Genomic DNA, 233,076 nt, shown 5'->3' with positions numbered 1-233,076 from the left:
CCCCTCTGCAAAACATGACTTAGTACTTGGTGGCAAAACCCTTGTTGGCAATCACAGAGGTCAGACGTTTCTTGTAGTTGGCCACCAGGTTTACACACATCTCAGGAGGGATTTTGTCCCACTCCTCTTTGCAGATCTTCTCCAAGTCATTAAGGTTTCGAGGCTGACATTTGGCAACTCGAATCTTCAGCTCCCTCCACAGATTTTCTATGGGATTAAGGTCTGGAGACTGGCTAGGCCACTCCAGGACCTTAATGTGCTTCTTCTTGAGCCACTCCTTTGTTGCCTTGGCCGTGTGTTTTGGGTCATTGTCATGCTGTAATACCCATCCACGACCCATTTTCAATGCCCTGGCTGAGGGAAGGAGGTTCTCACCCAAGATTTGACGTTACATGGCCCCGTCCATCGTCCCTTTGATGCGGTGAAGTTGTCCTGTCCCCTTAGCAGAAAAACACCCCCAAAGCATAATGTTTCCACCTCCATGTTTGACATTGGGGATGGTGTTCTTGGGGTCATAGGAAGCATTCCTCCTCCTCCAAACACGGCGAGTTGAGTTGATGCCAAAGAGCTCCATTTTGGTCTCATCTGACCACAACACTTTCACCCAGTTCTCCTCTGAATCATTCAGATGTTCATTGGCAAACTTCAAACGGGCATGTATATGTGCTTTCTTGAGCAGGGGGACCTTGCGGGCGCTGCAGGATTTCAGTCCTTCACGGCGTAGTGTGTTTTCAATTGTTTTCTTGGTGACTATGGTCCCAGCTGCCTTGAGATCATTGACAAGATCCTCCGTGTAGTTCTGGGCTGATTCCACGCCGTTCTCATGATCATTGCAACTTCACGAGGTGAGATCTTGCATGGAGCCCCAGGCCGAGGGAGATTGACAGTTATTTTGTGTTTCTTCCATTTGCGAATAATCGCACCAACTGTTGTCACCTTCTCACCAAGCTGCTTGGCGATGGTCTTGTAGCCCATTCCAGCCTTGTGTAGGTCTACAATCTTGTCGCTGACATCCTTGGAGAGCTCTTTGGTCTTGGCCATGGTGGAGAGTTTGGAATCTGATTGATTGATTGCTTCTGTGGACAGGTGTCTTTTATACAGGTAACAAGCTGAGATTAGGAGCACTCCCTTTAATCTCAGCTCGTTACCTGTATAAAAGACACCTGGGAGCCAGAAGTCTTTCTGATTGAGAGGGGGTCAAATACTTATTTCCCTCATTAAAATGCAAATCAATTTATAACATTTTTGACATGTGTTTTTCTGGATTTCTTTGTTGTTAATCTGTCTCTCACTGTTCAAATAAACCTACCATTACAATTATAGACTGATCATTTCTTTGTCAGTGGGCAAACGTACAAAATCAGCAGGGGATCAAATACTTTTTTCCCCTCACTGTATATGCTATGTACAGTATATATACACACTGAGATCATGTGACACTTAGATTGCACACAGGTGGACTTTATTTAACTAATTATGTGACTTCTGAAGGTAATTGGTTGCACCAGATCTTATTTAGGGGCTTCATAGCAAAGGGGGTGAATACATATGCATGCACAACTTTTCAGTTATTTATTTGTTATAATTTTTTGAAACAAGTAATTGTTTTCATTTCACTTCACCAATTTGGACTATTTTGTGTATGTCCATTACATGAAATCCAAATAAAAATCCATTTAAATGACAGGTTGTAATGCAACAAAATAGGAAAAACACCAAGGGGGATTAATACTTTTGCAAGGTACTGTAAATACCATTACATAGCTAGCTATCTAGCTAAATTGAAACTGCTAGGGGAAAGCTAATTAGCTAACTCCCACCATCATCAATTAAGTGTAGCTAATGTTAGCTAGGTTTCTAGAAAATAAAAACTATTTGCTAGCTGTATTTTAAAGACTTATTACTGACTATTGAATACTTGTCAAACTACTTCATTCACTGCCTGTTTATTGATTAATTGGTGACTGAAAAATGTGGCAAGAGAAATGCCCCTCCCAATTTCACCACAAATAGACTAGTAGGCTGTATTGGTTAGGTATCATTTGGCTGATGTGCACATTTATATGAGTGTTTAATTAGCCTAGTTAGCTAAGTTACTGACTGACTAGGCTTATTGTTATTCATGTTTTTGTTGTTATTACATTTCAGGTGGAGAGGGAGTAAGATCACTAGAAAGCAGCATGCTGCCAGACCACCACAGGACCCTAGAGGTATTACAGTCAATGCTTATGAACTGGATAGTGTATGTGAATTGCCCATTTATATCAATGACACTAACAAAATGGTTGGATTACTCAGCAACATGTGCAGTAAATGTTAACACGGCTTTGATGATGAAAAGCGCACAATGTATTTATTGTCATCTCCCTATCAGGCTGTAGTGCGGCCTAGTCCCCGAAGTGACTCTTCTTATCAACTGTATGCAAGGGTTGTCTTAGGAATGCCTAATTATCTTGCCAACCCCCATTGTCACATCTCTGAGAAGCAGTTCTGTTGTGATTACATCATGTAGGTCTGATATCTGATTGGAGGTTAACTTTACAGTAATACTATTGGTCAACAACTCAGATTTAGAATCCAAACAACTCAGATGCTTAAAAAAATGGTCTTAGACTCATTGTTCTTTCTCTTATGTTCCTGACTTGCTGTGGTGAGATACCTACACTCTTTCTTTCAAACCATGGTTTCTTTGTCTCACTCTCTCTCTGACCATGCTTGGAATAATGCCTTGTAATGCTTGTTAATGCTTTGTAACTTAAGCTTTATGCCTTCTATGTGAATACATTCATTTTACAAAGTAATTAAATACACTTGTATTTGGAATTCCATTCTCAGACATTTCTTCATCGTTTATTACTGTAACTCAACTATGATGTTCTTGCATATTGCTATTTATCTTATGGAGTCAGATAATCATTTTAATAGGCTAGTTGCATACTCTTATTACGAGTCACGTGACGTGTATATATAACAATATACATTTCAAATATTACTCCACTACAAGGCAACTGCATGCTGTGACAAGGGCCTGGATGGTTACACACATCTGCTTCAAGCTGCCTGACTAAATACTGGGGCCTTCAGTGGTACCTTCCCTTTGATTACAGCAAGACTCTCCTTATCTCGGTCTCATAGCCAATTAACATGTACTGTGTGTAACCACGCAACTTCATACACACTGCTACGAACACAAGAACTGACTTACAGTGGATTCGGAAAGTATTCAGACCCCTTGAATTTTTCCACTTTGTTACGTTACAGCTTTATTATAAAGTGGATTAAAATGTTTTTTCCCCCCACAATCTACACAAAATACCCCATAATGACAAAGCAAAAACAGGTTTTTAGAATTTTTTATATAAAAAAAAAAAGGAAATATCACATTTTCACAAGTATTCAGACCCTTTACTCAGTACTTTGTTGAAGCACCTTTGGCAGCAATTACAGCCTTGAGTCTTCTTGGGTATGACGCTACAAGCTTGGCACACCTGTATTTGGGGAGTTTCTACTATTCTTCTCTGCAGATCCTCTCAAGCTCTGTCAGGTTGGATGGGGAGCGTTGCTGCACTGCTATTTTCAGGTCTCTCCAGAGATGTTCCATCGGGTTCAAGTCTGGGCTCTGGCTGGGCCACTCAAGGACATTCAGAGACTTGTCCCGAAGCCACTCCTGCTTTGTCTTGGCTGTGTGCTTAGGGTTGTTGTCCTGTTGGAAGGTGAACCTTAGCCACAGTCTGAGGTCCTAAGCGCTCTGGAACAGGTTTTCATCAAGGATCTCTCTGTACTTTGCTCCGTTCATCTTTCCTTCGATCCTGACTAGTCTCCCAGTCCCAGCCGCTGAAAAACATCCACACAGCATGATGCTACCACCACCATGCTTAACCGTAGGGATTGTGCCAGGTTTCCTCCAGACGCGACGCTTGGCATTCAAGCCAAAGAGTTCAATCTTGGTTTTATCAGACCAGAGAATCTTGTTTCTCATGGTCTGAGCTCAATTGAGTCTCATAGCAAAGGTCTGAATACTTACAGTGAAGGAAAAAAGTATTTGATCCCCTGCTGATTTTGTACCTTTGCCCACTGACAAAGAAATGATCAGTCTATAATTTTAATGGTAGGTTTATTTGAACAGTGAGAGACAGAATAACAACAACAAAATCCAGAAAAACGCATGTCAAAAATGTTATAAATTGATTTGCATTTTAATGAGGGAAATAAGTATTTGACCCCCTCTCAATCAGAAATATGTCTGGCTCCCAGGTGTCTTTTATACAGGTAACGAGCTGAGATTAGGAGCACACTCTTAAAGGGAGTGCTCCTAATCTCAGTTTGTTACGTGTATAAAAGACACCTGTCCACAGAAGCAATCAATCAATCAGATTCCAAACTCTCCACCATGGCCAAGACCAAAGAGCTCTCCAAGGATGTCAGGGACAAGATTGTAGAATTACACAAGGCTGGAATGGGCTACAAGACCATCGCCAAGCAGCTTGGTGAGAAGGTGACAACAGTTGGTGTGATTATTCGCAAATGGAAGAAACACAAAATAACTGTCAATCTCCCTCGGCCTGGGGCTCCATGCAAGATCTCACCTCGTGGAGTTGCAATGATCATGAGAACGGTGAGGAATCAGCCCAGAACTACACGGGAGGATCTTGTCAATGATCTCAAGGCAGCTGGGACCATAGTCACCAAGAAAACAATTGGTAACACACTACGCCGTGAAGGACTGAAATCCTGCAGCGCCCGCAAGGTCCCCCTTTTCAAGAAAGCACATATACATGCCCGTCTGAAGTTTGCCAATGAACATCTGAATGATTCAGAGGAGAACTGGGTGAAAGTGTTGTGGTCAGATGAGACCAAAATCGAGCTCTTTGGCATCAACTCAACTCGCCGTGTTTGGAGGAGGAGGAAGGCTGCCTATGACTCCAAGAACACCATCCCCACCGTCAAACATGGAGGTGGAAACATTATGCTTTGGGGGTGTTTTTCTGCTAAGGGGACAGGACAACTTCACCGCATCAAAGGGACATTGTAATGTCAAATCTTGGGTGAGAACCTCCTTCCCTCAGCCAGGGCATTGAAAATGGGTCGTGGATGGGTATTCCAGCATGACAATGACCCAAAACACACGGCCAAGGCAACAAAGGAGTGGCTCAAGAAGAAGCACATTAAGGTCTTGGAGTGGCCTAGTCAGTCTCCAGACCTTAATCCCATAGAAAATCTGTGGAGGGAGCTGAATGTTCGAGTTGCCAAACGTCAGCCTCAAAACCTTAATGACTTGGAGAAGATCTGCAAAGAGGAGTGGGACAAAATCCCTCCTGAGTTGTGTGCAAACCTGGTGGCCAACTACAAGAAACGTCTGACCTCTGTGATTGCCAACAAGGGTTTTGCCACCAAGTACTAAGTCATGTTTTGCAGAGGGGTAAAATACTTATTTCCCTCATTAAAATGCAAATCAATTTAAAAACATTTTTGACATGCGTTTTTCTGGATTCTTTTATTGTTATTCTGTCTATCACTGTTCAAATAAACCTACCATTAAAATTATAGACTGATCATTTCTTTGTCAGTGGGCAAACGTACAAAATCAGCAGGGGATCAAATACTTTTTTCCCCTCACTGTATGTACAGTGGGGGAAAAAAGTATTTAGTCAGCCACCAATTGTGCAAGTTCTCCCACTTAGAAAGATGAGAGAGGCCTGTAATTTTCATCATAGGTACACGTCAACTATGACAGACAAATTGAGAAAAAAAATCCAGAAAATCACATTGTAGGATTTTTTATGATTTTATTTGCAAATTATGGTGGAAAATAAGTATTTGGTCACCTACAAACAAGCAAGATTTCTGGCTCTCACAGACCTGTAACTTCTTCTTTAAGAGGCTCCTCTGTCCTCCACTCGTTACCTGTATTAATGGCACCTGTTTGAACTTGTTATCAGTATAAAAGACACCTGTCCACAACCTCAAACAGTCACACTCCAAACTCCACTATGGCCAAGACCAAAGAGCTGTCAAAGGACACCAGAAACAAAATTGTAGACCTGCACCAGGCTGGGAAGACTGAATCTGCAATAGGTAAGCAGCTTGGTTTGAAGAAATCAACTGTGGGAGCAATTATTAGGAAATGGAAGACATACAAGACCACTGATAATCTCCCTCGATCTGGGGCTCCACGCAAGATCTCACCCCGTGGGGTCAAAATGATCACAAGAACGCTGAGCAAAAATCCCAGAACCACACGGGGGGACCTAGTGAATTACCTGCAGAGAGCTGGGACCAAAGTAACAAAGCCTACCATCAGTAACACACTACGCCGCCAGGGACTCAAATCCTGCAGTGCCAGACGTGTCCCCCTGCTTAAGCCAGTACATGTCCAGGCCCGTCTGAAGTTTGCTAGAGTGCATTTGAATGATCCAGAAGAGGATTGGGAGAATGTCATATGGTCAGATGAAACCAAAATATAACTTTTTGGTAAAAACTCAACTCGTCGTGTTTGGAGGAAAAGAATGCTGAGTTGCATCGAAAGAACACCATACCTATTGTGAAGCATGGGGGTGGAAACATCATGCTTTGGGGCTGTTTTTCTGCAAAGGGACCAGGACGACTGATCCGTGTAAAGGAAAGAATGAATGGGGCCATGTATCGTGAGATTTTGAGTGAAAACCGCCTTCCATCAGCAAGGGCATTGAAGATGAAACGTGGCTGGGTCTTTCAGCATGACAATGATCCCAAACACACCGCCCGGGCAACGAAGGAGTGGCTTCGTAAGAAGCATTTCAAGGTCCTGGAGTGGGCTAGCCAGTCTCCAGATCTCAACCCCATAGAAAATCTTTGGAGGGAGTTGAAAGTCCGTGTTGCCCAGCGACAGCCCCAAAACATCACTGCTCTAGAGGAGATCTGCATGGAGGAATGGGCCAAAATACCAGCAACAGTGTGTGAAAACCTTGTGAAGACTTACAGAAAACGTTTGACCTGTGTCATTGCCAACAAAGGGTAAATAACAAAGTATTGAGAAACTTTTGTTATTGACCAAATACTTATTTTCCACCATAATTTGCAAATAAAATCATTAAAAATCCTACAATGTGATTTTCTGGATTTTCTTTTCTCATTTTGTCTGTCATAGTTGACATGTACCTATGATGAAAATTACAGGCCTCTCATCTTTTTAAGTGGGAGAACTTGGACAATTGGTGGCTGACTAAATACTTTTTTTCCCCACTGTAAATAAGGTATTTCAGTTTTTTATTTTTAATACATTTGCAAAAATGTATGAAAACCTGTTTTCGCTTTGTCATTATGCAGTATTGTGCAGATTGATTATTAATTATTATTTTTTACATACATTTTAGAATAAGGCTGTAACATAACAAAATGTGAAAAAGGTCAAGAGGTCTGAATACTCTGGCTGCGTTTAGACAGGCAGCCCAATTCTGATATTTTTTTCCACTAATTGGTATTTTGAACAATCACAATCTTTTCATATCAGATCTTTTTCAGAGGTGATCTGATTGGTCAAAAGACCAATTAGTAAAAGAAAGATCAGACCTGGGCTGCCTGTCAAAACGCTGCCTATTTGTCCGATTCTTCAGTCTTGTCTTGGATATCTATTTTAGTTGGCACACCTGTGTGTCTTATATACATGAATAAAAATGTATTCACCCTGGATATTAGACTTGCATTGATTTGAGACCTTTTTGAATCATAATCTGTAAGTGTTGTCAGATGTTTAAGTTGCCATAGTAGTTAGTAAAATGAGAAGAACAGCCTAAGAAAAAGTTATTGTTTTGTAACCTATTACAAAATTGACATGAGTAGTTTATACAAAACTTTATTGCATTGGGTGGTCATCCCCCAAATCTGACAATTTAAAGCCTTGATAGTTACATCCTTCCTCAGGGTACTGTCTGCTGATAGATGCTCTAGATTTCCATGATCCAGCAGACTCACCTTGGAATAGGGGGATAGACTTTTATTTTAAAAAACTAACGTGTCTAAGACTTTTAGAGGGTGGAGAGCGCATGAGTTGGAGTGAGTACAGTAATTCCAATCCAATCAGTGGCCCAGGATAATATGCTACACTACATGACCAAAAGTATGTGGACACCTGCTCGTCGAACATCTCATTCCATAATCATGGGCATTAATATGGAGTTGCTTCCCCCTTTGCTGCTATAACAACCTCCACTCTTCTTGGAAGGCTTTCCACTAGATGTTGGAACATTGCTGCTTGCAGTCGGTGTTCCAATTCATCCCAAAGGTCAATAAAACTCATAAATGCAACGGTTTATGTCAAATTATGTTATGTTCTACTTGTAGCCCTGGTTGTCCTGAAAAGAAAATGGTAAAACACTTAATTGTAAGGCTAAATATAAAGGGCTGGACATGCAGAAAAATGATGAATGAAAAGTAGTCTCTGGACTGATATGGTTAACTCTACAGTGCAGGAGAATGCTTTAAAATTAACATAGAATGTACATTGTACACTATTACATTTACATTGACATTTTAGTCATTTAGCAGACGCTCTTATCCAGAGCGACTTACAGGAGCAATTAGGGTTAAGTGCCTTGCTCAAGGGCACATTAACGTCATTTAGCAGACGCTCTTAGCCAGAGCGACTCACAAATTGGTGCGTTCACCCTATAGCCAGTGGGATAACCACTTTACAATTGGGGGGGGGTAGAAGGATTCCTTTATCCTATCCCAGGTATTCCTTAAAGAGGTGGGGTTTCAAATGTCTCCGGAAGGTGGTGAGTGACTCCGCTGTCCTGGCGTCGTGAGGGAGCTTGTTCCACCATTGGGGTGCCAGAGCAGCGAACAGTTTTGACTGGGCTGAGCGGGAACTATGCTTCCGCAGAGGAAGGGGAGCCAGCAGGCCAGAGGTGGATGAGCGCAATGCCCTCGTTTGGGTGTAGGGACTGATCAGAGCCTGAAGGTACAGAGGTGCCGTTCCCCTCACTGCTCCATAGGCAAGCACCATGGTCTTGTAGCGGATGCGAGCTTCAACTGGAAGCCAGTGGAGTGTGCGGAGGAGGGGGGTGACGTGAGAGAACTTGGGAAGGTTGAACACCAGACGGGCTGCGGCATTCTGGATGAGTTGTAGGGGTTTAATGGCACAGGCAGGGAGGCCAGCCAACAGCGAGTTGCAGTAGTCCAGACGGGAGATGACAAGTGCCTGGATTAGGACCTGTGCCGCTTCCTGTGTAAGGCAGGGTCGTACTCTCCGAATGTTGTAGAGCATGAACCTGCAGGAGCGGGTCACCGCCTTGATGTTGGCGGAGAACGACAGGGTGTTGTCCAGGGTCACGCCTAGGCTCTTCGCACTCTGGGAGGAGGACACAGCGGAGTTGTCAACCGTGATGGCGAGATCATGGAACGGGCAGTCCTTCCCCGGGAGGAAGAGCAGCTCCGTCTTGCCAGGGTTCAGCTTGAGGTGGTGATCCGTCATCCATACTGATATGTCTGCCAGACATGCAGAGATGCGATTCGCCACCTGGTTATCAGAAGGGGGAAAGGAGAAGATTAGTTGTGTATCGTCAGCGTAGCAATGATAGGAGAGACCATGTGAGGATATGACAGAGCCAAGTGACTTGGTGTATAGGGAGAAAAGGAGAGGGCCTAGAACTGAGCCTTGGGGGACACCAGTGGTGAGAGCACGTGGTGCGGAGACAGCTTCTCGCCACGCCACTTGGTAGGAGCGACCGGTCAGGTAGGACGCAATCCAGGAGTGAGCCGCGCCGGAGATGCCCAGCTCGGAGAGGGTGGAGAGGAGGATCTGATGGTTCACAGTATCAAAGGCAGCAGACAGGTCTAGAAGGACAAGAGCAGAGGAGAGAGAGTTAGCTTTAGCAGTGCGGAGAGTCTCCGTGACACAGAGAAGAGCAGTCTCAGTTGAATGACCAGTCCTGAAACCTGATTGGTTTGGATCAAGAAGGTCATTCTGAGAGAGATAGCAAGAGAGTTGGCTAAAGACGGCACGCTCAATAGTTTTGGAAAGAAAAGAAAGAAGGGATACTGGTCTGTAGTTGTTGACATCAGTGGGGTCGAGTGTTGGTTTTTTGAGAAGGGGAGCAACTCTCGCTCTCTTGAAGACGGAAGGGACATGGCCAGCGGTCAAGGATGAGTTGATCAGCGAGGTGAGGTAGGGGAGAAGGTCACCGGAGATGGTCTGGAGAAGGGAGGAGGGGATGGGGTCAAGCGGGCAGGTTGTTGGGCGGCCTGCAGTCACAAGTCGCAGGATTTTATCTGGAGAGAGAGGGGAGAAAGAATAACACAAATTATATGACTTTACCCGTCTTTGACAAGTTTTTCATGCTTTTGAAATTTACAATGTATAAATTACAATGAATAAGTGTGATATCAGGGAAAGTTGTATTCGCTAGCTAACGTTTCCAAAAGCTAACCAAACAAAACCATCATTACTTTCACGATACGTGTTTGTGCCATCATGTGCATTAGTAGCACAATTTCTAATGTATTTACATTCATGTTTACTTACACTTGTATGTTGACTTCTCCATATTGATGTTGGTTTAAAGTTTTGGCAGACTTTTCTTAGCGAATGTACAATCATCGCAAATTGAATTATGGGGCATTTCAGGCCCCAGAGTGAACAGAATTGTACACTCGCAAACCCGCTCACAAACGAGGGCCGACGGGCTTTAGTTGCCAACTTCCTTGGTTGGCTAATCGTTTGGACCGACGGCAAAGATGGCCGCGGGGATTCCCTCAAGGGCATAAGGCGAGGGTAAGTGGAGGGGGGTGTCTTTTGTGAGTTTGAAATGCAGCCTTTGTCTTGTGGAGTGAATGTAGGAATGAGTGGGTCAATTGGCTGCTCGAGTTGGATCCAGGCCCAGCACACCTGACTAGCATTGATTGGACTAACGAGCTGCCACCTGGATAAAGGCAGCTCTCAGTCACAGATCATGTTCATCTGCTCAGACAGTGGATTGCATCAACTAAAGTGCGAATTCCTGACGGTTCAAGCTGGGTTCATAGCCATAAAAAGTGTCCCAGCTGTCCCAAACAATTTTGCGGCCCACCGAAGTGGAGTCGCCGCCTGCGTCAGCAAAATGGCCGCAAATTGCGCATTATTGTAGTAGCTCTCCTATGCCTTGGTCACCCAACAAAGCTTGCGGCAAAGCAGCAATTTTTAATCAAATCCTGAAATATGTTATGATGAGAACATGAGCCTAGCTGCATACTTGTAAATTAATGCATCAAACCAGTTTTGAGAGGATTTGGTGGATGAGGAAGAAGATTCTGGATTGAGGAAATGTCGGTATGAAAGTGGTTTGAATAAGTTCACTTTCTTAGGGCAGTTGTTGGAGAGTTCAACTGGTGTTTTAAGAATGCTAACAGGTATTACAATGTTCATGTGTGAATGATTTTAACATTTTATTTTTCCTATGGTATTTTCAAATTATATTTCCGCCATGTAAAGTGTAATTGTCTGTTATACTGATTTTGTTTTTTACTTGGCATATTAAGTCTATTTACTATTATGCAGCCTTAACAATGCATAAGTTAATTTAATAAGATAAAATCATGCTAAGGAATGTATAGGGACATTTCACTGTATACAACCTGTAAATCAATCATCATAGTCTCATTTGCTCAGGCTCTTACTCCGGTAGAGGTGATGTGAATTGAAACACATATAATGGGTTCTTTTTTGGTGTTTTCCAATTATGATCTGATTTGTTACTGCTAGTGACTTTGACCCTGGAAAGGATATCCAGAGAGAATGTGTATCCACGCCTGTCTTGTTGTGAGCTTAGCTGTCTCACAAGTTTTGGCTGGGGTAAGTAAAGGAAACTTTAAAAACATGATTAGGCTTACACTCATTTATCTCTGTAGCTCAATATGTTAAAAGAACAATGTTTAATTTGATAGAACATAATTTGTATTGTGAGAAAATAATCATGTACAGTGGGGGAAAAAAGTATTTAGTCAGCCACCAATTGTGCAAGTTCTCCCACTTAAAAATATGAGAGAGGCCTGTAATTTTCATCATAGGTACACGTCAACTATGACAGACAAATTGTGAAAAAAAATCCAGTAAATCACATTGTAGGATTTTTAATGAATTTATTTGCAAATTATGGTGGGAAATAAGTATTTGGTCACCTACAAACAAGCAAGATTTCTGGCTCTCACAGACCTGTAATTTCTTCTTTAAGAGGCTCCTCTGTCCTCCACTCGTTACCTGTATTAATGGCACCTGTTTGAACTTGTTATCAGTATAAAAGACACCTGTCCACAACCTCAAACAGTCACACTTCAAACTCCACTATTGCCAAGACCAAAGAGCTGTCAAAGGACACCAGAAACAAAATTGTAGACCTGCACCAGGCTGGGAAGACTGAATCTGCAATAGGTAAGCAGCTTGGTTTGAAGAAATCAACTGTGGGAGCAATTATTAGGAAATGGAAGACATACAAGACCACTGATAATCTCCCTCGATCTGGGGCTCCACACAAGATCTCACCCCGTGGGGTCAAAATGATCACAAGAACGGTGAGCAAAAATCCCAGATCCACACGGGGGGACCTAGTGAATGACCTGCAGAGAGCTGGGACCAAAGTAACAAAGCCACTCAAATCCTGCAGTGCCAGACGTGTCCCCCTGCTTAAGCCAGTGCATGTCCAGGCCCATCTGAAGTTTGCTAGAGTGCATTTGGATGATCCAGAAGAGGATTGGGAGAATGTCATATGGTCAGATGAAACCAAAATAGAACTTTTTGGTAAAAACTCAACTCGTCGTGTTTGGAGGACAAAGAATGCTGAGTTGCATCCAAAGAACACCATACCTACTGTGAAGCATGGGAGTGGAAACCTCATGCTTTGGGGCTGTTTTTCTGCAAAGGGACCAGGACGACTGATCTGTGTAAAGGAAAGAATGAATGGGGCCATGTATCGTGAGATTTTGAGTGAAAACCTCCTTCCATCAGCAAGGGCATTGAAGATGAAACGTGGCTGGGTCTTTCAGCATGACAATGATCCCAAACACACCGCCCGGGCAACAAAGGAGTGGCTTCGTAAGAAGCATTTCAAGGTCCTGGAGTGGCCTAGCCAGTCTCCAGATCTCAACCCCATAGAAAATCTTTGGAGGGAGTTGAAAGTCCGTGTTGCCCAGCGACAGCCCCAAAACATCACTGCTCTAGAGGAGATCTGCATGGAGGAATGGGCCAAAATACCAGCAACAGTGTGTGAAAACTTTGTGAAGACTTACAGAAAACGTTTGACCTGTGTCATTGCCAACAAAGGGTATATAACAAAGTATTGAGAAACTTTTGTTATTGACCAAATACTTATTTTCCACCATATTTGCTAATAAATTCATTAAAAATCCTACAATGTGATTTTCTTGATATTTTTTTTCTCATTTCGTCTGTCATAGTTGACGTGTACCTATGATGAAAATTACAGGCCTCTCTCATCTTTTTAAGTGGGAGAACTTGCACAATTGGTGGCTGACTAAATACTTTTTTTCCCCACTGTAAGTTATGCGAAACAGAAAATCAAAAGAAGACATTTTTAGAATTACGTTTTTGATAATTTCTTATCTTAAAATATATTATCTCTCATTCTCCTCAGGCTGTTCCCAAGGCCACAGGTAGGTCTGGATATTCTAAATGAAAATAAAATGAACTGGCTACAGTATATGGACCTGAGTTTTATTGATTTATTTTTAGATGTGAACATACTTATGCTGTAGCAGGTGTTTATGTATATGGTTGCTTACCATTAATATTGTTGACTTGATTTATTTTTCCTTTTCAAGACATCGAAGATGAGTTGGGCATTGACAAAATAAACAAAGGTCAAGCTTACATAAACATATGTAAAGTGTTAATTACACAATACATATTGCATGAATAATACACATTTGTCAGTTGTGTTGTAAAAAATACAGATTTATAGAAAGTCACTTAATATTTTATTTACATATTACTTATTAACCCATATCGGTTATTTTCAGACTTACATTTACGTGAAGGTGACATAATGGAGGTGGGTACAGCAATGGTTTAAATTATATGTTTTACATTAACCCTATCTGAGGTATATGGGTTAACCAAACTGTAATGTTCCAGAACTTTCAGAGGAATGGCATTCTGGGGGGAAACAAACGCTGGCAGTCTCCAGTTCCCTATGTTTTACACTCTAGTCTTGGTGAGTAAAGATGTGGAATCCTGATTTTCATCTTGTAAGAAATATCAAACCACTATAGCATTTATGCTATAAGCAGAGCGTCACGTGTTCAAGTCCAGTTCCCAGCTGTATGATATTTATTTTGTATCACATTACTGATCTTTCTAATGTTGTCACTGTATTTTCCATTTGCACAGATATGAATACTAAAGGCATCATTCTGCGAGCCTTTGACCAGTTCAGGCTGAGAACATGCATGGACTTCAAGCCCAGACACTCTGAGATATACTACCTAACAATTGAGAAACATACAGGGTAAGACATGTACTGGTGGAACATTTGGTAGATATTTTTCAAAATCAACAATTAATTACATTGTATGTGTTTTGTGTTAACATGTCTATCCCCGGTAGGTGCTCCTCCTATGTAGGGAGAACTTTTGCAAATGGACAGGTTGTTAACATTGGAGAGTACTGTGGTATTGTCGCCATTGTGGAACATGAGCTTCTACATGCTCTGGGCTTCTATCATGAGCAGTCCAGATATGACAGAGATGACTATGTGACCATTGTCTATGAAAACATCCTAGAAGGTTTGACTCATTGTTTTTCCCAATCATACAAACATTATTTAATAATTGTTCTAGTTCTCACATTATAACATTACTTTGGGATTGTTCATGTATCTACAAGCTTTAGATCAAAATGTGTGCTGTGTGGGCAGTATGAATAGACATATTAAAGGAGAGAGGGGCATTTTGTAACAAACAGTTCGAATTAATCCACTACCACCACCTCTGAATTCAATGTTTCAATTGTTGGGGCATTTAAAGCAGGCCTAAAAACCAATGTGTATATAAATCCAGGATTGCTGATGCTATGTATTGGCCATTGAGAGACTTTGAAGCCACCGGTCGGCCATATTGGCCCTCCCCATTGGAGCAATCCTCTATAGGAATGAATGGAATGCTACAGTATTTGAATTAAATGTTTCAAGGACAAAATTACACTTATACCTTCTTTTTTTTGCAGTGGGTACTAACATTGGTAATAAATAAATAAAATACTAAGAGAAATGTTTTTATATTTTTTTCAATGTTTTGGTCACAATATAATTTCAAAGTATGCAATAAGGTGTCTGTAATATAATAAATGTGGCAAAAACGAATGTAGACATTAATAATTGCATTTCTATAGCTTCCAAAATATTTTTTACAATGTGAGGGAGTGCCAAGATGGAGGCACGGTGGTTTCAACACACTGCCCCTATCAGTCATCCTGTGTATGTATATCTTTATCTATATCATTGCTTAAAACATCTCTACCAGCTGGCCTACCCTTCCTCCTAGACTTTGATTGCTATTGTCATGATATGGTTATACATTTTAAGATTCCTTTGTTAAATTATTTTATTTTGTGCACTGAGAACATACAAATGTAATGCATGTAATATTTTTTGCATTCAGGAACACAAGAAAACTTTAAGAACTACAGTGAGAATGAAATCACCACCCTGGGTACGCAGTATGATTACACCTCGTTGATGTACTACGGCAAAGATGACTTCGGGAAAGTTCCCGGACTCATCACTATCATCACTAAGTAACCAGAGTTCCAGGATGTGATTGGCCAAAGGCTGGAAATGAGCTCAAACGATGTCTTGAAGCTAAACCGAATGTACAGTTGCAGTAAGTGTTGGATAGCTGGCACATTCGTTGAGTAAAGGATTGGACCAAGGTGCAGTGTGGTATGCGTACATGTTTAATTAAGAAGTAAACACACGACAAAACAACAAAAGTAACGAGAAGTTCTAATGGGCTACACATAAACAAGCCAAACCAGAAACAAGATCCCACAACAAAGGTAGGCAACATGGCTGCCTAAGTATGATCCCCAATCAGAGACAACAATCGACAGCTGCCTCTGATTGGGAACCACACCCGGCCAACATAGATCTACACATAGATATTCACACCCTGACCAAACCAACTAGAGATCTCTATGTCAGGGCTTGACAATAGCACTGTTGGAATGTCTGTTGATAATACCAACACTTTACAATAAGAGTATGGTGTTTAGATTTCCTACCTCTAACCCTAACCTCAAACAACAGTAAACATGTCGTCCTCCACAAATGATGCAGCGCCCACCTTGGGCCAATCAGTGCCAGTGGAGTCTGCGATATTGTGTGGGTTAGCTATACTTAAATCACTGAGCATGTGTCAAATTTAATCAGTCAAACAGATCAAGAGATATCACTAGCACATTTTTATAGTGCCACGTGAGGTCTCTATGAATGTTGTTGCATATGTTGAGTCTTGAGTGTTTGCAATGTGTACCAAATTTTGTTACAATACGAATATCCTTGACTGATTTCATATGCATTTGTGACAATGTTTTAGGTACTAGTCTAAAATGTTGCATTGAGACCTTTGTCCATAGATGCCATATGAAGTTTTGTGCAGATCGATCATTCAGTGCCAAAAAAGTAGTGTTGTGTTTTTCACAAATTCAAAATGGCGGAAAATCCATAATGGCGGACCTTATGGGTCCCTGAGGCGAATGCGTTCCTTGTGAGAAGAGGGACCTATGTGCCAAACGGGGTGAGGGGCGTGACCTTTGAAAGTTTGCATTTTCAATCGCTTTTTATAGCGCCACCATCTGGCCATCAGTGTAATTTTTGTAAATGCCGGGTCTCTATGGCAAGACTCATCATTCACCCAAGTTTTGCTAAAATTGGGCCTGTGCCATCATATCGCGTGTGACTAATGGACAGATACAGATCCACAGTACCCTCTCTGATTTCATCGTGGGGGACAGCAAAATGTATGAACAATAACCATGGGACATTTTCAAGTGTAGTGTATTACGCGTTTGAGGACATACAAAGCATAAACCTTATGGTATTCCAAAACACAGATCTTGTTGCATCATTTACCTAATTGACTGAGTATACATGGACTTTGTCAAATCCCTTGTCAAACCACTTCAGAGTAATTTCTAAGGTCATACCTCTGCACATACAGTATGATCATCACATTGTTCAGGGCTTAAATGGACATTGACCACAGATGGTTAAACTTGCATTTTTGTTTTCACCTTGTAGATGCATCTGTTGCATTTAAGGAATATTGCAGCTTTTCCGATAAAGATGTGTGTGGGATGAGTCGCTGCTCTCGGAGTGTGGAGAATAGCTCGGAAAATGGCTGGGGGAGAGTGACACAGGCTGCTGGGGGTCCCTACACCGACCACACCAACATGGGCTCTGATAGTAAGATTGGTGGCACATTTCATTATTAATTCAACCGACTGGAAGTGAGAGATCAGGCATGTCGTTGTCGTACTTGCAAACAGTTGATCGTGTGTTTTTATTATCCTTCTATAGGTATGGTACTTTAGTACTATAGTAAAGGCACATTTCATACAAAATGCAACAGAATGAACTGCATTATTTAATTAGGTCATAACACAACATGCACGTCTTGTTTCAGAATACAGAAGCCCACACCCTTGTAACTGGTCTATATTAAATCTATAGATACAGTGGGGGAAAAAAGTATTTAGTCAGCCACCAATTGTGCAAGTTCTCCCACATAAAAAGATGAGAGAGGCCTGTAATTTTCATCATAGGTACACGTCAACTATGACAGACAAAATGAGGGGAAAAAAATCACATTGTAGGATTTTTAATGAATTTATTTGCAAATTATGGTGGAAAATAAGTATTTGGTCAATAACAAAAGTTTCTCTATACTTTGTTATATACCCTTTGTTGGCAATGACAAACGTTTTCTGTAAGTCTTCACAAGGTTTTCACACACTGTTGCTGGTATTTTGGCCCATTCCTCCATGCAGATCTCCTCTAGAGCAGTGATGTTTTGGGGCTGTCGCTGGGCAACACGGACTTTCAACTCCCTCCAAAGATTTTCTATGGGGTTGAGATCTGGAGACTGGCTAGGCCACTCCAGGACCTTGAAATGCTTCTTACGAAGCCACTCCTTCGTTGCCCGGGCGGTGTGTTTGGGATCATTGTCATGCTGAAAGACCCAGCCACGTTTAATCTTCAATCCCCTTGCTGATGGAAGGAGGTTGTCACTCAAAATCTCACGATACATGGCCCCATTCATTCTTTCCTTTACATGGATCAGTCGTCCTGGTCCCTTTGCAGAAAAACAGCCCCAAAGCATGATGTTTCCACCCCCATGCTTCACAGTAGGTATGGTGTTCTTTGGATGCAACTCAGCATTCTTTGTCCTCCAAACACGACGAGTTGAGTTTTTACCAAAAAGTTATATTTTGGTTTCATCTGACCATATGACATTCTCCCAATCCTCTTCTGGATCATCCAAATGCACTCTAGCAAACTTCAGACGGGCCTGGACATGTACTGGCTTAAGCAGGGGGACACGTCTCGCACTGCAGGATTTGAGTCCCTGGCGGCGTAGTGTGTTACTGATGGTAGGCTTTGTTACTTTGGTCCCAGCTCTCTGCAGGTCATTCACTAGGTCCCCCCGTGTGGTTCTGGGATTTTTGCTCACCGTTCTTGTGATCATTTTGACCCCACGGGGTGAGATCTTGTGTGGAGCCCCAGATCGAGGGAGATTATCAGTGGTCTTGTATGTCTTCCATTTCCTAATAATTGCTCCCACAGTTGATTTCTTCAAACCAAGCTGCTTACCTATTGCAGATTCAGTCTTCCCAGCCTGGTGCAGGTCTACAATTTTGTTTCTGGTGTCCTTTGACAGCTCTTTGGTCTTGGCCATAGTGGAGTTTGGAGTGTGACTGTTTGAGGTTGTGGACAGGTGTCTTTTACACTGATAACAAGTTCAAACAGGTGCCATTAATACAGGTAACGAGTGGAGTACAGAGGAGCCTCTTAAAGAAGAAGTTACAGGTCTGTGAGAGCCAGAAATCTTACTTGTTTGTAGGTGACCAAATACTTATTTTCCACCATAATTTGCAAATAAATTCATAAAAAATCCTACAATGTGATTTTCTGGAGAAAAAAATTCTCAATTTGTCTGTCATAGTTGATGTGTACCTATGATGTACCTCTCTCATCTTTTTAAGTGGGAGAACTTGCACAATTGGTGGCTGACTAAATACTTTTTTTCCCCACTGTATACTCACTACTGTAAGTTACTGGATAAGAGCGTCTGCTAAATGACTAAACATGTAAAATTACATGTTTGGAACGTTAAACAACTAAACTTAACTCCACAACCGAAAAACACTTCAGTGAGTAAAACAAAAAAACTCAAAACCACTTTGTTTAACTCAGTAAAACATGGTTGGACTGGGCAGTTTTTTTCTAGAGAGAACGTCTTCCACATTAAGAATGTGCTGACTTCACTGAATCATTCTAGCTTCTGTGTTATCTGAGAACATTTGCATATTACTTTCACCTGTTACTTTTGTCCCTACTCTCCCCTAGTTACTGCCATGAGTGTGTTTACATGGTTTTACAGAAAATGGTGCAAAGTATTGGGACAACCCTCGCAAAACTGGAACCTTTTACAAACAAGAGGGCACTGAGTCAATCTACTCGACCAAGGTAGATGGCTACGAAAATTGTATTTCTTTGAAGGACATCAAGGACAAAGGCTTCCTCAAGGGTGGAGCCATCTACTTCCTCACCACCATGCAAGGTCAGCTATTATTCAAATCAGATCATATTTAGTTTAGGGGGGTTATTAATACAATTTTATCTTAGAAGGTAAACAATTATTTTGACTCAAACTAATAATATAATCCTTTTATTTTAACGTTGGATCAATACTTGCCTCAGAAATAATCCCAGAATGCTTTCCTTAATATTTATTTTCGTCCCCAGATATCTCCAGTCTGCAGTATGCCGGTAACAACAAACTCCCCTGTCCCAGTCCACCACCACAGGACTTCACCCAGTTGCCCAGCATTCAGGAGGACAAGGGCCCATGTTCACCAAGGTAAGATCTTTCTGGATTTGAGCATGCACAAACGTGTAAGAATCTAATTAATAAATGTGGATTTGAGCATGCACAAACGTTTAAGAATTTGTAAGCATTGATAATCATTTAAAGCATTTATAGTGACTTAAATTATATCCCCTTCCAGGATTTCTGACTCCTCTGGACTGGTGTCTACCCCGGCGATCATCGTTATGGCTTTTATGTTGTGGTTGATTCACTGAACAACATTAAAACCTACAAATATTGCCAGCAACATCTTAAATTATATTCTGTAATATCATTATGGTAAATCTTCTTGCCCTGCATATTGTCAATCCAAATGTCATCCCAGTGGTGTGTGTGTGTGTGTGTGTGTGTGTGTGTACTGTTTGATGGTAAGCCTTACAGTCAGGACCAAACTTTGTCATACACTGCTTCAATATACAATTGATGTAATGATAACCTCTCTTATACATAATCATAACAAATAACTAGTGATTGCAATATTTCCCCCAGTCTGTACTTCCAATGGGATTCTGAAAGCTCTGAATCTGAATTTTATCTTGTACTTGTATGACAAAAACACTGTAGTGAACTATTACTATATGTTTGTATATTATATTTAAATAGTCACTGAGGTGTTTTGTTGTATTATAGGACATTTTCTCCACTGAGTTTCTCCCTGTTATCGTCCATGTTACACTGGTAAAGGATATGTATTCTGTTGCTATGCAATGCTGCCTCCTTCACTCAAGCAGTTGGTTGGTGTATGCAAATTTGTCTGACTCAGCAATGGTGATTAGTGCATTTTCTGCAGAGTTTACACCATAGGCCTATTCTTAAATTCTGTCATGTTTTAGTTTCAAATAAAGACTGTAAAAATACATTTTAAGACATTTTGAATTCGGGCTGTATCACAACAAAATATGGAATAAGTCAAGGGGTATAAATACTTTCTGAAGGCACTGTAAATACTTTTTACTCATGTATTTGTAGTCTGTTCTTGAGACAATTGGTAATATAAAATGTATAATGAACAAATATAAATGCAACATTTAAAGAGTTGGTCTCATGTTTCATGAGCTGAATTAGAAGATTCCAGAAGTTTTCCATATGCACAAAAAGCTTATTTCTCTCAAGTTGGGCACAAATGTTTACATCCCTGTTAGTGAGTTTCTCCTTTGCCAAGATAATCCATCCACCTGACAGGTGTGGCATATCAAGAAGCTGATTAAACAGCATGATCATTACACAGTTGCACCTTGTACTGGGGACAATAAAAGGTCACTCTAAAATGTGCAGTTTTGTCACAACAGTGCCACAAATGTCAAGTTTTGAGAGTGTACAATTGGCATGCAGGAATGTCCACCAAGGCTGTTGCCAGAGAATTTAATGTTCATTTCTCTACCATAAGCCACCTCTGTTTTACAGAATTCGTTAGTATGTACAACCGGCCTCACAACCGCAGACCACGTGTAACCACGCCAGCCCAGGACCTCCACATCCGGTTTCTTCAGCTGCGGGATTGTCTGAGACCAGCCACCTGGACAGCTGATGAAACAGGAGTATTTCTGTCTCTAATAAAGTTTTTTTGTGGGGAAAAACTCATTCTGATTGGCTTGGTGGGCCTATGCCCTCCCAGACCAACCCATGGCTATGTCCCTGCCCAGTAGTGAAATCCACAAATTAGGGCTTAATGTATTTATTTATGCTTTGTATGAGGGCTAGAGATGGAGTACAATAATTAGAATTAGAATAATTTGGATTATCACTGATTGATGCTACCAGTTGATAATAATGATGTTAGTAATACTGATGATGCATTAGCTGTTCCATCCAGGTCAGACGGATTACCAGGACGCATACTCAAAGCATGTGCTGACCAGCTGGCAAGTGTCTTCACTGACATTTTCAACGTCTCCCTGACCCAGTCTGTAATACCTACATGTTTCAAGCAGACCACCATAGTCCCTGTGCCCAAGAACGCCAAGGTAATCTGTCTAAATGACTATCTCCCCGCAGCAGTCACATCTGTAGCAATGAAAGGCGGGTCATGGCTCACATCAACACCATCTTCCTGGACCCAGTCCAATTCGCATACCGCCCCAAAATATTTGGCACGGGCCCTCAGATCCTTAAAAAGTTATACAGCTGCACCATTGAGATCTTGACTGGCTGCATCACCACTTGATATGGCAACTGCTTGGCATCTGACCGCAAGGCGCTACAAAGGGTAGTGCATATGTCCCAGTACATCTCTGGGGCCGAGCTCCCTGCCATCCAGGACCTCTATACCAGGCAGTGTCAGAAGAAGGCCCTAAAAATTGTCAAAGATTCCAGCCACTGTTCTCTGCTACCGCATGGCAAGCGGTACCAGAGCACCAAGTCAAGGACCAAAAGGCTATTGAACAGCTTCCACCCCCAAGCCATAAGACTGCTGAGCAGTTGATCAAATGGCAAGACTATTTTGTTTTGCACTGACTCTCTTCCACTGGCTCTATGCACACTCACTGGACTCAAAGCCCCCCCTCTTAGAGACTTACTTAGAAAGACTCACAGCTGTAATCGCTGCCAAAGGTGCTTAAACAAAGTATTGACTCAGGGGTGTGAATACTTATGTAGATGGGTAAGAAAAATAATGTATTTAATCCATTTTGAATTCAGGCTGTAACACAACAAAATGTGGAATAAGTCAAGGAGTATTCATATTTTTTGAAGGCACTGTACATGTACATATTACCTCAACTACCTCGTACCCCTGCACATTGACTTGGTACCGGTACTCCATGTATATAGCCTCGTTATTGGTATTTTATTGTGTTACTATTTCCTTTTTTACTTATTTGCTAATTTTCCATACTTTTTAACTCTGCATTGTTGGGAAAGTGCTCGTAAGTAAGCATTTCACGGTAAAGTGGTGTCTGCTGTGTCCCTTTTCCCTCCCATATACAGTGGGGAGAACAAGTATTTGATACACTGCCGATTTTGCAGGTTTTCCTACTTACAAAGCATGTAGAGGTCTGTAATTTTTATCATAGGTACACTACAACTGTGAGAGACGGAATCTAAAACAAAAATCCAGAAAATCACATTGTATGATTTTTTAATAATTAATTTGCATTTTATTGCATGACATAAGTATTTGATACATCAGAAAAGCAGAACTTAATATTTGGTACAGAAACCTTTGTTTGCAATTACAGATATCATACGTTTCCTGTAGGTCTTGACCAGGTTTGCACACACTGCAGCAGGGATTTTGGCCCACTCCTCCATACAGACCTTCTCCAGATCCTTCAGGTTTCGGGGCTGTCGCTGGGCAATACGGACTTTCAGCTCCCTCCAAAGATTTTCTATTGGGTTCAGGTCTGGAGACTGGCTTGGCCACTCCAGGACCTTGAGATGCTTCTTACGGAGCCACTCCTTAGTTGCCCTGGCTGTGTGTTTCGGGTCGTTGTCATGCTGGAAGACCCAGCCACGACCCATCTTCATTCCTCTTACTGAGGGAAGGAGGTTGTTGGCCAAGATCTCGCGATACATGGCCCCATCCATCCTCCCCTCAATACGGTGCAGTCGTCCTGTCCCCTTTCAGAAAAGCATCCCCAAAGAATGATGTTTCCACCTCCATGCTTCATGGTTGGGATGGTGTTCTTGGGGTTGTACTCATCCTTCTTCTTCCTCCAAACACGGCGAGTGGAGTTTAGACCAAAAAGCTCTATTTTTGTCTCATCAGACCACATGACCTTCTCCCATTCCTCCTCTGAATCATCCAGATGGTCACTGGCAAACTTAACATGGGTCTGGACATGCGCTGGCTTGAGCAGGGGGACCTTGCGTGCGCTGCAGGATTTTAATCCATGACGGCGTAGTGTGTTACTAATGGTTTTCTTTGAGACTGTGGTCCCAGCTCTCTTCAGGTCATTGACCAGGTCCTGCCGTGTAGTTCTGGGCTGATCCCTCACCTTCCTCATGATCATTGATGCCCCACGAGGTGAGATCTTGCATGGAGCCCCAGACCGAGGGTGATTGACCGTCATCTTGAACTTCTTCCATTTTCTAATAATTGCACCAACAGTTGTTGCCTTCTCACCAAGCTGCTTGCCTATTGTCCTGTAGCCCATCCCAGCCTTGTGTAGGTATACCATTTTATCCCTGATTTCCTTACACAGCTCTCTGGTCTTGGCCATTGTGGAGAGGTTGGAGTCTGTTTGATTGAGTGTGTGGACAGGTGTCTTTTATACAGGTAATGAGTTCAAACAGGTGCAGTTAATACAGGTAATGAGTGGAGAACAGGAGGGCTTCTTAAAGAAAACCTAACAGGTCTGTGAGAGCCAGAATTCTTACTGGTTGGTAGGTGATCAAATACTTATGTCATGCAATAAAATGCAAATTAATTATTTAAAAATCATACAATGTGATTTTCTGGATTTTTGTTTTAGATTCCGTCTCTCACAGTTGAAGTGTACCTATGATAAAAATTACAAACCTCTACATGCTTTGTAAGTAGGAAAACCTGCAAAATCGGCAGTGTATCAAATACTTGTTCTCCCCACTGTATGTGACCCTTCTCTAGATGCGGTTCGTTGTCAACGGATGCGGTTGTCTGTCCCATGCACTACATTAGACCCAAGTTCATCACAGAGGAAGTTGATCAACCCATCTACAAACTGAGGTAAATATAAATTCAGTCATTCTGTCTGTAGGGGTTTCATCTGCATGCATCATGATTGCATCTGTTTCAATATAGTCTATAAGAATATGTAATTTTATATGTCCGTTTGTACCATTTAAAGATGTGTCAATAAGTACACTTTGAGTGGGTTAATCATCATGAAAAGGTATTAGACTGCGCTGTGAATTATTTTAAATTGTAACTTTTTCCCTGTCAATCTGTAGTCAGACATACAGATGTATGATCTTAATTTGACCTATATTGTCAAAGCAAAATAATCCTGCAGCAACAGGATTTGAACGTTTAGTCCATAATGTTGCTTGATCGGTGGTTAGGCTATTAGCTGGCCAAAAGTAGGCAACATGAAAAGTGCAATACTCTTAATATAACCATGTGTTAATGTGGGTTTGCAGTGAATTTATGTAAATCATGAAGCTGATCTGCATTTCCTGCGGTGCAGGAAAATTCTCAGCAACAAAAGACTGATCAAATTAAGATCCTACATCTGTAATGTATTCAGGGAAGGTCCGAGGTCCACTGGACGGTATAAGTTTTGCAGTATACTGTTGGTATTTTGTTGTCAGTGTTGCGGCTTTAATCTCTTCATTTCTCCTCACATCTCTTTAACATTGGCCTATCATGTAAGTGTGAATACTACCTATTTATTTTATCGCTCTAATATCTTGATGTCCTTCCTTCTTCAAATCTTTTATATTCACAAGGAGTTGGATGTTTCATTCAAACACTATTCATTTAATATCCATTCATATACAGGATTAGAATGACTTTGAATGGGAATTACACTTTTTTCTTCTGTCTTTTTTTTTACTGTTATAGTGTGAATTGTCAGTTGGCAAGAACCAGCACCGAGAATGACTTTGTATGCATTTCTCCTGCTGAGTGTGGTTAGCCAGCACACTTTGACTATGGTAAGATACATTACGTCACATCACTGTGTATAGCTTGCCCAATAGTGTTTTAATTGAAATATCACAATTATAATAACCAAATATGATGTATTTAAAAGGTAACCATAGTAGTCAGACTAGAGATGAGTTCATGTGTTTCTGTTTCTGTTTCTGCGTGTGTCCACAGCCAACTTCAACAATAGGAGGTATAGCAGGTACTTTATCCAAAAATATAACCAACAGTCACTTATGGGGCAGGCACATAACAGGGTGCTAAACCTCAGAATATACTGTGTCATTTGAAATTGAAACCTGAGTGAATTATCTTTAATGGTTTTGGTAATGAGGACATAATGATTACTGATGAGAAACATTCCAACACATAACATTTCAACAATGATTTCATCATATTCACGGTGAGCAATCATATAATTGTTGGACTAATTACTTGTTTTCAGAGCTAGATCCTGTAACACTACAATAACGTGTCCCTACTCACATTCACAACAGTATCATCAGGTTCTATAATTATAGCAGACATTGCACTCTGACTTTAACAGGTGCTGGTGAAAAAGAAGAAGGATACCCAGACATCACAGAGATAAACAAAGGTAAAAAGCCAGACTTTACAGATAACTGTAACTCTGTCATACAGTAGATGGCCCTCTCCACACACTCTCTCTATATATATTTTAGATCTGGATCTCCATGAGGGAGACATCATGTTGCCATCTGTAAGTACACAGTGTTGTATTCATGTGTACATTTTATATTTGTATCCATTTGAAAATGATCACTTTCATAATTATAACAATTATTATGAAATGGCTGTATGGTGCCTATTTCCATAGGGAAGAGCGAGAAACACCATCCTAGGTGACCAGTACAGATGGGAAATCCCTGTCCCATATGTTTTGGATGAGAGTCTTGGTAAGACATTTGACCACAGTGAAACATGCTTGGCCATTCAGTAATTGGAAAAATATGTGTAATCATGTAAATTTACATAATATAGCCTATAGTTCAAGCAATCTGGTTAATCTATTACAGATATGAATGCCAAAGGGATCATTCTTAGGTCAATGGAGCAGATTCGCCTGAAAACCTGTGTGGACTTCAAACCTCGGGAAGCAGAGCCAAACTACCTCTTAATCATAGGGGATGAAGGGTAATATAATACCTTAATATTAGAAAAATCTAAATTCTTAATGGTTAGAAGAACCACTGAAGTAAAATCTCTCATTTAGAATTTTATTTCATTTCTTTCATTCTGTTTTGCTTCCTTATTTCTTTCTCTTTAGATGTTATTCATATGTTGGGAATCAACGCTGGGGCAACCAAAGCCTCTCCATTGGACTTGGCTGTGGTCATATCGCCATCATAGAGCATGAGTTTCTACACGCTCTGGGCTTCTGGCATGAGCAGTCCAGATATGACAGGGATGACCATGTAACCATTGTCTGGGAAAACATTGAAGAAGGTTATTTGTTCTGCTTTGCTGTCCTAAAATAATGAGTGCAAAGTTGCAAAAATGTAATCAAAACTATATTAAGTGTTTGACTACAATCGACACAGCAATACAAGTACCATGTCAAGTAAAGGCATAATTCTACTTATTATTTTTGTATTCAGGAAAGGAGCACAATTTTGAAAAACGCAGCGCAAGTCAAACCAGCACCCTAGGTACCCCGTATGACTACACCTCGGTGATGCACTACGGAAAGGACGACTTCACCAATGGCAACGGATCCACCATCATCACTAAGCAACCAGAATACCAGGATGTAATAGGCCAACGGCTGGACATGAGCTCCAATGACGCCTTAAAACTAAACACGCTGTATAACTGCAGTAAGTAAGCTATAGAACTTTGCTCAGTGAAAGAATGAAACAGAACCGTGAGCTAATAATGTATTTCATTAGCAGCATGTCAATAGCCTTTATTGTATTGGTCATTGATGGGAATGTCGTAAAGCAGTTTAAGAGGTGTTACGTCATAGGTTCAGTGTTTCATTCAAAGTCAATATATTTGAAGCTAATGGGTTCTCAGAACAGTGCATAGTGTGCATAGTCCAATGATATTTGGAGGTTATACAACATAGTGCAGAATGTGCCTTTAGCCAGTGCCTTAAGCACTATAAGTAATCCATTTGTGTTTGCCCAGCATCACTACTTGTCTACCATGCAAATACTTCCCTTGTATCTCTATGTTCCAATTATGCAGCATCTGCGGTCACATTCCTAGAGACATGCAGCTTTGAGGACAACCAGGAGTGTGGTATGACCCTCTGTGCCAGTGGCAGTGCCAGCTGGGAGAGAGTGGGCAGTGTCCAACAGGGGCCAACCTTAGACCACACCAAGCTGGGTCCTTTAAGGGGTAAGCCTCCATGTTACAATCGTTAGGGCTCATTTCAATCAAACATGAAAACTTAACATTTAATTTTTCATTTTAATTTGACACATGATATAAGGAGTTAAACATTGATACGTTAGGTGCTGGCAGACTGGCAGTTATCTGTGTTTCTATGGTTAGAAGTCTGGCCAACACTCATCCCTGAAAACAATTATTCTCTCTCCAATGGCAAGTACAGTACATCTTATGTTTTACAGGCTCAAAACTCACCAAACCATGTTGCATGATTAAAGCCTCATGGCTGATGCTGCTGATCAGATTCAGAATCACATACAATAGGCCAGAACCTAATTTCCCCCTGATGTCATTGATATTACGAAGTTGACACCAGTGTTCATGGGTCCCTCTCATACATAGATTTTTATTTCTGACAGATACTGATCCAGTGTCTGTGGATAACAGTACCACGTTTCAAAATGGTATGTATACTGACCATATACAAATTGTATGGGGTTTTATTTACAACATACATATTTTGCTCAATATATTATTCATTTGTTATTTTTACAGAGACTGCCCCTACTTCTGCTACTAACATGTCAACCACTGAGAGGGGTGAGTTACCGTACTCAGTCAAGGACAGATAAGCTTTAGCATTGCAGAGATACTATAACAGAAATCAGAAGATGTACTTGTAGAAGTTTATTATCAACTTATATTACCTTTATAAACCATTTATTAAAGCGGCAATCAGCAGTTGAAACAATAACAAAGCGTTCTCCACACCCCTGTTTCGGTAAAAAGCTGAGGGATGGGGCTGGAGAAATGTGCCCACTCTCAAATTCATAGACAGAGCTATGGATGCAAGGACTGACCATCCATGATGTCAAAATAATTGTCTTGACCATGTTTTGAGGCTATTTAATGTTTGTTTACATCTAGGTGAATGGACCAATTTGTAAGTCGCTCTGGATAAGAGCGTCTGCTAAATTACGTAAATGTAAATGTACTTTGTTTGCAAACATTGGAGTATAACACGCTTATATTTTGGGTCCTGATGAGGTACGACAGTTGAACTAAGCTCATGAGGCATTTATAAGTTATATTCTTCAAGAATCAATGGGTACATATCATTAATTTATAAGTCCAAAAATGGATGTAGCAACTATGGATTGCCCCTTTAAATAATATGTATATATACATTTTCATGGAAGTATTTACACAGAGGGAGGAAGGTAGTGTATCTTTACAGTCATCCTCCATGTATACTATTTTACAGATGGTGGCTTCTTCATGCACTACAGTACAGCTACTGGTAAAGAGGGAGACGGGGCCACAATGGAGAGCGTGAGGAAGACACCACGGAGGCAGTTTCAATGCCTGCAGTTCTTTTACTACTACAGTGGGGGCGACCAGGACCTACTCAACATCTGGATCAAAGAGTATGATGATGACGACAACCTCAAAGGAACTCCCCGACTCATGGGCCAGATAACAGGTGATGATGTCATCTAGTCCCTGAACATATGATCTCATCGTAAAATATATGGTTTTTTTACATAGGGAGATGTAGTATATATAGCTGTGTCCAATTGTAAGATACTGGCTCAATGTTACAGAGAGAAACATTATTGCAAGCGATCCTCCTAAGAAATTAGAGAATGGAAAAATATGGGCATTGATTTGATGTGTCCAAATGAATTTACAAGACGCCACGTCAATATTGGGTAATCCTTCACCCTGTCTGGTGTGAAATCATAAAGTATTGCTCTTCTTCGCAGGCCTAGCAGCATCTTACTGGCAGCTCCACCACGTGCCTCTGAATGCCACCAAAACCTTCCAGGTGGAGTTTGAGGTGCGTAAAGGAGCAGGACAGTCTACAGGTGGGTTTTCCATCGATGACATCAATCTGTCAGAGACAGAATGCCCCCATCACACCTGGCAGATTAGAGACTTTGAGAATGTTGCAAAAAACACCTGGCTATTCAGTCCAAGACACTACTCAAGAGACGGTTATGCCTATCAGCTGTTGGTTGTTCTGCGATCAAGTTATATTGGAGTCTATGCGCGCCTCTTGTCTGGTAAATATGATGACCAGCTCCAGTGGCCCTGCCCATGGAGACAGATAACGTTTCTGCTGATGGATCAGAACCCAAACATCCAGCTACGTTTGTCCAAGCAGAATAGCATCTCAACTGATCCTGAACAGATTGACTATAGTGAGTCAAACAGCTTTACATTATTTGAAGGAAATTGTATTCCCATGAGATATTTTCTGTGCAGTTACAAATGAACATATTATATCATCATAAACAACCTTAAGTATTTCCTTTTTGCATTCATTATGTGTGTTTACATGATTTTACAGAAAATGGTGAAAAGTATTTCTTTTGGGACAACCCTCGCAAAAATGGAACCTTTTACAAACAAGAGGGCAATGAATCAATCTACGCGACCAACGGATGGGGCTACGGCTATTTTATGTCCTTTAAGGACATCAAGGACAAAGGCTTCCTTAAGGGTGGAGCCATCTTCCTCCTCACCTCCATGCAAGGTCAGCTATTAAAATCAGATTATACTTACAGTTTATGTGGGGTTATTCATAAAATGTTGTGTTAAAATCAAAACCAGCTAAATGATAAATAAAACAATTAAAGGAAAAAGGATTTATAAAACATTTACATAACATTAAGAATCATTGTTCTAACATAAATAATAACTTTTTCTTTCAAAGAGTGGTCATGGTGATGGGATAAATAAAGTAAATCTTCAGCAGTTATTTTGGATTTATGTTTTGCACCAACTCTCAGAAAAGAAATCCCAGAATCTTTGTTTCTTATGTAATTTATCATTTGTTTCATTTACAATTTCAAAATTACCAGAACAAAACAAATACACTATGATCATTTGTTGTTTTGTCTCCAGATATCTCCAGTCTGCAGTATGCTGGTAACAACAAACTCCCCTGTCCCACTCCACCACCACAGGACTTCACCCTGTTGCCCAGCAAGCAGGAGGAGGGTCCATATTCAGCCAGGTACAATCTTTCTAATCGCAGACTCAAATGAGCCTTATACGTGTAATAATTGTTGTATTTTTAACACAACAGTATTCTCTGGATGTTGCATAAATTGCAGACCACATCCGACAGTATGCCTTGAACTATTTATTGAGGTCTGGGTTTATCAACCCTTCAACATAATAATGTGTGCTTTTTGTTTTTCTGTGTTCTCTTATTTTTCATGATCATAGATGAAGCATAAGTCAACTATAAGTGGTGTACATACATAAATGAGGATTCCAGCATGTACAATCTTTGAAAAGCATTATAATAATTGATCATCATTTAAAGGGGCAATCTGCAGTTGCTACATCCATATTTGGACTTAATGATATATACCCATTGATTCAGTAACCCTTTACACTCGTACCCGAATACGGGTTGAAAATGGCAGATTTGGGCACTGATATGCGGCTAAATTGGAACGTAGTAACATGCTATACATGACGTCAGAGCTCTGGCTCTGCGCTTCACAGCACTATATGGGTTTTCACTGACAGCTGTTCTGAATTTGAGCACTGTGCGCAACAAGAAGTTGCCCCCATCCCTCCCCGTAATTGGGCAAATTTTGCAAATGTTTTGTTGTCTGAGTGAGGGAAATGCTGTAAATTAAGATGACTCAATGTATTTTGAAAGATGGGGATTATAATAAATACTGCTTTGATGTCATAGAAGGAAGTCAAACACCCATAAGGTCCTAATGTGTAATTCACATTTCCAAATCATAAAACTCATGTCATATACAGTGTCAAAGTTTATGATCACCATGTTTGATGTACAGTTGCAAGGTGGCATGGCATCATACCCTGGGTTGTTCTTAACAGAATGAGCCGATGTTTGTTTATTGTGAAGAAAATTCACAGCAGCACACACACCTGAATGGAGTCATAACTCCTTTCTATGCGCACCATCTGTTTCTGTGAATTGCCTTGTGAAAGCCTATCACTTTAAGATAGTATTTTATAACTTAGCTAGTCATGTTGGCAATGGAACAAGCTTCCAAAATCATGCCCACCTGACCCAGATTGCGATTTATAATGGACCGTTTGGGATTAATCTGTGGGATTATTTAAAATACTGTAGGCTTTGAAGAGGTAGGGTTTCAGATGTTTTCGGAAGATGGGCAGGGACTCTTCTGTCGTAGCTTCAGGGGGAAGCTGGTTCCACTATTGGGGTGCCAGGACAGAGAATAACTTGGACCTGGCTGAGTGGGAGCTGGCAGCTCCCGTAGGGGTGGGAGGGCCAAGAGACCAGAGGTGACAGAACGGAATGCTCGGGTTGGGGTGTAGGGTTTGAGTATAGCTTGAAGGTAGGGAGGGGCAGTTCATCTTGCTGCTCCGTAGGCAAGTATCATGGTCTTGTAGAGGATGCGAGCTTCGACTGGAAGCCAGTGGAATGTGCGGAGGAGCGGGGTGACTTGGGAAGGTTGAACACCAGGCAGGCTTCAGCATTCTGGATAAGTTGCAGGGGTTTGATGGCACAAGCAGGGAGCCCAGCCAACAGTGAGTTGCAGTAGTCCAAACAAGTGCCTGGATTCAGACCTGCACGCTTTCTGTATGAGGTAGGGTCGCACTCTCGCACACGGTTGTTGTAGAGCATGAACCTGCAGTTGTTTGCAGAGAACGACAGGGTGTTGTCCAGGGTCATGCCAAGGTTCTTTGCACTCTGGGAGGGGGACACCATGGAGTTGTCAACCGTGATGGAGAGGTCTTGGAGTGGGCAGGCCTTCCCTGGGAGGAAGAGCAGCTTTTGTCTTTTCGAAGTTGAGCTTGAGGTGGTGGCCCGACATCCAAGTTGAGATATCTGCCAGGCACGCAGAGATGCGTGTCGCCACCTGGGTGTCAGAAGGGCTGAAGTAGAAAAGTATTTGAGTGTCATCCGCATTGCAATTATAGGAGTGGCCATGTGAGGATATGATGGAGCCGAGTGATTTGGTGTATAGAGAGAAGAGGAGAGGGTCTAGAACCGAATCCTGGGGGACACCAGTAGTGAGACTACGTGGTTCAGACACAGATCCTCTCCACGTCACCTGGTAGGAGCGGCCTACCAGGTAGGATGCAATCCAACAGTGTGCAGAGCCTGAGACGCCCAGCCCTGAGAGGGTGGAGAGGAGGATCTGATGGTTCATGGTTTCGAAGGCAGTGGATAGATCTAGGAGGATGAGAACAGAGGAGAGAGAGTCAGCTTTGGCAGTGCAGAGCCTCCGTGACACAGAGAAGAGCAGTCTCGTTTGAGTGACCAGTCTTGAAGCCTGACTGGTTAGAGTCAAGAAGATCATTCTGAGAGAGATAGCGAGAGAGTTGGTCAGAGACAGCATGCTCAAGTGTTTTGGAAAGGAAAAAAAGAAGGGATACCGGTCTGTAGTTTTGAGTGTTGGTTTCAAGTGTTGGTTTCAAGTGTTGGTGTTGGTTTCTTGAGGAGGGGTGCGACTCGGGACATTTTGAAGTCAGAGGGGACGCAGCCAGTGGTCAGGGTTAAGTTGATGAGGGAAGTGAGGAATGGGAAAAGGTCTCCAGAGATGGTCTGGAGAATGGAATGGGGTCAAGCGGGCAGGTTGTCGGGCGGCCGGACCTCACTAGTCGCAGGATTTTATCTTGAGAGAGAGGGGAGAAAGAGGTCATGGCGTAGGGTAGTTCTGTGTGAGTGGGACCAGTGGACTTAATAGGCTGAGTGAATGAGGAGTGAATGTCATCAACCTTCTTTTCAAAGTGGTTGACAAAGTTGTCTGCATAGATGGAGGAGGAGGGGGTGGAGGATTAAGGAGGGAGGAGAAGGTGGAAAGAGTTTCTTAGGGTTAGAGGCAGAAGCTTTAAATTTAGAGTGATAGAAAGTGACTTTAGTAGTGGATACAGGGGAAGAGAAGGTAGAGAGGAGGGAGTGAAAGGATGATAGGTCCTCCAGAAGTTTTAGTTTTACTCAATTTTCGCTCAGCTGCCCGCATCCCTGTCCTGTAAGCTCGCAATGAGTCACTCATTCACAGAGCAGGAGGGGAGGGCCGAGCCGGCTGGAAAGAAATGGGACAGTGCGAGTCATAGGATGCGGAAAGGGAGGAGAGTAGGGTCGAAGAGGCAGGATCAGGAGACAGGAAGGAGAAGGATTTAGCAGAAGGGAGAGATGATAGGATAGAAGAGGAGAGAGTAGTGGGAGACAGAGAGCGAAGATTGAGACAGCGTATGGCCATCTGGGTAGGGGCTGAGTGGCTAGGGTTGGAGGAAAGGGAGACAAAAGGAAACAAAGTAGTGATCAGAGACCTAGAAGGGGGTTGCAGTGAGATTAGTAGGTGAGCAACCTCTAGTAAAGATGAGGTCAAGCATATTGCCTGCCTTGTGAGTGGGAGGGGATTGAGAAAGCTTAAAAGATGCAAGGAGGGGAAAGAGAGAGTTGGAAAGAAATGAATCCAAGGCTGAAGTCGCGAAGTACGAACAGCGATGAGCCATCGTCAGGAAATGAGCTTATCAAGGTGTCAAGCTCATTGAGGAACTCTCTAAGGACACCTGGTGGGCGATAGATGACAACGATGTTAAGCTTGAGTGGAAAAGTGACAGTGACAGCATGGAATTCAAATGAGGAGATGGACAGGTGAGAGGGAGAAAAGAGAAATGAGTAGCCCTGTGGCACCACCGCGACGACCAGCTACTCTCGCACTATGAGAGAAAACGTAGTCAGATGAAGAGCAGCATGGCCAGCAGCACACCACCCTGCATCCCACTGCTGGCTTGCCTCTGAAGCTAAGCAGGGTTGGTCCTGCATGGGAGACCAGATGCTGCTGGAGGTGGTGTTGGAGGGCCAGTAGGAGGCACTAAAGAAATGTGTATATCCCAATACCTCAGGGCAGTGATTGGGGACATTACCCTGTGTAGGGTGCCGTCATTCGGATGGGACGTTAAACGGGTGTCCTGACTCTCTGTGGTCACTAAAGATCCAATGGCACTTATCGTAAGAGTAGGGATGTTAACCTCGGAGTCCTGGCTAAATTCCCAATCTGGCCCTCATACCATCATGGCCATCTAATCATCCCTAGCTTCCAATTGGCTCATTCATCCCTCCTCCTCTCCCCTGTAACTATTCCCCAGGTCATTGCTGTGAATGAGAACGTGTTCTCAGTCAACTTACCTGGTAAAATAAGAAAATAAAAAGAAGAGAGTAGCTGGAGTTGCAGTGTTCTCTGGGGGGAATCCATGTTTCCGTCAGGGCCAGAAAGTCAAGGGACTGAAGGGCAGAATAGGCTGAGATGAACTCAGCGTTCTTGACCTTAGATCGGCAGTTCCAAACGCTGCCAGAGACCAGGAATTCCACATGAGGGTGCACGCAGGGTACACTAAATTAGAAGGGTTGCAGCCAAGGGGTGGGGAGCGTCTGTAAAGCCTACAGGGAGAGCAGCGAACAGGTATAGAAAACACACACATAGTTGCCAAAGCTGCAAAACGAGATCATCTGAAAATAACTAGGTAAGATACTAGAGAGTGGTGTGGATTCTTCCTCGAACAACTCGGCAGATGCGCTTTTGTTTTGGCGACAGTCTTAGTTTAGCGACGAGACCGCCGCTGAGAAAACAGGGGACTGAAGTACTAATTACCTTGCAAAGGTGAAGAGGACACCTCTCGGTACTCATTGCTGATTGCCTAGAAGAGGAGAAACCACTCCCCCTCCAATACATCCACTGATTTCGAAAAACAACAACAGTCACAAATTGCCCTGCCTGTTAATTAATCCTGGTTGATGTGCACTTAAAGTAGATGGCCCTAGGTAGCAAAAAGACAGTACTAGACAACAACAGATAAAGACAAAAATGGTACTGTACTTATCACTCCTGGAGATATTAAGGCCTCCTGTAGCTCAGTTGGTAGAGCATGGCGCTTGCAACGCCAGGGTTGTGGGTTTGACTCCCACGGGGGGCCAGTATGAAAAAATTGATGCACTCACTAACTGTAAGTCGCTCTGGATAAGAGCGTCTGCTAAATGACTAACAATGTTTAAAAAAAAATAACCCCCAACAACAACTGCTCCCCAGGCGCCGATGACATGGACATTGATTAAGGCAGTCCCCACACCTCTCTGATTCAGATGGGTTGGGTTAAATGCGAAAGACATTTCGGTTGAATGCATTCAGTTGTGCAACCGACCCTTTTCCCTATCCTTATAGGCCAATTCCTATGAGTGTAAAGGGTTAAAGTGGCAGTCAGTAATAGAGACAATAACAAAGCATAGTCCCCCCTTGTTTAGGTCAAAAGCTGAGGGATGGGGGCTGGAGAAATGTAACACTCAAATTCATAGACAGAGCTATGGATGCAAGGACTGACCATACATGGTGGGAATCGAACCCACAACCCTGGCGTTGCAAGCGCCATGCTCTTTAAGAATATAACTTAAATGCCTCATGAGTTTAGTTCAACTGTCATATCCCACCAGAAACCTACATTGTTTGTAAACACTGTGTAGCTTCAAAGCATGGTTAAAACTATAATTTTGATATCATGTATGGTCAGTCCTTGCATCCATAGCTATGTCTATGAATTTGAGAGTGGGCACATTTCTCCAGCCCCATCCCTCAGCATTTTACCAAAACCAGTGGCGGGGTGTCTAATTTGTTATTGTTTGAAATGCAGATTGCCCCTTTAAAAGCATTTATAATGACTCATTGATTTAGTGAAAGGTTGATATTTCTGTCCTTTTTCTTCCAGCCTTTTTAACTTCTCCTCTGGACAGGTGTCTTCCTCGGCGATCATCGCTATGGCTCTTATGTTGTGGTTGATTCACTGAACGACATTAGAACCTAAACATATAGCTAACAACAGTCTATGAAGCCTGATGACCTACAATGATTTACCAGAGAGAGAGAGGTCTCTATGAAGCTTTATGACCTACGATGATTTACCAGAGAGATGATATTAATGTATGGTAAATGTCTGTGCCTTGTATATTACCAACCATAATGTCATCCTGATGGAAATTACAATAGCTTTGCTAAAGAAATGTACTCATGAGATAATCCTATTTTAGATTTACTTTGAAACGGTAGTGTTAGTTTGATGGTAAGCATTATAGTCAGGGCCAAACTTTGTCATACTGATTTAATTAACAAATGATGTAATGGAATTATAACAAATAATCAACAACTCACAACCAATGATTCCAATATAGTAAGTAATTCCTATGGGATTGCAAAAGCTAGGAATTAGGTGATTTGTATATTTTACATATGACATAAAATAAAATGTAGTGAACAATTTACAACAAAATGTTTTAACTTTTGTATATTACATGTAAATATTTAACTAAAATGTACTTTTTGCATCACACAAATCAGGTCATATTTGGATTGTCCTTGAAAAGTTATGGGGCCGTTCACTGAGTTTCTCCCTCTATATTTTCCATGTCACACTGGTAAAGGATATGTACTCTGTTGCTCTTATCCAGAGTGACTTACAGTTAGTGCATTCATCTTAAGATAGCTGGTGGGACAACCACATATCAGTCATAGTAAGTACCTTTTCCCTCAATAAAGTAGCTATCAGCAAAGTCAGAGCTAGTAAGGGGGAAAAAGTGAAGTGTGAGTTCATGAAAAGTCAAAACAATTATTTATACAGTATACACATGCTGTGTATATACACTGAGCGTACAAAACATTAGGAACACCTTCCTAATATTGCAAGGTTCTTAAGTGCAATTACTTATTGTTTTTCAGTAATTAAAGCTATTATAATTACTACAGTTATTACCTGGCCATTGATTCCCACACTTGACCTCTTTCTTACTTCCACACATCATACACCTAGATGATTTGCTATGAGCAATGAAGAAGATGTCATGTTTGTTCAAGGTACACAATCTTTACCTTGTGCAAATAAATGTTATTTAACAGTATGATAATTGTGTTTGTGATGAATAGTTGTTTGCAATTCTAACTCACAGGCCTGCAAGGAAAAACTATGTTAATAAAGAGAGGGTAAAAGTTCCAAGTTTTGAGTCACTTCACTTCAAGTCTTGATCCTGTGCAATACCTGGACATACACTAGTATAAAGACACAGAGAAAGGAAGAAATACAAGATTTGACATTTGTCTTATGATTTACAACTTTATTTTCACATGACAAGATTTGGTTTGGTGTTTGTGTTATTGCATAGTATTTCGAATTGTAGGTAACTTGACCATAGCAAGGACATATGTTTCCTATCCATAGGAGAATGTGTATTTATATTTTCCTAGTGGTGGTCTTCATACCATTGTCTCAGGTAAGAGATTGAACTGTGAATACCAATTTTATATTGATACAAACATGTTATTACATTTTCAAATTACAAAGACATGATCAGAAATATTTACATGGTTAAGTTATTTATTTACCCGGAATTGCTACAAAATAATATTTTGTTCTTCATCCTAAGTCTCAAGCAATTTTCAGAGGTGAGTTTGTATACTCTATCCATACATAATTTTTATTAATATAATAACCAGGGAAAATAAATAAATGCACTATGGAGTTTGAGTAGTCCATACCAAAGGTTTTGTATTGGCCTATACAGGATTGACACCATTTGTTTTAGATGTACACTTTTGGAAAACTGTGTTGCTTTTAATCTACATTAAAATACAAATTGTTTTATATAATATCCTTTATTTTACGATGGATACTAACAATTACTAATAATTTTGTATTTCAAATGTAATTGTCTATTTTGTTAATTTTCAAGATATTGAGGATTTCGACTTGGACATCAACAGAATAAACATGGGTAGGTTGAGCTGAGTTATGCGACTTAGGTTGATTGTTGTCAGTATGTACTGAAATATTATTTTAGACTTTGTTTACCTTGATTCCATAGTGAATAATAATTTACTGCATTTATTTTCCAGACTTAGACTTACGCGAGGGTGATATAATCGAGGTATGTACACCCTTTAAAAGATTACTAATTTTGATGAACGTTCTGCTGGCTTTAGATGTACTCTTTCACTGTCATTAACTATTTCTGGTGTATTCAAATCATGTAGCCTCCGCATAAACAAAGGGTTCCCAGGAATGCCGTTTTGAATAAGGACAAACTATGGGACCTTCCTGTCCCCTATGTGCTAGAAGAAAGCCTTGGTGAGTAAAAATCTTATTCAGGTCTCCATTTAAAAGTCCATATATGGACAGACATCCCCAAGTAACATCACACCTTAGATTATACCTGTCACTTGAGGGATGTCCTCAGGTGGGATGTCATATGCCTATATACAGAACGTTGGCTTGTTCTTTGTAAATGGAGAGCTAATGAAAACCTAAGTGGCCAAAACATTGTCTCCAATAAACCACATGGGAGCATTGATTGCAGTCTCTTTTGACTATTTACTGAACATTTTATTCTGCATCCAGCATCTGCTCAGAAACAGTGGTTGTGCGCATGTAATCTGTTCCTATACTGAGTGAAGTCCTTCCCACCAGGTTGATAATTAAAGGTTGGATAAGTGATGGATCCTTCCCCCAAATTTGCCATCACTTCACCATGTGTTTGCTATATGAACTCAGATTTGAATGCAAAAGGGATCATTCTGCGGGCCTTTGAGCAGTTCAGGCTAAAATCATGCGTCGAATTCAAGCCCAGAGGCTCTGAGTATCACTTCATTTCAGTCCAGAAGAACAGAGGGTAAGATCATTTTTGCCTTGCCTGACCATACAGTGTCCCTTTTTACTGAAGATATCTGACTTGCTTGATATTGATACAGGTTCATTTTTGTGTCTCCTTGCTTTCTTTTAATGTAGGTGTTCCTCCCACGTAGGGAGATCTTCCAAGTATGGACAGCCTCTTTCCATTGGAAATTACTGTGATCATATTGCCATTGTGGAGCATGAGTTTCTACACGCTCTGGGAATCTGGCATGAACAGTCCAGATATGACAGTGATGACTATGTGACCATTGTTTGGAAAAATATAAGACGTGGTTTGTTCACATTTTCTTCAGCGTTTTTTCAGTTATAAATTGTAACAATAAGGTGTACGTATTATGTATTTTTTGTTATTAAATTCACTTTATATACATTATGTTGTCTTCACGATGTTAGCAAAATGTTGTACGTGAAAGTAAATTATAGTTATTTATTATCATGAGTGTAATAGGCTGTTTTTCAAGACTTTCATTTCAAGAAATTTGAGGTTGTAAACTAAAGCAGTAATTAAGTGTCATGAATCCACCCCTTGTCTACAGGTCATGAGAAGAACTTTGTGAAAGTTTCTCCCCATTATTCGACCACCCTGGGTTTCCCGTATGACTACACCTCGGTGCTACATTACAGTGAGAGATCCTTCAGCAATGGAGAGGGACCTACCATCATAACTAAGCAACCTGAGTACCAAAAAATTATTGGACAACGAGCCCACAAGATGCCTTGATGCTGAACAAGCTATATGGATGCAGTAAGCGTGTGTCATGAAACCAAGCAGGTCTACTGTACTGCATGTCCAAGTTGAAGAACATGTATATTCTTCTCCTCCTTTCTGTTTTCCTCCTGTAGAAAAATCTATTTCATTTATGGAACATTGCAACTTCGACAACCAGAGATTGTGTGGGATGAGTCGCTGCACCAAGAGTTTGGTAGGTGGATGGAAAAGAAGGAAGACTGTCATTGGGGGGCCCTATTCTGATTTCACCAACCTGGGGAAGACAGACGGTGAGATTTAATGCTGTAGTACAGCTCACACTTTCCCAACAGTTGACTCCTTCATGAAAATGCTGTTAATACAGACAGTAAACTGAACTTGTGCTGTAGGACCATTAGATACAAATATCAAAGTCATCAGACAATTGTTTAAAATGCTCACCCTACTTTACCCAGGTACTGGTTTCTTCATGCATGCCAGCACAGTGTCAGGCCAGGAGGGGGACACAGCCTGGTTGGAGAGCAGGGAGATGACTCCCAGCAGGAAGTGCAGTGTCCAGTGTCTGCAGTTCTACTACTACCACAGTGGTAACGAGTCAGACCAGCTCAACATCTGGATCAGAGAATACCGTGATGAGAGAGACTCTAAAGGAACTCTCCGCCTCATGGGACAGATCACAGGTTAGGATGATGAGAAGGTGAATAAACCACTTGGAAAATTAATTGCTAGAATTATTTGTTTCATCTCTAGTGTCTCTCTCTCTGAAGGTTCCCCAGGATCTCACTGGATGCCCTACCACGTGCCCCTGAATGGCACCAAAACCTTCCAGTTTGAGTTTGAGGTGCGTAAAGGAGCAGGACAGTCTACAGGCGGGTTTTCCATCGATGACATCAACCTGTCAGAAACCGAATGCCCCCATCACACCTGGCAGATTAAAGACTTTGAGAATCTTTTAACCACCAGTGACTTTAACACCGTTGTGTACAGCCCCAGATACTACTCCCCAGAAGGCTATGCCTACCAGATTGCCATTTATCTTTGTGAAATGTTGTTTGGAGTCAATGTGCGCTTAGTCTCAGGAAAGTATGATGACCAACTCCAGTGGCCTTGCCCCCATCGACAAGTGACGATTCAACTGCTGGACCAGAATCCCCACATCCAGCAACGCATGTCCAAGCAAATCAGCATTACCACTGAACCCTCACTTCAAGACGGTGAGAGAAATTCAAACATTCAATACGAGTGTGTACAAAACACAATCGATTATAGTAAGGCACAGCTCATTTCCAATATATTTTTCTTGCAATACCCAGCCTAATTTTGATCACATTTACAAACAAACCATTCAGAGACAATGGCAAACATAAATGGCCATGCTTATGAATCATATGACTGAATGCAAATTATTCTATATTATGAGTCAGCCCCCATCTCCTTGCATGTGTATGATGCTAGGTATTCCTCCATTTTGCAGACCATGATTTCTGGAACAATCCCCGTAAAGTCGGAACGCTAGAAAACAGGGGTGATGAGTCCTTCTACGTAAACCCTGCCATTGGCTACTTAAAGTTCCTAACCTTGACGCACCTGAAGCATAGGGAATTCCTCAAGGGAGGCAACATTTTCTTCCTCATCACCATTCAAGGTGAGCCATCAAATCCAGATGCAATTTATTTGTATGTTTATCAATGGCCAACATTCGATAACGTTTAATTTCATAAAGTTGAATCAGAGAAATTATTTACGTTTTTGTTCATAGTTTTTTCCTACACACCACTTATAATGCTGATCATATTTATTTTCTCCAGATATCTCCAGTCTGCGTTTTACCAACTCCCTGCCCTGTCCCAAATGGTTGCCACAGAACTTCACTTCAAACCCAAACAACCGTGATGAAGGCCCATGTGCCACAGAGTAAGAAAGATCAGATCTAGGCCTGATTAGCATAGATTTGATCAATTCCAATATGGTAAATATTGTATTTATTTTATTTTTTATTTAATCAGTATGCCCATGGTCATTATGTTATATAGATTCATTTAATTGTATTATGTTCTGTATTTATGGTAAACATCTTGCCCACATATTGTCAACCTAAATGCCATCCTGGGACAGATTGTAGTCTATTAACTATGATATGCCAGTATTGATAGCACAGTCCTCTTATCCTGCTTCAGTATGTGATAACATATCCAATGTTTATTGATAATCATAACTAACTGATTGAATTACTGATTGTAATTCTGTCCTAAAACACACACTCTGCATAATACTGGTTGTATGTTTTATGAGATTGAAAAAGCTACAAATTGGGTGATTTGTGTATTTCCCATGTGAAACTGATTTAAAAAATGTTATATATAAATTATATCCTAATATTTCTGGAATGTATCATGCTTCAAATAAAACCTATTTCTTAGCAACTCCCACCATTCTTGTACTAACGTGCGTCATTTATTACTAGTATTGATTTAGCTGTTGTTATTTTTTTTATTACGTTTTACTTGCAATGAGTGTGATATGTTGTTGCCTTACCTACCTTCATTAGTTGAATGGTCTGTGCTATGCAGAATCCTTGGGACGTCCCTACCCATTGAAGTTTAAATGTAAAATGGTTAAGCTGAGGGTTATGGTTAGGTAGGTGTTAAAGGCCGAACTCGGCTAGCCGAACCGAGTGTGCTCGCATTCTCCCTTAAAATACCTTCGCTTAAAAAACTACACAAAAGCGGCAATAGTACTGTTTTTCCATTTTGAGACGCCGTAGCCAGTTACACTTCCTCAAAATAGTTAGAATTAATCTAACATAACTCAAGAAATCTGTCATTAATTTTGACATTTTAACCGAAGAGATCTTAGTCGCGCAATTTTACACCTAAATAAGATGTTCGGTTCAGTATTTTTCAATGAAAAAATGTGCATGAAAACGAGTCGTCTCTAGTTGAATAACAACAAAGACTACATTGAAGAATAACTACTGTTGACCAATCACCGACGAAGGGGCGTAGACTTCGGCTCCGAACTTCGGCTTGCCTCCAGAAAAAATGTCGTGTGCCCGAACAGCCGAAAAAACCCTCACCGAAGTCCAAAACTAACAAGAACTTCTCAAAATGTCGTCATAATATATGCACGAACTCTACCGAACTGTTTCGCCTGGGTAGCAAGCGGTTTAGGGTTTACCTTAGTGAAGTTCCAAGGAATCTAGATAGCACTGACCAATTTGAGTTCGAAACAGGACACGCTGATTGGATAGTTCATGTACCTGCGCAGCCAGACTAAGGAAGAGTTCCATTAGTTACCACAGCCACAAAGTCAAAATTGGCTATATAAATGCATTAAAATAAAAATGAGCTTTTTAAGGTTAGGCATACGGTTAACAGGTTAAAATCACATTTTAAGATGATAAATTGTATAAATGGGCGGGGTTTATGACTTTGTGGCTGTGGTAACTAGTGACGACCCCTTAGGAAAACGAAAGAGACAACCAGCTAAAGGCGAGCGCGCGGCCATGTTGAATTGTCATTTTTTTAAAAGAAGAGACAAAAGAGAGACAAGTCGGTGGGTTTCACGAAACACAAACAGTATCATAATATATGGAAAATTTGCTTTAATTAAGTTAACGAGAGAAGACGTCCGATGAACATTAAGGTAAAATGTTGTATTTGTGTGAAGTAGCCGATAGTGCATGGGCGCTACTCGGCTGCCTAGGCTAGTACGTTATGTTTGAAGAAGGAGAGTCGACCAGTCAGCCTACGCGTAGTTAATGTAGCTAGCTAACCAAACGTGCTAGCTAGTTTATTTTTTTACTTTCTAGAATCTGTCGACTGTCTATCTAAATCGTCAGCCTCAACTCTAACTTGTGTCGTGAAGTAACTGTTAGCCTCAAAGTTGTCAGTCAAACTAACTCAGCCAAAATAACTTCGATTAACACGTCGTTGTCACAGCTAACAGTTAGCTAGCTAACGTTAGTTGACTAGCTAACTAACGTCACATCCCTAACTAGCTACGGTAGCTTAGCTAACCTGCTTTACCGGGCATTTAATGCCACTAGGTACTAGTTAGTTAGCCACGTAAAGTTTGCCTACCGTTAGTGTGGTCACACAACCAATCATCAGTTAGGTAGCTAACTAACGTTTGCTGGTAAACCCAAGTGTGGGTCTATGTTGGCTGCTGAAATTAATTGTCTCATGAGTACACTGATCACTTAGAACTAACGTAACGTTAACTAAACTATTTTGTTGAGCGCAGTCCTAACTAGCTAGCTAACGTAGTGTTTTGCTCGTAATTTATTATGTTTTTGATCTTGTTAAAATAGTTATCCTGCTTTGCTTTTTGCCCCAGATCACTGCACTTGGCAACTACCTAACTACACTTATTATTTAGACCATTTTTACCACGTAAACTAGCTAACTAAACACCTTGCTAATCTGTCCGGTTAGCTAGTTACACGTTAAAACCCAAATGCTCAAGTTTAACGTTAACGTGAACTAATCCAGAGTCTATCTGGAAATAAACATGTTCTACCTTTTTCAAGGACAGTCCTATTTAGTGGTTTCATTAATTTAGACTTAATCTCAATTTCCTTTAGTATTAGCTACAGTCAATAGTGGCACAGACACACGTTTTCATTTATGTGGTGCATTTGTCCTTATGATGTATTGTTGTTTTCAGGCAGGTAACCTGGAGTTGAATGCGAATGCGACTGAGGAGTGTATCAGCTCCACATCTACCACAGCAAAAGAGAACAACTGAAAGAGCACAACAGCAGAACACACATTTACATTGTGACTGTCCAAGTGAACAGCACAACGGGTTTGAACTATTTCCCTCAGTGTTTTGTATAAGTCATTTTTTGTTGTTGCCAAGAGCACATTTTTTGCTTCATACCAGACCAAGTTGAAAGACTCATAGGAATACTCCATGTGAATCAGAGGACCGTACAGGTCTGTTTGAATGTAAGACTAAAAGCACTTGAGAGACTCTAACAAAGAAACATACGACAAAGAAACATACGACCACTTCAGTCCGGGAAAACAGCTTAAAAGATCTTTCAACAGAGAAACAATATTAGAAACTTAACAGGTTGTTGAATACAGAGGGAAAAAAAGAGACTTCAGCTATTTTCACCAGGAATAAGACTACTTCAGGATAATTTACTTTAGATGTTTGAACTCTGTTGAATTCTGAAACACGTTCACATAGGTTTATGTTTTGAGCGGATATATGATCTATTTATTCATATAAATGCAAATTTCTCCCTTTTTGGGGAGCGTCGTCTTGTAAATATACAATTTTCATACGCCAGACTCTTCTTTTCAAGAGGTCTGTACGTATTAGTGTATACATAAATTCTTTAAATTAGAAATCCTGAAAACAAGGTTTTAGTTTATTTTTTGTGTGAACTAATTAACACGAGGACATTAGTTCCAAGAGTGGGAAAACAAGATCTAAGAAAACATTGAAGAAAGGAAAAAGAGTTTAGCTATACACTGTGAGTGACTAAGGAATTGGCAGACTGTGAAGGAAAAGCTCTCTAAGCCATGTCTACAGCACGAACGGAGAACCCAACATCCATCATGGGACTGAACAAGCCCAACGGGCAGTTTAGAGGACCGCTCAAGCCAGTTGGACTAACGTCAGGATCCCTGGCAACTGCCCCACAACCAGGTGTCCCCCAGAAGGGTGGTAACATTCCCCAGGGCAGTGGGGGCATCCGGTTTGGCGATGACTGGAAGAAGTGCCTGCAGCTTCCACAGAAAGACTGCCGATTTAGAACATCAGTAAGTCCTAGTGCCACATTCACAGTTTAATAAAGCAGACTCATTTAAGTCCACCAATCAATAATGACCCTAGCTTCAACCTTGACCGTCTACTCTTTCCCCAGGATGTGACATCGACCAAGGGGAATGAGTTTGAGGACTACTGCCTGAAGCGGGAGCTACTGATGGGGATCTTTGAGATGGGCTGGGAGAAACCGTCTCCTGTTCAGGTAACTTCCCTCTGCTTCTCTGTCCATGACTATCTTGGAACTTTGTTGATTGTTTGTGTTTGCTCATGTTTGTGGGACTGTGTCTATGTCTCACCATCCTGTGTGTCTGTCCCCAGGAGGAGAGCATCCCCATTGCTCTGTCAGGCAGGGACATCCTGGCCCGGGCTAAGAACGGCACCGGGAAAAGCGGAGCCTACCTCATTCCTCTCCTGGAGAGGATAGACCTGAAGAAGGACCACATACAGGGTGAGATCTGCACCAGCTGCTACTCAATGCCCTTTCACCACCATTCCATGTAGTCTCATTTGCTTGTTTTAATCAATTTTGGTACAAAGTCCATCTATGAAATCTATGCTTAATGTTTTATGATTAATTTGGCTTATTGTGACATAATCACTGGTGAATACCCCTATGTAGTTGCCTGAACAATTCACTAGATTGATGCACAAGTAAACACACATTCAGTGTATGGAGAGGACAGTACTACAGCCCAGTGCGCATGGTGGGACACGTAATCTCTGACATATGGACCGACCCACTATCACACACCTAACGCCCACACACACTGTGCTGTAATGGAGCTGGACCACAAGGGAACAGCATGCCACAGATTCATAATCTGTCTAGGCCACTTGAGTTGGATAAATTACATTCAGTTAAGCCAGTGCCTGAGCTCATCACCTGTCAGTGAAATTGAGATTTTTAATTTTCTCTAGTTATTGGTTATTTATTCCAAATGATTTGTGGATATTTTATTTTCTGTTGTCCCTCTTTCCCCAAACCCCTTTTTCTCTGCTCTATCCTTAATTTCTCTCTCCCCTTCCTCTCCTCTCTCCCTCTCTGCAGCCATGGTGATGGTTCCTACACGAGAGTTGGCCCTGCAGGTGAGCCAGATCAGCATCCAGGTGAGCAAGCACATGGGCGGGGTCAAGGTCATGGCCACCACGGGAGGCACCAACCTGAGGGATGACATCATGCGTCTGGACGAGACCGGTAACTACTACTACCACTCAGCCACGGGGGACGGGCAGTTGAAAGGGTTATAGTGGCTGTAGTGTAGTGGCATAACCAATGTGTGAAGAATTGCAGCTGATCGATCATAGCTCTACAGACATTATGGATATTGTTTGCTTGCGTGACTGACACTGAACTTTGTTACTTTAACTTTAAATCCAGTTTGGCTATCGATCAAGAGACTTGCCCGTGTGTTACACAACAGCACATTGTGTAATTCCTCATTATGTACCTTTTATGTACTGTACTTACTAGGGCTGTAATGATCGGTCCCCGATTCAAATGTTTAAGATACAATACATGACCAAAAGTATGTGGACACCTGCTCGTCAAACATCTAATTCCAAAATCATGGGCATTAATATGGAGTTGGACCCCCTTGGGGCAGTTAGCGTTCTCCTGGCATCCGCCAAACCCAGATTTGTCCGTCGGACTGCCAGATGGTGAAGCTTGTTTCATCACTCCAGAGAACGCGCTTCCACTGCTCCAGAGTCCAATGGCGGCGAGCTTTACACCACTCCAGCCGGCGCTTGGCATTGCGCATGGTGATCGTTAGCTTGTATGCGGCTGCTCGGCCATGGAAACCCATTTCATTAAGTTCCCGACGAACAGGTCTTGTGCTGACGTTGCTTCAAGGCAGATTGGAACTCCATAATGAGTGTTGCAACCGAGGATAGACGATTATTATGCGCTTCAGCACTCGGCGGTCCTGTTCTGTGAGCTTGTGTGGCCTACCACTTCGTGGCTGAGCCATTGTTGCTCCTAGATGTTTCCACTTCACAATAACAGCACTTACAGTTGACCGGGGCAGCTCTAGCAAAGCAGAAATTTGACGAACTGACTTGTTGGAAAGGTGGCATCCTATGACGGTGCCACATTGCAAGTCACTGAGCTCTTCAGTAAGGCCATTCTACTGTCAATATTTGTCTATGGAGATTGCAAGGCGGTGTGCTCAATTTTATACACCGGTCAGCAACGGCTGTGGCTGAAATAGCTGAATCCACTCATTTGAAGTGGTGTCTACATACTTTTGTATATATATGGTGTATGAGTTCTTTGGTCCGCTGTAACGATCGGTCCCTGATTCAAAAGTTTAAGATATGAGTGCATTGATCCGTGGGACCCCGATCCAAATGTAGCATGCATCGTCAGAAAATCGATTCAAACGTTACGAATCGCCGAATCACTTTTTTTGTTGTTGCTCAAATTACTTTCTACATTCCGAAAATACCTCATCTTTATTGACAATTGCGTCCTCTCCTTCAGTGTTGAGCTAAGCATGTAATTATGTTGACAGTCATTGATCTAGACGTCATTTTGCATGCCAAGCAACCCCAGTCAATATCAGTAGCCTAGTCACACTGCGCCCTGTGCGCAGCTTTGCACGCTGACCAACGATGGGTAGGTCTATTCCAGATCAGGCATATCTGCGCGTCACCTTCAGCATTCAAATGTTAGTAAAATGGCTTGTGCAATATTAGCCTTTTATTAGTTGAGTGACAACCAATGTAGTTTGCTAGGTTATTTTTATCAAAAGCTGATCGTGGCGTACATTAGATTTTATTTCTATTGTTCAGGTTTACTATCAGCAATAGTTTTGGTAGTCATTTTTAGATATAGGGTAAAGTTGATAATTTCATAACGAGGACCGAAATCACTTTTGCTAGCTGTACTACATGGTCAAAGCTAGAGAAGAAGACGAGCTCATTCCGAGTCCGTCAACTTCCAAACGGTCTAACCAGGGGTATTCAACTCTTACCCTACGAGGTCCAGAGCCTGCTGGTTTTCTGTTCTACCTGATCATTAATTGCACACACCTGGTATCGCAGGTCTAAATCAGTCCCTGATTAGAAGGAATAATGAAAAAATGCAGTGGAATTAAGTTTGAGGGGTCTAAACCATCCGATTTATGAGACGGGGGAGAAATCCAAAGTTGTGCTATATATTCATTGGCTATGTCATAGCAGATTTTTTAAAGTTAAATATTTATACATTACTAGCTCTAACACTTAATCTGCAAAAATGACATTAATTAGTGGGTGATGGTGATGTCCCTTATGCCCAGTTTTCCTTATGGCTCAAATCAGGTGCCTACATACACTGTAGACCTATACATAATTTACACACAGAAGTCCGCTCCAACAGATCCAGCTCAGAGAAGCCCAGCTCATGAGCTCCAGCTGCAGCAGATTTTAATTTAGAATGGAAAATGAATGTGTAATGCAACAAATGTTAGTGCATCGCATCGTTCCTCGAATCGCACTGACTCGTTTCAAACTAAAACGCATCGGAAACCATTTATCTAGATGCGTAACAAATAGTCTTAAAAGGGAAAGATGCACATTTTCACTCTTTTCTCCACCCCCCCTCTCAGTGCATGTGGTGATAGCCACACCAGGCAGGATCCTGGACCTGATAAAGAAGGGCGTGGCCAAAGTGGATAAAGTCCAGATGATGGTGATGGATGAGGTGAGCGTCGCTGGTTGTTTTATTAAAGCAGCATATGTTATGAAATATGCAAAGTATCCTTTTTGTGAAAGACTACGTAGTTGCTCATTTTGTTTTGCTACTGGAGTAATGGTGTAATAAGCCAAGTGAAAGTAGCCCCTCTTTGCCACTTGCTCTGTTTGAACATATCAGTTCATGTACTGAGGCTCTACTCAATTGGGTCATCAACGAATGTGTCCTGACACTCTCTCCCTCTCCAGGCAGACAAGCTGCTGTCTCAGGACTTTGTGGTCCTGATCGAAGACATCATCAGCTTCCTGGCTAAGGGTCGTCAGATCCTACTCTACTCTGCCACCTTCCCCATCAGTGTGCAGAAGTTCATGGTGAGAGGACTTGCCTTAGTGGTGGCTAGAGAGTGTGAGAACAGGGGGAGACCAAGGGGGTGGTTGGAGAGACAAAGTGGGAGATGTGCATGGAGGTTCAATGAGAGAAAGGAGTCTGAATAACATGTTGATGACAGAATTGTCTTTACTCTCTTCAATTGCTATCCGTTTCCCACTGTCCCTCTCTCCAGGCGAAGCACCTTTCAAAGCCGTATGAGATCAACCTGATGGATGAACTGACACTGAAGGGCATCACCCAGTACTATGCCTATGTCACTGAGAGGCAGAAAGTCCACTGCCTCAACACCCTCTTCTCCAGGGTGAGTCTGTCTCTAGAGCTGTGGAGGTAGTTTGTTGGGCTACATACAGTGCATTCGGAAAGTATTCAGACCCCTTTACCTTTTCCACATTTTGTTACCTTACAGCCTTATTCTAAAATTGATTTTTTTTTATCCTCATCAATCTACACACAATACCCCATAATGACAAAGTGAAAACTGGTTTTTAGATTTTTTTGCACAAAAAAAAACGTATTTACCTACGTATTCAGACCCTTTGCCATGAGACTCGAAATTGGGCTCAAGTGCATCCTGTTTCCATTGATCATCCTTGAGATGTTTCTACAACTTGATTGGCGTCCACCTGTGGTAAATTCAATTGATTGGACATTAATTGGAAAGACACACACACACCTGTCTATATAAGGTCCCACAGTTGACAGTGCCTGTCAGAGCAAAAACCAAGCCATGAGGTCGAAGGAATTGTCAGTCGAGCTCCGAGACAGGATTGTGTCAAGACACAGATCTGGGGAAGGGTACCAAAAAAGTTCTGCAGCATTGAAGGTCAAGAACAGTGGCCTCAATCATTCTTAAATGGAGAAGATTGAAACCACCAAGACTCTTCCTAGAGCTGGCCGCCCTGCCAAACTGAGCAATCGGGGGAGAAGGGCCTTGGTCAGGGAGGTGACCAAGAACCCGATGGTCACTCTGACAGAGCTCCAGAATTCCTCTGGAGATGGAGTTTGCCAAAAGGCACCTAAAGACTCTGGTCTGATGAAACCAAGATTGAACTATTTGGCCAGAATGCCAAGTGTCACGTCTGGAGGAAACCTGGCACCATCCCTACAGTGAAGTATGGTGGTGGCAGCATCATGCTGTGGGGATGTTTTTCAGCGGCAGGGACTGGGAGACTAGTCACGATCGGGGGAAAGATGAACGGAGCAAAGTACAGAGATCCTTGATGAAAACCTGCTCCAGAGTACTCAGGATTGCAGACTGGGTCGACGGTTCACCTTCCAACAGGACAACGACCCTGAGAACACAGCCAAGACAATGCAGGAGTGGCTTTGGGACAAGTCTCTGAATGTCCTTGAGTGGCCCAGCCAGACCCCGAACTTGAACCCGATCTAACATCTTTGGAGTGACCTGAAAATAGCTGTGCAGTGACGCTCCCCGTCCAACCTGACAGAGCTTCAGAGGATCTGCAGAGAAATGGGAGAAACTCCCCAAATACAGGTGTGCCAAGCTTGTAGCGTCATACCCAAGAAAACTTGAGGTTGTAATCGCTGCCAAAGGTGCTTCAACAAAGTACTAAGTAAAGGGTCTGAATACTTATATAAATGTGGTATGTCTTTTTATTTAATTTTTTACATATCAATTTGCTAACATTTCTAAAAACCCTGTTTTTGCTTTGTCATTATGGGGTATTGTGTGTAGATTGAGGGGGGGGGGGGGACAATTTAATACATTTTAGAATAAGGCTGTAACATAACAATGTGGAAAAAGTCAAGTGGTCTGAATACTTTCCAAATGCACTGTACCTGTTTGATGAGTAACCTTGAAGGAGCCTTGAAGACTTGTTAGCTCCCAGAGATATCACCTCATGTTTTGCTAGATGGACTAACTCTTGAGGTGGGTTGGCAACCTGTGTTCCATAACTGGTCCATTACCTACGCAGTCAGAAAAGCTAAACCTCTTTCAGTCGTAGAGATATTGGCTAATGGGAGAGCAGGAAGCCATGTTTCCTTCATCTGGGTCATCCATTCATTCATAATGAGTACGTTGTCTCATCGATGTGTCTTTTGTTCTCCAACAGCTCCAGATCAACCAGTCCATCATCTTCTGTAACTCAACCCAGAGGGTTGAGCTGCTGGCCAAGAAGATCACCCAGCTGGGCTACTCCTGCTTCTACATCCACGCCAAGATGATGCAGGTCAGCTCAGCCACTTTAGATTTAGACAGCATGGAATACCTTCTCATTAGACATTGTGTAGATCTCACTGTAGTCATGTTTTGCTAACCCTTGCACTGGTTTTGCCTTTGAAACAGGAGTACAGAAACCGTGTGTTCCATGACTTCAGAAACGGACTCTGCAGGAACTTGGTCTGCACAGGTAACATATTTTACTCTTGAGTTGGTCCTCTGTAGCTCAGCTGGTAGAGCACAGCGCTTGTAACGCCAGGGTAGTGGGTTCGATCCCCGGGACCACCCATACACAAAAAAATTTTATGCACGCATGACTTTAAGTCGCTTTGGATAAAAGCGTCTGTTAAATGGCATATTATATTATATTGAATGATTGCTTGGTTGATTGTTAATTATAACCGATACACTGATTTGTTAAATTATTCTCTTGCCTCTCTGCTTAGATCTGTTCACCAGGGGAATTGACATCCAAGCGGTGAACGTAGTGATCAACTTTGACTTCCCCAAGAACGCTGAGACGTACCTGCATCGCATCGGCAGATCAGGTGAGACCATTCACTTTATTTTCATCATGCTGTCCAATCAGATCTACTCAAGCATCATGTCCTTCTCCAGCTGCCATCTGCTTTTCTCCTGGTTAAATAAAGTGTTGAAAATACAAGCCTGTTGCCTATTTTAACACCTCTCCTTCTCCAGGGCGGTTTGGTCACCTGGGTCTGGCCATCAACCTGATCACCTCTGAGGACCGCTTCAACCTGAAGTCCATCGAGGACCAGCTGGTGACCGACATTAAGCCCATCCCCGGCAGCATCGACAAGGGCCTGTACGTGGCAGAGTTCCACTCTGCCGACCCAGACGCCGAAGACGAGATCAGAGGCAAGGACGGCGAGTTAAGCGCAGCATAAACGGTGAGGTTTTGACCACGTATGCAGAGATGGGGTCTCCCACTACTCATCGAAAGGACTGGATAGTTATTTCACTTTTGTTTATTTCACCAGTTGAGTCCTTTTGACTCCTTGCTGGTCAGTGGTCATAAAACAAAGGAATTTGGGGCATTAGGGCCTGAACTGAGAAACTGTTCGCTCATGTTCAGCCTAGCTCTTGATAAAAGGTCCTTGGTGGATAGGATTGTTGAATAGGCTTTGCTGCTGATTTTGCAATTTGATTACATTGGTTCTTAACTGGAGCCTTCTCTTTTCCAGGAGAACAAGAGGCGTCTGGCATTCGTCACACCATCCCCTGCTGCTCACAGACATTCAGATTAGTTTCTGACTGAATATTTTTAAAAATCTACAGGATGCATCTCAGTTTTTTTATTTTGTTTTATTTGGGGGGAAACGTTTACAGCAGTGGTCAGTTTGTTTGGCACAGTTTACAGCCATTTTTAACCAACATGATATGTACCCAACCTGCCAACAATTTTCTGTACTGTCAGTGTATCACTGTAGTGGCTTCTTATACGGTCACATTTAATCATTCCCTGTTGAAAAGGCCCTCGCTTGTCAGGTTCACTTCCTGTAGACTTATTTCTGAGCAGATGACTGTCGAGGAAACCAAACCAAAGCTGAACATGTTGATAGGAGAATATGGATTTACTCAAAAAACCAAAAGAACCCTCTCTGCTTTGACAGCTGTCTGGGGAAAGCTATCCTGGTGCTATACGGTGGGGCCTAGAATGAAATACTAGTGTTCGTGCTAATGTGACTTTACAGTCATACATGAAAGGCACTTCTATTAATAATTTGTTTTGTCGCAGACGCACACAGATGAGTCCAATGATGAGTGTTGATTAGTTTACTTGTTGTTTATTTGTTTAGTATTTTACAGCCTCCTTAGTCGGCTATAGCACCAGACAGACCCATAACTCTTTGGGCAACATATCCCTTAGACAAGGAGATGATGGCAATAGAACCTGACATGGAGAAGAGCCTGTATCAACAGGGCATACATTTTATTTAGATACGCTGACTTACCGACCCCCTCTAAACAAATTAGACATGCTGAAGCCAGTCATCTTATTCTATCGCTCTGACTCTTCTGTTGATCTCTCACACTCTTCCTCTCGTTAACTCAGTTGTGTGCCTTAATCTAAACTCCGCTCACGGCTCATACTGTAGATCTGAAAGGATCTGTCTGTGTGAACCAGAGCTCCAGAAAGTAAGTTGTAAGTTCTGTTCCGAAAAGAACTTATCTGGTAATGTGTTCTTTAGCTCTCACCTCAAGTCGGTGCTTGTTTTGTCTCAACTTCCCAAAAGTCCTCTCAGTGATCTAAGGTCAATTTTGCATCCCTTCTCCTAGTGGTTAATATTAGGATTTGGGGATGGAAACCTGACCCTAGATCAATCCGTAGCTTTCCAGAGAGACCAGGGAGCAGGAATGGTCACACAGGGTGGGGGACCCTAATCTCTGTAACACAGGAAGTGACAATACTGGCAATTGTCGTTGAGGAATCACCGCATTTCATGGTCATATTTTCTCAGTTGTTATGCAATGTATTTTTCCTCTTTCTTACAGCTATATTGGGTAGTCTGACAGAGGAATGGTTTTGTGTTGAGGGAAGATTGTAGCAGTACTCTCATTGGTCAAAGTACAGGGTTCTACTTTAAAATGATAAAATATTGCCAAATACAATCTTGTCTTATAGCGACAACCCTAACAGATCCTACAATCTTCAACATTTCAGAGATGTAGCAGATGGCTGGCCTCCGCATTGAGTCTAGCACCAGCAGAACACAACAGAGACCATTGTAATGCATGTACGCCCTTATTTAAACAGCCTACAATACTGAGCACTGTTTGTTTCCCCACGTCTGGCTCTGGAGTATCCCTGTAAATGCTGGAGTTTATTTATAACTGATTCCATTGTCAATTATCCTCAATTGAGGCACTTGAACACTGAAATGGGACTTTTGATTTGAGCATTGTCAAGTGTTTGTGTTAAACGTTATTAATGGGTTAATCTCGCACACCAGCCGTCCACAGCTTGGGACAAGGCTATAAAATGGGAAAGTGAAGCAGCATTTGCCAGGGGTACTCCAGTGCCGATATAAGAAGACTATGGTAAACTTGTTTTTGACTTTTTATTTCTATCCAACTCGTTTGAGTAATGCTCCTTTTGTAGTTGTCTTGTGTTGGCAGAGGTCACCTACTGAGCTGAGCTGTAAAGTGGTAGGAGGATGGCTAAGCAAAGTTTATTCTCGTGCCAATTGTGTCAATGCCAGCACCTCTGAAGGAATGAAATAAAGTCCTGCTGATTCTCCATCCCTGTGTCTTAGTAAGTTTTCGTGTGTGTATTGGTTCATCACACGTTGTGCATTTTTATGTGCATGTATTAGTGACGAGTTACAAATTATATCAGTGGTCAGCTAACATTGTGGGAGGTATGCATAACCTGCTATAACCTATTTGCCATAGGCCTGTCTTGAAACTAGGTATATGTATACATTTCATTTGCTAGGTCAGAGGTGTGGTGTTAATGATCAATCGGGAAAACGTTCAAGATACCATAATATACGTTCTACATATAGGAAGACGAGCACTGTGTGCATAGAAAGATTACCCTTGGAATGTCTTTCCTCGTTGGAATGAATTAAGGAACCGATTGGAAGGCGCAAAATAAGCCTATTAATGTGACATTCAGGTGCTAGTCGGAAGTAGAAAACTCGGAAATGTTGGACTTGCTAACTGGTTGTAGTTATACACGTGTCAGATTCAACCCATAACTCAGTGGTCAAACTAGATAGCAGCTCGGTAATTTATGAATTCCGACTAGCACATGAACCCGGCACAACACGCAATATTTAGGGAGTTCGTAATAGTTGGATGTGCTGGCCAATGGTAGTGGAGTTTGTAGGTACAGTACCCAATCCACGGGTTTATAGGGGACGGTGGGCGGGTCTAAACGTGCACCGGAAGGTTGTCGTTGAACTTTGCCGGTGTGTAGCTAGAATTAACGCCGGACACGCACTAACAGTTAACGTGAGTAGCTCGCTAACACATTTTAATGATAGTTGCATGAAACGGACAACTGTAAAAACGATGTCTTTATTACATGGAGCTGATGATGTTACAGTTTTGTCTGCATGTACAGCGCAGCAATTGTGATCGCTAGCATCATTAGCAAACTAACGGTTAGCGCAGTCAGTGACCGTCAGTCAAGTCAACCAGGTCTCAGAGCATTTCGTTTTATTCTGTTCGTAAATCCGAGACACTCCGTTAAGTATGATACAGTATCTAACTGTTTGGTATGGTTACATAAGACAGATGGTTACTTAAAGCCAAAACGAAAGGTGATTGTGGTTGGTATGGGTGGATGGGTGGGCATATGCTATCTAGCTACATGTGTAGCTTAAATACCCTTTGGCCTTTACCTAGCTGTGCTACTCTTTGACCCAGTTAATGCATAGAGTTGGATAACTAGCCACTAGCTAGTAACTATTTACATAACATAAGGAGGCTTTCCTTTCGTTGTGTCTCAAGTATCTCACCCCTTCTCTTTTTCTGTCTCTCTCTCTCTCATCCTTTTTCAGCATGGGCAGTGTGTTGGCTGCCAGCTCCCCCCCTCCGCCCCCTGCCCCAGGCAGTGTTAGTGTCCAGGGGGCCCCTGGGTTGGTGTCAGTCCCCCCAGGGTTCTCCATGCCCTCCGTCTCTCCCGTTCCTGCCCCCGGTCAGCCAGCAGGTGAGACAGGGAGCCCCATCCCCAACCCTGGTACCTATGAAGAGTGTCATCGCAAGTGCAAAGGTAAGGATCATACACAGTCATGTCATGATGAGTTATGCGGTACATCATCAGAGTTGTACAGGTGCATCCTTCCTGTTCGAATATGCTGGGCAGTGACAGGGCAGATTTGATGCGCTATTATTTATTTGAGAGGTGTGTTTTTCCTCAGTATTTTTTTCTGGCCCATATTTTAGATTGGGTTAAAAGTAGATGATGTTTGCATTGAACAGTTTCTGTTCTAACTATAGACTTGGACAACTTTAGTGCCCAAAAGCCAGTTTTAGCATGGGCAGCACCATTGAGGACTTTCACCATTTTGAAACAGTCAACTGGGTGGGACTTGCTATGGGTTAAGGAAGGATCACGTAATTCCTTCCAGGTCATCAGGAGGGATCAGCCAATGAATTATACTTGTGAGCAAACATTCCATTACTGCAGGTGTCAGTAAATCGCCAACCTTGCCTTTATACCTGTTCAAACAACTCACTCCATGTGGCAGATTGCACCCTTTCAGTTTGTTTACCAACTCAGAATTGGGCGGCAGGTAGCTTAGTGGGTAAGAGCGTTGTGCCAGTAACCGAAAGGTCGCTGGTTCTAATCCCAGAGCCGACTAGGTGAAAAATCTGTCGATGTGCCCTTGAGCAAGGCACTTAACCCTAATTGCTCCTGTAAGTCGCTCTGGATAAGAGCGTCTGCTAAATGACTAAAAATGTAAAAAAAATGTAAAGAATTAGTAGAAGATGAAAATTCACTACAACAAAATGGAGATGGCCTCAATGGTGCCGCCCTTGCTCTCATAGACGCCAAAGTGGGACAGATATAAAGTTGTGTCCTCTAACTATCTATGATTCTAACGCCATTTCAGAGGTGTTCCCCATCCAGATGGAAGGAGTGCGACTGGTGGTCAACAAGGGCCTGAGCAATCACTTCCAGGTCAGTTGTGGAGCTAGAGGAATATATTTTAGATGCAGCCACAGGCAGTAAGTTAAAGCCAGCGTTATAGTCTGCATTCTGTGCGAGCTATTATACAATGAAAAGGAACTATCTGACCCTCAAGGCTGTAAAGCTCAAGGTGGTGATTGTCCTATTTCATATGGATCAGAATACTATATTGTTTTCCACTTTATTGGATGTCTGCTGTATCTGTTCTACAGGTCAGTCATACAGTCACTCTCAGCACCTTGGCTGAATCTGGCTACCGGTTCGGTGCCACCTACGTGGGCACTCAACAGACAGGACCTGCTGAGGTAAGTTAACTATCACTTGTCTGGTCTGGAAAACATCCCTCAGCCACTTTATCCTAATATTATTATACTCTAATAATATTGTTGTATGTGTTGAAACCCTCCCCAGTCCTTCCCAGTCATGGTGGGAGACATGGACAACACTGGTAGTCTGAATGCCCAGGTTATCCACCAGCTCACCAGCGCTGTGCGCTCCAAAATAGCCATCCAGGTACGTCACCGTGAAGAGCGGGGAAGGCCACACCAGGATCAGAAAGTTTATGTATATTGACTTACTGTTTATTAATCTGTGTGTTATTTCAACAGACTCAGCAGCACAAGTTTGTGAACTGGCAGTGTGACATGGAGTACCGTGGCGACAACTTCACCTCTGCTGTTACCCTGGGCAACCCAGACGTCCTCCTCGGCTCTGGTAGGATTGTTTTCTCATCAAAGACTTCACTGGTGGTCCATGATGCTGCAAAACGACCCATCTCTCCTACAAGCACATTTGGGTGGAAGCTTCATCACTTACAGCAATAATGCTCTCGTTACCCAGGCATTTTGATCACACGTTATGATGGCCTCTGTAAACAGTGAACAGGCTGGTTATTATTTAGACATTAGTCATTTTATTCTTGTGCTCTACTGTAACATCTATGATGGTGATGAAGATGTTGCTGTCCCTCAGGTATTATTGTGGCTCACTATCTCCAGTCGATCAGTCCAGCCCTGGCGTTGGGAGGAGAGCTGGTCTACCACCGGAGGCCTGGGGAGGAGGGAGCAGTCACCTCCCTAATGGGCAGATACACAGGTGAGACCCACTCTGGCCCACACCGCCTCAACCTCACCCTCTGTTAGAGCCAGGAGTTTTTTACTGGTCAGGTCACAGATTAATATTCTTGTTTTTCCTCCAGGCAATAATTATGTTGCCACGTTGACTCTAGGAGGCGCTGGTGCTCATGCAACGTACTACCACAGAGCCAATGACCAGGTACCCAAACAAAGCCATCCTATCACCTCTACCTTGCCCCCAGTCTAGACCACAAAACTCCTCTAGCTTTAATGTGGATCACTGTGCAAAATAGTTTGGGAATCCACTGGTAGCCTACCATCTCTAGAGCAGACCATAACTATAGGCACAGTACCATCTCTCTCCAATGAGTTGAGCGCTTAGTGGAATATCTGGGACCATGCTAATGGACCACTCCTTTTCTGACAGGGAGGTGTTAGCCCACTGAAATACTTGAGGCGATGTAGCACCACAGTGCTAGGTCTGTTTTTGTGAGACCATCTTGTTGTCCTTCTACCAACTCAGCTGCAGCTGGGGGTGGAGTTTGAGGGCAGCATGCGGACGCAGGAGACCGCAGTATCGTTTGGTTACCAGCTGGACCTCCCTAAAGCCAACCTGCTTTTTAAAGGTAAGCCACTGTCGGTTCCTCTACAACACAGCTATTCATTCAGCCCTCAAGGGTTAATTGAGTAAATTGATCCATTGTCATTGATTGGCAAGAGTTCATCCACCTGTTGTCCCAGGTCTGAATCATTTCCTGATCAGTCCCTCCCGTTTCCCCTCCTCTGTCTGTCCAGGTTCAGTAGACAGTAACTGGGTGGTGGGGGCGGTCCTGGAGAAGAAGCTGCTGCCCCTGCCCCTCTCCCTGGCCCTGGGAGCCTTCCTCAACCAAAAGAAGAACAAGTTCCAGTGTGGCTTCAGCGTCACCGTTGGCTAGACCGCCACATACCACCTCCAACACACTGGGCCACGCTTGGACCAGCAGACACACACATGGACCTGGGCTTGTCATGTATGTATCTACTGGATTCAGAGACTCTCCTATACTGTGAATTGTGGGGCAAAGAGTGAGCGAGGGGGCTACTCTATACCAAGGAGCCAGGCCTACATATTGTAGTACATGTCTTTCCTTATGGTATATATGTGATACCCAAAGAATAGAGAGCATCATGTGATGCAGTCCAACGTATCGTCGCTGTCTGATGAACCTCATCTCAATTTTTGCCAGTGTAAAAAAAAATGAAGTAAACTTTTCAGGAAATGAAAGCGAAAAAACTGCTGTATTTTACCATTAAAGAACATACAATTACCAAACTTCAGAAGCATTTTGAATACATTTTCTTGGTCCTAGAGTCATGAAATGTTCAGAGTACATTGAGTGGAGTTACTGCTTTCAATACATGTAACAAAAATGAAATTGGCAGAAATGGAGTTGGGGTTTTCACCAGACCGTGACAATATGATTATGAAATGTATTTAGAATCAGAAATAAACAACTTTTGTATCTTTGGCTTTTGACGTTGTTAAAGACCATTAAGGAAAAATTGTGCATGTGTCCGTGTGGTGCTATGCATGAGAAGAAATAGCAGTGCATTGGAAAATAACTTTATGTAGAAAAATATTATTCAAAGTAAACAACAAAGTTAACTTGAAAAATAATCATGAATTTCAAGTAAGGTGGTAACATTCAAGACCTGGTGGAGCTCCAGTTTCGAAACAGCTCATCACACACGGTGACAACAGTTCTGAATGAAGTCTATTTAGGAAACTGCAATAACATTCATTCTTCCAGTGTAGGTTTCATTGCATTAGTCTCTTTACAAATCCATGTGCAGTCAGATGACAAATGCATCCAGCTGAGAGCTAGAGGTACATAATCATACTGGCATAGGCTCTATAGTCCAATAGTAGTAAACAAACAACTGTTCCTTCTTGTTTCAAGCTCAAGTCCTTCTACTCACCAAACAGTGGTGGAACCTAACTCAGCAGGGACACTGAAAGCGCACCTCTTTGTCAACTGTTACCTCTGCCCACGCTGCTTCTGACGCTCATGATGGAGACATCTGGTCGCTGGAGGGCCAGGATTGGCCAGGGGTTATTTGGGAGGCGGGAGAGACAGTGGCTGGGTGAGGGATGTTGGTGTGGAGCAGGATAAAGGGAGGCTCTGGATAAAGATGTCTCTGGACTCCAGGGGAGTAGTAGGCTAGTAAAGGTCCTATTTGAGCATCAGTGATGGGGGACTGGTGGTGAATTACTGGAGGGTAGCTGTGGGTCAGTGAGTAGCTCCTTCTCTGGGCCAGGCTGATGTCCACTGCAGTCATCCTGTTGGAGCCAAGCTGCTCGCTCTCCTGGATCTTCAGTGGAGACTGGCGGCCTGACAGGCTCTCTGCTGATTGGCTGTGGGGAGAGGGGGTGGGAGGCGCCCTGGGGGAATGGGACACGCTGCGGTGAAGAGGCGAAGCTGTGGGAGTGGCCAATGGTGAAAGGCTGGGAGATGGGGAACCTGGGGACAGAGAAGGGGTGTGATGAGTTTACTGTGTGCCCAAATGCACATACATGTATAAGTGCGTGCTCGTCTCACCATTACCTCTGTTCTGTGAGTGGGGTGTGCTCCTGTGTGGTGAGGCTGGTACACACTGCTGAGCTTTGGGCTGCTGGTTTCTGGAGCCCTTCCCTCGTAGTACATCGGTTACCTGAGGAGAGAGATCAAAATGGTTCGGTTACCTGAGAGGACACATTAACAGTGCTGCAATGACAACTAGTGAGTTCACGGCATCTCTGTGGCCTGCTACTGAGTGATAGCATTCCTTTGATTATTTGTGTGTTTTATTGTTGGTACAGTTTGTCATTGTCAGTTTGTTGTTGCTTTGCTGCCGTTGTGAGGTATTAGGTACAGCCACTAGAGGGAAGCACCCACAAGGATTAGTTCAGTCCTATGTCCACACTATTGTTCATTTAACCCACTAACTTCAGTTTTTATTTTCCTACACATCTCTGTAAAGCTATTGATTGGCGTGAAACGGAGAGGGGAAAAAATGACCATTCCTCTTACATAGATTCAGTATATTAGTTCTCTCCTCCCTCACCTCCTTGTTCTTGGCCACCATCGTGGGGGTGTCATTGTGGTAGTTCTTCACACTGTTGTCGGCTCTGTTCTTCAGTAGCAGCCTGACTGTGTCCACCTGGCCTCGCCCACAGGCACTGTGCAGGGCCGTGTTCCCACTGTACGACTGGCCATTCACATTACAGTCATTCTGATGAGGAGGAGAGAGGACAGAGAGAAGCGGGAGATTGATGAGAAGAAATAAATAACATGGTCAGGCTTTAATGGCGATGTGTAACAAAACAGAATCACCTTTATTTCTTGTATATAATCTTCCCTGAAAGGAAAGAGAAACCTACAGGGGAGGAGCTACAGACCATTTAAATATAGACGAGGTGACTTCAGTAGAACAGCTGAGTCACATACAACACACACGTAGCCTTACCTCTATGAGGAAGTGCACCATGTCCATATTGTGATTCTCTACTGCGTGTATGAGAGGACTGCGGCCACTCTTGATGTCCTTAGAGAGAGGAGCATGGGGACACAGTAAAGTGGACCTGTATTTAATGTCATGAGTATTACCTGGTATTGAGTAATTGGATGATACAGTAGGTTCAGTATGCCAGAATAACTCGAAGCCCATTTGAAATGCCCCAGCATTAAGGGGAGAGGTGGAGGGTTAGAGGTGGTGGAAGAAGGTGACTGACCATTGCGTTGATGTCCGCCCCAGCATCCAGCAGCATTCTGGCCAGCTCCTTGTGTCCACCCTGTACAGCTAGGTGGAGAGGGGTGAGGCCTGGAGAGAGTGGGGGAAACGATAAGCAGTTAGGGAGAGAATCACATGCACACGCTCCAGAGCCCATGTGTATTCTAGGGGGCTTTCTGCTGTTTTGAGTACAAGGCAAACCATGCTGTGCCCAGACTTGTCACACTGACACACAGACCACCACAGCAGGAAATGCCCTCTTCCCCTCTTCCCCTCTCTGCCTCACACACCCACCACCATGGGACCCATTGCATAAGTCAAACGGGGGATATGTGATAGTAATAACAGTGGATTAAGCTCTAATCATGTCAAATGGGTAGGTCACTTTCAGTGCAATTCTTCTCAATTTACACAATTTAAGTTAGTCAAGCGACAATTTGTAATGTGTGCCACATATAACGTTAGTATCAGTCGCAACTCACAAATATTCCCACATCAATATGGGAATTTCCATATATTAGGCGTGAATGTTGTAAACATTGTGTGGGGTTTACTGGCTTTATTTGGGGTAGTAGTATACATCCTAGATCTGTTACTGTTTTAGCCAAGTCATTTTCATGTCTGGCATGACTACCACAAAGGAGCTGGCTATAGCAGAAACAGACTGTCAATTATGCCACATTGATATGAATTTAAACTAATCCCCTGAATTGTCTCAAATGAAATGGAATTGAGCCCAAAGTAGTAGTAGCAGTAGTAACTTACCCTCATAGTTCCTGACCTCCAGGCAAGTCAAGATGGAGGGGTGGGAAAGGACCACAGAGAGGCAGGCCTGCTGACTGTGTTCACAGCAGAGGTGGACCGCTGTCTGACCGTTACGGTCCAGAGCCCCCGGGTCAGCACCTGCACTTAGCAACGCCCCCACCAGTTGGGCCTGATGGGTAATCACAGCCAGATGAAGAGGGGTCTGAGATAAAGAGGGTGATAGAAAATGAATCTATAGACAATCTCATTAAACAATAACATTTTAAAACCATACATAGGCATATTTCCCGTTATAGACCCGTCCTGAAACTGCGCGTGTGAAAGAACATTAAAACTCCGCCTGGAAAACACCCATCATTCTCCTTTTATGGTGACAATAACGCCCTTATTTGCTGTATACTTTGAAAGTATTCGAATTAGGCGAGGCCGTTTTCTAAAGGAAATAGCAATAGCGAACTTGATCAAATGTCTTTGGAGGTGATGGCATAATGACACTTTTTCAGTGACATTTGCTGTAGGCCTAGGCTATCTGGAAGACAGTTTATGTAAGACAACAATTGCAAATTGCTGTGGACCTGTAAACATATCGTTTGAATTTAATAGGGCCTAATGTTTAGCATTTACTTTTTCTCAAACCTATGCTGCACTGCCCGAATTCTGTAACATTGTCTACTTAGTGGTAGCCATACACACTTCAATGCAAAATATTAACTGTCTGTTCACCTGTTAAATTCTACTGCATGTTATAAACCATGCTTACTTTTATGCAAATAGCAAAATACTTGACATAATAGCGTATCTAATCGGCCCAATTAAATTAGAGATGTGCGTGGTAATTTATTGTAGGTTATGGCTACTTAGGGAATATGAACCCATCATGGCCAGAAAAGTTGAAGAATGTATTCTGCAATGGTTATGAAAATATGTATTGTGTATAAATGCAATATTGTCTACTCGAGAAATGTGAAATTGCAGTATTCAGACGTAAGCTACAGAAGTAACCTACAACCGTCTGTTCCATCATTAATAAACTGAGATTCGGATCGGGTGGCATAGAGCAAAATACTTGAAATAGCTTGTCTATTTACTATTGTGAAGTGGGTCCAAACAACAAATGGGACAAATGATATCCTTGTTGTAGGCCTATATGCTACCTCGTGAGTATGAACCATCACAGAAAAGGTGAGGAATTTATTATGCAATGATCATGGAAATTAAATAAATAATAGCCCAGAAAATAGATGCCTATTTAAAAAAAAAAAAATTTAATGCAAAGATTCTCTCCTCACTAACGGCAAATGATTGCATGTTGTTATTAACCTGTTTGTTTTGAATAAGCGTGTCCATCATATCCCCCATTTGCACAAAATACTATTCTACTTGCCACTAGAAAATGTGTGTACGCATGGTCTAAAGTTTGCGGGAAGGTGAGCACATTTTTACGTCAAGTTCAGTTTTTATAAATGCCAACTTTTGCACGCATGTTTTGGGGTATATTTTGTACATATGCATGGTTTACAAATGAGGCCTCAGATCAACATCTAAACCGATACCCTTTTTTTTTACCAAGAGCGGGGAGGAGGAAGAATAGTGTATTATTCCTGTTAATGGAATCGCATCATTTCATCGCCATGGTGTTCTGCAGGGTGAACGTCACAGGAGCAGATAAACGATTGGCTAGATAAGGTTGGGCCGACGCCCCCAAACAAACCAGAGCCGCCCAGTCAGGGCACAGCGGGCTTTCTGGCTTTATCAACATTAGACATCGGCAGACAAATAATAATAATATAATATGCCATTTAGCAGACGCTTTTATCCAAAGCGACTTACAGTCATGTGTGCATACATTTTTACATATGGGTGGTCCCGGGGATCGAACCCACTACCCTGGCGTTACAAGCGCCATGCTCTACCAATTGAGCTACAGCGGACCATATGATGGTAAACACACCATCAAAGTCCAAAATACAAAAAATGGCATCCACCAAGGTCAGTGTGAAGATACAACCCCAAAAGTTTTTTTTCTTGTTTAAAAATTAGGTGCACCTAAAGTATTTGAAAGAGAAGGAATGCTATTTCCAGCCAGGTCTGATGTGATCAATGTTTTGGTCTCAGGTGACCAGGACAGCCCATGTTGTGTTGGAAAGCCTGGGACCCGGCCCAGGTGATTCCAGAGACATACCACTATGCAGGGGATTGCCGATTCAAATTTACTCAAAGCACTTGAGCAATCCAGTATCTTCCAGAGACGATGGCGAATGATTAATTGATTCGTAAAACCTGATTGATAACCATGTTAACTTTGTCAGTGGTCCAATGTCCAGAGACATGTAGAAAGGGTTTAGGGAAGTCACTTGATCTGTAATCTATCATACTGAACAATCTCAGTGGTCAGGATGATGTTAATTTAGTTTCACTTTTGATTCAGGAAAAGCACCTAACTACAGTGTGTGTGTGAGGCTATGTTCCAGTAAAGAACAGGAGTAAAACACAGAAGCAGTGGCGGGAGAAAACACACTGGTGAAATTCCTCCAATGTCTCAATGCCAGTGGCCCTCACTTCCTGAGAAAACACTCCTATTTCCCTGAATCCTCAGTAACTCATGACTGATCACACACACACTAGTGTTTGACCTCCCATGAACTACCAACACAGTCTGACTCAGTCTTCTTGTACATCCTAAAATGTCGCTGAACATAAAGCCGTAAAGGACGTAACCATCAACATGTCACAATACGTCAAAGGCACAGGTCAAATCAAGGCTTTTATGATGGTCCAAAAACACTCCAAAGTTCACTGAGTTTACTACTAGCTTCCTGTAAGCCATTCCAGAATGACAAACAAAAACAGCACAGATAAGGGGGGGGCAGAGAATGGGGAGGGACAGAAGGCGGAGCATAGGGTAGGAAAGCCAGGGAGAGGAATAGCCGGAAGCGGTAGACAGGAGGCAAGGGGAAAGACAGGATAAGAGGGGGAAAATCCCTTCCCTCTCCCCTGCTGGCTGTGTCCACAGAGTTGCATTCCAATGAAATGAGCTGATAAACCAGAAGAACAGAGGAGTGGAGGGAACAGGTGATTGTGTGCCAGACAAAGATAAGGATATAAAGAAAAAGGGGGAGGAGGTAAAAACAGTAAGAGAAACTAAAGGTGTGCATAGGGTGTACCTCCTGGTATGACCTGTTCATATTCTAGTTGTGAAACTTCCCAGGAAAGACTAACAAAGGCCCATACCATGGAAGAGCTCATATTACAAGTTATTTAGAAAAATAATTGTGAGGTGTCATTTGTATAATTTATGCAGTTATAGGAGGGGTCAACTCACCATGTACTGAGATAAGATCACAGAGAGACAGAGAGATAGAGACTAGCGCAGAAAGGGAAAGTCCCTGATTCTACCCTCTAAACCTCAGCAACAACATATGTTGAGAAACAGCACAGAGCAGGGGGGGTGTCATGTGACTTCTCGGAATGAGGATACTAAGTGAACATACATATGCACTGTAGAAGCCTCACACAATACACTGCATGCCACAAGCATACACACAAAGCATAATGTACAAAGTGGCAACAGTAGCATCAAGGATATGGTCATTCATTTGCAATATCTGAACAGTTTCCAGGGAATTTGCATAACCTAATATGGGAGTAGCATTGGCCAGAGAGAATTGGGAAGTGCACCAGCTAGTAGATGTCAGTGTTTGGTTAGTAGTAGTGACAGTGTGGGAGTATCAAACAGCTGTTTCATAGCACCAGTGCTGCAGCCGATCTGGTAGTCGCACAATGTGCACATGCAACTCTCAGTACTGATATTAACTCTGTCAACCCGTTTAATTAAAGTGACCACTGAAGTATTGTTTGGACTGCATAACAAATTGAATTGCTAGAGAAAGTTCTGCATGGACCAAAAGTCCTGTTTTGTATGATCATCTGGCATTGTCAAAAGAGCTTTGCAGGCTTTATGTAAAAGTATTGTGCAGTGTTTAAGATTTTTATTTTGGGTTACAGACTATCCTATATAGTCCTTTACTTGTGATTATCACTGACAAATCTAATAAACAATTCGAAAATTGGTTCTCAGGCTTGGCAATAGGTCTGTGCTAGATAACAAAAGTACCCTATCTGGTAGTCACATTGTGGCGAGCATCATAAATATGCCATTTAGCAGACGCTTTTATCCAAAGCGACTTACAGTCATGCGTGCATACATTTTTGTGTATGGGTGGTCCCGGGGATCGAACCCACTACCTTGGCGTTACAAGCGCCGTGCTCTACCAGCTGAGCTACAGAGGACCACATGTCTCTCAGCCTGGACTGAAATCTCCACCTGGCTCCTCACATGGCACGATTGTATGCAGCTTGTCTGTTAGACTATACACTACAGACAGGATATCACTGTAAATGCCTCAGTCTCACCTCAACGGTGAGAACACACAACAAAAGGTACCGACGTTATTTCTGGTAAGTGAGCGATGTGTTGTCTGAAACCCCAGCTCTGTGTGTCAAGGGTTCAGGGTGATTAAAAGGGCTGCAGAGGATGTGGCATTGACAGGACATGGTGGCACGCTGGAGGAGGGAAGAGGGCTCATTTGAAAGTGATGGGAAAAGGTCATGGGGCATTGATTGACTGAGATAGGCGAAGAAGATAGAATCCAACAGACAGAAAAGAGAACAGAGCCAAAAACAACTAATATCACTTCAGAACACACAGCCCTGAACAAAGGATACCAATCATAGCACATCCTTCCAAGCAATAGTTTTGTGCGTGTGGCTTTGGCCTGCGGTAAGCACAGGTAACCAGAAACTTTACATTTCTTCTGATAACCGTCAGCCGAGATGGGTGTCTGTCTGTGTACGGTAAAGAGTGGCTGGGCGAGGAGGAAATCAAGGACTTCCTCTTTCACACATTTCCTTGTTATTGTGCTCTGAAGTCTGCAGTGAGTGGCAGGTGTGTGTGTGTGTGTTTTCCTACATTTTCAGGACCCCAATGTCCTAACATTTCACCTTAATGTCCTGAAAAGGTAGGAGAATAACTTTTTTCTTTTTTCAGGTCCTGAGTTTTTTTCAAATGCTATTTAAAGCTTTAGGGGTTAGGGAAAATAGGATTTTTACACTCCAAAAAGACCTGACATTTCTGAAAACACAGCTGTGTGTGCTCATGCGTGTATCTCACCTGTCTCAGGTTGTTGTAGATGTCCAGGTCTGTGTGAACCAGTCCCAGGAGAAGGATCATTCTTTGGACCTGAGCTTCCTGACCCTGCACAACTGCTATGTGAAGAGCCCTTTAACACACACACACACACCCCCGAGTCAGAAAATTACACACAAAAATAAAACAGGTACACATACACATTCTTCCACACACAAATTCAGATATTTAAACCAATAAATGCACAATATAAATGTAATGACACACAAACATCTTCCAACATGATTGTAAAGTGGCTGCTGATCTGTCCTGACACAGAAACCCACTGACACCCTGACTAACCTTTAAGCCAGCTAACTAACACTGGGCCAGGATAGGAACTGATTGACTGACCTGAGAAATCCTATGGCCTACAAACTGTCGGACTGACACATTAACTGGCATGTGATGGCTGGCTGGCGTGTGTAAAACCTTTACACAACTGCGGTGTAAAGTTTACACAAGCCTACAATATGTTTTGACAAATTCAGGCTAACCCATAACCTATATATTACTGAATGACTGAGCACTGGCCAACTTCACTTGACCTATGACCTGATTCTCCACAACTGACAGTTAGGCGGAGAGGAGAGCGGTGTGGTACGTGACTCATTAAAAGGCAGTTGAAAACTGATCAAGGTGACTGGGAAACTGATATTTATATAGTATGTAAAGTGAAAGAACAGAGGCAAACATGGAAACAAGGAAGAAAAAGACAGGAGTTATTGATAAAAAAACAAACATTTTTTATCAGAAGCTAATTCCAGTAACCACTCGTTTGGTTTTATGTAATTTCCTGTTGAGTGACAATGGCACAGCCCTCTCTGTATTGGGAAAGATAATCACCATTAGAACTATTGTCTCTATTAGGGGCTTTCTGTTTTTTTTTTTTCTGTGTCTTTCAGCTTCCTCCAATGAATATCAATCGTAAATACAGAACAAGAGAAAAAAGGTTACGACAGGAAATTGGGTAGGGACATTTTGAGAGAATCATTTAAAAGTACCTTCACAGAGAATTTGGGGTTAGCACAAATATACGGTAATGTAATTTTTTTTTACTACTTCCTGATCTGTTGTCCATTAAACAGAGTTACAACAGACTAAATATATTGATGTTTGGCATATCTACCAACTGCACATACAACTAAAGACAGTCTGAGGAGATGAGTAACAACATATTTGCATACTGCAAAGAGGAAATGGAAGATAGAGAAAATACATAGGCCTACACACAGAGAGACCATCTTTCATGCATTGCTCAAAGACAACTATGACAGCTCTTATACAAAACAAACATAGCGGAAAACCTTTCATCTCCAGCATCCTCCTTGTTTGCTTTCTAACACTGGTCAGAAATGGTACGTGCTGCAGGCCTACACAATACAAATGGTATGTCCTGAGACAGAAACATTTGTCATTCTCTTTTAGAGAGTTGTGAGTTGATATGTTATACATTCCTCCACATAACTACACTGAACAAAAATATAAACATAATATGTAAAGTGTTGGTCCCATATTTCATGAGCTGAAATAAAAGATCCCAGAAATGTTCCAAAAACTTTTCACAAATTTGTTTACATCCCTGTTAGTGAGCATTTCTCCTTTGCCAAGATAATCCATCCACGTGACAGATGTGGCATATCAAGAAGCTGATTAAACAGCATGATCATTACACAAGTGCACCTTGTTCTGGGGACAATAAAAGGCCACTAAAATGTGCAGTTTTGTCACAACACAATGCCACAGGTGTCTCAAGTTGAGGGAGCGTGCAATTGGATGTTCATTTCTCTACCATAAGCCGCCTCCAACGTCATTTTAGAGAATTTGGCAGTACGTTCAAACGACCTCACAACCACAGACAACGTGTATGGCGTTGTGTTGGTGAGTGGTTTGCTGATGTCAACTTTGTAAATAGAGTGACCAATGGTGGCGGTGGGGTTATGGTATGGGCAGGCATAAGCTATGGACAATGAACACAATTAAATTTGATCAATGGCAATTTGAATGCACAGAGTTACCGTGACACGATCCTGAGGCCCATTGCTGTGCTATTCATCCGCTGCCATCACCTCATGTTTCAGCATGATTATGCACTGCCCCATGTCGCAAGGATCTGTACACAATTCCTGGAAGCTGAAAATGTCTCAGTTCTTCCATGACCTGCATACTCACCAGACATGTCACCCATTGACCATGTTTGGGATGCTCTGGATCGATGTGTACAACGGCGTGTCCCAGTTCTCGCCAATATCCAGCAACTGGAAGAGGAGTGGGACAACATTCCACAATCAACAGCCTGATCAACTCTGTGAAGGAGATGTGTTGCGCTGCATCAGGCAAATTGTGGTCACACCAGATACTGACTGGTTTTCTGATCCACGCCCCTACCTTTAAGGAATCTGTGATCAACAAATGCATATCTGTATTCCCAGTCATGTGAAATCCATAGATTAGGGCCTAATACATTTATTTCAATTGACTGATTTGCTTATATGAACTGTAACTCAGTAAAATCTTTGAAATTGTTGCATGTTGCATTTATATTTTTGTTCAGTAGAAATTTTAGTACTAGTCCATAGCTTGAGCCAACAATGTCCTTAGCATCGTCACAAAGTGAACAGAGGTTGAATAAAAAAAATAATCTCTCATATATATATATATCTCACAACTAATATTAGAGGGCTCGTGTGTGAGATAGGGAGAAGTCAGTCATACAGCTTAGTTCTGTTTTGCCAGGCAGAGAGAGACAGACTTGACAGCTAAAGTAATTTTTGGCTGCCAAGCCGAAACATTGAAATTCTTTCTGATCTTGATTAAGGCAAGTCCTAACGGAACACTTATCAGCATATGGCCTTGGGTGGATCTCATAATTGCCTCTCTTGAAGACAGGTGCGTGCCTAACTGCACTTATGAGCAATTAAACCTAACATTATGCATTAGGAGTATATTGTGTTATACAGGGCAGTATGTTACTAATACAGACCGATCATTGAGACATTGTTCATCCCTGATCAACCTGTGTCACGGTAGGCCTTCATATTCACACACACTTAGTGGCTGGATGGATGCATCTTTCACAAAACAATCACAATACAACACGTACAATGCATAGCACAGGTGTTGAGATATGTGGTAACATTATACAGAGCCAGAGGGTTGGAAGTGGGTGTTTGACTGACATCAATGCAGATGGCAGGTCTAACCAATCACAACCAGCCATCTCATCCCTGTAGCTAGTGTAACAGACCAAAACATGTCAACAAACCATAGCCAATACAACCTTGTTTTCCTAATTTCTTGATCAACTTGAGCAAACACAAATCAATCTTTCACATAGAGAAAGACAACAGGGATGCCAGTTTGTCTTTGTAATTTAAACTCATCTCCATACAAGTGTAGTTCTGACCGGCACTGTGCTGACTGGTGCAAACTGAAGATGACCACGAGACAGAGTCTCATAACAGTAAAACATGTGTGACAGTTAATCCCCCCCTCTATCGCAATCTGACCTGACTGTAACGGCCATACAGCACAGTGACGCCACTCAGCCATCTGATCAGTGTGAAAAGCAGAACTTGTGTTTGGCTGTGTGTGTGTCGGTTCTTTCCTCAAAGCTCCCCTTTCCGATAAGTGAGAACCACCCATCACCACACACCGTACAAATACCCCTCACCACGTTCACAAGTGTATCTGTTGTAGGGCTGACCCCATTTAGTCGACTGCTTAGTCGAGCAGTCTAAAATATATATATATATATATATATATATATATATATATATATATATATACACACACATACATACTACCGTTCAAAAGTTTGGGGTCACTTAGAAATGTCCTTGTTTTCGAAAGAAAAGCAATTTGTCCATTAAAAGAACATCAAATTGATCAGAAATACAGTGTAGACATTGTTAATGTTGTAAATGGGTATTGTAGCTGGAAACGGCTGATTTTTAATGGATTATCTACATAGGCGTACAGAGGCCCATTATCAGCAACCATCAGTCCTGTGTTCCAATGGCACGTTGTGTTTGCTAATCCAAGTTGATCATTTTAAAAGGCTAATTGATCATTAGAAAACCCTTTTGCAAGTATGTTAGCACAGCTGAAAACTAGAAGCAATAAAACTGGCCTTCTTGAGACTAGTTGAGTATCTGGAGCATCAGCAATTGTGGGTTCGATTACAGGATCAAAATGGCCAGAAACAAAGAACTTTCTTCTGAAACTCATCAGTCTGTTCTTGTTCTGAGAAATGAAGGCTATTCCATGCGAGAAATTGCCAAGAAACTGAAGATCTCATACAACGCTGTGTACTACTCCCTTCCAGTGGCGGCTCCTGAAAAAATTCTCAGGAGGGGCAATTTTTCTGATGATTTAGGTGACCTACACACATTTAAAAAAAGATATGTCCAGCAACAACATGAAGACAGGGGCAGCATATAAGTCAATACCAGAAGCATTTATTGACTGATCTCAAAAGTGTTGGCTTACCAGGGTTGGTGGAGCCCTCAGTTTCATCTTTGCCTCGCAAAGCTAACTCAAACACTCCGCAAAACTTCACACACTGGATTAGCCGGCTGAGGATGTGGCGGTTCTTGCTAATGTCGTAGTAAATATATTTGTTATAGTGAATATGGAATATGATATGTTGAGTAAAATGTTGTGCTAAGATCTATTTAGGTCAGGAGCTGGTTATAAGTTCTGTTCCTATCCAATAACAATGGACAAAAGGGTCCTATCTTGTCAGCCTTGTCAGCAGGTGGCCAAGGACAACACCCACGCCATAGGCCTCTCAGTTCTTCCAACTCACGAGTTCTTGCTCTGAGGACACACACACACACAAACACACACACACACACACATCATCACTGTTAAACACACACACACACATCATCACTGTTAAACACACACACACACACACACACACAAAAATCCCCTCTCTTAGGCTGAACATTTGAAGACAGAGAACCCGACTCAGAGCCAATGCAACAGTGACAGTAGCCTGCAGGGGACCTCGCCCAACTCATCAGGACCAATCAGAAGATCAGAACTACTAGATTGAACCTACTTCATTTATTGCATAAAATGTCTGCACACAATGTTTCGGGGCTCTCTTCAGATAATAATAATAATAATAATAATAATAATAATAATAATATGCCATTTAGCAGACGCTTTTATCCAAAGCGACTTACAGTCATGCGTGCATACATTTTTGTGTATGGGTGGTCCCGGGGATCGAACCCACTACCTTGGCATTACAAGCACCATGCTCTACCAGCTGAGCTACAGAAAGTGGATACTCATGGATGCGCATTGCAATTGTAAAATGTCAACACAATTGGAGACACCACGTCATTTTTGGAGACATGTTATTGACAGTAAACTATTGTAGATGCGACTGCTAACTAACTAAAACATTTTAGCTGGCTAGCTAATCATCTTAGCTAAATGTGGGGCAAACAATTCAGTTATTTACCGTTAATTTGAGGGATTGGGGTGAAAGAAATCGAGTTACATAGTGATACTTTACGATATACTGTATTGACAATATCGCAATATTTTAGCGCTAGTTGGCTGTACCTGCACCAAAACACCATTATTGTTCCTTCATAGCTTGTTCTCAATCTTTTCACATTGGGAGCCAATTTGTTTTCAGCACTTTTATTTCCATGACTGATCAAAACTCGTTCTCATGGCTTTCTGATCCCTCTGCAACAGACATATGGTGCGCAATAAAATCACAGTATCGAATCGCAATACGTATAGAATCATGAGACTCGCAATGCTGATGCATATATCTTATCGTGAGGTTCCTGGCAATTCCCAGCCCAAGTTCATTTTTAAGAGTTTGACGAACGGGTCCGTGAACGCGATTCCAGATATATTTACCTCTGAATAAACTGCCTTTATTACACCATATCCACATCCAGTAAACTTGTGATTATCAACACTAACCTCATCGTTGTGGCGGCGGACAGCTAGCCTGTATCCCTCGTCATCCAGTTGAGTGAGTGGCAATGTCTTTTTTCGTTCGTACCAATTTTTGGAAAATCCTCGGGTGTAGGACTTTCCGCCTTTAGTAGAAACCTGTTGAATTATTAAATTTGGTCTGGGAGGTCCTAATTGTTTCGTTGCCAATTTATCTTCATTTGTTCGCCGACAAAAAGGAAATTCTTTCAAAGACACAACCGAGTTGCACTGAAGCCTAGCCATGTTGATAGTAGTAGTGAATTGATTGACGCTGCTACCCTCTCTTTTCTTAGTTACGTTCATGTGACGAAAGCGCGTAAGTGCAAGCCCACAGACACCCATTGAGATTGTATTGAAGGCTCTGAAATTTGAAAAAAATAGATTTTACATGGGAGTCTATGACAGAAGTTCTGGGCGATTTTCAATCTGACTGAAATCGCCCCAAAAGGGGGTGGAGCCATTTGAAGCACGACTTTAGCCTGATTCGACATTTAGTGGCAGTGTGGCACTGTGGCAGATCAGACGTATAGATTACAACACTGATAACTACTGTTGCCGTGATATAATTGATTAGAAAAAAAATCCCTTCCTTTTCCCGTTTGGCAGTGCGTCGCCCATATCGCCCTATTGAACAGGCCGTCCCTGCTCCCTTCACAGAACAGCGCAAACTGGCTCTAACCAGAATAGAAAGAGGAGTGGGAGGCCCCGGTGCACAACTGAGCAAGAGGACAAATACATTAGTGTCTAGTTTGAGAAACAGACACCTCACAGGTCCTCAACTGGCAGCTTCATTAAATAGTACCCGCAAAACACCTGTATCAACGTCAACAGTGAAGCGGCGACTCCGGGATGCTGACCTTCTAGGCAGAATTGCAAAGAAAAAGCCATATCTCAGACTGGCCAATAAAAATAAAAGATTAAGATGGGCAGTCTGAGATATGGCTCCCTTGCGCAAATAGCCTAGACCTATGTCTGTCAGGAGCTCACTGTAGCGGTGTTGACCAAATCAGTGCACTTCACTACCATCTTCATTTGCCTAAAAACTCCCACCATATCAACATTAGCACTCAAGTGATCACAGTGATAATAGGTAATCCATCAAAAATCACTGCAGGAAGCAGAATGAATGAATATGCAGCAGAGTATTTTCTTCACATAGTAAACATGTATTTGTGGAGTATGTGAGTAGACTACAAACGGGCATTCTTGCAGCACAATAAGGATGGCATCAGTTCTGATTCAATAGAGTCCCCAGATGAGTATCTGCGAAGTGCCTCTCCCAACATTCCTCAAAAAGCTATCAACACCTAACTGACCTAGTAACAGGTGTCTGAGATTATCACACACTTTAACATGGTTCCTCTCTCTCTCTTTCTCTTTCTCTCAAGATGAAACTGCGCTCTCTCCTGTTCCTGGAAGTGGGGCAGACCACAGCCCCAGATAACACAAAGCACACTGACACAGGAGTGCTGGGCCGCTCACACACACACACTGAGCGACAGAGACTGGCAGTGGCGTACATGTGGTATCCTGTTTGGGGGGAGAAGAGGGAAGGTGGGTTGCTGTGGCCAGCAGACCTGCTGAGAGAGAGATGACTTTAAGACAGGCATATTAAACAAAAGGGAACCAGAAACACACCACAGTCCAACTTAGAATACATCTATTTTTATTTTTATTTTATTTTTACATTTTAGTCATTTAGCAGATGCTCTTATCCAGAGAAACGTAACAGTAGTGAGTGCATACATTTCTTACTTTTTGCAAACTCATCCCCCGTGGGAATTGAACCCACAACTCTGATGTTGCAAGCGCCAAGCTCTACCAACTGAGCCACTTGGGACACCCTGAGACTGGAGCCTGACATAGCCTTCATGGTTGCCTGTTAGTTTTTGCAATGGCAGCACTATAGCTACTTCCTCCAGTTTATTGACCCCTCCCCTACCTACATGTTTGCATGGGTTGGAAGCATATCCCTGGCCAAGCATAGCAGTGAGCCAAAGTTGTTGGGTACTATACATGTGGTTTGCAAGGAACTGCTGCACAAACTTCATCCCCACCTGTATTCTATAAGCATGACTATACTCATCACAAATACATTATGCACTGTCCCCATGTTCCTGCACTAACTGACTACACACCTGTCTCGCATTCAAGCAGCTAGATGGACAATGAACAGGGGAGTGTGTCACAGAGGGGTGAGAGATGAACATGGGAGCGTGTCACAGAGGGGTGAGAGAATGTGAGCGAGAGATAAGGAGTGAGAGAGATCGATGAGGGAGAGAGAGAGAAAGCGGTAAATGAGGAAGTGAGGAGCGGATGTTTGGGTTTTTGAGCTCATTCATATAAAAACAGAGAGAAAATAAAAGAGAAAGATACAGAAAGACCTGAGAAAACCGCAGTCACACATTGAGAGGCGCACGCTCAGAGGTTTTCCCGAAACTGAGGGGCTCAGAGGCGCTGAGAACTGAGGATCAACACCCCATTGACGTAAGCACGCACGCATGCACACAGGGATAGTGGGGGGCTGAGAAGCGGAGCTGTCTTTCGGCTGAAATCTAACTTTTCGTCAGACAGACCACAATACAAGTAGGTACCAGCCAGGGAAGTTTACTTCTTTACAGTCTACCACTTCATCAAGTAGTTTTACTTCATAAGAACAGCGCCCAAACATGAGAACAGCACCCAAAAGCCCCAGCGCAACCGCCTAGGTACTGTTTGATTTAAAAAATGTACATTTAAAAAAGCCACAAAAAAACAAGCACTGAAATGCAAATGCACTTTTATACTGATACATTTCCTTAAACATCTTGTGATCAGATGGCAAGGTGTTTTTTCATCATGATTGATTTCAGTGCTGGTCCCTGGGCTCTACATCACATGAAATCATCCCAAGCGGAACTGCTGTCTCTCGAAACCCACCGCCAGGTCTCCACTTTCTCGATCATGTGTTTGTTGCGATGGCATGCAAATGAGTGACACAGAGCACTTCAACTACAGTAAAATGACTTTGCAATGCCATTCCTGGATGGACTTATGATTTCAGTCACATGAGTGTCTTTGTGTCGTCCTCTCAGTTCTGTCAGTGAACGGGTGAGTGCTTAGGTGTTGAAGGTCGGAGAGGGCATCGGTGCGTGAGGTTGGTATTAACATGTGATTGAATGTACCCCACCCACTCCTTAACCTCTAACATAAGGTGACCAGACGTCCCCGATTTCTGGGGACAGTCCCCGATTTTGGTGGCCTGTCCCCGGCTAACACTGGAAATGTCCCCGATTATCCCCCAGAAAGAAAAGCAACTCTGAAGTTAAATTGAGGCTGATATTTCAGTAATCAAAAGCTGTATTAATTCGGATTTCAATGTAAAATTAGTCTCACCACCTGTATCAAACTTGCTTTCTCCCTTCTATGAGAACATTTGGTCAGTGATACATTGTAACAACTGCATTAACAACCATGCCCATTGCCAGAAAACCTTTCCAATAGCATAGGCTACCAAACTGGGGTGATTAAAAAATTACCAAGATAGGCTAAAATTAAGAAAAATGTGGAGGGTTAAATCATGTCTGTGTTATAAATAAAGTATTTGAAAGGACTGTAGCAGAAATGTATAGTTAAATATAGTTCCATGGGATATTTTCATCTTCCTTCTTTGCACGTTATATTTTAAATCTGGTCACCTTACTCTAACAGTCATCCCAGCCTCCCAGAGACAAGCCTGTGTCTCCTTATGAATACTCACACAAACAATGCAAACAGACACAGAAGAGGACACACACAGTACAGATCACAGAGGTCAAATTCAATCCCAGAATCCCCCTCACCCAGTGACACTTTCCCTGTGCAGCAGAGCAGAGAATAACGACTCCATTAATCATCAAGAATGTGGTGGGGGTGTTGTGGGGTAAGGGTACACACAGCACACTCCTCTCTCACCACTCCACCACCAACACAGCCAGGTGAATCATAGACCATAACAAACCAACACAGCCAGGTGAATCATAGACCATAACAAACCAACACAGCCAGGTGAATCATAGACCATAACAAACCAACACAGCCAGGTGAATCATAGACCATAACAAACCAACACAGCCAGGTGAATCATAGACCATAACAAACCAACACAGCCAGGTGAATCATAGACCATAACAAACCAACACAGACTGTGTGACATCTCCTCTCCCTCCAACACATACCTAAATGATCAGGGTCATATGTAAAATGTTTTGAAATGGAAAACAGAAAATGACCTACTGAACTCGACCCAGTCCATAGCTCCTAGCAGGAAGTAAGGGTTAGTAAGGAACCCTCAGAGGGCAACAGTACTACTGTAGGCCCTATCTGCTTCATGAGACTTAAACTGAAGTTCAATGCATGTAGGGTTTTCAAAAGCAAACATACGTGTCGCCGTCGTCGTCTTGGCGCTTCGCCAGGGCAACATCTGCCAGCAGGTGTTCGTTGTGTCCGGTCGGGTAAAGAGAAGACTGGAGGTGAGAGACGGGCACGTTTACAACCAGCGGTGATCTACTGTGCAATGAGTAGAATGGGTAGGGATCTGGGAGACCGAGGGGGGATAGAGAGAGATGTTTGGTACAATGCTGTGAAATAAGGAAACTACAGGTGACACATTGACATGTTTTTAATCAGTTCAATCATTTATCACTGGAAGGGCTGGCGAAACAGCTTCTCAATGACTGGGGTTCCAAAGCAGGACTAACCATCACTGCACAATGACACATTCTATGAAGGAACATTCCACTGAAAAAAAATCGTTTGACAAAGGCAAATGACCACTAACTGGTTCAGCAGTACATTCTCTTTCAAACCAATAACTTTGATTGTGGTCAAATTAACACAGTTATTAGATGACTGTCTGATATGATTACACATTTTGTTCTGCTCTATTAGGAAAAAAAACTGTAGCCTAATGAAAATGTGATGGAATAATCTGTGAATAATAATGTAATGGGCTGTACACTTTCATTTAAATATTTTTTCACTTGTCTTTTGCAAGGGCGACTAACTTACAGTAAGGGCGGAGTGCTTGCATTGAACGAACCGGATCGATGCTTTGGTGTCCATTATCAAAACCGCTGGCGGCGGACAATTGTCTGTGTGGGACCGATGCCAAGGAACCGTCGTCTCTCTTTAATAAAATATTTGGAGGAGTCGGTCTGCAGCACAACTCTGTGTTTTTGTAGGGGGGTAAACGCTCATCTCTCCCGGGTGGCGTATGTGACTGTTCCGGCGTCTCCCATTCGGTAGGAAATGGACGTTTCCTAAAAGGAAGCCTCGAGGAAGATCTGTCCTGTGTTTGTCTGTCTGTTGTGCTGTTCTCACCAGGGTTCGGAGTGAATGGCGTGTGAGAAGTTGCAGCTCGGGAATGTTTTTTCTCCAGAACTGCCGGGTTTTCTGTGTTCACAGGAGCTTTTGTCAACGATGATCCACAATGATACTCCAGCGGATCCACAGTGTGGCTGGGATTTCCGTTTGGCCAGTCATCCTCCGTGAGGGAGGTAGCGGGATACTGCTCTCTCCTCCAGACGGGGACTCCGCTGTCCGTGGAGCGACCTTTGCTGGTGTGAGTCCTTTCGGCGCCGCTCCCACGCTCCCTCGTTGTGGTGCGCAGATCCAGCGGCGCTGTGGTTTGATTCTTGTGATCGTTCATAGTCATAGTCCTCCGCATGAACACGAAGCAAGTATCCTGGAATCAGCCTCAGGTGTTTGAAGTGTCAAAACATAGCAGTGACTCAAATGTCAATTAAATTGATGTTTTCTATAGCCTAGGCACAGTCCCCTTCTCCACGAAAGTATCAAAATGTTGTTTTGCATTGGGAGTTTAATCATGTAATTTGCCATGCCAACACAAGAATGGCTCGAGGCTATTATCCAAATCCATAAATGTTCATATTGAGAAAATTAGTGTCAACTGATACTAATTTAAGCTTCTTAAATTAAATCACACAGACTTGTAGTAAATGTACAGAATATGATCAATAACAGACTTTTGAATAAACTAACTGACGGTAACACACCTGCAATATAACTGCAGTGAAGAAAATCAGTAGGCTATTCCTTCTATTATTGCACCGAATCAAATAATCCGTCTCTCTCTCTCATTCACACAACCAAATCCGCGAATCTGGGGGTTTTCCCTTTCGGCATGACGATTAACTCTTTACCTTCCTGTTTGCAAACTGAAACAGTGCGCTCTGACAGTCTTTTTGTTTTGTTTTGTTTTTATCAACACCTTTAAGATATGAAAGGTTTATTGTAGCCTATGTAACTGAAATGTTCAAGGCTAATTTCACATATTTGATTGATTTAATTCACTTGAAATGTTAGAATTTGTGTTTTACCCCGGTTTAGGCTATGGATTAGCCTAGTATGTCAACGATGCCAAATGCTTTTTCGGATTTTAATTTAGGACTAGCATAAACGCTGCTAGAGACAGCAAAATTGCACGCAATGCTCGTATTCAGCATAGAGCGCATTTGGCACCAGGAAATTGTGAGAAAAAAGGGTTTGCATGTGATCTAATCCAGGGGTGTCAACTCATTCCATGGAGGGTCTAGTGCCCTCAAACTCAACTCTGGACCTCGAAGCCAGTTTTTTTCATTGTTGCTCTTTAATCAGGGACTGATTTAGACCTGGGACACCTCCCTCGTTGTGCATGCAATTCATTATCAGGTAGAACAGAAACCAGCAGGCTCCGGACCTCGTAGGGTAAGAGTTGAGTACCCCTGGTAGTGTCTGCAGGTTTTTCCTTTCAATTAAGCAATAGACAACCAGAGAGTGGGGAGTTCCTGACTAATTAGTGACCTTGCTTCATCAATCAAGTACAATGGAGGAGCGAAAACCCGCAGCCACTCGGCCCTCCGTGGAATGAGTTTGACACCTGTGATCTAATCGGTCAATCGTATGGTGACTGTCTTTGGCAGTTGTCAGTGTCATTCCACTGTAGTTTCGACTGTAGTTTCCCGGGGTTTACCAATTCAGCGGGATCTCCCCACAGTTGATAGGCCAATTGGGGATAAACTCATATCCTGTAGCAGTAACTGGATGGAGCATTGACTGGATGACTCTGTCTGACCATCTGACCTCTGTCATGTCATTGAAGCAAGTAACCTTCTGGGCGGTGGGTAGCCTGGTGGTTAGAGAGGCAAGCCAGCAACTGGAGGGTTGCCAGTTCAAATCCCGGGTCTGACGGGGGAAAATCTGATGGGCAAGGCATTGTGCCCTTGAGCAAGGCACTTAACCCCACACAACTCCTCCTCCATGGGTGCCCAATGTGGCAGCCCCCCTCCTCCAACCTGTATATGTATGTGTCTTTTGGAGGGGTTGAAATAAAGCAGAGGTCAAATTTCAGTTGGACCTTGTGTACAATTGACAAAATGATCTTAATCTTAAATAACCTTCTGATCTGGGCCTCTGTGTCATTGCACATCTCACTCCATCAAACACCACACCTCCTCGCAATACACACACAAACACACTTCTCACCCAACCCTGTCGGTGCCTGCCCCCAGTCGATTCTTTAGTTACCAGGGTCAATTTGGGACTTTCCTCAGATGTATCGAAGTGTGGAACCGCCAACGGAAAATCAAGCTTTGTGTCTAAAGTCCCTAAAACACCCTGCTGAATCTGTGCTGACACGTTGTGCAGCTGCTGGATACAGTAGATAGTCAAGGTGCCTGTGTGTGGGACGTGGTGGGATGCTCATTACCATGAACTGTGGGAGGCAGGTAGCCTAGCGGTTAGAGAGGCGAACCAGCAACCAGAGGGTTGCCAGTTGGAATCCCGGGTCCGATGGGAAAAATCTGATGGGAAGTGAGCTGAAACCAGAGGGTTGCTGGTATCAAATCCTAGATTCCATTATCTGCCGTTGTGCACTTGAGCAAGGCACAACAACAGCTCCCCGGGCGCCCAGTGTGGCAACCCCTAGTACCTCTCCAAAAAAACCTGTGTGTGTATGTGTGTCTTTCGGATGGGTTGGGTTAAAAGCGGAAGTCAAATTTCGGTTGGACCTTGTGTGCAATTGACCAATAAAGTGATCCTAATCTTAATCTGTTAGAGCTGCCCTGGCCAACCGTACACTCATACAGCACCCACCTCTTCATGACTGTATGAGTGACTTCGGCCCTTATTTGATGTCTTTACACTAAGCTTGGCAGAATGCAGAAAAATGCAGCATTGCGTTAAGAACAGGGCCTTTTGTGGTGGTGTAGGGGTGAATGGACAGACAAGATGGAACACCCTGAGACAGTGAAAGGAGGTAGGACTGCATGATATAGGCCAAACATCCAATAGCGATTATTATTATTTTAAACAAAATATTGCGATTTAACTTGCGATATAGATCAAAACACTTGGATGAACTGTTGGAAGCATTTTAAATAGAATTGCCTAGTTAAATAAATAAATAAAATAATGATTTATATTAAGAAGCATGTAAACTTCTAGTGAATCTAACAGCGAGGAGCAGCCACAAGGAGAGGTAGAGAGACGACAAACACGCGGCTTATTGGTGTTTCAAAATATTGCATGCGATATGGATCTCTTGCTATATGGATATTGCACATGTCAACACTGCGATTTCGATGTGAATTTGATTAATTGTGCAGCCCTAAAAGAGGACCACGGCCACTTAGTGTCATTAGATATACACTCAGTGGCCAGTTTATTAAGTACACCCATCTAGTACCGGGTCGGACCCCTCTGTAGTGGTGGTCAGCAACAATGTTCAGAAACGCTGTGTCGTTCAAACGTTGCTCAATTGGTATCAAGGGAACTAACGTGTGCCAGGAAAACATTCCCCACACCATTACACCACCACCACCAGCCTGTACCATTGACACCAGGCAGGATGGGGCTATGGACTCATGCTGCTTACACCAAATCCTGACTCTGCCATCAGCATGATGCAACAGGAACCAGGATTCGTCGGACTCGGACCAGGCAATGTTTTTCCACTCCTCAATTGTCCAGTGTTGGTGATCACGTGCCCACTGGAGCCGCTTCTTCTTGTTTTTAGCTGATAGGAGTGGAACCCGGTGTGGTCGTCTGCTGCAATAGTCCATCCGTGACAAGGACCGACGGATTGTGCGTTCCGAGAAGCCGTTCTGCACACCACTGTTGTACTGCGCTGTTATTTGCCTGTGTGTGGCCTGCCTGTTAGCTTGCACGATTCTTGCCATTCTCCTTTGACCTCTCTCATCAACAAGCTGTTTTTGCCCACAAGACTGCCGCTGACTGTCGTGCATGAAAATCCCAGGAGGCCGGCTGTTTCTGAGATACTGGAAATAGCACGCCTGGTACCGACAATCATACCATGCTCAAAGTCTCTTAGGTCACTTGTTTTGCCCATTCTAACGTTCAATCGAACAGTAACTGAATGCCTCAATGCCTGTCTGCCTGCTTTATATAGCAAGCCACGGCCACGTGACTCACCAGGAGCCAATAATTTTTGTGAACGAGGTGGTGTACCTAATAGACTGGCCACTGAATGCAAATTGACAACAAACTGAATGTCACAGGCACTGGAGAATGATGCAGTGGAGACCTCAAATCTCCTGAAACATTGCAACATACACTTGGAAATCTCTTTGGTGCAGTGAGCAGCCTCACGCTCAGACTGTGAACTTGTTGCCAGTGGCTCCATCATGTGGATGTTGTAAGTATAGCCTGGTTATAAAGACTTCTACCAGGCTAATGCAGTTCCAGTCTCTGCCACTTGGAAGCAGTAGAGACCTAATCATACAGGAAAGGTGCATAGAAGAGGTTTTCTCCATTTGGCAAACTGTTGACTTGGCTTCATCATTATCAAGCATTTTATCTTAACACATCCCATCTCCTTCCAATGTGCTACTGCTTAATGATGTCTCTACACTAAACCTAACACCCAGGCCTAAAAGCAGCCAAGATAATTATTGCCTTACGATGGCAAGCCTCACACACTCTACAATGGATTTCCTTATTCATGAACTTATTTATGAGCTCAACTTGAACTGTCATTGTTTCGACATTGTGCAAAATCAGACAATATTAAAATATGGACTACAACACTTGACAGTGTGTATTTGTGTAATGTCTGTTGGGTTGTGTTTTTTGTCCTGTCAACCAAAATATAATAAAAACTTGATTAAAAAAAGAATAAAAAAGATGCATACATGAGTCTGTGGCGGTTTTTAGACACCTCCAACTTTATCCCATTGGGATGGCATTTACCATTCTCTCTAGATAGTTTCCCTTTACAAATGTAACAACAGAGAAGAATATGGTGGTAACAGTTAAATGCCAATTTGTCATTGAATGCCTTTGTATTTTCTGCTTGGTCCCACGGTCTCACAAAGGGAAGACAGCAGTTGGGGGCTGCTTTAAACATTAAACATCGCTGGGCCTTGACCTGCAGTGCAGTGACTTCACATACATCCTGTAGCACAGTGCTGTTTATCTATCTGACATCTAATCACTATAAGTTTCCACAACTCACTCTCTCTCTCTCTCTCTCTCTCTCTCTCTCTCTCTCTCTCTCTCTCTCTCTCTCTCTCTCTCTCTCTCTCTCTCTTTCTATACTCTCTTTTTCTCTTCTGTCTACTCTCTCGCTTTCTTTCTACTCTCTACACTACACACTCTCATTGTGGGCATCCCCTGTTTCCTCTTCCCCCCTCCTTTCTAAGTAATCGGTTACCTCTAAACCCACAGCTATCTCAGCCTCACTCCACACACAAAGACTACAAACCTGTTTGTCTGGCTGCAACCCCGGAAGCGCATCAAAGAAAGAGAGAGAGAGCATGAAAAAGTGACACAAAAGAAAAAAAGAGAGAGAGAGAGAGGGGCCAGCCAGAGTCAAAAAAGTTTCCGTTGTGCTGCAATTGTCCTCTCTGAGTTGTATAGGGAGCCTGGGGTCTGTATCTGAGACACCATTTGTATGTTATAGATGAATTGAGAGAGAGTTACGCCACACGGGGGAGAGATAGTGCCTGGGAATGAGAGCGTAAAATGTTGAGTAAGAAGGGGTGGAGAGAATAGGGGAGGAGAGGGGTTGAGATTGTTAAGGAAGGGCAAGTGGTTATTTGTTCTGCCCTCCCCTGCACTCTCTCTCTTTCAGTGTTTTCTCTTTACACTTTATTTTTACAGAAAGAGACTGTTTCCCAAAAGAAATTCAGACTTTTGGAGAACTGACCAAAGAAATTGAGGATTTATGATTTGAGGACTTTATGAATGCAGGCTTGAAAAACAACAACTTTTGAGAGATTGTTTGTAAACAGTTTTGAGATATTGTTTGTTTGCGCTTTTCTGGACAAGACGTTTCACCTCCACTCTTTCTAAACCACAGCAGTTGTCTCGTTCCTGTTGGACTATGGTATATTCTGGCGCTCTGCCCCTATCTGGATTACCTGATTTCATTGGATTATATTTGGATTACTGAGGAACACTGGTGAAGGTATATTGGATGAAGTGTGCTCTTTTCAACTAAAGCTGTCAACCATAAAGATACAATGATAACATTTACTAAGCCGTCCATGACAGACATCTAGACCACTCCCTCATTCAACTGTCACAGACAGGGCTGCCAGACACAAACCGTCAGGCTGCACTGAACAGATCCCACTCGGACTAACACACCACAACCAGGAATCCCTCCTCAGGACAATGGCCATGGGAGGGAACGGGCTAGGATCTGACCAGAGCCTGAAATCCACCTCCCAGCCACCCAGTGCCTCTGACCGGCGGCAAGTGGACAAGGCCCTGAAGAGGCTGGAGAAGCTGCACCGGCTATGTACCAACCCCAGGCTGGGCCTGAGGAACAGCCCCCCGTACCTCCCCGAGGTGGTCTCAAAGACAGCCACACTGCTCACCCAGGTGTGGGAGCCGTACAGGGGGCCTGGGGAAGGGGGGCAGGCCCCCCGGGGGGACGAGGGGGAGTACCTGATGATCCATGCCAGACACCTGCTGGATAAGACGGACCGGGCCGTGCTGCTGTTTAAAGAGGGGCGCGATAAGATGTTCGAGGAGATGTCCAGCTACAGGTGAGAGAGAACAACAAGGGCCGGAACATAACTTGATATATGGGGTCGTAAACTATTTCTTTGTAAAAACAAAAACGGCTATGTGAAAACTCAGAAAGTTACCTGCATGTATCTCCAGTTAGGATTTGGCACTTAATCCAATTATCATACACATTGTCAGTGTTGGGGAAGCTACTCTAAAAATATAGTTTACCAAGCTACCAATTACTTGGTAAACTATATTTACCAAGTTACTCTACATTAAAGCTACCCTTTATATAGTTTACTTAACCAAAGTTTATTTGAAAAAGTACAGAGTGTACAAAACACTAGGAACACCCTCCTAATATTGAGTTGCACCCCTTTTTGCCCTCAGAACAGCCTAAATTCTTCGGGGCATGGACTCTACAGGGTATCGAAAGCGTTCCACAGGGATGCTGGCCCATATTGTCTCCAATGCTTCCCACAGTTGTGTCAAGTTGGCTGGATGTCCTTTGGGTGGTGGACCATTTTTGATACACACGGGAAACTGTTGAGCGTGAAAAACCGAGCAGCGTTGCAGTTCTTGACACACTCAAACCGGTGCACCTGGCACCTACTACCATACCCTCTGAATGGCACACATACAGAATCGAAGTGGATTGAAGTGGATTTAACAGGTGACATCAAAAAGGGATCATAGCTTTCACCTGGATTCACCTGGTCAGTCCATGTCATGGAAATAGCTAAATGTTTTGTACACTCAGTGTAGTTCACTACATCCAAAATGTCATAGACTACAAATTGCAAGAACAGATCACTTTGGGGTCATATGTTAACAGAATGTGTAATTAAGCCTATTAAACACAAAACTATGTTTCAGGTGAGAATACGGCAGGTCTGATGCCGAAAAAGAAAGGAAATGATTGTCTTCTTCACCCATATTTTATTTTTCCAAATAAAAAGTAGTGTCTAGTCCCAATAGTTAGCTACATCACAACATTACAAAAAAAGTTATTCACTACTAAAACACCACCAATATTTGAATTTAGTTCAACTACCACCAAGCTACTGCTAAATGTAGTTGAATTACTAGTTGAACTACATGTAGTTCATTACTCCCCAACAATGCACATTGTTTACATGGTTTTTGCTCTCCTCATTCACTTTTAATCTAGCATGAATAAACATTAATGCTTTTTTATATCCACAGAGGTGAAACAATTACTACTGAAAAAACATTATGCATCTGTAGGCTACAAGACTATTATACCGTACCAGAAATTGAACCCTGAGGATATCATTGGTTTAGAGTACATTTTAGAATGTTGACCTTTTCACCCGAAATAATTCCATTCTGGGCTGACCTTTACTAAGACAAATAAAGCAGCTGTGGGGTCAAGGGCAGGGGACATGTCCCAGATATCTGACTCCACCAGCACCATGACACAGACTTCCCGCCAATATTCTCTATGGCCAATATTCAAATAAATTCTCAAGTAACTAAGGCCAACTAGGAAAATTAAAATGCATGGTATTAGATTGGCATATTCATAAGGACTTGGTTGGCATTAGACTTGATACGTACAGTAAGTGAATTTTGGAGCACAGCCAAAGACAGAGCAGAACCACAATAGATACAAATAGACCTGAGCATCCATTAACATCCATTTATAGTACCAGCGAGACAAAAATGAACATTCCCAGTTCCCACAAGTCGGCTGTCTTAAAACATAAACACAAAATCAATATGGCATTTTGGGGTCGGGCTATAACAGCTACATTTAGTTATTTAGTAGTTGTGCAGTAGTTGTGCAGTTAAGTTAAGGTGGGTATTTTGGGAAGAAATGTATCTGAGTGACTCAATGTTTGGAACCAAACCTCTGTTCCGTTGAGACTACTAATGTCTCAGAGGGACAATGGAGTGGACCTGAGGCTTTATCATGCTAATGGTAACTGGATGAAACTGGGTGATCGCAACAACTCTCTGGGATATATGGACCATGGAGAAAGGAAGTATGGGTCGCTGAGACATTTCAGGGTGGTGAAACACGGTTCTTTTTTTTGTTTTAAAGACAATCATGAACAACATGATGTAAATATTGTTTCTTCTTTAAAAATTTGGAAAATTTGGACATGTCCTATAATAACATTGTTTCTTACATTTGTTACTTACTCAAAGTACAAAATTAAACACATATTTCACAATTATATACAGTGAGGGAAAAAAGTATTTGATCCTCTGCTGATTTTGTACGTTTTCCCACTGACAAAGACATGATCAGTCTATAATTTTAATGGCAGGTTTATTTGAACAGTGAGAGACAGAATAACAACAACAAAATCCAGAAAAACCCATGTCAAAATTTTTATTAATTGATTTGCATTTTAATGAGGGAAATAAGTATTTGACCCCTCTGCAAAACATGACTTAGTACTTGGTGGCAAAACCCTTGTTGGCAATCACAGAGGTCAGACGTTTCTTGTAGTTGGCCACCAGGTTTGCACACATCTCAGGAGGGATTTTGTCCCACTCCTCTTTGCAGATCTTCTCCAAGTCATTAAGTTTTCGAGGCTGACGTTTGGCAACTCGAACCTTCAGCTCCCTCCACAGATTTTCTATGGGATTAAGGTCTGGAGACTGGCTAGGCCACTCCAGGACCTTAATGTGCTTCTTCTTGAGCCACTCCTTTGTTGCGTTGGCCGTGTGTTTTGGGTCATTGTCATGCTGGAATACCCATCCATGACACATTTTCAATGCCCTGGCTGAGGGAAGGAGGTTCTCAACCAAGATTTGACAGTACATGGTGCCGTCCATCGTCCCTTTGATGCGGTAAAGTTGTCCTGTCCCCTTAGCAGAAAAACACCCCCAAAGCATAATATTTCCACCTCCATGTTTGATGGTGAGGATGGTGTTCTTGGGGTCATAGGCAGCAATCCTCCTCCTCCAAACACGGCGAGTTGAGTTGATGCCAAAGAGCTCGATTTTGGTCTCATCTGACCACAACACTTTCACCCAGTTCTCCTCTGAATCATTCAGATGTTCATTGGCAAACTTCAGACGGGCCTGTATATGTGCTTTCTTGAGCAGGGGGACCTTGCGGGCGCTGCAGGATTTCAGTCCTTCACGGCGTAGTGTGTTACCAATTGTTTTCTTGGTGACTATGGTCCCAGCTGCCTTGAGATCATTGACAAGATCCTCCCGTGTAGTTCTGGGCTGATTCCTCACCATTCTCATGATCATTGCAACTCCACGAGGTGAGATCTTACATGGAGCCCCAGGCTGAGGGAGATTGACAGTTCTTTTGTGTTTCTTCCATTTGCGAATAATCGCACCAACTGTTGTCACTTTCTCACGAAGCTGCTTGGCGATGGTCTTGTAGCTCATTCCAGCCTTGTGTAGGTCTACAATCTTGTCCCTGACATCCTTGGAGAGCTCTTTGGTCTTGGCCATGGTGGAGAGTTTGGAATCTGATTGATTGATTGCTTCTGTGGACAGGTGTCTTTTATACAGGTAACAAACTGAGATTAGGAGCACTCCCTTTAAGAGTGTGCTCCTAATCTCAGCTCGTTACCTGTATAAAAGACACCTGGGAGCCAGAAATCTTTCTGATTGAGAGGGGGTCAAATACTTATTTCCCTCATTAAAATGCAAATCAATTTATAACATTTTTGACATGCGTTTTTCTGGATTTTGTTGTTGTTATTCTGTCTCTCACTGTTCAAATAAACCTACCATTAAAATTATAGACTGATCATTTCTTTGTCAGTGGGCAAACGTACAAAATCAGCAGGGGATCAAATACTTTTTTCCCTCACTGTATATACCGCTAAACACACAACATTTTTACAATAATACAAAAAAGTCTGTATTATCTGTGAAGTCAAGAAAAGCTATGAGCTATGTGTAATTTTTCTAAAACTGCTGAATCTCACTGATGGTAAGAAGAACGGGGCTTGGCTAAGGATGCATGTTCAGTGCAATGCAGTACAGCAGGACTGGCAATTCTTAACATAACTGTTATTCCCTTCGCTCCTTGTCGTCCATATTTTGCTCTCTGAATCTACATAATCTGTGTATCATGAAATCACATTAATTTGGGTCATGCCTTGTCATAACAACAATTTATATTAACAACTGAGAGAGCCAGATTATTGTTAGTTTATATTAATAACACACACATACAATTACACAAATATTCACACCTCTCCCACACTCTCCTTCAAACACCTCTCTGTTCATGGTAAGCAACACACAAACAAAACAAAATGTTTCTCTGTTCTTATATGTTTTCACACACCGCCCACGCCTGGGTAAAATGCTGTGGTTTGCTATAAAGCTAAATTCAATGCCAGGGAAATTGCCATTGAGTCAATGTGGTGTTGCTTTTGTGTTGACAAGCAGTGACAAGTCCCTGCAGGTGCAATTTTAATTAACCACGGTTGTTGCAACAATAAGTAACAGCTACCAGGTAGATATTGTCTAATACATTAGTGCTAATAGTCTATTGCAAAAAACGGTAACTATGCCACATGCACTGTCGCCTTCTTGGTCTGCAGTGAGATGCAGGCATATAGTACTGTCACGCGTACTGTAGGTACATTATCACTGTAGGTACATTATCACTGTAGGTACATTATCACTGTAGATACAGTCTCACTGTAGGTACATTATCACTGTAGGTACAGTATCACTGTAGGTACATTATCACTGTAGGTACAGTATCACTGTAGGTACATTATCACTGCCATGTGAGCTCTTTCTTTCCAATAAGAAGTTGCTATGCTTTACCCACACCATTGAGCTCCACTGTAGACAGGATGCAGTGAATGAGTGTGGTGGAAAGTAAGAAATGAACACGGTCAACCAGGTTAGAACTTCAGTCCTGCTCTCAACTGCCCGTACAGCCAGAGAGATGAGAGAATGGTTGAGACGGTGAGTGGAACATACAGTAAGAGGTTTGCGGCCGGATCGTTACTGTCCCTGGCAGGCTGATAATAGACACACACTCAAGGGCAGAACCACACAGTAACCTTTGAGTGTCTTCTTGGTTGGTCAAGTTGCTAACGGAAAATTCAGTCTCTGAGGCACAAAACGAACAAGGACAGGAAGAGCAAGACTGTGACATCCTGTTTGTACAAGCACAAGTGTACCTGTGTGTGTATGTGTGACAGAGCGAGAGAGAGAGAGATACATTAATGTTTGTTAGAGGGTACAAAACCCATTATGTCTATGAGATCTAAAGTTTACTTTCATTCTAGCTGCCACTGTTGCCTTTCAAGTTATGGACCAGAAAGCCTACCCTATCACCCTAGTTGATACATTGTAAAAAGCTCAGAATAGCTTAATGTTATTTTCTGTTATTCACAGGAGAAACTTGACCAAGCTGTCCCTGCTCTTCAGTCACATGCTCTGGGAGCTAAGGGCCATGTTTCCAGAGGGGCGTTTTCAAGGCGACACCTACAGGCTGACTAAGACAGAGGCCGGAGAGTTCTGGAGGCGAGCATTTGGAAACAAGTGAGTGTTGGGTGGGGTAACAGTGGAACTAGAATGGAATAAGGGACGTGGGCTTGACAGAACATTCCATAAATAGGAAGAGTCTATTTGTATATAGGCACATTCTTTTTCTAGTCTTGTGAAAAGTATTCTGTTCCTCTCCCTTTCACTCTCCTTCTCTCTCTCACTTTCCTTCTTCCTTTATCTCCCACCCCTCTCTCCCTCTCCTCCCCTCCCCTCGTTCTCTCTCCTAGGTGTATTGTGCAGTGGAGCAGTTTTAAGCAGCATCTCCGTAGGGTCCATGGCTTTGAAGAGGGGATGGAGTCCATGGCTTTAAAGTCAACTGTAGACCTCACCTGTAGCGACCACATCTCAGTGTTCGAGTTTGACATCTTCACCAGGCTATTCCAGGTACAGTGGCTTGCGAAAGTATTCACCCCCCTTGGCATTTTCCTATTTTGTTGCCTTACAACCTGGAATTTAAATGGATTTTGGGGGGATTTGTATCATTTGATTTACACAACATGCCTACCACTTTGAAGATACAAAATATATTTTACACCCCCCCCCCCCCCCCCCCCCCGCCCACTCGAGTGTTGCTTTAGCAGTATGCTTAGGGTCATTTTCCTGCTGGAAGGTGAACCTCCGTCCCAGTCTCAAATCTCTGGAAGACAAACAGGTTTCCCTCAAGAATTACCCTGCATTTAGCGCCATCCATCATTCATTTAATTCTGACCAGTTTCCCAGTCCCTGCCGATGAAAAACATCCCCACCGCATGATGCTGCCACCACCATGCTTCACTGTGGGGATGGTGTTCTCGGGGTGATGAAAGGTGTTGGGTTTGTGCCAGACATAGCGTTTTCCTTGATGTCCAAAAAGCTAAATTTTAGTCTCATCTGACCAGAGTACCTTCTTCCATATGTTTGGGGAGTCTCCCACATGCCTTTTGGCGAACACAAAACGTGTTTGCTTATTTTTGTCTTTAGGCAATGGCTTTTTTTCTGGCCACTCTTCCGTAAAGCCCAGCTCTGTGGAGTGTACGGCTTAAAGTGGTCCTATGGACAGATACTCCAATCTCCGCTGTGGAGCTTTGCAGCTCCTTCAGGGTTATCTTTGGTCTCTTTGTTGCCTCACTGATTAATGCCCTCCTTGCCTGGTCCGTGAGTTTTGGTGGGCGGCCCTCTCTTGGCAGGTTTGTTGTGGTGCCATATTCTTTCAGTTTTTTAATAATGGATTTAATGGTGCTCAGTGGGATGTTCAATGTTTCTGATATTTTTTTATAACCCAACCCTGATCTGTACTTCTCCACAACTTTGTCCCTGACCTGTTTGGAGAGCTCCTTGGTCTTCATGGTGCCGCTTGCTTGGTGGTGCCCCTTGCTTAGTGGTGTTGCAGACTCTGGGGCCTTTCAGAATAGGTGTATATATACTGAGATCCTGTGACAGATCCTGTGACACTTAGATTGCACACAGGTGGACTTTATTTAACTAATTATGTGACTTCTGAAGGTAATTGGTTGCACCAGATCTTATTTAGGGGCTTCATAACAAAGGGGGTGAATTCATATGCACGCACCACTTTTCCGTTATTTATTTTGTATAATGTTTTTAAACAAGTATTTTTTTTTATTTCACTTCAACAATTTGGACTATTTTCTGTATGTCCATTACATGAAATCCAAATTAAAATCCATTTAAATTACAGGTTGTAATGCAACAAAATAGGAAAAATGCCAAGAGGGTTGAATACTTTTGCAAGGCACTGTACATGTGATCCATATATGTTAGCCCTGTTATAAGTTAATTAGACACCTCACATAATGTTCAGTGAACATGCATTCTGCCACTTTCCAAGATGTCTATCCCATTCTTTCTGTCTCCCACTGTCTAAAGAAAGCCAAAACATTCCAAAGTGGAAAAAAAGAACACATATTTCAACTGATAGTAAATATTTCCTCCCCTCTCCTGTCAGCCCTGGAGGTCTCTTCTGAGGAACTGGAACCAGTTGGCAGTGACCCACCCCGGCTACATGGCCTTCCTCACCTACGACCAGGTCAAAACCCGCCTCCAAAACTACCTGCACCGGCCCGGGAGGTGAGGACAGGAGAGATTGTTTGGGGGTGGATGGGTTGGGGTGTGGAGAGAGAGAGTAGATGACTGGGAAGGAAGAGCGGGATAAGAGGGGCTCAGGAGAAAAGAGAGGAGGTGTACCATAACCTACAACAATATCTGCAGTGATTACTTTTAGGACACACTGACAGAATAATTATAATAATAGTAAAGAATAATACCTAGATAAGTAGAGGTAACTGCCAAAATAATGGAAACACTTGAGGAAATGAGGGGTACAAAGTATAATGACAGAAGGTGCTTCCACACAGGTGTGGTTCCTGAGTTAATTAAGCAATTAACATCCCATTATGCTTAGGGTCATTATTTTGGCTACTATGGCTATGCCCCCATAAGATGACATCCACAGGGCATGAGAGGTCACTGAATGAAAACAATGTAAACCATATGCCATGGCCGTCTCAGTCACCAGATCTCAACCCAATTGAACGCTTATGGGAGATTTTGGAGCGGCGCTTGAGGCAGCGTTTTCAACCATCATCAACAAAACAACAAATTATGGAATTTCTAGTGGAAGAATGGTCTCGCATCCCTCCAATAGAGTTCCAGACACTTGTAGAATCTATTCCAAGTATGCATTAAAGCTGTTCTGGCTCAACGCCCTATTAAGACACTTTATGTTGATGTTTCCTTTATTTTGGCAGTTAACTGTATTTCACGTTCAAATCTGTATGAACTCCAGTAAAGACGTTTCCACGTGAACTCTGTATCTCTGTCTAGCTACATCTTCCGTCTGAGCTGCACTCGGATGGGCCAGTGGGCCATTGGTCATGTGACTGGTGATGGCGGCATCGTACAGACGATCCCCCAGAATACACCTCTCTATCAGGCCCTCATACAGGGCTTCAGGGAGGGCTGGTGAGTAAATACACACATGGACACACACCACAGGAGGTTGGTGGCACCTTAATTGGGGAGAATGGGCTCGTGGTAATGACTGGAGCAGAATCAGTGGAATGGTATCAAATACATCAAACACATTGTTTCCATGGTTTCCAGGTGTTTGATGCCATTCCATTCGTTCTGTTCCAGCCATTATTATGAGCCGTCCTCCCCTCAGCAGCCTCCACTGACACACACTAGTGATGCGCGGGTTGACAGATAAAAAGCTGCCCTGCGGTTATATCCATGGGGTGGGTGGGTTTGGGGTCATTACATATTGTGTGGATGAAGGGCGGCTGGGTCCATAAACATTTAGGCTTTCTGGCAATGGCATTAGTGCATAAGCCTAAGCTTTAGGGCCTAACTGTACGCGCGCTAAATAGTCTATACGCCAATCGCCAAATGCTTTTGGGAATGCCCCCATGGAGGCAAAAAGGACAATGCCAGAGTTTAATTCAATAAGAGAAAAGCTGCGAAATGGAGAGTTGAAAATGAAGAGAAGGTAGGGCCAGAAAAGTCATGTTTGGGAAAGATCTGGTGATGTGATAAAATAGGATAATAGCAGTGTTGTGTGTGTGTTGTGTGTGATGATTGTGAGGCGCTATACAAATTCGACAGTCACAATATGGGGACTTCAAATAGGTCTATGGAAAGTCAAGGGAACTGTAGCCTACTGTTTAGATGGGTTAAATGGAAACCAAAATCTGGACACTGACTGTAGGTCTATAGCCTCTGACATAGCCTTAATATTAACTCTTGCAGAATTAAGCATTTCTTGCAGTAAAATGATACACCAAATGTAGGCTACATTTTGACTTGGGAACAGGAGTGGTTGCTGATGGGTTATTAGAAATTGTGGGCGGGTGCAGGTGAACAAACAGCTGACCCGTGCAACAATAACACACACACATACAACATTTGCATAGGCCTGTAATCGTTTTGCATAATGTGTGTGTAATTCTGTGTTGTGTTTTCCTGCAGCTATCTTTACCCTGATGGACGTGATGTGAACCCAGACCTCACCAGTCTGTGTGAACCAGCACAGAGAAGCAGGGTCAAAGTTACAGAGGACGAGTATGAGATGTACTGTGAGATGGGCAGTACCTTCCAGCTGTGTAAGATCTGTACAGAGAGAGACAAGGACACACGCATCCAGCCCTGCGGACATCTGCTGTGCCAACCCTGCCTCACAGGATGGCAGGTACAGTTGAAGTTGGAAGTTTACATACACCTTAGCCAAATACATTTAAACTCAGTTTTTCACAATTCCTGCCATTTAATCCTAGTAAAAATTCCCTGTCTTAGGTCAGTTAAAATCACCACTTTATTTTAAGAATGTGAAATGTCAGAATAATAGTAGAGAAAATGATTTATTTCAGCTTTTATTTATTTCATCACATTCCCAGTGGGTTAGAAGTTTACATACACTCAATTAGTATTTGGTAGCATTGCCTTTAAATTGTTTAACTTGGGTCAAATGTTTCGGGTAGCCTTCCACAAGCTTCCCACAATAAGTTGGGTGAATTTTGTCCCATTCCTCCTGACAGAGCTGGTGTAACTGAGTCAGGTTTGTAGGCCTCCTTGCTCGCACACGCTTTTTCAGTTCTGCCCACAAATGTTCATAGGATTGAGGTCAGGGCTTTGTGATGGCCACTCCAATACCTTGACTTTGTTGCCCTTAAGCCATTTTGCCACAACTTTGGAAGTATGCTTGGGGTCATTGTCAATTTGGAAGACCCATTTGCGACCAAGCTTTAACTTCCTGACTGATGTCTTGAGATGTTGCTTCAATATATCCACATAATTTTCCTTCCTCATGATGCCATCTATTTTGTGAAGTGCACCAGTCCCTCCTGCAGCAAAGCACCCCCACAGCATGATGCTGCCACCCCCGTGCTTCACGGTTGGGATGGTGTTCTTCGGCTTGCAAGCGTCCCCTTTTTTCCTCCAAACATAACGATGGTCGTTATGGCCAAGCAGTTCTATTTTTGTTTCATCAGACCAGAGGACATTTCTCCAAAAAGTACGATCTTTGTCCCCATGTGCAGTTGCAAACCGTAGTCTGGCTTTTTTATGGCGGTTTTGGAGCAGTGGCTTCTTCCTTGCTGAGCGGCCTTTCAGGTTATGTCGATATAGGACTCATTTTACTGTAGATATAGATACTTTTGTACCTGTTTCCTCCAGTATCTTCACAAGGTCCTTTGCTGTTGTTCTGGGATTGATTCGCACCAAAGTATGTTCATCTCTAGGAGACAGAATGCGTCTCCTTCCTGAGCGGTATGATGGCTGCGTGGTCCCATGGTGTTTATACTTGCGTACTATTGTTTGTACAGATGAACGTGGTACCTTCAGGCATTTGGAAATTGCTCCCAAAGATGAACCAGACTTGTGGAGGTCTACAATTCTTTTTCTGAGGTCTTGGCTGATTTCTTTTGATTTTCCCATGATGTCAAGCAAAGAGGCACTGAGTGTGAAGGTAGTCCTTGAAATACATCCACAGGTACACCTCCAATTGACTCAAATGATGTCAATTAGCCTATCAGAAGCTTCTAAAGCCATGACATCATTTTCTGGAATTTTCCAAGCTGTTTAAAGGCACAGTCAACTTAGTGTATGTAAACTTCTGACCCACTGGAATTGTGATACAGTGAATTATAAGGGAATTAATCTGTCTGTAAACAATTGTTGGAAAAATTACTTGTGTCATGCACAAAGTAGATGTCCTAACCGACTTGCCAAAACTTGTGGTTGAAAAACTAGTTTTAATGACTCCAACCTAAGTGTATGTAAAATTCCGACTTCAACTGTATATCTACTCTGTGATTGACTACGTCACCAACAAAATCCTCAAAGCCAAACCACACACCGTTCGCTCACACAATGTCTCTGACATCACCCAGACACATCCTCTTTTATAAATATATATCATCAACATGCCAATTTGGGTTAACTGTATGGAATTGGTTCTTGGTCGGTCAGTTAATATGTCCGCCCATCCACCCCTGTCAATCAGTCAGTTAGTCAGTTAGTTAGTCAGTCAGTCAGTCAGTTAATCTGTCAGTCAGTCTGTCAGTAGGCTAGTCTGTCCATCCGTGCATCTGTCAGTGAGCCAGCCAACTACACATCAGTCTGTGAACCGGTGTAGCAGCACATAGAGCAGTATTGTTGGCCATCGTGTCCTAACATGTGGGTTAGGACTTCCTGTGTGAGATGAAGTGTACATCCTCCTCATGATACACTCACAGTGAGGAGACTTACCCTTAGAGTTTCCACTCCTCGCCAGGTCACACACTGTCACACACTGTCACACACTATCACACACTATCACACACTCTCACAGTCACACTTCAGGGGACAAGAAGACACACAATAGAATAGAGTTGAACAGAATACTCAGATTGTTACCAAAGCTAACTATGGTAGAATGCTCAATCTTCATTTGATATGCTAAACCAGTTGCTTTACTGTAAGTGTAGCTTCATGCAATTAACACACAGAAATGACATTATTATGGGTAGTGCACTTTCAGCATTGAAATACATCTGCTCAGGTATGCTCTTGACAGAACCAAATGACTGCATCCCGGGGATCTTTTTGACATTCAGCAATGATTTTTCACTCTGCATTGTTGGGAAGGGCCCAGAAGTATTTCACTGTTAGTCTATACCTGTTGTTTACGAAGTATGTGACAAATAAAATGTGATTTGATTTGATACAACAATACACACACATACACAGGCATGGGAGTTTACACACATTAACATACAGTACAGATGTGTACATAACGTTTATTCTGCTTAACCTGGTATGATCATTCCATGTGTTGCAGAAGTCGGATGGACACACCTGCCCATACTGTCGCTGTGACATCAGAGGGACAGAGTCCATCCTGGTGGAGCCCTACCTGTCTGTCAGCGAGGAGGAGGAAGAGGAAGATGACCTGGAGGATATACAGCTAGTCATGAAAAAACTGGCCTATATGAAGGGGGTGTGTTTGTGTGTGTGTGGTTGTGTGCGGGAGTGGGGTGGGGTGGGGGGGTGGGGGGGGGTTCTCGTTCACTGTCTCTGTCTCTTAGTGTTTTTTCTCGTGCATTGACTCTCCTTTCTCTCTCTCTCTCTCTCTCTCTCTCTCTCTCTCTCTGATGCAGATGTCGTCTGAAGAGTACCAGTTCCCCAGCTCCCACCTTGCTCCACCCCTCCCTCCCAAACACAGCACCTCCTCCCGCTGCCCTTCCCCACAAGCCCCCTTACGGCCCTCTGTGCCCGATATACTGGCCAAATACTCCCATTCTAACTCGCGTTCTGTAAGTTCCCCCATACACACACTCTACAGAATTGATAGTAACAGTACCACAATGGAAAGAAGTCGTCTAACCCATGGTTACTGATAACTGGGGCTTCAGTAGACAGGTAAAGGTGTGCCCTTATTCCACCACAGGCTCACAGTGACACCCCATCAGACAGAGCGCTCACACACCACACCACCAGCACTAACAGGTGAGCTCTAAATGCATACTGCAGTGGATGGATAACCCATAACTAATCGATAACGTTTTAGGCTATTAAGAATTATTTTAAATGAATCAACAATATGGAAGATGTCTTTCGGAAATAGAATAATTGTGTACTGTAGCCTACATCCAAAAGAAACTCAGGAGATAGACAAATACAATAGGGCAATGAAAACAATGTCAGCTCACTGTTTATTCCTCCCTTGGTCTGGTGTTTACTGGCCATAGCCATACAGTTTACTGAATACAGTTATTATAAACACTTTTGCTTTGTATGGTTAGCTCAATAACCTGAAACTTTACCACTTTGTGTGTGACTTAATGTTCCACAAGTAAATAGAAGTCATTTGGTTACAGCACTTCCTCATTGAACTTGATTGACAGCTCTTGTGTTCTGTCTCTTCCCCTTAAGATGCCAGTGGGAGGAGCTAGCCAGCAGTGAGGAGGTGAATTCTGGGGGGTTCAGACAACCGCCCACACTCCCAATCTCTCACAGGTCAGCTATGCCTGTCCCCAATGTGACTTTCTTAATTTTTGGCAGGAAAAAATGTGTTTTATTTTTAATGTAACACAATAATATGCTTGCTCTACATAAAATAATAAATGTGGCCACAAGTACCATGTTTTAATTGTAAACATTATTTGTATAGCACCTTGTATGCAGTATTAGCTGTCCAAAGTGTTAAAACATGACGGTGGTGAATGCTGTTGTTCTGTTCTCTTTGTAACAGTCAGGAGTCTGTCTCAGAGCCAAACCTCCCCTCCTCCTCCCCCCAGTCCTGTGGAGAGGGTGAGTATCAGAGAGGAGGGGGGAGAGGGAGTGGAGGGCTGTTCTATACCATAATAAACTATTTTACAGGGGCTTCTCCACTTACTGTAACACACACTGAGAGTTAGTTGGCCCCTCACTAACCTCTCTCTCTCTCTCTCTCTCTCTCTCTCTCTCTCTCTCTCTCTCTCTCTCTCTCTCTCTCTCTCTCTCTCTCTCTCTCTCTCTCTCTCTCTCTCTATATATATATATATATATATATATATATATATATATATATATATATATATATATATAAACATGTATCTTGAAGGTGGAGCAGCCTGGGTAGGGGCCTCAGATTCAGTGAAACCGAAGAAGAGACATAAAGAAAGGGGTGAAAGGACGGCAGAGCTCGGGTACAGCCAGAGAGAGCGGGAGAGAACCATGTCCTCCTGACACTGGGAGAAAAGATAAGCACAAAATCTCAAACTGACTGACTCAAGAATGGATGGATAATAGGAATAAGAAAGGTCAATTTGCACTGTTCCTGAAAAACAGACATTGTTAATCTAATGTATCTGGATTAGCTGCTGCACAGTTCCAATGACAGGTCCCTCAGAACTTTGTCCAGGATGTATGGCTAGTACTGTATATAGCCTACATACTATAGTTTGATGTTAATATGGTCAAACATGAAACCCAAATAAAAATGTTGCACCTCTCTCAAGTTGTTAAAATGTACACAGAAGTTTGCCCATTGATCATACCAATAACAATGCACATAGTAATGAAAGTGTAGTTCTTAAGACAGACAGACGGAAGATAGTGTAACTTTAGGCTTTATTGTGTTTGACATGCTTACACTCTAGTATTGAACTAGGAGGAGAACGAGAGAGAGAGAGAGAGAGAGAGAGAGAGAGGAAGAGTTTGGAGGGAGAGGAGTGGAGGTCTGAGAGACAGGGAGGAAAGCAGCTAGTGGTGTTACATGTTGGCCTTCATGGTCTTATCGATCCAGGGGAGGAACTCACAGACTTTGACGTAGACTCCGGGGTATCCGGGCACGGCACAGCCCTGACCCCAGGACACCAGGCCATGGACCTCACCCAAACACACCAGACCACTGCCAGAGTCCCCCTGAGAGAGAGAGAGAGAGAGGGGGTGGGGGGGGGGTAAAGGGATAGAGACAGAGAGAGGTAAGAAATCAGGTTGATCCTAATATGTACCACTGTGTTTTCTACATGACTGCAAAACAAAGATAGCAAATGGGCTCATCAAATAGGTGTCATATACTGTACGTACGTTGCATGCATCTCGGCCTCCGTCCATGTATCCGGCACACACCATCCTGCGGGTGAGCATGCCAGGGTAGGCCTTCTCACACTTCTCATCCTCCAGTATGGGCACGTCCAGACACTGCAGACGGGCGGGCATGTTTACTGAGAAGGAAGCAAAAGACAGGGAGATTCAGTCATTTAATATAATTTATCCGTTGTCATACCTCTACTCCGGGTGAGGTGTTTGTTGTTAGAATGTGTGTAGATAAAGGTGAGGGAATAATTAATGTTGGTAAAGTTTGTTTGGTATAGTGTGTTTGGGTGTACTTTCTGTGGTTATAGTTTTGGAAAGGTAAAATGCAGGGGTATTTGGTCCGTCTCACCCTCCTCTCCGGTGGCGGTGTTGCCCCAGCCGGAGACGGAGCATGGGAGGCCTGCGTTTGGGCAGCTGGTGGGCAGCGGGATGGGCTTCACATAATCAGTGATCTCCACAGGGTGGAACAGCTTGATCAGCATCATGTCATAGTCCAGCGTCTGGTAGTCATAGCTACAGAGAGAAGAAGAGAGATAGGCCAAGGGATTCTTATTGCATCATATAATATGATAAAACCCCATTCAGCCTCGGTTCAGTTGTTATAAAATGGCTTCCCTTAAATGATGGGTAAGGGGTAAGTGTGGGGTGTAGCTTGCCTGGGATGCCAGATTATATTTTGAGTCTTCATGAGCTGCTCAGTTCCCTCAAACACACGCAGGTTGTGGTCTCCAAGCATGATCTGCATAGCGTAGGGGCTGAGAGAGGAGGAAGAGGGGGAGAGGAAGAAGATGGTAGAGAGGAGGGAGGGAAAGACAAGAGTGGTAAAATGATGAGTACAGAGCAACTTCATGTCACAGTCTGCAAAGATCCAAATTGTTACATTGCAGAAGACATAGAATAGCCGTCCTTTGGGTCCATATTGGCCCTCCCCTGCCCTCCAGCCTTACTCACTTGTACCAGCAGTGAGCGACAGAGAGCACCCACTGCTCGTTGATGAGCACGGCTCCGCAGAAGTGGTACCCGTAGTTGAGGGAGGCCATCCAGGGTCGGGAGTGAGGTTCACACTCCTGGCCCCCAATGATCTTACCATCCTCACGGGGCACTGCCGCTGAAACACACACACACAGAGAGACACCATATAGAGAGAGTGGTCACAAGAGGGGAGAGATGAGGACATTGTTGCTCTCTGAATAGCATTCATCAGATTTGTTCTACATCCCAAAGAAACAGCCTGTTGGGTAACAAAGTTGAAAGCTGTTATAAGCTACATGTAAGATTAATATTCCCTACGCATAGTTTATGATATATAATTGGTAGAGTATATTAAAGTACTGTATGTTTGTGTGTGTGTGTGTGTGTGTGTGTATTTAATTACCAGCAGCTCCAACCAGCAGTATCAGAGCGAGTAGTCTCATGGTGTCTGTCTGTCCGGTGAACGCTGGCTGATCAAAGACACCTGGACACGCACATGGACTTTATTTATACACACCCTATCTGCCCTCCCCTACCCCTCAAACCCTATCTGCACTGCCCTCCCATATGCTCACAACCTTCACTCTACCATGCTCACAACCCTAATCACTTCCCCCTCCCATTACTCTGCCTTATCCCTAACCATACAAGCATACAAGGGCCACAATATTTTTTGAAACACACCTGCATACACTCTGCAACATACACTCCCCTATGTATTTATTTGGACAGTGAAGCTAAAATGTTTTATTTGGCTCTATACTTCAGAATTTTGAATTTGAGAACAATGTTTTATATGAGGCGACCGTACAGTATGTCACCGTTTATTTGAGGGTGCTTTCATACTTATCTGGTTTACCGTTTAGAAATGAAAGCACTTTATGTATCTAGTCCCCCAATTTGAAGGTGTCATAAGTATTGAGAGTGTTGGAATGTGCCCCTGGCTGTCTGTAAAAGAAAAAAGAAAAAAATGCTTAATATAAGGAATTTGATGTATAGCATTTACTTTTACTTTGTACTTTTACTCAAGCATGACAATTGAATACTTTTTCCACCACTGCTAAATCAAGCTTGTGACTCTACAAACTTCTTGGAGGCATTTCCTGTTTGTTTTGGTTGTGTTTCGGATTATGTTGTGCCCAATAAAATGGTAAATAATGTATTGTGTCATTTTGGAGTCACTTTTACTGTTAATAAGAATAGAATATGTTTCTGAACACTTTTTCATTAATGTGGATGCTACCATGATTACGGATAATCATGAATTAATCTTGAATAATGATGAGTGAGAAAGTTACAGATGCATGAATATCATACCTCCAAGAAAATCCTAACCTCCCCTGTTATTGGTAATGGTGAGAGGTTAGCATGTTTTGGAGGCATGCCCTTTGTCCATCTGTAACTTTCCCACTCATCATTATTCATTCATGATTCTCCATAATCATGGTAACATCCATATTAATGTAGAAGTGTTCAGAAACATCTTCTATTCTTACTTACAATAAAAGTGACTCCAAAATGACACAATACATGTAGTCATTGTGTGCTAGGAATATGGGACCAAATACTAAACTTTTGACTAAATTAAATACACTATAAGTGAATTTGTCCAAATACTTATGACACCTTCAAATGGGGGGACTAGATACATAAAGTGCATTCATTTCTAAACGATAAAACAGATATATATGAAAACACCCTCAAATAAAAGGTGATATTCTGTACTGTCGCCTCATATAAAACATTTGTTCTCAAATTCAAAATATTGGAGTATAGAGCCAAATTAAAAGTTTTAGCTTCACTGTCCAAATAAATATGTAGGGGAGTGTACACCTAGCTGGTGATTAACCAGTAGCTGGCAAACTGTATATGACAGACATTTAGCCTTTTGAATTGGCATGTGACACAGAAGGACACGTACCCATGGCTGGCCATATACAGTATCAAAAGGACCACGGCTACTTAACAGCCTGTGCTCATCCAACAAAGTCTATTGGCTTTCCTATCGTTGCATCTTACAGAACAACTAATTATTCTATTGAATGCACTGATTGCAAAACATTTTCAGTGTGCAAATCATCCTTCTGTCTGCTACTATTCACGTTTTACTCATAGAGCCTTCCTTATCTCTGCTACTATTCTTTAGTACTCTTGGTATGCCCTTGAATATAGTCCAGGAGCTGTGGGAGAAATGGCCACCTGTCATGTTAGAACTGGTGCCTGAAAAGTAAAACAACAAGAATTTCCCCCGCTTCTATAAGGTCTCAATGATCCTACCACTCTGACAATCTGGCCAACAGCACAACTGTTTCAACACGAAACACTTTCTGTCCCAAAGTCCCAAGGTTGAAACGGCTGCAGCTGTGACTTATTCCAATAACAAAATGTCTCAAAAGCCATGATGAAATTGGCGTGAGGAATGGGATAAACGCATGCTCTGAGTACTTGGCAGAATGGAAGGGGGGTTTGTGATAAGATGAGGCATGAAGGGGCAGGAGAGTTTGGAAAGGGGCAGGGCAGGGTGGAGGGATAGCAGTTGAGATACAAGTATAAATGTAGCAAATCGCAGAGTGCACATGTCCAGTCTGGTGAATGAAGACTTGTCTCCACAGCACAATGATTGGCCTGATTGTACTCGCACTCCTGGGGGCTGCAGGTAACACACACACACACACACATAGAGACACACATATTTTACAGACAATGTGGACATTAGCTTAATGCTCTCCTTTTGCCCATCTTGTTTATCTCTAACCTCTGCATCTCTCTGTCTTCTGTCACTTTCCTCCTCTCATACTCTCTGAACACTACTCCCTCTCTCCATCCTCCTCTCTTTCTCATCTGACCCTCCCTCTACCTTCCTCTCCTTCCCTCCCTCAGTGGCAGCTCCTATGGATGACAGGATTGTGGGGGGTTATGAGTGTGAGGCTCACTCCCAGCCTTGGCAAGCCTCTCTTAACATTGGCTACCACTTCTGTGGCGGCTCCCTCATAAATGACCAGTGGATCATATCTGCCGCCCACTGCTGGATGAAGTGAGTACTGCAAGGTCACAGTCAACCGTCTTTTCCCTTTACTGCGCCTCCCTTAGGCCTCTCTTCTGCTGTTAGTTAATTCACACAAACCTTATATAAGAACCATGTAAAGTTCAATTTTTTTTGTCCCGCTGTCCATTCTCCAATTTTCCTTCTGTCTACCCCTCTCTCTCCTTCTTGTCTTATGTGCCTTCCTCTCTCCACTTCTTCAACTTCATCCCTTACTTCTGTCCTTCCTCTCATAAATCATGCCCTCTCTCTCTCTCTCTCTCTCTCTCTCTCTCTCTCTCTCTCTCTCTCTCTCTCTCTCTCCAGTCCTTGGAGTCAGCTTGCCATCCTGGGTGACCACCACATCTGGAAGCACGAGGGTACGGAGCAGTACATGTCTGTGGACGCCATCTACTGGCACCAGAGCTACAACTACCAGACCCTGGACCACGACATTATGCTGTTGAAGCTGGCCCACCCTGTCACTCTCAATGAGTTTGTCAAGCCCATCGCCCTGCCCACGGCCTGCCCCAAGGCTTGGGACATGTGTGTGGTGTCTGGATGGGGAAACATCTACACCGACTCTGGTATGTATGCAGACAGAGTGTATTGTGGGATGAGGTGGAATGAGGATGAGATTGGGATGAGATTAGAAAATATGGGTTATTGAATGCAATCAACTAAAATACATCTTCTTTCAACTGTAGCTCACTGTAGGCCTACATGTTGATGGGGAATCAGCAAGTCAATTTACTTGTTGACAAGTCTGGTGATGGGAGTCCTGTATCTATTCTCTCTCTCTCTCTCTCTCTCTCTCTCTCTCTCTCTCTCTCTCTCTCTCTCTCTCTCTCTCTCTCTCTCTCTCTCTCTCTCTCTCTCTCTCTCTCTCAGTGTTCAACCCATTTAACCTCCAGTGTGTGGACATCCCCATCCTGTCTAATAAGGACTGTGAGGGGTCCTACCCTGGCCAAATCACTGATACCATGGTGTGTGCCGGATACCTGGAGGGAGGCAAGGACTCCTGTCAGGTATGGAGAATACCCCTGCAACCTCACAAACAGAACATTTCATTTGTTTGTTCATTCATTTATATATTAATTCATTATCTCTCTCTCCCTCTATTTCTCTTTCAGGGTGACTCTGGCGGTCCCCTGGTGTGTAACGGAGAGCTGCATGGCATCGTGTCCTGGGGTGTTGGCTGTGCCCAGCCCAACTACCCTGGTGTCTACACCAAGGTCTGTGCCCTGCTGCCCTGGATCCAAGAGACCATCACCAACTACTAGCCTGTGCCCTCCCCATCAGAGTAGAGAGAGAGAGAGAGAGAGAGAGAGAGAGAGAGAGAGAGAGAGAGAGAAGATTAAGTAGAGAGAGATAGAAGGCATGCAGGAAGACAAAGGGACATCTAGTCAATAAAATGACATCTTTCACTTCAGATCCTACTGTATGTTTGTCTTTTTTATTACAATTCTTTGTGTCAATAAAAAAACTATACACAAACAATCAATGATTTAGGTAACAGGGTAGACCACTACAATATATAAAGTCACATCAAAAATTGTAATAATGTAAAATTAGATGACACAAAGACTAATAAAACATTGAAATAATAAGAGGTACTCTTCCACTGTTTGGCATTTCCCAAGTATCCACCTACTAGTTACTAGTACAATCAAATAGTGACATTGGTATAGAGTACAGAGCAGGACATTAGTTGGCAAAGACAAATCAAATGGAAAAGTAACCATCCTAACAAAGATATGCTAACAAATGTATAGCATCCATTGTTTTGCACTACACAATGCTAATGCTGATGCTAATGCTAATAATGATAGTATAGCTAACAACAATGCTAATTCTAATAATGATGCTAACTCTAATAACAACGCTATAACTAAGTTAACAAACTCAAACCTTGGGTTCCTGACTCTTTATTGTCATGGTAACAAAAGTGATTACATTTTAGTAGACGCTCTTATCCAGAGCGACTTACAGTTAGTGAATGCATATATGTTATTTTTTATTTGAATTTTTTTCATACTGTCCCCCCGTGGGAAACGAACCCACATCCCTGCCAGCCAAACCCACCCCTACCTTGGACGACGCTGGACCAATTGTGCGCCGCCCATGGGTCTCCCGGTCGCGAACCAGGATCTCTAGTGGCACAGCTAGCACTGCGATGCAGTGCCTTAGACCACTGCGCCACTCGGGAGTGATTAGACATTTGACCTGTAAGAGATGTATCTACAGCGCTTGTAGCATCCACCATGAAGAACAGGTTTTCTCAGTTTGATTATTTTACGTCATTCTACGCCTGCCGCCATGAGCACTGCTTTAGCATCCTCCACCATCTCTTTTATTCCCTTGTCCAGAAGGTGTAGTGTAGTGGCAAAGGCAATCCCCACTGACCCAAAACTACCAATGGCAGGTATGCTAGTCAACACAACCTCAATGGTCTTTGCTGCCACCATGGCTGTTGTACTCAGCATTCCAGCCACCACCTTCTCATTGACTCCCCCAGCGAAGCGAGACTTCATCGTTGAGCTCAGTTCACCCATTGGCTTATTGACACGTTCTGAGAGTCTCTGGAGGGATTTCTCATCCAGTCCAAAGAATATGAAGGCCCTGTAGAGGAAGGCCTGCATAATACCAATCTTACAGCCCACCGAGAAGCCAGGGATGGGTACAGCTGCTGTGGTGGAGGTGGCAGCAGCTGCAGCGCAGGCAGTTTTGAAAATATATTTCCTCTTCTTTTCAATCATGACTTTGGAGCAAACCAGTAGAGACTGGATCAAGGCGGACCGCTTTTTCCCTGGGAGGTTTTTCGAGAGAGTCGATCAGCTGCCTGGAATCTTACTTCCCCAGCTCAAAGGTGGAGATGAGGAAGACTTTTGGGTTCCCTTCGGTCTTCAGGTACTCCTCACAGTTCTGTCTGATCTTGGAGAGCAAATCTTCCTCCCTGTAGTTCTTCTTCCATGCCTCGGCTCGGATGTCGTTGTCGATCTTAGACCGGACAAAGTAAAACATCTTCTTCATCTTCTGGATTTCTTTGGCCAGCATGATGTCGTTCTCTTTGAACCTCACCATGCCGATGATGATGAAGAAGTCGTAGGTTTCAAACCTGACCTCCTTTAGATACTTCTTTGCTTTAAAGTTTGGGGTGCCAGATGTACACGTTAGGCATGGTAGGGTGGGAGTATCTGATGGCCTTCATGGTGGTCTCGGTCACTCCGGTTTCTGCTGCTCCCTCGTCCCCATCTCTGAGTCCAAGAAAGGCATTAACGAAGGTGGATTTTCCCACCCCGCTCTCCCCTGCCACAGCGATGCTAAGGGTCACATTCTCCAGGAGATCCAGGTCCTTCTTTGCCTTGGCTGCGTTCTCTGCTTGGGTAAACTTGTCGCGGTTCTTAATTTCATTGATGATGTCAGGATCTTCATAGAAGTTTTCATCAGACATCTTGTTACTGAAAACCAAGAAAATGTGTTAATTGAGAAAAGTAGTTAAATTAATAACACACAAACATCCATCACATGCAGAACTATACATTTATGTAATATACATGCATTGCAACAAGCGGATAAGGCAGTGACGCAAGAAAGACGGATGTCCTAACTCTGCCCTTTCGTCAATGTCAAACTGATGTTGTCTACTTACAGACGTGTATGCTGGAACCAGACCCAGCGCCAGGGTAAAGTGACTAAGGGGGCAGTTGAAATCGGCGAGGGGGCACATTTTATGGGGGTTCTTACATTGGAATTGTATTGAATTCTGCTTATATAATCACGCTACACCACAATAAACATAAAGTTAAAATGCAGACACTCCAAGATCATTGAATGCTTTTAAAATCTGTAGCCTATATCTGCTGCACTGTATCAGCACAATGAACAGCGCCCTACAGCTAAGCCGTTTTTGCTACAAGATAGATAAGGCAATTCACCTATTACAAACAGCCTATGTGAATGCAGCCGTACACACAGCTGTCTTACCAAAATAATGCAAGTTAAATGCTGAAAGTAGTAGCCTAGTTATTCATGCATGCAAAGAAAAATACTGGATAGCAGTTTGGCTTAGAATACCGACAGAACTACGAATGTGAACGAATGCGAACAGAACAAAACAGCAGTACCAAGCAGTAAGCCTAGTAAACAAAATATCTGATCGATTAAGGCATGACACAATCTATATTTAGGCTAGTTACATTAACAGTAAACGCACGCAGTAAACAAAAGGAGAATGGAGACCCAAATAACCAAAACATAGCCTACAGCCTACTACAGTGAGATGCAGCCATGCACAGCTGTCTGTGCCTGTCTCCCTTAGTCAACAAATCTAATAAAATCCAAGTTTATTGGTCATTTGCACAGGATACAGTGTAAACGGTGCAATGAAATGCTTACTAGCAAGCTTCCTCAAAAGTGCAATGTAAAATGTTTGTTTTTTTAATAGTAAAATATTATAGCAAAGGGTAATAGTATGTAAAGGTAAAAATGCAAATATTATATCAATAAAAAGTAGTAAAAGGTAACAGAACATCAAATATATGGAAGAAAAAACAGAATATATTATGTCAAGTAATGGCATATACAAGTAGAGATTGAAAAGTGACCTACAGAGCATACAGTAGTGAATTTCCACATACAATAGTATATTTCATAGATTATGTCTTCAACCAGATTGAGTGACTTAAGTTAAGTACAGTAGCAGTGACTGTAGTGGTAGTATATGGAGCGATTTCACTGCCAACAGAAATTGTATTTGAATTTTATAATTTAGAATCTGTATTAGGATATTGATTTTGAATGTAATATTTTTTAATGTTTATTGCAAAAACTTTAATCATTTCATTCATGAATTGAACTTGTATTTCATGATTTGAAACTTAATTGAACGAATATTGCATTCAGTTTTACAATTGCATTTCAATTTAATTTAATAATCAAATTCAATATTTATATATTCAGTTTCAGTATGGTAAATATTGCATTCATTGTCTGTGTATCAAGTTTACAAACTATCATTTTGTCACGTTCGTAGAATGACGGGTCAGACCAAGGCGCAGCGTGATATACGTACATGTTTATTTATTGATAAACACCACGACAAAACAACAAACTAAACAAAACAAAACAAAACGTGAAGTCCAAGGTAGCACACACACAACATACCTTACACAAAACAAGATCCCACAACTAGCCAGTGCCAATAGGCTGCCTAAGTATTGTCCCCAATCAGAGACAACGAGCGACAGCTGCCTCTGATTAGGAACCACACCGGCCAACATAGAAATACACATACTAGATAATACAACATAGAACATACACAACAAAGAATATACACACCCTGACTCAACATATAAGCGTCCCCTGAGTCAGGGCGTGACACATTTCAAGTTAATCAAAGTTTCATCTGATCAACTTCTCAGATGCATTCAGATTCAGTTTTCCAATTCAGTTCTCTAAATTCAGATTCAAAATCCGAGACAACATCCTGGTACTTTGCCAGCTAGGAAAGGTAGAGGAAAACAGATAGAATCTCTCTGTAGTAAACAGAAGCTTCTGGCGGATTCTGAAGCCAATGTGGCATGTTGAATTCAATTTTCTTCCTATGAATTTGGCTCTATTGTTTGAACTGCTTTGGCTATAAGCTATTCAGCTAAGACTCTCTGGATCATGGATGTGCTTTCTTTTCCCCTCTATGATGATCACAAAAAATGGGAATGTCACAAAAAATGCAATTTAGGCTTTAGCTAAGTGGGCTAACACATTCTTGTGACATGCCGGAGACCTGATTCAAACCCAATCAGTCACAATAGCAAAATTAAATAGGGAGTGGAATGCTGGACTTGTTTATAAGATCTATGTGCTCAGTTGGTAGGCCCTGTGAACGAGGTAGAACAAGACCCACATCTTGTGTTATTTGTGAATGGCTGTGACAGACCTGACTTCATTTACATTCTAATACGTTATGGTTTGATATTCTCGAAAGCTGGAACATTGCCTTTAAAAGGTGCATTGCGGACAAACCGTGATCGAATCCTGGCCTGGAAAAAAGAGGCGCTATTACAGGCGCCATCCAATACTACACGTTTGGAAGCCCCTGATCCTCAATTATTGTCTGCCAGTTTGTCATTCACACACCTCACTAATAATATATAATTGTCATTTTATCACACAAAAAAAAGATTTCAGGCCCAAAATTGGGGACAGGCAGCTGCTGTCAGCTGATGAAAGTTAATGGGTGTTTAATGTAGAGCTGAGAGCAGTAGCCGGTTCCTTTATTCACCATTGTAAGCATATGGCATATGAAACCCATTGGATTTCAAACAAATGTAGTTATAGTTTAAAAAGTATACACTAACGTTCAAAAGTTTGGGGTCACTTAGAAATGTCCTTGTTTTTAAAATAACAGCAAATTGATCAGAAATACAGTGTAGACATTGTTAATGTTGTAAATGGCTATTGTAGCTGGAAATGGCTGATTTTTAATGGAATATTTACAGAGGCGCACAGAGGCCTATTATCAGCAATCATCAGTCCTGTGTTCCAATGGCACGTTGTGTTTGCTAATCCAAGTTTATCATTTTAAAAGGCTAATTGATCATTAGAAAACCCTTTTGCAATTATGTTAGCACAGCTGAAAACTGTTGTGCTGATGAAAGAAGCAATAAAACTGGCCTTCTTGAGACTAGTTGAGTATCTGGAGCATCAGCAATTGTGGGTTCAATTACAGGATCAAAATGGCCAGAAACAAAGAACTTTCTTCTGAAACTTGTCAGTTTATTCTTGTTCTGAGAAATTAAGGCTAACCATGCGAGAAATTGCCAAGAAACTGAAGATCTCGTACAACGCTATGTACTACTCCCTTCACAGAACAGCGCAAACTGGCTCTAACCAGAATAGAAAGAGGAGTGGGAGGCCCCGGTGCACAACTGAGCAAGAGGACAAATACATTAGCGTGTCAGACGCCTCACAGGTCCTCAACTGGCAGCTTCATTAAATAGTACCCGCAAAACACCAGTCTCAACGTGAACAGTGAAGAGGCGACTCCGGGATGCTGACCTTCTAGGCAGAGCTGCAAAGAAAAATACATATCTCAGACTGGCCAATAAAAAGAAAAGATTAAGATGGGCAAAAGAACACAGACACTGGAAAGAGGAAGATTGGAAAAAAGTGTTATGGACAGCCGAATCGAAGTTTGAGGTGTTCGGCTCACAAAGAATAACATTTGTGAGATGCAGACCAAATGAAAAGATGCTGGAGGAGTGCTTGATGCCATCTGTCAAGCATGGTGGAGGCAATGTGATGGTCTGGGGGTGCTTTGGTGGTGGTAAAGTGGGAGATTTGTTCAGGGTAAAAGAGATCTTGAAGAAGGAAGGCTATCACTCCATTTTGCAACGCCATGCCATACCCTGTGGACGGCGCTTGATTGGAGTCAATTTCCTCCTACAACAGGACAATGACCCAAAGCACAGCTCCAAACTATGCAAGAACTATTTAGGGAAGAAGCAGTCAGCTGGTATTCTGTCTTTAATGGAGTGGCCAGCACAGTCACCGGATTTCAACCATATTGAGCTGTTGTGGGAACAGCTTGACCGTATGGTACGTAAGAAGTGCCCATCAAGCCAATCCAACTTGTGGGAGGTGCTTCAGGAAGCATGGGGTGAAATCTCTTCAGATTACTTCAGCAAATTGACAACTAGAATGCCAAAGGTCTGCAAGGCTGTAATTGCTGCAAATGGAGGATTCTTTGATGAAAGCAAAGTTTGAAGACACAATTATTATTTCTATTAAAATTAGAATAATGCATTTTGCTATATTTCCTATTCAAACTCATTTCATGTATATTTTCATGGAAAACAAGGACATTTCTAAGTGACCCCAAACTTTTGAACGGTAGTGTAAATAGTATCAAAGTGATTTAATCAAGCAACTTAGTGTCATGTGCACATATTTTTTTATGTATTTAAATGTCCAATGCAGCTGTTTTTATCTCAGTATCAAATCATTTTTGGGTAACAATTAAGTATCTTACTGTGATTGTTTTCAATTAAAATGGTCAAAAATAAACAAAAATAGCTTCTTAGCAAAAAGCAGCAATTTATCAAGCAATCATTTTGCTAGGACTATGTGGGAGTGGTCTGAGTGGGCAGGGGAAAACTAAAAACTAGCTATTATTGGCAGAGAGGTTTGGAACTATTTTACTTTTTTTTATTTTTTTATAGGGGGTTTGGAAGTATCTTTCGTATTGGTCTATTCATTAATTTACCGCCTGGTGATGTCACCAGGCAGGCCAAAACTCCATGCCAACAAAACAGGCTGAAATGTCAGGTGGTCTTTTCAAACAGCTCATACACTAAAAGTGCATTATCATACTTTTCACAATTTCACAGTATTATTCCAACCTCATAGTGTGGAAGTATATATAAAACACAGGAAAGTCGCGTGTTTGACTGCACTGGGCCTTTAAGTAGTAAATCTCTCTCTCTCTCTCTCTCTCTCTCTCTCTCTCTCTCTCTCTCTCTCTCTCTCTCTCTCTCTCTCTCTCTCTCTCTCTCTCTCTCCTCGAGCCCGGATGGGCCACGGCATTATACATTGGGTTGTTTTTTTCATCAATAACTAGGGTACAGGCAGGGCTCATTGATCACTAACATTTCAAAGCTGAGTCATTTGCTCGTGCTCTGCTGGGCAGTACTGTCATATCTCACTACGATCATAACAACCTCGTCAAATATAAAACAGGAGAGATTATTCCACCGAAAATTAGAATGTAGAGTGACTAAACGTAGCTAACAGCTAACTGCTCTCTCATGTCTCGTCATTGAGCAGAGCAGCCCAAGCGGAGCCGTTGCTTGATACTCACAGACACAAAGCCGCCATGAGCAGAGTTCATGCAGACCGAGCGACAGAGAGGAGCAGCTAATGGATTTACTAATGGAGGAAGTTATTTCTGATTTCGTGTTTCGGGCCAGGCCTTAAATTTGACAGAAGCAATCGGGCCTGGGTCGGGTAGGGCCTGAACGTCGCAGGCATGCCCCTGCAGGGCTCTACTGACACCATGGTGTGTGCCGTGTACCTGGAGGGAGGTAAGGACGCCTGTCAGATACAGACAATACCCCTGCAACTTCGCAAACTAATCATTTCATTAATTAATTCATTTATATATTAATTCATTATCTCTCTTTCTCTCTTTCCCTCCCTCCCTCCCTCCGTCTCTCTCTAAGTGTGACTCTAGCAGTCCCCTGGTGTGTAATGGAGAGATCATGGCATTGTGTCCTGGGGTGTTGGCTGTGCCCAGCCCAACTACCCTGGTGTCTACACCAAGGTCTGTGTCCTGCTGCCCTGGATCCAAGAGACCATCATCAACTACTAGCCTGTACCTGTACACTTCTTCTCTACTTACCTAGTGTCAAAATGAAAGTCCCTCACAAGTTATTCCCAGTTTGTCCACATATGGCGGACGTGCAGGACTTTTATTTTGACACGAGGTAAGCAGAGAGGAAGTGGGTCTACAACAGACCCATGTTTCAAAAGTCTGTTTAATAATAAGATCCTTTAGAGATTTTGTCTCAAATTCCCCCCTTCGTAATGACCAACCTTCCTGCCCACCGGCACAGTAAGTTGAAATGAAATTATATTTAACTTCTGGCTTCCCGCAGACTATTTTTGTGCAATACAATTGAAAGAAACGCTAGTTTATGTAAATACACCCGCATTGCTAAGATCAGCTATGTCACTGCTTCTATGACTATATTCCACTGCCTACTTCATTTGTTCATTTAGCAAATAAGACAGCTCATAATGCAGTGCATTTATCACAGTCAACACACCTATATTTTAGCTTTATTTAACTTTAAAAATGCTACATTTTCTGTCTCATGGCAAAATGTGTAGAATAGCATGAGATTAGCTATAAAACTGCAAATTTTTCTCTTTGCACGATCGGGTTCAATTCCGGGCTCTGGCTGGGCCACTCAAGGACATTCAGAGCCTTGTCCCGAAGCCACACCTGCGTTGTCTTGGCTGTGTGCTTAGGGTCATTGTCCTGTTGGAAGGTGAACCTTCACCCCAGTCTGAGGTCCTGAGCGCACTAGAGCAGGTTTTCATCAAGGATCTCTCTGTACTTTGCGCCGTTCATCTTTCCCTCGATCCTGACTAGTCTCCCAGTCCCTGCCGCTGAAAAACATCTCCACAGCATGATGCTGCCATCACCATGATTCACTGTAGGGATGGGGCCAGGTTTCCTCCAGACGTGACGCTTAGCATTCAGGCCAAAGAGTTTAATCTTGGTTTCATCAGACCAGAGAATCTTGTTTCTCATGGTCGGAGTCCTTTAGGTGCCTTTTGGCAAACTCCAAGCGGGCTGTCATGTGCCTTTTACTGAGGAGTGGCTTCCGTCTGGCTACTCTACCATAAAGGCCTGATTGGTGGACTGCTGCAGAGATGGTTGACCTTCTGGAAGGTTCTTCCATCTCCACAGAGGAACTCTGGAGCTCTCTCAGAGTGACCATCGGGTTCTTGGTCACCTCCCTGACCAAGGCCGTTCTCCCCTGATTGCTCAGTTTGGCTGGCGGCCAGCTCTAGGAATAGTCTTGGTGGTTCCAAACTTCTTCCATTTAAGAATGATGGAGGCCACTATGTTCTTGGGGACCTTCAATGGTGCAGAAATGTTTTGGTACCCTTCCCCAGATCTGTGCTTTGACACAATCCTGTCTCCGAGCTCTATGGACAATTCCTTCGACCTCATGGCTTGGTTTTTGCTTTGACATGCACTGTCAACTGTGGGACCTTATATAGACAGGTGTGTGCCTTTCCAAATCATGTCCAATCAAGGATGATCAATGGAAACATGAGCTCAATTTCGAGTCTCATAGCAAAGTGTCTGAATACTTACAGTGGGGTAAAAATGTATTTAGTCAGCCACCAATTGTGCATGTTCTCCCACTTAAAAATATGAGAGAGGCCTGTAATTTTCATCATAGGTACACGTCAACTATGACAGACTAATTGAGAAAAATAATTCTCCAGAAAACCACATTGTAGGATTTTTTATGAATTTATTTGCAAATTATGGTGAAAAATAAGTATTTGGTCACCTACAAACAAGCAAGATTTCTGGCTCTCACAGACCTGTAACTTCTTCTTTAAGAGGCTCCTCTGTCCTCCACTCGTTACCTGTATTAATGGCACCTGTTTGAACTTGTTATCAGTATAAAAGACACCTGTCCACAACCTCAAACAGTCACACTCCAAAATCCACTATGGCCAAGACCAAAGAGCTGTCAAAGGACACCAGAAACAAAATTGTAGACCTGCACCAGGCTGGGAAGACTGAATCTGCAATAGGTAAGCAGCTTGGTTTGAAGAAATCAACTGTGGGAGCAATTATTAGGAAATGGAAGACATACAAGACCACTGATAATCTCCCTCGATCTGGGGCTCCACGCAAGATCTCACCCCGTGGGGTCAAAATGATCACAAGAACGGTGAGTAAAAATCCCAGAACCACACGGTGGGACCTAGTGAATGACCTGCAGAGAGCTGGGACCAAAGTAACAAAGCCTATCATCAGTAACACACTACGCCGCCAGGGACTCAAATCCTGCAGTGCAAGACATGTCCCCCTGCTTAAGCCAGTACATGTCCAGGCCCGTCTGAAGTTTGCTAGAGTGCATTTGGATGATCCAGAAGAGGATTGGGAGAATGTCATATGGTCAGATGAAACCAAAATATAACTTTTTGGTAAAAACTCAACTCGTCGTGTTTGGAGGACAAAGAATGCTGAGTTGCATCCAAAGAACACCATACCTACTGTGAAGCATGGGGGTGGAAACATCATGCTTTGGGGCTGTTTTTCTGCAAAGGGACCAGGACGACTGATCCGTGTAAAGGAAAGAATGGATGGGGCCATGTATCGTGAGATTTTGAGTGAAAACCTCCTTCCATTAAAAGGGAATTGAAGATGAAACGTGGCTGGGTCTTTCAGCATGACAATGATCCCAAACACACCGCCCGGGCAACGAAGGAGTGGCTTCGTAAGAAGCATTTCAAGGTCCTGGAGTGGCCTAGCCAGTCTCCAGATCTCAACCCCATAGAAAATCTTTGGAGGGAGTTGAAAGTCTGTGTTGCCCAGCGACAGCCCCAAAACATCACTGCTCTAGAGGAGATCTGCATGGAGGAATGGGCCAAACTCCAGCAACAGTGTGTGAAAACCTTGTGAAGACTTACAAAAAACTTTTGACCTGTGTCATTGCCAACAAAGGGTATATAACAAAGTATTGAGAAACTTTTGTTATTGACCAAATACTTATTTTCCACCATAATTTGCAAATAAATTCATAAAAAATCCTGCAATGTGATTTTCAGGATTATTTTTTTCTCATTTTGTCTGTCATAGTTGACGTGTACCTATGATGAAAATTACAGGCCTCTCTCATCTTTTTAAGTGGGAGAACTTGCACAATTGGTGGCTGACTAAATACTTTTTTTCCCCACTGTATGTAAAAAAATATATTTACGTTTTTTATTTTTAATACATTTGCCAACATTTCTAAAAACCAGTTTTTTTGTCATTATGGGGTATTGTGTGAAGATTGATGAGGAAAACATTTATTTTATCCATTTTAGAATAAGGCTGTAATGTAAGGAAATGTGGAAAAAGTCAAGGGGTCTGAATACTTTCCGAATGCACTGTATTTACAAGTCCCTCATAGGCAAGTCCCCCTTCTACCTCAGCTCACTCCTCAACATCTCCACTACCAATAGCAACCTGTGCTTTTCAAAGGATAAAGTTAAGAATATGAACAACTTCATAGGTAAGAACACTATAACAATATGGAAGAAAATGAAACGTATTCTACAACAACCAATATCACTTCCTAGAAATACAACCTTATGGAACAATCCTTGGAAAGTTTTTCAGAATTCACCAGTAAATTGGTCCACATGGAAATCTAAAGGCATAGAAACCGTAAATGACTTGGTAACAGGAAATACATTTATTTCCATGACAGAATTAAAAAGTAATTTTGGACTGACCAATGTAGATAGTTTCAAAGACAAATGAGTATGGAAGCTGATCAATGTCTAAATGTGTTGACATGATAGCGCAGCTGAACTGAACACACCTTGTTTGCTTAGCAGGGTACATGGAGGTTGTCACGACTTCCGTGAGGCTGCCTCCCCTCCTTGTTCGGGCAGGCTTCGGCGTTCGTCGTCACCGGCTTACTAGCCACTGCCGCTCCATATATCATCATTCCATTTGTCTTGTCTTGTCAATTATACACACCTGGTTCATATCCCCTCATTAGTCCGTGTATAAGTGTTCCCTCTGCCCCCTTGTCCTTGTGGGTGATTGTAGCGCGGTGGAGCGACTTGTACTTTATATCACCGGGATAGATTATTCCCCTGTGCCTGTATTTTGTTGGAGCTACCCGTACCTTGTATTGCCGGGGTAGATTGTTTCCCTGTGCCTGTATTTTGTTGTCGCTATCTAGCGCAATTGCGTACGACGGAATAAACTCTGTATTCTGTGATTTACCCTCCTGCGCCTGACTCCTTCTAATCACACTCATCACAGAGGTAGGCATTTGGATGGTAGATAGACTCGTTCTCACTGAAGTGCATTACCCCTCATTTACCACTGGAGTCCGTCTGCTAAATGACTTAAATGTAAATGAGTCATTGTTCAAGCAGAAATTGTTATACTCTGGCTTCACATTTTATTTCAATATAATTTAAGTTGACAGCATGATGTTGAAACAATGACGTTAATTCAAACATACCATTTTATTATTAACATTGAAACAATTTGGTGAAATAAAATGTCAAAAAAACTAAACAATGCTACATAATTTCAAACACCTAATATACATACAGTGGGGTCCAAAATTATTGACACCCTTGATAAAGATGAGCAATAATGACTGTATAAAATAAATAATTAAAATACTGAGCTATATTGTATGCAAAAACATTTTGGGGAGGAAATTATACAGAAAGTTTTCATAACACTTGACTTATTCCACATTCTGTTGTGTTACAGCCTGAATTTAAAATGGATTAAACTGATTTTTTTCTCTCTCACCACCTACACACAATACCCCATAATGACAAAGAGAAAACATGGTTTTAGAAATGTTTGCAAATTGATTGAATATGAAATACAGAGATATCTCATTTGCACAAGTATTCACACCCATGAGTCAATACTTTGTAGAAGCACCTTTGGCTATGGTTAGAGCTGTCTTTCTGGGTAAGTCTCTAAAAAACCTTTCCACACCTGGATTGTGCAACATTTACCCATTTTTCTTTAAAAAATTATTCAATTCTGTCAAACTGGTTGTTGATCATTGCTAGACAACCATTTTCAGGTTTTGCCGTAGATTTAAATGAAAACTGTAACTCGGCCACTCGAACATTCACGGTCTTCTTGGTAAGCAACTCCAGTGTAGATTTGGCCTTGTGTTTTAGGTTATTGTCCTGCCAAAAGGTGAATTCATATCCCAGTGTCTGGTGGAAAGCAAACTGAACCAGGATTTCCTCTAGGATTTTGCCTGTGCTTAGCTCCATTCCGTTTATTTTTTATCCTGAAAAGTCCTTAACGATTACAAGCATACCCATTACAAGCAAACAGACTACAAAGGGAAGCACAGATGCGAGCTGCCCAGTGACACGAGCCTACCAGACGAGCTAAATTACTTCTATGCTCGCTTCGAGGCAAGCAACACGGAAGCATGCATGAGAGCATCAGCTGTTCCGGACGACTGTGTGATCACACTGTCCGTAGCCGATGTGAGTAAGACCTTTAAACAGGTCAACACTCACAAGGCCGCAGGGCCAGACAGATTACCAGGACTTGTACTCCGAGCATGCGCTGACCAACTGGCAAGTGTCTTCACTGACATTTTCAACCTGTCCCTGACTGAGTCTGTAATACCAACATGTTTCAAGCAGACCACCATAGTCCCTGTGCCCAAGAACACTAAGGTAACCTGCCTAAATGACTACCGACCCGTAGCACTCACATCTGTAGCCATGAAGTGCTTTGAAAGGCTGGTCATGGCTCACATCAACACCATTATCCCAGAAACACTAGACCCAGTCCAATTTGCATACCGCCGCAACAGATCCACAGATGATGCAATCTCTATTGCACTCCACACTGCCCTTTCCCACCTGGACAAAAGGAACACCTATGTGAGAATGCTATTCATTGACTTCAGCTCAGCGTTCAACAACATAGTGCCCTGAAAGCTCATCACTATGCTAAGGACCCTCGGACTAAAAACCTCCCTCTGCAACTGGATCCTGGACTTCCTGACGGGCCACCCCCAGGTGGTAAGGGTAGGTAACAACACATCTGCCACGCTGATCCTCAACACGGGGGCCCCTCAGGGGTGCGTGCTCAGTCCCCTCCTGTACTCCCTGTTCACCCATGACTGCATGGCCAGGCACGACTCCAACACCATCATTACGTTTTCCGACGACACAACAGTGGCAGGCCTGATCACTGACAACGATGAGACAGCCTATAGGGAGGAGGTCAGAGACCTGGCCGTGTGGTGCCAGGATAACAACCTCTCCCTCAATGTGATTAAGACAAATGAGATGGTTGTAGACTACAGGAAAAAGAGGACCGAGCACACCCCCATTCTCTTCGACGGGGCTGTAGTGAAGCAGTTTGAGAGCTTCAAGTTCCTTGTTGTCCACATCAACAACAAACTATCATGGTCCAAACACACCAAGACAGTTGTGTAGAGGGCACGACAAAGCCTATTCCCCCTCAGGATTCTGAAAAGATGTGGCATGGGTACTCAGATCCTCAAAAAGTTCTACAGGTGCACCATCGAGAACATCCTGACTGGTTGCATCACTGCCTGGTATGGCAACTGCTCGGCCTCCGACCACAAGGCACTACAGAGGTTAGTGCGTACGGCCCAATACATCACTGGGACCAAGCTTCCTGCCATCCAGGACCTCTATACCAGGTGGTGTCAGAGGGAGGCCCTAAAAATTGTCAAAGACTCCAGCCACCCTAGTCATAGACTGTTCTCTCTGCTACCGCATGGCAAGCGGTACCGGAGCGCCAAGTCTAGGTCCAAAAGGCTTCTTAACAGCTTCTATCCCCAAGCCATAAGACTCCTGAACAGCTAATCAAATGGCTACCCAGACTATTTGCATTGTTTCACCCCCACCCCTCTTTTACGCTGCTGCTACTCTCTGTTTATTATCTATGCATAGATAGTACCTCAACTACCTCAACTAGCCGGTGCCCCCGCACATTGACTCTGCACCGGTACCCCCCTGTATATATAGCCTCCCTACTGTTATTTTATTTTACTTCTGCTCTTTTTTTCTCAACACTTTTTTGTTGTTTTATTTTACTATTTTTATAAAACAATAAATGCATTGTTGGTTAAGGGCTGTAATTAAGCATTTCACTGTAATGTCTACACCTGTTTTATTCGGCGCATGTGACCAATAAAATTTGATTTCATTTGATTTGATTTAACTCTACCTACATGTACATATTATCTCAATTACCTCGACTAACCTGTGCCCCCGCACATTGACTCTGTACCAGTACCCCCTGTATATAGCCTTGTTACTGTTATTTTACTGCTGATCTTTAATTATTTTGTATTTAGAGTGGTACTCAGTAATGTTTGGGGCAAATCCAATACAACACATAACACTTAGGACAAAAAGTTAATAGCTTTGACCATTTTTTTGCATTATTACTTTAGTGCCTTTTTGCAAACAGGATGCATGTTTTGGAATATTTGTATTCTGTACAGGCTTCCTTCTTTTCACTCTGTCAATTAGATTAGTATTGTGGAGTAAATACAATGTTGCTGATCCATCCTCAGTTTTCTCCTATCACAGCCATTAAACTCTGTAACTGTAATTAAGTCACCTTTGGCCTCATGGTGAAATCCCTGAGAGGTTTCCTTTCTCTTCGGCAACTGAGTTAGGAAGGACACCTGTATCTTTTTAGTGACTGGGTGTATTGATACACCATTCAAAGTGTAATTAATAACTTCACCATGCTCAAAGGGATATTTAATATCTGCTTATTAATTGTTTTACCCATCTACCATTAGGTGTCCTTCTTTGCGAGCCAATAGAAAACCGTCCTGGTCTTTGTGGTTGAATGTGTGTTTGAAATTCACTGCTCGACTGAGGGACCTTACAATTATCTGTATGTGTGGGGTAAAGAGATGAGGTAGTCATTCAAAAATCAAAAAAGTCCATGCAACTTATTATGTGACTTGTTAAGCACATGTTTCCTCCTGAACTGATTTATTAACTTATTTAGGCTTGCCATAACAAAGGGGTTGAATACTCATTAACTCAAGACATTTCAGCTTTTCATCTTTTATTAATTTGTAAACATTAATACAAGTACGTATAAACTAATACAATTGCTCAGAGAAAGAGATTTTGTTTAACAAGTTATACTTTTTTTTTCTCAAGAAGGTAGAGGTCAAAATGATTGACACCCCTAAATATTCATACAAATAAACTAGTCAAAAGTTTAGTATTTGGTCTCATATTCCTAGCACGCAATGACTACATCAAACTTGTGACTCTACAAACTTGTATGCATTTGCAGTTAGTTTTGGTTGTGTTTCAGACCCCACAATATAGGATGAAAAAGTATTTTAAGTTTCGATGTGGAATTTTCAACGCAATTTCCACATATACATAATTCTAATGATATTGGAATTATACTGAACAAAAACATAAACGCAACACCAACAATTTCTAACAATTTGATGAGTTAGAGTTCATATAAGGAAATCAATCAATTGAACTAAATTCATTAGGCCCTAATCTATTGATTTCACATGACTGGGCAGGGGCACAGCCATGGGTGGGCCTAGGAGGGCATAGGCCCACCCACTTGGGAGCCAGGCCCACCCACTGGGGAGCCAGGCCTAGCCAATGCCTTCACAACCTAATTCTACATCTAGCTAAGGTGTTTTGTGGTGGTAGAATCAGTATTTATGAAATTCTAAATGTGCACAAAAAGTTGCTAGCTAACTTTAGCTAGCTAGCTAGTGTCTGCTTGCTAGCTGAACCAGTCTCAAATCAATCCATCATATGAAACAAAAGACCGGGATGCTAACCACGCCAGTTCACACACTCAATGCTGAATACTATAGCTAGATAACCATAACACATCAACCCTGTTACCCATAGATGATAGAAATGTTTAAACAATGTTTATTTTCTTGTGAAGCTTGCACACAACAGGCTTCCATTCCCCCTGTCAAGGGGATTTATGATGGAAACCTCAGCCCTGTTATGATCAACGCTGTTACTGTAATGGCACTTACCATATACTTTTTTACTCCTTGAGATGGGAAAACATATTTATTCTATTAAGTTGAACATGTGGTCTTAATGACAAAATGGTAAAATTATATATTTTATTTTACCAAGTTACACTACACAAAATGTACTCAATTCGTAAAACGACCAATGTAAGGTATATAACAAGCAACTTTATAGCTTAAATGTAAAATGTTGAATTTAGTTTGTTCTCTCAATACGTTGTTTTACCACTGATACATGGAGTTCTATTTATCGATACTAATATTAACCATGCTCCTGTGAGCTGGATCTCTATATTGTCTCTCACGACCCACCTTTGTGCTACACCCTGCAGCTTGCTACAGATGCATTTTAGATATGGCATGTCCACTACAGCGAAAGCTTAAGGCACATTTACAGTCATTGTAAGCCTGCCTCCATGAGCACTGCTTTAGCATCTTCCACCATCTCTTTTATTCCCTCGTGCAGAAGGTGTAGTGTAGTGCCAAAGGCCACCCCATTGCCCCAATACTACCAAAGGAAAGTATGCCAGCCAACAGAACCTCGATAGTCTTGGCTGCCACCATGGCTTTTGTACGCAGCATTCTAGCCACCATCTTCTCATCGACTCCCCCAGTGAAGCGAGACTTCATCGCTGATCTCAGTATACCCACCGGCTTATTGACACGTTCTGAGAGTCTTTGGAGGGATTTCTTATCCAGTCCAAAGGCTATGAAGGCCTTGTGGAAGAAGGCCTGCATAATACTAATCTCACAGCACACTGAGAAGCCCGGGATGGGTATGGCTGCTGTGGTGGAGGCAGCAGCAGCTGCAGCGCAGGCAGATTTGAAAAGCTCCTTCCTCTTATTTTCAATCATGATCCCGGAGCAAACTGGCAGAGACTGGATTAAGGCAGACCTCTTGTGTTCTGACAGGTTTTTCCCCAGGGAGTCAATTAGCTGCTGGAAATCATACTTCCCCAGCTCAAATAAAGGTGGAGATAAGGAAGACTTTAGGGTTCCCAATGATCTTCAGGTTCTCCTCGCAGCTCTGTCTGATCTTGGAGAGCACCTTAAATCTACACAACCTACTCCAGACTTTCAAAGTGAAAGAAAGATATAGAAAATGTTCCCCAAAAAACCTAATAAATAACTGGAATATTATAATTGGATAAGTCTCCAGTGCCCTGAGTAAATATTTGGTGGAAGAACCTTAGGCAGCCATTACAGCTGTGAATCATTTTCATTAAGATTCTACCAACTTCACACAACTCTTAGAGCAACATATATCCATCATATTTGTCACAATTGCACAGACTCAGTAAATTAGGTTGGGGATCATTGATGGACAGTGATATGTAAACCTTTTCGGATTTTTTAAGCAGGTTTTAAGTCAGGACTGAGACTAGTTTTTTATATAGGCCCCTGATCCTCCACTGTTGTCTGCAAGTTTTCCTGAGGCCTTAGGGCATTCAAATACCTCACAAATAAAAAATAATGGTCATTTAAACACAAAATTTACTTATTTTGTTATAAAGTTATTCAAGTAACTTAAGTAAGTTTAAGAGTGTGGAATAATACGTTTGAGGTATGGGCAATAACAGTGGTGTGCTTTCAGTAAGTACATTAATGGAGTTTTTTCAAGGATATAAGAGCTAAAGCTAACCATTCAATAGAAAGTCCACAAACAATAGATGATTTATGGAAAATAGACTTGTCTTACCTTGTTGCAGTCAAAATGTAATGTTGTGTTAATATTTGTATTCTCTGACTGTGGCTCGAGGATGCTGTTTCAAAAGTAAATGAGAAAGAAGGACTCCAATACCTGAAACCCCAAGTCAAAAACAACAAGAAGTTCTCAGTTCTCTTTCCTTGTATGTATAAGCCACAGTCACATGCCATTCTGAACATTGTAAAACAACACTGCCATGTCCTATCAACAGAAACTCATTTGGGTAACACCCTTTTTTGGTAACACCTTTATCTTAGCTCACTTTAGGACCACATTAGGATTTTTGCTATTACAGAACAAGAGCTCCTAAATGCATTGCCCGATCTTATCTGCAGTTTGGATTTGAAAATCCTCAAAAGGTGCATCCTACCTTTAGGACAGCTCAGAGGCTATTTTAACAGATCAACCCAGCAACTGTAATTATATGCAATTGGTGTATGTATGTAAACATCCAGCCAAATGACTGTTGTAAAAAAAATCCAGGCCTACTGTAGAATTTTTCGAGTAATCTGTACTGAGTTACAGTGCCTTTCAAAAGTATTCATCCCCCTTGGCGATTTTCCTATTTTGTTGTATTACAACCTGTAATTTAAATGGATTTGTATTTGGGTTTCATGTAATGGACATACACAAAATAGTCAAAATTGGTGAAGTGGAATGAAAAAAATAACTTGTTTCTAAAAAATAAATAACGTAAAAGTGGTGCGTGCATATGTATTCAACCCCTTTGCTATGAAGGCCCTAAATAAGATCTGGTGCAACCAATTACCTTCAGAAGTCACATAATTAGTTAAATAAAGTCCACCAGTGTGCTATCTAAGTGTCACATGATCTGTCACATGATCTCAATATATATATATACTGTTCTGAAAGGCCCCAGAGTCTGCAACACCACTAAGCAAGGGGCATCACCAAGCAAGCGGCCCCATGAACACCAAGGAGCTCTCCAAAAAGGTCAGGGACAAAGTTGTGGAGAAGTACAGATCAGAGTTGGGTTATAAAAAAGATCTGAAACTTTGAACATCGCACGGAGCACCATTAAATCCATTATTAAAAAATTGAAAGAATATGGCACCACAACATACCTGCCAAGAGAGGGCCGCCCACCAAAACTCACGGACCAGGCAAGGAGGGCGTTAATCAGAGAGGCAACAAAGAGACCAAAGATAACCCTGAAGGAACTGCAAAGCTCCACAGCGGAGATTGGAGTATCTGTCCATAGGACCACTTTAAGCCGTACACTCCACAGAGCTGGGCTTTATGGAAGAGTGGCCAGAAAAAAGCCATTGCTTAAAGAAAAAAATAAGCAAACACGTTTGGTGTTCGCCAAAAGGCATGTGGGAGACTCCCCAGACATTTGGAAGAAGGTACTCTGGTCAGATGAGACTAAAATTGAGCTTTTTGGCCATCAAGGAAAACGCTATGTCTGGCGCAAACCCAACACCTCTCATCACCCCGAGAACACCATCCCCACAGTGAAGCATGGTGGTGGCAGCATCATGCTGTGGGGATGTTTTTCATCGGCAGGGACTGGGAAACATATACATATACGCATACACATATATATGTTTAACTTGGGTCAAACATTTCGGGTAGCCTTCCACAAGCTTCCCACAATAAGTTGGGTAAATTTTGGCCCATTCCTCCTGACAGAGTTGGTGTAACTGAATCAGGTTTGTAGGCCTCCTTGCTCACACACGCTTTTTCAGTTCTGCCCATACATTTTCTATAGGGTTGAGGTCAGGGCTTTGTGATGGCCACTCCAATACCTTGACTTTGTTGTCCTTAAGCCATTTTGCCACAACTTTGGAAGTATGCTTGGGGTCATTGTCCATTTGGAAGACCCATTTGCGACCAAGCTTTAACTTCCTGACTGATGTCTTGAGATGTTGCTTCAATATATCCACATAATTTTCCTTCCTCATGATGCCATCTATTTTGTGAAGTGCACCAGTCCCTCCTGCAGCAAAGCACCCCCACAGCATGATGCTGCCACCCCCGTGCTTCACGGTTGGGATGGTGAACTTCGGCTTGCAAGCGTCCCCCTTTTTACTCCAAACATAACGATGGTCATTATGGCCAAACAGTTCTATTTTTGTTTCATCAGACCAGAGGACATTTCTCCAAAAAGTACGATCTTTGTCCCCATGTGCAGTTGCAAACCGTAGTCTGGCTTTTTTATGGCGGTTTTGGAGCAGTGGCTTCTTCCTTGCTGAGCGGCCTTTCAGGTTATGTCGATATAGGACTTGTTTTACTGTAGATACAGTATAGATACTTTTGTACCTGTTTCCTCCAGCATCTTCACAAGGTCCTTTGCTGTTGTTCTGGGATTGATTTGCACTTTTCGCACCAAAGTACGTTCATCTCTAGGAGACAGAACGCGTCTCCTTCCTGAGCTTTATGATGGCTGCGTGGTCCCATGGTGTTTATACTTGCGTACTATTGTTTGTACAGATGAACGTGGTACCTTCAGGCGTTTGGAAATTGCTCCCAAGGATGAACCAGACTTGTGGAGGTCAACATTTTTTTTCTGAGGTCTTGGCTGATTTCTTTTGATTTTCCCATGATGTCAAGCAAAGAGGCACTGAGTTTGAAGGTAGGCCTTGAAATACATCCACAGGTACAGTGAGTGTCACGGTTTCGGCCGAGGCTGCTCCTCCTCCTGGTTCGGGCAGGCTTCGGCGGTCGTCGTCCCCGGAGTACTAGCTGCCACCGATCTATGTTTCATGTTCGTTTGGTTTTGTCTTGATGTTGTACACCTGTGTCTTGTTAGTCCTCGTTAGTGTCCTATTTAGTTCTCGTTGTGTGTGTTTGTCTTTGTGTGTGATTGCTCTTCTGTTTTGTGTTGGAGCTACGTACTTCCCTCCAGTGTTTTGGAGAGGTTTTTCGCACATGTTAGTGCAGCGTTTGTTTGATGCCTGTGTGCGCCGTTATTTCGCCTTCGGGCTTATTGTGCTTATTTTCTACGTGAATATTGCACTTAAGTCTTTTGGACTGAGCTTCTGCGTCCTGCGCTTGATTCATGCACCACACCCACCTTCAGCACCCCTTGACAGAATCACACACCTAAATGGAATCAGCAGGATCTGCAGTTACGCCTGAGTCGCTCGAGGAGCATGTTCGCGGCCAAGATGACCAGATACGACAACTGGGGACCGCTCTACAGGACGTCATCAACACCCTGCACCGATGGGAGGCCAGCGGGGTACCCACACCTCCACCTACCCTGCCAACCCCATCGGCTGGTCCACCAGTCCCAGGTCCAGAACCCAGGGGGATTCGGCTCTCGCTCCCGAGGGCGTATGACGGAACAGCTGCCGGGTGTCAGGGGTTCCTCCTGCAGGTGGAGCTCTACCTGGCCACTGTACACCCGGTGCCCTCGGGACACGAGAGCGTTTCCGCCCTCATCTCCTGTCTCACGGGCAAGGCGTTGGAGTGGGCTAACGCCGAGTGGAGGAAGATGGACGCCAACACCATCTCCTACGCCGAGTTCTCCCGCCGCTTCAAGGCCGTGTTCGACCATCCACCTGAGGGCAAAGCGGCGGGGGAGCGTCTAGTCCACCTAAGACAGGGGAGGAGGAGCGCACAGGCGTTTGCTCTAGAGTTCCGGACTCTAGCGGCGGACGCAGGGTGGAATGAACGGGCCCTCATCGATCATTTTCGATGTAGCCTACGGGAGGACGTTCAACGTGAGTTGGCCTGCAGGGATACCCATCTCACTTTCGACCAGTTGGTCGATATGTCCATCCGTCTGGACACCCTGCTGGCCACCCGTGGACGTCCCGAGGGGGGTCCGTCCATTCCGCCCTCCGGCACCTCCGAGCCGAGCCCTATGGAGCTCGGGGGTGCCGGCGCTAGAGAAAGGAGGAGGAGGAGCCCGAGGGGGCCTGTCTCCTGCACCAAGTGCGGTCGTGGAGGGCACACTGCGGCCAGGTGCTGGGGAGGGTTCTCCGGGGGAGAAGACAACAGGCCACGCACTGGGGGGGCCTCCCAGGTGAGTAGACGTCCCACTTACCCAGAGCTTTCTGTTGCGCACTTTTGTATACCTGTGTGTTTTCCACAGGTTGCACCTCATTCCCAGCATAAGGCTCTAGTAGATTCAGGCGCAGCTGGGAATTTTGTTGATCGGAAGTTTTGTTTAGATTTAGGGATCCCTCTCCTACCTGTTGACAAACGTTTTCCCGTTCATGCCTTAGATAGCCGCCCGTTGGGGTCGGGGTTGATTAGGGAGATCACAGCACCACTTAGGATGTGTGCGCAGGGGGGTCATGAAGAGACTATACAGCTGTATCTGATCGACTCTCCTGCGTACCCAGTGGTGCTGGGAATTCCCTGGTTAAGCACCCATAACCCTGCTATTTCGTGGCAACAGAGGGCTCTCGATGGGTGGTCTGCTCAGTGCGAGGGGCGATGTCTGGGTGTTTCCGTGGGGGCGACTTCGGTGGAAAGTCCAAACCAAGTGCCCGCACTGCACATTCCGCCTGAATATGGGGATTTAGCTCTCGTGTTTAGTAAAACTAGGGCGACGCAGTTGCCTCCTCATAGACAGGGGGATTGTGCGATTGATCTCCAGGCAGGAGCAGCGCTCCCACGGAGCCACGTGTATCCTTTGTCTCAAGAGGAGAGAAAAGCTATGGAGACTTACATAGCCGAATCTTTGAGACAGGGATACATTCGGCCCTCCACTTCTCCCGCCTCCTCGAGTTTCTTTTTTGTGAAGAAGAAAGATGGAGGGTTGCGCCCGTGCATTGATTACCGTGGTCTCAATCAGATTACTGTGAAATACAGTTATCCACTCCCTCTGATTGTGACCATGACAGAATCATTGCATGGAGCGCGGTTTTTCACAAAATTGGATCTCAGGAGCGCGTATAACTTGGTGCGCATTAGGGAGGGCGACGAATGGAAGACAGCGTTTAGTACCACGTCAGGTCATTTCGAATATCTCGTCATGCCATATGGGTTGATGAATGCTCCATCAGTCTTCCAATCCTTCGTAGATGACATTTTCCGGGATATGCAGGGACAAGGGGTGGTCGTGTACATTGATGACATTCTGGTGTACTCGTCTACCCGAGCCGAGCATATAACCCTGGTGCGTCGTGTATTGAGGAGGCTGTTGGAGCACGACCTATATGTCAAGGCAGAGAAATGTCTGTTTTTCCAGGAGTCGGTCTCCTTTTTGGGTTATCGGTTGTCCGCGTCAGGGGTGAGAATGGAGGTGGATCGTGTGTCCGCTGTGCGTAATTGGCAAACTCCAACCACTGTAAAAGAGGTGCAGCAGTTCTTGGGCTTTGCGAATTACTACCGGAGGTTTATCCGGGGTTTTGGACAGGTGGCAGCTCCCATCACGTCCCTTCTGATAGGGGGTCCGGTGCGCCTGCAGTGGTCAGCTGATGCGGACAGGGCCTTTAGGAGACTGAAGGACCTGTTTACGTCGGCTCCGGTGCTGGCGCATCCGGATCCCGCATTACCCTTTCAGGTTGAGGTAGACGCGTCTGAGGCTGGTATAGGGGCCGTTCTCTCTCAACGGTCCGGCACGCCACCTAAACTCCGCCCCTGTGCTTTTTACTCAAAAAAGCTCAGCCCGGCGGAGCGTAACTATGACGTTGGGGACAGGGAACTGTTAGCTGTAGTTCAAGCCCTTAAGGTGTGGAGGCATTGGCTTGAGGGGGCTCAACACCCTTTCCTCATTTTGACTGACCATCGGAACCTGGAGTACATCCGGGCAGCGAGGAGACTGAACCCTCGCCAGGCTCGATGGAGTATGTTTCTCACCGATCTATGTTTCATGTTCGTTTGGTTTTGTCTTGATGTTGTACACCTGTGTCTTGTTAGTCCTCGTTAGTGTCCTATTTAGTTCTCGTTGTGTGTGTTTGTCTTTGTGTGTGATTGCTCTTCTGTTTTGTGTTGGAGCTACGTACTTCCCTCCAGTGTTTTGGAGAGGTTTTTCGCACATGTTAGTGCAGCGTTTGTTTGACGCCTGTGTGCGCCGTTATTTCACCTTCGGGCTTATTTTCTACGTGAATATTGCACTTAAGTCTTTTGGATTGAGCTTCTGCGTCCTGCGCTTGATTCATGCACCACACCTACCTTCAGCACCCCTTGATAGTGAGGGAAAAAAGTATTTGATCCCCTGCTGATTTTGTACGTTTGCCCACTGACAAAGAAATGATCAGTCTATAATTTTAATGGTAGGTTTATTTGAACAGTGAGAGACAGAATAACAACAAAAAAATCCAGAAAAACGCATGTCAAAAATGTTATAAATTGATTTGCATTTTAATTAGGGAAATAAGTATTTGACCCCCTCTCAATCAGAAAGATTTCTGGCTCCCAGGTGTCTTTTATACAGGTAACGAGCTGAGATTAGGAGCACACTCTTAAAGGGAGTGCTCCTAATCTCAGCTTGTAACTGTAGAAAAGACACCTGTCCACAGAAGCAATCAATCAGATTCCAAACTCTCCACCATGGCCAAGACCAAAGAGCTCTCCAAGGATGTCAGGGACAAGATTGTAGACCTACACAAGGCTGGAATGGGCTACAAGACCATCGCCAAGCAGCTTGGTGAGAAGGTGACAACAGTTAGTGCGATTATTCGCAAATGGAAGAAACACAAAAGAACTGTCAATCTCCCTCGGCCTGGGGCTCCATGCAAGATCTCACCTCGTGGAGTAGCAATGATCATGAGAACGGTGAGGAATCAGCCCAGAACTACACGGGAGGATATTGTCAATGATCTCAAGGCAGCTGGGACCATAGTCACCAAGAAAACAATTGGTAACACACTACGCCGTGAAGGACTGAAATCCTGCAGCGCCCGCAAGGTCCCCCTGCTCAAGAAAGCACATATACACGCCCGTCTGAAGTTTGCCAATGAACATCTGAATGATTCAGAGGAGAACTGGGTGAAAGTGTTGTGGTCAGATGAGACCAAAATGGAGCTCTTTGGCATCAACTCAACTCGCCGTGTTTGGAGGAAGAGGAATGCTGCCTATGACCCCAAGAACACCATCCCCACCGTCAAACATGGAGGTGGAAACATTATGCTTTGGGGGGACGATGGACGGGGCCATGTACCGTCAAATCTTGGGTGAGAACCTCCTTCCCTCAGCCAGGGCATTGAAAATGGGTCGTGGGATGGGTATTCCAGCATGACAATGACCCAAAACACATGGCCAAGGCAACAAAGGAGTGGCCCAAGAAGAGGCACATTAAGGTCCTGGAGTGGCCTAGCCAATCTCCAGACCTTAATCCCATAGAACATCTGTGGAGGAAGCTGAAGGTTCGAGTTGCCAAACGTCAGCCTCGAAACCTTAATGACCTGGAGAAGATCTGCAAAGAGGAGTGGGACTAAATCCCTCCTGAGATGTGTGCAAACCTGGTGGCCAACTACAAGAAAAGTCTGACCTCTGTGATTGCCAACAAGGGTTTTGCCACCAAGTCCTAAGTCATGTTTAGCAGAGGGGTCAAATACTTATTTCCCTCATTAAAAATGCAAATCAATTTATAACATTTTTGACATGCGTTTTTCAGGATTTTTTTGTTGTTATTTTGTCTCTCACTGTTCAAATAAATCTACTATTAAAATTATAGACTGATCATTTCTTTGTCAGTGGGCAAACGTACAAAATCAGCAGGGGATCAAATACTTTTTTCCCTCACTGTACACCTCCAATTGACTTAAATTATGTAAATTAGCCTATCAGAAGCTTTTAAAGCCATGACATCATTTTCTGGAATTTTCCAAGCTGTTTAAAGGTATGTAAACTTCTGACCCACTGGTATATTGATACAGTGAATTATAAGTGAAATAATCTGTCTGTAAACAATTGTTGGAAAAATTACTTGTGTCATGCACAAAGTAGACATAACCGACTTGCCAAAACTATAGTTTGTTAACAAGACATTTGTGGAGTGGTTGAATAACGAGTGTTAATGACTCCAACTTAAGTGAATGTAAACTTCCGACTTCAACTGTAGCTTAGTACTACTTTCTTACCTTATTGTTACCCGTATGTTCAACTGTGCATCAAACAGGAAGACAGTGATTCTGTTTATTTTACAGAATGTGGCTGGCCATTCAGACAGTTAACAAGCAACTCTAAAGCCTCAAACTATGTCCAATTGTTTTAATTTTTCTCAAAGTATTACTTTATTAATACCGCTATATATACTACACCCACCTCTATATGTATTTGACAGTGAAGCTACAATTTTACATTTAGCTCTATACTCCAGCATTTTCGATTTGAGATCAAATATTTCATATGCGACAACAGTACAGAACGTCACCTTTTATTTGAAGGTATTTTCATACATATCTGTTTTTTTACCGTTTAGAAATTAAGCACTTTATGTATCTAGTCCCCGTTTGAAGAAGTCATAAGTATTTGGACAAATTCATTTATAATGTACTAAAGTGGTCAAAAAGTTTAGTATTTGGTCCAATATTCCTAGCGCGCAAACCTGTTGGATGCATTTGCAGTTTGTTTTGGTTGTGTTTTGGGTTATGTTTTGCCCAACAGGAACTGAATGGTGAATGGCTGGAGTAATTTTCTTTCTAAGTGAGTAGATAAGATGTTTTTTGAACACTTCTAAATGAATCCTGATGATAATGCCATAATTAAGAAAAATCATGAATTAATCATGAATAATGATGAGTGAGGAGGTTACAGACACTGCTGCACACCCAGGTACATATTTCTTGGGGAAACACTTGTATGTATGAAACGTACATCCTGTGTGACTTGTATGTGCTCTTAATACAGAATTTGAACGAATCACTGATCAATCATTGTTGTACCACCTCCAGAACACCAGCCTTCTGAACACCAAAGAAGAAGCTGGAGGCTGACATGGTGCAGGTGCAGCGGGAGGTGGACGACACCGTCCAGGAGGCCAGGAACGCAGAGGAGAAGGCAAAGAAGGCCATCACTGATGTAAGTCCTCATAATATGTGACCTATTCCAGTGTTCCAGAAAACATATCTCAGAGACTTGGATTCTTGGGTAGCACTGTCCTCCTGCCCTCATCACGCCAATCCTGTTTATCTACATTCCACGCTCACCTGGAGAGGATGAAGAAGAACCTGGAAGCTACAGTCAAGGACCTGCAGCATCGTCTGGCTGAGGCTGAGAACCTGGCCATGAAGGGTGGCAAGAAGCAGCTACAGAAACTGGACTCCAGGGTGAGTTAGCAGGGACTCATTCTGAAGAATGAGATGGATGCCAAGCAGAAGAGAGGTAGAGATGCCGTCAAGGGAGTCCGCAAAAATTAGCACAGGGTCAAGGAGCTCACTTACTGTACCATGTAAAAGGGACACACCATCATAAACCCTTAACCAAGACTGGCGTTTGTAGTCTGGATCTGAGTGTGGGCAGTGATACATGGATGTTCTCCCCCCAGACTGAGGAGGATAAGAAGAACATCAATAGACTTCAGGACCTGGTGGACAAGCTGGAGCTGAAGGTCAAGGCCTACAAGAGTCAGGTGGAGGAATCTGTGAGTAACAAAACTTCTGAGACCATATCTGGAAGTTCTGTCTGACTGTTCTAATGTTGAGCTGTCCTGATAAACCCCTGGTGTTGTTCCTCTATCCCCTAACCCAGGAGGAACAAGCCAACCAGCACATTTCCAAGTTCTGTAAGGTTCAGCATGAGCTGAAGGACACTGAGGAGCACGCTGACATTGCTAAGTCCCAGGTCAACAAACTCAGGGCCAAGACCCACAACTCCAGAAAGGTACAGAGCTGCTGATCAACACACACTTGAACCATGTCCAATTTCCACAGCAGTAAATACATATAATTCAAGTTGACCAACAAAGGCAAATTCAAATGTTGGCTATGCAGAATATGTTAAGAATGAAAAGCTGTATCTTGACTTTGATTTGTTATTTTCTTTCATGATACAGGGCAAGGCAGAAGAGTAAACAACACAGTTTCTGTACAGAAGAGTTCCTATGTCTCATAAAATATGATTTTCATAGTAGAATTCTGAGCATTAAATAAATGAATGAGAACTCTATTGAGTTGTGGTGTGGCAGTGTCTAGCTACCTCTGTAAAAATAAGTGACTTTATCTTTTGGAACTTCATTTTGAGAAATTGGGAGGGATAATATGTGCTCCCTTGCTCCGGAATGCATCTTCAAACTACCGAGGACATCTAGAGCTTTGTCATCTGTATCATAATGTATGACAATGGCATCATTTCAGCTTAACTGTGGCAGACTGAAGTCATATCAAGACAAAAAAAGTGTGATACCCATGAAAATATGCTTAATCTGACGCATTCGATTAGTGAACATTAATAAAGTATGAAGAAAGCATAAATACAGCATTTATAATGCATACAAAAAGCATGAAGAAAGCATTTTCCAATTGTTTTGCTTACAATGGTCAGACTCAGTAGAAAACAGACTCAGTAGACTGAAATTATTTTAAATACTTTATTCATCAAATGTTTTTTGTCTCCAGTACAATAGGTGAATGTTGAACTGCACAGGATGATGTACAGTTGTGGGACTGTACTGGAGGACCCAAGCTAGGATCAGACTTAGTAGGTGGCCATGGTGCTGGTCAGCCAGTCGTTGAAGATGCACACCTGGAGGAAGAGAAGGAGAAGGGAGACATCAGTAGACACAGGGCCAAGTTACTGTAGACCTGGGATAAAGTTGGTATTATTGAAGTTAGAAACATGTAGTTGTGACAGGGATGAACCAGTGGTCTAATAAAGGAATGCTGTCACAAACCCATTATAGTATTTACAGTGGGGGAAACAAGTATTTAGTCAGCCACCAATTGTTCAAGTTCTCCCACTTAAAAAGATGAGAGAGGCCTGTAATTTTCATCATAGGTACACGTCAACTATGACAGACAAATTGAGAAAAAATAATCCAGAAAATCACATTGTAGGATTTTTTATGAATTTATTTGCAAATTATGGTGGAAAATAATTATTTGGTCACCTACAAACAAACAAGATTTCTGGCTCTCACAGACCTGTAACTTCTTCTTTAAGAGGCTCCTCTGTCCTCCACTCGTTACCTGTATTAATGGCACCTGTTTGAACTTATCAGTATAAAAGACACCTGTCCACAACCTCAAACAGTCACACTCCAAACTCCACTATGGCCAAGACCAAAGAGCTGTCAAAGGACACCAGAAACAAAATTATAGACCTGCACCAGGCTGGGAAGACTGAATCTGCAATAGGTAAGCAGCTTGGTTTGAAGAAATCAACTGTGGGAGCAATTATTAGGAAATGGAAGACATACAAGACCACTGGTAATATCCCTCGATCTGGGGGACACGTCTGCAGTGCCAGACGTGTCCCCCTGCTTAAGCCAGTACATGTCCAGGCCCGTCTGAAGTTTGCTAGAGTGCATTTGGATGATCCAGAAGAGGATTGGGAGAATGTCATATGGTCAGATGAAACCAAAATATAACTTTTTGGTAAAAACTCAACTCGTCGTGTTTGGAGGACAAAGAATGCTGAGTTGCATCCAAAAAACACCATACCTACTGTGAAGCATGGGGTGGAAACATCATGCTTTGGGGCTGTTTTTCTGCAAAGGGACCAGGACGACTGATCCGTGTAAAGGAAAGAATGGGGCCATGTATCGTGAGATTTTGAGTGAAAACCTCCTTTCATCAGCAAGGGCATTGAAGATGAAACGTGGCTGGGTCTATCAGCATGACAATGATCCCAAACACACCGCCCGGGCAACGAAGGAGTGGCTTCGTAAGAAGCATTTCAAGGTCCTGCTCTAGAGGAGATCTGCATGGAGGAATGGGCCAAAATACCAGCAACAGTGTGTGAAAACCTTGTGAAGACTTACAGAAAACGTTTGACCTGTGTCATTGCCAACAAAGGGTTTATAACAAAGTATTGAGAAACTTTTGTTATTAACCAAATACTTATTTTCCACCATAATTTGCAAATAAATTCATTAAAAATCCTACAATGTGATTTTCTGGATTTTTTTCTTCACATTTTGTCTGTCATAGTTGACGTGTACCTATGATGAAAATTACAGGCCTCTCTCATCTTTTTAAGTGGGAGAACTTGCACAATTGGTGGCTGACTAAATACTTTTTTCCCCCACTGTATTTGAAACTACATGATGCTTTATCCCACAAATTTAGCAGCAGAAGCCTATATTCTTACCTTGGCGTAGACACCGGGGTTACCGGGCTCGGCACAGCCATATCCCCAGGACACAACACCCTGCAGCTCACCGTTGCACACCACGGGGCCACCGGAGTCACCCTGAGAGAGAGAGAGAATGAGAGATTTACTTCACTGTTTCTCTGTACTGTATTTTTGGTCCTAATAGTTTTGATAAGCTGGTCAGAGGCAGTAGTAGAGCAGGACTAGCCTCTACAGGTCAGTGCTGTTCAGTACCTGGCAAGAGTCCTTGCCTCCCTCCAGGAATCCAGCGCAGAACATGGCATTAGTGATCTGACCAGGGTAGGAGTTGTCACAGTCTTTGAAAGACAGGATGGGGAGGTTCAGGCACTGCAGCTTGTCGCTATCGGCGGCTGTAAGGATGGATGAGAAATGAAATAATGGATAGAAAGAAAGAAGGGGGAGTGAAAGGCAGAACATGTCTATTATGTATCATTTACATCTGAACACTGGCAATGGTTACCTGACCAAGTATATTTTATAACCTAGCCCCAAAATACATGAAAGTATTGACGTTGGTGCTGTACTCACTGGAGCTCATGGTGTTTCCCCATCCAGAGACGACACACTTGGTGCCAGCGGGGGCACAGCTGGTGGGCAGAGCAACAGGCTGCACGAAGGTGTTGAGGGTGGCGGGCTTGCTCAGCTTGATCAGCATGATGTCATTGTTGATGTTGTAGGAGCTGTAGTTGGGGTGGGGGATGACGCGGGAAGAAGAGATGAACTGCTCGCTACCCTCAGTCCTGGCAATGTTGTGCTCGCCCAGACGCACCTCCACACGGCTTTGGGTGAAAGAGAGAGAGAGAGAGAGTTGAGAGAAAGATGGAAAGGAAAGTCTTTCATCAGTTGATGGTGTTCTGTGCTGAGCCTTGGGGTGCAAGTGAAGTGAGCTGCATGATATACTGTAATCTGGAAAATCTGATGTTGTTAAGCCATGACAGACATGTAAAGTAAGTAAATGGCCTTGCAAAAGCCTTGGCGTGTGCGAACCGGAATGGCTCATAAGAGCAGGAGCCTATCTCCTCTTTCTGTAGCGTGAGGCAGCTTGATGTACCAGTACACATATTGAATGTATTAATCAAATGGAAGTCTTACTCATCTATAAGCACATAGGATACTCCATGTACAGGTATGTAGTTTACTCACGACATGTAGCAGTGAGCAGCAGACACAACCCAGTTCTTGTTGACCAGGGAGCCACCACAGAAGTGGTACCCAACGTTCAGAGACACCTGGTGGGGCTGGGAGTAGGGCTTGCACTCGTACCCTCCAACGATCTTGTCGTCCTCCGTGGAAACTAGAAACAGAGAGAACTCTCAGTTAGCATTGACACAGTGCCTCACCTTTCGAGATTGTGAAAAACATGATAATGACATTGTAAAGTTAAACTAAAAAGAATGATAGTTGTTTGATATCTCTAAAAGACAATGTATTTTTTACAAACAAGAGGAAAGGTTTGACAAACTTTTGTGCCATGACCCATCTACTTCATTTGTAGATGTTCTGATTGTATGGGAGTATGTATCATATACTCACAAGCGGCTCCAATGAGCAGAATGAAGACCAGAGAAATCATGGTTGCTGTATGATCATGTCAATGAGTGAGGTTCACCTGCTCCCCTGCTTTATATACACACTCAGAAGTGCTGCCCCAGTTCCAGGGCAACATCATTGGTCAGTCAAGAGCCAATCAGCCATAGGACGATACTGTAAGATTAGGTGATTCCTTATCAGTTAGGCTTTCCATACATTTTTGGGGGCCAGAGAGCCATGTAGATAAGGCTGGGGTTAGAGTTGGAGTTAGGGATGGGGTTGAGTCAGGTGTTGAACATAAGGCAAGCGTCATAATAGTCTCACCAATGAGTTTATACCCAATCAACCATAGGACAATAACATTAAGTGATTCCTTATCAGTTATGTTTTCCGTAAAAAAAAATTGGGTCAGAGAGCCAGGTAACAAACTGAATTACTAATATGTTCCAAGATTGTAGCCATTCCAATAATGTGTGATTGCCTACACACTTCTATATAATGTCAACCAAGAGCCTCCTCTTTCTGACATTCCATCAGCAGAAGCGTCTCAGTGGCACCGCTTTAAGTGATAAATACCATGTATTCAATCAAGTTCTTCATTTTGGTTCCAAGTTAGTGTTTACAGTTAGTGATGACCTTGTGATTGATCACACACATTGTGGAAAATAACTTAGCTACTGTTTTGATTCTAACCCAAATTGGTTTTGTTTCTTCTACTTAAAAAGCACTTTTTTGATACAATAACAGTTGTTATCTTTGTTATTCTGAAGGTCTGCCACAGTTCAATCTAATTCTACATGAATTTACAATTTTATAAATTCATAAAATGTATGTAGGTTGTCTTTTTTTGTCTTTTTATTTTTGCCTACGTAGAGCCTTGAGATGAATCTCTAATGAGAAAACAAATATGAAAAAAAATATATATATTATTATTTTATTATTGCTTATAAAGTGGTATTAAATCATATTTTCTAAAAAATAATCATTTTGGTTTAGGAGTAATGTATGTTCTGTTCTGTTCTGTTCAAACCCATACCATGGTTCTTACATGACCATAGTGTGTCACAGCTGTATGTTTCTCATCCTCTAGTGTTTGCATGGAAAAGTCAACACATTTAGAACTGGCCCAAGGTTGTGGCATGTGAACACATATGTAAAACACATGCAGTATGTTTTATATGTGAACTCAAATGCAAAACAAATGTAGTATGTTTTACATGTTGGTTACTCTTTACATTACAGTGCCCTTCTTACCGTGTAATTATTCCTGTAATTACAGTGTAACACGTATTGTAATTATTAAACATTGTTACATTGTACCTACTGTACACTGTATTTAGGACTACATAGGGTTAGTGTTAGGGTTAGGGTTAGGGCTAAAGTTAGGGTTAGGCTTAGGCTTACTGCTGTAAGTACATAGTTAATAATGAATAATTATTAGTAATTTATAATGAATAATTATTCATACTTAATGCAGTGTAATTACATGAGTAATTACACAGTAAGAAGGGCACTGTAATGTAAAGTATTACCTTTGTAGTGTGTAATAGTGTACAGTTTGGGGAATTTTGAAAAGTGGCTTTTCAAAATTCCTTTACAGCAGCAAGGTACATTGACATCATTAATGTGGAAAAACTCACAAGGTGTCGCCAAGTGCTAAGTTCATTAGCAATCATCTAACAATAACCCATGTTACCAATGGCACTTTGAGCTCAAAGAGTAAATTATTCTCAACACATTCTACTATAGTACTTCTTATGAATTCACAATGATGACTCATTCACGTATTCCTTCAAGTCATTACATTAGCGATACTGTTGTGACTGGGTACATCTTTAAGAATTATTAAGTGATTCAAATTTGTAATTCTGTTACCAAATTATTGAAAGAAAATAGACATTTGCAGTGTACAAACTTAAATAATAAATAAATAAATAAATATATATGCCATTTAGCAGACGCTTTTATCCAAAGCGACTTACAGTCATATGTGCATACATTTTTGTGTATGGGTGGTCCCGGGGATCGAACCCACTACCCTGGCGTTACAAGCGCCGTGCTCTACCAGCTGAGCTACAGAGGACCACAACATGATGAACAGCAATTGCATTTACTCTCATGGACCAAAAATAACTATCTGAAAGCCACATCCAATATGCCACGTCTCCTGAAAATGACCAATTACCCAAACATCAGTTTGGTTTTTATTCACTTTCATGCTGGGTCTTTTTTAATGTAATCCATAAATTAAGGAGGCCTTTTGGGGGCATGACTTTCAGATAGTTCTTCTTGGCCACCCGTGAGAGTGAATGTAATTCCTGTTCATCATGTTCAGTTTGTACACTGCAAATTAAAATGTTCCTTGAATATTTATGCACATTACATATTTTTATGTAAATGTAATAACATTATTATTTAAATATTATAACAAAGTGGTAATTATCCCAACATTGGGATATGCATAGGCACTTGAGGAACTCATACGCTTGTGTAAGCCTCATTAACACTACAAAAGTGTCAGTGCTCAACCTTAGCAGGTGATGACAATACAATAGAACAGATTAACCGGAATGACATGTACACTCACGGGTGGCCGAAAATAACTATCTGAAAGCCACAACCCTACTAAACCATGCCTCCAGTCTTCAAAGAAAACAACACAACTAAGTGACCCAACTGGCTGGGTCAAAATAACCCAATATATGTTCTGTCCACGATTTACACAGTGTGCAAATTAATTGAATAGTGTGCAATTTAATTGGCTACAATGGGAAAACACAGTGCCCCTAGCCTAGTTAGAAGACAAGAAGGTTTAGATGTGCTATGTCTGTCTTGGCTTAATCATTCCTACCTTCTATCTATATTATATCATGCAGCTCACTTCACTTGCACCTCAAGGCTCAGTACAGAACACCATCGAGTTATGAAACACTTACCTTCCCACCCCTTTCCCTCTCTCTTTCTCCCGTCTATCTCTTTCTCTTTCACTCAAAGCCACGTGGAGGTGCGTCTGGGCGAGCACAACATTGCCAGGACTGAGGGTAACGAGCAGTTCATCTCTTCTTCCCGCGTCATCCCCCACCCCAACTACAGCTCCTACAACATCAACAATGACATCATGCTAATCAAGCTGAGCAAGCCCGCCACCCTCAACTCCTACGTGCAGCCTGTTGCTCTGCCCACCAGCTGTGCCCCCGCTGGCACCATGTGTGTCATCTCTGGATGGGAAAACACCATGAGCTCCAGTGAGTACAGCACCAACGTCAATACTTTCATGTAATTTGGGGCTAGGTTATAAAATATACTTGGTCTGGTAACCATTGCCAGTGTTCAGATGTAAATGATACATAATTGCGCTGGATTCCTGGAGGGAGGCAAGGACTCTTGCCAGGTACTGAACAGCACTGACCTGTAGAGGCTAGTCCTGCTCTACTACTGCCTCTGACCAGCTTATCAAAACTATTAGGACCAAAAATACAGTACAGAGAAACAGTGAAGTAAATCTCTCATTCTCTCTCTCTCAGGGTGACTCCGGTGGCCCTGTGGTGTGCAACGGTGAGCTGCAGGGTGTTGTGTCCTGGGGATATGGCTGTGCCGAGCCCAGTAACCCTGGTGTCTACGCCAAGGTAAGAATATAGGCTTCTGCTGCTAAGTTTGTGGGATAAAGCATCATGTAGTTTCAAATAAATACTATAATGGGTTTGTGACAGCATTCCTTTATTAGACCACTGGTTCATCCCTGTCACAACTACATGTTTCTAACTTCAATAATACCAACTTTATCCCAGGTCTACAGTAACTTGGCCCTGTGTCTACTGATGTCTCCCTTCTCCTTCTCTTCCTCCAGGTGTGCATTTTCAACAACTGGCTGACCAGCAACATGGCTCATTACGCTCAAATCGAAAAAATTATTAAACGAAATAATGAAGATTTCTATCATCCTACTCGAGTTATAAATTACATCTCACATTCCAGTGTTCGAACTTGTAAACAAGGCTGCATGGAATTTCTGTTAATGTGACTCCGTGCAGCCAATGGCAACGTCCGCTTTAGATATAAGGCCGGGAGCCACTTGTGGATTTGACAGCTTTAATGCAGTTTTACCTCCAACAACACCAAAACAACCAACCGCTATGCGGATGTCTGCTAAAGCGGATCTGATTGAATAGAGCCCTCAACCTTTTTACTATATGACTATGTTTTTAAGTTGTAGGTAAAATTGGTTACAAGTATGCTATTGTAAGAGTGATTACCATTGGCGTTGATTATCATTGATTAGAAATGCCTGACCTGTGTCTATAAATTCCTGTCTGTCACGTGAACTGATTGAGATGGTGGTTGTTTATGGAGATTAAAGTCGTGTTTTATATCGCTCCTGTATGCTGCCTCTGTCTGGTCTTAACTTTCTTTATAGTTGACGTTCCAGTCTTCGAACCCCCTAAATGGCGCGTTACACTATTGAACACATACACAACACTATGTGTTCAATAGTATACTGTAGCAGCAATATAAAATGTGTATACAAAAGACTCTCTCCACTGAATATATAGTTATTTTTGATTTATTGGAGAAAATACATAGTTGTAACACTTTTTATGCATCAAGTGATCCCTTCTCTCTGACATTTACCTCCACCCAACTACCTCATCGCCATATTGTTATTTATTTTGCTCATTTGCACCCCAGTATCTCTATTTGCACATCTATCACTCCAGTGTTAATACTAAATTGTAATTATTTTGCACTATGGCCTATTTATTGTCTTACTTCCATAACTTACTACATTTGCACACACACTGTATATAGATTTTCTATTGTGTTATTGTGATGAGGTGGTGTTGAAGGAGTCAGGTGCAGGAGGGTAAATCACAGAATAACAGGCTTTAATCCACAAAATACAGGTTTACGTAGAAATGCGTCAAACACTCTCCAGGGCACAAAACAGGCGCACTGGAAAATACAAGGCACACAGGAAATACTCCCGTCGATACACAATACACGAGCTCCACCAAGCTTCACTAACCTCCACAATAAACAATCACCCACACAGACAAGGAAGCAGAGGGAACACTTATACAATGACTAATGAGGGAATAAGGACCAGGTGTGTGTGATTGAAGACAAGACAAATGGATCGGCAGTAGCTAGTAAGCCGGTGACGGCGAACGCCGAAACCTGCCCGAACAAGGAGGGGAGGCAGCCTTGGCGGAAGTCGTGACAGTACCCCCCCCCTTGACGCGCGGCTCCAGCTGCGCGCCGACCCCGGCGATGGCCAGGAGGACACGGAGTAGGGCGAGCCGGATGGTGATGGTGGAAATCCCGTAACATGGAGGGATCGAGGATATCCCTCACCGGGACCCAGCACCGTTCCACCGGACCGTACCCCTCCCACTCCACGAGGTACTGAAGGCCCCCCACCCAACGCCTCGAATCCAGGATGGAACGGACAGAGTACACCGGGGCCCCCTCAATGTCCAGAAGAGGTGGAGGGACCTCCCGCACCTCAGACTTCTGGAGCGGACCAGCTACCACCGGCCTGAGGACAGACACATGAAACGAGGGGTTAATACGGTAATCAGGGGGAAGTAATAACCTGTAAGTGACCTCGTTGACTCTCCTCAGGACTTTGAACGGCCCCACAAACCGCGGCTCAGCTTCCGGTAGGGCAGGCGGAGGGGCAGATTCCGGGTCGAGAGCCAGACCCGATCCCCCAGTACAAAGACGGGGGCCTCACTGCGGTGGCGGTCAGCGTTGGCCTTCTGACGACGCACGCGCGCTGGAGGTGAACGTGGGCAGCATCCCACGTCTCCTCTGCGTGCCGAAACCAGTCATCCACCGCAGGAGCCTCGGTCTGGCTCTGGTGCCACGGTGCCGGAACCGGGTGGTAACCTAGAACACACTGGAAAGGCGTTAGGTTAGTGGAGGAGTGGCGGAGAGAGTTCTGGGCATAGTCTGCCCAGTAGGACCGCAGGAACCTACCCACGTCCTGATTTACCCGTTCCACCTGCCCATTACTCTCGGGGTGGAACCCAGAGGTCAGGCTGACCGAGACCCCCAGACTTTCCATGAACTGGGGACCTCGGTCAGACACTATATCCTCTGGTACCCCACGTAGAATACGTGTGTAAACAGGGCCTCCGCAGTTTGCAGAGCCGTGGGGAGACCGGGCAGAGGAAGGAGGCAGCAGGCTTTAAAAAAGCGGTCCACAACGACCAGGATGGTGGTGTTACCTTGGGAGAGGGGAAGATCAGTTAGAAAATCAACACTTAGGTGAGACCATGGTCGTTGTGGAACTGGTAAAGGTTGTAACTTACCCGCTGGGAGGTGCCTAGGTGCCTTACTCTGGGCGCACACTGAGTAGGAGGAGACATACACCCTCATGTCCTTAGCCAAGATAGGCCAACAGTATTTTCCGGTCGATACCTGGGTGACCAGAGGAGGGTGACGTGTGTGTGCCCAGTAGATCAGACGATCAAGGATAAGAGCAGGCACGTACTGTAGCCCATCTGGACACTGAGGTGGAGAGGGATCCATGCGTAATGCCTGCTCTATATCCGTGTCCATCGCCCATACTACCGGCGCCACAATGCAGGAGGCCGGCAGTATGGGAGTGTTGTCGCTGGGCCTCTCCTCTGTGTCATACAGCCGGGACAGTGCGTCTGCCTTCACGTTCTTCGTACCCGGGATGTATGACAGTGTAAAAGTATGACAGTGTATTCTTCCGGGTGAAGAATAGGGCCCACCTGGCCTGGCGAGGATTCAGCCTCCTCGCTGCCCGGATGTACTCCAGGTTACAGTGGTCCATCCAGACGAGGAAAGGGTGTCTTGCCCCCTCGAGCCAATGCCTCCACACGGTCAAGGATCGGACAACAGCCAACAGCTCCTGATCACCAATGCCGTAGTTCTGCGCCGCCGGGCTGAGCTTCTTCGAGAAGAACGCACAGGGGCGGAGCTTGGGTGGCGTATTTGAGCATTGAGACAGGACAGCTCCTATCACAACCTCGGACGCATCCACCTCCACTACGAATGGTAGTGATGAATCGGGGTGGGCCAGTACTGGGGCTGAGGTGAACAGACCCCGCTGTTTGCTGAAGGCCAGGTCAGCCTCAGCAGACCAGCGAAGCCGGGACGGCCCACCCTTCAACAGGGAGGTAATGGGAGCTGCGACCTTGCCAAAGCCCCGGATAAACCTCCGATAGTAGTTGGCAAAGCCAAGGAAACGCTGCACCTCCTTAACCGTGGTTGGAGTCGGCTAATTACGCATGGCTGAAATGCGATCTCCCTCCATCTCCACACCTGAGGTGGAAATGTGGTATCCAAGGAAGGAGACGGACTGCTAGAAAAACATACACTTCTCTGCCTTAGCATAAAGGTCATTTTCCAACAGTCGGGCCAGCACCTTGCGAACCAGGGACACATGCTCGGCGCGCGTAGCGGAATACACCAGGATGTCAGCGATGTAGACCACTACACCGCGACCAAGCATGTCCCGAAACACCTCGTTCACAAAGGACTGGAAAACTGAGGGAGCATTCATCAAACCATAGGGCATCACCAGGTATTCATAATGCCTCGTGTCACCTGCGTTTTAGAGAACGCTTGCGACAGATCGAGGTATTCAGGGGGAATGCGCACGGTGGAGGTACTGTCTGGACTTTCCACCATGGTTGCACCAACGGAAACCCATAGACACCTACCCTGACACTCTCGCGACCACCCCGTGAGAACTCTCTGCGGCCATGAGAAGGTGGGGTTGTGGAGTGCTAGCCAAGGGATACCTAATACCATAGGGAAAGCAGGAGACTCAATAATGGAAAAAGTAACCTGCTCACAATGAGTCTGCTGGGTAATCATGGTGACTGGTGCAGTAACTTCCTTAACCAACCCGGACCCTAATGGTCGACTATCAAGTGCTCTGATGGGGCGTGGAGTGGATAGGGGAATCAATGGAATGCCCGTACGGTGTGCGAATACCCTGTCCATAAAGTTCCCAGCTGCGCCTGAATCGACTAGCGCCTTACACTGGGTAACTACCATGTGCTCAGGAAAGGAGACAAATGTTTTACAGTGCGCAGCAGAGGGCTCTGAACGAGTGTGGGTGTTCGATACCTGGGGTGATGTGAGAGTGCCCTGCCTGCCGCCTCCAAACCCAGAAGAGCGTTGACGACAACGTGTGGTGAAATGTCCCTTCGCGCCACCAGTGTGGCACTGGCGCTGTCGTCCTCCGCTCTCTCGGCTAGCGGTTCCACCCATCTCCATTGGTTCTGGATCCGATTCGGCCGGGATGGAAATGGGCAGATCTCCTCCAGGACGTCCTCTGGTTGCCAGCAGGTTGTCCAAACGAATGGCCATGTCCACCAGTTGCGAGAAGGACAACATGGTGTCAAGGCAGGCTAGCTCCCGTCGGACGTCCTCTCACAGATGGCACCAGAACTGGTCGATCAGGGCCCGCTCGTTCCACCCGGACCCAGAGTTCGAAACTCCAATGCGAAGTCCTGCGCAGTCCTCGTCCCCTGCCTCAGGTGGACCAGTCGCTCGCCCGCCTCTCGACCCTCGACCGCTCGGAAGAGGCGAGCGAACTCCCCGTAGTTCTCCATGCGGCTCCTCCTTCGTTCCACACTGCGTTGGCCCACTCCAGGGCTTTCCCCGAGAGGCAGGATGCTGGAGAAGTAGAGCTCCAGTTGGAGAAGGAATCCTTGGCACAGCGCCGCTGTCCCGTCGAACTCCCGTGTTCGGGATATCTGGATCCCTCCGGGTGCTGGGATGTAGGTGGCGGGATCCGGTTGACCAGCTGGTCTCGACGGATCGGGCTCTCTCCTCTCCAGGCGTTGGACGACCTGAAGAACCCGACCCATCGCTTCACCCAAGCTGGCTAGCATAGTTGAATGCTCCTGGACCCGTTCTATGACTCCAGGCATGCGCGTCTCTCCCGCTGACTCCATAACGGGTGGGTGATTCTGTGATGAGGTGGTGTTGAAGGAGTCAGGCGCAGGAGGGTAAATCACAGAATAACAGGCTTTAATCCGCAAAATACAAGTTTATGCAGAAATGCGTCAAACACACTCCAGGGCACAAAACAGGCGCACTGGAAAATACAAGGCACACGGGAAATACTCCCATCGATACAAAATACACGAGCTCCACCGAGCTTCACTAACCTCCACAATAAACAATCACCCACACAGACAAGGAAGCAGAGGGAACACTTATACAGTGGGGAAAAAAAGTATTTAGTCAGCCACCAATTGTGCAAGTTCTCCCACTTAAAAAGATGAGAGAGGCCTGTAATTTTCATCATAGGTACACGTCAACAATGACAGACAAATTGAGAAAAGAAATCCAGAAAATTACATTGTAGGATTTTTAATGAATTTATTTGCAAATGATGGTGGAAAATAAGTATTTGGTCACCTACAAACAAGCAAGATTTCTGGCTCTCACAGACCTGTAACTTCTTATTTAAGAGGCTCCTCTGTCCTCCACTCGTTACCTGTATTAATGGCACCTGTTTGAACTTGTTATCAGTATAAAAGACACCTGTCCACAACCTCAAACAGTCACACTCCAAACTCCACTATGGCCAAGACCAAAGAGCTGTCAAAGGACACCAGAAACAAAATGGTAGACCTGCACCAGGCTGGGAAGATTGAATCTGCAATAGGTAAGCAGCTTGGTTTGAAGAAATGAACTGTGGGAGCAATTATTAGGAAATGGAAGACATACAAGACCACTGATAATCTCCCTCGATCTGGGGCTCCATGCAAGATCTCACCCCGTGGGGTCAAAATGATCACAAGAACGGTGAGCAAAAATCCCAGAACCACACGGGGGGACCTAGTGAATGACCTGCAGAGAGCTGGGACCAAAGTAACAAAGCCTACCATCAGTAACACACTACGCCGCCAGGGACTTAAATCCTGCAGTGCCAGACGTGTCCCCCTGCTTAAGCCAGTACATGTCCAAGCCCGTCTGGAGTTTGCTAGAGTGCATTTGGATGATCCAGAAGAGGATTGGGAGAATGTCATATGGTCAGATGAAACCAAAATATAACTTTTTGGTAAAAACTCAACTCGTCGTGTTTGGAGGACAAAGAATGCTGAGTTGCATCCAAAGAACACCATACCTACTGTGAAGCATGGGGGTGGAAACATCATGCTTTGGGGCTGTTTTTCTGCAAAGGGACCAGGACGACTGATCCGTGTAAAGGAAAGAATGAATGGGGCCATGTATCGTGAGATTTTGAGTGAAAACCTCCTTCCATCAGCAAGGGCATTGAAGATGAAACGTGGCTGGGTCTTTCAGCATGACAATGATCCCAAACACACCGCCCGGGCAACGAAGGAGTGGCTTCGTAAGAAGCATTTCAAGGTCCTGGAGTGGCCTAGCCAATCTCCAGATCTCAACCCCATAGAAAATCTTTGGAGGGAGTTGAAAGTCCGTGTTGCCCAGCGACAGCCCCAAAACATCACTGCTCTAGAGGAGATCTGCATGGAGTAATGGGCCAAAATACCAGCAACAGTGTGTGAAAACCTTGTGAAGACTTACAGAAAATGTTTGACCTGTGTCATTGCCAACAAAGGGTATATAACAAAGTATTGAGAAACTTTTGTTATTGACCAAATACTTATTTTCCACCATAATTTGCAAATAAATTCATAAAAAATCCTACAATGTGATTTTCTGGATTTTCTTTTCTCATTTTGTCTGTCATAGTTGACGTATACCTATGATGAAAATTACAGGCCTCTCTCATCTTTTTAAGTGGGAGAACTTGCACAATTGGTGGCTGACTAAATACTTTTTTTCCCCACTGTACCATGACTAATGAGGGAATAAGGACCAGGTGTGTGTGATTGAAGACAAGACAAATGGAGTGATGATAAATGGATCGGCAGTAGCTAGTAAGCCGGTGACGCCGAACGCCGAAACCTGCCCGAATAAGGAGGGGAGGCAGCCTCGGCGGAAGTCGTGACAGTTATTGACTGTACGTTTTGTTTATTCCATATGTAACTCTGTGTTGTTGTTGTTTTTATCGAACTGCTTTGCTTTATCTTGGCCAAGTCGCAGTTGTAAACGAGAACTTGTTCTCAACTGGCTTACCTGGTTAAATAAAGGTTAAATAAAAATAAAAAATATTTTTAAAAATTACGGAAGCATAACCCCATAAAACACATAACTAATGTTGCCACTTATGGATTCATGGAAAATGTGAATATGTCTATGACGTTTCCAATATAAAGATGTTTGTAGTGAGAAATAATTCATCTTAACGGTTTACAAGGTTAAAGGGATAGTTCACCCAAATTAAGAATGAACATAATCCTAATGATTTATAGAGAGAGTAGTCTGTGCAGTGAGAGAATCTGTACTCTGTGGAGCCAGAGAATCAGCAACCCAAGTTTTGTTTGATTTGCTCCCACTTAGCATATTTGATAGCCAAAAATAAATGGGACTGGGAGAACCCCCTGTTAACATGCTCTAATTGGCCAACTGAAGATCAATACTTTCTTGACATTATCAGCATACATTGTGTATTCGGACTTATCCTTTAGAGTTTATTGAAGCCTTAAAACTACCTACAGTACATTAGAACTGCTTAAGCTGTTATAATTACAGCATTTTTAAACCAACACAAATGTAGACATTCCACTTGCAAACAACACACCTTTGATGACATACAGAAACAAATATTGCACTACTACATTCATGAATATATGCTCTATGCTGCATGCATGTAAGAAGTACCTTCTACAGTATATACATTTTTATATTTAACCTTGGGAAATAGACACAGTAAACTTAAATTATGTTAAATGCTTTATTTGCCATTAGTATTTAATCTCCAGTATTAAAGGTGGATGTTGAACTACACAAGATGTTGTAGAGTTGTGGGACCGTGCTGGAGGACCGAAGCTAGGATCAGACTTAGTAGGTGGCCATGGTGCTGGTCAGCCAGTCGTTGAAGATGCACACCTGTAGGAAGAGAAGGAGAAGGGAGACATTAGTGGACACTCAATGGGAGGCAACATGAGAACCATCAATCTATGTTTTATAGACTCAATGTCTTATTCTTTCAGGAAACCAAGGGATGTCACAGTGATGTATGAATGTTGATGTGTTCCTCAAACACAACAGCAAAACTGTTTTTCTGTCTTACCTTGGCGTAGACACCGGGGTTACCGGGCTCGGCACAGCCGTAACCCCAGGACACAACACCCTGAAGCTCACCGTTGCACACCACGGGGCCACCGGAGTCACCCTGAGAGAGAGAGATAGATAGAGATATATAAAGAGAGAGAGAGAGAGAGAGAGAGAGAGAGAGAGAGAGAAAGATTGAGAGATTGAGAGAGAGAGGAAGGGAGAGGGAGAGAGAGAGAAAGAAGGGAGGTAAGTGAAATCAATTTAAAAAGTCAATTTAAAGTCATCATTGTGGTACCACTGAATTGAGGTCAGAGTGGTAAGTACCTGGCAAGAGTCCTTGCCTCCCTCCAGGTATCCAGCACAGAACATGGCGTTGGTGATCATGCCAGGGTAGGAGTTGTTACAGTCATTGAAGGACAGAATGGGGATGTTCAGGCACTGCAGCTTGTTGCTGTCAGCAGCTGTAAGGAGGGGGATAGAGAGAGAGAGAGAGAGAGAGAGAGAGAAAGAGAGAGAGAGAGAGAGAGAGAGAGAGCGCAATGGAGGGAGGGAGGGAAAGAGGAAGGGAGAAGATGGTGGAGAAGGAGGAGGGTTATGGTTAGATATAATGACATTATGTTTTTAACAGTAGGCCTACATTTTCAATGCCTGTAAACACACTCAGTCACCATGAAGATGACCAACTGGCACATGTAACCTTTGACCCAGGTTCTGTACTCACTGGAGCTCATGGTGTTGCCCCATCCAGAAACGGTGCACATGGTGCCAGCGGGGGCACAGCTGGTAGGCAGAGCAACAGGCTGCACGTAGGAGTTGAGGGTGGCGGGCTTGCTCAGCTTGATCAGCATGATGTCATTGTCGATGTTGTAGGAGCTGTAGTTGGGGTGACGGATCACACTGGAGGAAGAGATGAACTGCTCGCTACCCTCAGTCACCTTGATGTTGTGCTCGCCCAGACGCACCTCCACACGGCTGAAAGAGAGAGAGTTCCACTTGTACGTTTTTTACTTTCACAGTTCATGTGAATGTGGAGTTCACTTCTTTCCTTTAGTTTTGCAAAAGTTAAGTTTAACAAATTGTTGCAAGGTGTTATTGACTCAATATGTTGCTAGTAGTTCACATGGTAGGCTACTTACGACTTGTAGCAGTGAGCAGCAGACACAACCCAGTTCTCGTTGACCAGGGAGCCACCACAGAAGTGGTACCCAACGTTCAGAGACACCTGGTGGGGCTGGGAGTAGGCCTTGCACTCATACCCTCCGACGATCTTGTCGTCCTCCGTGGCGACTAGAAACAGAGAGCAGGCACATTCTTAGCTATATTACCTCACCTTTTGAGATGGAAAAGCATTGCACTATGATAAAACAACAACAACAACATATTTCTTAATAACGTCAAATGTGTGATGTAAGTGTCATAACACAGTCCTGTTCTTTTTTCTATGATCATTACTAGACTCACAAGCGGCTCCAATGAGCAGAACAAAGACCAGAGAAATCATGGTTGCTGTATGATCCTGTCGATGAAAGGGGTTAATCTGCACCCCTGGTTTATATACAGAATTGGGTGTGCCGCCTCATTTAATGGAACTGTTTGATTGGTCAAGGGAAAGCCAATCAGAGCCAAAAGGTGCACTGCCAAGGTCAGCATTATGACACAGCAGTTTCCATCATGGAGTGGAATGAAGTTGACCCTAAAGGCAGCAAAAAGCTAAATATATGTTTTAAATTGTCCCAGTACTTTTTAAGTGCAGGTTCTTGCCGTCTGGATTTGATTGAATGTCTTACAGAATAAAATGATACATGTACAGTACGCTACAACTGACAGTTTGATATCGAAGGTATTCTCTGCAGTTCAGAATGTATCTTGACCTCAAAAGGACTGCAACACAGCTGTGTGGTTCACACATTGGTATTATCTTGGAGAAGTCGACAAACACAGCTTTGCAGCTCACAAGGCCTATTTTAGCTTTGTAAACAAGTAAACTGGGTTTAAGGGGTTTTGTTGGAAAGTCATACAAGGCTCTGGTAAAAAATAATAATAGACTCTATACATTATATGTCCTTATATTGCTATTAGTTCAAAATGTATAATCATAAGTTCCTCCAAAAATGTGTATACTGTATGCAGTTTATATACAGTAAAACACTTAAAGTAAGCACACGCTTGGGTAGTGTAATTTATAATATTTAAACAAACAGTTGTTCCTTGACAGCAGATTAAAGTGTACACCCCAGGTCAACCCTAACCTTACCCATAACCTTAGCCTCAACCCTAACCTTACCTTAATGTCCATGTCCCTGCTCAACCCTAACCCTCAACCCTAACCTTACCTTCATGTCCACATCCCTGCTAATAATAATATGCCATTTAGCAGACGCTTTTATCCAAAGCGACTTACAGTCATGCGTGCATACATTTATTTGTGTATGGGTGGTCCCGGGGATCGAACACACTACCTTGGCGTTACAAGCGCCGTGCCCTACCAGCTGAGCTACAGAGGACCATGCTCAACCCTAACCCTAGCCTCAACGCTAACCCACATCCCTATCTTCTTGTCCACTTCCCTGCTCAACCCAAACCCTACCCCTCATCTCTATCCCTAACCCTAGCTTTATGTCCTCATCCCAGCTCAACCCTTAACCCTAACTTCATGTCCATATCCCAGCTCAACCCTTAACCCTAGCTTCATGTCCATATCCCAGCTCAACCCTTAACCCTAACTTCATGTCCCCATCCCAGCTCGACCCAACCCTTGACCCTAACTTCATGTCCACATCCCAACTCCATCCTAACCCTTAACCCTAACTTCATGTCCACATCCCAGCTCCACCCTAACCCTTAACCCTAACTATATGTCCACATCCCAGCTCAACCCAAACACTAGCCTTAACCCTAACTTAATGTCTAGATTCCAGCTCAACCCAAATCCTTAACCATAACTTAATGTCCACATCCCAGCTCAACCCTAATACTAGCCTTAACCCTAGCTTCATGTCCACACCCCAGCTCAACCCTAACCCTAGCCTAATGTAAATACAATGTAACAATTAGTAAATAAGAGACTTGTTCATTCTAAAGTAATAACTCAGTAATAACAGTAATAGCAACACTGTAACGTCCTCCCAAGCCTTTAATCAGAGGTATGTGTTGTATGGGGATGTACAGTAGCCAAGACTCGCTTAATTATGGGGCTGTTTGTGGTGATAATGAAAGCATTTTCACAGCTCCTTTCTCAGGTATGTTTCCATAATGATAAAACCAAGATTAGCATTTCTAAACATCAATAATGGGAAAGAACAGTAGGGGAGAATTTGAAGTGATGATAACTCTCAATCCTCTCTTTTTTATAAATAAAAAACGAATGAACTCAAATCTACCAGTTTACCAAAACTAAAAATATTGTTTATCAAATTCAAATTAATCAATCAGTTTACCCAACTCAAAATAATGTGTCCAAAAAATTAATACAAAAATTGGCCCAACTCATAGTATTACATGTATCTAAATTAAAATAATATGTTTACCGATCTCAATTCTAAATGTTCTTGTTGAGATGAGATATTGAGTTAAGTAACAATAATATTACATTTATCCATTTAAGTTTACCTAACTCAAAAATAATAAATGTATCCAACTCAAAATAATGTTTATCTAACTCAAAATAATACGTTTACTCAAATTAAACCAATCAATCAGTTGACCAAACTCAATACAAACATTTAACTGACTCTTAATACCAACTCAAATTAATCAATCAGTTTACCCAACTCAAAATAACAACTTTATCTATCTCAAAACAATACATGTTATCCAACTCAAAATAAGACATGCTGGCTCAATGCACATTTTGACTCAAACGTAACCCTAGCCTCAACACTAACAGTAACCGTAACCCCTGCTTTATGTTCAACCCAGGGGTGCGTTAAGTATGACAGAATGGTGTGCAATGTTGAATTCAGCGGAAATGGTACTGTACTGAACAACCAGTTGAAAAACGTTGGAATTACGGTGGCTCAGATTACCGTATGATGTGTGCTGTACGAGTTCTGCGATTACAAATGGTCACACCCATATTGATCAGGCCACACCTCACCACACCCACCAAATGGGAGCAAAATGGGAGCAAAATGGGAGCAAAAGGCTGTTAAAGAACGAAGCGCACCGGTTTGGGGAAATGTATCGTTCAGTACAAACAGACATGCAACGTAGCAAACATTGAAGCGAACTGAACACACTCCTGGCTCACTTCTAACTGTAGGATTTGGTCAGATTCATAATTTTGTTACCATATACTGTATGTACAGTGAGGGAAAAAAGTATTTGATCCCCTGCTGATTTTGTAAGTTTGCCCACTGACAAAGACATGATCAGTCTATAATTTTAATGGTAGGTTTATTTGAACAGTGACAGACAGAATAACAACAAAAAAATCCAGAAAAACGCATGTCAAAAATGTTATAAATTGATTTGCATTTTAATGAGAGAAATAAGTATTTGACCCCTCTGCAAAACATGACTTAGTACTTGGTGGCAAAACCCTTGTTGGCAATCACAGTGGTCAGACATTTCTTGTAGTTGGCCACCAGGTTTGCACACATCTCAGGAGGGATTTTGTCCCACTCCTCTTTGCAGATCTTCTCCAAGTCATTAAGGTTTCGAGCCTGACGTTTGTCAGGAGTGGGACAAAATCCCTCCTGAGATGTGTGCAAACCTGGTGGCCAACTACAAGAAATGTCTGACCACTGTGATTGCCAACAAGGGTTTTGCCACCAAGTACTAAGTCGGAAGTTTACATACACTTAGGTTGGAGTCATTAAAACTTGTTTTTCAACCACTCCACACATTTCTTGTTAACAAACTATATTTTTGGCAAGTCGGTTAGGACATCTACGTTGTGCATGACACAAGTACTTTTTCCAACAATTGTTTACAGACAGATTATTTCACTTATAATTCACTGTATCACAATTCCAGTGGGTCAGAAGTTTACATACACTAAGTTGATTGTGCCTTTAAACAGCTTGGAAAATTCCCGAAAATGATGTAATGGCATTAGAAGCTTCTGATAGGCTAATTGACATCATTTGAGTCAATTGGAGGTGTACCTGTGGATGTATTTCAAGGCCTACCTTCAAACTCAGTGCCTCTTTGCTTGACATCATGTGATATATGGTTGTACAATGGCAATACTGTTGATTTTTTATGTGTCTTATTCGATTCCTTTTCTCATTTTGAGGTTTTAATATTATACCTGTTTACAATTCATCTCAGGGTTTAATTAGGTCCAGTATGATTCTGTGGTCCTCTGTGGTTCATTGTCCTTTGTGATAATTGCTATGTCCTAAAATATTTTACTTTTACATTCTAATCTATTTTTGACCATTATCTTTAGTTTGAATAAATTCCCCTAACGTGGAGGGAAAAGGTCATTGTGTTTGTCATTGTGTGGGTGTATCTTATTGTTTCCTAATAAGCTAGTTCCAACCTTTCACATGTTTATGCTTATTAGGTCAAGGCACCAATATTATTTTATACATGGTACATATACAGTCTTCTGGTATATCTTCCCCCTATATCATTCATGGGCTTACTGACTCATGGTAAGACACATACAATGTCCTGTAGGCCTACATGCTACCCGTATACACCCCCTTGTCTATTACTGACACTCACCTATATATATAGGCCCCACCTGATAGAACCCAGGTCTTATCTCTCTATCTGTACTAGCCTAGTTAAAGTCATAACAAAGCTGCCTGAAGAAAGAGGGATCACAAATGGAGGCTCCTGTCACGCCCTGGCTCTGGGGACTCCTAATTGTTGAGCCAGGGTGTGGATTTTCTATGTTTAGTTTTCATTGGTTTTTGTTCTAGATCGTTTAGTTTCTATGTTGGCCAGGGTGGTTCCCAATCAGAGACAGCTGTAGCTCGTTGTCTCTGATTGGGGACCATACTTAGGCAGCCTTGTGGCATGTTAGGTTGTGGGATCTTGTTCCGTTAAGGTTTTGTGTTAACCTAGGACTTCACGTTTCGTTTGTTGTTTTGTTCGTGTTAAGTACTGAATAAAGCATGTACGTTTATCACGCTGCGCCTTGGTCCGCTTCATCAGTCAACGATCGTGACAGCTCCGCTGAGATTATGGATGAAATAGACTCCAGGGCTGTATAGGGAAGATCAAAGTGTAATGCTCAAAGATAATTCCCTGAAGAAAATACTTATTTTCTCAAATGAGTGAATATTCAACATTCATCTAATATAATTGCTATAGGGAAGCACTAGTCCATACTCAGAAGAGCTCACAGTAATTATACTCAACTATATTATTGAAATACCTGGCCCTAGACTCATAGGACAGAATTCAAAGATACTTTTTTGCAGTCTAACTCCATCTCAAAATAAAATAAGTCAAGTCTGAGAAGAGAAAACTCACCCAAACATGGCAGTGGACAAGTTAATACTGTGGAGTAAATGGGAAAATGTGGACCCCAGACATGCACTAATAGTAATCGGAGTACATGAAGAGGTTGGCCCGGCTGAATTAGAGGAAGTATTGGATGGGGAAGTTGATCTTTGGAAAGCTTAAAGTCAGAAGCCGGATGCAGCAGGCCCCAACTCGACTAGGCAGTGTGTTAATGGAATTCTCTGTTGACCTTACTATCGCAGCAGGTGAGAGTGCAAGTAGAAGTCAGACTCACACAACCTCATCTCAAGCTTTCACCTCCAGTCAAGAGGCCATTATTGAAGTAATGGGGACGGTGCTGATAGAGGTGATGAAGCCCCCCCCCCCCCATGATTCCAGCCCCTACAGACGGCTAAGGTCTTTCAGTGGAGTGGACCCCACACCTCTTGGAGAAGATTACTTTGACTCATGGATGGAGCAGGTCAACCAGATGCTGCCAGATTGGCACTGTTCGGAACAGGAGAAGAGGAAGAGGATAATTAAAAGCTTGAAGTCCCCAGCTGCAGGAGTTGTCACCGCGCTGAGAGCCAACTGCCCAGATGTGTCCGTCAAAGACTATCTGAAGATACTGGAACACACCTATGACACTGCCTCCACTGGTAAGTACCTGTATTATGAGTTCAGAGGCCTGAGACAGAAGCCAGCTGAGAAGATATCCAACTTCCTACTTCGCTTGGAGAAGCTTCTGCAAAAGGTTGTGATGAAGGGAGGAATAGACTGTTCCAGACGCGACCACGCCAGAGTGGAACAGCTGATTAGAGGAGTTCTGTAAACCTGTGAGGTCCTCATCCACCTCAGGCTGAGAGAGAGGGGGGACGAGCCCCCATCCTTTTCCACCCTACTCCAAGAAATCCGTGAGGAGGAGGAAAGAGAAGCAGAGAGGCAGTCACACTGGAAACCTGTGCCCCAGAAGAGTTTTCCTGTGAAGACTGGCAGCCACGTAGCTGAGCTGCAGAAGCAAGTGAGCTCTACAGTCCATCATTGCAGCCATGAGGGAAGACTCTATCCGACCTGTTGAACCTCAGCTGTCTAGTCAAAACACCACTGAGAGGCAGAGATGGCGTTCCCAAGAGAGGCGGCAGCATTCCCCAGAGAGGGGCGGGGTCAGAGGCCAATAGCCAAGAGAGACGACTTTTGCTACAACTGTGGAGAAGATGGCCACTCCTCCAGACAGTGCCAGAACCTCCGAAATGCAGAGGAAGTAGCCCAGCGATTCATTCACTCCTCCAAGAATCAGGGAAACGCCAGAGGAGGGCAGTAAAGGAGCGAGCTGTTTCCCCACTCTCAATTAACTCCACCTCACCTACCCAAATGTCCTCCACCACCAAACACTAGTCAGCTGGAGGTCTACCCCAGAGAATGTTGGGCAGAGAGACCAGCCTGAATGTGAGAGTGAATGGAGAGCCATGTAGCCATCCTAGACAGCGGCTCCGAAGTGACAATCATCCATTGTCCAGAAGACCGCACCCCTGAAGCAATCAAGAGGATGACTTGATTGAAGTACCGGGTCCTGGTGTCAAAGCCACCTGTCGAGCCATTGCCGTGGAGGTGACACTGTCTGACGTCCCAAACTGTGCAGCCGTTACATTAGGAGTCCACCCAGAAGCGTTGCCTAATGCCTTTGTGAACCTCACAGCTGCCTCAGCTGGATGTTGCAGAGCTTGAGAGAGCCCAGCAGAGTGACCCTGTGATATCCCATGTCATGGGAGCTTTAAAAACAGGAAGAAAGCCCTCCACCAGAGCCGCTCTACAGTCTGAAGAGGCCGTCTTGATGAGGTCCTGGGATTTGCTCTCTATGGAACAAGGTGTGCTCTACAGACTCCATAGAGGCCCCAGTCAGGTCAAGAGAAAGCAGCTGGTTCTCCCCAAATAATTCAGAGCCATGGTCATGAAGTCTCTCCACAATGATATGGGACATTTAGGTTATGAGAGGACTCTTGATCTAGCCTGTGCTCGGTTCTACTGGCGCTTCATGTTCAGAGACATTGAGTTTCACTGCAAGTCATGTGCAAGGTGTGTGCAGCTGAAGACTGCTCACTAGATCAGCACCTTTAGCGAACATCACCTCCCCTAGAGTTGGTGTGTATAGACTTCTTCTCTCTGGAAAATGACACGAAGAACATCAGTAACATCCTCGTAGTAACAGATCACTTCACTCGCTACGCCCAAGCTTACGCCACTAAAGACCAGCCAGGGTGCTTTGGGAGATGTTCTTTGTCCGTTATGGCCTGCCTTCCCGCATAAACTCTGATCAGGGCAGAGACTTTGAAAGTAAACTCATCCGGGAGGTCCTTCAGCTGGCTGGGTGAAGAAGTCACGTACACTACCGGTCAAAAGTTTTAGAACTTTATTATTTATTATTATTATTATTTTCTACATTGTAGAATAATAGTGAAGACATTAAAACTATGAAATAACACATGGAATCATGTAGTAAAAAAAAGTGTTAAACAAATCAAAATATATTTTATATTTGAGATTCTTCAAATAGCCACCCTTTGCCTTGATGACAGCTTTGCACACTCTTGGCATTATGTCTTCACTATTATTCTACAATGTAGAAAATAGTAAAAGTAAAGAAAAACCCTTGAATGAGTAGGTGTTCTAAAACCTTTGACCGGTAGTGTACATTGGCATACCGTCACTTCACCTCATTACAGAGTGTTTTCTTGCACCACACACATCTCATACTGTACTTCTGAGAGTTTTTTGGTTTGAGGGTGTGTTTTTATATGCCTGTGCTCTACTGTTGTGTCGTGTTAAGAGAAGTTATAGCTCAAGGTGTGTTGTAAACTGTGTTATGTGTCGAATTCATTGTGATGCCTAATCTTATGCTTTATGTATAACTTGCCGGGAAGTCAAGTTTTCCTAGTGAGGGGTGAATGTAACCCCCTGTAAAAACTGGGTTTAGTTCATTATTTGTGGCAATGTCCTCATTCTTGAACTGCCCGCATCCCCGTACAGAACTGTCCGCATCCATGAACGGTGTGGCGCAAAGTAGATTGGGCAGGTACGCGCGAATTGGACAGAGGTGATCTTGGAGAACAATGACGGAGTTCGAGTGTTGCGACATCTACGTTTATTGTTCATTTTGCTTTTGTTTAATAGGCCAGGACAGTATGAGTGTACCCAACTCCTTTTCACTTGCTATACTTGTTTAATGTTGTGGTTCACCGGATTTGTCATCATCCTCAAGGGACAGACGAAAAACCTTCTGGCTAGCCAAGCACAGCTATCTAGCTACTCAACCTGCAGCATCCTAGTGATCCTACCACTACATAATCACTGGCTGCCTTCAGTTATTGTGCAAGTTACCTCACAGCACCAATGTAACAGTTTTGCTTCCGTCCCTCTCCTCGCCCCACCCTGGACTTGAACCAGGGACCCTCTGAACACATCAACAACTGCCTCCCATGAAGCACCTCTACCTATCGCTCCACAAAAGCCGCAGCACTTGCAGAGCAAGGGAAACAACTACTTCAAGTTCTCAGAGCGAGTGACTTCACCGATTGAAACGCTACTAGCGAGCACCACTAACTAGCTAGCATTTCACACAGGTTACAGTTGTAACACTTTTGCGCTCAAATAGAATATGTGATATAATATGACGTTTCCAATACAAAGATGTTCATATTGAGAATTCCTCATAACAATTTAAAAGGTTAAAGGGATAGTTCAACCAAATTACAAATACATTTTATCTTAAGGATTGCTATAGAGCAGGGGTATTCAACTCTTACCCTACAACAGGGTTCTTCAATTCCGGTCCTGGAGGGCCGAAACACTTCTGTTTTTTATTTCTACCTGGTAGTTCATTGCACTCACCTGGTGTCCCAGGTCTGAATTAGCCCCTGATTAGAAGGAGAGGATGAAAAACAGAGGTGTTTCGGCCCTCCAGGACCGGAATTGAAGAACCCTGCCCTACAAGGTCCGGAGCCTGCTGGTTTTCTGTTCTAGAGTTGAGTTGAGGGCTATAGAGAGTAGTAAATTGCCTTTCAAAAGCAAAATTATCGACAGAGCAATGCGCTTGTCAACAATGCGCATGTGATTGAATCATGACCCATGTTTCAGTTATACAGTGTTTGTTTACAATTACATTGTTTACAAACAATGGAGTAAAATGAACTTATTTGTTGCGTTCTGATGGGTGTACGACAGATTACCTGAGCATTTTTCTCTTCAAGAATCAATGGTTATAGTGTTTATTTAAAAGTCTAAAAATGTATGTACCAACCACACACTATAGCTTTCAGCTGTTGTAATTACAGCATTTATTAACTGTCACAAATGTAGACATTCCACTTCAATCAACACTCCCTTGATGCCAAACAGAACTTAGTATTTCACTATATTCATGAATATGTACTCTATGCTGCAGGCATGTAAAAAGAACCTTTGAGAGTATATTAATTTTTTTATTTAACCTTGGGAAAAATACTCAGTAAACTGAAATGATGTTAAATGCTTTATTTGTCATTAGTATTAAATCTCCAGTATTAAAGGTGGATGTTGAACTGCACAGGATGTTGTAGAGTTGTGGGACCGTGCTGGAGGATCGAAGCTAGGATCAGACTTAGTAGGTGGCCATGGTGCTGGTCAGCCAGTCATTGAAGATGCACACCTGGAGGAAGAGAAGGAGAAGGAAGACATTAGTGGACACTCAATGGGAGGCAACATGAGAACCATCAATCTATGTTTTATACACTCAATGTCTTTTTCTTTTGGGAAACCAAGTGATGTATGTATGTTGATGTTTTCCTCAAACACAACAGGAAAACTATGTTTCTGTCTTACCTTGGCGTAGACACCGGGGTTACCGGGCTCGGCACATCCGTAACCCCAGGACACAACACCCTGGAGCTCACCGTTGCACACCACGGGGCCACCGGAGTCACCCTAAGAGAGAGAGAAAGTTATATACAATTATTTATATCAATTGAACTGAAAAAGTCAATTTAAAGTCATGATTGTAGTGCCACTGATGGGAGGTCAGAGTGGTAAGTACCTGGCAAGAGTCCTTGCCTCCCTCCAGGTATCCAGCACAGAACATGGCGTTTGTGATCATTCCAGGGTAGGAGTTGTTACAGTCACTGTAGGACAGGATGGGGATGTTCAGGCACTGCAGCTTGTTGCTGTCAGCGGCTGTAAGGAGAAGGAGAAAGAGGGAGGGAGGGAGAGAGGGAGTTATGGTTAGAAATAATGACGTTGTGTTTTTAATAGTAGACCTACATTTTCCATGCCTCTACACACTCGGCCACCATGAAGATAACCAACTTGCACATGTAACCTTTGACCCAGGTTCTGTACTCACTGGAGCTCATGGTGTTGCCCCATCCAGAAACGGTGCACATGGTGCCAGCGGGGGCACAGCTGGTGGGCAGAGCAACAGGCTGCACGTAGGAGTTGAGGGTGGCGGGCTTGCTCAGCTTGATCAGCATGATGTCATTGTCGATGTTGTAGGAGCTGTAGTTGGGGTGACGGATCACACTGGAGGAAGAGATGAACTGCTCGCTACCCTCAGTCACCTTGATGTTGTGCTCGCCCAGACGCACCTCCACACGGCTGAAAGAGAGAGAGTTCCACTTGTACGTTTTTTACTTTCACAGTTCATGTGAATATGGAGTTCACCTTTGTGTCATTTAGTTTTGCAAAAGTTAAGCTTATCAAATTGTTGCTAGTTGTTATTGACTCAATATGTTGCTAGTAGTTCACTTGGTAGGCTACTTACGATTTGTAGCAGTGAGCAGCAGACACAACCCAGTTCTCGTTGACCAGGGAGCCACCACAGAAGTGGTACCCAACGTTCAGAGACACCTGGTGGGGCTGGGAGTAGGCCTTGCACTCATACCCTCCGACGATCTTGTCGTCCTCCGTGGCGACTAGAAACAGAGAGCAGGCACATTCTTAGCTATATTACCTCACCTTTTGAGATGGAAAAGCATAGCACTATGATAAAACAACAACAACAACATATTTCTTAATAATGTCAAAGAAACAAATGTGTGATGTTAGTGTCATAACACAGTCCTGTTCTTTTTTCTATGATCATTACTAGACTCACAAGCGGCTCCAATGAGCAGAACAAAGACCAGAGAAATCATGGTTGCTGTATGATCCTGTCGATGAAAGGGGTTAATCTGCACCCCTGGTTTATATACAGAATTGGGTGTGCCGCCTCATTTAATGGAACTGTTTGATTGGTCAAGGGAAAGCCAATCAGAGCCAAAAGGTGCACTGCCAAGGTCAGCATTATGACACAGCAGTTTCCATCATGGAGTGGAATGAAGTTGACCCTAAAGTCAGCATAAAGCAAAATATATGTTTTAAATTGTCCCAGTACTTTTTAAGTGCAGGTTCTTGCCGTCTGGATTTGATTGAATTTCTACCAGAAGAAAGTGATACATGTACAGTACGCTACAACTGACAGTTTGATATCGAAGGTATTCTCTGCAGTTCAGAATGTATCTTGACCTCAACAGGACTGCAACACAGCTGTGTGGTTCACACATTGGTATTATCTTGGAGAAGTTGACAAACACAGCTTTTCCGCCAATTTGAGCTTTGTAAACAAGCAAACTGGGTTTAAGGGGTTTTGTTGGAAAGTCATACAAGGCTGTCGTCAAAATAGACTCTGTATACATTATGTGGCCATGAGTTCATTACATAAGTTATACTGTATGCAGTTAATATACAGTAAAACACTCAAAGTAAGCACACACTTGGGTAGTGCAATTTATTATATTAGGTATTAACACAAGATTCAAATAAACAGTTGTACCTTGACAGTAGTGGATGCTGCTGAAGGGAGGAAGGCTCATAATAATGGCTGGAACGGCACAAATGGAAACCATGTGTTTGATGTATTTGATACCATTCCACTAATTCCGCTCCAGCCATTACCACGAGCCCATCCTATCCAATCAAGGTGCCACCAACCTCCTGTGGTTGACAGTAGATTAAAGTCTACACCCCGGCTCAACCCTTACCCATAACTCTAACCCTAACCGTAACCCTAACCCTAGCTTCATGTCCACATCCTGGCTCAACCCTAACCCTAACTTTATGCCCACATCCCTGCTCAACCCGAACCCTAACCCTAGCCTCAACCCTAACCCTAGCATCATGTCCACATCCTGGCTCAACCCTAACCTAACTTTATGTCCACATCCTGACTCAACCTAAATCCTAACCCTCAACCTTAACTTCATGTCCAGAACCCAGCTCAACCCTAACCTTAGCCTAATGTAAATACAATGTAAAAATGAGTAAATACAATACTTGTTCATTCTAAAGTAATAACTCAGTAATACCAAGCCTTTAATCAGAGGTATGTGTTCTATGGGGATGTACCCAAGGCTCTCTTAATTATGAGGCTGTCTGTGGTGATAATGACAGCATCTCCACAGCTCCTTTCTCAGGTATGTTGCCATAACGATGAAACCAAAATTAGCAATTCTAAACATCAGTAATGGGAAAGAACAGTAGGGGAGAATGTGAAGTGATAAACTCTCAATCCACTCTTTTTTATTAATAAAAAATGAGTCAACTTAAATCTACCAATTTACCCAACTCAAAATAATAATTGTATCCTACTCAAAATAATAATAAGTAATACATGCATCTAATTTAAAATAATACCTTTCTTTACCGAAAAAGTATTGTTGAGTGAAGATCAAAATCAATCAAATCAAATTTTATTTGCCACATGCGCCGAATACAACAGGTGTAGACATTACAGTGAAATGCTTACTTACAGCCCTTAACCAACAATGCATGTATTTCTTAATAAAAAGTAAAATAAAACAACAACAACAAAAAACTGTTGAGAAAAAAAGAGCAGAAGTAAAATAAAATAACAGTAGGTAGGCTATATACAGGGGGGTACCGGTGCAGAATCAATGTGCGGGGGCACCGGCTAGTTTAGGTAGTTGAAGTAATATGTACATGTGGGTAGAGTTAAAGTGACTATGCATAAATAATTAACAGAGTAGCAGCAGCGTAAAAAGATGGGGTGGAGGTGCAAATAGTCCGGTTAGCCATGATTAGCTGTTCAGGAGTCTTATGGCTTGGGGGTAGAAGCTGTTGAGAAGTCTTTTGGACCTAGACTTGGCACTCCAGTACCGTTTGCCGTGCGGTAGCAGAGAGAACAGTCTATGACTAGGGTGGCTGGAGTCTTTGACAATTTTGAGGGCCTTCCTCTGACACCGCCTGGTATAGAGGTCCTGGATGGCAGGAAGCTTGGCCCCAGTGATGTACTGGGCCGTACGCACTACCCTCTGTAGTGCCTTGCGGTCGGAGGCCGAGCAGTTGCCATACCAGGCGGTGATGCAACCAGTCAGGATGCTCTCGATGGTGCAGCTGTATAACTTTTTGAGGATCTGAGGACCCAACGCAAAAAGTTTACCCAACTCAAAAATTGGGTAAAGTTTACCCAACTCAAAAATAATAAATGTAACCAACTCAGAATAATACGTCTACCCAAATTAAATCAATCAATCAGTGTACCCAACTCAATGTAAACATTTAACTTACTCATTATAATACACTACATGACCAAAAGTATGTGGACATATCAAAATCATGGGCATTAATAGTTGGTCCCCCCTTTGCTGCTATAAAAGCATCCACTCTTCTGTGAAGGCTTTCCACTAGATGTTGGAACATTGCTGCGGGGACTTGCTTCCATTCAGCCACAATTAGTGAGGTCGGGCACTGATGTTGGGCGATTAGGCCTGGCTCGCAGTCATCGTTCCAATTCATCCCAAAGGTGTTTGATGTGGTTGAGGTCAGGGCTCTTTGCAGGCCAGTCAAGTCATGCTGAAACAGGAAAGGGCCTTCCCCAAACGGTTGCCACAAAGTTGGAAGCACAGAATCGTCTAGAATGTCATTGTATGCTGTAGTGTTAAGATTACCCTTCACTGGAACTAAGGGGCCTAGCACGAACCATGAAAAACAGCCCTAGACCATTATTCCTCCTCCACCAAACTTTAGTTGGCACTATGCACTGGGGCAGGTAGCGTTCTCCTGGCATCCACCAAACCCAGATTCGTCCGTCGGACTGCCAGATGGTGAAGCGTGATTCATCACTCCAGAGAACGTGTTTCCACTGCTCCCGAGTCCAATGGTGGCGAGCTTTTCACCACTCCAGCCGACGCTTGGCATTGCGCATGGTGAGCTTAGGCTTGTGTGCGGCTGCTCGGCCATGGAAACCAATTTCATAAAGCTCCCGACGAACAGTTCTTGTGCTGACGTTGCTTCCAGAGGCAGTTTGGAACTCGGTAGTGAGTGTTGCAACCTAGGACAGATTATTTTTACGCGTTACGCACTTCAGCGGTCCCGTTCTGTGAGCTTGTGTGGCCTACAACTTCACGGCTGAGACGTTGTTGCTCCTAGATGTTTACATTTCACAATAACAGCACTTACAGTTGACCGGGGCAGCTCTAGCAGGGCAGAAGTTTGACGAACTGACTTGTTGGAAAGGTGGCATCCTATGACGGTCCCACGTTGCAAGTCACTGAGCTCTTCAGTAAGGCCATTCTACTGCCAATGTTTGTCTATGGAGATTGCATGGCTGTGTGCAAGATTTTATACACCTGTCAGCAATGGGTGTGGCTGAAATAGACAAATCCACTAATTTGAAGGGGTGTCCACATACACTATATATACAAAAGTATGTTTGCCAAGTCAAATTAATCAATCCGTTTAGCCAACTCAAAATAACAACTTTATCCATTTCAAAATAAATGATCCAACACAAAATATCACCTTTTTTGGGGGGGGCCCCCCCCGTGGGAATCGAACCCACAACCCTGGCGTTGCAAACGCCATGCTCTACCAACTGAGCTACATCCCTGGCTCAATGCACATTTTGGTTCAACCGTAACTCTAGCCTCAACACTAACGCTAATCCTAACACTAACCATAACCCCAGCTATATGTTCAACCCGGTGTTGCGTTAAGTATGACAGAATGTGTGTAACGTTGAATTAAATGGAAATGGTATTGTGCTGAACGACGAGTTGAAATACGTTTTGATTATGGTGGCCCAGAGGTGTGCTGCACAAGTTTTGCGATTACAAATGGTCACACCCATAATGATCAGGCCACACCTCACCACACCCACCAAATGGGAGCAAACGTGCCTCAAAGGCTGTTGAAGAACGGTACGCACCTGTTTGGGGAAACGTATTATTCAGTCACTCAACGTAGCAAACGTTGAAGCGAACTGAACACACCCCTGGCTCACTTCTAACCCTAGGACTTGGTCAGATTCATCATTTTGTATATACTATATGTACCATGTACCAGTAGCCAAACTGATTTTGGCTCATTACCACATAACACTATGTGTTCAATAGCATACTGTAGCAGCAATATAAAACTGCTGTATACAGAAGACTCACCTAATATAGAGTACATTTTGATTTAATAGAGCAATGGAGAAAATACATAGCAGTTGTAACACTTGTGACAAATCAGTTCTCTCTGAAATGAACACAACCATAACTCCATAGAATACATAACTAATGTTTATAATATGAAGTTTCCAATACAATAATTCCTCCTAACAGTTTACAATGTTAAAGGGATAGTTCACCCAAATTACAAATGAACCTTATATGAATGATTGCTATAGAGAGTGGTCGACAATGCACATATCTTTGAATCACAGCCCCTGTTTTGAAGATATATGTGTTTGTGTACAACAAACGTATGTGTTGCGTTCTGATGGGGTACGACAGATTGAGGCATTTATAAGTTATTCTCTTCAAGAATCAATGGTCATATCGTTAATTTAAATGTCAAAAAATGGATGTACCAATAACAGACTGTAGCTTTCAGCTGTTGTAATTACAGCATTTATTAACTGTCACAAATGTAGACATTCCACTTCAATCAACACTCCCTTGATACCAAACAGAACCTAGTATTTCACTATATTCATGAATATGTACTCTATGCTGCAGGCATGTAAGTAGAACCTTCAACAGTACATATATTTTGGGAATTAACCTATTTATTTGATCTTGTAACATATTTTACTATCAGTAATTACTCTCCAAACTTTAAAAGCAATGGGTACTAACCAGCAGTAGGAGAACAATTTCTGAAAAGCGAGCATCAGCATTCATATTGTTGTAATATTACTGAATTTGCATTTAGTAGTATTCAGAAATTCGGCATTCAGAAGGCCTGTTGTCCCAAACATTCACTTTTAAAAGTATACTCACTTTTAAAATCTATTTCCGAGATTTCTGCGCCAAATTGTTCTCTGACTTGTATTTTAAAAGTGTGTATATAAAGACATTAATACAGTAAATGTACAGGATTTTAATCCAAATAAAACACTTGAATCTACTGTAAAAGGTATACAGTTCATTTCATTGTTGTGTTAATACAGAAAATAATAAATTACGCTACTCAAGTGTGTGCTTACTTTGAGTGTTTGACATTAACTGCATATGGGAGAGTGGGGTAAGTTGAGCAATTTTTTTACATTCAGCAGTACTCTGTCAAGGGAAATATAGTATTCTTTCAAAAAATATATCTACATATATTTTAGGAAGTTGTGTATCCCTGGAAATAATCAGAATTAATATAAACATTACAGTTTTGAAAACATAGGCCCTGTTGTTACCTCATATCCCAGCGATAATTTCTTGCAAGGGTAAGTTGAGCAAAATACCCCATGGCCATTTTCTCAACTTACCCTAAGGCAAACATTTTGACTATATTAGCCCACACAGCTACAAGGATGCACTTTCGTGCTAAGTTTAGGACCTCATATTGAAGCTTATAGAGACCCCAACTGATGTATAGAACAATCTTAAAATGATCTACCATACTTTGGTTTAGATACAAGCGTCATGAAACCTCTAACACAATAAATTAATTTGACTTGGTGAAAATCTGCTTTTTGGAACCAACTTGCTTACCACTTTTTTTAATTTGGTTTCTTCCTTCACAGACTCCATGAAATGATGGCCTCTTCCTAAATATTATAGAAACAAGGGTGGTTCAATTTACCCCTTTATCCCAACTTACAGAATAATGATTTAAGGAAAAACCTATGTTTTCAACTTACGTAATGAACTCATGGCCGCATTTACAGAGTCTATTTATACGGAAGCCTTGTATGACTTTCCAATAAAACCCCTTTCACCCAATTTGCTCAGCCAAACGCACCATTGGGTGCACACTGCCTGCCTTCCAGGACACCTACAACACCAGGTGTCTCAGGAAGGTCAAGAAGATCATCAGGGACCTCAGCCACCCGAGCCACGGCCTGTTCTCCCTGCTTCCATCACTTAGACATGGGCAGTACACAGTGGAGACTCCTCAGAGGAGGAAGAGTAGGACTATCCTCCTAAGTTAATTTCATAAAAATATAAATAGTGAAACTGTCACAGCGACGTGTATGCGGTAGGCGAAGTCAAGAGCAGGACACCGAGCTACTGGCAGAAACTTTACTGGATGCAGTGCAAAATACAAAGTACACAGGCAACCTCAAACAGCGAGGAAATAATAAGACCCGCACACATAGGCAACTGCCGCAAAGACCAAAACAATTACACACACTACACAATGAGAAACAGAGGGTTATAAAGGGAACATAATAAAACATAATGGGAAACAGGTGTAAACAATAAAGACCAAACAAGACAAACACTGAAACATCGATCGGCAGCAGCTAGTACTCCGGGGACGACGAACGCCGAAGCCTGCCCGAGCAAGGAGGAGGAGCAGCCTCGGCTGAATCCGTGACAGTACCCCCCCCCTTGATGCGCAGCTCCAGCCGTGCGCCGACCCCGGCCTCGGGGACGGCCAGGAGGACGCGGAGCAGGGCGAGTCGGATGACTCCGGTGGAAATCCCTCAACATGGAGGGATCTAGGATGTCCCTCCTAGGGACCCAGCACTGTTCCTCCGGACCGTACCCCTCCCACTCCACGAGATACTGCAGGCCCCCCATCCGACGCCTCGAATCCAAGATGGAACGGACTGAGTACGCCGGAGCCCCCTCGATGTCCAGCGGGGGCGGAGGAGCCTCTCGTACCTCACTCTCCTGGAGTGGACCAGCTACTACCGGCCTGAGGAGAGACACATGGAACAAGGGGTTAATGCGGTAATTAATGGGCAGTTGTAACCTATAACATACCTCGTTCAATCTCCTCAGGACTTTAAATGGCCCCACAAACCGCCGACCCAGCTTCCGGCAGGGCAGGCGAAGGGGCAGGTTTCGGGTCGAGAGCCAGACCCGATCTCCCGGTGCATACACCGGAGCCTCACTGCGGTGGCGATTGGCGCTCGCCTTTTGCCGCCTGATCGCTCGCTATAGATGGACATGCGCAACGTTCCAGGTTTCCTCCGAGCGCCGAAACCACTCGTCCACCGCAGGGGCTTCGATCTGGTTCTGATGCCAAGGTGCCAGGACGGGCTGATAATCTAGCACACACTGAAAAGGCGTAAGGTTAGTTGAGGAGTGGCAAAGTGAGTTTTGGAAAATTTCTGCCCAGGGGATATATTCCGACCACTCCACCTGCCAGTCCTGGCAATAGGACCTCAGAAACATACCCACATCCTGGTTCACTCTCTCCACCTGCCCATTACTCTCGGGGTGAAACCCTGAGGTAAGGCTAATCGAGACCCCCAGACGTTCCATAAACGCCCTCCAGACTCTAGAGGTGAACTGGAGACCCCGATCAGACACTATATCCTCAGGTACCCCGTAGTGCCGGAAGACGTGTGTAAACAGGGCGTCAGCAGTTTGTAGGGCTGTAGGGAGACCTGGCATAGGAATGAGATGGCAGGCCTTTGAAAACCGATCCACAACGACCAAGATCGTCGTATTCCCCTGGGAGGGGGGAAGGTCCGTGACGAAATCCACCGAGAGGTGAGACCACGGTCGTTGTGGAACGGGTAGGGGTTGTAATTTCCCTCTGGGTAGGTGTCTAGGCACCTTACACTGAGCGCACACCGAGCAGGAGGAAACATAAACCCTCACGTCCTTAGCCAAAGTGGGCCACCAGTACTTTCCACTAAGGCAGTGCACTGTCCGTCCAATACCAGGATGGCCAGAGGAAGGTGACATGTGAGCCCAATATATTAATCGATCACGAACCTCGAGCGGCACGTACTTCCGACCCTCTGGACACTGTGGGGGAGTAGGATCGGTACGTAACGCCCGCTCGATGTCCGCATCAACCTCCCATACCACCGGTGCCACCAGACAAGACTCCGGAAGTATGGGAGTAGGCTAAATGGACCTCTCCTCTGTGTCATATAGTCGGGACAGGGCGTCTGCCATAGCGTTCTGTGACCCTGGTCTATAGATGAGCGTAAATACAAATCGGGTGAAAAACATAGCCCACCTAGCCTGGTGAGGGTTCAGCCTCCTCACCGCCCGGATGTACTCCAGGTTACGATGGTCAGTCAAAATGAGAAAAGGGTGTTTAGCCCCCTCAAGCCAATGCCTCCACACCTTCAGGGCTTGCACCACAGCTAACAGCTCCCTGTCCCCCACATCATAATTGCGCTCCGCCGGACTGAGCTTCTTAGAAAAGAAAGCACATGGGCGGAGTTTAGGTGGCGTACCCGAGCGCTGAGACAGTACAGCACCGATCCCAGCCTCGGACGCATCCACCTCAACTTGGAACGCCAAAGAGGGATCCGGATGTGCCAGCACCGGAGCCGAGGTAAACAGGTCCTTCAGATGCCTAAAAGCCCTGTCCGCCTCAGCCGACCACTGCAGACGCACCGGACCCCCCTTTAGCAGGGAGGTAATGGGAGCTGCTACCTGCCCAAAGCCCCGGATAAACCTCCGGTAGTAATTGGCAAAGCCCAAGAACCGCTGCACCTCCTTCACCGTGGAGGGAGTCGGCCAATTGCGCACGGCTGAAACACGGTCAATCTCCATCTCCACCCCTGACGCGGACAACCGGTGTCCCAGGAAGGAGATGGACTCCTGGAAGAACATACATTTCTCTGCCTTTGCATACAGGTCATGCTCCAACAGTCTACCAAGCACCCGACGAACCAGGGACACATGCGCTGCGCGAGTAGCGGAGTATATTAGAATGTCATCGATATACACCACTACACCCTGTCCATGCAAGTCCCGGAAAATCTCATCCACAAACGATTGGAAGACTGAAGGAGCATTCATTAACCCGTATGGCACGACGAGGTACTCATAGTGACCCGAGGTGGTACTGAATGCTGTCTTCCACTCATCTCCCTCCCTAATGCGCACCAGGTTGTACGCACTCCTGAGATCCAATTTTGTGAAGAATCGCGCCCCGTGTAATGACTCCGTCATACTAGCAATCAGAGAGAGAGGATAGCTGTATTTGATGGTTGTCACGATCGTCTGAAGAAGCGGACCAATACGCAGCGCGTGGAGTGAACATGATGACTTTTATTTAATAAAGCAACCACGAAAAACAACAAATGACGATAGTGAAGTCCTCTGTAACACTGACAGAAACATGGAACAAAAACCCACAAAACAAGGAGAAACCACACAGAATAAATATGGCTCCCAATCAGAGATAACGAGCCGACAGCTGACACTCGTTACCTCCGATTGGGAGTCATATGACTAATCAAGAACAATCACCCAAACATAGAAATGAACAACTAGACTGCACACACCCTGGCTCAACAATAATGAGTCCCAGAACCAGGGTGTGACAGTACCCCCCCCTAAAGGCGCGCACTCCGGGCGCACCAGCATACAGTCTCGGGGAGGGTCTGGGTGGGCGTCTGCCCACGGTGGCGGTTCTGGCCCTGGTCGTGGTCCCCACCCCACCTTAGTCACCACCCGCTTCCCTAGCCTCCTCCATATGACCACCCCCCAACTAAACCCCACTGGATTAAGGGGCGGCACCGGACTAACGGGCAGCACCGGACAAAGGGGCAGCACCGGACTAAGGGACAGTACCTGACTAAGGGGCAGCACCGGCCTGAGGGACAGCACCGGACTGAATGGCGGATCCTGGCTGGACGGCTCTGGCGGATCCTGGCTGGACGGCTCTGGCGGATCCTGGCTGGCGGAAGGCTCTGGCTGATCCTGTCTGGCAGAAGGCTCTGGCTGATCCTGTCTGGCGGAAGGCTCTGGCTGATCCTGTCTGGCAGAAGGCTCTGGCTGATCCTGTCTGGCGGAAGGCTCTGGCTGATCCTGTCTGGCGGAAGGCTCTGGCTGCTCCTGTCTGGCGGAAGGCTCTGGCTGATCCTGTCTGGCGGAAGGCTCTGGCTGCTCCTGTCTGGCGGAGAGCTCTAGCGGCTCCGGTCTGGCGGACGGCTCTGAAGGCTCATGGCAGACGGGCGGCTTTGCAGGCTCAGTACAGACGGGCAGTTCCTGCGGCGCTTGGCAGACGGACAGTTCAGACGGCGTTGGGCAGACGGGCAGTTCAGGCGCCGTTGGGCAGACGGACAGTTCAGACGGCGTTGGGCAGACGGACAGTTCAGGCCCCGTTGGGCAGACGGCAGACTCTGGCCGTCTGAGGCGCATCGTAGGCCTGGTGCGTGGTGCCGGAACAGGAGGTACCGGGCTGAGGACACGCATCTCAGGGCTAGTGCGGGGAGAAGCAACAGGGCATGCTTGGCCCTGGGGACGCACCGTAGGCCTGATGCGTGGTGCCGGAACTGGAGGTACCGGGCTGAGGACACGCATCTCAGGGCTAGTGCGGGAAGCAGCAACAGGGCATGCTTGGCCCTGGGGACGCACCGTAGGCCTGATGCGTGGTGCCGGAACTGGAGGTACCGGGCTGAGGACACGCATCTCAGGGCTAGTGCGGGAAGCAGCAACAGGGCATGCTGGACCCTGGGAACGCACATAAGGGCTAGTGCGGAGAGAAGCAACAGGGCATGCTGGACCCTGGGAACGCACATAAAGCCTAGTGCGGAGAGCAGCAACAGGATGCACAGGACTCGGGAGACACACAGGAGGCTTGGGGCGTGGTGTAGGCACTGGTGGGAAAGGGCTGGCGACGCGCACCGTATTCCTGGTGCAAGTGGCCGGAACAGGCCGGGCTGGGCTGGCGAAGCGCACCGTAGGTTCTGTGCGTGGAGCAGGAACAGGCCGGGCTGGGCTGGCGACGCACACCGTAGGTTCTGTGCGTGGAGCAGGAACAGGTCGGACCGGGCTGGAGACGCGCACCGTCCCTTTGGTGCGAGGGGCCGTACCAGGCCGGACCGTACTGGGGACACACACCACTGGCTCTACCCCGGGAACTGGAACGGGCCGGACCGGACTGGATACACACCTCAGTCTCTCACGCCGTGCCTCTACATCTCCTTTCCCTCCTTTAACCAGTAGCCCCCGTAACCTGGTGGCCTCTTGAATTCGCCCCTTCTCTGCCTCCGTGAGCCCCGTCGTCCAAGCCATGTGCCCCCCCCAAAAAACTTTTTGGGGTTGCCTCTCGTCCTTCCAACGATGATGGCCCTGCTGACGCCGTTGCTCCTCTCTCGCCAGGGCCTTGATCTTCCCCCAAGGTCCCTTGCCCCCGAGCATGTCCTCCCAGGACCACGATTTGCCCACCTGGGCCATCGCCAGCCTCTCGATTTCCTTACCAGGCGCTTCCTCCCATGTCCAGTCTCTTTGCTCCCGGACACGCTGCTTGGTCCTTTGATGGTGGGTTTTTCTGTCACGATCGTCTGAAGAAGCGGACCAATACGCAGCGCGTGGAGTGAACATGATGACTTTTATTTAATAAAGCAACCACGAAAAACAACAAATGACGATAGTGAAGTCCTCTGTAACACTGACAGAAACATGGAACAAAAACCCACAAAACAAGGAGAAACCACACAGAATAAATATGGCTCCCAATCAGAGATAACGAGCCGACAGCTGACACTCGTTACCTCCGATTGGGAGTCATATGACTAATCAAGAACAATCACCCAAACATAGAAATGAACAACTAGACTGCACACACCCTGGCTCAACAATAATGAGTCCCAGAACCAGGGTGTGACAATGGTGATCTGATTGAGACCACGGTAGTCAATACACGGGCGTAAACCCCCATCTTTCTTTTTCACAAAAAAGAAACTCGAGGACGCAGGGGAAGTGGACGGCCGTATGTATCCCTGTCTCAGCGATTCGGCGACATATGTTTCCATAGCCGCCGTCTCCGCCTGAGACAGAGGATACACATGGCTACGTGGAAGCGCAGCGCCTACTTGGAGGTTTATCGCACAATCACCCTGTCGATGGGGTGGTAATTGAGTCGCCTTCTTTTTCCAGAAGGCGAGAGCCAAATCGGCATATTCAGGTGGAATGTGCATGGTGGGAACTTGGTTCGGACTTTCCACCGTCGTGGCCCCTACGGAAACACCCACACACCTCCCGACACACTGATCAGACCATCCCTTGAGAGCCCTCTGTTGCCATGAAATGTTGGGGTCATGAGACGTCAACCAGGGAAGCCCCAACACCACGGGAAACGCAGGAGAGTCAATCAAATACAACCGAATTATCTCCTCATGGCCCTCCTGTGTTTTCATCCTGAGCGGCGCCGTGACCTCCCTAATCAACCCAGACCCCAAAGGGTGACTATCTAGGGCATGGATAGGGAAGGGCACATCCACTGGAACTATAGGAATCCCTAACTTATGGGTGAAATGGCGATCGATAAAATTCCCAGCTGCACCTGAATCGACTAGCGCTTTATGCTGGGAATGAGGAGAAACCTCGGGAAACACAACTTTAATACACATATGCGCAACAGGGAGCTCTGGGTGAGTTGGGCGCCTACTCACCTGGAATGACTCATCAGTGCGCGGCCTACTGCCTCGATTCCGAGGAGACCCTCCCCAGCACCGACCAGCAGTGTGTCCTCTGCGGCCCCAGTTGGTGCAGGGGACGGCCTCTCTCCTAGTCTCTCTCCTAGTACCAGCACCTCCGAGCTCCATCGGGGTCGGCTCGGAAGTGCTGGGGGATGGAATGGACGGCCCCGAGTCCGGACGTCCGCGGGTAGCCAACAGGGTGTCCAGGCGAATCGACATGTCCACCAGTTGATCGAATTTTAGGTTGGTGTCCCTGCAGGCCAATTCCCGACACACGTCCTCCCTCAGGCTACATCTGTAGTGGTCAATGAGGGCCCTCTCATTCCATCCCGCGTTGGCAGCCAGTGTCCGGAAGTCCAGTGCGAACTCCTGCGCGCTCCTCCTCCCCTGTCGAAGGTGGAATAGACGTTCACCCGCCGCCTTACCCTCTGGTGGATGATCGAATACTGCCCTGAAGCGGCGGGTGAACTCTGCATAGTTGACTGTAGCGGCGTCTATTCCCCCCCACTCGGCGTTGGCCCACTCCAGCGCCTTGCCGGACAGACAGGAGATGAGGGCGGACACGCTCTCGTATCCCGAGGGCGCCGGGTGGATGGTTGCCAGGTATAGTTCCACCTGGAGCAGGAAACCCTGACACCCGGCAGCTGTGCCCTCATAAGCCCTCGGGAGCGAGAGCCGAATCCCACTGGACCCCGGAGATGAAGCGATGGGCATAGCTGATGGTGGTGGTATCGTCGGAGGAGGTGTAGACCAACTTCTTCTTTCCCATCGCTCCACGGTTTTCACCACCTGTTCCATGGCGGTGCCGAGAGCCTGGATCATAGCCGCTTGTTATTCTACGCGCTCTTCTATTGATCCAGCTGGCACCGCCGCTCCTGCTGACTCCATGTTTAAAGGTGCGTAATTCTGTCACAGCGACGTGTATGCGGTAGGCGAAGTCAAGAGCAGGACACTGAGCTACTGGCAGAAACTTTACTGGATGCAGTGCAAAATACAAAGCACACAGGCAACCTCAAACAGCGAGGAAATAATAAGACCCGCACACATAGGCAACTGCCGCAAAGACCAAAACAATTACGCACACTACACAATGAGAAACAGAGGGTTATAAAGGGAACATAATAAAACATAATGGGAAACAGGTGTAAACAATAAAGACCAAACAAGACAAACACCGAAACATCGATCGGCAGCAGCTAGTACTCCAGGGACGACGAACGCCGAAGCCTGCCCGAGCAAGGAGGAGGAGCAGCCTCGGCTGAATCTGTGACAGAAACCTTTTTTGAAAAGTTAGCCTTTTTATATAAAACTATACTAAATATATTCACATCACCAAATAATTGATTAAAACACACTGTTTTGCAATGAAGGTCTACAGTAGCCTCAACAGCACTCTGTAGGGTAGCACCATGGTGTAGCCGGAGGACGCTAGTTTCCGTCCTCCTCTGGGTACATTGACTTCAATACCAAACCTAGGAGGCTTGTGGTTCTCACCCCCTTCCATACACTTACACAGTAATTATGACAACTTCCGGAGGATGTCCTCCAACCTATCAGAGCTCTTGCAGCATGAACTGACATGTTGTCCACCCAATCAAAGGATCAGAGAATAAATCTAGTACTGAAAGCATAAGCTACAGCTAGCTAGCACTGCAGTGCATAAAATGTTGTGAGTAGTTGACTCAAAGAGAGTGAAAGACAATAGCTGAACAGTTTTGATCAAATTAATTTCTTTAAAAATGAAGAAGCCAGAGAGAGAGAGTTAGCTAGTTATATTTCATTGTATTTTATTTTTCCACTTTCACTTACTTAGCTAGATAATTCAGATAGATAGTTTAGCCTACTCAAACACCCGGCTCAAACTGAGAGGGATGCTATGTTAGCTAGATGGCTATGGCTATCCAACACTGAAACTCTTCCAAGTCAAGGTAAGCTTTTGGTTTTATTAACTGCTAAACTGCTTGCTGAATGTACACTGTACTGCATGATTGTAGTGGGTTTACTTACGCGTTAGTTATAGTAGCTATGTTGACTAGACTATGATGTTAGCTAATATGGTGACAACGATGTAGGCTGTGTGTAGCGGTCAGTGGTTATGATATGAAGGTTTGGCTTGGAAAGGTTTTTTTGCCTGGTCACAGACAGCTGATGTGTTGTGCACTGAAGTCTACAAGTGAAGGGAAAAGGTGAGAGGAGGAGAGCGCGTAGATGCGAGAAGGAATTATACAACGATTTGTCCAATAGAAACTCTTGTTTGCAACTGTTGGACTAATGACTACACCCTAGATCAGCTAGATGCAGGCAAGGCGGTATTGAATGTGTCAATGTCTGTCACCTTGATTACTCAAATTTCTCTCGACCTGTGCACATACAATGTAAACTTTCATTTATAGGCTAGGTTGTAGCAACCTCATGATGGGTATAAGAAAATTAGAGTATCATGTAGTAACCTAAACCTATCGATGTTACATTGAGCTGGGTGAATGGAAGATGAATGACAGTCATCCAATATGCTGTAATAGAAATAAGGCCATGCTCATTAAAAAAAGAATCGTCCTCCCTCAACTTAAACGGCACCGACCATCATGGCTAAAACTAACAGACTGGCCAATAGAGTCTACCCCCAGACCATGAGGATGTTGAATAGCCACCACTAGTCAACTACTTGGTCCCTGTTCCCCTCCTGCCCACCTGGACATCCTAACCCCCCCCCCCCCCCCAACCGACATCTACCCTGCCCCCACCCAAATTGACATGCTGCTCCCTCTATGGACATTTAATTTTAATAATTGTCACAGTTGTAAATATGTATATATAATTTGTCTTGTATCGTTTCATTCACACCTGCACTGTTGGAGCTCGGAGCTTAAGTACTTCACTGTACACTGCAATGACATCTGCGACCCTGTGCATGTGACTAAATAAAAAATCTAATCTACAAAGCTATGGTAGGCCTTGGATAGATTGTGTGTGTGAACCACACAGCTGTGTTGCAGTCCTTTTGAGGTCAAGATACATTCTGAACTGCAGAGAATACCTTCGATATCAAACTGTCAGTTGTAGCGTACTGTATATGTATCACTGTCTACTGGTAGAAATTAAGGGCTGGATTCAATCCGTATCGCAGAAGTTCACAGAAGATCCGTGTTAGAACTCGATTGAAATTTAAAGGCAATGTTTGCGGAGACTGCACTCACAGTAAACGCTGTATATGTCAGCTCAATCGGAAATTACCTTCACATACTAACGCTGATCTTCAATGATACTTCCGTGTACGGATTGAATCCAGTCTTAAATCTGTAATTAACTCAAATCCAGACAGCAAGGATTTGCATTTAAAACAATTAATAAACACTGTACTGGGACTAATAAGACACAACGTTTACCAAAACGTAATGAAAAGGTAGGCCTACATTTTGCAAGGTGATTGATAGGTTTGAGTCTCATTCACGTAGATGTTGGCCTTGGACGCTCGTCGGATGTGGCAGGGCTTGAAAACTATTACAGACTACAAAGGGAACCACAGCCGCGAGCTGCCCAGTGACACAAGACTTCCAGACAAGCTAAACCACTTCTATGCTCGCATCGAGGCAAGCAACACTGAAGCATGCATGAGAGCACCAGCTGTTCCGGATGACTATGTGATCACGCTCTCCGTAGCCAATGTGAGTAAGACTTTTAAGCAGGTCAACATTCACAAGGCCGCAGGGCCAGACGGATTACCAGGACGTGTACTCCGAGCATGTGCTGACCAACTGGCAAGTGTCTTCACTGACGTTTTCAACATGTCCCTGACTGAGTCTGTAATACCAACATGTTTCAAGCAGACCACCATAGTCCCCATGCCCAGGACACTAAGATAACCTGCCTAAATGACTACCGACCCGTAGCACTGACGTCTGTAGCCATGAAGTGCTTTGAAAGGCTGGTCATGGCTCACATCAACACCATTATCCCAGAAACCCTAGACCCACTCCAATTTGCATACCGCCCCAACAGATCCACAGATGATGCAATCTCTATTGCACTCCACACTAACCTTTCCCACCTGGACAAGAGGAACACCTACGTGAGAATGCTATTCATTGACTACAGCTCAGCATTCAACACCATAGTGCCCTCAAAGCTCATCACTAAGCTAAGGATCCTGGGACTAAACACCTCCCTCTGCAACTGGATCCTGGACTTCCTGACGGGCCGCCCCCAGGTGGTAAGGGTAGGTAACAACACGTCTGCCACACTGATCCTCAACACGGGGGCCCCTCAGGGGTGCATGCTCAGTCCTCTCCTGTACTCCCTGTTCACCCATGACTGCATGGCCAGGCACGACTCCAACACCATTATTAAGTTTGCCGACGACACAACAGTGGTAGTCCTGATCACAGACAACGATGAGACATTCAATAGGTAGGAGGTCAGAGACCTGGCCGTGTGGTGCCAGGATAACAACCTCTCCCTCAACGTGACCAAGACAAAGGAGATGATTGTGGACTACAGGAAAAAAAAGAGGACTGAGCACGCCCCCATTCTCATCGACGGGGCTGTAGTGGAACAGGTTGAGAGCTTCAAGTTCCTTGGTGTCCACATCACCAACGAACTATCATGGTCCAAACACACCAAGACAGTCGTGAAGAGGGCACGACAAAGCCTATTCCCCCTCAGGAGACTGAAAAGATTTGGCATGGGTCCTCAGATCCTCAAATTCTACAGCTGCACCATCGAGAGCATCCTGACTGGTTGCATCACCGCCTGGTATGGCAACTGCTCAGCCTCCGACCGCAAGGCATTACAGAGGGTAGTGCGAACGGCCCAGTACATCACTGGGGCCAAGCTTCCTGCCATCCAGGACCTCTATACCAGGCGGTGTCAGAGGAAGGCCCTCAAAATTGTCAAAGACTCCAGCCACCCTAGTCATAGACTGTTCTCTCTGCTACCGCACGGCAAGCGGTACCGGAGTGCCAAGTCTAGGTCCAAAAGACTTCTCAACAGCTTCTACCCCAAGCCATAAGACTCCTGAACAGCTAATCATGGCTACCCTGACTATTTGCACTGCCCCCCCCCCCCCCCCCATCTTTTTACGCTGCTACTACTCTGTTAATTATTTATGCATAGTCACTTTAACTCTACCCACATGTACATATTACTTCAACTACCTCAACTAACCGGTGCCCCCGCACATTGACTCTGCACCGGTACCCCCCTGTATATATAGCCTCCCTACTGTTATTTTATTTTACTTCTGCTCTTTTTTTCCTCAACACTTTTTTGTTGTTGTTTTATTGTACTTTTTTATTAAAAAATAAATGCACTGTTGGTTAAGGGCTGTAAGTAAGTATTTCACTGTAATGTCTGCACCTGTTGTATTCGGCGCATGTGGCCAATAAAATTTGATTTGATTTGACCCTTCCCATATTTTGACCTTCACCAGTGAGTGGTGGGGATGCACAGCTTTCTGACATTTTACAGCTTAATGCTACCTGCTGTATTATTTGCTCACCAAACAGTTCCATGAAACTGGGCGGTACATAAACCAGGGGTGCAGATTAACCCCTTTCATCGACAGGATCACACAGCAACCATGATTTCTCTGGTCTTTGCTCTGCTCATTGGAGCAGTGTAAAAATTGTCATACTAACATCACAAATGTGTTTTTACATTATTAAGAAATGTTATTCCACTTTTATCATAGTGCTATGCTTTTTTAAATAATCTCAAAAGGTGAGGTAATATAGCTAAGAATGTGCCTGCTCTCTGTTTCTAGTCGCCACGGAGGACGACAAGATCGCCGGAGGGTATGAGTGCAAGGCCTACTCCCAGCACCACCAGGTGTCTCTGCAGTCTGGCTACCACTTCTGCGGTGGCTCCCTGATCTCCAGCACATCGGTTTGTCACTCCTTCAGGCTCGTGCAGTGAGTGGAGGAGATCTTCGTGGGCTATACTCAGCCTTGTCTCAGGGTAGTAGGTTGGTGGTCTGTTGATATCCCTCTGGTGGTGTGGGGGCTGTGCTTTGGCAAAGTGGGTGAGGTTATATCCTGCCTGGTTGGCCCTGTCTGAGGGTATCGTCGGACGGGGCCACAGTGTCTCCCGACCCCCCCTGTCCCTTTCTCCCTCCCATCCCGGAGGACCTGAGCCCTAGGACCATGCCTCAGGACTACCTGGCCTGATGACTCCTTGCTGTCCCCAGTCCACCTGGTCGTGCTGCTGCTCCAGGTTCCACTCTTCTGCCTGCAGCTATGGAATCCTGACCTGTTCACCGATCGTGCTACCTTGTCCCTGACCTGCTGTTTTCAACTCTCTCGCTCTACCGCACCTGCTATTGCATCCTCTAAATGCCCGGCTATGAAAAGCCAAGTGACATTTTCTCCTGATGTACTGACCTGTTGCAACCTCTACAACCACTGTTATTTGACCCTGCTGGTCATCTATGAACGTTTGAACATCTACTGTTATAATCTCCACCCGGCACAGCCAGAAGGGGACTGGCCACCCGTCAGAGCCTGGTTCCTCTCTAGGTTTCTTCCTTTCTAGGGAGTTTTTCCTAGCCACCATGCTTCTACATCTGCATTGCTTGCTGTTTGGGGTTTTAGGCTGGGTTTCTGTATAGCACTTTGTGACATCTGCTGATGTAAAAAGGGCTTTATATATACAATTTGATTGATTGATTGATGGGTGGTGTCTGCTGCTCACTGCTACAAGTCGTAAGTAACATGTAAACTACTTCCAATATATTGTGTCCACCCCTGTCTAGCGTATTTTGTTCTGTCAATATTTAGGAAAGTTAACCTAATATTATACTGTTTCTATCTGGCCTGTCGTGAGTTTGTTTGTATCCGACAGGTACTTTACTTGCAAAATAATGTTTGGATGGAACTAAACTAAAGGACATAGTTAAATATAAACACTAAAACTAAGTTAATAAATTTGACCTCTCTCCCTCTCTCATGTGGAGGTGCGTCTGGGCGAGCACAACATTGCCAGGACTGAGGGTAGCGAGCAGTTCATCTCTTCTTCCCGCGTCATCCCCCACCCCAACTACAGCTCCTACAACATCAACAATGACATCATGCTGATCAAGCTGAGCAAGCCCGCCACCCTCAACACCTACGTGCAGCCTGTTGCTCTGCCCACCAGCTGTGCCCCCGCTGGCACCAAGTGTGTCGTCTCTGGATGGGGAAACACCATGAGCTCCAGTGAGTACAGCACCAACGTCAATACTTTCATGTATTTTGGGGCTAGGTTATAAAATATACTTGGTCAGGTAACCATTGCCAGTGTTCAGATGTAAATGATACATAATTGACATGTTCTGCCTTTCACTCCCCCTTCTTTCTTTCTATCCATTCTTTCATTTCTCATCCATCCTTACAGCCGCCGATAGCGACAAGCTGCAGTGCCTGAACCTCCCCATCCTGTCTTTCAACGACTGTGACAACTCCTACCCTGGTCAGATCACTAATGCCATGTTCTGCGCTGGATTCCTGGAGGGAGGCAAGGACTCTTGCCAGGTACTGAACAGCACTGACCTGTAGAGGCTAGTCCTGCTCTACTACTGCCTCTGACCAGCTTATCAAAACTATTAAGACCAAAAATACAGTACAGAGAAACAGTGAAGTAAATCTCTCATTCTCTCTCTCTCTCAGGGTGACTCCGGTGGCCCTGTGGTGTGCAACGGTGAGCTGCAGGGTGTTGTGTCCTGGGGATATGGGTGTGCCGAGCCCGGTAACCCTGGTGTCTACGCCAAGGTAAGAATATAGGCTTCTGCTGCTAAGTTTGTGGGTTAAAGCATCATGTAGTCCCGTGTAGCTCAGTTGGTAGAGCATGGCGTTTGCAACGCCAGGGTTGTGGGTTCGTTTCCCACGGGTGACCAGTGTAAAAAATAATAATTTATGCACTAACTTTAAGTCGCTCTGGATAAGAGTGTCTGCTAAATGACTAAAATGTAATGTAGTTTCAAATAAATTCTATAATGGGTTTGTGACAGCATTCCTTTAGCAGACCACTGGTTCACCCCTGTCACAACTACATGTTTCTAACTTCAATAATACCAACTTTATCCCAGATCTACAGTAACTTGGCCCTGTGTCTACTGATGTCTCCCTTCTCCTTCTCTTCCTCCAGGTGTGCATCTTCAATGACTGGCTGACCAGCACCATGGCCACCTACTAAGTCTGATCCTAGCTTTGGTCCTCCAGTACGGTCCCACAACTCTACAACATCCTGTGCAGTTCAACATCCACGTTTTGCACAGGAGATTATACATTTAACACTAAATACTTTTTTTCTGTTGTATTTGTACTCTCACTCTCCTTAGAAATCTTTGTAAAGGTATTTTTCTATCTTCTCATGTCAAGTAGTATTACTAGTAAACACCAGAGAAACTAGTAACACACAGCAAATTGTTTAAGTATGGATATTTTCTTACTAAAAGATGCAGGGGGTAAATTCATTGTGTCATGGTACCCTACCTTAACCACAACAAGATACAACAAGGAACATTATTGATTACATTGATAATTTTGTATAGTTGTGTATTGATGCCTTGCTGCTCACAATAGCTGATATAGGGATGTTAAAAGTGTGGCATAATTGCTCCTCCTTCTTACCCATTTAGAGTATTCTCTCTGTGAGAGTTGTGTTGCTACTAAAATACTATGTGGTGCAACATGAATATGGTTGGATCTTACATAATGTTTGTATACTGGGTTGCATGATTTAGAGTCAATATCCATAGAATATTAAATCAGTCAGACTCAGTTCAGATGCTAAATACTGTACTTCAATATTCACAGTAAGAGATTTCGTAACCTCCATTATTGAGAGGGACAATCAGAGGCATCATCAGAGTTCCCGAACATTCAGGGCTCAGCCCTGGGCCATCACATGACAATACCTGCATATTAATGAATAAGAGGTGTTTGGCTATAAATATACAGTGGGGAGAACAAGCATTTGATACACTGCCGATTTTGCAGGTTTTCCTACTTACAAAGCATGTAGAGGTCTGTAATTTTTATCATAGGTACACTTCAACTGTGAGAGACGGAATCTAAAACAAAAATCCAGAAAATCACATTGTATGATTTTTAAGTAATTAATGTGCATTTTATTGCAATATATATATATATATATATATATATATATATATATATATATATATATATATATATATATATATATATATATATATATATGTGTGTATATACACTGCTCAAAAAAATTAAGGGAACACTAAAATAACACATCCTAGATCTGAATGAATGAAATAATCGTATTAAATACTTTTTTCTTTACATAGTTGAATGTGCTGACAACTAAATCACACAAAAATGATCAATGGAAATCAAATTTATCAACCCATGGAGGTCTGGATTTGGAGTCACCCTCAAAATTAAAGTGGAAAACCTCACTACAGGGTGATCCAACTTTGATGTAATGTCCTTAAAACAAGTGAAAATGAGGCTCAGTAGTGTGTGTGGCCTCCACGTGCCTGTATGACCTCCCTACAACGCCTGGGCATGCTCCTGATGAGGTGGTGGATGGTCTCCTGAGGGATCTCCTCCCAGACCTGGACTAAAGCATCCGCCAACTCCTGGACAGTCTGTGGTGCAACGTGGCGTTGGTGGATGGAGCGAGACATGATGTCCCAGATGTGCTCAATTGGATTCAGGTCTGGGGAACGGGCGGGCCAGTCCATAGCATCAATGCCTTCCTCTTGCAGGAACTGCTGACACACTCCAGCCACATGAGGTCTAGCATTGTCTTGCATTAGGAGGAACCCAGGGCCAGCATATGGTCTCACAAGGGGTCTGAGGATCTCATCTCGGTACCTAATGGCAGTCAGGCTACCTCTGGCGAGCACATGGAGGGCTGTGCGGCCCCCCAAATAAATGCCACCCCACACCATGACTGACCCACCGCCAAGCCGGTCATGCTGGAGGATGTTGCAGGCAGCAGAACGTTCTCCACGGCGTCTCCAGACTCTGTCACGTCTGTCACGTGCTCAGTGTGAACCTGCTTTCATCTGTGAAGAGCACAGGGCGCCAGTGGCGAATTTGCCAATCTTGGTGTTCTCGGGCAAATGCCAAACGTCCTGCACGGTGTTGGGCTGTAAGCACAACCCCTACCTGTGGACGTCGGGCCCTCATACCACCCTCATGGAGTCTGTTTCTGACTGTCTGAGCAGACACATGCACATTTGTGGCCTGCTGGAGGTCATTTTGCAGGGCTCTGGCAGTGCTCCTCCTGCTCCTCCTTGCACAAAGGCGGAGGTAGCAGTCCTGCTGCTGGGTTGTTGCCCTCCTACGGCCTCCTCCACGTCTCCTGATGTACTGGCCTGTCTCCTGGTAGCGCCTCCATGCTCTGGACACTACGCTGACAGACACAGCAAACCTTCTTGCCACAGCTCGCATTGATGTGCCATCCTGGATGAGCTGCACTACCTGAGCCACTTGTGTGGGTTGTAGACTCCGTCTCATGCTACCACTAGAGTGAAAGCACCGCCAGCATTCAAAAGTGACCAAAACATCAGCCAGGAAGCATAGGAACTGAGAAGTGGTCTGTGGTCACCACCTGCAAAACCAGTCCTTTATTGGGGGTGTCTTGCTAATTGCCTATAATTTCCACCTGTTGTCTATTCCATTTGCACAACAGCATGTGAAATTTATTGTCAATCAGTGTTGCTTTCTAAGTGGACAGTTTGATTTCACAGAAGTGTGATTGACTTGGAGTTACATTGTGTTGTTTAAGTGTTCCCTTTATTTTTGAGCAGTATATATATATATATATATATATATATATATATATATATATATACACACATACATACACACACACACACACACACACACACACACACACACACACACACACACACACACACACACACACACACACACACACACACACACACACACACACACACACACACACACACACACACACACACACACACACACACACACACACACACACACACACACACACACACACACACACACACACACACACACACACATACATACATACATACATACATACATACATACATACATACATACATACATACATATATATATATATATACATACAGTGGGGAGAACAAGTATTTGATACACTGCCGATTTTGCAGGTTTTCCTACTTACAAAGCATGTAGAGGTCTGTAATTTTTATCATAGGTACAATTCAACTGTGAGAGACGGAATCTAAAACAAAAATCCAGCAACTCACATTGTATGATTTTTAAGTAATTAATTTGCATTTTATTGCATGACATAAGTATTTGATACATCAGAAAAGCAGAACTTAATATTTGGTACAGAAACCTTTGTTTGCAATTACAGAGATCATATGTTTCCTGTAGGTCTTGACCAGATTTGCACACACTGCAGCAGGGATTTTGGCCCACTCCTCCATACAGACCTTCTCCAGATACTTCAGGTTTCGGGGCTGTCACTGGGCAATACGGACTTTCAGCTCCCTGAATAGATTTTCTATTGGGTTCAGGTCTGGAGACTGGCTAGGCCACCGAGGGTGATTGACCGTCATCTTGAACTCTTTCTAATAATTGCGTCAACAGTTGTTGCCTTCTCACCTGCAGTCCGACTCATCCCAAACCATCTCAATTGGGTTGAGGCCGGGGGATTGTGGAGGCCAGGTCATCTGATACAGCGCTCCATCACTCTCCTTCTTGGTAAAATAGCCCTTACACAACCTGGAGGTGTGTTGGGTCATTGTCCTGTTGAAAAACAAATGATAGTCCCACTAAGCCCAAATCAGATGGGATGGCATATCACTGTAGAATGCTGTGGTAGCCATACTGGTTAAGTGTGCCTTGAATTCTAAATAAATCACAGACTGTGTCACCAGCTAAGCACCCCAACACCATCACACCTCCTCCTCCATGCCTTGCGGTGGGAAATTCACATGCGGAGATCTTCCATTCACCCACACCGCGTCTCACAAAGACGTTGGAACCAAAAATGTCCACCGGTCTAATGTCCATTTCTCGTGTTTCTTGGCCTAGCAGGTCTCTTCTTCTTATTGGTGTCCTTTACATTTACATTTTAGTCATTTAGCAGACGCTCTTATCCAGAGCGACTTACAGTTAGTGAGTGCATACATTATTTAATTTTTCATACTGGCCCCCCGTGGGAATTGAACCCACAACCCTGGCGTTGCAAACGCCATGCTCTACCAACTGAGCTACATCCCTTTAGTAGTGGTTTCTTTGCAGCAATTCGACCATGAAGGCCTGATTCACACAGTCCCCTCTGAACAATTGATGTTGAGATGTGTCTTTTACTTGAATTCTGTGAAGCATTTATTTGGGCTAAAATTGAGGCTGGTAACTGAACGTCCTCTGCAGCAGAGTTAACTCTGGGTCTTTCATTCCTGTTGCGGTTCTCATGAAAGCCAGTTTCATCATAGCGCTTGATGGTTTTTGCGATCTTGTCACAAGACAACTGATTGGCTCAAACGCATTAAGAAGGAAAGAAATTCCACAAATTAACTTTTAACAAGGCACACCTGTTAATTGAAATGCATTCCAGATGACTACCTCATGAAGCTGGTTGAGAGAATGCCAAGAGTGTGCAAAGCTGTCATCAAGTCAAATGGTGGCTATTTGAAGAATATAATTACATTTACGTCATTTAGCAGACGCTCTTATCCAGAGCGACTTACAGTTTAGTGAGTGCATAAAAAATGTTCATACTGGCCCCCCGTGGGAATCGAACCCACAACCCTGGCGTTGCAAACGCCATGCTCTACCAACTGAGCTACACGGGACCTATAAAATATATTTTGATTTGTTTAACACTTTTTTGGTTACTACATGATTCCATGTGTTATTTCATAGTTCTGATGTCTTCACTTTTATTCTACAATGTAGAAAATAATCAAAATAAAGATAATATATAAATGCTATTTGTCATTATATGTCATAGAGAAATATGTAATTTATATATTTACACTTATTTCCGATTACATTTCCTAATCAGAAATCAACTTTTGAAAATCTCTATGCAACATAGAAAGGCCTTATATATAATAACAAAATAACAATTAATTACAATTAGAAACAAATAGAATACATTTGAGGCGGAACCGTTTCATCCTAAAGTGGAACTATTTTTCACGGAACCCCATTCACCCACACAGACTGCGATAACTGATGCACCGGCAATGTCAAAGTTGTCAAACGAGATTTAAGACGTTACGCGACCTCGGAAATGTATTAATGATCATATAAACCTAATTTACGCGAGAATAACGAAAGATAACCTTCGTTAGAAACATCGGTTTATATTTTTAAAGGCCGGTTTGATTCCTTTTTTCTTTCTAGCCTCTTGTAGGCGTCTGAACTCGACAAGATGCGCCTCACCATTCAGATGTTGATATCCCATGGCCGGGTGGCCCGTAAGATGGGTCTCGGTCCAGAGTCCCGAATAAACATGCTTCGGAACATTCTTACCGGGCTCGTTCGACACGAGAGGATAGAGACCACCCGAGGCAGAGCAGACGAAGTTCGATTCTATGCTGAAAAGGTGAGGACATGGATGGTAACCTTACCCTTTCACGCAGCTCAACACAGCTGCTTCTCCAATAGTAGTTCAAAGGCCGGCAGATGGCGATATTGAGTCGTTTCATCTTTCCGTCCAAAGGGAATGTATGCAGCCGGCTATACACTTGTATACCCCGTCAACCAATCACATCTGGGGTGAAAAAACAGACTGCTCCAACCTGATTGGCTGAACGCGATAGGCAACATCCAGAACATGTCGGAAAATGGTGTTTCATGAAGAAAGTGCATATTTTCCCTGTTTTTTTTTCTCGCCATTAAATCGAGTTAAGGAGGACATCACCTCCTTTGCAGCCTGAATGGAGAATGTTTTATGTACAACCCGGTCCTTGGGGGATATGAGTGTATAGCTGGCTACATAGATTCCCTTTGGACGGTAAGATGAAGCGACTCAATATTGTCATCTACCAGCCTTTGGGCTACTCCACTAGTTGACTAAACTCAACTCCCATGGTGAAGGAAGTTTCTGATGAACTCCACCAGTGGAGTTGAGCAGTCCATGCTTTGTGAAATTCAGCTCTGACTACATTGATTCGCCCAAGATCAATAGTAAATTATGAAATGCTTACCTTGTACCAATGGATGTCCTATGTAGTTGTGTGCCTTTCTTTCTTTGCTGAAATCCATACTTTTTAATCAAACTTTAATCAAATACAACCATGGAGTTGAGTTTTGTGAGCTACTTCTCAACCATCCATGTTTTGTAGGCTACTGTAGTTTTTGACAGCTTGTGACGTTGTTGACCAATGAGTGATGTTGTTTTGCAGTTGATTGACTATGCCAAGAAGGGAGACACTGACGAGAAAGCGATGAAAATGGCAAACTTCTGGCTCACAGTAATTGTTCTTTCTATATGATCTTTGTATTTTAATGTCCACAGCTTTGTTGTACTATTATCTACCAGATTAGTATGAGTGTGTGTTACTAGTTCTTTCAGTCAGTCATCATCCTCTCTCTCTCTCCTCTGTGGTTTCAGGAAAAGGATCTGATCCCAAAGCTCTTCAAGGTCCTGGCTCCCAGGTTTGAGACCCAGCCCAAAGCCTACACCCGGATGGCCCGCATTCCCAACAGGGAGAACCTGGACAAGGCTGCCATGGCCGTGCTGGAGTACAAAGGCAACCCGTTCCCACCTCTCCAGCCCACCAAACGAGATAATGAACTCACGTTAATCAACCAGCTCCTCAAAGGCTACAGAGAGGAGCGGGCTCAGCAGGCAGCAGCCAAGGTTGAGGCGTAATGCAACCAGCCACACACACTGACATTACATGTGTTAGATCAGGGGTGTGTTCGGTACGGTGAAACATTTAGAATGTCATGTCTGTTCTACACAATGTATTTCTATCCGAACATTCTGGAACGTTGCCCTCTCCTGAATAAGCCCCTGTATTTCCTTAGTAGGGGACCCGCTGGTGGGTTGTGGTCTTTACCGTTATAGTCCACAGATTCTGACTAGGTCCTGACTTGGAAACATTTTGTTGCTTTGTGTGTAATAAGAAAACACCCAACACTTTTGGTGGATCATAGTACAGAAACATGTGGGAGCCACTGTAGATGACTGATTACAGTATTTTACTTTCTATGGACCCCACTGAACATGAGAGGATGTTGTGTGTCAAAATAAATGTATTGTTTGACAATGTTAAGCGTTCTGTTATTTTGACTGTTAGTCAAATGAAAAGTTCTGTTCATGACACTACTGTGAATTTAACAGATGTGCTTACATCAGAAACAGGTTTGATGTGCTGTTATTATTCCCTCTACTGGTTCAGAAACATGTCCCCCAAACTTTTCATTATCAAGGTTTGATGTCCTGTTATTAATCCCTCTAATGATTCAGAATAAACGTCATTGGCAAATAGAGGCAGGATATTTTATGAAAGCAACCACCATCAGTCTCCTGTTAGTTGAGCCAGCCAGGCATAATCACACACTCCTCATGAGCTTCCCCATTCGTTCTATTTGTTTAGATTTCGAACTGTTTTGTTATTAAGAGCTGCTGTAGAGCTTGGTTTTTACATACTGGGAATAACTTGCCTAAATTTCCCCAAACCTATTGCAATTACATTCAATTGGACCTGCTCTCCGCTCTCCTTTGCCACTTGCCTGTAAGCACTCCAATTGTGAGATTGGTTCCAGAATAATAATTGTACTGTAACAAGATGGAGTTGATGTTTTGGACAAATGCCCTTGCCCTTCTACAACATATAACATATAAAAACAACTCATACACATTCACACTGTTGCCAAGGTATGAAAGAAACAGACAAGGCCTCTACTAAAACCAACCATTTTAATTTGGCAAAAAGTGTATGTACAGCGTATTCAGAATATCCTCATTTGACACCATTAAAATGCATTCATTTCGAACAGTGCTTCAGTAATGTGCTCTTAACCAGACCTCTCTAAATACCCAGGAAGCTGTGCTGTTATCTGTCATGCATATAAAACCCTCACACTCATCTGCCTTTGCTCTTCCACTTGTGTCTGTGTGTAATAGACAAATACCATAGATAAGTTGATCATGCAGCTTTTTCTACAGGATGAATGGAACCTATCAGTCAATATCAATCTGTTCAGTCAAGTAATGGCATCTGTAACCATGGACAACAGTGGATTGTAATGGCAATAGAGCTGAATTTATACGCCTACAGAGACACAATCTTTAGATCACCAGAACAATCTAATTCAAGTAGCATTCTTTTTTACAGACTAAATTATACCTTTGACTATGTTCTTATGTACATAACATGTGCTGTACCAGTCTGACCAACCCAAGCCTACTCCAGACATCTACTACAGAAATACAATAAAGGTCTATTGATAAAACCATTAGAAACAGTCGATTAACCACCATTATTTCCCCACCCCCCCCCTACCCTTTTTTTTACAGATTGGATTTTTTAAAAATTAGACTGATGCATGTTTCATACTCAGATATTAAGAAGTTATACAAGAAAAAATAAATAATTGTTGACTGCTTCCATTTCTTAGAAGAAACCGGTGGTAAAATGATCCTTGACACAGTCTTATGAATAGGCTACTTAATCAACTTAATGTTATTCAGATACCATTTTTTAAATGTCTGATAATGACACTTGATTAAATTAATATGAACATATCTACAGGTAACGTTTGTATATTTGATACCAGAATATCATTGGATAGTGGTGTGGATACGTATCATTCAGTTATAAGCGCTCTTCAAAGTCACTTTGAAATAAATGGCGGAACAGAAAATCTAAGAGAAGGGGGACATTAAAGTGCTCCATGCAGGACAAACAGGACGTTGGTGCTACTACTTTCACAGTTACTCTAAAGGGTTTGCTTCAGTTGTGTATGGGCCAAGGAGTTTTCATGGTCAGGAAGAACTACTAATTCTACTTATCGATAAACAACAATGAGCAAGCCCCTCGCACAGTATCAGATCAGATCAGATGTACTGTAGAACTTCACTGAGGGAAACGGCCATACATGTACAGGTTTGACATGACATCATTACATACTAGTCAAGTGAGGGGGGGGGGGGGGGGGGGGGGGGGGGGGGGGGGGGGGGGGGTGATCATGAAGTCATATCCTCGCTGGACAACCTTCCCTCCTTAAATCATGTGTCAAGGATGGAGGCTGAAATTGAAAATAAAACAATCTATAAGTATGATTTTTATGTTACAAAAAATGTAACTTTAAAACCACCCCTTTCCTTGTGCTCTATTGCATTAATACATTCACCAAGGTCTACATACATCAAGGAATTACATTCAGAGAAAGCTAATATCTTGCACTCCAGTGAAAACTGAACAGTAGTATTCGGAGTTAAAACAGTTATCTGTGGACAGTATGACATAAGGTAACATAAGGTTCCAATAGAAATCCCTAAGAATTGACATTAACACCTCCTCAGTAGCCTATATGGTATGAAATATACACAGTTATTGTATAGTTAATAATGTTATTGTATAGTTGTTTGGTACAACAGGCACACACATTGTATGAGCACATGGAGTATATCAGTTTAGAGACAGGGAGTACGGTAGATACAGTACACACTTGTTTTACCAGTACCTCTGGGGTCCACAGTAAACTGAACATTGTACACTTAAACACCAGTATATAAATCCTATAGCCTGGAGCAATCAACATATATAAGAATATAAATCATCCCAACATATTCTATATGGAGAAATTAAATATTTTGTGTTAATAAAATCTGTCAAACATAGAAAAAAACAAATGTATTGTTTCAGGAAGGGAGTGAACATTTTACTCTGGTACAATGTAATGGCATGAGAATTGCAATGGTCACAGCACCACTTGGAATTCGACAATGTGGAAAAAAAACATCCCTTTTGTAATATAAACTCTGCAACTATTTTAAAGTAATGGTAACTCATTCTCTTCAGCTATTTACACTTTCCCTCAGCCCCTCCATTGATGCCTTATAAATTCTTGAATAAAAGTGTTCATAAGAGTTTTGTTCAGTCTCCACTGTGCAGTCCTATCACTCTATTGCTCAGTCTACATCCACTCTGTCATCTCTTCCTCTCGGTGCCTCTCTCCCTGGTCATGTTAAAATATTTATTGCTTCTTTTTTCTTTTACAAGCTCAGCACTTTTGAACTCACAGCCATTTCCTCTCCTTTATTCCGCTCTTTTCCCATTCTCTCCATTCAGAGGTGAAAATGGGACGTTTAGGGCTTCTATTCCACATGCCTGCTTTTGATGACTTCCCCTTCTCTTCCTCCTTATATCCATCCCTCGTGGCTATCCATAGCTTGACCTGTTTCCTGTGCTACCTGATCTTCCTCCACCTCCCTTTCGATCTCTCTCCTTCTCTGTGTCCCTCTTTCTCTCTCTTTCTGTCCCTCTTTCTCTCTGTCTGTCTCATGCCTTGGTGCCCACGCCCCCTCCCCCCTGCATGCTGAAGTACTCTGTGAAGTGGGAGGGGAGTCGTGGAGGGGGAGTGGGGGAGTGGGTGTTGAGGCGCGGGGGCATGGGGGGAGGGAGTGGGGGGAAGGTGGGTGACGACAGGTCGGCCGTGGTGGTGATGATCTTATGCTCACTGTTCCTCTGCACTTCCTGTCCCTTCCGGGCCACCGTCTCCTCCACCGTCTTCACCGGGCCCTGAGAGAGAGGGAGGTATAGGTTGAAAGGTTAAAGGTCACGCTGGGTTGTATTTGTCACACTATCAGTTACCACATCCTTCTCTGACAACTCCCTCTGTGCTCTAACACCTCTGGAGTGTTACAGGTTACAGGGACTATATCAGACCTTAGTATCAGTTACTAGATCCTCCTCAGACCATACATCCACTCACCGACTGGATGGAGAAGAGTTCTGTGAAGTTGGGCTGGGAGTCGCCCAGGAAGGAGCTGTTCCCGTAGGCATGGTGGGGGAAACTCTCACTCGCCACACCCGCCTTTGGACTGGACAGCAGGATCCCGATCTGAGAGGTCCGCACGTGGTACGGGAAGTTCTTATTGGCCGCAGAGGGCCGTGTGATAGCCTGTGGCGAGGCAGGGTGGGAGGGAGAGGGGATGGATGGGAGGAATGTATCATATTCCGGATATTGCCTGTTGCCTGTACAAATATTAACCTGCATTCTCCATACACTGATACACATTCCTGCACATATAATAACAGAACAGTATGTGTGTGTGTCACTGACAAATGACAGAGAGGCTCAGTCTGGTATAGAAGTCTGGGACAGAGAGGCTCAGTCTGGTATAGGAGTCTGGGACAGAGAGGCTCAGTCTGGTATAGAAGTCTGGGACAGAGAGGCTCAGTCTGGTATAGAAGTCTGGGACAGAGAGGCTCAGTCTGGTATAGAGGTCGCAGACAGAGAGCCTCAGTCTGGTATAGAAATATGTGAAAGAGAGGCTCAGTCTGGTATAGAAGTCTGGGACAGAGAGGCTCAGTCTGGTATAGAAGTCTGGGTTTGGAATATACTGACGCAGAGGCCGATGAGGACAGACAGATATGACTCATAGATATTAAAAGAGAGGTGAGAAGGGTTTGTATGTGTGTGCGTGCGTGCGGAGGGCAGAGGGTTACTAACGAGGCGGGAGATGAGGTCTTAGAGATATAACTCATTAACATCAACAGTGAGGCAGTGTGTGTATCTGTGCGCACATCCGTGCCTGTGTGTGAGTGTGTAGAGAGATGAAGGGTACTAACGAGGAATACGATGTGAGCATAGAGGTGGATGCCCAGTTGGATGCCGTTGACGATCTTCTCCCGTGCCCAGCGAGGGATGCCAAAGTTAGCTATCAGAGCCATGACGGGCACCGCGAAAAACCTGCCAGAGGGACAGAGAGGAGAGAGAGTTAATGAGAGAGAGAGAGGAGAGAGAGTTAATGAGAGAGAGAGGAGAGAGAGTTAATGAGAGAGAAAGGAGAGAGAGTTAATGAGAGAGAAAGGAGAGAGAGATTAAGAGAGAGAGGAGAGAGAGAGATAGTGAAGGGGGAGATTGAGATATGTAAAGGAAGGAGGAGAAAAAAGGAATATGGTGGAGTAGTGACAAAAGGAAACGAGAGGGAGAGGAGGAGGAGGGAGAGGGAGAGGCGGAGGGAGAGGCGGAGGGAGAGGCGGACAGATTTAATATGAGCAAGCAAGAAGTGGAAAAATAAGGGAGACAGGGAGTTTATTGGGCTTCACTGGGCTTTGAAGGGAAATAAGAGAGGGTGAGAGGTTGTAATGCTTTGTAGGGAATGAAGTTGATTAACTTGACAGAGACAAACAGCATGCAGAGAGTGAAGGGTTGTAGGGCTCTGTCCTCTCACCAGAGTGTGTACGCCGTGAAGAAGGGAATGTAGAAGGGTTGTTTCTCAGGGTAGTGTTTGAGGGAGATCAGGACGGCGTAGCAGAACCACACGTAGGCCAGCAGCTGGAGACCCATCAGACCGTAGCCCGCCGGGCTGTCATACGCATACAGCACCTCACCTGGGTCAAAGAACTGAGACACACACACACACACTCAGAACGTCCTACAACCACACTAATGGACCCCACCCTACTAATCAACCTACTAACTTTGCCCTCAAACAAAGAGGTGTATTACAATACGTTCTCCAGCGTGTGTTGTAACAGCATGTGGTCTGCTGACATGTTGGGATGTGAAATCTACTAGTTTTTATTGGTGAGTGTGTCTAAAAGTGTGTGTGTGTGTATGTGTGTGTCTGTGTGTCATTGACTCTTCTCTACAACTGGGTCATTGACAGTGCCTGTGATTGCGTGCTATGTATTCAGTTTCACAGGCCAGAGACTGGATATCATTGGTCATACAGGGTTACCCTGTCGTGTCCTGCATTATGTATGTACAGGCCTAGTGCTAGGCACCGACAGGCTGGGGAAGAAACTCCTGTCCCTCTATACTACAGTACATCTTGAGTAGGCCCCTTTTATTTTCATATGTTCATTTCACCTTTATCTTACCAGGAGGTCCCATGACAAGTGAACCTCATTTCCAAGAGGGACCCGTCCTAAATTATAGTACAGCACATTTTGCACTTGTAACGGAGGTGATTCTGTGAACCATGCTTGGCTGATGAGTGACCGTGCCCGAGACCTGAAGACTAGCTCCTAGAGCTAATGCCTAGGCTTCAACTCAGTAGGCTAACACAGTCTTGTGGGACACATGAATTCCTGGTTGAAACTTAGACCGTCATACACTGGTCCTTCATGTATAGCATGAACAGTATGAGTGTAGCAGCAGCAGTTCTGTAGTGTAGACTGCAGTACCTCTGCCTCGTATATGAAGAGGATGATATAGGTGACGGTGTAGACTGTCATGTAGATGGACAGCTTGACAGATCCACTGTGGCTGATCCTCGCCCTGACAGAGACGGATACACACAGGGGGGGTTTATTTATTTATTTTATTTTATTTAACCTTTATTTAACTAGGCAAGTCAGTTAAGAACACATTCTTATTTACAATGACAAACACTCACTCACACACACACTCACAAACACACACTCACTCACTCGCACACCCACACACACACAGGGTTGGCCACATATTCCCTCTTTATGATGCAGTGTAGACAGACAGCTTATCTAAATAGCTATTCATCAGCACATTTCAGAGATGTAGCGATAATGACAAAGTCTGCTCTATTAAAGTCACAGCTACTATTCTGTATGAGATAGTGAGAGAGAAAGGGAGACTAAGAGAGAGCGGAAGGAGAGCAAGAGAGACAGAGAGAAAGACAGAAGGCGATGAGAGAGGAGCAGAGCGGGGAGAGAGACGAACAATGAGAGAGAGAGCGGAAAGAGAAACAGGGAAAGTAGAGTGAGAGCAAGTGAGAAAGACAGAGAGAGACAGCTACTGGTACGAGTTAGAAGGAGTAAGACAGAGAGAGACTGAGCTACTGGTACGAGTTAGAAGGAGTAAGACAGAGAGAGACTGAGCTACTGGTACGAGTTGGAAGGAGTAAGACAGAGAGAGACTGAGCTACTGGTACGAGTTAGAAGGAGTAAGACAGAGAGAGACTGAGCTACTGGTACGAGTTAGAAGGAGTAAGACAGAGAGAGACTGAGCTACTGGTACGAGTTGGAAGGAGTAAGACAGAGAGAGACTGAGCTACTGGTACGAGTTAGAAGGAGTAAGACAGAGAGAGACTGAGCTACTGGTACGAGTTAGAAGGAGTAAGACAGAGAGAGACTGAGCTACTGGTACGAGTTAGAAGGAGTAAGACAGAGAGAGACTGAGCTACTGGTACGAGTTAGAAGGAGTAAGACAGAGAGAGACTGAGCTACTGGTACGAGTTAGAAGGAGTAAGACAGAGAGAGACTGAGCTACTGGTACGAGTTAGAAGGAGTAAGACAGAGAGAGACTGAGCTACTGGTACGAGTTAGAAGGAGTAAGACAGAGAGAGACTGAGCTACTGGTACGAGTTAGAAGGAGTAAGACAGAGAGAGACTGAGCTACTGGTACGAGTTGGAAGGAGTAAGACAGAGAGAGACTGAGCTACTGGTACGAGTTAGAAGGAGTAAGACAGAGAGAGACTGAGCTACTGGTACGAGTTAGAAGGAGTAAGACAGAGAGAGACTGAGCTACTGGTACGAGTTAGAAGGAGTAAGACAGAGAGAGACTGAGCTACTGGTACGAGTTAGAAGGAGTAAGACAGAGAGAGACTGAGCTACTGGTACGAGTTAGAAGGAGTAAGACAGAGAGAGTGGCTGGAGGATTTAATCCAGAGACACACTGTAATGAAGTAGTGAACCTGTCAGCCAGACAAGCAGTTAGACTGACATGTCCCCTAGGGGAGAGGGTGTTATTAAGGCTGGGACAGCTAGCTCTGACCCTGAGACCATAGGTGAGACGGCATGAGACCAGACAAAGTGTGAGACACACACCGCAAGACACACACAAACACACACACACACACACACTCCCTACCTGGTGACAGTGAAGCCTTTCCCCAGCAGGATCAGCATCAGCAGGAACACCAGGAAACTGACAGAGAACAGTAATTTCCCTGAAGAGAGAGAGAGCGAGAGAGAGAGAGCGAGAAAGAGAGAGAGCGAGAGAGAGAGAGAGAGCGAGAGAGAGAGAGAATAAAATGTGAATCCCACAGAGAGTGAAAGAGAGGTTACTGTAAGTAGGGTATAGTATCTGAATATGTAACATCATACCAGAACCTGAAATCAGGTCACTCATTCACTCCAGTACACGCTCACACACACTTGCAACATACACACCCAAATAAGGATACACTCATCCTCTCGTGTGCACTCTCTTGCACTGCATGGGTTGTGTGGGAAAGTTTCTGCATTACAGCCTTTCTCAGGGTGCTTTTGCATTACATCATTTATCAGGGTGTTTCTGCATTACATCCTTTATCAGGGTGTTTCTGCATTACATCCTTTATCAGGGTGTTTCTGCATTACATCCTTTATCAGGGTGTTTCTGCATTACATCCTTTATCAGGGTGTTTCTGCATTACAGCCTTTATCAGGGTGTTTCTGCAATACATCCTTTATCAGGGTGTTTCTGCATTATATCCTTTATCAGGGTGTTTCTGCAATACATCCTTTATCAGGGTGTTTCTGCATTACAGCCTTTATCAGGGTGTTTCTGCAATACATACTTTATCAGGGTGTTTCTGCATTACATCCTTTATCAGGGTGTTTCTGCATTACATCCTTTATCAGGGTGTTTCTGCATTACATCCTTTATCAGGGTGTTTCTGCAATACATTCTTTATCAGGGTGTTTCTGCATTACATCCTTTATCAGGGTGTTTCTGCAATACATCCTTTATCAGGGTGTTTCTGCATTACAGCCTTTATCAGGGTGTTTCTGCAATACATCCTTTATCAGGGTGTTTCTGCAATACATCCTTTATCAGGGTGTTTCTGCATTACAGCCTTTATCAGGGTGTTTCTGTATTACAGCCTTTATCAGGGTGTTTCTGCATTACATACTTTATCAAGGAGTTTGTGATGATCAGGCTCACCCATTATCTTGAGACTGCCGTTGCCCACTCCATCTCTGGCATACAGCCCCCAGTAGATACAGTGGAACAGAAGGCTGAGAACTGAGGGGAGGAAGAGGGGAGGAGAGAGGGACGGAGAGAGGGAGGAGATGGAGAGCAGGGAGGAGAGTGAGAGAAAGAGAGAGGGATATTTCACTGTTTTGCACTGCAAAGCTGTATATAGCAGCAGCAGTCCTACCCTACACAGAGACATGGAGCTATCTGTATGGTGCTGAAGCAGTGGTTAATATCTATGATAATCAGAAGGAGTCATTACCATGTCTGAGATGCCAACGACTGCAGTGTGTGAGTCAGATTGTGATGCTGTTTGCAACCGGCCGCCTGTGGGTGTGTGTGTGAGTGTGTATGTGTGGAGTTATGGTCCACACTCACCCTCTACACCAGCCGCAGTCATAAACATCTTATATGTCGTATGGAGAAGCTGCCTTCCCTTCAGATTATCTAGGAGAGAGAGACAGATAGGGGGAGAGAGAGAGAGAAAGAGAGAGCGAGTGAGAGAGACAAATAAAGAGAGAGTGACATGAAGAGGAGAGAGAGAGACAGATGAAGAGGAGAGAGAGTGACCGATGAAGAGGAGAGAGAGTGACCGATGAAGAGGAGAGAGAGACAGATGAAGAGAAGAGAGAGAGACAGATGAAGAGGAGAGAGAGACAGATGAAGAGGAGAGAGAGACAGATGAAGAGAAGAGAGAGACAGATGAAGAGAAGAGAGAGAGACAGATGAAGAGGAGAGAGAGACAGATGAAGAGAAGAGAGAGAGACAGATGAAGAGGAGAGAGAGACAGATGAAGAGAAGAGAGAGAGACAGATGAAGAGGAGAGAGAGACAAATGAAGAGGAGAGAGAGAGACAGATGAAGAGGAGAGAGAGAGACAGATGAAGAGGAGAGAGAGACAGATGAGGAGGAGCGAGAGAGAGAGAGATAGATGAGGAGGAGCGAGAGAGATAGATGAAGAGGAAAAGACAGAGAGAGAGTGATGGGTTAGAGGGGAAAGATGCAGTGACAGAGACACAGAATCAGAGATGGTAATGTAAAGAGAAGGATAGAATAGAGAATGAGAGAGAGCGAGAGAGAGAGAGAGAGAGAGAGAGAGAGAGAGAGAGAGAGAGAGAGAGAGAGAGAGAGAGAGAGAGAGAGAGAGAGAGAGTGGTGTATTGGGCATTAGTATGTGCAGCAGGAGTCTGTGTGTTTGTAGACACATGGGCTGTATTATCTGACGAGATGCTCTCCCACTTTACCTTCCCCAGGCTGGCTTCTACATGTTCAGCCCAAATGACAAGTTCCTCCACCAGAGAGGAGGCCACTTGTTCCTCCCTTCCCTCATTCCTCATTCTCAGTCCCCATTCCTTGCCAGATTCCATAATGACAAGTTCTATTCCTCTAATCTTTGTCTTCATTCAGAAAGGCAGGCGCTTTTCACCCCTTCCCTCATCCCAGAAAGGACTAGCACTTAAGGCTAGTGTAATTCTGATGTTAGGTGCATTAATGCCAATGAGACATTTGTGTGAAGATGGGAGTTAAGAGCAGAGATCTCAGGTTAGGGTTGGCTGCTAAGTGCTTTTCTGGTGTGATTTTGTTCCTCAGGCACTTACAGGCAAAATAACAGGAGAGGATGAAGACCAGAGAGAAGATAACCAGGAACGTGATGTCAGTCTCCAGGATCCCTGAGAATAGAGGAATGGGGTTAGAGAGAGAGAGAGAGAGAGAGAGAGAGAGAGGGAGAGAGAGAGAGATAGAGAGAGAGATGGTGACAAGAGAGAGAGGGAGGGGGAGAGAGAGAGAGGCAGATAGAGGGTGTGAGATGGTGACGGAGAGAGACGGAGAGAGAGAGAGAGAGAGAGAGAGAGAGAGAGAGAGAGAGAGAGAAAGAGTGAGATGGTGACAAAAGAGAGAAGGAGGGGGAGAGAGAGAGGCAGATAGAGGGTGTGAGATGGTGACAAGAGAGAGAGGGAGGGGGAGAGAGAGAGAGGCAGATAGAGGGTGTGAGATGGTGACGGAGAGAGAGAGAGAGAGAGAGAGAGAGAGAGAGAAATGGAGAGAGGCAGATAGAGGGTATGAGATGGTGACAAGAGAGAGAGGGAGGGGGAGAGAGAGAGGCAGATAGAGGGTGTGAGATGGTGACAGAGAGAGAGAGAGAGAGAGAGAGAGAGAGAGAGAGAGAGAGAGAGAGAGAGAGAGAGAGAGAGAGAGAGAGAGAGAGAAAGAGAGAGAGAGAGAGAGAGAGAGAGAGAGAGAGAGAGAGAGAGAGAGAGAGAGAGAGAGAGAGACAGAGAGAGAGAGAGAGAGAGAGGGAGACAGAGACAGAGACAGGTCATTAGAACATCAGGATAAGGGAGTAGTTTAATATTGCCATTTTCTACACTGCGTCCCTTTTCCTTTTTATCCATTCCGCCCATGTTAATCCATCATCATTAATCCATCCATCCATCCATCCATTCCTTCGTTATCATAATTTGTTCATTTTAATATGCTTTATTGCCCGTGTTAAATAGTGTTGGACGAGCCATTAACGTTCATTCTGTAATCTGTGTCGTTCTCACCAAACTCGTCTGCAGAGAAATGCTGTGTCCAGAAAGACTGGCCATTGGTCAGCTTCATCTCGTACTCCAGCTGCAAACCTTCCCCCTGAGAGACAGAGACAGCGACAGAGGGGGAGAGAGAGAGAAAGAGCGAGACAGAGGAAGAGAGCGGGGAGTTAGATGGAGCGACAGTGAGCGCACAAAGAGCTCATTTCACAGAGAGGAGTTCAAAGCCTCTGGAGTTTGTGTTGTTGTGCTGTGAGTGAGAGAAAAAAACCTTTGATTTCATCTACCAGCCAAGACTCCATCTCAGTACCTCCATCAGAAGAGTGAAGAGCATGAAGCGTGCACTGTCACAAAATCAATACTAGCCAGGCAGGACTGGGAGAGAGGGAGAGAGACATTGAGAGACAGAGAGCAGTGAGAGGAGACAGGCAGGACTGGGAGAGAGGGAGAGAGACACAGAGACAGAGAGCAGTGAGAGGAGACAGGCAGGACTGGGAGAGAGGGAGAGAGACACAGAGAGCAGTGAGAGGAGATGAAGTGATGCAGAGAAAGGCCACAGTAAAGGAGAGATGCAAAGAGTAGGTGAACAAGAAAGAGTAAGAATGAGAGAAAGAGGTGAAGAGAAAGACAGAGAGAGAGTGACAGAAGCGCCAGAGAGAGTAAGAACTGAGAGAGGGTGGAAGGCGTGTATTATATTGGTAGTGTGCAGGCGAGGTGAGGCGGGGAGAGTCCCTAGGGCCATGTGGGCCAGAGACAGAGCTTTAACTTCAGTCCTACACCATTAGGCATCATGTCCGTCAACAGCCCTCCATTTGCTGCCGTGACAACACAACACACTCTCCAGGAAACATCCGCTTCAATCCTGTCTGTCCCTCTTCACAAACACTCACTCTCTACTAACACTCCAACACTGCCAGTCAGTGTGTGGATAAAATGGCCCTGCCCCCACACACACACACAGATGCAGACACTTGCGCACACATGCTTCTGCATGTATATGCACACACAAAAGCACTCAAGCACACATACAGAGAAGATCTACACTGAGTATACAAACATTAGGAACACCTTCCTTTTGCCCTCAGAACAGCCTCAATTCGTCAAGGCATGGACTCTACAAGGTGTCGAAAGCTTTCCACAGGGATGCTGGCCCATGTTGACTCCAATGCTTCCCACAGTTGTGTCAAGTTGGTTGGATGTCCTTTGGGTGGTGGTCCATTCTTGATACACACGGGAAACTGTTGAGCGTGAAAAACCCACCAGCATTGCGGTTCTTGACACAAACCGGTGCGCCTGGCACCTACTACCATACCCCGTTCAAAGACACTAGAATTTCTTGTCTTGCACACATACACAATCCATGTCTCAATTGTCTCAAGGCTTAGAAATTATTCTTTAACCTGTCTCATCCCCTTCATCTACACTGATTAAAGTGGATTTAACAAGTGACATCAATAAGGGATCATAACTTTTACCTGGATTCACCTGGTCAGTCTGTCATGGAAAGAGCAGGTGTTCTTAATGTTTTGTATACTCAGTGTATGTCAATCTGTGAGTGTGTTTATTATGTGTGTGTGTGTGTGTGTGTGGGGGGGGGGGTGTATATGTGTGTGGGCGGTGTGTGTCATCAGGGTAACAGGGTCTGTGTGTGTGTTTTCAGTGAGAAGTGAAAGGTTGGTGCTCACCCCACACTTGCTGAGAGCGATGTACCACCATCTCTCCCTCACCGAGCGGAAACTACGACCTCCCACACAACTCAGCACCTCCTCATCCCCCTCTCCTTCCACCTTAGAGACAGAGACAGCAGAAAGAGAGAGAGTTAATATATTAATAGAGAAGACGCTCACACACTCAAAAACACATTGAATCAACACATCCTAACACATTTCTAAAGAGGAAGTTACACACACACACACACACCTCTATCTCACATACACACACCTCACAATAGCTAGCTCTTTTAGTTATAACTGAATAACTAAAAACAACCACAGTCCCATAAGCAAACATACAAGACAAGCCCACATATGCCTTCAGAAAGTGTTAATACCACTTGACTTATTCCACATTTTGTTGTGTTACAGCCTGAATTCAAAATGGTTTAAATATTAATTGTTTTACCCATCTACACACAATACCCCATAATGACAAAATGAAAATATGTTTAGACATTTTTGCAAATTTATTGAAAATGAAATACAGAAATATCATCTAAAGTCATCTTGGGTATGTCTGTATCTGCTTTGCACATATGGATTTGGGGATTTTCTCACATTCTTCCGTACAGATTTTCTAAACCTCTGTTAAGTTAGATGGGTAGCGGCAGTGAACAGCAATCTTCAAGTCTTTCCACAGATTTTCAATGGGATTCAAGTCTGGGCTTTGACTGGGCCACTCAAGGACTTTCACATTCTTGTTCTGAAGCCATTCCAGAGTTACTTTGGCTGTACAGTATGCTTGGGGTCATTGTCCTGTTGGAACGTAAATCTTCGCCCCAGTTGTAGGTTGTTTGCACTCTGAAGCAGGTTCTCATCAAGGATTTGCCTTTATTTGGCTCCATTCATTGTTCCCTCTATCCTTACCAGGCTCCCAGTCCCTGACAATGAAAAGCATCCCCATAGCATGATTCTGACACCACCATGCTTCACAGAAGGGATGGTGTTAGATGGGTGATGAGCTGTGCCTGGTTTTCTCCAGACATAGCACTTTGCATTCAGGCAATTTTGGTCTCAGACTTTTTTGTCTCAGAATCTTTTGCCTTATGATCTCAGTCTTTCACGTGCCTTTTTGTAAACTAAAGGCATGCTGTCATGTGCCTTTTTCTCAGGAGTGGCTTCCGTCTGGCCACTCTCCCATAAACCCAGATTGGTGAAGTGCTGTAGAGCCTTCAAAGTCAACTCTGGACCTCAAAGCCAGTTCCACTGCATTTTTTCCTTGTTGCCCTTTAATCAGAGACTGATTTAGACCAAGGACACCAGGTGGGTGAAATTAATTATCAGGTAGAACTGAAAACCAGCAGGCTCCAGACCTCGTAGGGAAAGAGTTGAATACCCCTGCTGTAGAGACTGTTGTCTTTCTGGCAGGGTTCTCCCATCTCAGCCAAGGAACTCTGTAGTTCTGTCAGAGTGGTCAGTGGGTTCTTGATCACCTCCCTGACCAAGGTCCTTCTTGCCCAGTTTGGTCGGACGGCCAGCTCTAGGCAGAGTCTGGGTAGTTCCATATTTTTCCCATTTCCCAATGATGGAGACCACTGTGCTATTGGAACCTTTCAACACTCTAGACATTGTTGTATACCCTTCCCCAGATATATGCCTCATCACAATTATATCTCGGAGCTCTACGGACAGTTCCTTGGACTTCATGGTATAGTTTCTGCTCTGACATGCACAATCAACTGTGGTGTGTTTCTTTCTAAATCATGTCCAACAATGTAATTGGCCAGAGGTGGACTCCAATCAAGTTGTAGTGACATCTCAAGGATGATCAAAGGAAATTGAATGCACCAGAGCTCAAATTGGAGTATCATAGCAAAGGGGTGTGATATTTCTGTGTTAAGTTTTTAATAAATGTGCAAAAATGTCTAAAAACATGTTTTAACTTTGTGATTATGGGGTATTGTGTGTAAATGTTTTATTTATTTAATCAATTTAATTTTGAATTCAGGCTGTAACAACAAAATGTGGAATATGTCAAGGGGTATGAAAACTTTCTGAAGGCATTCTATAAGACAGAGAGCTGTAGAGGAGATGATCCATGTTCTTACTACACAGCCAGACCAGGTGTAGCGCGTGGTCAGGTTGATGACCTGGTTATTCTCTGGCCTCAACACCTCCTCCTTCTGGTAGCAGTCCTGTGGTCAAGAAATACGGTCAAGAATAAGAAAGAAACGGTGTCATACACACATCACATTATGCACAGGTACTGGACAAACTAACCATAGAAATAGAATGAATAGAAAGGGCATCTTCATTCAAGTCAATGATGGCATAATCAGTGTACTGGCAGCCATTTTGAGTGCACCCATAGTCCCAATCAGTATTAGATTGCAGTAGAGATTTACACGGGAACAGGACTCCTGCGGGTCTTGTGGGTCCCGCGGGATTCCGACAGAAATCAAAGTGATGTTCTAGAGTGAAGTTCGGGACAGGACGCGGCAGTCCACAGGAACGGGCAGTACAGGGATAGTAATAACCATTACAAAAAATATATGTAATGTGTGGAGCCAACTATGTGTAGGCCTAATATAGTTTACTTAATAAAAAAATCATACAAAATAATGCCTTCATTGCCAAAATCTCATAATGTGATTGTTATCTTGTGTGTGCACTGCAGACAACTGTCATGAGTTCTGAGCAGCAGCCAAATGGAGCAGTTACTATGGTTACTCACACACAGAGCGTGGGACAGACAGACGAGCAGCTAACGGAGGAAGTTACTTCAGATTTCTGCACATACATTTTTTTTGCATGGAACGGGATGGGAGTGATTTTTATCGAGACCGGACAGGAATGTTCCAGGGGTTATAGAACTGTTGCAGGATCAGGACTAGGGCCGGGACGATACCAGTATCGCAATATTTTTTCCATGGCAAAAATGAAAACCTGCTGTATATAAAATATTGTGTGCTATAGCTTGGAAAATAAATACATGTAACTCTGGATGACAACATAATTATGTTTGTTTCCAACATTAGGGCTGTTTTCCTAAAGAAGTTAAATGTTTCCTTGCCACGATCCTAACAAAATACTGGTATTGTCTCGGACGTAATCAGGACAGTACGGGAAAACATTTTACAGGACAAGACAGGACAGTAATGAATTTTCACTCCTGTGTCGCGGCCCTGCCCGCCTGTGGGGAAAACAACATGTGATTACCTAGGTTGCCCCATTGGTTAACAGCAAAAACTTCACCTTTTTCAAACACAATTTTCTTGTTGTCTGCTTGTTTATGTCAATTACTAAGCGACACAAAGCCTGAAGCCACAGGGCTCTTCTCGCAGGCTCTATTTCTCTACATGGGAGCATTGCGAACCTTAGGCTGGGTTCGATCCCCGGGACCACCCATACACAAAAATGTATGCACGCATGACTGTAAGTCGCTTTGGATAAAAGCGTCTGCTAAATGGCATATTATTATTATTATTTATGACCTGGTTACATGTACATTGAACAACACAGCAGCTTTTCGGAATGTTTTGTTATTTCTTCGACCACGAAGTTGGCTCTTTTACAATGGGGGTCAATGGGAAAGAATGTTTGTTTCCCCCAATTTGTGGGCGTGGTCGAGGGGAATTCCTTCATATGACGTGAATATCTGAATATCGACTGAGTATGCCAGGAAGTAAAAGCAAGAAGTGTACCCTTCAATCTGTGCTGTGATTTGTTGAGTCAAATCAACTGACATTACAAAAAAGACATTCCATTGCATGAGCCACATCAGTTAGCATCATTTGAATGAACATTCTACATTACAATGGCAATCCAGCATAGATTAGGTAAAGGAGTCAATGGAGCGCTGACGTTCCATTGACCAGATTGGCGCACATTCAACAAATCTGATCTAACAAAGTGGACATTCATCAAATCATGATTTATGCATTGTAACAGGCCCACATATACACACACACCAAGCGTGACACAGAGTAGTGGTTTCTCACCTTGTCCGGCTTCTTGTACACAGCTGGCCACTGAGAGCTGTCATCAAAGTAGAGCAATATATTCTGACAGCATCGCGACTAGAGAGGAGAGAGAAAATGAGAGAATAGAGGAGGGAAGGAAGGGGAAAAGAGGAGGGAGGAAAGGGGAGAGGGAAAGGGGGCCTAAGATTAATACCAGACTGCCTCAAAGTCTGCAGGCCACTAACAGCAACCAGAGGAATACAGAAAGGATGACCGAAATGAAAAAGAGGAGAGGAGAAGAGAAGAGAAGAGAAGAGAAGAGAAGAGAAGAGAAGAGAAGAGAAGAGAAGAGAAGAGAAGAGAAGAGAAGAGAAGAGAAGAGAAGAGAAGAGAAGAGAAGAGAAGAGAAGAGAAGAGAAGAGAAGAGAAGAGAAGAGAAGAGAAGAGAAGAGAAGAGAAGAGAAGAGAAGAGAAGAGAAGAGAAGAGAAGAGAAGAGAAGAGAAGAGAAGAGAAGAGAAGAGAAGAGAAGAGAAGAGAAGAGAAGAGAAGAGAAGAAATGTATGGAGAATATAACAGGAACAGACAGAGGTAGACTACCAAAGACAGAAAGAGTGATGAAGTCAATTTAGAGGACAGAGAGAAAACGAATCAGTGGGGAGAGAGACAAGAGAGACATGGACATACAGGAAAGATGATGAAAGATGACTTGTAAAAAAAGTTTGTCAGACAGAAAATAAGAAAATAATAGGGTACAGGGGGACAATATATGAGAGAGAGAGAGAGAGAGAGAGAGAGAGAGAGAGAGAGAGGGGAGAGATAGAGGAGAGAGAGAGAGGAGAGAGAGAGAGAGAGAGAGAGGAGAGAGGAGAGAGAAACAGGAGAGCAACTCACTAAGAGGGAGAGAGACAACAATACTGATGGAAAAAAAAGAAGAAAAGAGAATGATGGCTAGAGGTCAGTTGTACTATAACCTGACCTTTTGGTAGCGGAACCGGAAGTCCAGACGTCCAAAATCAGTGAGAAAACAGAAGCGAGTGAGGAACAACCAGTCCTATTTAGAGTGGGGAACCGGAGAGAGGGGAGGAGGAGGGAGAGAGGGGCATGGGGTAGAGGATGGGGAGAGGAGAGGAGAGGGGGAGATGAAGGTGAGATGGGGAAGAGAGCAGGAAAACCTGGCTTTAATATTAAACCAGCATCATGCCAAGATATAGTGCTGATGGTATACAGTGCTTCACTGTCCTTCCATAAGGCACTGCAGCAGGGTATCAGTCAATGGGCTGTGCTGCAGATGTAGGCTGACAGACACATACACAGGCTGTATAGAACTGATCATTAAACAACACAGAAAAGTTTGAACTTACAGCTGCACTATATCTCACAGATACCGAGCAAATCTGCAGCAATATGTCAGAGAGCAAGCCATCTGTAGTTAACAGTTAACACACTCAGCCATATATCAAGAGGCCTAACTTCCAGACCTGCTGAAGCATACAGTACTACATACTGCACTGTATTGTCCTAGATTGTATTGTCCTAGGCTAAAGGTGTATCCATGACTACGGAGCAGTCACAGAGGAGGAGAGGTGGTGGGGCTGGGGGCTGGGCCTGGGGTATATCATATGACTGCCCAAGGACTGTGAAAGACCCCCTTGTTAGGCTCAGACACACACACACCAAACCTCCATTACCCCCTTTATTGTCATAGCAACCACCACATGCTGCCTGAGTTTGCAGCTGCCATAGAAACCATGAAAGTCACTGCACTCACTCAGAAATACACACACTCCTTTCTACTTCGTTCTCTCTTTCGCATGCACGCACACACAACCCCTTAAATTAATCTGTGTTTCTGTGTTGCACAGACAAATTAATCTAATTTTAGACCCTCCCTTAACGTCTTTCCATTTGTACTGACCATCTTTCTCTCTCTCTTTCCCCCTCCCTAGCGGTCTTTCTGTCCCCCTCCCTAACTCTCCTTCTGTATCTACCACCTCTTCCTCTATCTGGTTGGGCTGAGTTGGAGTTTGGGGCCTGATGTTCGCAGTTGCTGAGCACTTCCGGCCAGAATCTATCTCTGGCATTCTAGTATGGTGAAAGGATTGCCTTTGTTTCAGATACTTTTTGCCGCCAAAATACTTCAACATCCAACAATGAACATTGGGACAATATATTTCAACATCCAAACGTTGGGAATGATGAGAAATGGAATATGGAAAATTAATGTCTATTTTGTGATGTCATTAAAAATGGTATAAAGGCATTATAACGAAAACATTGTGACTTGAAGAGCTTTTAAACTGTGTATATCAGGTTTACATAATTTACGTTGTGTAGAAAATATCAAGGAGGAAGACAATGTTTTCGTGAAGATTACAATGTGATTTTAGCTTTCTAACAAAATCATAGTGATGATGATACTTTTGCCTCGTAACTAGCCACGCCCGAGGGAGCTCAGAGAGCGTGTCAGTATGACGGAAACGCCCCTCTTTACCAGAGTGCATAAAAGATTGAGATAAGAATTATCAGATCAGACTAGACAGACCTCAAGCTGCAGCTTTTGTCCATATTGGTCCCGACCCTGAAAATCAACACGAGGTGAAGACGACAAAGTTGCCTCCACTAACAATCAATGTTACGGCTGAGTAGCTGTTCTAAGTACTGTTTAAGTGGGACCATCTAAGAAGGTGAATTTAAGTGGGACCATCCTGTTACCTTCTTCAAGCCATCGTCTACTACACTGCTCTCATCACCCCACAGGGGATCATCGACACAGCTGATTAGCCGTCCTCAGAAGACCACTTCCAGAACGAGTGAAAGTAAACAGAAGAAGGACATTGTGACCTCTTGTGGACAATCTGAGCCTTACATCTAAAAGGCCATCCGAAAGAGAAGGCCCACGAAGGCCTGGGTCCAACAGAGATCCACGACGAAGACCTCCAACACGTAAATACATGCATTACTTTTCTTCCCAAACGGGCGGCAGTTCAGGGCAAAGTATTAGGATTACTGTGAGCGTAGGTCCAAGTGTTTTCTCTCTCTCTCTTTAACTCGCCATCTTTTGTAACAAGTGTCATATTGTGTTAGTCCGCTAGGGACCCGTTTTCATTGTATTATGTTTCTAATCCCTATCTATACCGTGCACGTATTTGTATCTTGTGTTATCATTTTTTATTAGTTAGTAAATAAATAATTAAATACATTTGTGTGGTACGGAATGATCAGTAAGACCTGGGTTCGTGCAGACTTAAAGAATCTACAACTTTCAGAATGAGACTGATATGAGGTAAATTATTAATAAATGACTGTTAAACGATAAGAGATATCTAAATATCTTTAGAGTTAATTCGGGAAACGGTAACTCATTAAACAACTTTGGTGCCCCAAATTCCTATTGAGTTAATTGTTACATGATTAATTTAATCTAGTAACAATTAAACATAGTAGGTAATTATTTGATAAATAACAGTCATCTCTCGAGTGGCGCAGTGGTCTAAGGCACTGCATCGCAGTGCTAGCTGTGCCACTAGAGATCCTGGTTCGAATCCAGGCTCTGTAGCTGGCCGTGACCGGGAGACCCATGGGGCGGCGCAATGTAAAATCACAATAATGAGAGTCACGACAACATGTTCTTATTGTATCAGGTATTCTTTTTATATATATTTTGTGTTCAAATGAAGACAATTATATGTACCTAATTTGCATAAATACACCATGTATATTTGCATATAAGATACAATTAACATAAAGGGGAGGGGCAGGGCTGCAACAACCAAACACTTGGTCTGTCTACCCTACGTGCACTCACCTGCGCTCTCTAGACAGACTCATTAATTACTTTTGTTGTCACGTTGCTTAATTTAAAAACAATGCTAATAGCAGGTCATCCTCGGATTCAAAAGTCCCTGTGTTTATAAACGTGGATAACGATTTTGCCACCTCAGCATTCTTTTGTGGCACAGTCGATGCCAGGCAGGGCTACGGGCCAGAAGGTTGAGGGTTCGCTGACCACCACAGACGAGCTCACTCTCCCTGCCTGTTTCATTACACTACGATCAGAGCTGGCTGCAGACAATGATCAGCTAGGGGGAATCAGATTTTCAACATTTTAATGCCATACAGTGGGGAAAAAAAGTATTTAGTCAGACACCAATTGTGCAAGTTCTCCCACTTAAAAAGATGAGAGGCCTGTAATATTCATCATAGGTACACGTCAACTATGACAGACAAATTGAGAAAAAAAAATCCAGAAACTTACATTGTAGGATTTTTAATGAATTTATTTGCAAATTATGGTGGAAAATAAGTATTTGGTCACCTACAAACAAGCAAGATTTCTGGCTCTCACAGACCTGTAACTTCTTCTTTAAGAGGCTCCTCTGTCCTCAACTCGTTACCTGTATTAATGGCAACTGTTTGAACTTGTTATCAGTATAAAAGACACCTGTTCACAACCTCAAACAGTCACACTCCAAACTCCACTATGGCCAAGACCAAAGAGCTGTCAAAGGACACCAGAAACAAAATTGTAGACCTGCACCAGGCTGGGAAGACTGAATCTGCAATAGGTAAGCAGCTTGGTTTGAAGAAATCAACTGTGGGAGCAATTATTAGGAAATGGAAGACATACAAGACCACTGATAATCTCCCTCGATCGCAAGATCTCACCCCGTGGGGTCAAAATGATCACAAGAACGGTGAGCAAAAATCCCAGAACCACACGGGGTCCTAGTGAATGACCTGCAGAGAGCTGGGACCAAAGTAACAAAGCCTACCATCAGTAACACACTACGCCACCAGGGACTCAAATACTGCAGTGCTAGACGTGTCCCCCTGCTTAAGCCAGTACATGTCCAGGCCCGTCTGAAGTTTGCTAGAGTGCATTTGGATGATCCAGAAGAGGATTGGGAGAATGTCATATGGTCAGATGAAACCAAAATAGAACTTTTTGGTAAAAACTCAACTCGTCGTGTTTGGAGGACAAAGAATGCTGAGTTGCATCCAAAGAACACAATACCTACTGTGAAGCATGGGAGTGGAAACATCATGCTTTGGGGCTGTTTTTCTGCAAAGGGACCAGGACGACTGATCTGTGTAAAGAAAATAATGAATGGGGCCATGTATCGTGAGATTTTGAGTGAAAACCTCCTTCCATCAGCAAGGGCATTGAAAATGAAACGTGGCTGGGTCTTTCAGCATGACAATGATCCCAAACACACCGCCCGGGCAACGAAGGAGTGGCTTCGTAAGAAGCATTTCAAGGTCCTGGAGTGGCCTAGCCAGTCTCCAGATCTCAACACCATAGATAATCTTTGGAGGGAGTTGAAAGTCAGTGTTGCCCAGCCACAGCCCCAAAACATCACTGCTCAAGAGGAGATCTGCACAGAGGAATGGGCCAAAATACCAGCAACAGTGTGTGAAAACCTTGTGAAGACTTACAGAAAACGTTTGACCTGTGTCATTGCCAACAAAGGGTATATAACAAAGTATTGAGAAACTTTTGTTATTGACCAAATACTTATTTTCCACCATAATTTGCAAATAAATTCATAAAAAATCCTACAATGTGATTTTCTGGATTTTTTTCCTGATTTTGTCTGTCATAGTTGACGTGTACCTATGATGAAAATTACAGGCCTCTCTCGTCTTTTTAAGTGGGAGAACTTGCACAATTGGTGGCTGACTAAATACTTTTTTCCCCCACTGTACTTATAATAATTTAAAATATATGCAATTCATTTTCCACCAACAGGTTTCTGTGCCAATGCACCACACAACCAATAAACAAAGCATACCGACTTCGGACACTTCAATATCATGGTTTGCGTTTTCAACACCACAATAAATAGATTATGTCAATCTCGACAAACAGAAAATACCTGCTTAAAACTATAATTGTTCAGAATGTGTAGGTTTACTAGTTAATAAGAAAATAAATAAAATGTAATTGTTCAATAATGTATAATGTGTAATTGTTCAATAATTCAATGTGTTGTGTTTAAAAATAAAAATATCTGATCATATAAAATGTGTTGTGTTTATATTACTTTTACAAATAAAAATATGTGATAATAAACAAACAAATCTAAACTAACAAATGTCAAATCATATTTGTCGCCGAGATGACCAGTCACTTTGAGTAACGTTATTGTGTATTCTACGTAATGACGCAGTTTTACGTTATTACGTAATGACGTCATCACGCAATGACACCACAACATCATTTAGCACCTTTTAGCAACAAATCAAACTGCCTCTAGCAACTTCCCCTGAAAAGTAGTTGGCAACACTGCGCCTAAGCCTGTAGGCCTATGCATGCAATGCCCTGATGCATTTAGTGCTCAAATCTCCGACAGCTGAACCGTGAGGTTAAAACAATAGGCTATAAAGCTTTGTAATGCTACACATCTAAACACAAGGATTTTTATTTATTTAAATTTGTTATAGGCTATTTTGAAGAACATGTAAATGTGGCTCATTTGACCAATATCCCATGTTTATTGATGGCGCTGGTTGTGTGGGTGACGCCGTAATGGGTTAAGCACCCAATGCATATGGATTTCTCAAATGTCCAATAAATTACAATCTGGTCGATCTCCAAGGCATTCTTAGTCGATCACCAAACATTTCTGTAAAAAACCCAACGATAAGCCTTGCGTTCCTATTTTCTTAATTGGTCTCGCTCTGTTGGCGGTAGATGCACCCGATTCAGCTGCCCTGCGCACCGGGTAGGTGACGTGTTCACATTTTCAAATCAAATTACATTTTATTTGTCACATGCGCCGAATACAACAGGTGTAGACCTTACTGTGAAATGCTTACTTACAAGCCCTTAACCAACAATGCAGTTAAATAAATAGAGTTAAGAAAACATTTACTAAATAAACTAAAGTAAAAAATAAAATAAAAAGTAACACAATAAAATAACGAGGCTATATACAGGGGGTACCAGTACCGAGTCAATGTGTGGGGTTACAAGTTACAGTGGGGAGAACAAGTATTTGATACACTACCGATTTTGCAGGTTTTCCTACTTACAAAGCATGTAGAGGTCTGTAATTTTTATCATAGGTACACTTCAACTGTGAGAAGAAGAATTCCGGCTCTCACAGACCTGTATGTTTTTCTTTAAGAAGCCCTCCTGTTCTCCACTCATTACCTGTATTAACTGCACCTGTTTGAACTCGTTACCTGTATAAAAGACACCTGTCCACACACTCAATCAAACAGACTCCAACCTCTCCACAATGGCCAAGACCAGAGAGCTGTGTAAGGACATTAGGGATAAAATTGTAGACCTGCACAAGGCTGGGATGGGCTACAGGACAATAGGCAAGCAGCTTGGTGAGAAGGCAACAACTGTTGGCACAATTATTAGAAAATGGAAGAAGTTCAAGATGACGGTCAATCACCCTCGGCCTGGGGCTCCATGCAAGATCTCACCTCGTGGGGCATCAATGATCATGAGGAAGGTGAGGGATCAGCCCAGAACTACACGGCAGGACCTGGTCAATGACCTGAAGAGAGCTGGGACCACAGTCTCAAAGAAAACCATTAGTAACACACTACGCCGTCATGGATTAAAATCCTGCAGCGCACGCAAGGTCCCCCTGCTCAAGCCAGCGCATGTCCAGGCCCGTCTGAAGTTTGCCAATGACCATCTGGATGATCCAGAGGAGGAATGGGAGAAGGTCATGTGGTCTGATGAGACAAAAATATAGCTTTTTGGTCTAAACTCCCCTCGCCGTGTTTGGAGGAAGAAGAAGGATGAGTACAACCCCAAGAACACCATCCCAACCGTGAAGCATGGAGGTGGAAACATCATTCTCTGGGGATGCTTTTCTGCAAAGGGGACAGGACGACTGCACCGTATTGAGGGGAGGATGGATGGGGCCATGTATCGCGAGATCTTTCCCAACAACCTCCTTCCCTCAGTAAGAGCATTGAAGATGGGTCGTGGCTGGGTCTTCCAGCATGACAACGACCCGAAACACACAGCCAGGGCAACTAAGGAGTGGGTCCGTAAGAAGCATCTCAAAGTCCTGGAGTGGCCTAGCCAGTCTCCAGACCTGAACCCAATAGAAAATCTTTGGAGGGAGCTGAAAGTCCGTATTGCCCAGAGACAGCCCCGAAATCTGAAGGATCTGGAGAAGGTCTGTATGGAGGAGTGGGCCAAAATCCCTGCTGCAGTGTGTGCAAACCTGGTCAAGACCTACAGGAAACGTTTGATCTCTGTAATTGCAAACAAAGGTTTCTGTACCAAATATTAAGTTCTGCTTTTCTGATGTATCAAATACTTATGTCATGCAATAAAATGCAAATTCATTACTTAAAAATCATACAATGTGATTTTCTGGATTTTTGTTTTAGATTCCGTCTCTCACAGTTGAAGTGTACCTATGAAAAAATTACAGACCTCTACATGCTTTGTAAGTAGGAAAACCAGCAAAATCGGCAGTGTATCAAATACTTGTTCTCCCCACTGTACATGTAGGTAGGGGTAAAGTGACTATGCATAGATAATAAACACTGAGGGGTCAATGTAAATAGTCCGGGTGGCCATTTGATTAATTGTTCAGCAGTCTTATGGCTTGGGGGTAGAAGCTGGTGAGCCTTTGCCGTGCGGTAGCAGAGAGAACAGTCTATGAACCATTTCATATGTCTGAAGGTACAAACTCTGCCTTCCCGTCTGGGCCCGGGGGGAGAAAATCAAGTGCACTAAAGGCCTACAACTGGCCAATCGGATGGCTCAGATTACTGTCTCTGCAGTAACGTAGCAGGCGTAAAAGAAAGCTACAGCAAAGTTGATCATGTGAGATTTCTAAACTTTGAAAACCATGACCAGAGAGAGACTGTCAACGAATACAGCAAAGAGCTGCTGTTTTTTTGAGTGAGTTCATGTATAAGTTTTTACTCAGCACTGTCAACACTTTCTATTCAACACTTTTATAAGCCATAAAATGCGTGTTTTCCCTACTTCCACTCACACTACAATCAGCACTGCAGCTGCAATGAATGAGTAGGAAAGTGTATCGATAGGCTTGCGTTGTTATTATTAGTGACTTGGGTCTTCTTTCTTTGGTCATAGGAGTAACAACATGCATTTGTGCATGACGCAGAAATAATGCGGCGCTAATCGAGTTTTGCCATCAGCTGGAAGACGGTGTCCCTTCTGGGTCAGTGTCAGCTAAGGAAAGGGAGAGCGGAGAGATGTTGAGAGGCAGACCCTCAGTCTGCTGCCCTCACCCTCTGCTGAGACTGACCATCAGATGCAGGCACATTATTTAAAAAAGCACATTATTAAAATGTTTGCTCACTCAGCTGTGCCTCACAAGTAATAAAACAACGGATCTATTACCGGTGTGATCATATAGTCTTCCTCAAATGTTGAAATATAATTTTCAAAAATGGTCAGAGAAGAACAACAATGCATTGGCAGGGCAATTCAAGCAAAGCCAATATGCGGTGATAATGTTTTGGGCCTATAGCCTACTGTACAAACCTCAGTCATGTAAAAAAAAATTGAACGGTAGATCTCAGCTTGCATTTTGACTCAGAAAGTGATCTTGACTCAAAGGTTGGTGACCACTGCTATAGCCTATTACAGATCTGGACAAACAATCCACCAACCACTATTGTCACTATGAACGATGGATAGAGGGCAGGATAGACAGACTGGTAGACTATATTGACCTGTGGTGGTATAGTAAAAGTTAGCACAGGGAGTGCATAAGGGAAGTACCAAAACGCCTTGATATAGGGGAGGCCATGCAAGCAGATGAGGAAATGTGGCTAGGATAGAAGAAATGATCATGTAAAACCTGCAAAAGGGTGAATGTAAACCAGGAGGGAAAACACACTACCCTCCCCTGTGGCCCAATAACAAAAAACACACAACCCTCCCCAAAGCAAAAAAACTACATTTTACAACCCTCTCCTATTTTGAACCCCACCCCCTTAAAAAAATGTACACACATCTTTCTTGTGATGTTAGTGTCGAGATGGTGTGTTAAAACCCAGATGAAGCTTTAGCATTCTTATAGAATCAACGGAAAGACAATGTAAGTCGCTCTGGATAAGAGCGTCTGCTAAATGACTTAAATGTAAAAGTATTCCATTGAGCCCGTTTAAGCCATTACCGGGGTGCGTTTGACAGGTCATTACAAATATTTCCACGGTCGTAACGTTATCGGTGCAAAAACGACAGGCACAAGCAAGAGCATGAAAGAGTTGCAGGAGTAAAAATAAAGCATTCACTGCAGCGAAATTGGATTTTGCACCCCTCAAACACAGAAAAGATATGGCTGAAAAAAGATCCTCAGGTGGGCGGGGCATGCACGTTGCAACAGTAAGGAAATAGAGCCTAGTCTAACAGCAGTGTTTCTGAGCAGGCCAGTCCAATCTAGCCCCAGTCCATGCAGCTCAGTGTAAGCCTAGCCCAGATGGCACCTGTAGTCCGGCCCTAGGCCCAGTCGGTCTCAGTAGAGAGCAGTAGGAGAACAGGAGCAGTGGAGAGCAGTGGAACACAGTGGAACAGTGGAACAGTGGATGGGGTGTCAACCTTAATCCCCCTTAGTCCTCTCATTACCCCACGGCCACTGCATTGTGATGCAGAGCCATTGAGCCAGTGTGTGTGTGTGTGTGAGTGAGTGAGGGAGAGAGAGTGTTCGTGTGTGAGTGAAAGAGGGTGTGAGTGTTTGTGTTAGACACCCCATTAATCAAGTCCTAGGCCTCGATGCAGTATCCGGTCATTACAGCGGTCACCTCTCTGTGTCTCTCTCTCTCTGTGTCTCTCTCTCTCTCTCTGTGTGTGTGTGTCTCTCTCTCTCTCTCTCTCTCTCTCTCTCTCTCTCTCTCTCTCTCTCTCTCTCTCTCTCTCTCTCTCTCTCTCTCTCTCTCTCTCTCTCTCTCTCTCTCTCTCTCTCTCTCTCTCTCTCTCTCTCTCTCTCTCTCTCTCTCTCTCTCTCTCTCTCTCTCTCTCTCTCTCTCTCTCTCTCTCTCTCTCTCTCTCTCTCTCTCTCTCTCTCTCTCTCTCTCTCTCTCTCTCTCTCTCTCTCTCTCTCCTTGCTAAGCCTCATTAACAATTAATTACCAATCAGCTAGTCAAGTCACCCCTGGACCTCTCAATGATTCATTAGTAAGGTTACACAACGGTGCAACACACACTCACTTGCCTAAACATACTCACAGCCACATGAAATCACAACCACACACAAACATAAATAAACTCACAAAAACCTAACCTATAATCCTCCCACCATCACTGAACCTGATCATACATTGCCTGCTGATTTGGGATTTTGTACTCTACTGTGACTTTGAGATCGAGGAGTGAGGCTGTGCGTGTGTGTGACCTTGGGTGGGAGTCAGCAGACAAGACTGATGTGTTTAACAGTCCCACTGGACAACACACACATACACTATATCAACATGTCCAGATGAGTGTTGTTTCAGTCCATTCAGAGCAGTGACATGGTGTTTGAGGGAAGACCTAACCCTGGTTCAGACTAACACACACCATGTAAGAGAAGAGAGTACAGAGTACGTCTGGCATGAGCAGGAGATCTAATATGGATTAGGTTATTCATAAGCATTTCTGATATTATGCAAACACTAGTGCATTTAGCTAGTTAACTATAGTTTGTCAATTTTCAATAGCTCTTGATTGAAAACCACATAATGATCTGATAAGTAGCCTAAGTGTTTCTATGATACAATTATATTGTGTAGGGCAGGTGTTAGCCTACTTTATGAGGCATAAAGGTCATGGGCTAAACATCACACCTGATCAAACTGTTATGCAGAAGTGGGATACTAAAAGGAGCTGAGATGAGAAGAGTTATGTGAGAGCTCATTACATGTGAGTGCACTTTACACTTGCCTGCCCTATAACATGGTCACTCACAGCACAGCAGGGCATGGGAACAATATGATCATAACATCTAAACGCAGAATGAATCAATGGAAACACTGAGATAAAAATCAGATAATAATATCGTTGATATTTATAACAGAGTGATATCAGAGAAGACTCTTTTTTATATTGATAGGCTAGTGTTAAGTGTTGGACCAATAACAAACAATATGCGACGTGAGCGACAACTGACGCACACCTGTAACCGCGGGGTTACCGTTATTGTATGCGAAGGATGGATGCGAGTTATTTTGGTTACAGTGTAGGATATCACCAAGGCTTGGCGCTATCACAAAGAAAAAAATGTTAGATGGATTTGCAAGTCACATTCTCGTAAACATCCACAGCTTGCTTCTACCCGTCGGTGAGAGCCACATTCAGAGTCAGAACGATGTAGATATAAATATAAATACGCTCGCTCTGACAAGCATAGAGATGCGCACAAATACAAGGGAGTATGGACAGCCTGTAACATCTTGGAGAAATTGCTTGATTAGAATAAAAATGATCAGGCAATTTCGGAGCGCGTCACACTCGCAATATAATATACACACCGCGAGGCTGTAGGCTACATGAGAAGGCGCTGCCGAGTCTAACAATTGTGTCATTGTCACAAGTGATACATTTTAGGTATCAAACACCTTACCTCCTTGGTATTGACGATACCTCTCACGTATTTCCCCAGAACCGAGCCAACGCAGAGAACGCTGGACACCACGGCCAGGCACAAAAGTCTCTTGCAAATCTCCATCTTATCCCAGTCTTTCGCTACTCAGTGGTCGTCCGGGCCCCCCTTGCCAATCAACTGGAATGCAGGAAACGACAGTATCCGAGAGGGAAGCCGAGAAGACACTGGGCGCGCGTTCTCGTCTTTTGCGGATGCATGTGGCCCCAATATTTTAGCTGTGAGCTTGCTTTGGATACGCGCCCCTACTCCTTCCCACTCACTGGTAACAGAGGCAGAATGCGCGTTCTCGCTATAAGATTGCGACACATTCAAGACACATCAGTCATTCACATATAAATTATTTTGTCACCTATTTGGTCAAACATTTTAAATGAATGGGGTTTTCACTCACATTATAGGCCTGTTGTTCACTCTTAGCCTAGGCCTATAGAATTGAACAAGACTGTAGTAGGCTACACCTAAAATCACTACACAAACTAGCCTATGTAAATCATCACACCAAGGAGATACTACATGATTTTCACATGTTCAGATAAAAGTTGCATGTAACGTTTAATAGCCCACAAATAACGAATAAGCCTTAGTCCAGACAGACACTGCCCACTAATGAATGCCTACTAATTAATCAGTTAATTATACAAAGACCATTGTTCAGTTATTTTACGTTTTAGTCATTTAGCAGACGCTCTTATCCAGAGCGACTTGAGTGAATACATTTTTCATACAGGCCCCCCGTAGGCAGCGCTCTCCTATTGCTAAAGCTTTTTCAAACACTGGTCCAATTTTAAACCATTTAAATGTAACTTCATGGTGGGTTATGTTCCCTACACCACAAAATAAAAAACACATAATTGGCACACTAAATGAGATGTAATGCAGTTAAACCCCGTGCGTCAATCTAAGGAACATCCCAGTCAAAATCCGTCAGTTTAAACTAGACATCTGTTTTTTTTTGGATGGGCTGCATGCATCTCAATCCTCCGCATCCGAGCTACAGCGGTGTTTGTCAGACGATGTCATGGGACTAGTCTGAAGGTAACCCACACAAACGAATGGAGATATTGAGGTAGTTTTGTGCCAACAAAAATAAGAGGTTAAATGTGTCCCAAAAAACAAACATATTTCCTGAGCTTTCTTATCTCCTAGATATAGGACAGAGACTAAACAATCTTTTCCCACCGGTTTACACTGAGGTTAACAGCTTGTGTGGTATCTATATGTTTAGCATACCTTATACAAATACAGTGCCTTGCGAAAGTATTCATCCCCCTTGGCGTTTTTCCTATTTTATTGCATTACAACCTGTTATTTAAATTTATTTTTATTTGGATTTCATGTAATGGACATGAAGGTACTCTGGTCAGATGAGACTAAAATTGAGCTTTTTGGCCATCAAGGAAAACGCTATGTCTGGCGCAAACCCAACACCTCTCATCACCCAGAGAACACCATCCCCACAGTGAAGCATGGGGGTGACAGCATCATGCTGTGGGGATGTTTTTCATCGGTAGGGACTGGGAAACTGGTCAGAAATAAAGGAATGATGGATGGCGCTAAATACAGGGAAATTCTTGAGGGAAACCTGTTTCAGTCGTCCAGAGATATGAGACTGGGACAGAGGTTCACTTTCCAGCAGGACAATGACCCTAAGCATTCTGCTAAAGCAACACTCGAGTGGTTTAAGGGGAAGCATTTCAATGTCTTGGAATGGCCTAGTCAAAGCCCAGACCTCAATCCAATTGAGAATCTGTGGTATGACTTAAAGATTGCTGTACACCAGCAGAACCCATCCAACTTGAAGGAGCTGGAGCAGATTTTCCTTGAAGAATGGGCAAAAATCCCAGTGTCTGGATGTGCCAAGCTTATAGAGACATACCCCAACAGACTTGCAACTGTAATTGCTGCAAAAGGGGGGGGGGGGTGAATAGTTATGCACGCTCAATAAATGTTTTTTTGTCTTATTTCTTGTTTTTTTGCATGGTGTGTAAATCAAATGATACAAACCCCCAAAAAATCAAGTTTAATTCCAGGTTGTAATGCAACAAAATAGGAAAAATGCCAAGGGGGGTGAATACTTTCGCAAGCCACTGTAGGTCTAATGCCTCATGTCCACCAGATTAATCAAACTCTTTGCGTTCCGGCGGAAGTCATTCATTGTCAATGGAGCAGTCCACAACACTACATTGGGGGTGCTGCACTAGGCTGCGCTATGTTCTGTGTACCGTATGCGTTCAATATGTTCAACTCTTGCGTTTCTTTACTCTGCGGTGGTACAAACGGAAGTACACACACTCCAACTAGCTAGCTTTTAGCTATGCTGAACAAAAATATAAAATGCAACATGTAAAGTTGTTTCATGTTTCATGAGCTGAAATAAAAGATCCCAGAAATGTTCCATACTCACAAAAAGCGTACAGTGAGGGAAAAAAGTTTTTGATCCCCTGCTGATTTTGTACATTTGCCCACTGACAAAGACATGATCAGTCTATAATTTTAATGGTAGTTTTATTTGAACAGTGAGAGACAGAATAACAACAAAAAAATCCAGAAAAAAACGCATGTAGAAAATGTTATAAATTGATTTGCATTTTAATGAGGGAAATAAGTATTTGACCCCTCTGCAAAACATGACTTAGTACAAAACATGACTTAGTACAAAACCCTTGTTGGCAATCACAGAGGTCAGACGTTTCTTGTAGTTGGCCACCAGGTTTGAACACATATCAGGAGGGATTTTGTCCCACTCCTCTTTGCAGATCTTCTCCAAGTCATTAAGGTTTCGAGGCTGACGTTTGGCAACTCAAACCTTCAGCTCCCTCCACAGATTTTCTATGGGATTAAGGTCTCGAGACTGGCTAGGCCACTCCAGGACCATAATGTGCTTCTTCTTGAGCCACTCCGTTGTTGCCTTGGCCGTGTGTTTTGGGTCATTGTCATGCTGGAATACCCATCCACGACCCATTTTCAATGCCCTGGCTGAGGGAAGGAGGTTCTCACCCAAGATTTGACGGTACATGGCCCTGTCCATCGTCCCTTTGATGCGGTGAAGTTGTCCTGTCCCCTTAGCAGAAAAACACCCCCAAAGCATAATGTTTCCACCTCCATGTTTGACGGTGGGGATGGTGTTCTTGGGGTCATAGGCAGCATTCCTCCTCCTCCAAACACGGCGAGTTGAGTTGATGCCAAAGAGCTCGATTTTGGTCTCATCTGACCACAACACTTTCACCCAGTTCTCCTCTGAATCATTCAGATGTTCATTGGCAAACATCAGACGGGCATGTATATGTGCTTTCTTGAGCAGGGGGACCTTGCGGGCGCTGCAGGATTTCAGTCCTTCACGGCGTAGTGTGTTACCAATTGTTTTCTTGGTGACTATGGTCCCAGCTGCCTTGAGATCATTGACAAGATCCTCTCGTGTAGTTCTGGGCTGATTCCTCACCGTTCTCATGATCATTGCAACTCCACGAGGTGAGATCTTGCATGGAGCCCCAGGCCGAGGGAGATTGACAGTTATTTTGTGTTTCTCCATTTGCGAATAATCGCACCAACTGTTGTCACCTTCTCACCAAGCTGCTTGGCGATGGTCTTGTAGCCCATTCCAGCCTTGTGTAGGTCTACAATCTTGTCCCTGACATCCTTGGAGAGCTCTTTGGTCTTGGCCATGGTGGAGAGTTTGGAATCTGATTAATTGATTGCTTCTGTGGACAGGTGTGTTTTATACAGGTAACAAGCTGAGATTAGGAGCACTCCCTTTAAGAGTGTGCTCCTAATCTCTGCTCGTTACCTGTATAAAAGACACCTGGGAGCCAGAACTCTTTCTGGTTGAGAGGGGGTCATATACTTATTTCCCTCATTAAAATGCAAATCAATTTATAAAATTTTTGACATGCGTTTTTCTGGATCTTTTTGTTGTTATTCTGTCTCTCACTGTTCAAATAAACCTACCATTACAATTATAGACTGATCATTTCTTTGTCAGTGGGCAAACGTACAAAATCAGCAGGGGATCAAATACTTTTTTCCCTCAATGTATGTCTCTCAAATGTTGTGCACACGTTTGTTTACATCCCTGTTAGTGAGCATTTCTCCTTTGCCAAGATAATCCATCCACCTGACAGGTGTGGCATATCAAGAAGCTGATTAAACAGCATAATCATTACATAGGTGCACCTTGTGCTGGGGACAATAAAGGCCACTAAAATGTGCAGTTTTGTCACACAACACAATGCCAGAGATGCCTCAAGTTTTGAGGGAGCGTGCAATTGGAATGCTGACTTTAGGAATGTCCACCAGAGCTGCTGCCAGATAATATGTTATTTTCTCTACCATAAGCCGCCTCCAACGTTATTTTAAAGAATTTTGCAGTACGTCCAACCGGCCTCACAACCGCAGACCACGTGTAACCACACCAGCCCAGGACCTCCACATCCGACTTCTAAACCTGCGGGATCGTCTGAGACCAGCCACCCATACAGCAGTATTTCTGTTTGGCTGGGCCTGGCTCCCCAGTGGGTGGGCCTATGCCCTCCCAGGCCCACCCATGGCTGCGCCCCTGCCCAGTCATTTGAAATCCATAGATTGTTGCGTGTTGCATTTATATTTTTGTTCAGTATAGTTGAAAAGCGAAGCACATGTGCATCAAGTACGGAAAATGCAGGCTAGACCTCCGGCAAAACAAAACACATGCATCTGGTGGACATCGGGCATACGTCGTTTGAGAAGTTCGCAACATACAGTACCAGTCATAAGTTTGGACACACCTACTCATTCCAGGGTTTTTCTTTATTTTTTACTATTTTCTACATTGTAGAATAATAGTGAAGACATCAAAACTATGAAATAACACATATGTAACAAAAAAAGGGTTAAACAAAAAATATATTTATATTTTAGATTCTTCAAAGTAGCCACCCTTTGCCTTGATGACAGCTTTGCACACTCTTGGCATTCTCTCAACCAGCTTCACCTGGAATGCTTTTCCAACAGTCCTGAAGGAGTTCCCACATATGCTGAGCACTTGCTGGCTGCTTTTCCTTCATTCTGCGATCCAACTCATTCCAAACCATCTCAATTGGGTTGAGGTCGGGTGATTGTGGAGGCCAGGTCATCTGATGCAGCACTCCATCACTCTCATTCTTGGTCAAATAGCCCTTACACAGCCTGGAGGTGTGTTGGGTCATTGTCTGTTGAAAAACAAATGACAGTCCCACTAAGCGCAAACCAGATGGGATGGCGTATCGCTGCAGAATGCTGTGGTAGCCATGCTGGTTAAGTGTGCCTTGAATTCTAAATAAATCAGTGTCACCAGCAAAGCACCCCCACACCACCTCCTCCATGCTTCATGGTGGGAAACACACATGCAGAGATCATCTGTTCACCTACTCTGCATCTCACAAAGAAACGCCGGTTGGAACCAAAAATCTCATATTTGGACTCATCAGACCAAATGGACAGATTTCCACCGGTCTAATGTCCATTGCTTGTGTTTCTTGGCCCAAGCAAGTCTCTTCTTCTTATTGGTGTCCTTTAGTAGTGGTTTCTTTGCAGCAATTTGACCATGAAGGCCTGATTCACGCAGTCTCCTCTGAACAGTTGATGTTGAGATGTGTCTGTTACTTGAACTCTGTGAAGCATTTATTTGGGCTGCAATTTCTGAGGCTGGTAACTCTAATGAACTTGTCCTCTGCAGCAGAGGTAACTCTGGGTCTTCCTTTCCTGTGGCGGTCCTCATGAGAGCCAGTTTCCTCATAGCGCTTGATGGTTTTTGCAACTGCACTTGAAGAAACGTTCAAAGTTCTTGAAATGTTCCATATTGACTGACCTTCATGTCTTAAAGTAATGATGGACTGTCATTTCTCTTTGCTTATTTGAGCTGTTCTTGCCATAATATGGACTTGGTCTTTTAGCAAATAGGGCTATATTCTGTATACAGGCCTCCTGTAGCTCAGTTGGTTGAGCATGGCGCTTGCAACGCCAGGGTTGTGGGTTCGATTCCCACGGGAGGGCATTATGAAAAACGTATGCACTCACTAACTGTAAGTCGCTCTGGATAAGAGCGTCTGCTAAATGACTGAAATGTAAATGTATACCACCCCTACCTTGTCACAACACAACTGATTGGCTCAAACGCATTAAGGAAAGAAATTCCACAAATTAACCTTTAAGGCACACTTGTTAATTGAAATGCATTCCAGGTGACTACCTCATGAAGCTTGTTGCGAGAATGCAAAGTTGTCAAGGCAAAGGGTGGCTACTTTGAAAAATATAAAATATATTTTGTTTTGTTTAACACTTTTTTGGGTACTACATGATTCCATGTGTTATTTCATAGTTATGTCTTCACTATTATTCTACAATGTAGAAAATAGTAAAAATAAAGCAAAACCCTTGAATGAGTAGGTGTCCACATTTTTGACTAGTACTGTATGTCAAAGTCAGATTGATGAGCAGAATAAGCTTGTTGAAACAGCCTTGTAATCATGTTTTTTAAAGATTTGACAGTTAATGGATTTAACTAAAGGTCACAAAATGTCTGTTGCCCCAATTCCGTATTACGACATTTCAGCCTCGAAATAAATACAGATGTAACATGTTTGGGAGAATATATTTATTCCCAAAAAAAATTGCAGAGGGAAACAAGGGTTCCAAGAGACAAAATACTCATTGCATATGTGAAACATTCAACCAAACCTGTAAAGAGTCATTACAGGAGTCAAAAATAAGAGGAATAACAAGTGAAAGTAAAAATATATATACAAGAAATTCATTTTATTTTTGTAACATACAATCATCTTTTTTATTCACATGGTTGCACTTGTGGCGTTGTAAAATAATGGAAATAAAAATCAAGTAAACTTCCAAACATTTTCTTCCAGTCTTTCTATGGCTTTGTGTAGGTTTTAATATAGTTATTTTCTATTGCTCTATATTAACCACAGTGTCTTGTTCCATAAAGTGCAAACACAGATAACTACTATGTAGATCTCAATGACACAGCTAACAGGACTCACTGACATCAACCCAGGCCAAAATGTCTGTCACTAATGTCAATGACAGTGATAGCAAGATTCATATAAAACTAGACTCAATCTTAGATTAAGGCTTGAAGCATAACCAAACATGCACTTTATCAAACAGGTGGTATTGTCTAAGTCAGGGGTTCTCAAACTTTTTAGGCTGGGGAGGGGACCCCTTTTTTCCCCATCAGGACCCCCCTCATAAATCAGAACTCAAGTGTGATAAAAATAGTCTACAAGGAGTTTTATGACTTCTGCAGTGTATGGCTGGACGAACCAAGTCTCGGGCCTGGGGAAAGAACATTTAAAAAAAGGCCCGCCTTTTGGCATCGGAGTGAAAATGTTGCAGTTCTCAAGCAAATTTCCTGCAATTCTACACATTTTGTCATTGGGCAGAGATTTGTTGTTGTTGCAGCTTTAAAGGTAATATCCTGCAATCTACACGTTGCCATGAGGCAGAGCGACAACTGCAGTTTTAAAGCTTAAATTAAAGTGCATTTATGTAAAAAAGTTGAAAAATTGATAATTGGTGGACATTTTATTGGTCTGGTCACCTCTGCAGAACCCACTTTGAGAACCCCTGGTCTAAGTGGGGCAAAATAATAGAGAATAAAACATTAACTATAAAGAAGCAACACATTCTGAGAAGCAGGCAGTCGAGGTCAGTTCCATTCAAGGAAATTATTCTCAAGTGACCAGATCGTGTAGATTCTACAATGCTCTTGGCAAACTAAGTGGTATGCCGTCTGCTAAATGACCAAATGTAAATGGCAAATAGCCTTGCATAACTCTAGCCTTAGGGTTGATCGAAAGCAGAATTTTAGATCAAAAAACATATGGCTCACCAAAGACATTAGATAAAATCTACTAAAGGATGCTGGTGTGTTACTGCATAGCTGTGTGTATGGTAACCTCCCGAGTGGCGCAGTGGTCTAAGGCACTGCATCGCAGTGCTAGCTGTGCCACTAGAGATCCTGGTTCGAATCCAGGCTCTGTTGTAGCCGGCCGCGACCGGGAGACCCATGGGGCGGCGCACAATTGGCCCAGCGTCGTCCAGGGTAGGGGAGGGAATGGCCGGCAGGGATGTAGCTCAGTTGGTAGAGCATGGCGTTTGCAACGCCAGGGTTGTGGGTTCGTTTCCCACGGGGGGCCAGTATGAAAAAAATAATGTACGCACTCACTAACTGTAAGTCGCTCTGGATAAGAGGGTCTGCTAAATGACTAAAATGTAAATGTAAATTTGACCGGGTACTTGACCTAAAAAGCTTTCAGATAATATGTTGACATACTAATAGGCTTTTCACACTGCATTTTTCAGGTTAGCCTAGAGCTAAAGATGTCCCAGGGCTAAGAGATGCTGAATCCAGAGTAAATAGCCTATACATGAGGGAAATGGTTGAGGTTCGATGTATAATCAAACACACAAAGCCACATTAAATGACTCCACACTACTTCAGCCATTTTGCATTTCAAGACCCAAATGATGTGTATACTCCCCAAAAATCTTCCACATACACACCTTGTTCAAAACAACTGGGAACTCGGAGAGAAAAAAAAAACCTCCGACTGTATTTGAACGTTCATCCAACTCGGAATCTCGGGCCTCTTTCTAGAGCACCGACTTTCCGACCTGAAGATCACTGACATCATGATTTGACCTCGTAATTTTCCGAGCTCCAAGTTGTTTTGAACGCGGCAACACGCACACAAATGCTAATGCATGATGCAATCAATCATCTTGAGGCATATAAACAGTGGTTGGCCCACATATGGAGGGGAGGCCATGTCCCAATGCTCTGAAATGGCTCCTTCCCTTTCCTGACAACCAATATGAGAGGACTAGGAAGGTGAAAACAAGATGGCGGTAACCTCACGAGACCAACTGATGGGCTAGCACCATGTCATGGATTTCTCCTGTGCGGTTCACTCCTATCAGATCAGGGGATACCAAGGATTGGTAGCCATAAAAAGAGTAGCCTATTTGCAGTGGTTCCCAAAGTTGTTGCACTGATGATCCATACAAATCATTTCTTGTGACCCACCAAGAAAACAAGAGCAATGTTTCTGACCAGGACCTGGTCTAAAGCCACAACCCAAATAAAAAGGATTTGGTAATAAACCACCAAGGGGTTCTAACCCACCATTACACAGTTCCATAGATAGGTTGGAGGGCTGTACTAGCCTTGTTCAATAGGGGGCGCTAGTAGTCTATAGGAGCCCTTCAGGGCATCCCATAGGGCCTGGAGTGGTGCTGGTCGGGTGTGTCTGTGGGGTTATGATATCTACTCTGGCAATGGAGGCCAGTCTACTAAATCTTAATACGCATGATCAGTCATGTTGCTAGAGCACAATGAGAACTTTCTTAATCAAGGACCTAGTAAAGCATCATAGCAATGGATGGCTGACAGAATGCATAGTGTTAAATGGGATCTAAGAAGTCCCGCTCGGCTAACCAACAGTGTACTATACAACACCCATGAGATTCAGGGGCTTGGATTGCACCTCATGGCCCCATACACCCACATGCTGCTTTACTTAACACTGCTGCAGTTAAAAACACACAATCATGTTTCAAAGATGGCAGATGTTCCACCCACACAAGCACTGACAAACACGTGCAATGTTAGAGTCATTGATACACACGCAGAATCCACTTACACCACATACCAGACACTCACACAGGCACTAAACACTGACACTTCCTTACATAGAAAACATTTGAAATGATCATAACCAGCATCTAAAACCAGCAACCAGTAAATAAACACAGACTTCTAAAATGAAAATAACCGTGAAGGTATTCAAGTGAATCACTTACCAGCTCTTATAATTTCTATCAGCCTGCCTCAAAACGCTGCAATAAGCACTGGCAGCAAACCGGACAGAGAATGATAATCCTAGATCATGACCTTGTGCTAGATAAACCCTGCTCTTAAATCCAGCCTCAGCAAAAAGCCCTCTTCATCACCAGGCATAATTCTCAACTGATATGGCAACCCGGGCCTGTGACCACCAGACAAGGACAGAACCAGAAGAGAGGTTGTGTCTATATTTAGTTATAGGTTTGCTATAGGACGACAACCCTCTATAACAAAGGGACATCTCCTTCACTCCTAAGGTGAATCATTCATTCTCAACAAGCTAAACAATATTCTCAACAAGTATCATATATCAGATTCAGTCAAACGTAGTAGTAGCATCAGTCCCTGAGTATTTGCATGGGGTAAAGATGGTGTAGAACACACAGATTGTCAGTCAGCCACTGTAGAATGTCCTAAAGGCGCACAGAAAGACATTAGCTAACTAGAGAAGACACCTGTTCAGTGAGTATGAGCTCACTATCAGGCTTGTTCTAGATTCTCCTGCTCGCTCGGTGCAGGCTGTTGGAGCAGAATGGATCCTCTATGATTTGGACAGAGCTGCAGAAATGGGTCAGAAATGGGTCAGCAAGCAGGACGTCCCCTGGCTCAGGGGCTGTGGCAGTGTAACGCACTGCATCCTGGGATAGAGGGCTGCGTTTTTGGCAGTCAGTGCAGTGATGTACAGATATATTATGAAGAGATGGGCAGTGCATCTGTCTGCTTCAGGCTCTCTTATTGAAGTTATTCACTGTGCAAATAGAGAAAGGACTTCCAGTCTTTTAAAAAACATTATCTGCTTCTAATGGCAGTCAGTCTATAGACAGCTGGTGATTGCTTTTAGATGGCAACGAACAACGGCTGAGCACAAGATACTTAAAATCATAGACTTACAGTGGGGAAAAAAAGTATTTTGTCAGCCACCAATTGTGCAAGTTCTCCCACTTAAAAAGATGAGGCCTGTAATTTTCATCACAGGTACACGTCAACTATGACAGACAAAATGAGAAAAAAAAAATCCAGATTTTTTTTTTCTTTTTCCCAGAAAATCACATTGTAGGATTTTTAATGAATTTATTTGCAAATTATGGTGGAAAATAAGTATTTGGTCAATAACAAAAGTTTCTCAATACTTTGTTATATACCCTTTGTTGGCAATGACACAGGTCAAACGTTTTCTGTAAGTCTTCACAAGGTTTTCACACACTGTTGCTGGTATTTCGGCCCATTCCTCCATGCAGATCTCCTCTAGAGCAGTGATGTTTT

The 233,076-nt window shown here is 43.6% G+C and overlaps 13 protein-coding genes and 2 pseudogenes across 19 annotated transcripts; 9 read left to right on the top strand and 6 right to left on the bottom strand.

Annotated features, from left to right (window-relative positions):
• Nucleotides 1–25,293: 25,293 nt before the first annotated feature.
• LOC311121791 (meprin A subunit beta-like) lies at nucleotides 25,294–40,015 on the top strand. Its single transcript, XM_084158001.1, has 17 exons — nucleotides 25,294–25,401; nucleotides 25,598–25,689; nucleotides 25,856–25,883; nucleotides 26,229–26,279; nucleotides 26,365–26,402; nucleotides 26,520–26,598; nucleotides 26,719–26,836; nucleotides 26,970–27,148; nucleotides 27,301–27,519; nucleotides 27,893–28,045; nucleotides 28,456–28,500; nucleotides 28,592–28,636; nucleotides 29,301–29,519; nucleotides 29,803–30,240; nucleotides 30,390–30,575; nucleotides 30,947–31,058; nucleotides 36,764–40,015. Exons 2-17 carry the CDS (start codon nucleotides 25,633–25,635, stop codon nucleotides 36,840–36,842), a joined length of 2,046 nt encoding a protein of 681 aa, XP_084014127.1. The 5' UTR covers nucleotides 25,294–25,401; nucleotides 25,598–25,632; the 3' UTR covers nucleotides 36,843–40,015.
• A 662-nt stretch (nucleotides 40,016–40,677) lies between these two features.
• On the top strand, nucleotides 40,678–42,988 carry LOC311122159 (meprin A subunit beta-like). The gene is made up of 2 exons (XM_084158039.1): nucleotides 40,678–41,122; nucleotides 41,210–42,988. Exons 1-2 carry the CDS (start codon nucleotides 40,876–40,878, stop codon nucleotides 41,758–41,760), a joined length of 798 nt encoding a protein of 265 aa, XP_084014165.1. The 5' UTR covers nucleotides 40,678–40,875; the 3' UTR covers nucleotides 41,761–42,988.
• Nucleotides 42,989–43,905: 917 nt separating this feature from the next.
• On the top strand, nucleotides 43,906–55,738 carry LOC311121939 (putative ATP-dependent RNA helicase ddx6). Of its 2 annotated transcripts, none has more exons than XM_084158017.1 (13): nucleotides 43,906–44,087; nucleotides 45,111–46,219; nucleotides 46,324–46,428; nucleotides 46,545–46,674; nucleotides 47,275–47,421; nucleotides 49,817–49,911; nucleotides 50,151–50,273; nucleotides 50,465–50,593; nucleotides 52,368–52,484; nucleotides 52,601–52,664; nucleotides 52,921–53,022; nucleotides 53,174–53,385; nucleotides 53,680–55,738. In XM_084158017.1, the coding sequence occupies exons 2-12, from the start codon at nucleotides 45,980–45,982 to the stop codon at nucleotides 53,380–53,382; spliced, it is 1,461 nt and encodes a 486-aa protein (XP_084014143.1). In that variant the 5' UTR covers nucleotides 43,906–44,087; nucleotides 45,111–45,979; the 3' UTR covers nucleotides 53,383–53,385; nucleotides 53,680–55,738. The 2 variants fall into 2 exon arrangements, with proteins under 2 accessions (XP_084014143.1, XP_084014144.1); XM_084158018.1 differs by having other exon boundaries at nucleotides 43,921–43,997.
• Nucleotides 55,662–60,722, top strand: LOC311122112 (mitochondrial import receptor subunit TOM40 homolog). Of its 2 annotated transcripts, none has more exons than XM_084158034.1 (10): nucleotides 55,662–55,751; nucleotides 57,007–57,218; nucleotides 58,063–58,130; nucleotides 58,352–58,444; nucleotides 58,551–58,652; nucleotides 58,748–58,853; nucleotides 59,112–59,234; nucleotides 59,338–59,414; nucleotides 59,739–59,841; nucleotides 60,011–60,722. In XM_084158034.1, the coding sequence occupies exons 2-10, from the start codon at nucleotides 57,008–57,010 to the stop codon at nucleotides 60,148–60,150; spliced, it is 1,023 nt and encodes a 340-aa protein (XP_084014160.1). In that variant the 5' UTR covers nucleotides 55,662–55,751; nucleotide 57,007; the 3' UTR covers nucleotides 60,151–60,722. The 2 variants fall into 2 exon arrangements, with proteins under 2 accessions (XP_084014160.1, XP_084014159.1); XM_084158033.1 differs by lacking the exon at nucleotides 55,662–55,751 and adding an exon at nucleotides 56,367–56,455.
• Nucleotides 60,723–60,812: 90 nt separating this feature from the next.
• On the bottom strand, nucleotides 60,813–81,066 carry LOC311121819 (B-cell lymphoma 3 protein homolog). Of its 2 annotated transcripts, XM_084158004.1 has the most exons (9): nucleotides 79,917–81,066; nucleotides 79,290–79,443; nucleotides 68,901–69,009; nucleotides 63,731–63,932; nucleotides 62,967–63,055; nucleotides 62,702–62,779; nucleotides 62,300–62,467; nucleotides 61,801–61,906; nucleotides 60,813–61,716 (listed from the first exon to the last, which is right to left on the bottom strand). In XM_084158004.1, exons 1-9 carry the CDS (start codon nucleotides 80,572–80,574, stop codon nucleotides 61,262–61,264), a joined length of 2,019 nt encoding a protein of 672 aa, XP_084014130.1. In that variant the 5' UTR covers nucleotides 80,575–81,066; the 3' UTR covers nucleotides 60,813–61,261. The 2 variants fall into 2 exon arrangements, with proteins under 2 accessions (XP_084014130.1, XP_084014131.1); XM_084158005.1 differs by lacking the exons at nucleotides 68,901–69,009; nucleotides 79,290–79,443; nucleotides 79,917–81,066 and adding an exon at nucleotides 67,053–67,190.
• A 4,902-nt stretch (nucleotides 81,067–85,968) lies between these two features.
• LOC311121896 (E3 ubiquitin-protein ligase CBL-like) lies at nucleotides 85,969–101,371 on the top strand. Its single transcript, XM_084158013.1, has 12 exons — nucleotides 85,969–86,920; nucleotides 92,250–92,396; nucleotides 92,630–92,786; nucleotides 94,348–94,469; nucleotides 95,226–95,363; nucleotides 96,369–96,588; nucleotides 99,217–99,375; nucleotides 99,536–99,691; nucleotides 99,826–99,884; nucleotides 100,311–100,394; nucleotides 100,630–100,688; nucleotides 100,981–101,371. The coding sequence occupies exons 1-12, from the start codon at nucleotides 86,544–86,546 to the stop codon at nucleotides 101,103–101,105; spliced, it is 1,803 nt and encodes a 600-aa protein (XP_084014139.1). The 5' UTR covers nucleotides 85,969–86,543; the 3' UTR covers nucleotides 101,106–101,371.
• Nucleotides 101,372–101,495: 124 nt separating this feature from the next.
• Nucleotides 101,496–103,465, bottom strand: LOC311122205 (trypsin-like). Its single transcript, XM_084158043.1, has 6 exons — nucleotides 103,333–103,465; nucleotides 102,909–103,065; nucleotides 102,614–102,712; nucleotides 102,307–102,470; nucleotides 101,949–102,085; nucleotides 101,496–101,783 (listed from the first exon to the last, which is right to left on the bottom strand). Exons 1-6 carry the CDS (start codon nucleotides 103,370–103,372, stop codon nucleotides 101,631–101,633), a joined length of 750 nt encoding a protein of 249 aa, XP_084014169.1. The 5' UTR covers nucleotides 103,373–103,465; the 3' UTR covers nucleotides 101,496–101,630.
• Nucleotides 103,466–105,496: 2,031 nt separating this feature from the next.
• Nucleotides 105,497–107,383, top strand: LOC311122193 (serine protease 1-like). Its single transcript, XM_084158042.1, has 5 exons — nucleotides 105,497–105,585; nucleotides 105,810–105,963; nucleotides 106,279–106,538; nucleotides 106,843–106,979; nucleotides 107,085–107,383. The coding sequence occupies exons 1-5, from the start codon at nucleotides 105,522–105,524 to the stop codon at nucleotides 107,232–107,234; spliced, it is 765 nt and encodes a 254-aa protein (XP_084014168.1). The 5' UTR covers nucleotides 105,497–105,521; the 3' UTR covers nucleotides 107,235–107,383.
• A 29,134-nt stretch (nucleotides 107,384–136,517) lies between these two features.
• LOC311122373 (trypsin-2-like) lies at nucleotides 136,518–139,777 on the bottom strand. The gene is made up of 6 exons (XM_084158062.1): nucleotides 139,729–139,777; nucleotides 139,339–139,489; nucleotides 138,724–138,974; nucleotides 138,409–138,545; nucleotides 138,172–138,273; nucleotides 136,518–136,605 (listed from the first exon to the last, which is right to left on the bottom strand). The coding sequence occupies exons 1-6, from the start codon at nucleotides 139,766–139,768 to the stop codon at nucleotides 136,558–136,560; spliced, it is 729 nt and encodes a 242-aa protein (XP_084014188.1). The 5' UTR covers nucleotides 139,769–139,777; the 3' UTR covers nucleotides 136,518–136,557.
• A 2,580-nt stretch (nucleotides 139,778–142,357) lies between these two features.
• LOC311107968 (trypsin-1-like) lies at nucleotides 142,358–144,046 on the top strand (annotated as a pseudogene). The gene is made up of 5 exons: nucleotides 142,358–142,392; nucleotides 142,720–143,116; nucleotides 143,250–143,351; nucleotides 143,573–143,674; nucleotides 144,005–144,046. The product of its transcript is annotated as a trypsin-1-like (transcript).
• A 7,483-nt stretch (nucleotides 144,047–151,529) lies between these two features.
• On the bottom strand, nucleotides 151,530–153,401 carry LOC311122234 (trypsin-1-like). Its single transcript, XM_084158046.1, has 6 exons — nucleotides 153,328–153,401; nucleotides 153,003–153,153; nucleotides 152,588–152,838; nucleotides 152,191–152,327; nucleotides 151,883–151,984; nucleotides 151,530–151,698 (listed from the first exon to the last, which is right to left on the bottom strand). The coding sequence occupies exons 1-6, from the start codon at nucleotides 153,365–153,367 to the stop codon at nucleotides 151,651–151,653; spliced, it is 729 nt and encodes a 242-aa protein (XP_084014172.1). The 5' UTR covers nucleotides 153,368–153,401; the 3' UTR covers nucleotides 151,530–151,650.
• A 9,379-nt stretch (nucleotides 153,402–162,780) lies between these two features.
• Nucleotides 162,781–164,463, bottom strand: LOC311122225 (trypsin-1). Its single transcript, XM_084158045.1, has 6 exons — nucleotides 164,390–164,463; nucleotides 164,057–164,207; nucleotides 163,640–163,890; nucleotides 163,334–163,470; nucleotides 163,123–163,224; nucleotides 162,781–162,949 (listed from the first exon to the last, which is right to left on the bottom strand). Exons 1-6 carry the CDS (start codon nucleotides 164,427–164,429, stop codon nucleotides 162,902–162,904), a joined length of 729 nt encoding a protein of 242 aa, XP_084014171.1. The 5' UTR covers nucleotides 164,430–164,463; the 3' UTR covers nucleotides 162,781–162,901.
• A 4,814-nt stretch (nucleotides 164,464–169,277) lies between these two features.
• LOC311107962 (trypsin-1-like) lies at nucleotides 169,278–185,373 on the top strand (annotated as a pseudogene). The gene is made up of 7 exons: nucleotides 169,278–169,299; nucleotides 182,656–182,737; nucleotides 182,883–183,004; nucleotides 184,071–184,311; nucleotides 184,490–184,626; nucleotides 184,762–184,863; nucleotides 185,240–185,373. The product of its transcript is annotated as a trypsin-1-like (transcript).
• Nucleotides 185,374–190,274: 4,901 nt separating this feature from the next.
• On the top strand, nucleotides 190,275–192,340 carry LOC311122257 (large ribosomal subunit protein bL17m-like). Of its 2 annotated transcripts, XM_084158049.1 has the most exons (3): nucleotides 190,275–190,666; nucleotides 191,469–191,537; nucleotides 191,678–192,340. In XM_084158049.1, the coding sequence occupies exons 1-3, from the start codon at nucleotides 190,493–190,495 to the stop codon at nucleotides 191,936–191,938; spliced, it is 504 nt and encodes a 167-aa protein (XP_084014175.1). In that variant the 5' UTR covers nucleotides 190,275–190,492; the 3' UTR covers nucleotides 191,939–192,340. The 2 variants fall into 2 exon arrangements, with proteins under 2 accessions (XP_084014175.1, XP_084014176.1); XM_084158050.1 differs by lacking the exon at nucleotides 191,469–191,537 and having other exon boundaries at nucleotides 190,293–190,666.
• Nucleotides 192,341–195,578: 3,238 nt separating this feature from the next.
• On the bottom strand, nucleotides 195,579–221,999 carry LOC311121929 (transmembrane protein 145-like; the record flags this gene model as incomplete). Its single annotated transcript, XM_084158016.1, has 15 exons — nucleotides 195,579–195,818; nucleotides 196,012–196,200; nucleotides 196,872–196,992; nucleotides 197,477–197,649; nucleotides 198,435–198,528; nucleotides 200,098–200,176; nucleotides 201,157–201,237; nucleotides 201,568–201,636; nucleotides 202,787–202,858; nucleotides 203,735–203,819; nucleotides 205,405–205,506; nucleotides 207,483–207,569; nucleotides 209,376–209,453; nucleotides 210,314–210,388; nucleotides 221,895–221,999. 15 exons carry the CDS (start codon nucleotides 221,997–221,999, stop codon nucleotides 195,579–195,581), a joined length of 1,650 nt encoding a protein of 549 aa, XP_084014142.1.
• Between the last annotated feature and the right edge of the window lie 11,077 nt (nucleotides 222,000–233,076).

Source organism: Coregonus lavaretus (assembly GCF_964263955.1).
Source record: "Coregonus lavaretus genome assembly, chromosome: 3".
NCBI classification, from domain to species: Eukaryota; Metazoa; Chordata; class Actinopteri; order Salmoniformes; family Salmonidae; genus Coregonus; species Coregonus lavaretus.
The sequence above is the reverse complement of the archived record's forward strand: the minus strand, read 5'-3'. Positions and strand labels throughout refer to the sequence as shown.

Coding starts and splice junctions, on each gene's coding strand:
- LOC311121791 (XM_084158001.1), top strand. CDS start 25,633: ATGACTTTGTATGCATTTCTCCTGCTGAGTGTGGTTAGCCAGCACACT. Junction 27,149..27,300: donor CTGGGAAAACATTGAAGAAG/GTTATTTGTTCT, acceptor TTTTGTATTCAG/GAAAGGAGCACAATTTTGAA. Junction 30,241..30,389: donor TCCTGAACAGATTGACTATA/GTGAGTCAAACA, acceptor ATGATTTTACAG/AAAATGGTGAAAAGTATTTC.
- LOC311122159 (XM_084158039.1), top strand. CDS start 40,876: ATGCTCACCCTACTTTACCCAGGTACTGGTTTCTTCATGCATGCCAGC. Junction 41,123..41,209: donor CCTCATGGGACAGATCACAG/GTTAGGATGATG, acceptor CTCTCTCTGAAG/GTTCCCCAGGATCTCACTGG.
- LOC311121939 (XM_084158017.1), top strand. CDS start 45,980: ATGTCTACAGCACGAACGGAGAACCCAACATCCATCATGGGACTGAAC. Junction 52,665..52,920: donor CAGGAACTTGGTCTGCACAG/GTAACATATTTT, acceptor CTCTCTGCTTAG/ATCTGTTCACCAGGGGAATT. Junction 53,023..53,173: donor GCATCGCATCGGCAGATCAG/GTGAGACCATTC, acceptor CTCCTTCTCCAG/GGCGGTTTGGTCACCTGGGT.
- LOC311122112 (XM_084158034.1), top strand. CDS start 57,008: ATGGGCAGTGTGTTGGCTGCCAGCTCCCCCCCTCCGCCCCCTGCCCCA. Junction 58,131..58,351: donor GCCTGAGCAATCACTTCCAG/GTCAGTTGTGGA, acceptor TCTGTTCTACAG/GTCAGTCATACAGTCACTCT. Junction 59,842..60,010: donor AGCCAACCTGCTTTTTAAAG/GTAAGCCACTGT, acceptor CTGTCTGTCCAG/GTTCAGTAGACAGTAACTGG.
- LOC311121819 (XM_084158004.1), bottom strand. CDS start 80,574: ATGCGGAGGACTATGACTATGAACGATCACAAGAATCAAACCACAGCG. Junction 79,444..79,916: donor GCAAGCACTCCGCCCTTACT/GTAAGTTAGTCG, acceptor TCGGTCTCCCAG/ATCCCTACCCATTCTACTCA. Junction 63,056..63,730: donor GGAGGTCAGGAACTATGAGG/GTAAGTTACTAC, acceptor CACTCTCTCCAG/GCCTCACCCCTCTCCACCTA.
- LOC311121896 (XM_084158013.1), top strand. CDS start 86,544: ATGGCCATGGGAGGGAACGGGCTAGGATCTGACCAGAGCCTGAAATCC. Junction 92,397..92,629: donor AGGCGAGCATTTGGAAACAA/GTGAGTGTTGGG, acceptor TCTCTCTCCTAG/GTGTATTGTGCAGTGGAGCA. Junction 94,470..95,225: donor TACCTGCACCGGCCCGGGAG/GTGAGGACAGGA, acceptor ATCTCTGTCTAG/CTACATCTTCCGTCTGAGCT.
- LOC311122205 (XM_084158043.1), bottom strand. CDS start 103,372: ATGAGACTACTCGCTCTGATACTGCTGGTTGGAGCTGCTG. Junction 103,066..103,332: donor ACTGCTGGTTGGAGCTGCTG/GTAATTAAATAC, acceptor TGTGTGTTTCAG/CGGCAGTGCCCCGTGAGGAT. Junction 101,784..101,948: donor GAGGCCGAGATGCATGCAAC/GTACGTACAGTA, acceptor TCTCTCTCTCAG/GGGGACTCTGGCAGTGGTCT.
- LOC311122193 (XM_084158042.1), top strand. CDS start 105,522: ATGAAGACTTGTCTCCACAGCACAATGATTGGCCTGATTGTACTCGCA. Junction 105,586..105,809: donor CGCACTCCTGGGGGCTGCAG/GTAACACACACA, acceptor TCCCTCCCTCAG/TGGCAGCTCCTATGGATGAC. Junction 106,539..106,842: donor AAACATCTACACCGACTCTG/GTATGTATGCAG, acceptor TCTCTCTCTCAG/TGTTCAACCCATTTAACCTC.
- LOC311122373 (XM_084158062.1), bottom strand. CDS start 139,768: ATGATTTCTCTGGTCTTCATTCTGCTCATTGGAGCCGCTT. Junction 138,975..139,338: donor GCTGCTCACTGCTACATGTC/GTGAGTAAACTA, acceptor TTTCACCCAAAG/CCGTGTGGAGGTGCGTCTGG. Junction 136,606..138,171: donor ACCCCGGTGTCTACGCCAAG/GTAAGAATATAG, acceptor CTCTTCCTCCAG/GTGTGCATCTTCAACGACTG.
- LOC311122234 (XM_084158046.1), bottom strand. CDS start 153,367: ATGATTTCTCTGGTCTTTGTTCTGCTCATTGGAGCCGCTT. Junction 152,328..152,587: donor GGGCAACACCATGAGCTCCA/GTGAGTACAGAA, acceptor CCCTCCTTACAG/CTGCTGACAGCAACAAGCTG. Junction 151,699..151,882: donor ACCCCGGTGTCTACGCCAAG/GTAAGACAGAAA, acceptor CTCTTCCTACAG/GTGTGCATCTTCAACGACTG.
- LOC311122225 (XM_084158045.1), bottom strand. CDS start 164,429: ATGATTTCTCTGGTCTTTGTTCTGCTCATTGGAGCCGCTT. Junction 163,471..163,639: donor GGGCAACACCATGAGCTCCA/GTGAGTACAGAA, acceptor TTCTCCTTACAG/CCGCTGACAGCAACAAGCTG. Junction 162,950..163,122: donor ACCCCGGTGTCTACGCCAAG/GTAAGACAGAAA, acceptor CTCTTCCTCCAG/GTGTGCATCTTCAATGACTG.
- LOC311122257 (XM_084158049.1), top strand. CDS start 190,493: ATGCGCCTCACCATTCAGATGTTGATATCCCATGGCCGGGTGGCCCGT. Junction 190,667..191,468: donor TTCGATTCTATGCTGAAAAG/GTGAGGACATGG, acceptor GTTGTTTTGCAG/TTGATTGACTATGCCAAGAA. Junction 191,538..191,677: donor TGGCAAACTTCTGGCTCACA/GTAATTGTTCTT, acceptor CTGTGGTTTCAG/GAAAAGGATCTGATCCCAAA.